Here is a 278081-nt window from a genome sequence, read left to right as displayed (position 1 = left end):
ATTGCTTTAATTAGACCGCCCTGCGCAGCTCCCGCATCTCCCTGCAAAGCTGCAGCATGTGCCTGACGTCTCCTTTCAGCGATTAAAAGAAGAAGCGGGACCACAACAATTATTGTACAGGCCTGAGCATTGGATACATGTTTATTGCTATTCAGGTTTAGCCGGGAATTTTGTGCAGATCGGGTGTAGGTGGTTATCCAGACTCCTCGCACGGCGCTGCACAGCTCCGGAGCATCTCGTTTGCACGGCCGCGGTGAGCAGAAGGTGGCTGGGTTGGGGCAAAGAAGAGCCAACGCACCAGCTGAAGTTACCATGGCGCTCGGTGGGAGCAGGGGAGGTTAAGACTTGGTTGCTCAGTTGTTTTTTTTAGACCATCTTATCGCATCAGCAGGATCCAAAGCGCGGACTCTGACCCCGGGAGTATTGACTTGTCGTTATTTACAGACAAATGCAGCTTTCTCACTTGTCTCCTGTGACTTTGATATGAGGCATTTACAGACAAACATCACCCTGACAGACAACAGCACGGGACAGTAAGAGGGAAAGATGTGCCACTACACGCACTTTCTTTTTACTCTCCATTAGCAATAAAGTGTCACAGCTACCTTAGTACCATTTGGAATGAGTAAATAATATATTTGGGTAGAATATACTCTGATGCAAATGTACACAAGGCCCCTGGAAAAGCTCACACCAAATACTGTATCATTAGAAATAATAATAATAACAATAATAATAATAATAATAATAATGATAATAAAAGCTATTTATGACACGGCCTTTATTCACAGAAAAGATTTGCCCCAGGGCTTTGTTTTTGCGGTTTGGCTTGATGGCAGATTCCCCCCTGAGCTCTGCCCTGTCGTCCCTGTCAGCCCCGACGCACAGGACACGGAAAAGGAGAATAAACCCCCCGCCCCGGGGCAGAAGCTCCCCCAGCGCAGCCCTGCGGGAGCCGCCCCCACGCCGCCGCAGGAGGCAAAGCGACAGAGCAAGGGGAAACGGCACCGTAGCGCCGAGCAAAGCCGGGGCCCGGGAGAGCCCCTCGCTGCTACACGGGACGGGCTCTTCTCTTTCATCGGGCTCGGAGCAGCAGGCAGCGCTGCGCCGGCTCGCCCAGAGCCGGGGGAGCGGGCACGGTGGCCCACCCTAAGGCACTGCGGTCGCACACCCTCGCCCGTGCTCCGGACGCAGCCCCACGGGCAGCTGCACCCGACCTTCAACGTTTTAGCAGGACATCAAGCGAGAATTTTACAAAACCCAGGACACGGGACCAGTTGCCCTCTGCCTGGGTACCCTGGCGAGGATGGGGATTGCCCGGGCAACGGGATTGCCCCTGGGATGGCCCGTGGGCATCAGAGCGCAGGGGGCAACGAACACGCTTTGCGACCAGCTGCCGCTTCCTCAGAGTCCTTTGGTATCTTGAGTTGGCCTGACAGTGTCCCAGGAGCATTCGTGGATCAGCGATGAAATGCCCGGCTGGGGAGACACGGGAGCAGGTGGGAACGTGTGTCTTGCAGTCCCAGAGCGTGTCCCGCAGTCCCGGAGCGTGCACGTACCAGTCCTGGAGCACACACATGCACCAACTCTGCCGGGACCAGATGGATGTGCAGCCTGGAGCCCTCTCCCCAGGCGGGTACGACAGAGACGAACTGTCCTGCGCTCCCCGGCACGAATGATTTGGCAAAGTCAGAGCCAGGACAGCTTGTCTTGAAAGGCTGGAGGAGAAGGGTCAGGTATTTTTCCTTCTTCTTGGGCACTGATTGGTTCAAGTTTGTATCACAGTGAAGTCTGAGAAGTGGGGAAGAAACCCAAACCACTTTCCCTGAAAGAGAAAGCCCCGTTTGCCTGCCACGCTCAGGCTGGAGAGGACAGGCACATCCCATCTGCTGCTGACCACGGAGGCTTCCATCGCTCGGTAGTAGACTTCGGCCCTCGGCCCTCAAGCCAGCAGTCACGCTGGAGGAAAGCAGGCGGCCAAACCAGCCCCGTCCCACCGCCCGCCCGGGCTCACCCCCGCAGCCCGTCCTCAAACACAAGTAAACGTAAAGAGAAACTAAGAGGCACTAATAACGCAGATACGGGGAGACTCAGGCTTGCGACCGTCAAACCTGGCTCCAGATGTCTTCGTCCAGCTGGAGAAAAGCCCAATCCCCGTTTCAGATCTCCTGCAGTGAGTGGCCGGGCTCGCTGCGTTCCCGTTTCACCAGCGGCTCCCCCACGCTCCGGGAGTCCGTGTCCACCTCGCTGCCCAGGTCACTGATGTCATCTGCAAAGGACAAGTCTCAGTCAGAGTGGGGACCGGCAGGGAAGAGGTCCTTCTTCCCTTCCTCTTCCTCCGGGAAGAGCCAGCAGGAGGTTCCCCCTCCCGCAGCCATTCACTCCCCGACCCAGTGGGACTTTCCTGGAGGGAGAGGAGGTACCTTTGTCCAGCAGCGCTGGGGACAGGGATGCGAGGTCGCCAAACTGAAAGAAAAAAGGAGTTACACGGTTAGTGAGGCTTGGGGAGACCCGAGGCGCCCAAACCTGCAACTTGGCATCTAGTTCCGAGCAATTCTAAGGAGCAGCTTAAGCTTGGGAGAAACCACAAGCATCAGCAGGGCCGGCGGCGAAGGGCAGAAAGCAAAACCAAGCGCAGGTTTTGGGGAAAAGTCTGCCGCTGGCATTGAAACCCCTGGGCAAACACCACACGGAACAATCCGGGGCAGGATCGAGCTCTGGAACAAAGGGAGAAATTTTTCCATCTCCCAAGTCACAGAAAACTTGCTCTTAGACTGATTTGAGTGCCCAGACCCAGCTGCCAACCAACCTCGTTAACTTGGCAGTGTCCACATCATCTGGGACTCAAGATACTTTTATATATCTAGCTAGGGATTTTTTTTTTATTTTTTTTTTTTGCTTTTTCTCAGGCTTATATCTCGTAGTCATTTAAACACAGTTCACGTAGTACTATAGCGATGACAGATCTGGCCAAAAATTGCTACATCTTCGGGTTTGTGAATGTAACATTCATTCAGCCTAGATATTTCTTGGGCTTTTGAAATAGTTTTGTGTGATTCACCAGGAATTATTTGAAAGCCTGCCACCCTTTAAAGTAACGGTAAATCTGGCACAGACTTCAGCAGGTCCAGAGCTCGGCTGTAATTTTATCAGGTCTCCGTTTAAACCCTCCACTTTGCTGCTGGGCCACCGGCCAGGGACATACCAGGCCATTAGATAATTTTGCTCAGTATGACCGAAGTATGTTCAGCTGCTACTGACTCTTCCGTCTCATTTACCGTAGCCGCCGTTCTTCCCACAGCGACGACTAAAACAAAACCGTACGGAAATACCGAAGGAAATCCCGCGTCAGGCTTGCAGTTATCATGCAAACCTTCTGGCCCTGCCTTCCTCTCTGCTTCTAGGTTCAACGCTTTTGCTCTTATCCCCTTCATTTCCCCTTCAGCTCTAGCTGCATCTATCATTTTTATAACAAATGTAGAAAAAAATAAAAATACTTCCTTATTTATATCACCTCACTGCCAGTACAACCTTTACAGAATTGACTTCCCAAAGTGATAAATATCACCCTACATTATCTCCAAAGGATGGTGCCTTTTCTCCAGCTCTCTGCACCTGTAGGGCAGCTAATTCCCCTCTCCTGGGACTCCAGCATCGCTCCAGCATCACTCCAGCATCACCCCAGCATCACTCCAGCATCACCCCACCCCTCTACAAAGCCTTTGCATTCCCGTCAGGAAAGCGCTTGGGCTGGCAAGGCCACGGTGCCACGCGTAACCAGAGAGCTGGGGCTATATCGGGTTCTGGAGATGTATTTTCTCCCTCTACGACGAGGTTTGAAACCCTAAATTGCTCTAACGGTAATGCTGAAAAGTCAAGTGAAGCTGGGCAGCAGAAGGAACCGAGGAGAGCAGGAGTTACAAGGCGAGCTGGGAATGGAAGGACACGATTCACCCCCTTTTGCTGGGAAGAATCAGCCTCCTCCTGGAGAACTGAAATATTGCAAGAGTTTAAAGGAAAGGCAAAACCTGAAGGATGAAAGGCTCCCACAGCTGCGTTTTGCTGGAAGCCACTCTCTGCCTTTCATATTCCTAATAAAGACAGAAATTTTGCAGGGAATAGTGGAACTCGCAGCGCCTTGGGGCAACAGCACGGGCGTGATGGGAAGGGAGGGGATGCAGTTGATTTCCCTGGCTGCCCCACACGAGCTCCAGGGAGGGAAGAAAACAGTTATGAGCTTCAAGGAGCAAATGAGATCAGTTTTAATTCACCAGTAGCTTCTACCTTGCTGTCACAGGTCGATGGGGGCCTTTTAAATCTGGGCGATTCAGGGTGAAATATTAGAAGTGGCTTCAGCTGGGCAGGACAGGACCTGCCTGCAAGCCAGGTGCCAGATTTGCTGCCTGGTTTGTTAAAAAAAACCTCCAAACCCACCACCACCACCACAAACAACCCATCACTTCTCTTCTTCAAGTCAAAAATCACTTCTCTTCTTCAAGTCAAATACAGAGAGTGGCAAACTGAGCATGTAACTCTGGAGCTTGCAGAGGGCTGAAGAAATTCAGTGACCGGTATCACTCAAAGTTGCAGGGAAAGCAAGTTCTGGACTTTTTTTCGCTTGCTTTAGTTTTTGTGTTTGATGGGACTTTGCCCTGGTGGGACCCCCAAAGTCAGGGTTGGTGCCCACAGGTTATGGGGAGAAGTGGAGAGATGCTTTTCTTCCCTCCTCCAGGCCCCCAAAGCCCAGCTGACGCTCGACTGCCCCAAAACCCACGAGCCAGGATGGAGGATGCTCAAGGAGCTGGGTCCTTGCGCCAGGTGCTCAAAACAACTCAGTAAATCCTTTGTCAAAGATGGTTAGAAAAACACGTCCAGGACGCAGTGCGGTTTGTGAACCAAGCCTGTCTCTTTAAGCGCCGCTTAGTTTGGGTTTGTTTCTAGGGAATAAACAATTCTCACCTCTCCCATTACGGCAATCGGCGTCTCCCCTGTTGCCTGGGCAACACGATGCTCTACCAGATAAAACATGTATTCATCGTAGAGCAGGCGAATCAGGTGGAAGGAACCAAAGCTGGCAGCACTGCGCAAGGTGAGGTCACGGATCACCATGGAGCTGGAAAATGGCCCGGAAACAAAATATTTGGGTTATGTTTTATGTTGGCACCATGGCCGATGTGAAATCTTGACCCTGAAGGTATTGTAGGACACTGTGCTCTGTTTCTACCTCTAACCCAAGAGTATCAAAGCACATTAAGAAATTAGTTGATGGAGTATCCTACCCCCATCCTGAAAGGATACAGGAGACACAACACTCCCTTCTGTACCAGGGCAAAGCAACAGTTAACCAGAGCTGCATGGAAGTAAAGAACTCGGCCTCGGCTTTTCAAGGAGCTATTTAGACGCCCTAACCCCGATGCAGAAATATCTCCAAAACGAGAAAGAAAATGTACCTATAGAAAGACCATTTCAACAGGAACTGCCTGGCTGCCTTGGGGAAGCTGGGACTGCCCTCGTGATGCTTCAGGACTTGCGTGACAACGTTATCCAGCCAACTAGCCCACTGGTCCAGAGAACTCTGCTGCTGCAGGGTGAGCTTGAAATCCTGCTCCAGCTTCTGTACCATGCCTTCCTCGCACTGGCACACCCATGAGGCTTGCTCCTGCTCGGCAAGAAGGGTTTGACGGTTACTTATGCCAAGCCTGCATGGCTGGTGCATCCCAACCCAGGAATTCAACTTCATTTCTAGTAGACAAGGGCTCCAAACCAGCTTTGAACCACGTCTCCTCCCATCTGTCCAGACCACAGTACAATATTATTGTTAGAACCGATTAATTGTTGGTAAGGAACCTATTACAGAAGTTCCTTACTACCTTCTCCACTATTCACAGTGAGATGGCACACTTACCTGGAAAAGTAACACCGAACCCATTAAATATTGTTCATTTAATTGCTCCTTAGTGTTGGAAATAAGGTGCTGGTTACCAGGGGACAACCTCATTAGAGAGTCCCAGTTCTAGACAACACGACCTAGGAAAAGCTACCGTAAGTTACCTGCACGTTGGCAAAGTCGACCCGATTGAGATCGCTGAGCATCTGGTTGATCTGGGAAGTGTTCTGCAGCACGGCCCGGGCGGCCTGAGCCAGGTGGTTCAGGGACGTGTATCTCCGTAACGTCTGCGCAAAGGCACTCACTACCCCGACCTGTAAGACAGCACGCAGGGCACCGCGAGCGGGAGGCCGCGGGGCTTGGAGGCAAACTCTCCTCGATGCTGAGCTCAAGCACACACCGCACATCAGCTGGGGTTGCCGGCGCAGTCCCACCCACGCCGCCCTCCAAAGCATACACGAGCAGCACTTCTGCAGCGTCTATTGCACCTTGCAAACCAGCCTCTGCATTTCTTTTCTTTAAACTAACAGGTTTTCACACTCTGCCTCCGGCAGAGACCAGCAAGGTGAGAACAGGCTGCAAGAATCCACGGCTTTAGGAGAGGGAGCCTGAGGTTCAATCTCTGCAATGCCCCTCAGTCCCTGAGGTGCCCTCTACTTTCTAGTAGTAGGCCAGCTTCATCCCAGTGCAAAGATTTTCTTAGAAAGCTTTATCCACAATCTCGGGACCTAGGAATGGCTCAATGGACAGAGCAGCATCAGCTTCTGGTACAAAGGAATTGCCCTACCCGTCCTCCCACTCCTTACCGGTCCATAATTATTCATTACACCGCGCTAATCTGGAGGACGCTTGGCCAAACCCCGCCAGCGACTTCCAGTCGCTGTGGAAAACTGCAACATGGACACACACACGCGCTCAGTTCCTAGCCCCGACCGGCGCCGTGCTCCTCTGCTTACCTTCGTCTGGACAACGTGGGGGGGGAATTCACTCATTGCATTCATCAGCCACCCTTCCAAACTCTTGGCAAAATTACGGATCGCCTGTGTGAGGGTGCCTGCAAAGAAGCCTGCAGAGTTAGAAAGGCTGTTCCCTATCATCTCTGGACATCACTTTCTAGCTTAGGCCTGCTGCGGAAAGCGCAGCCTCTCGTCTGTTAGCTGCGATCTTGGTTTAGCAACAAGGAAATCAGCTGGGTCCTGAGACACATTCAAATTTTTCTTATTCTCTAATGTTGTTACTCATTCTTATTCTTATCCTTACCCTTATCCTTATTTTCTTATCCTTATTTTCTTATCCTTATTTTCTTATTCTTACTCTTTCTTATCCTTTTCTTATTCATGGTCCTTCTGAGCGTTTTCCAAATGCTGAAATACGCTCTTTAAAGCCACACGTGTGCCCCAGCATGCAGCCTGACAGCAACAGCTCAGAGGGACGTGGCTTTCCCGTACTGCTCAACCCAGCCCGGGGCTGAGCTGCGGCCGGGGGGAGACCGACGCAGGCACTTCGTTGAAGAGCCAAATCAGAGAGAAAACCCTCGGTATCCCATCGCTGATCTCCCCAACAACGGTTGACCCCACATTTCCAGGAGGTGCTGTAGAGGACAGGATGGTCCTACATAAACAAAGACAGCACCTCCAAGGAATATCTCACAAGGATTAGCCGTGCTGACTTGTGCCTTCAGCCCCTGATTTTACCTCGACTCCTCGCCAACGTCAGGAGATGTGATATGCAATAAACCCAATTTGAAAAAGCATGGGAATTTCCAGGGGCCACCGGTGACGCGGAGCGAGCAATGCCGCAGGAGCGATATTGCTGTTGCCACAATATTTGAGCTTGTATTCAAAACAAACCCCTCTAAATCAGCTTTTACGATGGAAGTCTTTGTGGCAAGTGGTAGCCAGACCGAGCGAGTGACGTGGATCGCTGTGGGTGAGACACAGCATCCCGTGACTCAGCCCTGCGAGGAGCAGGAGCGGAGCCGGAGCCGGGAGCGCCCCTGGGCTCTGGACCACGCTGGAGGATACTCACTGGGCACCGGCCTGAGCACGTCTGGGATGAGAATCTCCACCAGCGCCTGGTACAAGATGTGATCGCAGCTCCTCATCCATTTGAGGATGGGTTCGTATTTGCACAGAGTGATCAGCTTATCTTTGGGGAGGGTCCCTTCGTGTTCCTCTTCGCTGCGGGAGGAGGAGGAGGGAGGCGGCGTTAGCAGCAGGTTTGCATTCAGGGCGTTCACCCTCCCTCTCCATCCCTGACCCAACTTTTCAGCAGAAAAAAGCCCTTCATGTTTCTTTCAGAAGGAAACATCTGATTGTTTGTACAAGTCCTCTCTGAGGCTGCAAACTCCTCTCCGTCCGTGGGGTCAGAGCTCTGACCAGTTTTCCCTCAAACCCACATCTCCCTGTGCTTGGCCCGTGCTTCACGCACCGGGGCATTGTGCTGCACTACGGTCACTGCAGCCCCTGCCTCCTCACACACCCAGCTGTGTCCAAAACCTTCGCATCCCTCCCCGTGCTCTAACCATCCCTAGCTCTAGCAGTGGGGACAAAATGTAATATTGTTTAAGCAGATTAGCCGGTATTGACGGCTCCTACCAACACTTTGGGGTGTTTAACACCTTCAAATGCTGCAGGTTTTCAGAAGGAAAAAGATTTGGTGTTTCGCTGAGAACAGAACATCTCGTCTCTAACTGAAGGAGGTCAATCAAGCTTGCGCTATTTTCACTTTATAGATGTATGGAAACTTCTTGTGCATGATTAAGGCATAAGATATTTAGTTACAGAGCAAGCAGAGAAAACCGAAGCCTTAATGCACTGCCAGAGCATCAAAGCAGAGCTGCTAAGACATTACGCTGCGAACTGGGAATTTGCAAGGGACTTTCCCCACGCATTACGCATTCCCCACGCCCAAAGCCAAGCCTTGGACATACTATAAAGAGGTAGTTATAGCCTCTGCCCGAGGGGTTTTAGCAAATGAACTCCCCAGACATACTCCCTAGAACACTCCCATGGAGAAATTGGCCATCAAGTACCTAAAATTTCTGTTAAGTGGAACCATATTCGGCATTTTACCATACTTTCCGTTTGCCACATTGGTTTTATGTTTGTAGAGAGAGAGAGCAGGGGGAGGGAGTGCTTTATTTACCTGTCATCTTGGTCATTAGCAGCGGTACGGAGAGGTACGGGAGCAGGCAGCCTTAGCAAGGTGGGTTAGTTTAGAGAGAGCCCTGCAGAAATGCTGCCTGCGGTACCCAAGTGAGCCCGTTTGTACCTAGCACAGCTCTCCCCGCGGGGCTGCGATGCGCCTTGGAGGTGTACGCTTAAGTAAAAGAGGTTTTGAAACAATCAAACGCAGCTACAGTGGTTCTTTGTGGGAAAATATCCATTGGGTAACATCTACAGGGACATATTCTACAGATTATTATGGGGTATTTGCTTATTACTCAAACTTTTACCATTTTTCTTCTGAGTATAAAACGTCAGTATCGGAAGTCCTTATAGAATCAGTAGAAGCGGACAACACAGACTTACAATACAGATTTTCAGAAGAAACCTTCACCTTTCCAATTTTCTCTATTTTCACTTATTTCCCTCCCTCTGGCAGCAGGCTACCAACGCACAAAGGATGAAGAAAAGGCAGTTAACGACGAGCCAGGCAGGAGTACAAAGATCAGAGCAGCTTCGTTTGCCATTATCTGCCTCAAAACACGAGGCACTTTCAAGATCTGGACAGCCGGGCAAAGCAGCGACTCAGTCTGGATGTCGCTAAAACCTCTAAGGCCGGGACGTCACTCAAGATTGACGTCTAATGACACAGACCCGTTCCTGCCTGCTCCTGCTGGCCATTGAGGAAAGCATCGTCCCATCCTCATCCATCCGAACGCGCTCGGCATTTTGGATGAGCACTTGTTGCAGGAGGTAAAAGGCACACAGACGGAGAGAATCAGAGCAGATGCTTTCCTCGGAGGGCTGAAATTCGCATGGTCGTTCCGATCTTAGAGACTTCTGACACTCTTCGTGCCGATTCTGCAGGGAAGTTAACACTTTCAAGTCCTACGGAGCCCTCAAAATGCTTAACGAAGGTGAAAATACTTTATGCGTTTTTAAAAGAAATAGCACCGAAGAGCAGAGCATCGGGAAACAATCGAAGCACAGCAGCGTACCTGGGCGGCAGGGCAGCAGAGCCATCACTAGAGGGTGTTTTAGGACTCCAGAAGGATTGCCACAGTTTCTCAATATAGTGAAATTGAAGATTCACCACAACGTCCAAAGTGGCCTAACAACAAAGACCACAACTCATTAGCTGCTCTGCCAGCATTTTGTCACACAGTATAAGCATAAATTTCACGTGCTGCCATTTAGAAGAAGTCATTTACAAGAAAAAAAAAAGGAAAGGGCATTGTTTCAATAATCAACATGACATAAACCAGGTCACACAATGAAAAAATAACATCACGTGCGATACCTGAGTTGTAATACCTAGCAAATCAAGCATTCCCTATTATATTCCAGCTTTTCCTATGAGCAGGACATGAGATAAGCATGTGCATTATGTCCCACATCCACTAATAAATCCATTAAAAATATTCAAAGGAATCACCTCGCAGTGTCGCCTGTAAAGAAGCTGCAGAGTTTTCACATCGTTCATGGTGACCCCTTCTCGTAAGAGCACGTTACCTAGATCCGGGGCTGGGAACTCGGGAAAGACGTGGGTTACATCTAGGGAAAAGCAAAAAATCGGGAAAGATGGTGAGAGTTCGGAGCGCTCAGTTCTGCAGGATTACAGATGAGCGCAAGGCGCTGCTGTCGCTGGTTGCTACCCTTCGTGTTTCAACTGGGGATGAAACAGGAGAAATGAGACAGATAATCTTGTACTTTCCCAATTCAGGCTGTTATACCGGGAAAAAAGCAGGCAACTGCGGCCCATTTGTTCAGCGTGGAAAGGAAAATGTTTTCTTTCTCTCTGTAATAAAAGAAACAAGAATACATTGTCCTCATCCACCACGCTTCCCATTAGATTTTCTCTGAAGCCTGACAAATGTCTCTCTGGTATTTTGAGAGTACAATGGAAAATAAAATTGGAAAGGAGCGACTGTATTTCAGAGAAGGCTCAGCGCTGGCTGGGATTTGGTGTCTCTACTCGAACGATGGAGACACGTAGATCCACGACGGGCAAAGCCAGGGAGCTTGTCTCCCAAGGAGAAGGTCCGTATGGGTGGTCTGCAGTCGGGCGCGTATTGCAGCCTTTGCAAGGAAGAGGATGGCTCTTCTCCCTCCGGCTGCCTGTCTCAGGAGGCTCGTCAGGACCTCCGCCTCTCCCGTCCAATACGGATAAAGCCAGTCGGATTAAAAACATACTTAGAGGGAACGGACAGACCTGACGGCACAAGGAAAAAGGCTTCCTGTGGGTATGGGAGTTAGCAAATAAACTTAGCGAGTCTGATGTTACAAGAGCTTATCAGAACACACACTATGTATAATATAGATATTATAATATATAATACTGTAGATTTATTAGAAAAGCAAACAAATGCAGAACAGCCAGGCTTGCTGGACAAGACCTTCCTTCCTCTTAAAGCTCTAAGCCTAAACATGACGTATCTCATACATTAAGGCCGTCTCCTCACCTATGAATTGCTGATGGTGTTGACTTTGAGCAGCAACCGATTGCTCGGGCGTCGCGTGCGGGTTACTGTTGGACCCGCTCTCCGTCATGCCATCCATCTTCTGGGCCGGTCTGTACCTGCATCGAGAGCACGGTTTGGGATTTACGTGGGCACGAGCAAACGCGCCCGTGGTATTTGCAACACAGTCAGGCTTTTGCGTTCATCATGGAATACAGGAGGTTGCACTCAAGGCCAGCGTTGTGAGGGCTGACCATTTATATCACCTCCTGGAGGAGGAAAATGAGCACCTCCTTTTGAAAAGCACTCCCCAAGAGTGAATTAAAGGGGTTAAGAAGTTTGCTCAAGGTGACGTCAAAAAAAAAAGAAAAAGAAAAGGAGAAGCAGAGTGGTTGGGGGAGTTGACTTTTATATTTCCTTTCCCTGTGGGAGCTGAAGAAATAAATTCTTCTGCTCCTTCTTCACTCCAGCAAGAACCAGAAGTGGCTGTGCTTCCAGGAGACAATTCCAAATTCCTTTGCACATTGTGGTTTATATTCAAAATCCCTCAGACACAAGAGTAACCACAGTACTGCTTAACCTGCCCTGTTGCCCAAAAAAAAACCCAACAGAAAAACACCAAACAAAACCGAAAACCCACCCAAACACGACACAAGCCCCCAAGTCCTTTACACTGATTTGGCACAAATACCTCCATAGCCGAGGTCCTAAAACAGTTGGGAGGGAGGCAGTGAAGAGGGGCACACGTGGTGGCATTCTCTGGAGCACCGGGCAGATAAAGGCCATTTCACAGAATCACAGATTGGTTTGGGTTGGAAGGGACCTTAAAGGCCACCCAGTGCCACCCCCTGCCCTGGGCAGGGACACCTCCCACCAGCCCAGGTTGCTCCAAGCCCCGTCCAACCTGGCCTTGAACCCCTCCAGGGATGGGGCTTCCCCCAGAATTGGGTTTGGACCCTTCCTCTGCTCAGAGCGGCCAGTGACTTGCAGCCCCCTCTTCCACCGCTCAGCTCTGGCACCCCTGCAGCTCCGGGGTTTGAACTGTCCCACACGCTCCCTGTGCTCCCAGGCAAAGCCAACTCCCCAGCCGGGGTCTGCTGCCTCCTTTGGGAAGGGACCGTGCCTGCGGCGGCTCCGAGGAGCACCTACCTCTGCTTCTGGTGGATGGGCTGCTGCCGCATTGCCATGTACTGGGTGTCCTCCTGCAAACGGTTCAGCGGAGACTCTGGTTTTAGTCGGATCCCGTAATAATGATATTTGGAGTTTCCCCTGGAAGTACCAGTGGTGAAATTGCTCAGTGGAAGCCAGTCAATGGAAGGGACATCGTAGCCCTGCAATTTACTCCTAGGCTTGTTTTGACAATACACCCTACTTCTGACAGCACACAGCGGTTCGCTGCCAAGCGCTATTTGAATGGCTGAACTAATGAACTAACGAATGCCATCATCCCCTATAAAATTTAAAACCACATGTCCCAAAGTTCAGTGACATCCACATTTAAAACCCGGCAAGGTTTGTTCCAAGTAACCCATGGTAACTGGAGAAGAGGAGACAAGTGTTACAATACAAAGTGTGATTAAACAGAATGACAGAAAGGCCTCAGGGGACGCTTTGCTATTTGATTAGGGTTTAAGGATTTGTTTTTTCCATAAAAACAAACTTCCATCTTTATCTAGACTTGGATAGAACGAGCCTGACTGAATAGTCAACTATGATAAGAAAAATGTCTTTCTGTTGCCAGCGCTTTCACAGCACCGGCAACAGGCTTTGATGTGGCTTTGCTCTTGCAGCCGCTCATTTTTGTAGTTTTTGTAAAAACGGGAAGCTTTTTGCAAGCAGAAGAGGCTGTAATTCTTTTCCCTTTGCTGGTCAGCAAAGCTGCTGCGGTGCTCCTTGGGACAACGTCTTTCCATCACAGTTACGACAGATGTGTCAGTTCAGGTTTTTTCCACCAAACTGGAATTTTTCAATCCCCAAGCGTTTGCTTTTGGGAGCGAGAAGGGCAATTATGCAGCCATGGATACGTGACCACAGTTTGTCCAACTCGGCTTTAGCCAGTTTGTCACTAACGAGGGCTGAGCCCGGTCCTCAGCGGGAGAAGAGCCGGAGCCAGGGAGCGGCAGCCGCGTCTCCAGAGCCCATATTGGGGACACTTAAACTTCCTTTGCCGCGTCACTACGACAGGGTCTGAAGGCACCTTAAATCCTGTGATGGTTCCCATTGGAAAATTACATAGAGAAAATTAAGAGAGGAATATTTGTCAAAGAATTAACCCTTTCTTCCTGGTTGGGGGCATTTTCTCTTTGAATCGTTCGGTCTTTGTCACTGTCGCCAAAGGGCTCAGGTACGAAGTACACTTCAGCCATGCCTTAAGTGATTTTAAGTGCCTGCAAATTAAATAACGGCTGTGTTTATAATCTAAATGAATGAATAAGAAAATAATGGTGGACAGCTATTTCCATATTTATTGAGGTTTTCTGTATCCTTCCCAGCCTGCACGTTTGCAGCGTTAAGTGGGTTTTTGGCTTGTTGGTTTTTTCTTTAATCCTTGATGGGATTAAAGAATTTCTCTCCTCTAAAGAAATGATTTCGAAGCTCTTGCACTTGAACCAATCTACGGAAATCCAAACTCTCCCCTGCTCTTCCAACGGCTGTTGCCTCCACATTCCAGCCATGGAATGCCCCAGACACATCTGGTTTTGTTCTTGTTTAGAAGCCCGGGTATCTAAGCTAGAATTTTATTATAAAATCTTCCACAATCCGAGCAATTGCTGTTTCTCTAGTGTCTTAGCTGCCTTTTTTTAAATTAGAAGCTGGGATAAAATGCAAACTCAGCTGTGCGAGCTGCGCAGGTACTTTGGATGCTCCTTTGAAGGACACATATGTAAATGCTTTCCTATGTTACGCTTTTGTTGTAACATCATATGCACCTTTGATGTTTTAAAAGAAAAAAATTCTGTCACAAGAGTCAGCCAGCCGCTTTGGGAATTTAAGACATCAGGCGTGACACCTGTAACTCCTGTCCAGCCGCTCTGCATCAAAGGCAGGCACAGGTTCTGTTCTCATCCGCGATGGAGGAACTCTACTGGATCCAAAGGGAGAAACCGTTTCACCGCACCAGAATTTTGGGCTCTGGAGCTGACAGCAGCAATCGTAAAGACGAGTTATTTCACCTTTTTGAGACGGTAACAGAATGATTAGAAACCTAGGTTCAAATGAAATATTCTTAGCCTCTGTAGGAAATGGACTCGGACCAAATGTGGCTGGAGAAAGCGCTGTCACCAGAGACCTGGAGCGCGTCTGAAATGAACTGCATTGTCCAGCCTCTCGCACCGCTGACTCACGGCGAGAGAGCAGCTTTGCCTCACAGCAACACACGGAAATTACTGCTCTGCCTCAGAACAGCAATTTTTTTTTTCCCCACAACATCACGGTTGGTTGTTTCTGTAGATCTGGGAAGAAAGACCCGCGCCTGCTAAATGATGCTCGGTAGGTCCTCAGTATGCGTAGGAGAAGTTGCAGGAGTTTTTTGGTTTTTTCTATTTAAATGTAGATTCATACCAACCTGGTTCCCAGGCGGCGCGTCCTCAGCCCCATGAACACCGAGCGGATCAGCTTTCCGAAGGAAGCGGCGTTCACCGGATCCAGTTTGTGCTCCTGGCAGTGCCGCAGGTAATGGTTGTAGAGAGAGCTCCTGGGAAGGCTGACGCCTTCCGCCGTCTCGTAGTTGTCCAACAACCACTGGAGCTTTAGGTATGGAAAGCACAAATAAGTAAAGAACACGTGAAAGTCTAAAGAGGGCTGGAACGGGCTGCGTCAAACTGTCAACACTTCAACACCAGGAGAGCCCATCTGACACGAAGAGTTCGTGAGAGCTTAATGCTGGGTAGTTAATTTAGCTGAGTTAATTTGTATCATTTCCACCGGTTGCATTTTTATACGGATAAAAGGATCCCCAGCCCAAGTAATAACCCAACAAAAATGCTGCCAGATTTTGCAAAAGCCTTAGACCACAGTGCGCCTGCCATCTCAGCCTCCACCTGGGATCGGGATGAATTCCTGCAGAGCCAGAATAAAGCTGTAAGAACTCGTGTTTTCCAAGAATCAAGATGTTAGGGATAAAGATGTTACGAACTTTATTTCTATTGACTGTCTGTTTTGGTTTTTAAAAATAAATCTTCAGCAAAAACTTAGGCCTTGTTTGATGCAAGGATGGAAAAGTTAAGATACAGCCTAAGAGCAATAAATTTTAGGAGCCCCAAACATGCTCCAAAGTCTTTATTAATTTGAAGATTGGCATGTCTGCAACCGTTTCCTTAACAATAAAAATGAAAGGTTACCAAAGCAACCTTAAAAATCCGAGTTTTTCCCTCTATTTTTCAAAATGGACTGTCTGACTTTCCCATTGATTAAAGTTTGCAATTAGCTATAAAATATTTATACCCAGCCGACGGGAAAGGGCAGGCCCGGCACAAAATGTCAAGCCCGGAATTAAAATGCAGAAAAACAAAAACCTCAATCTCCTTTAATTGGCTAAATGACTTCAGCATCAATAAAGCAAGTGTTATATTAAGTGAATTTTTGAAGGAACCGGATGTACAAATGGACTAAAATCAATAGCTTTGGTAAAAGCCCTTTCATTGTCCTTAGGGACCTTTGGGATTCACGTTTTCAGGACTCCCCCCTCCGCCCAGGCCCGGGTCCCTGTGAACGGAGGAGGCTCAGCTCCACCCCCAGCAGCCGCCTTCGCACCCGAGCAGGGGCAAAACACACTCAGGCTACGGCTGCCAAAATATTAGCCCCACCATCTCCGTACAACGAACTGCATATCGTAATTAAGCACAAACCTAAGCCTAGAAATCAGCGGGATTGAACCACGCGGGCAGATGTACAAGTTGGTCCATGCTTAAATCCTCCCCGCTCGTACTCCGCTACCTGGCTTTTTTCTCCCCTTTTCTCTCGGGGAAACCTTGGGGTCCCGGTTCACCACTATTTTACTCGAGTTTTATAACAGTAACTCCGTGAAAATACGACCTGAAAAGTGCGAGGACATCCCTGACACCTCACTCCATTGAGTTCTTTTCAGTTTAGGCATTTCGTACCCAACTCTGCTCTGACACAAAGGCCTTTCAGCACCCACGGCTCTCTGTTCCGCGCTTGCCATTCACATATCCAAACTGAAACCTCTGCTGCATAAAAAATGCGCTGAATCCCAAGCCGTACACTTAAATCTTATTTCATTCATTAGTTGGGTTTGATCCAAAGCAACCACAAGTTCAAACGCCTGGATCCGTCGGTTTTGGTGGCCTTTGGAGCAGACCATGGGCTGGGAGAAGAAAGATTAATGATTAAGAAGGTTCTTCTCTTTAAATTTTTTTAAAATTTTATTTTAGTTATCCCGTGAGAGATACTGAATGTGGATCAGCAAATTATTTTCTAAACCTGTTCTAATTCCAAGCCTTAAAAAAAAAATAAAGTTGCATGTTACTATCGAAAATTGAGAAATAGGTAAAACTGTCTCGGTTACATTCGATCCTGGACATTTTTAGTCTAGTGCCAGATATTTCTAGAATATTCCCTTCATCTTCCAGCTTTCTTTTTCTGCAAGTGTCTTTTTATATTGCTTTAAACATTACCGAGTTTCACAATATGAACTCCCACTATTGAGTTCAAAATTCATTACGAAACGCACAAAAGGGCTTAAAAAAGAAATCTGTCAGAATATAAATAATTTTCCAAACGTTATTTTTGCTCTTCCTGCATTAGTAATAACAGACCAGGCACTTACAACGAGAACGTTAAAGATTCTTTCCATCTGAGTCCCTTATTCCGTTTACTTTTTGAATTTTGCTCAGTTGGGACAATGACACGATATTCTACGGTTTCCTTTCTGTTTATATTACAATCAGGTTCCAATAAAATCCCGGTGCAGCCGTGTGCTGCTGCCTTTGTTCGAGGCGCTACGGGGGAACCTTGCCACCTCGTTTCTGCTTTAACTGTATTTCTATGGACTGTTTGTTTGGATTTTGAAAAAAAAAAAAAAAAAAAAAAAAAATCATCTTTAGCTTGCCTTTCTCCACCGAGCAGGAGATTCACCCTTCATTAGGTCATTACGTCCCTCCCCCGGCCAAGGGAGAATTATTCCCTTTAATAGTTTTCCTATTTCTCTGTTCAGTCTCATTTTAGGTGTTTCCACCTAAACGCCATTTGGGGGTAAGATCTTTTGCTCAGGGGAAAAACTCCATCAGCACCTACCCAAGAGCCACTCACCCACAGGGAAGAAGTCCTATGGTTTTTTGATTGGTATTTTGAAGGGTTTGGGGGGTTTTTGGTTTTATAGGCAGTGAGGAAAAAATAGATTTTACCCCCAGGAGCGCTATGGCTGGGCTGGGAGCTGCAGGGCATCAGGCAGGTTACAGCATCCGACCGGTTCCTGATGCGCCCAGCATCAGGCACTCGCGTACAAAAATTGTAGTCGTTTTTCTCAAATTTCTTTGCATCACCTGCAAGCTCCTAATTGGCAAAGAAGTAATCCTCTGACCCAGCGACTCCGGAGTACACTCGTGAGCAGAGCTCTTTGGGTAACAGTAATAGATTGACGTAATTTCATTAGAAACACGGTGTGTGTCACTGGGGCATTACCATTAGCTTGGACTTCTAAATTTGATATTTCGAGTGCACTTAAATAAACCTCTCAGAGGGTTTTTGAGGCTAAATTAAGTTATCAAGTGTGGCTCCAGTTCACATTGACTTTGCTTAAACAGCATTATGTAAAAAATTCCCTATTGACTGAGATACCTTTAGTCTTCCTTTTATTTAAAAAAAAAAAAACCAAACGAAAACACCAAACCAAAGATTCCTGGCACAAAACATCTGCTGACAGCAACAAAATAAACCATTATCCCGAGGATTAACAGATTTGCAAAATGTGAAGTTCAGAACAAGGGATGGAACGCTTAATGAAAGACTCTGCAACCTTAAGACTAAAAGCAATTAAGTCCCAACTAACAGGGCAATTAGCATTATCTACCAACTTCCTGGGCCACCAGCTTTTGTCAAGCTCGTATTTTCCTTTCAGCCTTGACAAACCACAGTCACCTCCTGCTTCACTTTCTGGTCCTCAGGCACAAGCCTGACAACATCGTGTGTCAGTCACCCATCATTTGGGATAGATTCTGTTTGGCCTTTTGTTTGGTTGTGGGTTTTTTTAACGTAAAGAGGTGGGAACACTGCGGTTGGGAGCAAGCCCTAGCAGTCTCCAGTCTCCAGGTGTGAGATGCCCCATCCCTGGAAACATTCAAGGTCAGCTTGGACCCGATGGAGTCGAAGATGTCCCTGCTCAGGGCAGGGGGTTGGACTAGGTGGCCTCTGAAGGTCACTTCCCACCCAAACCATTTGATGATGGTTCTGTGATTCCAGCCCAGCTCCCGCCTCAGACCAGGGCTCACTTCCGAGGGAGGTCAGGTCCCTCACTCCAGTGGAATGGGACATTCAGTCGAGTCCCAGCAGAGGCTGCGCAGCCTCCCCGGGCACCGGCGCCAACCTCCCTCCAGCTCTGAAAAGAGATTGCCTGATCCGGTTCTGCAACACACTGCGTTCCCTACAGGCACTGCTCGGACCATCGCCTCCTCGTTATTCCCTACGTCCGCAGACACCGCTCCATGCTCCGGGAAGGCAGAGCAAGGACACTGGGGCTGCACAGGGCAGAAAAGGCCCCGCAGGTTTCCTTGGCTGATGCTCTGCACTTCAGCAGAGGGAATTACCCAGCCCCGGAGCTGCCCGGGGCAGCAGCACATCGCTTGTGTGTGGACCGACAGCTCAGCAGCGAGCTGATGTGTACACACGTGCTCAGCAAGTACTTTATTTGCTTTAGAATTTGTAAGACAACTTAAGCCTTATGCCAAACTATGAACCACGGCCTGAGAAGAAAGACGTTATGCTCTTCTACCCTGCAAGACAAGTGTGGGGAAGATCTGATCAAAGGCTGGATCGGGCCCCAACGCCATCCTGCACAGCCTGCGGCCAGTTGAAATCGCTTTTCTACCTTCACTTCCTTTCCTCTGCCCTTTTCCTGCTTTTCTTCAATACCACATCAGGACCCACCCCGTCCTGCTCCGCTCTGTCCCTCTCTGCACTGGGAGGAACAAGAAAAATACTGCAGAGCAACATCGTCCTTAGACAAACCTGCGCGGCACCCGAGGCACAGCACGGGACAGAAGGATGCACAGAGACGCTGAGAACAGCAACTACCGGCCTGACCCTGCAGGTTTGTGTTTCCTCGACTACAACAAGGAACCTTCCATTTCTAGAAGCTGAAATAAGAACCGAGCTCATCCAGGAGCCCTGGCTTGGAGTTCAACACCAGCTTAAGAGAACCACGTCGTTAGGTTTAATGTTCCTTTCATTTTCTCAGGCTGTTTCTCTAGGGTGAAAAGGGCAAAGGTTTTTTTTGCAGGACCTAAGAATGACAACAGATCTGCCCCCAAACGCAAAGCAAAAGGAAATCTGTTAGAATAAGGAAACACCACTTTGTGCACTGTGATTTATCAGGGCAGAACATGCTCCAGCCTAATCCAAACCACAATGAAGTCAAGGCAAGTCCGATGACTTCAACGGGACTTGAATTAGACCCTCCAAATCTCACACAAGCATGTGCTCACCGTTAAGCATTCCTGCATGGGAGCCACAAACCACGATGCAGAAGGCCCAGTAGAACAGTGGGAACTTCACACAAAGCAGGGAATTTGTTGGCATAGTGAGAAGAGAGAGGTCTAGAAATGGCTTGAGCGCAGCATTGTAACATAACGGTCTTCCTCAGGCACAGAGAGAGGCAACAAAGGCATTCACCGGAGCAGCTTTTGGTACGCGCTATCTAAGGGATATCTCTCATGATTCACTCCGAGCTACTGCTGTGGAATTCCACGTTATTTTCCAGCTGTCTTTCAATTCCAGGGAAAGGAAAGAACTTCCTCAAATGCGTTCATCTAATTGCCAGCAATTTCCATTGCAAGGCAGACGAAATCAATAAACACAGGGGAGAGGCAGTTAACAGAATCCAGAGCAGCTCATCAACAAACGTGATTAACGTCGTGGCACTTTTTGCAGGTTCTTGGGACTGGGCTGCTTTAGGCAGCACGGCTGAATCACGGGCTGCTTTGAGCAGCTCGTGCTGTGGAATATACCAAAGGGTGACAAATAATGCTCCTACCAAAGCGGGAAAGAGGTTGTAAATTCCGATTGCAACTTACATGGCTGTTGAGCAAACTGCTTTTGTGTGATGTAATCCCTTCACTTTTTTGTAGGTTTTCAATCGCCATTTCAAGCTAAAGAAAATGTGCACAGGGAAAAAAAAAAAAAAAAAAAGGAAAAAGAAAAAGAAAGGAAATCAGACAGTTAGCAACAGCCAGGATTATTATTTTTTTTTTAATATTTGAATGATTAATGCTTTATATCAAGCTTGTGAAAAAGAGGCAAACAGATGAGGCGCAGTCCTTATGGGATGAAGCTGCAGGGACGTTATGGCACGGCATGCAAGGTAACACCCCGGCAAGAATCCCCACCAGGGTGAAAGAGCGAGACCAGGGGGCTTTTGATCTTCCACTGTATCCATTGCCCATATATAAAAAAGAAAAGCAGTTTTCCTTCTCCTTTCCCCTTCAAGCCTAGACCAAACCACCGCCAGCCAGATACGCCGCAGCACGTCAAAGGTTTGCTCCAGAGAAGGTGTATTTTTACCCAGACCTTTCAAGGAAAACTGGAAGTAATTACTTTGGTTATTATTATGTCTTCAAATTTTGACAAAAAACTAACGGCAACTAAAGAAAACCAGGGCACAAGGAGGGCTGACACACAGAATGCGTAAGCTGGAATGGGTGAGAGCTCTTTGCTCCTGAAGAGCACTGCAACGGGACTCCGAAGGAAGAAGAGAGGTTTCAAGGAGGTGACCTTCTTCCCACCATGACAGGCTGGCACATCTGGATGCTACTCGTGCTCATTTCCACGGATCTCAGAGCTCCTGCAAGTGGAGCCATGGTCCCTGAAGAGCCCCCTCGCTTTCCGCTCTCTGGCTTCTCTTCTACACTCAGCCCAGCTGCGGCTGCTGCCCCGTGCCCGGACCCTCTCCTGAACCCTTCTTGGCTTCTGCTTTCTGCTGCTGGGGCTCCCTTGGCAACCTCTGGCAAACTACTTAACGCATGCCTGCGGGCCCCAGAGCTCTAGTGCTCCTCAGCACAAGCTTTTTGCAAGGGAGGAAGGAAAAAAAAAAAAAATACCCCAAACCAAAAAAAAAACCCCACCCCCCATTAAGGGAGTGGCAGGAGCAGAACCTGCCATTTCTCTCCAGTAGATGTTCTCAAAGGCCTGTTATCTGGGACCTGTTGGTGCAGGCAGGACGAGGCGGCACACATCAGCCACGGCAACCAGCAGCCAGCAGCTATCTCTAACATCTGCCCTCATTTAACAGCACGGGCCTGCGCTCCTCCATAGGCACACGCACAAAGCATCGCATCTGCACAAGGATGTCTCAGCGGCCTCCTTCACAGACTGGTTTGCTCCCTCTACTCCGGTTTGCACCAACTCCCAGCAGGGTGAAGACAGTGGTAGAGATAAAACCAGCCCTTTACAAACCCCAGCTCTGTCAGAAAGGTGATAGGACGGAACAAATCCCATCTAAGTTCTGAAGTAACATTCAACGACCAAAGACACAGCCTGTGCCAGGCCCGTGTCTGAAGGTGCTGCTCTGTCCAAGCACCTCCAGAACCTCCCTTGGTTTCTATCCAAAAGCGCCAGCACCGCAGCACTTCTCGAGAAGTTATCAGTGAATGCAAAAAAGGGTCAGTCTGAGACTATATGTCAGTGCTTTTTGAGAAAACTGCCACACCGTGATGTATCAGGAGGAACCAAAGACTGATCGCTGAGGCAGCCTTCAGGAAATGAGTCAGTGTTAGAGGGAGACACCGTTTCCTTCCTCTGTTCAAGGAGCAGCGCGGTGCCCGTTGAGCAACGCCTCTTACACAAGCCCAGAAACGCCGCCTCTCCTTTGGCATTTTGGTAAGTGTCCCATACAAATGGACGTCTTGCGTCTGCAGAAGAAAATATTATGGAGACCAAAGCTCTTAAACAGCCCCGCACGAAGGCGAGGAGCTCTGAGGACCCACTTATGGGAGGTCTCAAGGATTTCCTCTCTTGGGATAGCCTAATTTAAATGAGGATTAACAGTGCTCTATTGGCACAGACTTTGAATGGGGCTGATTCGTGTGCTCTTTCAGCCCTTTCAATGGAGCAGAACTTCATTATTCCAGCAGATATGGAAGACGGGTTTCTTTAAATATTTGAAGATTTTATTTTAGCGTACACATGGTCTTTACCAAACATCCCTCAACCTCCTGAGGCAGCGCTTACACTGTTGCTAATTCTGAAGCGCTACCTCGTTCCCCGTCTCCTCCGAAGACACTCTCCCTGCTTTCAAGGTCTCAGAGGCGGCTCTGCCTCAAGCCCTCTCGCTTCTCCATTTCTTGCAGCTGCCTCTCACGTTGCCAAGCCCTCACTTTGCTGGCCACTTTGGCATCTGTCCGTCCGTCTGTCCATCCATCCATCCATCCCCTCTGCACTACACCTCCAAACCAAAAGCAAACCTTACGGCTTCCTCGGCTGCCTCTGCAGGAGCTGTACTTTTCTTTCTCTCCACAAAGCTCTTAATCCTGCCCTAAATACATTTTGCCAGAACTACAGCCTCTCTGGCCTCTTCAACACCAGCCTTTCCTATCCTCTGTTTAAGCAAGACATAGCAATGAAAAATAATGTTCTTACCCATTGATTTGATTTAGTCATTGCTCTCCTTAAGCCTTCCGCTATCCACCCATTGTTATGTGATCTCCAAAGCAGTTATCACGGCTCTGCTCTATCCCCCTCCGACCCTGGTCTGCGCTGAAAGAACTGAAATCCACCCACGGACACATCCCTATCCTGTCTTCCACACACCATTTTCACCCTCCATAAGGGTCACAGACAGTTTGTGTGAAAATACCTTCAGAAAGTTCATCCCTACATGCAACAGCGGGAATTTATTTCAGATGCATCTTTAGAAAGGTCACTTCCTAAATTTGTTTGTTTGTTTTTTTTTCTTTTTTCTTTTTGCTGAACAGCTTTATCTCACGTGGTAGACAGCTACAAACTAAATCTGTTCATGGGGCATTTCTATTGACACATTTTCTACTCTGGCTTGGAAATTTAAAACAAAACAAACCAAAAAAACAAAAAAAAACAAAACCCAAGAGTAATGTTGTGCAGCTTTGCAAGATGCAGTCCCACGCAGGTGACAAGGTCAGCAGCTACTTCCTTCAAAATAACCAGCTTGAGCAAAAATCAGAAGATGGTCCAATGCTAGTTTTTAACGATGAACAGTTAAAATACACACACACACAATCCCTCACAAGAAACGAACCCCAGCTAATCCAGAGGCATCTGCCATTTTCCGCCCAAAGCTGAAGACTTTTCCCCTACTTCTACCTAAGGCAGAGCACATTTACTCCAGGATCAAAGGCAACCAACCTTTCAAGGCATAAGGATTCAAAAAACGTGAAGTCTAGACTCTAAAACACAGTGGGAAAAGAAAGTATGACCAAACCAGCCAGATTTTCAAGAGTACTCGGTAGCAAACGGCTCCTGTTTTTCTCCCTGGGTGGTGCTGTTCACATTTTAAAATCTGGCCACATGGGCTGAATTACACCTACATTTGTAATTATGTTTACATACAAACGTAGAAACACACGTAAGTCAGTCTGGAAAGGAAGGTGAGCGGCGTCCCAGAGAACAACCCGCTCCTGGCAGCAGCCGCTCCTGAGCCTGGGAGATTCCCAGAGAAAAGCCCTGGGAGCTCTGGCTGCAGAAAGGCTGGTTTGGGTGAACAGTTGTGTCCCCCTGCGTCCCACACAGCTGTCCAGCTGTGCTTGTAGCACCCCGGCATCATTAAAAACAATGAGAGCTCTAAAACATTTCTGTTTGATAAGTATTATCCCTAAAATACATTTTCTGTAACATATGGCATGGACAGAATACACAATGGTGTAGGAGATATATACAAAGACTTTTCGATCACTGTGCGTTTGGCACGCTCAGCTTGACATACTTTATGTGCTAATTATCCACTGTGTTAATAATGGCTTTTTCAGGTCTCTTCATAATTAAAAATGTATTTATATATTTCTTTGTTTTGGGTAAGCCAAGCCCCGTGTTCAGATGTTATACTACTTAGAAAACGTAAATGTAGACAATTCTTTTGAGTTGGAAAGCCAAAACATTTTGCTCGGGGGAAAAAAACCAAACCCCCCGAGAATTTTCTCTTATCTCCGTGCTGCGTCATTTCAGTGATCCACTCGGAAAGTCTGACCAGCCTCTGCCCACCAGCAAGAGAGACATTCCAAACTCCCGTTGAAGAATATCGGTAGTACACCAGTGTCTATTCTCTCCCTTGCACTTGCACGGCATGTTATACAGACATATAGACAGTGAGAACGATAGGAAGTTTTATTTTCTGAAGGTTTTTCAGTTCCCTTGGAATAATTCCTGGCCCCCGAGCTGCAACATCTGCAAGGCTACATACCGTTGCTGGAGAGGAGCGTGAAGTATGTGACAGAGAATGTCTAGTGTTTTCCATCCCCCCATGAATGAGATAGGCTCCCGAGCCGGAGAGGATCGGACTTCCCCCAATGTCCATGGTGATGCCCACCATGTTGTGAGAGGGAATGGCTGTAGGAGAGGATGCCGCTGTAGTCACCTGAGCTCCACCTCCCTGCGGTTCGAAGTAGGACGCTGCGCTGCTGGGGGCGTAAATCTGAGCTTCGGTGTTGTAGGAGTAGGTGGCTCGTCTGTCAAAGGAACAACAGGGTCAGGAGGCGGAGAGGAGCCTGCAGAGCTAACCTCAGGGACAACAGCTTCCACAATCTGAACCACCTTTTAAAAAAAATTCAACTCCACTGTCGGTGGGATTTGCTCCATTGAAACGGCACCCTGTGCTGTAAAAGTCACAACGTTAATTGTGACAATGTTAATCAGTCCTGTGAGGGCCCTGGAGCAAAGGTCCACAGCCACAGCCAGGGCAGAGCGCAGGAGCCGCTCTGCAGCCATTGCGGCCACCTCCACGCAGAAGGCTGACAGCATCCCGGGGGCAGCAGGGGATGCTCAAAGCAGGGGGCACAGCAGAGAGGAGGAAGAGGAAACCTTACAAACCCCCCTTCTTCCTCTAGCAGTTATGCTCTGGTTCCCAAAGCCGCCCCACCTCACCACACAATGGGCAGAGGGAAATATCAGGCCATTTATGCATCAGGATTCCCTGGCGAACAGCCCCTCCATGAGGACAACACCTCCTCCAAGGGTGCAGTCTGGCTGAAACTACCCCCATGCACACAACGTAGCATGTGAAATGGTTGTTCCTCCTCTTCCTCCTCTTTATGGCGGGCAGCAGCAACCGGGTGGAAGGAGCCTGGGAGGACCCAAGGGCTCAGGAACATGGCCAAGAAGAGACTCTTACATGGTTCCATTGGTATAAACAGCTTCTCCTCCTTCCACATACTGGACCTGGGATGGATATACGTGCTGCACGGATTGCACCTGCAACGAGCAGCATAAACTCGAGTTAGGGGCATGTTATTGCCCAGGAACAGCAGGAAAAATTGCATATTACACCCTTAAACAACTTCCAACCTTACCTTGGCATTTAGACTTTCTTTTTAACAGAAAAAAGAAAAAACAAAACAAACAAAACCCCCGCATGCTTAGGAATCCCAAAGGACGTATTTATTTTAAAAGGTCGTATTAAAATAAATAAATAAGTAGTTGCTCCATGAGCAGTGGAAACAATGGAGCTGGGTTTCCTCTGCACACGTGTCTCAGGGCTGGTTCTCCGCTGACTAATGAGGGTGAGATCACGCTGCAGCCTGTCCTTCAGAGAGGAGGTTGGCAGCGTCCGTCTGCACCCCGGCCCCCTTTTTCGTTGGTCTGGGAGGGATGTAGATGCCCTCTGTCAATTTTTTTGGTTTTTTTTTTTTTCTCGAAACTGAGCAACCAAATAAAAAATTGCCAGAGGAAAAAGGCAAGAGAGTCAGACTCACTGTCCACATGAAGCAGCACCGCATATGCCTGGTTTCTTAGGAAACAAGGACTGCAAAAGGCAAAGTTCAGATAAAGAAAAACACTTGCATGGCTCTCTGTCACCTAACCTTTCTACGAAGCCACATGCAGTCAGTACATTTATTTGTGCAATTAAAAAAAATCCCAAACACTGCGCCTCTAAAAACATCTTTAGAGAGGAGGACTGCTTTTAAATGGCAATTAAAAGCACCCATCGAATCTTCAAATGTACGAAAGACAACTGCTACAGTAAAGGGTCTTTCTAAATTTTAAATATCTTGAGAGTTTCTTTTGCCATCTGTCTTAGAAAGGAAGAGAGAGACGGAGAAAGCTGCTCTCGCAGTGATCTCCAGTTCTCGAATCGCACACAACCCTCTAATTATGATTTTTCTAAGCAGGTATCTGGCACAGGTTCAAATGCCACGTGGGACATGGGGTCCTGTTGACGCAGGGGTCTCTGCGTGGCGTCTCACCCCGCAGATATTACCTGTTGTGGAACCTGCTGAACTCTGGGAACAGAGATCTGCTGCATCTGCGCTCCTTTGGGAGCGGAGCCTGCTGCTTGGACCAAAACCCTCTGAAAGAAGAAAATACAGCAACAAACACTTACTTTCAGTCTGTAACACAGGGGAGTCAGGCATTCTCTCTCAAACTTTCATGGAAAGCCTCCCTCCTTCTCCAGAGGTAGCAGTACCCTTACTTAGCCCCCCTGTGTCCCCACCCTTCCAATGCAATCTGCACCGGACACCAGCCTCAACTCAGTACCCTGAACCTGGGAAAAGCTGGATCCACGTTTTCTAACACGGATCATCTTAAAGGAAATAACAGCAAACAGTTGATTGAGGAGAGGAGCTCAACATGAGGTTCGGTCGCAGCTAAAGAAGAACCACTCCTCACACATTCACGTTTTCCTCCTATGGCTGTAAACTTTCTTCTCACAGCTGCTACACCAAACCGCGCTCTGCCTCCTGCAACATCAAATCGCGCTCTCCAAGGCACCACAGCCCTTACGGGTTCTACCAGCACCAAAGCTCGGATGGTTCTGCACCTCCCTTCAGTGCCACCAAGGGCACAGAAATGCTCTGTGTTGCCTTGCAGTGGCCAGCTCTGTCCTCTACCTCTCCCCTGGCATTTCCGTCGTCCCCTGCTCTTCGTGTTACGCTTGGCATTCAGTTTGAGGTTGGACACACGTCTCGTAGAGTGCTCAGCACCCTGCAGGTACAGCCAAACGAGCGTGGGGACGTGGTGGATGGAAAGAAAGGATTCGGTGAGGCCTGTGGGAACAGAGCCTGGGACACCGGTGTGAGCGTAAGAAAGGAAACGTTCAAGCCAAAGATCAGTATGGCCTTTTAAACTGCCAAGGACCTTCTCCGAGGAGACAGTCATCCTCTGTGGCTTGAGGCTTTAAAAATACCCGCCAGACTGGGCCAACAGAACGAAAACCGCAAAACGACCCCACGTGAATACTAGAAAAGACCTCGCCAATTACTGGCTTACCTTATACATATATATTCATGATTTTTAGCCCTCTGGCACCTTCCCAACATGCCCTTTGTAACCAGCCAGAAATTCTATTCTAGCAGAATTATAGGAATATGGTAATTGCCCAGATTTCTAGGCAGCCTCTACAATACCAGTCCCCAGACTGACCTTCAGTAAGCCTGGACAGACTGGAGTTCCTGCAGCTGAGATAAGGACACGTACACTTAGGCCAGCCATCACCATGTCCCTTTTCTCTCCAAAAGAGGCTGTCAGCGCATGATGGCAACATTCAAAACCCTTGTTCAGGCCAGGCCTTGGCAATGCCACCTACACCAAAGGCTCAGAGAGATCCGTTCCTTTCTCCTATTTTTTACCCATTCGCTGTCATTGCTTTTACCAAGCGACACATCTCCTTTGAACAGCTGCCCAGCTCAGCTGCTTGTGGAATTTGTCACCGCCTGACCGGTTGCTCCTACAACCTTCCAACCAAAAATATTAACCATCCCCAACCTGTAAGATGAGGCCATCCTGTTCATACAGCCTTCGCTCACACTGAAAGGTAGACCAGTGATCAACAACACCAAAGGCTTCCGCCTCGCACCAGTCATGCTGCCAGCAGTTCATTCCTAGTGTTTTCTTTGTGCTGCTGGTGAGAAGGGAAGGCTCTGGATGCTCCTCCTCTTCAGCAATATTCCATGATCCTCTGGGTCTTCCTTAATCCATGGAGTTCCACTCGATATTCATGAGGACAGCACTGGCAAAGGCTGGATGGGTAATTCCATAATCCAAAGCCGATAGGTTTTCTGAACTTCTTTAACAGGTCGTCACAGACAAATTCACACGAATGACTGGAGATCCCTAAGATACTTGGCACTATTGATGAGCGATACCCACATCATTACAACACGAAGAAGAAATGTCACCCAGAGCAATGGAAGATGGGAAGGCTGAAAGATGACCGCGAGCTGGCCAACCACCGCGTGAATGTCCAAGTCTCCTGGTGAATCAAATGCTCCTACTAATTCACAGTTTTCAATTGTTCCTTTTCATCAGCATCCAATGGCAGCTACTTCTGCTCACTTGGGAATCAGAGAAGGGTGTAGCTAAGTTACACCCACCCATCCTCCTATCCCTCCAGCTTCCTGTGACAGAAACTTCTTTTGATAGTTCCCCAAATGGCATAAAAAGGAACCAGTTTTACTTAACCCTTCCCGTTTTGCACTAGAGAGTTTTCATTCATCAGTAGAAGTTATCATTTCTCTCCTATCAGGAGACCTCCCAAGCGCATCATATTCATGTATATGAATCACGCATCACGAATCCCTCCTCCCCAATTTAAAATGTCAGGATCCACCCACCACAGGAGGAGACCTCCACCCACTCCATGAGTGCTCCCCCCACCTCTTCTCTGTTGAGCTCGGTACCTTATTTGCAGAGATGCCTTTAAGGAGAGTTTCATTTTCTCATGCTTTTATTAACAAACCGAATAACGACAAGAGGATATTATACTGGAAGCAAACACCAAACTGGCATGAAATGACTTCCTTGGGTAGCTAAGTTAAAATCTAAACCCCGTGTTTTAAAGTTTACATGCTCATAGGGCGAACACATGAAATATCTACGGCCTTTATCAACACAACGTCCAGCAACAAGTTCTCCCCACGACCTCAACGAGCTGATTAACAATCCTCTCCTCCATACAAAAACCTTGGGATTAAAATACATCTGCCAGTAAACCAGGTCTCTTCTCCATGGAAACGGCATTCCCAGCTGTGCGTACGTTACCTGCTGCGACGCTGGCACGGGCTGCACCACCGGAGCTTGGGCTGCTGCCGAAGTGTGAAGTGCCACAGAAGCTGCTGCGTCCGACGCAGGCTCTGAACTCTGCATGCTCACTGCTGGGGAGAGCAGAGAGACATCAGCCGGGGAAAGCACAGCCCCACGCCGCAGCGAACGCCCCGGCAACCTGCCGGAACAAAATCAGGAACAAAATCCCAGTGGAAGATCCAAGGGAAGCGCTAGGAAGGAAGGTAGCTACCTTCCTACACAGGACTCTTTTTAGTCTTGCAGCTAATTTTAATACGGTATTATAATAAGAAAAAAAAAAAGAAAGTTGCACAATTGTTCCACAGAAAGGAGAGGGAAGGAACAGAAAATGCACTTCTAAATATAACCGAAAAGTAGCGTTGGAAAATTATTGTGTCACAGTGAGGATAACTTGAGATCTGGAAGACTAAGAGCATGTTTTAAAAATCATTTTTTCTCCCTCTCTGCCTTATCATGTTTTAACTACTGCAAAAAAAAAATATTAATCAAATCTAAGTACATGCCTGGAGCTTGGCTAATGCTTTCATTTGGATATTTGGGGTCGTCAATTTGAGTTCATAGAATCATAGAAGGGTCCGTTAAAGGTCATCTAGTCCCACCCCTGGCCATAAGCAGGGACATCTTCATCTAGATCAGGTTGCTCAGAGCCCCATCCAACCTGGCCTGGAATGCTTCCAGGGGTGGGACATCTCCCACCTCTTGGGGCAACCTGGGCCAGGGGCTCACCACCCTCACAGCAAACAATTTCTTCTTCCTCAGATCTCATCTCATTCTCCCCTCTTCCAGCTTAAAACTGTTCCCTCTGGTCCCATGGCTCCCCTCCCTGCTCCAGAGTCCCTCCCCAGCTTTCCTGGAGCCCCTTTAGGGACTGGAAGGGGCTCTAAGGTCTTCCCGGAGCCTTCTCTTCTCCAGGCCGAACCCCTCCAAGTCAAATGCTTTCATTTGGAAAGTGGGGCGGTCAATTTGGGCTTAGAATCACAACTGATAATCAAACACAAACAGAAGAACAGCGATTACGCATCATATTAAAACCTGCAAACCAACCCCACAAAGAACTACCTCTACTCTCCCATCCGTGTCCTTGCCCCAAAATCCCATCAGTGTCACCAAGGTCCCCGAGCACACACACGCCATCGCCCTCCAGTCCTGCTCCCTCGCTGCCACCCTACGGGGCCGATGCCCTCAGCACCTTCAAATCACCGGGTCCCCAGCACTCACCCAGCGTCACTCAGCCACCCTGGGAAGCATCCCAAGGGCCACGCGGGGATGTCCTGGGGACGGGGAGGTGGCAGGGGAGCAGGGCCGAGCGCCTACCCTGCAGCACAGGCTCTCCATCCCCCGGGGCTCCTCGCTCCCTGAGGGCACTGTCCCCACTCCCCGCGTCTGTCCCCCGCGGGCCACGGGGCATGTTACAGCCCGACCACCCCAGGGACACCGAGGGTTGCTGCAGTGGTGCTTCCCAAGAGCAGATAATGTCATTTTGGGGTTTTTGATGTAATATGGAGGGGTGGGGAGGCCTTTTTTTCTCCATTTCTTGTGAAAGTTCCTGTTTAGAAAACTATTTTCGGAGGGTTTCTGCTGTCACCTCACAACCAAAAGATTCAGAAACATCCAGATTTTGATGAGTGTCATTTCTCCTTTCTCAGCCTCGCTGCTGAGCGTAATATAGCCTCCAAATAACCGTGTGAAATCTTTTCTGGTTTATTTCCCTTCTCCATCCAATATTTAAACTTTTTCCTCAACTTTGTGCAAGTTAAGAGGCAAAAGGAAAAATGAGAAACCGAGAGACGCTGGACCCTGCTCATTTGTGAAAAAAGAAATGCAAGGGGGAGGTGAAGTTACAAAAGTTACCTGTTTGTTCTCCTTCAGCCACTGAAAAAACCCCAAATACTTAGATTCTTCATAAAACAGGTTTTTATGACTTTTTTCCAGTCAGTGCTGACCCATATTCCCATGTTACCCATTAGCAAATTACACCAATTACTCTCCTGACTCCCCCGAAACCCCATAGCCTGCAAGTAATTTTCTTTCCCATTTTCTTTCTTGCATCCAGGAGAAAGAGAAGACACAGAACCCACAGAGTCACTGCTCCAAATACAGCTACCAGATTAATTTAACAACCCAGAAACAAGGTAAAGAAATTTAGTCACTATTTATCACCGTTCGTGGCCCTCGAGCCCGTAGCAGACGTGTCCAACCCCACTCCCTGCAGCTCCACTTCTCCTCCCCGTGGGTTTTAGCCAAAACCAATTCGGGAGAAGACACCAGTTGCAATTAGCGCTGTGGGATCATGAAAATAATAATTCTCGCAGTAAATTAACGAAATAGCCTCCCGCCTGTCCCAGCCCAAAATTATTTGCAACTAAAGATTTGGCCAGCACTGCTGGCAAAGGAGGCGGGTTTATAAAGCTCACGTGAAGATGCTCGAGGAGAAGAGAGGGGTCACTTTTACCATACATGTTCTCCTCACTCTTCCAAGGGCATTTTATTGTCTATTATTTGTGCCCAGGGCTCCGGTTCACAGCTTTCTAGGGTTTTGCGAGTGGAAAAGTATAGCATGGTGAGGTTACAGAAGAAAGGTGGGTAAGATGTCAAATCTATTTTAATGTTCTATTTGAGAATGGTTCCGGGAGGGTGAGATCTCAGCACTTCAGGGCTACAGAAAGGTCTCTTCTCAAGTGTGGTTATAATCAGAAAAGGACACTATCTCAAAATTACCACCTACTCATCTCTGCTGATAAATTTTGTCTTCTGGTTTCCCTCAGTGGCCAAAAGAGACCAGAGCAGGGTCTGCAGGGTGGAAGATGAATTGTCTGCTGCCAAAATAAATCATCAACACTATCTTCAGGTTTGTTACAAAATGCAGGCTCTGTTAATGATGACAACCAAGCCAGACACAAAGACCCCGACAAAATCTGTGGCTGGTACTTCCAGACAAGGTAGACAGCCACGCAAGTGCTGGTCCCCCAAGGCACATGTACAAGACTACTTATTATTTTGTTTATCAGTGAAACATCCTGGATAAAGAATAATTCATTTCCCATTAAAGCCATCCTGCATTTCCTGAGAATTGGGGAGACAGATACGTGCGTGCCATCTGCTAACATTAACTTGTGCTGATGAAAAGCTGAACAACGTAAACAGAATTCCTACGCTCCGAGAAACCATCACAAGGTGCTACAAAGCTTTGCCGACATCCCGGGAGCAGAGCTGCCAAGTGACAGCACCCGAGCCAAGGCTGCGTATGGATAAAGCATCGGCTTTCAAGCAGGAGAGGAAATATGGCATCCGAACTCTTGCTCTTCCCTCTGCTTGGGAGTTGTGCATGTAAAGGAACACTCTTGTAGGTCGTTAATGAACATCGGCTGCCGGAGCACGGCCCTCTGCTTCTGCAGCTCTTTGGCAGTTCTGACACATCCCTAAGGCAAATGTCCATGAAAGGACTCACCGCTCTCCTTCCATCTCATTTTTTACCTCCCACGGGGGAGGAAGTTTTACAGGGTTCTTGATCACCCTCTCCCAACAAGGACTCAGTGGCTCAAAAGCGAGCCTTCCTGTTTCCCAAAGACCTAAGATTTGCTGCCTTCCTCTTAAACGTGGTCTAAGGAAGAGAGGTTCATCCCAGCCATGCTTCTTTCCCACTCCTGGCAGGGGGAGAACAGTGGACCTCTCTCGTAGCACAGGTGATGGACAGAAGCTATTAAAAGGTGTCCCGTGGTTTCTGACAGCTGGTGGAAGCCTGACAGCTCGTCAGCCCCCATGGTACTGGCAAGTTTGCACACACTGAGAACCTAATTAGCAGTCAACAGAGCCAACGGTGGGTCACAGAATCACAGAATGGTCGGGGTTGGAAGGGACCTCTGGAGATCATCTCCTCCAACCCCCGGCCACAGCAGGGTCACCCACAGCAGGTGGCACAGGAATGCCTCCAGGCGGGGTTGGAATGTCTCCAGAGACGGAGACTCCCCCACCTCTCTGGGCAGCCTGTGCCAGGGCTCTGCCACCCTCACAGCAAAGAAGTTCCTCCTCGTCTTGAGATGGAACTTCCCATGGTCAAGTTTGTGCCCGTTACCCCTTGTCCTGTCCCCGGGCACCACTGAGAAGAGCCTGGCCCCATCCTCCTGACACCCCCCCTTTCAGTATTTATCAGCGTTGATAAGATCCCCCTCAGTCATCTTGTTTCCAGACTGAAAAGACCCAAGTCCCTCACCCTTTCTTCATAACAGAGGTGTTCCAGTCCCCTTGTCATCTTGGCAGCCCCTTGCTGTCCCCTCTCCAGCAGTTGTCCATCCTTCTTGAACCGGGGAGCCCAGAACCAGACACACTTCTGTGTCCAGTCAGTTCGGTGTCACAGAGAGGATCTTTCTCAGCTCCAGGGCTCCTTACCAGGTTCAGCCAAGTCCATTATTTTTGCCGGGGAATGAGAAGACAGAACCTGACCATGTATAAAAAATAAAACCCCGGTGAGAAGGGCCTTACTCAGACATTGGCGTTTCAGGTGGAGACAAGTTTGAAACTCCAGTTGGTTGCTCAACGCGGCCGGGAATGTCACGTGCAGCATCATGACCGTGGAAGGCACTGCAGAAATCCAGCTCCCAGATTGCATCATCACTGAATGAATCAGACAGATAACAAGGCTGCTGCGCTCTGGAAACCTTCTGTTTACACACAGCTATCTCGGTATCCAAGCAAACAGCTTGACAGGAAAGGAAATACAGAAAAAACTAATAACTTCTGGGTGCTATTTCTGGTCCTGCCACCAGTTTGCTCTGTGACCTTGAACAGGATGCTTCCCCTTCCCCGCGCATTAATATTCCCACTCCTAAAAAAGCCACAATACTCCCCTAGGTAAGGTTTTTTTTTGAGCACCGGTCTCAGAGGGCTGTCAAAGTCTGAATGCGTTTGAGAAAGACAAGTAGTAATACTACAAGCCTTGAGGGTTGATAAAAACTCCAATTGTCACCGTTTCATTCATAAGCCACATTACCTTCATGTAAATAGCCTCGCCTTTGTTAAGCTCTCCTGCCTAACCCAGCTCCAAAATGCTGGGAAAACAGAGATAAGAGGAGCATTTCAAAATATTTTTCACATTGAAGTTCGCAGCGAGATGGGGGGAGAAAAGGAGGGGGCAGCAGGAGGGTATGGCACAGCTTTCTCCTGCCTTCCAGTGCCGAAAAGGGAATGCAGCAGCATCCTCTGGACCGGCCCCCAGGCTCCCAAAAAGAGCTTGGGAGAGGAAGGGGGGGCTCCGCGAGAGCCCCCAGGAGCAGGAGGGGTGCCCCTGGGTGCTCGCCGCCGCTGCAGCCCACGAGCTCTCCCAGCCAGGGGACGAGGAGGAACTGCAACTATTTTTCCACAGAATGTTTTAATATAAACTATCAGCTCCTCGACGCTCAAACAAAAACGGTTGGGAGCTAAACGCCGAGACCTCAAACTGTCTTAATAACTGCTGCTGATTAGATCCAGAGCAGGGAATCTGCCCCAGGGAAATATTTGGAGTTTTTTTTCTCGGGTCCTCGCTCCGTGGGGCTGAGCCGAGCACCCCAGGCGGCTCCCAGACTCCAAATAAGAGAGGATTTAAGTCCCTGCCTTCCTCAGGCCCAGGGTCGCTTCTGTTGTAATTGGGGCCAACCTACTTGGGGGTGTTATTCTAGAAGAAAATGGCACCATTGGAAGTGAATATAACTCTCCCCCCCCCCCTTATTTTTATTTTTTAAGAGCAGCCTTACATAAATCTGGAGCGGGACTGGCACAGTCTTGGCTCTCTTGTATTTACATATCTTTATTTTTTGAAGGTGAAACTGTAAAACATATCAGCTACCCTACAGCAGCAACCAGTGACTGCTTTTTTTAAAGCCAGAATAATCATACAATCATGCTAGTGTTGATTTCAAAGCACTAAAGTTGTTACTGTTTCAGTGAATCACTTGCTTATTTGAAGATGAAACAGATCATAAACTATTTTATTCAATTTGCTTTTCAAAGCTTACTTGGTCATCCTTTGATCTTATTTAAACCTTTTAAATTCCTTTATTACATCCTTTTTTTTTTTTCTGGCAGAACTTTTGAAATAGAATATTATACTGGGATATAAAGGAGGGAAAGGAAAATATCTTCCAATGAGGAGTTTGTTGTTGTTTTTAAGAACAGTCGATGGGACAAAGTTGCTCACAGCTACTTATATTTAAGCTTCCCAGTAAGCCCCGGTGGGTGTTATTACCTCTACTGGACAGGTAGTTCCACCCCCCCTCCACTTGCCGTTTGTAAATTGGCAAGAAAAAAAAAAAGAAAACCACCAACATTGTAAATGGGTTTAACAACTTCTTCACACAGGGGATTTAAATGGCATAAAAATCGGCCAGGAAAACGACTGCCTTGGAAGTCCGGGACGCGGTGGTAACTCAGATTTTTGACGACTGAAGGATGTACTTCACGGCTTTCCTTTCAAATTAAAACATACAGGCGGGAAAAGTTTCTTTTTTCCAGGTGAATCTACTATAATTACGCTTGCTTTTTTATTAATGAGATTGAGTACCCCCAAGAGCCAGGGCGCCCAGCTGGGCGCAGGTTCTGCTCCGAATTTTGTTTGTTGAGGGGCTCCCGGGCTGCCCGGGGGGTAAAATAACCAGGGAATCCCACACGGTCACATTTCCATACACAAGCTAGGAATTTGTTACAGAAATCTCCTGGTATCTGGTATTTTACTGAAAATAATGGGAAGGTTGTAGTTTAATTTAAGAAAAAAAAAAAAAAATCTCATCCCTAACATTGACCTGGTAGGATCAAAATTCAAACCCAGGTTTTTGCCTTTTTTTTTTTGGTTGGTTTCATGCATTTTTTGCATACTTTGAAAGGAAGGCTTACATTTAAAAATAGTTATTTAGTTTCTGGAACTTTTATTCAGGTTTAGTTGGCTTGGAGCTTAGATAAATAGGCAAACCAGAACAGCAATAACTGAATTCAGAAGAAATAAAAATGCTATTTAACCGTTGTGTTCTATGTGGGCTCGAAATGGTATTTTTTCCCTTGATTACAGAAAACGGAACTCTGGTTTTTACATCTAATACATTCACTCCTGAGAATCCTCAATGCTCTCAAAAGGACTGAAAATACTAATAGGAATGCAGTGAATTGCAGATTTTGACTTTCTTTTCTAGTAGATGCACACTATCCATCAACTTTATCCACCACACTACGCCGCATTTATTTTACTAAAGAAAACCTTCTTAAATATTTTCCATTTCATTCAACATTTTTGGCTTGGTCTCTATTTAATAACCTGCCTTGCCTGAAAAGGCATTAGTTGTGTTTTAGCCAGAGCAGAGAAAGGAAGTGTTTCATTTTTTGGAAGAAGAAATTGTTTGATCTGATGTGAATGAAAACACCATGGAGTGAGCGACACCCCCTTAGAGCACAAAATCGCACCCAGCGTGCTCCCTGCCTCCGCACGCAGCCTTTATCCCTGCTGTGCACGTCTCCAAAGCACGACATCTCCAAGAAAAAACATGCATTCCCCTGAAATTCCAATCAGGATTTTTTTTTTTTTTTTTCCATCGCCCATGAACCGCAGAAGCCGGAGAAGCACCGGAGCGGTGACCCGCAGGCAGCCAGAACGCGGCTCTGAGCTGAGACCAAGGGCCAAGTACGGCCCCAACTCTGCACCCTCTTTGGAAAAACATGACTCCAGCTCACCCATCCGTGGCTCCAAAAGAAACTCTTCGCTTTGGGATTGCTGAGCCAAAGAGAACCTGCTCTACCAGCATCCATGTTTGGGAGTTATCTTTTCCTTCAGACCGTACAAGCGATGGCTGGAGAACAAAGCTCCCGACGCGGCTGTCAGCAGCGGGTGCAGCTCAAAGCGTTTAGAAGTCTGGGTGCCGAGCACCTGAACTTCATCCTTGTCCAAAATCCTGTACAACTGGCAATCACGATGCCAGCTTGACTTAGGAGAGCTACGGTATTGCCTGGTTTTTTAATGCTCTAAAAGCCCTGGAAGAAGAGCCTGCTATTCTGGCTTTCAAAGGGAGCCAAGAAACGCAGGAGCAGGTTAGGACTGGACAGAGTCTTGGCTCATCAAAACCTTGGCTTTGGCACCAAAACCCCTCATGCCGTGCCGAGGACAGCCCCTAACGCCCACAGCCATGCGGGTGCCCCACAGAGCCTGGGATGCTGCGGGATGCTGTGGGATGCTGCCCGGCATCCCCGCTAGCAGCAACAAGCATCCTGTACCCTTTGCATCCTGAAGGCTGGAGCAACACTCGCCTTTCGCATAAACCAGCATCCCCTCCCAGCAGAGGCTGGGGGAGAGGTTTGGGCCTCTCCGAGGAGGAGAACGCGAGCTCTGAACGCGAGCTCTTCCAGACTAACAGGAGCTAAAGAGCGTCCTGAACTGCGTGTCACAACCTTTAGCCTTTTAATAAGCGGTGGTAAGTGGAGGGGATGGAAGGGGGAAGCAAACATGAGAAGGAACTTGATAAAAAGCTGATTCTGGAGAGGCTGCTTATTACATTGCTTCCAAATGCTATAAACAGAGAAGGCACCAGAGCCTTCCACTGATTAGGTTAAATTAATTTAAACCAGAGGCAAATGCTGCTTGTCTAAGAGCTCTAGTTACCTGGAAACACAGATAAACCCAAAACACGCGTTTCAAGGGCAGCAGGCAGTATAGCTGGGGGTTTTTTTCAGAAACCTGGTCCTCATGGAAAAATACAAATTTGGAAATGGCTTTTATTAGCAATAGTTAATAATATACCAAAATACAAACACACACTTAGTCTTTAATTAGATTTCATGGAATCAAGTCAAGTAATAGATATATACACACACAGATAATTGTTGCGTAACAGCAGCTCACTAATCTTTGCTGTTTCTTTAAAAGTAACTTTCCGAGAGGCAGAAGAGAGGGAGGAATGTATCTGTGCTGGCCGGATAATTTGGAGTTTCCTTAAGGGCCAGCTGAGGCTGAACAGCAGAAGCCGCGATGGTTTAACGTTGCTGGCGGCAGCCTGGGGACAAATCCCATATGCACGGATCTCGGACCTGAACACGGGCAAAGTAACGTCGCGAACCTCCCACCCGTACAAAAACCTGTCCCGTTTTCTTTATGGGTTAATAATACGAACACTCTCTGAGCGTCAAAAGCCAGGACTGGATTTCTTCAGCTCTAAACGCATCCCTTTTGGTGCTCAGAAACACAGGGGCCAGCACAGGGCCTATTTACTGCCGTGCCGCGTCTCCCCCTCCGTCTCCCACAGACCCACCTGCACCCGTCCCAGCTGTTTGCTCTTAAGAAAAACTCCAACAGCTTCCAGATTTCCAGCCCAGCAAAAGCCTGTCAACGAGTTGCTCAAAACTCCTTGTTTCTTCCCTATTAACTGCTGCAACATATGCATTGGCGCTACCTGCTGAAAGCAAGCACAAGTTCTGAGCTCAAATTAGTAATTTTCCTTTATTTTTCATAACGTGCACTGTAAGGGTTTCCCAGGGCTGTGATTCAACAGGGGAAAAAGAGTGTTTAAAGCAAAAATCTGGCACAAAAGCATTTCAAAGGTTCCTTCCTAGGGCAAACCCTAAAGTTTCAATTGTCAACCAAACCAGAACATCTGGTTATTTTTGCCCCTGTGGATTGTAGCTCTGCTCCTGCGTGCTCCCAGGACGATCCCAGGTTCCTGGGTACAGCTAATCCTCCCCTGACTGAACCGGGCTCGTTTTGGAAGAAGGAACTGCAAACCTAGGCACTCGGCTGCGTTTTGCAAGGCTCACTTTTATAGCTTATCCTATGGCAGAAAGCTATGGAATGTGTCACTTACTTTAATCCCAAGAGATCAGCTTAATTTAAAGCTGTATGTTCATCAGCCATCGCTTTTTACTTGTTTAGACTAGATGATCCTTTCAATGGTATTAAAACCAGTCCGCCTTTTGGCAATTTAAGTGTGAAGTGGGAGATTGCTGCAGTATTTCATTTAGATGTGGGGCGGCAGCAGCAGCTGTTTCCATCATGTCTACCCGGCGAACGGCAAATACAGAAGTAACCGCTGCCAACACAGTCCAGTATATTGTTATTTATTTATATAGCACCATTCACAAGCATTGTGGTACTTAATGAAGTTAAGCAGAACAAGCCACAAACATAAACTGTGGCAGTTCAGAGAAGAGACGACTTCAACTCGGATTTTACAGCAGCATCCGAGCCAGTGCTCTGGAGGCCTCCGGGAGAGATTCCACCACGGGAAACATGGCACGAGGGGGTAAACAAGCAGTCACGAGCATTAGCGTTCCTGCCGGTTTGTAGTGGGTAGTTTGAGAAGCCAGAAAGGAGAGTTGGAGCAAGGGGAGAAACAAGAAGTGGTCACTTTTCCCTCTGAAAGGCAGGTAGTGCCCGGGCGGGCATGAGGAGGAGGAGGAGAAGAGGAGGAGGAGGGCTTGTCTGCTTTCTCCTGACTCTAAGGGCAAGCTTCTTTGTCTCTCTCAAACGTCTGCATGAGCTCGGACTCCACCATCCATCCACCTGCACAGGAGATGCTCTTCCAGGCTGTGCTGACTTGGCACACTCCGGGAGCATTGCCCTGACAAGGGACTGGTGTTACTGGGGAGGAACCACCACGGGGGGCAAAATGGGGTCCCGCCCTTTACGTGATGGTGCCCCACCAAAACCACCTCAGGGGGATGTGCAAACTTTTCTCACGAGAGTTTGGGATGTGCTTATTAATGCTTCTGCTTCTACCCGTGCAGTAAAACCGGACAAAGCTCCCGATCCACGTTGCCTATGTGAATTCACAAGTGTGCTCAGCAGAGCCCCAGGCTGGCACGGGGTGGGGGTCCCAACACTAACCTCACAGTTGTTATTCAACTGTTCCAGCAGAGTATTCAGCGCATGTTTCAGCAAGTAATGGCACAGAAGCGACTGCTTTGCAAACCAGCGCACCGCTACCAGTGAAGAGGGGGAATGAGCTGGGTTTTTTCCTGTGAAAAACTGAAGGTTCATACAGCTATCGGTGACCGGGACTGCAGGCTCCAGGACTAAACAAGACCCCAGAGAGAAGACACGAACTATCTAGAGACATGCAATTCATCCTGGAAAGGCAAAGAAATGAGAAGGCTGCTTTAGATCCCCAAGAAATGCAGTTTGGGAATATGGATTTGAATATTCTGCACCGCTGTATTTTTGGTGAGGACAGTAACAGGACAGCCCGGATTCTAGGGGAATGGGGAAGATAAAGGCTTGCAACAATCCCACACCGCTCTAATAGCTCGCGCTCTCCCAAAGAAAGAGAATTGACTGTTACCGAACCAGAATTTAACCGAGTTATATCTTTTATCCAGGCAACAAATTCCTGTGGGCAGTATTTTTGGCCCGGAGACACGAGTGGGTGGCTTTCCGACAGACAGCTCCTTCTGTCTGTAGTGTGGCCAGAGTGGGGGGGTCAGATAATGCCTAGAAAACAACTTTTTTTCCCCATTCAGTAAGCGTGCAAAGCAAAGCTGCAGTTTTAAAAGCTCGTCCTCCAGCGCTGCGCTGCTCAGGGCTGTGCTTAGAGCCCAACAAGCCGAGTGGGAAGATTTAAGTCCTTTTGAATTATAAATTAATTGGGGGGGGGTGGAGGGGTGGCTTTAGCCCTAATCCTGAGACTGCTCCGAGGGGTTACGGGGGCGGGGGGACCCCCGCAGGGCGCAACCGAGGAGCCGGAGCCCACCCGAAGCGGTGGAGGAGGCGATGCTGGAGGCGGGGGGGGGGGGAGGGATGCGGGGACCGGGCTGTTTGGGGAGCAACAGCGGTTGCCATGAGCGACGCGGTCCCCTCCCGTGTCCAGGGCGCGTTGCTAGGCAACGCGGGGAGCGCTTCCCAAACCAAACATCCCCATCCCCATCCCCGCCCGCCGCGAACGCGCACTAAATATGTCAGCGGGTATTTTCAGAAGCCCGGGAGGACTGACAAATAATTTCTTTGCTATAGTAACTGCGAAGCAGGGGGGGGGAGGGGGGGGGGAGGGAACTGCGGGGTTTGGTGCTTTGTTTTGGTTTTATTTTCTTTTATTTAATTGTTAGTTCAGGCTAAACGGATTAATAGGCTCGACAGCGTTCCTCAAAGCAGATGCCCAGGAAAGGAACCTTTTTTTGTGTGTGTTTTTAAAAATATTATTAAGGAGTTAACCTCTTTTGGAGGCAGTTGTAACCCGTCATTACGCAAACCCCCACGTCCCCAGTTTGCTGCCCAGGGAAGCAGCGCACGGCCAGAGCTTCCCAAAAACACACGAGTCCCTGAGCAAGTATTTTTCAACTAATTTTTTTTTTTTTTCCACCTATTTGTAGATTCCTAGAAGTTTCCCAGCAGAATTTTGATCCCTTTACAGCCGGATTTAACTTACTTAAAACAGGTTTCCTTTTCTTGGTGGTATCTATGAGTCCAGGGAAAGATAGTCTGGCTGGGAAATAAGCTTTCCGAGAGGGCGTGTGTGGTTTTTGAGCGTCCTCCGATTTAATGAAGAGGAGAAACTCACCAGAAAAATGTTTTCTTCTAGTTTCATGAACACGGGAAACTCGTTTAAATTCTCTGCTTTGCCTTTTTTTTTTTTTTACTTTAAAATTTGAGGCAACTAATCATAAAAAAAAAAATTAGAAACACTCTGAGGACTTTAAGGGAGAGCTTTCTCTCTGTGGAAATAAAAAATAGGGACAGGCTTTTGTTGGGCTGGTGGAAACAGATCATTGTCCTGGGTACAGTGGTATGATCTAAAACATAAAAGTTCTGCTGTGCTGGCTGATCGTCATTAAGGCCACGTGCTGCTGTCACAGGTTCCCAAATTCAATAGGAGCAGAATTTGGGCAGAATTTGTCCCTCCAACTTTTAAACCTAAGCTTAGGCACTGGCATCACGTCAGTTCACCTTCACAGCAATTAACCATAAAGATTATCACTGAAGTTGCTGATTTCCACGTGCGGGGTGCTTTTAGTGCTTCCTTTGGCGTTTCTCTACTAAAGGCAGAGTCTTCCAGGGCTCTGCGCCACAATTGCAGCAAGGCATCCACTTCCCCGAGGCAGATGTCATGAAAAGCAGAAATCATTTATCCACTGGATAAATAATAACAAGTCATAGCACTGGCCGCTTTTAAAATAAGGTCTTTCAAAAATTCTTTGTTTGAGGATTATTTTTTTTTTCAAACTATTGCTGACCTCAGCCCCCAGACTGCTCCTTCATCTTCTAGCATTTGGCTGCATTTATCTCCTTCTCCGGGGGGGCTCACACACCTCTTGCATGAGAGCAGCAGACCCAGGAACGTTGTGAAGGAGGCAGCTGATCTGTTTCTTGTGATGTTCAGAGCAGCATTCAACAGCGTGCAGACACTCATGCAAGACAGCCAGGAGTTTGGCATAGCCTGGCAGCTTAAAAATGACAACTAAAAAAAAAAAAAAAAAAAATCAAGAAATATCAGAACGTGAAGAATCTCCCCAGCAAAGGGATAAAATACGCATCATTTGCAGCTATTTGAGGTGGTCTGGTAGCATTTGCACTCATAACATAAAAAAATAAACTCAAAATAAGCTCCTTCACGGAATCCCTGCACATCCTACCTATTGCCTTATGGTAAGCTTCAGCGTCAGCATCTCCAAGGTGTGTGAAATACAGTTAAAAGATGCTTTAACATTGCAACATTTGGCCAAGTAAAGGACTTGAAAAGATAACCCTGGCTGAGAGGAACACCTCGGCCACGACAGCAGCAGAAGTCTAGATGAATGTGACCAACCTCTTGATAACTCCGGTCTTACTCAAACGCCAGCGCGCAAGGCCAGCCCAAACCCCCTCACTCCTTGGTCCGTCCACCAAAATTACATGTCTTTGCTGGCCTTGACCCAAGACCTATCAACTCATTGCAGAGTGTAAAGGCAACTAGCTGCCCTGAAAGAGACACTTCTTATTCCTTTTTAAGATGAGCAAATGAAGTCCAAGATTCTTCTCATTCCATTTCTTTCTGCTAAGTGCCCTCATTCCTGCTTTAATATGCTAAAAAAGTTACCCCTGGGATGAGGAAAACACATTAAAGTTGAGAGCTGACATCTCTCATCTCAAGTGGGGAGTTTTAGGGTTTCATTGCTGGAGTTCTGTTACCCCCCCAGAGCTACGCCTGACAAGAAAAAGGGTTTCAAGCTTTCCAACTTTTACTGAAAAAGTAAAAAGAGGAGCCCAATTTCAGAAAGTCGTTATTTAAACAGTCAGCCTTCCTTATTTTTATTTCATAGTGGTTTTTAATCCAACCTTATACTTTGGGGAATTTCTGGCCTCATGGGGGAGGGAGAAGTTATTTGCCGCCATACGGCAGCTCAAGCCCCCCTTTTTTTTTTTTTTCAAAGTATCTATCTTTCGACTTTTGCTTTCCAGAAAACGAAATGTACATCCATTTCTTGCAAGAATAAGAGCAATGTTAGAAGCGTTAAGTGTGACTGCAGGAGCTATTTCCAGTCTATACAGCATTTACTGCATGCGCTGAGCAGTACATTGCAGAGGCCGCGAAATGCTAATGATCTCCAGACTGCTAGAGCTACAGTCCTAAATAGAAGGAAAAAGTCACTTTGAGAGATTTTTTTTACCCATTCCATCTCCAGAAACCATACAAAACTTTAACACCTCCCTTTGGCTAAAGCTTTCCAAGTTACACTTGAAAAACCAAAAAGGAAAAACAGATGGGGGTGGGGGAGTGGATAGAGATGAGCCGACAGAGCTAAAATATCCATTAGTGGTAAATTCCACCATCTCCTCCCCCTCCCAAAAAAACGGACTGCATGGGTCAGATTCCACCCGCAAACTGAGGAACCAGCTCCAGCCACATTCACTCAGACAGCCCTTTTTATTCTCTTGCTTGTCTAACTGGCTGCTAGGCAACCTGAGCAGCATTGCTGCTCATATGCATTAAGTATTAACTATTATTTCGATCCTCCCCCCCACACACACCGCTTCTAGAAAAAGGCAGCAACCTCAATTCAGAGCAGACGGATCTTTTCCCAAAAGTGAGGGCTCACTAAACTAAGCTGCAAACAGTTAAAGCCGTGTAAGGGTTGAACATACCCAGTTGACCTATAGGATGTTCTCGATGCAGGTGCTACGGGATGCATGGGATTTCCAGCACCCACCACCTACCTCAAGCACCCTCATTAGGCGCTGAAGCCTTAATTTTTGGTATACTGGGAGACGCAGCTCTGAACCAACCCCTGGAGGTAACTGCCTCTGCGTTGCCTATGCAGGGGAGCCTAAAATCCTGATTTAAGTTTAGTGTTCGGAGGGAAGCAATACAAACATCCCCACTGCTCTTGCTGCATCCAGCCCTTCAATAGGGAGAGGCATCCCATGGGAGGGGATAATCCCTCCTGGGATAAAAAGGCCTTGATTCTGCCAGGACAGGTCACAAAGCTGTGAAGTAGGGCAGATGGACAGCAGAAAGGATGCTGTTGCCCTGCGCAAGGGCAAGCTAAGGTAGAATTTGAGAGACTACACAGTGCGCGAGGCTCTGCTCCACTCCCTCCAGGTGAACCAGTCAGTTCTCCTACCATTTGGCAAGTAGCACCCCCATCTTTGCCAAAGGCAACTCTTCCAGCAATTTCAGTAGACATTTTGCCCGAAGAAACAAAAAAAATCAGTCAGGACAGGACAAAAGAAAGCAGCAGCTGCCAGTGTTTAGAAATGGCAGGGATACTTCAGGTCAGCAAAGAAATTCAGTGATGTATTCGGCTCCCCTTGACAGGCTGCTCCCAAACTTTGGTGACAAGCCTGTATCCAAAGTAATTACCAGAACAACCCTTTCCAATAGAGGAGGAAGATGCTGCTATGGACTATAAGCCCTCAGGACAACAAATTTTTCACCTGCAGGAAGACTCCAAAGGCAGAAGGAAGCGGCTGCTCACCGCTGCCCTGGGAGGAAAGGCTGCTGACAGCAGGGCCCAGCTCTCTTCCAGCCCAATGACATTTTTGAGTAATTACCAAACCTTAAGATCCATTATAATGTTAATTAGCTGTCTAGTTGTTGTGGAGAAGTGTAATTAGATGTTGTGTAGCTACCATGCAGGCTGGAAGGAATGCTAAGAATGCCTCCGCCTGCAAACTGAGCAACAGCAGGAGCTGGAGCAGCCACACACCTCTAGAGCCTGGGGAGGAGTCCAGCTCCAGAGCAGGTCCCAGCAGCAGAAGGTCCTGGTATCAGACTCTCTCTTCAGATGCAGAAGGCCCCACTGCAGCCAAAACACTGCCAAGCAATGGCAATGTTCAGCCAAGCCACCAGCCAGCGAGCAATGAGAAGCTCAGGCGTGCTTTGCTTCATATCTTTACACGCTCCTCCCCTACACGCGCATCCTTTCAGGGAATCATAAAACTGTCTAGGTTGGAAGAGGCCTTTAAAATCGTTGAGTCCAACCATCAACCCAACACCGCCACAACCCCCACTAACCCATGTCCCTCAGCACCATGTCTGCCCGGCTCTTAAATCCCTCCAGGGATGGTGACTCCACCACAGCCCTGGGCAGCCTGTCCCTATGCTTGATAACCCTTTTGGGGAAGAATTTTTTCCAAATATGCATCCTAAACCTCCCCTGGGGCAACTTGAGGCCGTTTCCTCTTGTCCTGTCGCCTGTTCCTTGGGAGAAGAGACCGACCCCCCCTGGCTACCCCCTCCTTTCAGGGAGTTGCAGAGAGCGAGAAGGTCTCTCCTCAGCCCCCTTTTCTCCAGGCTGAACACTCCCAGCTCCCTCAGCCGTGCTTCACAAGTTCTCCAGACCCTTCTCCTTGTGCACCAGACCCCTCACCAGCTCCGTTGCCCGTCTCTGGACTCGCTCCAGCACCTCAAGGTCTCTCCTGTAGTGAGGGGCCCAAAATAGGACACAGCACTCGAGGTGGGGCCTCACCAGTGGCCAGTACAGGGGGATGGTCGCTGCCCTGGTTCCATGGCCACACTATTCCCAATACAGCCCATGACGACGGGTACCACTCTGTATCACACCTCACACTGCCGTGCTCCAAAGAAAGAAATTAGTATTTGCCTCAACTGAGAGCATCCTATTGATTTATGTCACCATCTTAATTCAAATTTTCAGGCTAAATGTTTTCTTTAATACAGGGCAGCCAGAAAATGTTTGTTTTTCAAATTATGAGACATTTCTTGGGTTGGGGCTGCACCCATAAGCAACAACAGTGGGCTACAGCTGAGGATGACAAAACCTTTTAAAATTAAAACAAATCTCTTTATACACAATGACTCTGCCCATTTCACAATTAAGAGAAGCAATAATTGTGTTGTTTGGTTTGGTTGGGGTTTTTTTCCAACACTAATCTCACAGCACATTTGGAACCGGAGTCAGACATCATTTCATTTCTGAAACATACCTATTAAAAGGACTGACAGATTTGATATAAATTTTCCTCCACAAAACAAATTGATTAAATGAAAATGAAATTGGAGTCCCTAAAGCTTTGTTATGGTAAACTTCTGGCAGCAGTTTTGTAATTTGCAGGTGGAAATACAGAAGAGTTTTCATTTGCAGTCTAACACAAGTACCTAGTTACTCTGCAAAAGAGTGTTTTTAAGCTATCAATAGTATCTAAATTATTCAGGGACGGAAAAAACAAATCCATCTCCTCTAGAAAGGAAAGCCGTCAGCTGCTGAGAACAAAGTAACTACCCTCCTAAGGCCAAATAATCAGCAAAGCAAATACTAGAAGAAAAGTGCTGCAACATTAGCAACGAGAAAAGTTTTCTAGGAATACTCTCGCAGTCCAAAATACGAACCGAATTTTGTAAGAGAGCACATTTTATATGATACAACGTTTTACAAAGGAGCAGAAAGGGCCGAGTGAGAAGCAATGTCCTAAGCATCGCCATCTCCTCCTGGGTGACTGCACAGGACAGAGAATTGACATGACAAAGCAAGTGACCGCAGGCTCAGTGGTTGGGACCTTTTTTCCCAGCTTATTCTTTTTTTAATAGATATTTCAGATGGCAACAGCCTGCCACGCGTGTTCGTCAGGCAGAGTTTAAGTGTCCTGTGCCATTCCATCCCCAAAACACCCGCACCACACTCTTGCGTTCATCTCACAGCAATGACCCCCGCATGCTCCATCCCTCCCCAGTATGAGTTGCACAGCTTTTAATTCTTAAATCATATGAATGTGATGGAGTAGGGGAAGGAGGAATCGGGCCTCTTCTGCCAGGTTCCCGGGGGAATGTGGTATTCCCTCGGCCACCCAGATGTTTGTAAATTCACACGAAGAGCTTAATTAACAGTGCAAGGATTAACAAAACTCGCTATTGTTATAAGCAAGGTCATCCTCCCTCACAGTGACACCCCAGCTGACTTAAAAGACTTCTGTAAAAAGCAGGTATTTGCTGTCAGGAACTCTGGAGGAGGTACAAGGAGCTGTAGCACCTGGACAGCCATGCCTCCAGGAGCACCAGTTGAATACTGCGGCTTTAAGCATCCTCCAGAATTGCCGGAAGCATCGACTCGTTCTGGTTTTTTGCACAAAGCACAGTGCAAGAAGCACTGAATTGCTCCGAACCATCAGCGGCAACGAACAATGAGGATTTGTCATTATAGGAAGCAGAGGGAGATGGTCTGAGACATTAAGAGCCAAGATCTTGCTCCTCTGTGTGGGCTGTGAAGCTTTCAATGGATTTTTTTTCCGTACCAGAGATTGCATGGGTGTCTTGATTAAATCACCTCAAACCGATTCTCCTGTCTGAGCTGCACAACTTCAAAAGCATCGGAGGAATCAGTCAGCATTCATATTTTCCAGTGGTATTGGGGATTCACTTTTTTTTTCCTTTATAAATTATGAACTGTCTAGCCATCGACCCATTATTGCTCTCTGTTAATTTTCCTTTCATTGACTGAATTGCATAAACCAGTCTTTAAAAAGAAAACCAGAAGAGACGCGCTAACATGAATCTCACCGTTCCATATGGTAAACCCCCCTGTTTTCAGCATTCTTCCCCAAAAAGACAAAGAAGAAAAAAAAATACATTTATGAAGGGGAGAGAGGACAGGTCGAAGAGCATCAATTATGGATGGGTTTTGGTGCTGTCAAATGAAATATCAGTTTATTCTGTTACCTAAAGTATTGGACTGGGGTTTCTACAACATCCATACTCACCCTTCCCTGCTCCCTGACTCACGCGTCTCTCATGGGCTATGATCTGTAGGTATTTACGTGCCAAATGTGCTTCAAACAACTCAAAGCATTTTTAAAAAGCTTCCAATACCTCCAGAGAGGCTCAGTTCAGCAGGTAGCCAGTAAGGGCCATTGCACTGCCAATTTTAAAAGGAGAATGCTTTGCTCTCGTAAAAAACAGTTCACCTTTCAGTGGCTCCTTTAGGTACCCAGAAGAGATTTGAGTGGGGAATAGAGGGAAGAGTTTCTTCAGTGCAACCAGATGGAATTCCAAATCCAGACAGTTTAGCTAGGGAGCTAAGGGGAAGATGTCAAAACATGCTTTCCATTAACGTAATAGCAGAAAACAAACTGCTTTAAAATACTATATACAAACAATTACTGTTCTGCTAACAGAACCTTTGCCAATACGAGTGATTTTATAACCATAGTTAGTTTAAACCAACAGCAACAGAGTTGTAAGTCAGCAATATGGTATTTTATTCTTGAATATTTGCTTGGGATGCTACTTGACATCAGACTTCAGTCAAAATAAACTTCAGCAAATGATACGTTAAATGAGCCCATCTGCCTGCCTCAAAGCCAGAAAAGTAGATTTTGTTGATCCTGAATTTCCAGTTCAATCTTCCAAAACAGAAGGGTCGGTTCCTGTTCTTATTCAGCGTGTTGTAAACCAAAAGGGAATGGGCTGAGCTCAGTGGTGTAGGTCAGAGGAGTACATACAATCAAGACATTAACAGCAGTTTTTAAAAATCAAGTATGACATTAATTTTCTTAGTGGAGAATTTCTACTTTCTGCAAATGGAGGGGAAAAAGAAAACACCATCATCTTCTCTGCATCTGCAGTTATCTTGCTCAGGCAAAAAGCACTCCACTAGAAATAATGCACATTGTTCAGCTGAGCGTTCACAGCAGATTATTTTTTTTTCCTCCGACAATCACTATATGCCAAAAAAGTCAGCTGGCTCACCCTCCAACCCTGATGTGAAGCTACAGAGGGATCTTTCAACAATACAATTCAAGAAACGGACCCAAAGGAATACTACAAGCAGTTGATGCTAAGTTCACGAGAGACATTGCTGTCTCTAGGAATGATACAGCAATGATGCCAGAAGCCATTTGCAAAAAGGAAAATAAAATAAAAAAATTAAAAAAAAAAATTGTATTTGCAGCCTTAATCTCCAGTTCCGCGGGTGTGTGCACACGTGTGTCCAAGGGAGAACTTTGTTTGTGCTTCTGCAGTGGGAAAACACCCACTGTTGTTATAAATTCATAAAATGGCATCAGTACAGAGATCAGTTTACCTTCCAAAATAGATTTTTAACACACTGTTGTCTCAAAGGAATAACACAGTCAACTCGCTGTACCCAGCTGAGAATGATTTCTGGGGGTGGAGAGGGGGCTAGACACTTTTAAAAACAAAATCCTCTGTTATTACATCCTTGGACCATGTTATTACAAACCTTCTCTAACTCATCAGCATATGCTACTGCCGGTTTGGGGGAAAAAATCAGACTTCCAGGGAACAGGCAGTAGCTCAACCCTTATCTTAACTGTCTGATGCAAGAAAATTAGTAAAATTTTCATAAACCTGAGAAAAAGGTATAAAAATAAGGCCATAGAGGCCACAGGCTATCAGTTCTTACCAACTTTCAATTCGCTATTAGCCTAGGGCGGTTATAAGTCAGAAGTGTGAAGTAGAAACTAATCCATAGACAATTTACTTTGCTCCAGCAGAACTATTGCATAATGTTCTATCGAATCATGTAATTCAACTCTCATATATGAGGAAAGCCGTTAGAAACCAGGAGATGCATTCACAGTGTTCACTGTGGAACATTTTGTTGTCCAACATCAGAATATAAATTCAACCAAGTAGCTGCCAAAATGAAAGTTATCACAAGAATTCCTTAATGATACACTAATAAGAGGCTCATCACCCAAGTATGAAGTAATTCTTTGGGGAACATGAATCAGAATTGCAATGTATGATGTATTGATTCAGTTATTTGGTGGCATTTAAGAAAAAAGCTTGAGTTTTAAGGACGTGAGGTTACAATACAGCTGGAAAAAATCAATCTTTGATTTAAATTCTCTCTTGAAACGTGCAAAGAGAGGGAGTGTCACTGAAGCTATCTCCTGTTTCTCATCGGGTGCTGCAAACAGAGCAGCACGGAACAACAGTTTTAGCTGGTTTACAGTTCATGCTCCCAAATATTTTTGTTCCAAAATTCACTTTTTGAGAGCGCTCTACCTGTGCGTTCGCTTGAATTGCAACAAGAGTTGTAACAATCGTAACAAGCCTAAAGAATGACACTGGAGTCACTTCTGCAAGACATGCCCCAATCGCTCTTTTCCCCAGACGCATTTCTCTAAATAAATAATTTCTCGAGGGGTTGGTTGATTTCCCCCTCTCAGGTTTTCAGGAGCAAGACATGGCTCTGAGCATGGTCCCCGCATCTTCACCAGCCAGCCCCTGCAAGATTGCCAGCCCTCTGAAGACGGCAGAGCAAACCGGTGGGGTCACATCCTCCAAGGAGGTGCTTCTGCTAGGGGACCGTTCCCGTGCACATCCCGGGGAGCAACCGCATCGAGAGCTTCTCTTACGAGGACACAGGGCAGCCTCAGCCGTGCAGCGTGTCCCCCTTCACAGCGTCCAGAGAAAGGATAATCGTAGAATCATTTAGGTTGGAAAAGACCTTTAATAACGACACCATCCGAAAAAATGCATGTGTGATTTTGATCAGCAAGTAAAGCAGCAATCACTTGAGGATTTCAAAGCACTTCACAAATGTTAATCCTTACAAGTCTACCCATCTCAACTTTCTGGCTCCTGGAAAAAAAAGCAGGTATTGAATTTTTCCCTAATGGAAAATGGAAATGAAAGCACGGAGCAAATAAAGCAAGGTTTCCCCAAACAAACTCAGAAGTACCACTAGATGTGGATTCCAGATCAGAAAAAGATGGAACTTGCTAGATCAGAGACTAATTCATGCCTCAGAGCACAGTCCCACGGGAGAGTCTACGGTGGCTCGGAAACCCCAGCAAGGACCAGGTCCAGAGGCAAGGAGCTGCATCAGAAACCTGGAATCAACATCCTTCAGCATGGTGTACCCTTGGAACTACACTCTATCATAATGTATATAGATGTACGTATCCAGGTATATTTTTATATATGTGCGTGTGTGTATATATATAAAATATACATGTATCTCCACATACACAGATATAGATATAACCCCAGACCCTGTCTAACCATACAGAGAGATTTTATTGTGACAGACAGCCCCTCAGATGTTTTGATATTAAAATGTCTCCTTTCAGTCCTGATCAAGGAGGTGATGATTAGCGCTCTTTACAAATGAGATAGGAAGACAGAGCTTGCAGGGTACCTGTGGAGCTAAAGACAAAACACATTTCCCTCCAGGGCAACAGTAGGGGACTTCAAAAATCCTGAGCATTACAATAAGGGCAGATCATGTTTTTATCAGCGATTGCATCCATGAAAAAGATGCAGAAAAGTACCTGGTCCACAGTTTGTATTTAGGAGAGAGTTACCCTGCAATCCGCTACCTGGCTCAGCTGAAATCCACCATGACAATAGATACAGAGGAAAAAACAGAAAGGCTTTGCCTGGCCCACACTCGCGTATGCTCTGTCCTCACACCGGGAGAGATACAATTAGATACTGACTCCCAAAAATCAACTCTAAAAAGTAGGAGTTTGTAGTTTATGGAGCACCAACATGATAGCTCACACATCATGCATTTCCTCCGTGAGGGCAAAGGAGGCTGTTTGCTCTCGGTGAGGTTGATCTCTAAAAGGGTTATGTATCTCAAATAGCCTGAAGATCCTTCACTCCAGGCACATTGGGCTCTTCCCTAGTAACGAGCAGCTGTGGCTACGGCTCTTCCCAACAGCACCGGGATGACGCAGCAGCAGCTGATGAGGCACCGCACTGGAATGTCTTGGATGGGGACTGCAGAGGAGGCTTCTGTGACGGATAAAACACACTGCCAGCACTAAATAATTAACCCCCAGCTTCGTCAGAAGACAATCTTTGCTCTGCCTCTCCCATGAAACCACTGTGAGCACTTCGGGGCAGAGACCGGCCTCACTGCTCTGCTGTACCGCACCCAGGATAATGGGTTATCAGGGTGCACTGGGGCTTCCTGGCACTGCAACGGCTCAAACATTCATGGTTTTTAACTGATATTAGATAATAAGTCTAAAAGAAGCTACTTCTACTTAGTGCCTCCACCTCAAGAAAGATTAAATGATGAACTGACTCAACATTTCAGCAGCCAGGAAACCTCCAGGAACACGTAGTTTATTAAATGTTACAGAAATGTTGAATGCACTTTTTATCTAAAAACCAGTTGGGTTTTTTTGTTCTGTTGGTGGTTTGGTTTTTCCTTTGTTTGGGGGGGTTGTTTTGCTTGTTTGATTGGGTTTTTTTAAGAGATTTTAAAGTTCTGAGTAGCATCTAGATTGGGAAGAATGAAAATGTAGAAAACAGCAGTGGTGAGAATCAAAAACCACTTTTGCTGCTCAAGTATAATTTGAAACATGAATTATCTGGCTTGCAACTCCTTACCTTACACAATTATCTCTAATGGTTGCAGCATACAAGACAATGCTCTGAAATTTAAATAAGTCCATTTATTAGCACAGCAAGCAGCAGTTCTAACCATCTGAGTGCTTCCTGCCTGCCAGTGGCTCCTCTCTGGTGAGTATTATCTGATCACGGTGTTGGGAGCAATCTTACAGGAACTACCATAGGAAATGCTATTCCTAAAGGAAAACATTGACACCAACAGATCTCCAGGCTAAGCTGCCCAGCTCGAGCTGGAGCAGTTGTCAGCCTCAGCAGGTGAACATAAGCTGATACCTAAATCATGAAGGGTGAATTTTGTATTTTGGGGGAAGGCAATTAATCTAGAAAAATCTACATTCTGAGTTCAAACAACTGCGGAGGACAAGTAGCCTGCAGGAAAGCCCCTGTTTCTTCAAGGGTTTTAGGACCTGGGTGGAGGGTATTTCACTTTCCTGCTGGGTGCAAGTCTTCTGAACAATGGTGCCCATCTATCATATTAAGAAGAATAAATATTTGCTAGGAAGAAGGAAGCTCTGAAGATTAGCTTGGTGACCAGAAGTCATTATTTCGCTTATTATCTGTACCTATTAAAGAAAAATTTCCTCCCATGATTGGTCATTTAAGGTCATGAATATTTAAAAAGATCTGCATTTGAAAAGATCTTCTTTTAGGGGGAAGGGGGTGGGGGCCTGCATAGCACATAAAATATTTTATTTAAATGCAAGGACTGAAGATAAATTAGACAGAACTAGCCCGCGTGCACTTATTCACATCTACCCCCGCATTTTGCAGCCCTGAGATGGATTTCAAGTTGTTTTTTTGACTGTACCATCCAAAACAGCTTGGGGGAGGAGAAAGATGGAGAAAGATATCCTTGCAGAACCGCAAGGTGACAACACTGATGAACAGCCTACCTACAACACACCGAGAGGTTGGCCTTATTCAGAACTTGCTTCCTCCCAGCTTTCTGCAAGCTTCATCTTACCAGAGGCTATGCACGAATTCTCTTTGCTGCCCAAATAAGAATACAGTACAGACAAGAGAGAATACAAGACTACTGCCTGCTTGCCAGACAGGCCCCAGAGCTGGCTGAACCAACTGGAGTAACTGTGCAGAATCCATCCATCAGCCTCGTTTCCCATGAGCATCCCCAAGCTGCATGGAGACGGGTTATTTGTCCGTCTAATCCATACATCTCCAAATCCTTCCCTTCTCCAGCTGTAGCCTGGGTTGGAGCAAACTGGAAAGGTTTGGCTAAGCAGCAAAGAAAAGGCACGCTTGCCCGAGGAAGGCAGGGATACCTGTATTCTCCACCCTTCTCAGCAAAGCCCTGCTTTGTCCAGGTGTAAACTCAACTCTTGGACACGGGTGAAACCCTCTGCCGCCACCACCACCACGGGGCGATGGCGAGAGGAATGCCATTTGCATTTGGAGTTACTGTCCCTGTGCCTTGTTAACCAGTCCCACAGCCTCATTTATACACCGAGTAGAGGATGCTGAAGATTAGTGAAATTGTCCGCCACCAGCCAGTCAACCCACCCCAGCCGCAAGAAACACTAATCCAACCCACACATCATCATGCACTGGTTCAGCTCAGGATCAGATCTTGGAGAAAGCCAAGCAGGGAAAAGAAAAAGGCCTTTTCCCCATGAGCTGATTGATTAGAGCTCCATTACGATGGCATCCAGTCCTGTGAGCAACACAACATGGGAAATCCTTTGTGCAGAAGCGATCATCAGATGCAACATGCTCAGATCATCTGGACTGTGCCTTTGAACACTGTTTCCAAAAGGTGCCATTCTAGAAGACGTATGCATAATAACGAGCACAAATAACCTTTCCAAATCAAGCGAACATAATACTTTCAACCAGTGTTGTGTCAGGCCATCACTGCATCACAGTGTAGGGCTGCTGGATGCCTATATATGACAACAATGAAAACTAAATGCTCAGTGCCCTGGTTTCTCTAATCACTATAACACTGTTTTAGGGAAAAAAGAGTCCTTGTAAAGTGTCCCACTGTCTACACGCTCAGGTACACAAAGGCAGGCTAGTCTAACTCAAAAGACTCATAAAACACAGTATATTTGCTACTCAGGACAGACCAGCAGAACAGGAACTTCACAGGCAGTTGCTCTGTGATTTCACACTGGTCACACTGAGGTCAGGCAGCTCCTCAGCTTGGTTCCCCACCATCCACACACAGGCACACTAACGAAGCGTATGACGGAGGTGACACCTTCTACTCAAAGCTGGCTAGCTGTGGACTAACATACCACATCAGAATTTTCTTTTACACTCCCAATTATGCTCGTAAACATGAAGTTTTAGGTCCCTCCTAAAACGTTGCCTTACCTAGCACAGGTAAGGGTATTATCTGTCAGCACAAGGTTCCTTTTTCTAAAGCTCGCTGAACTCCCAGCATCCCAGATGCCGTACACCAGAGATTAGAAGAAACAGAATAACTAATATAATTCCCCAAACAAGGTGAATGTTTGATCAGCTGTGTGTTAAGACAGAAATTACCCAGAAGAGTTCCAGGGTTGTCATGGTGGCAATGGGATCTTAAACTGATACTAAAGAATAGTCTCACAATGACTAACTAGGTGGCAGCTAAGGAAATTGCTTATTATGCTTAGGTTGTTTGCTTATAATCATTCCACCTGCGCGTATTCCTTTCTCTTCTTCCCGTGGTGTTTCTTGTCAGTCTTAGCTAGTGACATCTCCAAAAGAAGGAGTATCCTTAATTATGGGCTCAGTTCACTGGGGCCCTTTGCCTTGCGTTAACCTCCACGAACCACCAACCATGTAATTCCAAACTCCTGAATAACTGCTGCATCACCGCATGGATTCAACACTGATTCTATCCTAGCGCTTCCAAACAACTTTGGCACTTAGAAAACTCAGCTATGGAGACAGAATGATCTTTCTTCACACCCAGATTCACTCATGCCACATGGACTTTACAAGGATTCACTGATCCATAATAAGCCCGCCAAGGCGCGTACCAGCATGGTTTCAGTTCCCGATGGGAAAGGAAAAAATGTGCATGTCAAAGCTGTACAGGAGAAAAGTAAATCCAGCAATGAACCTCTTCTCTAGAGGGGATGGGGAAAAATATAATTTCACACCCCAACATCTCCATCTGTATACCACACCAGGAGCCACGTGACAGCTAAGAGAGGCGGCAGCAGGACCAGAGGCAGGCCTCCTGCCCCAAACCCTGGCGCTTGCTGACGCATACCATCGTACAACCCCAGTCCTTTCCTATCAGCAGGAAACGTTTTGGAAACCCTGAGCCACACTGCGAATTTCTCACAGCAGAACAGCGTCAGCTGGCAAGGGCACAGAGAGGAAACACCCTCCTTCGGCACTACGTATGGTAGCAAAATTCACGGCATAGGTGCAGCAAGCACCAGAAAAGTGTTTTTGTCAGCTCACCTTGGGCTGCCCCGAGAGGCAGGACAACTCCTGAAGGGCAGGTGCTGGTCTCCATGGAGAGATGCTGCTACACATATCTTGGAGACAGGGGCATCCACAGAAGCCTTCTTATTTCTGGTCGTGTTCTGCATTTTCTTTGGAAGGACTAGAGACTTTGTAAAAACTAGAGATGCCCTGAAGAAGTCTGAGCACGGAGTCACTCTGCCACAGAAGACAGGGACGTGTCTCAAACCACTCATCTTCATCCCAGCCTACACGCAGGTACCCACTGTCTATTGTCCTCATCCTCACTCAGACATTCCCGCACATAAAGCCAGGGAAGAACCACCTCAAACAGAAAAAATCATTTGTGGAGATTGGACGGTCATAATATGCATCAATGAACTAAACGATGCAGCAGTGAGGAATATCGCTGCAGTCAATGCAATTATTTCTTCTGTCAGCTTCTTGCCAGAGACCCTGAGGACTTCCTTCAGCAGAGTATGGATTTGTGACAAGAAAATAAAGAATCTGATTTTTTTTTTCTCCATTGGCTATATAAAGTCATCATTGGCACAGCATTCTGACCCCCGTTTCTTTGAAAGCAACTGCAGTGTTCAATTGTTAATCTCTTTCAAAGCTTTATCGCTACGAGACATTTGTACTATGCTGAGACTTCTTTGGCATTTATTAAGCTCCAAAATTCTTAATTTCTTAACAGAAATCTAATTTAGGAAAAAGGCAAGCTTATCAGTTGCCTTTAAATTACTTTTCAAATGCCTTCATTTGGCATTTCTACAGCTCTTAGCTCCTGTGTAATACGGGTTCAACAGGACAAAAGTTTATAAAGTTCGGTTTGGGAAGACTCTCGCTTCTGTTGCAATTTAAAATACTCCTCGTAATTTACTGCTGGATAGATACTGCCTAACCCACCCTGTGCCATAAGTAAGCAGGAATATGATCAGAAGAGGAAGATTTCTGCATTCATTGACAGGAAACCACATGTCTATACATAACTATATATTGGTTTAACAAGTCAGCTGACTTAAGGAAATTTAAACTTTTCTAGTCCTTCTGTTTTAGCTGGTGAAATGCAGACATAGCCGCCTTTCATGAAAACATGACCCAAAGCTGAAGGTGGGTTTGTTTGTTTTTTTTTTTTTTTTTCCTTTCCCCCCTAACGGGGAACAGTTTGTGGACTGATGTGCCCTGAAATAATTTCCTCCGTGCTTTCTGTGTTAAGAAAAGTGGTTTTCTGCAGGTAGTGCGCCATACAAAAGGATTCCTCTTTGTTCAGTGTATTAAGGGGTACATGGTTTGCACTGAATAAATGTTTTTGTTGTCTATTTATGTATTTATGGCTTGATTAGTTCATATGCTACTTAGACGGAAACAGCCTAACATATAAGAAAGCCAGCACATTCTTAGACAATAAGGTGGATTTGCGAAGGCTTCAACACAAGAATAAAGACCTGCCAGTCCAAATAAGACAAAATACCGAGTCTGAAAGCACAGATTACAGAAGGAAACCTTGCATATGTTTCAAATATCAAGAAACATAATCCCGGATCCCGGCGCTGACACACACAGGGAGGTTTAGGCACTCCTCTCGGCGGCACCCACGGCGAGCCCTGGCACGCTGGGCCGTGCAGTGCTTTGCTCCAGCTGGCCGGCAGCCAGCCCTGAGCCGCGCCGGCATTTGTTTGGAGGGAGGGGGAGAAAAACTTGGTTTAAATATAACTCGGCAGCCTCCAGCAGAAACTTTGGCTGAGAAGCCGGGTGGTAAGAGACGCCTGTTGAATCAGCACTGCCCGGCCTGCGCTGGGACTCCGCAGGACGCTTTTAGCTCTGGAGTACTAAAACTGAACAGGGAAAATATGCTAGAATACGTTAAAACAGCTATGTTTACAGGCCTGTATTAAAAGCGAAAACATGTTGTGATTAAACGTAACAGCTGTCAATGCTCTGAGGTGTTACAAGCATGAGACTATTTAAAGACAATGACTGGCGCCATCTATTTTACTGCGATCGAGCTAGGAAAAGCTACAGTTATTAACCACTGACTGAGGCTTCACATTTATGGCAGCCCCGAAGTTGTCACAGAGAGGGTAACAAGTACAGAGGTGACTTTTAGCGTCAAAGAATACTCTCAACTGGAGAATTTACCCCAAGAGATAGCCAGGACACACGACATCAGTGGCACTGGCTGCTCACGTCTTCAACAATTACAGCCTTAAATTACCATTTCAGATTTACACATGCAAAAATATACTGAAAGCGTATTTTTAATGTACCTCCACATACATAACACATGATTTAACTGCGGCTCTCTCCAGACCACACTCAGATTGAAGTTTTGAGATGGGCAACCCAGTCCCTCCCTCCCACCCCTGCTGCGGGGGACTCAATGGGACACGTGGTGCCCAGTCTCTTGATGAAGATGCACCTCCATTTATATGCCAAACCTACAAATTTATAGGCCAAACCTACAAATTTATAGGCCAAACCTACAAAGCGCTCTTTGAGAGGGCAGATCTGATGCTAAGGGAGAATTTGCTGCACTGGGTCGTGGCCACAGCCCCAAGCGCGTTGCCTGCTGGTCTTATGGCCTCTCCGGTTGCTGCAGCGCAGCGTTGGGATTCTGCACTCACTGGTGCCCTTCCACAACCAGCGGAGCCGGCACGCAGGGCCCCAGGACAGGGACACACAGGGCCCCAGGATAGGGACACAGTGCTATGAGAGGAATTCATGAGATGCAAATGGCACAGCAGGGAAATGCAAAGCAGGGACTGTCTGTGGAAGCCCCACATGAAGTCCAAGAGACCTGGCTCTTGCATTCCTCTGTGGCAGCGGATGCTCTTATCACCATCCACGAACACACTGGGATCATTGAACGCATTGAGATCATTCCTGTTTTGTGGAAAGCAAGCGGGAGACAAAGAAATTCCAGTTGTCAACCTCCCCCCGCCGCTTGCTTTTGTGTGTGCTTCCACCCTTAAGGCCAAGGTGCTGCAGTTACCTGAGAACCCAGATTCCATTTAAAAAAGATGAATATTTCCCAACCTCACTGGTATGGGAACACCTTTGAGAACATGAACTCTACAGGCTTCAACCAAACAAACGGAGCATGCCAACATCCGTATACGCCGAAAGGCAAATGCAAAACATCTCACAAAATTCAAATAAATGTCACGTCCCTCGGGACAGCAATATTGAGAGGTAAAGAACCAGTTGGATGTGTTGGGTTTTTTTTAAAATATGAACTAAGTGTTTCTAAATGAAACAGTAAGCGTCAATGCAGGAGCCACCACATCCCAGTCACGATGTCAGATCGCCAACACCCACAAATTGTGGCTTTTCCTCACCTGACTTCAGCCCTCTAGAAGTCAAACTTTGCTCATCCTCAACTCCCTCAACACAGAAAAAGACCTTCAGAGCCTGACTGAACCCATCCTGACAGAGGTAACCATGAGAGAGCCTCCCGTCATGCCTTCCCTTCCACACTGCCCACCTTCCACAAGATGTGCAACTTTAAAATAAAACCTAAGATTGAATTAGTCTTAAACTAACTGAAGCAAACTCAGACCGAAAAGCCAAACAGCAGAGGCACAGAAGGAACCCCCCCACTCCTTGGGAGCTAAAGGCTTATTTATATTTTGAGACTGAATTTTTTTTTTCTTTTTTTTAAGCCAGCAGTTACTCTCTATTCTCAAATGATTTGTAACCGAGATGGAGAGTTGAAAAGTTTGGGCAGGAGCGGATGAGAAAAGCCTTGCCTGACAAACAAATCTGAAGCTGAGCGTGGTCAGTTGAAGGATATTCCAAGCCCAAAAACATAAAGTAAATTTTTAAAAAGGAACATTTATTCCACTTTGCTCTTTGATTAGTAAGATCTGCTTCTTTCAATAGCAAAACTAAAAAAAGACTTTAGAGTAGTATCTAAGTCAAAGAATGGAAAGATTTAATCAGGCGGCAGGAACTCATGCTTGAAATAGGCACATACACAAAATCCTGCTTTAACAGGAGACGAGTTTTGTTTCACAACGTACTTTATTCAAAACAAACAGGAGAAACCGAGTCAAGAATAGACGGCAGATGCTTCAAAATAGGTCTCCTCGCAATTTTCGCTCCAACAAGAAAGCAAGCACGGGGATTTCAGAGCTCCGGCAAACTAAAGGGACGAGCTGGAGTTGAAACCACCCCCCCACACCCCCGTCAGGACAGGGAGAAGTGCCCGGGGGGGGAGGAACGGAGAGGACACAAATGGTAGAGAACCTTCTTAAGGAGCAGGCAGAGGGTCTGGGCGCCCTGTGTCCCCCCTTCCCAGCTCGGACGGGGGGGGCCCGGAGCCCGCGGGGTCTGCGCCAGCCGAGGTTTGTTGCTGAACCGGACTCGCTGCTCGGCGCGGGGCGGGAAGGGGAAAACACGACCCGGGGAGAAGTTGGGGACTGGGGAGGGGGGTGGGTGGGTGTGTGCTGCCCGCTCCCCCCCGCCGGCTCGGATGGGTGTTGGGCGGGCAGGGCGCGGAGCGGGGCTGCGGGCGGTGCCCCCGGGGAGTGTGTGTGTGGGGGGGGGGGTGTCGCCTCCCCCGCTCCGCCCGGCCCCGACGCCTCTCCCAACTTTCCGGGGGCGGCGCGGGGGGGGAGTGTGTGGGGGGGCACACCCGGAGGGACCCGCTCTGAGGCCCAGGGGCGCCTCACAGACCCCCGAAGGCCTCACACCCCCCTCCCCTTCCCCTCTTTCTTCCCCATACCCCCAAACCCCCCCCCCGCCGCGGGCCCCCTTCAGCGGGCGGGACCCCCGCGGCCGGGCCCCCGCTCACCTGCCCTCCCCGCCGGGCGCCGCGGGCTGCGCTGGGCTCCGGCCGCCGGGGCCGCGCGTTGCTGCCGTTGGCAAGTAACAGTCTCCAGGGCTACGGTCACTATGGCGCCTGCCGCCGGGTCTCGAGGCAACTGTTGCTACCCTCTCCCCTGCACGTCACCGCCTGGCCCCGCCCACCCCGCCCGCGACCATTGGCGGAGCGGCTGTCCGTCAGCGGGGGGGCGGGAAGAGGCGCGGACGGGCCAATGGCGGCGGGGAAGGGGCGGGGCGGAGAGTTGGCGCGCGCTTTGGCGCCTCAGCCGCGGGGCGGGCGCGGGGGGGGGGAAGTGGGCGTGGGGCCGCCGTGGGACGGAGCGGGACGGGGGGGACACGGGAGGGGACACGGGGCGGGACGCGGGGGGGGGGGGACACAGGGCGGCGGGGCGGGGGGGTACAACGCAGCCATCCGGCGGCGCTGTGAGAGCGGAAAACAACAAAAAAAAGTTAATTTCTCCCCCCGCCATTAAATATTGATGTTTCATATTAAATATTCATATTTAATATTAAAAAGTTCCCGTGGGCTCGGGCGCGCTGGGGGGTTTCTCCGAGTTTCTCCCTACCTGAGCTCTCGGTTCCCCGTGACATCGAACTGTTTCCATAGCGACCGGCTGTGAAGTCACAGCCGACCGAGGGGGGGGAATTGATGGAAAAAGCGGGCTTGGGGGCCTGGTTTAGTGCAAATTATAGCAATATAAGTACATTGCTGCTCAGCAGCCTTACGCACAGGCACACGCTCCTGATTCCCGCCCCAGCACCAGCGGAATGAGGCACCAGCACCACTTGGAGCCCAAAACCCGGGATGAGGTGACGGGCGAGGATGGAAGCAGCGTCATCGCCCCGTGACACAGAGTTATGGGTCTCACAGCAAACGCCTCCTGACGGACCCTCGGTCACGGGTCTTAAAGCACAGGTTAAGTCCACAAAAAGCTGGGCTCGAGCCCCAAAAGCCTGGCGTGTTTGCCAGGGAGCTCCGTGCCGAGCCAGAGCGCAGCCGGAGGAGACATCCGCCGCTGGGAACGGCTCCGTGTGCCCGCCTGGAACATCCACAGGATCCGCTCACCCCACAGATACAAGTACTGGCATGTGTGTGGCGTGACAAGGCTTTGGGAGGTTCTGGGGGGGAACTTCCAGCCCCTTCCAGTCCCTAAAGGGGCTCCAGGAAAGCTGGGGAGGGACTCGGGATCAGGGAGGGGAGCCATGGGACGAGGGGGAAGGGTTTTACACTGAAAAAGGGGAGATTGAGGTGAGATGTGAGGCAGAAATTGTTTGCTGTGAGGGGGGTGAGCCCCTGGCCCAGGTTGCCCAGAGAAGCTGTGGCTGCCCCATCCCTGGAGGGGTTCAAGGCCAGGTTGGACGGGGCTTGGAGCAACCTGGGCTGGTGGGAGGTGTCCCTGCCCAGGGCAGGGGGTGGCACTGGGTGGGCTTTAAGGTCCCTTCCCACCCAAACCATTCTAGGATTCTACGATTCCATGATTCTGTGATTCTATACTGCACTGGGGAAAACCCACACAGCGCCTGCTCATGGGTGGGACGGAAAACCTGATATTTTTATGTTGGTGGTGGAGGGAAAATGAAGCCTAAACTACAGCCTCTGGATGCAGAGAAATGCAAAAGCAGCTCGTCCCTCGGCTCTGCTCTTTCTGCCCTTAAATGAACACCCCGGCTCTGCCTTCGGTGAGAATCCACGTTATCCATCCACCCTGCTTCCACCCCTGGGAGAGGCTCAGGCTGGAAGCTCAGCAGATTTCAGGTGGGGTTTCCTTGAAATCCCTTCCCTGGGTGTCCAGGAGAGACTGGAAACATGGTGCTGGGTGAAGAAGGAGATTTGTAGCCTTGGGTTTACATTTCCAGTCCGGACACCTGGAATGCCAGCACTCCCCCTGGCAGCGGCAGCTGTCCTGAACGCACGCAGACTTAAATCAAGCCATAAGGAAAGCCTTTATTCCTTCACTTTTTTGGGGAAAAAAAGAGATTTTTGGTAGCGGGCAGCACAAATTCTGCCCCTGCAGGGTTGGGATGCTCCTCTGGATACAGATTCCTATAAAAACAAATCAGCACGTACAAACCTTTCCAGGCAGGTAAAGCAATTCCCTTGGAAATCAATATTAAGTAGTTGCAAGAACCCCAGCTCCTGCTGAGCCGTCTTCTCCTGGTCGTTTTGCAAAGAATGGCCAAATTCTCCTGTTTTCGGGCATTTCACGCAGGCTGAGGTTTTGTGTCTGGCCTTAAGGTAGAGACAGTGAGGGAAACACGGCCACTGCAATTAAGGTGATGATTTTTCTCTTTTTCACCTCGCTTTTGTAACAGGTGACGAATTTAAACATATTTGAAAGTTAAGATGGTTTTGTCGTTCGAAGTCTAAGAAGTTTCTCTTTGTCTTCATGGGATGATGATGATGATGGTGACCCTGGTCATGGCTTTGCGGTTAAGGTTTAATTCATTTTTTTGCTCCTAAAAAAGAAATTATGAATGGAGGGATAAAAAAACCCAAGTGGGGATGTGTCCTGCCTCTTACTGCGGGTAATTCCACCTCCCACCCACCCCCCCCAACCTCGCCGCTTCGGAGCTGGGCTGCCCCACACCGAGTTAACCCAGTCCTTTATTCCGGACATTTTTCGGAAGTTTAAAATGATGTATAGATCCGAGGTGGCTTAAGACACTTGCTTTAATTGCTTTAATTGTTTATTTGAATTCTGAAAACCAACACGTGCTCGAGGTCGGACCCGGCTCCTCTCTCTGGGTTTGGAAGGCAGATGCTTGCCAAGGAAAGCTGCATTTTTTATAGAGCTTTACGGAATACTTTTATTTGTGAGGGGTTTTGGTGGTGGTTCCCCGCACCACCCCCCCACCGCGTTAAACCCAGCAGAATCACCACGCGTGCGTTTCGATTGCTTTGAAAAAACCCCCATCGGACACTTCAGGATTTCCAGGATCACCTCATTGACCTGCAATAAAAGGCTTTTATGATGTATTTTGCTGTAGCGTTTTCTGAAAAGTACGTCCCAGCCTAAGCCAAGGAAGTGTGTGGAATTCGTACCCATGGAGACTCCAATAACACAGCCAGCTCCAAATCCCACAGGATTATTAGTTTTCTTACCTAACATATCAGGAAAGGAGTGGCTGGAAAAGGGAGAGGCGGAGAAAAAGTGACTGAGCAAGATAATATAAATTGGAGAGACTGGGCTGGCTGGTTAGCGTTTGGTCTGTCGCGGATTTGGGGCTGATATTCCGGCTTCCCAGAGGTTACTACGAGATTTATACGGGAAAAATTCACAGACTTGTGTGTCTGAGCACCAAGGACGTGCCGGGGGAGATTTTGAGAAGCCCCAAAGAAAAATGAGTCTCTCTTAATGGGTTGCAGACCCTTAAGGCTAAGGATATTTAAAAAGATCAGCCTTTAGGTGAGGGTGGCATTGCTTAATAAACAGTAAAATAGAAAATAGGGATTGAATAGTTTTTGAGACGTCACCTAATGCACAGAAACATCTGCTTTTACCTTGGGAAATGGAGATGAGATTAATATCTTAATAGCTCCTTCTGGTTTGTTTGAGGGTTGTTCTCGTTTCTTCTCTCAACCTCTTGTTTTCTAAAATCTATGCCTTTCCTACAGAGGTGCTACATAAATAGTTCTTTTGGGTCCTGCGATGCTGTGGTCGCTTGTTCCTGCTTGAGCACCGTACGTCGCATTTGGCCATGTTGAATTGCATCATGTTGGTTTTGAGTCATCGCTCACGTTGACCGAGAGCCTAACGAGCCTGCGGTCCCTCCCGGCGCAGCGTCACCCGCAGCGCGGTGTTGCGGATCTGTTACCGCCTTCGTTTTCAGGGCACGATTCCCCACTGCACGGCATCTGCAAAAGAAATGTAAAACGCATTTGGGATGTGCCCTTATTCTTTCCAAGATGTCATTTATTATACGAAAGCCGAAGCGGAGGTTCCCTGTCTTAACCTGCCAGCAATATCCTGAAATTCTCCATAAAGCCCAACACACAATCCCTCGATAAAACAAACCTCAGAAGTTAGCCAGTTCCCCCCTGGGAACCTGAGGAGTAATCACAGGGCTGATACTTTAAATCAAGGGACCCGCCTGTCACCTCTTGTGTCAAGCTGATCACCGGAATTCATTTTTCCTCCTTTTTTTGCACCCTGTTGCATGAAGCAGGTCCCATCCCTCTCAGCCTGCGCCGTACCGGGGTGGGTCTGGGGGAGGGAAGGAGCCTGATTTAAATCTTCAGTCTTTTCAATCTTCATCTTTTCTTTAGAAAGCTGCTGGTGAAGAAAGAGGGAGGCTGCTCGCAAAGCAGGACGTTTGCTGCAGCTGTAGCAGATACCCACAGGAGGGCACGGTCCTCAAAGCAAACTGGAATTCAGCTAAAATCCAACGCCGCTGGAACGATCCACCCCTTGGACTTGGTTTCGCTAAAGGGAGATTTTGAGAAAAAACTAGTCTTTTGAGAAAAACTAGTCAAATGCCCTGCAAGGGTGGTGGGATCCTTTGGAATGTCATGTTTATCCCTGAAAAATACTGTTGGTTTTGGTTGCTGGTAATGAAAGCTTAACCGAAGCTATTCCCTTGAATTGTTTTACTGTAAAAAAGGAAAAAAATTCCCGGAAGATTAAAACCAAACCAAACCAAACCAAAAAATTGCCTTTGGGGTTTTTTTGCTTAAAAAAAAAAAAGTAGTTTGCTTGTGTTCAGCCAGTTTTAATGGGGAAAATCCCTATTTTTATACAGGTACCAACCCACACAGCACTTCCCTACCTGAAAGCTTTCTGTGTCGGGTTCCCCCCGTCCGTGCTGTGTTTTATTGCCGAGTGATCTCTGTTGAGGGATATTAGTTGTTTAGTGTTTTAATTAGAATAAATTACTTAGGATGATAATATGGTGTGATAATATGGATGCTAAACAACCCAACATCCCTCAACATCTCAGTGTGTCCGGTGGAAAATACACGGAGCCTGGACCGGTGGCTCTCTGTGCCCACTCTACCACTGTGGTAACAGCATCATCCCACGCAAGCTAAGAAGATGATGGATTTTGCAATAATGGATTTTCTTTTAATATATCACCGATAAAATTTAACTTCACAATGCTTTTAAATCGTGATGCAGATGGGATAGGTTCTGGTTGTGTAGGAAGGTAGAATTAGAGAGTCACAGACTGGTTTGGGTGGGAAGGGACCTTAAAGCCCACCCAGTGCCACCCCCTGCCCTGGGCAGGGACACCTCCCACCAGCCCAGGTTGCTCCAAGCCCCGGCCAACGTGGCCTTGGACACCTCCAGGGATGGGGCAGCCTCAACCCTACATTGAGGTGGTTGCTCAAGAGAAGCTCTTGAGAACAGAGTAAATGTCCACACCACCTCCTCCTGAGGAAACTTCTTCAGAGGGACCGAAGCAAACTGACGCGATGGCTTTTCCGTGTCCCTCAAGCACCGGAGCATATGGATAATGCTGAGGGGGGGGAGCCTGCTCCAGCCACAGCCCCAGGAGCGTTGTCTTCCACATTACACATTTCTGAATTTGCTGCCGGTCAGACAACAGCCCTCTCCAGTGCTTTTGGCTGGGCTTGAGAGGAGAAATCCGTCGAGTGTGGTTGTGCCAAGGCCGTGCGGGAATTTCCCAGTGGCACAGATCCTCCTCTGCCCACGCGTCTCTGCAGCGGGAAGATGAAATCCAGGCTGCCTCTCGCTGCCCCCGTGGTCTGGGATGCCGTGTCCTGTCCTGAGAGCATCCCAGAGCTCCGCTCCCCCTCAGCCTCGCCCAGCCCGAATGCAGACAGGGGTGCAGAAGAAAGAAGAAAGGGTGTTCAGCTCTTCCCCTGCCCTTTCTTCTGTCTCCCTTGGGTGGCAGCAAGGATCACAACGGTCCCCGCAAAAGCTTCTCCGCTCGACGTTTCGAGGACGTGGACTTTAACGGGGTTACTCTTCTCAACTTCGTGTCTTCCCCCTACACAGGTTTTTAGCACAGCTAGAAACTCAAATGCTCTCTTCCCTCCCAACCCTGGACATTTTTTTTTCCGCAGAATTAAAGGACTAAGCATTGATCTGGAGCGTTACTTGTTTGCTTTGGCCACAGCCGTCTGGAAATTCTGCAAAAAGCACTGGGTACGGTCATGGAAAAACCAGTGGCTGTGGGGTTTTTGTGAGGCACTCCCTGCAGAGAGCTGGCACCTGCTCAGCTCGCAGGAGCTAGAGGAGGTTGTGTCCACAACTTGGATGTAATCAAAGATAGTCATATTGATACAACTAAATCAATATGCCTTCTGTCAACACGACTTTTGTATGGAGGCAATATCTGTGTAATTAAACTCTCAATGACTGAATAGCCTTGGCGTCAGTTCATGGAAGTTCCGGACAATGCATCACAATTTAAAATCATCGTGAGGTTATATTTTGTCGCTGATGTATTAAAAGAAAATCCACTATTGCAAAATCCATTATCTTCTTACATGGGACGAGGCTGTTTTCTTGTGCAGCGAGTTTGGATGAGTCTCCTCCTGTTTCCCAGATAACCACGGGCACTACGAATGATGGGGAGGGACAGAGGAACCCGCAGCCCGGGCGGGGGTGACGGACAGGGTCGGGCAGCCAAGGGCCTGGGCGATGTGAGGGCAAGGGATCACAAAATCGGCAAAATGGCTTAAGCGCTGTCACCTTCAACATCTGCTTATAAGGCACCATCGTGGAGAAATCCCCAAGACTGTTTCTAGGAAGTCGGCGTGCTGGGGTGCCTCTCTGAAGTCTCCTGTCATGCCAGCAGCACGGGGAATAAACGGGAGGAGCTGGAGACCTGCGTGGGGCGCAGGGGCTGTAGGGCTACCCTCTGGTTGGGGCTGTGGAGACGTGGTGGGACGGCTCCCACCGCCAGAGCGCTGCACGAGGGGCTACAGGCTCTGCAGCACCTGCGGGTGGGTGAGGATTATAGAGGAGACAGGTTAAGGGTGGCATCGTAGTGGTTGTTACAGGCTGCCTGACCGGGAGGGACGAGCGGCTGACGACCTCTACGGACAGGTAGGAGCCGCCTTGTCCTGGTCCTCATGGGGGACTTCAACTGTCCTGAGAGCTGCTGGAGGCACGGCATGGCAGGGCACAAGCCACGCAGGAGGTTCCTGGAGATCATCATCAATGACATCTGCTAGGGGTGAGGCCAAGGAGGACCTAGTTTATATTTCCACCTTCAGTCGGTGCAGCCACGTTCTCTGGGAGTGCAGAAAAACAAACCCCAAACACAACCCCCTGACCTCCGAGCTGTCCCTGCCTCTGCTTCCAAAAATGCACTGCATGAACGCAGCATGATGGCAAAACCAGCCCTGTTTGGGGGTTCTTTCTTCTAGTTTATATTAGCAACAGACAACTTGTGGTCGAAGATGTTACACCTTCATCAGTTTGTTGATCCCTGGTAGATGGGGTTATTTTCCCCACGTCTCTCCTGGCGGAGCAGCGTGTGTGACCGCTGCCCAGGCTGCAGCCAGCGAAGTCAGTCACCGCCTCTCTCGGTGGCTCGCGCTAAGGCAGTTTGCCTCCCAGATGTAGATATGCTGGTGGAAAGATCACTGCCCTAAATTCCCACCACCTTCTCGTGCGTTTTGGAGGTGAATGTTCCCAGCAGCGAAACTGAGAAACGATCACTGAAACGGCTATTGGGCAAAACCAGCTACCTCAATTTAGACACGTTATTTACATGATTTAAGCTGTATTAGTTGCTTTTGCCTGCGATGATTTAGCAAACGTTTGTGCATCAGCAAATCTGCAGGGCTGCAGGTAGGAGCTTGGGATGAGAACTTTGCTCCTCGTCTCCTGGAGCCTGGGATGAGAATTTCGCTCCTCATCTCCTGGAGCCTGGGATGAGAACTTCACTCCTCATCTGCTGGATCTGGCAGCGGTGTCATTTGCTGTCTGAGGTGCCTGACTGCACGCGGCAAGGTGGGAAGAGCTGTTGTGTTTCTGTACCAGTGGCCTGCTGGAAGAAGGAGGGCAGCAAACCCTTTCAGCTGTATTTAAGGGAGCTGTAGCTGAGTCTTTTAAGGTTTTGGTGGACAGGCCGTAGAGAACTGCCATGCCTGTCCTCACCGCTCCATCCCAACACTCTGCCAAAAGCCAAGAGAAAGCTACAGGTGCTTTTGCTTTGGCCACCTCCATGCAAAGCCTGGCTTTGTAGCTTCAACCAGCAGCAAAGTGAGTCCCTGGGGACAGCGAGAGGCGATGACTACTTCAACTGCTATAGCATGATTTCCTCGAGCCATCGGATGAGGGACAGTTGTCTTCTACAAAATAAATCCCGGTTGGGAATTGTGCTGCGGAGGCTGTATGGGCAGCGCTGGCCGTCCTCAGGACGAGGAGCAACGGGACAAAGGCCACAGGGCTGGACGCGGTGTGACTCGTCTGCTGACCAGGTAACTGGGGAGGACTTAGGCTGAAAACCAGACGGTGGGAGGACATCCACCTTCTGTCTGCCTACCTCGCGAGTGTTTTCAGTGTTTCAGGTCACTTCTTCCATCCTGAACTGGGACAAAAAGTCGTACGGAAGTTTGGAACCTGAATATTAAAACAGAAAGGTTTGTGCGGGGAAGGTGGACGCGCTCACGACCGTCAGCATTTTAGAGTTCTGTAATTTTTTTACTCCAGGGAGTTGATGTTTAAAAACCCCAGAAAAAAACATTAAGTAGCCCCGTGGATTATTAGCATTTCAGCCGGAGTTGCAGGCGCGCGGGTCTTGCGCCGCGCTCCAGCGACAGTCAACCACCACCAGCAACTTCTCGTCGTCTCCTCACGACGCACGGGGCGGTATCGGGACGGGGCGCAATCAAGCGATAGAGCGTGTTCACGTGTTGCTGTCTCTCTGGTTACACATTCATCGCTTTCCCGGTTACCACACAGGTGAAAGGGGGAGGGCAGACAGGGCACAGACTTGTTCTGCTTCGGGCTAGACCTGCCCGGTAAATATTGTGACACCGTTGCCACAGAGCCCCTGGGCTTGGGGACAGGGGAGCAAACCCACCGTCCTCGTCCTCCAGCAGCAAGAGAAAAAGATGTAATTCTTCGGTTTACTGAAGTTCTGGAGACGCAGCTGGTTTTTTCTCAGCTGCCGGAAACAACTTCCCTCTTGCACGTCTGATTTCCATGTGCGTCCCGTTTCGGAGCAAACGGCTTTCCCTCAAATTCTTTTTCAAAAGAATTTGGGCACATAAATAGCACCGCGATTTGGTTTTAGCTTTAACGTTCAGAGGATATAGGCAAGACCTCTGAAGAGAGGTGATACCTAGCATCAAACTAAATTATTTTATAGGGTAGACATTCTAATTCTCCGCTGCCCTTCACACTTTATAAATGCGTATGCCACACACTAAACTTCGCACGTTGCGCAAAACAACGGACAGCCTTTGCCTGTACCGCATCATTTCAAAATCCACTAGCACGCGGGTTTTAGTGAGCATTAAAAAACAAAACAAAACAAAAAAGTGTTTGTGCCTATGACAGAGCAAATACTGTTTGCTCCAGTTTTATTTATGAGAAGAAAACCGCAGAAGAGTCACGTTTTCACAGACGGAGGCAGATAAAGGTCAGTTATCAGGTGGCGTGTTCTGGTGAAGACTCCTCAGCCTTGCTGACGTTACGTTGATTTGTGACAGCTGAGAGTTGGACCGGAATCTAGAACTTAATTTGGGGGGGGGGTGGAGGATGATTTTAGTGTGTGCGTGTCTGTCTTTTTTTATTGTGTGTGGGTTTTTTTGGTTTGGGGTTTGTTTTTCTTCTTTCCAGCGACACCTACACCTCTTTGCTGTAGACCCTCTCACACGGCCAGAAAGATGCTGCGAGTCCGTGGTGGGAAAGACAACGTGAGCTGCTTAGTTTAGAAATTACTACGCCATAAACAGACTCTTCTGCCTCCCCTCCTTCCTCGCCACGGCATCTTCACCAGCGTATTGCCTCAGTGCGTTCGTTCTCCTCTTGTTGTGCTTCACATGGAAATTTCTGAACGAGTGTATTGCCCCCCACCCCGGCCCCGGCCCTGTTATCTCTCAAGTCAATGTCCCAAAGTGCAACGACATCTCGGGTTGAGTCACTGGCTCCCAGTGACTCTGGAATTGGAAATTTGTGAGCGTTATCGGAGCAATGGTGGCCCAAAATAGCTTACAGATCCAATGCCAGGGCTGGATGGGGAAGGGTGATAAAAGTGAAAAGTTGTGTAAACTCTCGTGGGTCATTTAGGTCAGGACTTGTTCCATGCGGGGAATGACTAAGCTGAAGAAGAAACTTATTTCCACTCTCTCTGTGTCCACAGCTGTACGAAGAGACGATTCTTTGCTTGAGATGGGAAAGAACTTGCAAATGGAACTTCTTCTCTTTCAGCAGAAAGCAGAGTGATGTTCCGTGGGTGACAGGAAACCCGTGGCCAAGGTGAAGAACGCAGCTCTCGGCAGAGACAGCCTGTGCCTCGCCGACCAACCAGCCCCTCTCAGGAAGCAGCGTGTTGTCTGTTCACCAGCTTTTCTAACCACAGTTGGGCGATTTGACATAGAATCATAGAATCCTCTAGGGACCTTTAAGATCGAGTCCAACCATGAACCCAACACTGCCACAACCACTGCTAAACCACGTCCCTCGGCACCACGCAGACCCATCTTTTAAATTCATGGCCCCAATCTGCATTTATCCTGGGCCTTGACAAGGCACTGATCCTACCGCTCTTGTCTTGTCAGGGATGCCTCTGTCCTCGATGGCATCCTCCTCCACCTTCATCTTCTTCACCTTCATCTTCTGCTGCAGCATGTTAAATACCTGCGGATGTCAAGGCAGGGTAGAAACATGAAGGAATTGGAAAACCATTTAGGTTGGAAAAGACCCTTAAGATCATCGAGTCCAACCGTTAATCTAACACCACCAAGTCCACCACTAAACCACGTCGCTAAGCACCACGTCTACACGTCTTTTAAATCCCTCCAGGAGCGTGTTGACACTCAGGAAAAGGTGACTCACATCGTAGTAGTCAACGAGCTGCAACTTCCCAGGCACAGACAGCCAAGGTGCTGCGGTCCTACTGTGAGGGATCCAAGCAGACCATTAGCTGGAGGTTTTAGCAAAACCATGCATACCTCTGCATTTTCAACTCGCTGCCATATCTGGGTGTCTTCGCTGACAGGAACAAAATGGATTCTGTGGAGTTTTCGGTCCTCCCTTCGAGGTCGAGCCTATCATCAACAGAGCTGGAGGCTGCTTAACCTGCAGCCAACTGCCCCCCTCCAACAACCTCCCGTCACCAGCACAATTTAAAGGTAACGTCAAGCTTTGATTGTTAAGAGCGACTCTACAATGGAAAGGCATCTTCAAAGGGGAATGGTTTAAACTAGAGCAGGGCGGGTTTAGATCAGCCATGAGGAAGAAGTTCTTTACACTGAGGGTGGTGAGACACTGGCCCAGGTTGCCCAGAGAGGGGGTGGAGGCCCCATCCCTGGAGACATTCAAGGCCAGGCTGGATGAGGCTCTGAGCGACCTGATCTAGTTCAAGCTGTCCCTGCTCGCTGCAGGGGGTTGGACTAGATGGCCTTTAGAGGTCCCTTCCGACCCAACACATTCTGTGATTCTATGATTTCTTGAATATTCCCCATTTGCCAGGTATCTTCTGGAAGCTTGTCCACAGCCAGACTCTGCCACCACAAACCCCTTCCCCAGCTCTCACGCCGCGACCTGCCTTTTCTAAGGGCAGCAGACGGGACAGTTCTTCAAACCTCTGCCAAACTAAAATTCTAACTTTTACACTAGTATTTGGCAATTTATTTGATTTGGATAATCTCTAGTAACACTCTAATGTGGGCTGATCATCTAGACAACGCGTTTCTATTGCTAGGTCGGCCTTGCGGAGCCAACCCCGAGGCACCGCACTTGCTCATCTGCTCCTTTTACTGGAAAACACGCGGCTCGGCTCTGGATGTTGATCTTGGCAGGGAGCACGGCACAGGGCACGGCTGCTCCTGCAGAGCTCTGGCAACGGGCACCAGATGGGAAACTGGCCTTTATTCCCTTTGAAGTCCCAGAGACTGAAAATGCCTACGCAGACAGCAGATATTATTATACTTCTCTGCACTTGCCTCTCTCCTCCCTGTAGCCAACAAATGCAGGACTAAGACATGTATTTAATGCTTTTTTCCCCCCCGACTTTTTTTCTTTTCCCACGTGCCAATGTATATAATTCATGCTGATTGCAATTTTCGTGGCATGAAAATTCAAGGTCAATCGGGAGCTGGTGACTGGAAAAACCGATACCTGCAAAGACTTCCCAGTCCTTCCCAGCCTGGCCAGCGATGGCTAAAACTCACCCCAGGCCAGTGATTCTCTTCTACGTTAACATTTCCCGGGGCTGGCTGGGGCCACCCCGCTCTTGGTGCCCGGGAAAGCGAGAACCCTGGGACTCCAGTTAATTGTTAGTAAATATAGAGTCAGCGCAGGCAACACTTGACAAAGGGCGCAGTCGCTCTGGTGCACTCGCTGGTTGAACCTTAACAACTCCAAGTTTGTTTATAAAGGGCTGGGCTATCATCAATCAATAATAAGCGTTCCTATCGTTACGCCAAGGCATAAGCGGATCCCCTGTAGGCAGTGAGAACGGTTCTCTGCCCGTGGCAGAGTTGCCCGAGGACCATCTGCACTTATCTTTGCTCTTCTCTGGTCCTTCAGTCTGGTCCTTCACTGGTAACGTGGTCCCCTTTGGTCCCAGGACCGACGGGAGCTCTGCAAACACACCTGGGTAAGTGGCGCAACCTCAGTTGGACGGACAAGGGCTCTGGGAGCACAAAAAAGCAGCTTGCCCAGGGCAATCTGTTGGCTTGGGGCATGGCCAAAAATAGAACCGGTGACTCCTGACACTTGAGTTAACCTTTGGGTTGTGCCACTGAAGCTTTTCTTGGTTCGCTGACGACGACGACGTGCCCCTCGTCAGCAGAGCAGGCACTGGCCAACGACCAAGGCAGGACGGCAGTAAGAGGGTTAGTTTACCAAGTTTACAGGTCTCACCAGCTTTTCCAGGTGCTGTTTGTACCCTTGCTCTTCAGAACAGATTCGCCATTGAATGGAGACGGAGCCGGGCTGGGGGTGTGGAGCGGCCGCAGAGGGGAGCAGAGGTAGCTGGGACAGGGAGGTGAGCGCAGCGGGGCTGCGAGGGAAGGCTCAGACCCCAAGAGATGGCGAAGAGCCGGCAAAGCAAGAACTGGTGGGCGCCTGGACCTGCAGACGGCTCCTGGGGCTGACTTGGCATCACCATCTAACTGGGCTGTCGCTGTTTCGCAGCTGCCGTATCTTCGGTGCTCTTCTGCGCTCTTGGCCTGCCGCTGCTCCAGCTGCGGCCCCGAGCTCCTGGCAGGAGCTTCTCTGGTGACTTATCCCTTAGGTTTGCTCATCAACTAAACGGCATGAACAGGGAATAGCTCCGGGTGGTGGGGGAGGGAGTGAAGAATTTGCAGGAAAAAAACAACGTTTATGAATTCTTGGTCTGCACTGGCAAAATAATAGCAGCAATAACTCATTCAACAGATACAGCTGTTTCGCTAAAAGGGCAAACAAAATTCTGGATTTTCTGCAACTGTAGGAGCTAGAAACAACAGAGAATAGTCAGACGACCTACCTGACCATAACCTTCAAAAAAAAAAAATATTAAAAATGTGGCACTGGATTTAGCTTAAATAAGAAAGACCCAGGGAGGGCAGGAATGGGGGAGCTGGCGCCAAGACCGCAGGTTCTGCCCCAGGTCCGGTAACGGGGTGCCTGGTGCTGCCACGGCCAGAGCCGCCCCATGCTCATGCTCGAAACGCTGTTCCCACAGACCCATCCCCTTTCCGTCCTTTGGGCTGATGGAAAAACAACTGCGTGGGGCTGGTTTTTCAGGGCCAGCCTCCTCCTCCTCTGCTGTGGCACCCCGGCTGCGAGCAACCATCGCACCCTTTCTCCTCCTCTTGCTTTTATCGCACAGAACCACAGGATCCCAGGCTGGAAGGGCCCTCAGGGACCATCTGGTCCAATCTTTCTTGGCAAAAGCCCGGTCTAGACGAGATGGCCCAGCACCCTGTCCAGCTGGAACTTAAAACTATCCAATGTTGGGGAATCCACCGCTTCCCTGGGGGGATGATTCCAATGGCTGATGGTTCTCTGTGTGAAAAATTCTCCCCTTGTGTCCAATCGGAATCTCCCCAGGAGGGACTTGTACCCGTCACCCCTCGTCTTTTCCATGGGACTCCTTGTAGAAAGGGAGTCTCCATCTTCTTTGTAGCCCCCCTTTAAACATTGGGAATGGGAGATAAGGTCTCCCCTGAGTCTTCTTTTCTCAAGGCTGAACAAACCCAGTTCTCTCAGCCTTTTTCTTAGACGGCAGCTTCCCGGTCCTTCGGTCGCCTTGGGGGCCCTTCTCCGGCCCCTCTCCAGCCTGGCCACAGCTGTTTTGCGTGTCGGGGACCAAAACGGAGTGCAGGACTCCAGCTGTGGCCTGGCCAGTGCTGAGAAGAGTGGGGATAATGACTTAGAATCATGGAATGTGTTGGGTCGGAAGGGAGCTCTAAAGGCCATCCCGTCCAACCCCCTGCAGCGAGCAGGGACAGCTTGAACTAGATCAGGTCGCTCAGAGCCTCATCCAGCCTGGCCTTGAATGTCTCCAGGGATGGGGCCTCCACCCCCTCTCTGGGCAACCTGGGCCAGTGTCTCACCACCCTCAGGGTAAAGAAATTCCTAACGCCTGATCTAAACCTGCCCTGCTCTAGTTTAAACCATCGCCCCTCGTCCTATCGCTTCTTTATCTCTGCTGCTGATGCCCCTGGAGATGTACCCCAGCTTTCCGCAGAGCTGCTCGGGGGCTGGTGGGACCCGAGCACGGGACCCGGCTCTCGGCCCTGTCGAACCTCATGGAATCGTGCCCTCGCCCGTTACCTGGGTTCTCCCAGGGATGGGGGACTGTGAGGCGACCCCCGCCTCTCCCACCGCTGCGCCGGCTCAGCCCGTGCTCTCCCCAGCCCCGGGGGGCGGCGGGTGGGGCCGGTTCCCGGTTCCCTGTTGCCGGCGCTGGGCACTGCCCGCCGGGACAATGACCGCGGGTAACCCCGCGGCGCGCGGGCGAGGGGGCGGAGCCTCGCCGCCTTCCGACCGCCGCCTGCGCCAATGGCGCGGCCGCGCGGGTCTTTCGAGCGGGAGGGGGCGTGGCGGTGGGTGTGACCAAGGGCTGGCCACGCCCCCCTCCCTTGCCCGCCGCCGCGAACGCTCTAAAGGCGGGCCCCGCGTGGCGGCGCGCGGCAGAGCTGCTCTCGCGCCGCCTGGGGGTTGCCGCGCGCTCCCGCCGGCTCCAGTTGGAGGTAACGGCGCGTGCGCGCGGGGTTCCCGCCTTCCCTCGCGACCGGCCGCGCGCGTGGGGAGGGGGGGTGAGGGCTTCATGGTCCCCTCGCGGCGCGGGAAAATCAGCGCGGGAAAGCCGGGGGGGGGGGAGGGCACGGCCTGGCCCCGCCCACGCGATGTCTCTGCGGACCCCCGCGTGTCCCGAGGGGGGGCTGCGCGGCCGGGGCCCGGTGGGGGCCTCGGACACCCCCCCCCCCTCTCCGGGGGGTGTGCGGGTTTCACTGCGAAATTAACCTTTCCGGCAACTTCTGAGCCAGCTGCGCTTGACGCGCCTTTCGCCAGTGGGGCGGGCCGGCCAAAAACTTGGAGGTTTTGGTTAAATAACATCTCCCCCCCCCCCGGTGTGTCTGGGGCCTGTGAGGGGCAGCGCTGGGGGGCTGCGAGGGGAAGGCCCGGCCCCGGTCCCGCCGGTGGCAGGATGGAGGGGGAGGGGGCAGACCCGCGGGTGGGGGGGTCTTCGGGATGGCGACCCTCGGGGGGCTCCCACCCCCTGCGGCCACGGCGCGGCGAAGCCGCCAGCACCTGAAGAAAGAGGAAATTAAACCCGGGTGGAGTCACGCTGCCGGGGAATTCACCGAAAATATCCCGGGCTCCTGGAGAAGCAATTTGCTCAAAATTTAGCAATAACGAGTAAATAACGAGTTCGGCGGGGGCCGCTCCGTGGGCAGCTCCGTCAGCCCCGATGGAGCCCAACGTCCCGCCACGGCGGGTGCTGCGGGTCCCCGGTGCGGGGTCGTCCCTCCCGGGGGCCGGCGTCGGTTTTCCGCCTGTTCTCCCCGTTCCTGCCTCAGGAGGCACCGGGCGACATCCCATCCCGGCCTGCGGGGCTTGGGAGGCTCCTGGCGCTGCCCTTTTAAAAATAGAGTTCGTCCAGAAGAGGAAGAGCGGGTTGCTCGGCGTCTGTTTCCTCGCCCGATAAATCTGTAAGGAAAATAAAAAGGGACAAAAAGGCCAAGTTTCAGTTTTTGGTGGAAAGGGGGAAAGGCAGCGAGATAACGCGGTGACCGCCTGAAGCCGATCCGCACGGCGATAACCGCAGCGGGTCAGACACGGTGCCTTTACCGGTAAAAAGGGGGGGAAAAAAAAAAACCCAAACCCGTACCGGGAAGGGGAGTGGGCCGAGCTGGAACGTGTCGCGGTGTGCAGCGTGAACCCGTGCGCTAATTTGAATTTGAGCTGGTTTTTGGGGCTCTGTGGGTGCGTTTGGAGTAAAGGTGTGTTCGGAGCCTTCACTCCCCTTGACCGTCACGAGTTTGCGCGTCATCATCAGACCCCGCTTCGGTGTTGTCCGTGGAGCTCCGCGGTGGTTGCCATGAAATCCCTCCCCAACTTCCAGCTCCCTCAGCGCAGGAGACGCTTTGTATTTAAATCACTCAGGTTGTCACACGGGCTTCGTTAACAGGGAGGGTTCCTCCGGCAGGTTCTTCTTTGGGTGCGTGTCCCTCGTCTCCCTGCACGCCCTTGGCGCAGTGTGGGGTGTTACCTCTGCCGGGAACAGCTTGTGGCAGGGGAGGATCGTTCCTGATCCCGCTCGGGACCCGCGGTGAGCTCCCGCCGGCTCTGGTGAGCTCCTGGGGGCTTTCCAGGGGCTCGTGGAGCAGAGCCGTGGGTGCTGAGCCCGGGGGGGTTGGCTGCAGTGCTTAGCAGAGCCACTCAGAGCGTGTGCGTCCTCACATCTTTGCTCCCATCCTAAATTGTTGTTGGGGGTCTTCAGCCTGGAGAAGAGAAGGCTCCGGGGAGACCTTCCAGCCCCTTCCAGTCCCTAAAGGGGCTCCAGGAAAGCTGGGGAGGGACTCCGGAGCAGGGAGGGGAGCCACGGGACGAGGGGGAAGGGTTTGAAACTGGAAGAGGGGAGACTGAGATGAGATCTGGGGAAGAAATTGTTTGCTGTGAGGGGGGTGAGCCCCTGGCCCAGGTTGCCCAGAGAAGCTGTGGCTGCCCCATCCCTGGAGGGGTTCAAGGCCAGGTTGGCCGGGGCTTGGAGCAACCTGGGCTGGTGGGAGGTGTCCCTGCCCAGGGCAGGGGGTGGCACTGGGTGGCCTTTAAGGTCCCTTCCAACCCAAACCGTTCCATGACTATATGACTCCTGAGCACCTGGGAGATTGGCCTTTCTTTGCCCAACGTGTTTCCAACCAACCTCTGCTGCCCGAGAGCTCGCCGGGCTGCAGGATGCTGGTGTGAGGACACCTCCACCCTTCCCCTTCAAACTTTCCTGCTGCATTAACGAGCAGACGGCAAGAGAAAGGCTGTGATTAGCACGGAGAGAAAAGCTTCCTGCAGGGATGCTGGGGAGCCTCAAACCCTTGTTGTGGGGCGCTGGGAAGGAGTGTGGGGGCAGTACTGCGAAAGGGGTCAAGCCCAATGACAGCTTCTACGGCACGTCCCTCCTCACCCCCTGCCCAGGTCCCTCCGTGAGCCGGAGCCGGAGGTGGCGGCACATCCGTGTCTGGGAACCAGCACGTTCCTCCCGGTGTGGGGCTGAGTCCCTCCGGGCTGGGGAGAGGCCTGAGCCCGGGTGTCACAGGTCTGGGTGGCCGCTCTAGAGATAACACCCCTTTCCTCGCAGCTGCCTTATTAGAAAAAAAAAATAAATAGAAAACCCCACTCTTTTAGCCTAGAATGGGGCACTGGGTGATGTCTGCCAGTTATCTCAGAGCTGGCATTTTTGGTGACGTCCCTTCCTCAGCCACGTGTGAATGTGACTATTTTCCGCGTTGTGAGTTGCAGCCCGGAGCCGAGTGTGGGGTGAGCAGCGACGTGTCCTTGCCTGGTGGTGGAGGGGGGGGGGGACGGAACACGTGCCACCCGGGGCTGGTGGCTGGCCAGCCCGCTGCCCTGCTGGCTGGCCACCGTTCTCCACTGCCGTCAGAGGCTGAAGGCTGCGGCTTGGCTCCGCCGGATTCATTGGATGGAGGGGCTCTTCCCTTTTCCTCCTGTCTGCCGTCATTCCGACAAACGCGCTCTCTGCCGTGCCCGCTTTAAATAGCGTCTGCCTGACGCGGCTACAAAACGGGGTGCTAAAAATCCACTTTTTGAAAAGATGAAGGGTGATGAGGTTCGTCCCCAACCAGTTAGAAATCCCCGGAAACAATTAAACAGAAGCGCCAAAGGCTTGTGACAAATGTAAACCTTAAATAAAACCGACGTTGCTTTGGGTGCTGGGAAGTGCTTGGTGCAGGTGACGAAATCCCCTAACGACAAAGTACTGAGAGCGGCGCAGAAGCTGCCAAAAAACCAACAGCTGCCAAAGCATCGTTTTTGGTTTTTTTTTTTTTTTTTTTTTTTCCCCGGATCGTGTTAAACCTCCGAGGTGGGGGGGACGACGACACCCCAAATCCCGGGCGTGCGGGGCCGGCGTGGGGCCGGGGCTTCCTTAAGCGGCTGCGGCGTGTGGGGTGAGGAGCCGCTTCCAATTGCGAGGCAGGCAGCACATGACATAAGATGCTCCAGATCTGCCTCCTGGGCGCTAGTTTAAAAATAAAGGATATTACACATCCTCCTCCTCCTCCTCCTGCTGCCGGGCGCCGGTGCGGAGCCGCTGCGGGAGCGGCCGGACAAAGGCGATGCGGGGTACGGCCGGACCCGGAGCCCTGCGGTGACGGGGTCGGGGCGGGGGTGGGGGTGGGGGGGGGCGTTTGGGGCAAAGGCAGGGTAAAATTTAAATTTGTGCTCTGTCAAATTGTCAGGGTCCTTCTCAGAGGCGGGGGTGGGTGTATCGCCCAACGCCGAGGTTTGTGTTTTGTTTTGGTTTGGTTTTTTTTTTAACGGGGCGATGCGGGGTGCGCCGCGTCCGCTGGGAGGATTTACCGTATTTCACGCAAATCCGGCAATCTCGGGGCTGCCTCGGGTCAGGGACCCGCAGAAGCTGATTTTACTCGTGTGTTTGACTGTATTTTGATATTTATTTTTTTTTTTTTCTTCCCCAAACCTGTTTTGACAGGGACGGTGCTGTGTGAGTCAGAGGCAGGGATGGCACTCGCGGAACCCGTCCCTGCGGTTTATTGTAACTCGGATCCTGCCGGGAACTGCGAGGTGTCGCTGGACGATGTACGGCTCAACTCTTCTGCTAGGTTTGTGCTTTTTAAGTCTTTATTTTCTCTGTGGTGACCTGTGTATATATAGGGTGTAGTTTTTATTCTATCGTGTTTACTTAGATTGATTAATTTTTTTTGTTTTGAAGAAATTTCGATTCTTCAAATTGAACTTTTTAAAAAAAAAAAAAAAAAATCCTTCAATTTTTATCGTTTCCAAAATGTAAAAGCTGAATGTACAGTCTTGAAAAAATCTACAAATCCTCCTCTCGGCAGAAGAGGAAGGGAGTTCGATGTGCTGCACCACGCGGAGGACGGCGCTGGAAGCCGGGTGCGTTTAATGTGAACCGAGAGCCCCGGCGTGGCAGGACGTTCTGCGTAGGCAGAAAGTTTGCCCCTTTTAAAGGAACTTTGACTAATTGTTAACCTATTTAATTGGGAGGTCAGCGATTGAATACTTCGAATACCGAGCCAGTCCTGCGTTGATTGCTGTACAGGCAGCAGAGGATGGTTTCTGTGCTGATTTTTTTTATCAAACTCCCGTCTGTAAATCTCAGCAGCCTCTTGCTAAAGAGCAGAACAGCAATTAAGGGTCTGGATCTCCCCGGCGTAATGAGATATAGCTGACAAAAACCCTCTTTGCTTGATTTTTTTCAGGCTGCACGTGACTTACGTGTACTAAAGGGGGAGAAAAAGATGATTTGAGTCACTGGGAGGGAAACAGCTGGGGCTTTTTTTTCTTTTTTTTTTTTTTTTGCTGGTGTTACTGGGTCATTTGCATGCGTTGATCGTAAAAGCTGGTGGTGAAACGGTGCGGAACTATCGCAACTGTGGATTAATTTGTGCTGAAAAATGCTCTCAATAATGAGGAGGAAACGCGTAGTAGGGAACATCCCGTAATCCCTTTGGGGGAAATAAAGAAAAAAAAAAAATAATTTTGATTTACTTCCCTCTAGTTTCTGGCTTGCGGACAGGAGAAGCAGTGCTGCTTTTGGACAGGACCATCTTAAATCTTACCGTGCGCCCAAAGCAATAAGCGTTGACGATCCCCCTAGAAATTCAGGGGAAAACGTAAAACAGAGGGAAACGCTTTACTCGCGCAGAGCCGCGTGCTGGCTCGGCTTCTCTTTGGTCTGGTAGAAGGGGAAGAAGACGTGGGGCGCGGGGGGAACCCTCCTGGATTGGTCCCACCGGGGGAGCTCCTGCCTGCGGGTGGGCTGTGCTGGTGGCAGGCAGGGACATTGGGGCTCTTTTCGCCCCAAAGCTGCCCCCGCATGGGGTTGGGGCCGTTGTGATGTCAGGGATGCGCAGCCCTTCTAGAAGAGCTGGGAGCTGGTGGTGGAGAGGGACCAACCACTGCCACGGGGGAAGAGTAAACACCCGCCGCTGGCATGAAGAAACCAACACCTTGGTGATGGCCGGGAGCAAAGAGGCGCAGGAGGGCTCTTCGGCAAGGCAAGGGGGACGTTTTGGCTCTCTGGAATATAGTCTTGGGTCAACTAGAGCTTGGACCTCAGTGCTACGTTGGTGATCCAGGCAGGGCATGGCCCAGGGTAGGGGAACAAGCGTCACCTGCCTGTAGGTTGGAGGGTGGGATGTCCTTTGGGGGCAGAACGTGGGGACGGACGTGAATACCAGATCTCACCGGGTCTGGCTTCCAACTTGTGGTCTGAAGTGGGACGTGAGACTCGATTGTTCCGTATCCTCGTCACGTACGGCTGTGAGAGTCTCCCTTGGCAGGGGACGGAGGAAGCCCCCTGTTCTACAAGCGCGGGCAGGTGGCGTTTCACCAGATCTTGCAAAGCTGAGAGCAAAAAAAATGGGGCAGCTTTCCGCTGGCGCCGCAGGAGAAGCCGCTGGTGAGGAGCGTGGCTACGGGGGACGGGCCTGTTCCCGTTTCCTCACAGACATCTGGCGGGAGCCCCGTGCACTGGCTTTATTCGGGATGCCAAAAAGCAAGATTTCCTGTTGAATCCATTTCCTGCTCTGCAGCTGGACCGGCCTCGGCAGGAAACCTCTGGGGGTTCCCCGTGGGGTGACGATGGGGGCGCTGATGTCCGGCTTCGCGGGGGCCTCCCTTCGTTAGACCCTGTCTTGCAGAGAGGGGACGAGCACCCCCCGTGCCCCGTCCCGCCCCTCTCCTCCTCGCGGCTCCACACGCTGTTTCAGGCCCCTGGAGCTGGCCTCTGGGGTTAAATTATCACCGTTTTCTGCATATTTACGCATCCTTCTGCGGCTCGTCCGAAACGAGAGCTACCAGCAGGACAACACGCGTGTTTAAGAGCAGCGCAGGCAAAGCTCGCCCGCTCTCCTAGAGGAACCCGTTTCGTTGACGTAGCCGTGCAGGCTAGTCAAATTAATGAAGTCACCTGCAGAACGTCAGGAACCGCTAATCCTTGGTGACATCCAAGGACTGGCAGGATGCAGGGATGGCGCGGGCGCCCCTCAGGCGTTCTTCAGCCCGCGCGCTGAATCCTGGCTTTGCCTTGCAGAGCTGTGGAGGTCCCCGGCCCCGAGCCCGTTGAAGAGAGGAAGACGGAGGGATGTCGGATGGACACGCTTGGCTCCAAAGGTAAGCGGAAAGAGTTTTTAGTTCCTGCGGCGTGCACAGAATTATTATTATTATTGAAATGAGAGGGGAATTTATCAAACCGTAACAATGGAAGAAGAAACTGGAATTGCAGGACGGTCTCTCCAGAAGCATCTTGAACTTGGACTTTGAAGCACAGCTGTGCTTCGAGGAGCAAAATAGGCGGTGTCACTGCCTAGTGCTCATCTGCCAGGTAATTACGGACCGCTTCCAGTCCTCCTTAAAAGAAAAAAAAAAAACAAACAGCAGGGTGGATACGACTGTTGATTGCTGCAGGAAGCTGCCGCTTTACCAGTAGAAGAGCTTTAGGGCAGCAAAGCAGGTTAGAGGGGGATGTAAATGGGAATCGTTTTTTAACAAAATTTCGAAAGTGCTTTAGAAGCTTCATCTTTTTAGCTTTGTTTTAAATACTGGGAGTTTTATGCTTGGCAAGTTTGCCGTACAAGGTGAGAAAAGAGGGGGCGGGAGGGGGCATAACAGCACTTGCTTGCGTTACCTTTGCTCGTGGTTGTATTTCTGTTACGGCTGCAAGCCATTTCTAAATACGAGATGCCGAACGCTTGTCTTTCGAAGCGGCCTCTTCGCCTGCTGCCTCCGGCGTGTGGACAACGCGACGAGACGGGGAGGTCAGGCTGCGGCTGGATGAGCGGGGCGTAGGCAGCGAGGCGCCAAAGACGGTTCACGAGCTGTTCCGGGAAGCCGTTAGCCGATACGGCGATTATTACGCCCTCGCATCCAAAAAGGGCGGCCAGTGGACAAAGCTAACGTACAAGATGTACTATGAGGAGTGCTGGAAAGCAGCAAAAAGCTTTCTGAAGGTAAGCTTTTGGTGAGTTCTCCCCGTTCGCGTTCAGTCGGTTTAATCGCTGAGTCAACTGTGTCTAAAACCTGCAAATGCTGAGCGCGGGTGAGCCTTGGAGTGGCGGGGAAATACCCGGCCGTGCCACGCGCAGCTTGGCAACGAGCGCAGCGCTTCTGTTTGCGTTTCTCACAAGTCGCTTCCACGTGCCGCTGGGGTGAAAAAAATAAAAATGCGTAAGGAAACGCATTTTTCTGAAAGCGAAGTGTTTGAGGTACGTGGCAGAGCTGGACCACGCGAGCCATGTAAATAGTAATCTTTCCAAGCAAAAACTTGAAGGGATGCTTAGGAAGCAGATGTAAATGTCCAAACTGGCTGAGCCTTTTGCCGGGGCTGTTGGGAGTTAAGACGCTCGGAGAGAGAAACCAGCACTTCACGTCCCTGCCGTTACCGTTCTGAAGGCTCATTTCTGGACGTTACGGCCCCTCTCTCCCTGCTCCCGTGGTGGGATCTGCCCGTGCACAAACTCCTGCTCCCGGGACAAAGCCAGAGAACGGCTGAAGAGGGATTTAACGCCTGGGACTTCGACAGCTGGAACTTCATAGTGAAGGGTCTCTGACTGTCGCTGGAGCTTGTTGCTCTGGTCGTTGATACCTGACACACCTGAGCTGGACTAAATGACTAAACGTCTCGGGAGGCGTCGTCCAACTTAACCCCCTGCCTTCTCATTCCCAGCCCAAAGGGAATAACCACCCGCATTGTACAACCACGGTGTTACCATACCGTGACTGGCAGTGAGCTCCTCGTATCGTACCCAGCGCAGACCCTGGCAAAATCCTTGTTTTTCCTGCCAGCTGATAAAGCGGGGCAGTGCCCGATCTGAAACCCCGCTGGTTCCCTATCAGGTCTTTGCGAAATTCTTCTGGGTGAATTACCGTGTGCTCTGCCCTGTGAGGGGAGAGCGGCAGATGTCATCTACCTTGACTTCAGCAAGGCTTTTGACACTGTCTCCTCCCCCGTCTCCTAAGGATGCCCACTTAACATCCTCCTTAGGAAACTGAGGAAGTGTGGGCTAGACGAGGGGACAGCGAGGTGGCTCGAGAGCTGGCTGTGTGACAGGACTCAGAGGGTTGTGATTAATGGAGCAGGGTCGAGTTGGAGGCCTGTAACCCGTGGTGTCCCCCAGGGGCCAATCCTTGGACCAGTGTTGTTTAACGTATTCATCAATGACCTGGACACGGGGACAGAGTGTCTGCTCAGCGAGTTCGCTGATGATACCAAACTGGGAGGGGTGGCTGACACCCCAGAGGGCCGTGCTGCCATCCAGCGTGACCTGGACAGGCCGGAGAGCTGGGCAGAGAAGAACCTCATGAGGTTCAACAAGGACAAGTGTAGGGTCCTGCACCTGGGGAGGAAGAATGTCAGGCACCAGTATAGGTTAGGGGTGGACCTGCTGGAAAGCAGCTCTGAAGAAAAGGATCTGGGGGTCTCGGTAGACAGTAAATTATCCATGAGCCAGCAGTGTGCCCTTGTCGCCAAGAAGGCCAATGGAATTGTGGGCTGCACAGGGAAGAGTGTGGCCAGCGGGTCAAGGGAGGTCATTCTCCCCCTCTGCTCTGCCCTGGTGAGGCCACAGCTGGAATACTGTGTCCAGTTCTGGGCTCCCCAGTTCAAGAGAGACAGGGAACTGCTGGAGAGAGTCCAGCGTAGGACAACAAAGATGACTGAGGGGTTGGAGCATCTCCCTGATGAGGAGAGGCTGAGAGAGCTGGGACTCTTTAGCCTGGAGAAGAGAAGGCTGAGGGGAGACCTTATGAATGTTGACAAGTATCTAAAGGGTGGGTTTAAGGAGGATGGAGCCAGACTCTTTTCAGTGGTTCCCAGCAACAGGACGAGGGGTAACGGGCACAAGCTGGAACATAGGAAGTTCTGACCAAATATGAGAAAAACTTTTTGGTGAGGGTGACAGAGCCCTGGAACAGGCTGCCCGGCGAGGTTGTGGAGTCCCCTTCTCTGGAGGCAGCCCTGAGTGATGTGCTCTGGGCAATGCTGCTTTAGCAGGGGAGTGGGACATCTCTAGAGGTTCCTTCCAACTCTGAAAAATTCCGTGATTCCGTGAACTCTTCCCTCGACATTGCACTCACCGCAGAGATCTGTAAATTAACTTGAAGCGTTCTTCAAAGAAAAAAAAAACAACAAACCAAAACTCAAACCAAGATCTCTGTAATCTCCTCTCTTGTTTACAGCTGGGGCTGGAGCGTTTCCATGGAGTGTGCATCTTGGGGTTTAACTCTGCGGAGTGGTTTATTGCGGACATCGGAGCTATCCTCGCAGGGTAGGAACGGGGGGGCGTCCCTTGATGTGTATTTTGCTTTAGCATTCAGATAGGAATTTCAGTATTTCCGATAGGAGTGACAGTATTCATGTGAGAAGTGGTTTTTGATAAAAAAACCCAACCAACCAAACAAAAAAAACCCAACAAACCACCAAAACCCAACAAAATAAAGCACAAAAAACCAAAACAAACCCAACTGCTTATATTTGAATTTAATTGAGATAGCTAGAACCTAAACTCTCTCTTCATTATGAAGAGGTAGGACTAGAGGGGATGGATTAAAACTAGAGATGGGTCGATTCAGCCTGGACGTTAGGAAGAAGTTCTTCACCATGAGGGTGGTGAGACACTGGAACAGGTTGCCCAGAGAGGTGGTGGAAGCCCCATCCCTGGAAGTTTTTAAGGCCAGGCTGGACGGGGCTCGGAGCAACCTGATCTAGTGGGAGGTGTCCCTGCCCATGGCAGGGGGGTTGGAACTAGATGGTCTTTAAGGTCCCTTCCAACCCTAACAACTCTATGATTCAATGAATTAATGAGACAAAAAAATATTATTTTTATGGGTTTTTTTAGCCATCAGTGCTTCTCTCAAAATAAGATGAACAGTAGGCTCATCCCAGAGCGTGCTGACTGGCACCGTGATTAAAAATACGATGGGAAATGCCAGAGGATCACAGCTCTGGATTTCGATAACCTTCTTCCACCTGAGGCATTTTGGCCCCTTGCACCATTCTGACATTTCCCGTGTCCCAGAACAGCAGAGCCTTTGCTCTTGGAATTAAGCCCTTCACTTTTTGTTGTCGTTTTATGGGATATTCTTCCTAAAGTTAAAAATTTGAAATGGTCTGACTTCTGCCAGCAGCTCTGCTTTTCCTCTAACTCTGTGTTTTTCCTTTTCTGTTTTGGTTTGGGTTGTTTGGGTTTTTTTTTTTTTCCCTTTTCCTTTGTAGCGGATTTGCTGTTGGTATCTACACTACAAACTCTCCTGAGGCCTGTCATTACGTAGCAGAGAACTGTGGCGCTAACGTTGTGGTTGTGGAAAACCATAAACAGCTGCAGAAAATCTTAGAGGTAAATATCCCTCTTTTTTTTTTTTTTTTTTTATAAATGGCGGGGGTTACGGCATCCCATTGACAGACGCGGGGGGGCAATGCTGGGTCTGAAAGCAGAGGTGAACTGCTGGAGCCTGCTCCGATGGGACGAGGGGGAACGGTTTTACACTGAAAGATGAGATGTGAGGCAGAAATTGTTTGCTGTGAGGGGGGTGAGCCCCTGGCCCAGGTTGCCCAGAGAAGCTGTGGCTGCCCCATCCCTGGAGGGGTTCAAGGCCAGGTTGGACGGGGCTTGGAGCAACCTGGGCTGGTGGGAGGTGTCCCTGCCCAGGGCAGGGGGACTGGAACTAGATGATCTTTAAGGTCCCTTCCCACCCAAACCGTTTCATGATTCTGTGATCCCTGGTGCGTTCCCTGTTCAAGGCAGATGAGTGGTTGCTTGCGCTCAATCTCGCGAGAGGTTACATGGAGGTTAAACGCTGGTTCCACACCTTAGCGAAGCCTCGAGCTGAAAAGATGAGAAGCCAAAACCAACAACTGATCATTCCCCGGGTCGTCAGGCAGCATCCCCGTGCAAATGATTGCTTTCTCTAGTGAGAAAGTTCTCTCTCTCTGTCGTCTTTCGGTATCACAGATGGGATTCTCTTCACTTGCCTTGCGATGGCAAGCAGCAGTCGCACGTTAAGTGGGGGGTTAAGCTGAAGAGACAAGCAGGATTTGCTCCTTCTCACAAATCTCCCTTCTTAACACAGATTCAGCATAAACTACCTCATCTGAAAGCTATTATCCAGTATGGGGAAGAGCTAAAAGAGAAGAGGCCAAATCTGTACTCGGTAAGTGCTGGGCGTCTGAATGGCTTGTGAACACGGGTGGTGTCCAGCTGATGGACCGTCACCTTCCCCGGGACTGTCACCCCCTGAGCTTGTGTTGGTTTTGGTGGGGATTTCTTGCCTCACTGAAGCAGTAGGTGTCCACTGTTGCTCAAACCTGGATAACGCGTGCTGTAAGGGAGGGTGTCTGTTACCCCGCTGACCTCCGCGAGGCAGCCTGGGCTCCCACAGTTACTCCAGTTACGCCCAGTGAGGACTGGGGTTGCTGCAGAGCTAATAAGCTCCCTCAGGACGGGCCCCTCTCCTCTTCTGCTTCTGGCCATGCCTCTTGTGGCAGCCAGAAAACACCGTGGGGCTGACAGTGCCCATTTACAACCTCCGCCAGAGGTTTGGATGTGGGAAGCGGTTTCCTTCTCTTCACGTGTAGCAAAGGGTTTAGTTCCTCATGGGAAGGGGAACCTGCAAAGTGATGGAGCTTCTTCTCTTCTGTGCACAGTGGAGTGAGTTCAGGGACCTTGGCAAAGATGTTCCAGACGCTCAGCTCCGTGAAATCATTGACTCGCAGAAGCCTAACCAGTGCTGTACGCTCATATATACCTCGGGGACGACGGGGCAGCCAAAGGGAGTGATGCTCAGCCACGACAACGTAAGGACCTTTTTGTAGAAACGTCCTTTCCGTGACCTTAGGTGGGTGCTGGGGGAAGGCAGGAGCCGAAAAACAGGCCTGGTGTTCAGATCACAGGAAACGGTGGGCTTGTTTTGAGCTGCGTGTTGTGCTGCGCCCGCTCGGCGGAGCCGTCACCTAACGGCGACATGGGTTCTTGTTCCAGCTGACGTGGACGGCGGTGGCGGCAGGGCGGTTCATCATGCTGACGGATGCTAAAGAAAAGCAGGAGCTGGTGGTCAGCTACCTGCCCCTCAGCCACATCGCTGCGCAGATGTCGGATATTTGGTCGGCAATGGCATTCGGCGCACAAGTTTTCTTTGCTCAGCCGGACGCATTAAAGGTAAAACCAGAAGAGACTTAAAAATTCTGCACCCATCCACCGGCTCGTAGCTGGGTGGGTGCTTTAAAACAAACGTGGGTGATTATCTCATGGTTCCAAAAGCCGGGTTAACTCGGTTTATTTGCATCGTGACTGACTCCTGCTGTTTAAGGGTCTCTGTTTAAGCCACTCTGACCTTTTGCCTTTTGACTCCACGTTGCAATCTCGGACGAGCTGACCAAGCACTTCACAACCGGAGCTTCTCCGTGTCTCACCGGCCACCACTTCTCTGCCCCGGCAGCTTGGTTGAGCAACGGCTTTGTATTTACTCTGTCCACATTGCAAAACGCCACCGCCGCTAAATCTGTGTCCTGAGAATGGTTCTTCTCTGGGTGCTGTGTCAGCGTCGGCACTGGAAAGATCGACCCTTGGTGTCTCCTGGGGTTCCTTTCTTGTGGCGACACTGCGCTTGAAAATCACAGAATGTGTTGGGTCGGAAGGGACCTCTAAAGGCCATCCCGTCCAACCCCCTGCAGCGAGCAGGGACAGCTTGAACTAGATCAGGTCGCTCAGAGCCTCATCCAGCCTGGCCTTGAATGTCTCCAGGGATGGGGCCTCCACCCCCTCTCTGGGCAACCTGGGCCAGTGTCTCACCACCCTCTGTGTAAAGAACTTCTTCCTCATGTCTGATCTAACCCTGCCCTGCTCTAGTTTAAACCATCGCCCCTCATCCTGCCGCTCCATGCCCTTGCAAACAGCCCCTCCCCAGCTTTCCTGGAGGCCCTTTAGGGACTGGCAGGGGCTGGAAGGTCTCTGTGGAGCCTTCTCTTCTCCAGGCTGAACCCCCCCAGCTCTCTCAGCCTGTCCTCCCAGCAGAGGGGCTCCAGCCCTCCCAGCATCTCCGGGGCCTCCTCTGGCCCCGCTCCAACAGCTCCGTGTCCTTGTGCTGAGGGCTCCAGGGCTGGACGCAGTGCTCCAGGGGGGGTCTCACGAGAGATCGACCCTTGGTGGTTTCTTAAAACCGCTGAGGCATTTGCATGCTCCTGGGGTTCCTTTCTCCTGGTGTCACTGCACTTGAAAATGAGCATTTCCTCAAAATTGGTGGCCCAGTCCTCGGCCTCGGCTAGTGACCAGCGCTGACCTGAAGTCTGTAGCGAAGCACTTCTGAAAGCTGTAATAAATTCTGCTTCGCTCAGGGCACCTTGGTGGACACCCTGCGGGACGTGAGGCCAACTGCTTTTCTGGGAGTTCCTCGCGTCTGGGAAAAAATGGAAGAAAAAATGAAATCCATCGGCGCAAAATCGTCAACGCTCAGAAGAAAAGTGGCGTCGTGGGCCAAGGGAGTCGGGCTGCAGACAAACCTGAAGCGGATGAACGGGTAATTATGAACTACGCTTAAGGGGTATGATGAACATTAGGAGGATTTTCCTATCAGATCAGGAATTCTATCCTGTGTAACGGGCCAGACTTACGGATGGTAAAAGCCAAATGTTGCGGTCGGACCAGAGGTTGAGCAGCACGAGCTAGAGGGGGATAGTAATTTATTTTTTTACTGAATAAAGTAAAATAGGAGGAAGATGAAAGGCCTGAGATCTTGTAACCGTTTTTTTTCTCCTCCAGGTACTCTGAAGTGCCGGTGAATTTCCGCTTAGCCAGGCACTTGGTGTACAAGAAGGTGCGAAAGGCCATTGGGCTGGACCGATGCACCAAGTGCTACACGGGGGCCGCCCCCATCTCCAGGGAGACGCTGGAATTTTTTTTAAGCCTGAACATTCCTGTGTTGGAGCTGTACGGCATGAGCGAGAGCTCGGGGCCTCACACGATCTCTCTACCTCACGCGTTCAAGCTGGGCAGGTAAATGGTTTCCCGTGAGTGGAGCGCTGCTGACCGGGAGGAAGAGTTGCTTTAAGGTTTCTCCTCATCCGGCGCATCCATCCTGCCTGCTGCAGCTCATCCCGAGCCTTGCTGCCGTTAAAAACCGCTAGGGAGGCAGTTCCTTTGGCCACAGGTGAAGAGATCCGCTCAGGGCAACAGCCATGTTCCTTAAATTTAACTTGGTCTGGATTCTCCAGAAAGTGAGGAGGAAGCAAGGGGTCGATGGGAAGGAGGAAGAATCGGTAACTCCAGCCTACAGTTCCCTCTGATGTCCAATTAAGAAAGGCAGCAGGACTCTGCTGTTGCTTTGAATGGCTCGTTCGGGCTGCAGAGTAAATACCAGCAGCAGCGGCTTGTGCCAGGGACACAGATCTGCTAATTGAAAGCTCAGGTGTTTGAGAACAATGGGTGGAAAACACCAGGTGTGTCAGCACCCATCTCTGCAATAACAACTTTTTCTGCAGTTCCCCTTACGTAAACAGATGCCTCTCGTAAGTCCCTTGCTGAAGCAGTTGTAATAAAAAGCTGCCACGGCTTTGTTTAGATGCTTGAGAGGGGACTGCTGTAACCTCACTGCTCAGCTACTGGGTGTTAATATTATTCTTTTTAAAAATGCCGTGGGTTTGTGCCTGTGTTCTCTTTGAGCTGTGGGAAGGAAATCACAGGCTGCCGGACGCTGATTCATAAGCCCGACGGAGATGGCAACGGGGAGATCTGCTTCTCGGGGAGGCACATCTTCATGGGCTATTTGAACATGGAAGAAAAAACCAGAGAGGCGATTGATGAAGATGGCTGGCTGCATTCCGGTGACCTGGGCAAGCATGATAAGGATGGATTCGTCTACATCACGGGCAGAATTAAAGGTAATGCATCCCCTGACTCTGTTGTCTTGAAGAGTGTGGCAGGTAGATGGAGGGAGGTCATCCTCCCCCTCTGCTCTGCCCTGGGGAGGCCACAGCTGGAGCACTGGGTCCAGTTCTGGGCTCCCTGGGTCAAGAAGGGCAGGGAACTGCTGGAGAGGGGACAGTGGAGGCTATGGAGGTGCCCAGGGGCCTGGAGCACCTCTGTGCTGAGGAAAGGCTGAGAGCCCTGGGGCTGTTCAGCTGGAGAAGAGCAGACTGAGAGGGGATCTCATCAATGCTCAGCAATATCCAAAGGGGGGGTGTCAGGAGGATGGGGCCAGGCTCTTCTCAGTGGTGCCCGGGGACAGGACAAGGGGTAACGGGCACAAACTTGCCCATGGGAAGTTCCATCTCAACACGAGGAGGAACTTCTTTGCTGTGAGGGTGGCAGAGCCCTGGCACAGGCTGCCCAGAGAGGTGGGGGAGTCTCCGTCTCTGGAGACATTCCAACCCCGCCTGGACGCGTTCCTGTGCCACCTGCTGTGGGTGACCCTGCTGTGGCCGGGGGTTGGAGGAGATGATCTCCAGAGGTCCCTGCCAACCCCGACGTTCTGTGATTGTGTGAGGTTACACAGTGCTGTCATAGGACGAGTTCAGACCCCACTCGTTATCTGGCTGTGGATTGCACAGGAGAATATTCCAATACTTCTTCTGAAGTCTTTAACGGGAATATGGCTGCAGCATGTCCTGTCACTGAGCGTGTGACACGGTGTGTGACAGCAGGAGAGATGACCTCTGAAACTATTGTGTGTGTTTGCAGAGCAAGGAGGAAATCCTCCGATTTCAGCAGCAGCAGTTAATGCTTTGTTGACTTGTTTTTTCGGTGCCTCCCGTTTGGGCTGGCTTTGCTAGCTGAGCTTCCAAGAGAAAACAGCAGCGTAACGCTGTTGCGAAAATGGCTTTGCAGCAAGGCAGGCCTTGGGACACCGCTTCGACCCATCCCAAACAAATCCACTCTCATGCGAGATTTCAATCATCAAAAAGAGATGAATGGTCACGCAAAGGGTCTGCTTTAAGAAATCTATAAAAGAAAGACAGCCCCGAAGGGCAGGCTCTCCGCTGCCCTCTGTCTCTTCAAAAATGCCGCTTTGCCTCAGCAAACTTTTTTTACTTCACTTTCTGAACAATTCGGGTACCACCTTAAGCTTTGGAGTCCGAGGTGACGGTGGCAGGGTACTGAGGTGCTCGTACGCCTCACCCCCTGTTCCCAAAGCGCAAAACTCCCTGCAGCACTAAAGCAGTTTTTACAATGCTGGTTGTGTGCGCGCCATCGGTCTCACCCCTCCCAGCCCCACCCGAGTCCTCCTGGCTCGCTGCCTTCTCCAGACGCTGCGACACCGACCTCAAGCAGCTATAAAGTTATTTCAGTTTGTGCAGGACGGGGCGGGGGGGGGAAAGCTCTAAGCATTAATCAAGATTTGACTCTCTTCCAGAGCTCATCATCACTGCGGGAGGTGAGAACGTTCCTCCCGTTCCAATCGAGGACGCTGTAAAAGATGCTGTTCCCATCATCAGCAACGCGATGTTGGTGGGAGACAAAGCGAAATTCCTTGCTATGCTTCTAACGCTAAAGGTAATGGAAAACGGGATGGGAATCCACCTGTGTTGAGAAACGTTTAATTCCAGTGAGGAAGATAAGTTACACATTTTTAGGGTGGCTTCTAGAGACGGGAGGCACGGTGGAGTATGACTTGTTGTAGCTGAGTTGCAAACGGTAGCTGTAGCTACAGGAAGATGAGCGTCGCCACTTGGTCAGATGAACAGGTTCCTCTGTTCGCCGGGGCAACCCTGCAGCACACCGGGCAGAAAGAAAGAGAAATAAAAGAGCTCAAAGTGAGACTGAAAAAAAGAAACCCTTCTGCTTTTCTTACCCATTTTTAATATCTCCCGGAGAGGTCTGGACACTAAGGAGCTGTCGGTGATTTCTTTTTAAGACACCGGCTTTAAACTCCACAGTGACGCATCTGTGGTGGCCTGCACTGTGTTCTCTCTGGAGACCCCGCAGGCTGGTGGTTTTTCAGACAGTGATAATTGCTCGTTAGCGAGACTGACTGCCAACCTCCTGGCCCTTGTGCAAGAGAGGCCCAGCCAGGCCCTGGAGGTGGTGCTGCTGCTCATCTTGGTCAGGTGCTGCATGGGGTGACTTCCAACAGACTGTTAACGCTGCTGTGAGATGCGGGGGATAAAGCTGAGGTCCGGAAAAAAGGTCCAGGAAAAAAAGTGATCAACTTGGGATAGTTCAGGAGGAATTTGGAAGCCGAGCTCTGTACCCAGCTCGCTCTTTGGTATCGACACGGCTCTTGAGTACGTGGAGAGCTGGAGGGGTTTCGTCTGCGTTTTGCCTCAATGAGTTTTCATTTGAAGCAGCGGTTTGCATCAAGCGTATGCAAATTGCAGTGGTTGATTAATTGGACAATTGGCACTGGGGTGGGGAAGGAGATAGGGTGGCTTCCCATGGCTGTAAGGCTCGTTAGCATGAAGGCAATCAAGCGTTTAGCACTGCGAAGTTACCTGTTGTGACTTGCCCTGCAGTGCAATGTCGACGTCGAAACGGGAGAGCCAGGAGACGATCTCACTCCAGAGGCTGTGGAGTACTGCCAGAAACTGGGCAGCAAGGCCACCAAAGTCTCCGAAATCATCAGCAGCAAAGACAAGGCGGTCTACGCGGCCATCCAGAAGGGGATTTCGGCAGTCAACGAGGGAGCCGTCTCGAATGCTCAGAAAGTCCAGAAGTGGGTCCTTCTGGAGAAGGACTTCTCCCTCTTTGGGGGCGAGCTTGGTGAGTGGGGCGTTTGGGGTCACCTTCCTCGGCTCTTGGATGGACAACGCAACCCGGACCCCCAGTACACAGAGCCACCCACGGCCCTCCCTCACCGTGGCTCTTCCATGTCACAGCTCTGGGGAGGGCGGAATGAATTCCCACTTCTGCCCGGCAGAGCTGAGCTGAGCAGCGCTTACCCGTGGTTCTGCAGTGGCTGTTGCAGGGTGGCTCTTTCTGCCCACAGGGGAAGGAACAGAGACATTATTAATCACAAAGAGCAATTTCGAAGAAGAACGTTCATGCATTCTGAACCTTCCTCCAGGCTTGCTTTGCTCTAATACGGATTTGTGTCTCCAAACGGTACCGTCACCGCTTAAAACCTGTGCTGTGTTTTCTCCGCAGGCCCGACGATGAAGCTGAAGCGCCCGGTGGTGGTGCAGAAGTACAAAGACCAAATCGCTCAGTTCTACGCGGATGTGGACACAGCGACCGCGACAGCCAACGCTCTCCGGCAGTAGCGCGGAGCTCTGTGCTGTGGACTGAAGCGAAGCCTGGGGGGGCTCCCTGGGCCTGTTGAAATAAAGGGGGCTCAGTAACCGCGCAGCCCCTCTGCATCCTGTCACTGTCCATCTTTTGGCCCTCGTACTGCAGCGTCTCAAGCGTGTTCGTGCTCAGTGTCTCCCTGTGTCTGTGCTGAGATAGCCCTGAACATCTCCGCTTTGTATTTTTTTTTTTGTCTTTCCATTTTTTATAAGGGCAATACAATGTTTACCGTAAATCCATATTACACGTTATGTTTTAACCAAAGTTTTCTTTTCCTGAGCTTGAATGTAAAACAATCAGGACTTGCAATCTTCCCGCGGAGGGAGAAAGGCAGATGTCTTTTTATAGCGGTGTCTGTTTAACTGCATGCTGATGACATCTGCATTATTTTAAGTCTCTTTCCCCACACCCTGGCTCCTGTCGAAGATGATGAATGCCGCCTGACTGCACACGCTGGCTTGGCGTGTGTGCGGCACCTCACCTTTGCTGGGTTTGTCTGTGCAATATTTTGGGTCCGTTTTATCTTTTTGAGTTGTAACGAAGCCATAAATTGTATTGTTGAAGTGGTGTACGTGGCCTGTGTTGTGAGAAGTGTTTTACACCCAGGGATAGTGACAAGTGCGTGTGAAAGCTGTCTGTAGTCTTGAAATCATAGGAATAGGGGCCAGAGCCTCCCGCGAGGGGCTGAGGCTTTGTACCTGCACTGGTGGAGAGGAGACGGTGTTGGGCTGGTTCTCTTGGAGGTCTGGGATCAGCCGTTGACTCCGTGGAATGTAGGACACAGGGGCTCGCCTTCTTCAAAGCACCCAGGAGCTCTTGAAGGTCACTTCTAAATGGTTGTGCAAGGCTTAGTCCAGTCTGTCCAGTGTCTGCAGGGACTGTTAATCCCAACGGCAAATGAAGGATTGCTTGTAAAACGGCTTATTTCAAAGTAGGAATCACTGATCTGAGTACATGTGGTTCTGGGTAGCGTTTCCTATGACCAAAGGAGGAGCAGCCAGAGATGTCGGGTGCTCTGAGGGGATAATGGAACTATTAAATAATACAAATAGCTCAAGCAAGCTGCTGGCTTCAGGTCACAGCTGTACCTACAGCACTACATCGTGCCAAAACCTCACTGTCGTGGGTGTTAACAGTACCTGGGACTGGGTTTTTTAAACCTAAAACTTTGGATGTGATCTGGGCTTGGTGAAATTCCACTCGCACGTGTGCCTCCAGCCCCTGTAGGGAAGGGTGGGTAATGCACTATTGTAACCGCGATCATTTGTGTTCTCAGATGTAAGAATTTGAAATGTCTCCAACTTTCAGAGGAATGCCTAATAAACAAACTCTGCAGTTTGTGTCTCTTAACGCTTCAGTAATTTTTGCAAAATAACCCTCAACCCTGCCTTGAGGTCAGGGGCCAAGGTGACAGCGTGGGGAGCGGCGAGAAGGTTGTAATTTGCCTTCTTGCAGGGAGAGTGGCAGCCAGAGCCGACTCCACGATCACAATCAAGGCTGAAACCACCCCAGCATGGGGAAGGAAGCTCCTGGCCTTACCCTTCGTGCTCAGCCCACGGCGAAGGACCGCTTGGGCTCTGCCAGGTTGGTGACAAGCTCCGACAGGCTCTGGGAGCAGTGGAGAACCCCTTCAAAGCCCAGGGAAGCAAGGAGGGAAGCTGTGTCCTGGCCTGCTCACTCCACCTAGCGCTCACAGCTCCCGCAGGGAACCCAAACACCACCCTGCAGCGGCGACAGGATTTAAACAACTGACTTACCACACTAACGTGTTAACAGAGCCTTACCCCAGACCGACTGCGCTTAGAACAAGTTTCCTTTCCCTCGCCTGCGGAGCTGCCGAGCAGCCGACTGCGTTACCGGCTTCTGCATTTCCCACGGAAAATCTTTTCGATAACAAGGCGCTTCAGGAAAACCTCGTTGCTGCCCATGGAGAAGCAACACAACAAACAAACAAAAAAAAAAACACTTGAAGTTTTACTTTTCCATCTTTACTTTATTTCACTTTTTCTAGAAAATTCCTCCATAGTTCCACAAATTTAACAAAAAGTTTAAAATTCAGGACAAACAATCCTGTAACGTATTACAAACATGATTTTTTTATTTTTTTTTATTTTTTTTAAATCTTGAAGTTAGTCTTGGGCCAGCTGAATTTCTTACAGCTGAGTGAAGAATTCATTTCCCAACACAACTTTTAAAATCCTCAAGTGACAAGGTATTTAATACCTCGGCTCTAGGCAGAAATACAATTAAAAATTATCTAGAAGTTGAAGTACTTACATTTTTTTTCTTTAGGAGTGCAAAACTCATCTTGTCAGTTTTTGATGGCTATTTCACGCCTCCAGGAAAGCAATACCGACCGATTTTCGTCGTTTTAGAAGTACTACTGGTAACAAGGTGCGCAATGGTTGTCTCCAGCATCGACACGAACATGCCAACTCGTGAGTGCCAGGCACCTGGGCGAGCAGAGAGAAGCTCCATCCGAGCCCAGCGCCCGCGCTCCAGTGCATTCGCCAACGGGACAGCTGAAATCCGCAGAACTAGAGCGACTCGGCTCTCTGCTCGCAGAGAACGTGACAGGGCAAGCTCCGTAAGGGAAGTTTAAACCTCTCTCACCATCAAATACGTTCAAGATCTGACAAAAAACTGCTTCTGGATTGTTGCATCAATTGCTTCGCTAGTTCTGATGCTACCACCGCACACAGCAACAGAAGAACTGGTGGCAAAATCATTGCACTTCCATGTATTCAGCCTGACCACAGCACAGCCAGTCTCGTTACCTACATGTCCAATATTCCTCAGCTGCTGGTTTGGGATCCAGACAGCCTTACTATCCTTTTTTTTGTTTGTTTTTTCCCCTCCTTTTTTTAATAGTAAATGTCAGTAATCAAAGCCTCAAGGCTTAATACATACGCAGACCAAGACAACCGGAAAATACTCCTGCCCCCTCTTTTGCCCTTTAATACAAAGGCCAAGGACAAAGGAAAAGCTGTGTCCTGATCTCACCTCCAACACGATTCAATTCAAAGCAACTCTGATAGCCTTCAGACCGATCCGCACTTGTTCACGCCTCCAGTAACAAGATGAAGGACACTGAAAAGTAACAGAGTTCTGTCTGTTTTCCTTGGAAAAACCATTATGGCTAGAAATCGATTTTGGGTATTTTTTTTTTTTTCTCCTTTTTTTAACAACGCAAGCTACTACACATCCTCGAAGACCTGAAGCAATGCCGACGGCAGCACTGCCACCTCCTTCCTATAGTACAATAATCCATCCATGCTCTCAAGAGTGACACAAGAACAAACACTTTATCCACAAATACCTGTACACGGCATGTTCAGAACAGCATTCAGCCAGCCTATAGAGAATCTACACAGGGAACTCGTTCATATGTAACTAGAAGGGGACACAAGATGAGGCCCAAATTTGACCATTCTTTCTTTGCAGAGTCATTCCTCCTGTGGTCCCCAACGCTACCACATACCCCAAAAAACAACAACTCTGTAGAACAACTAAGTACTTGCAAGAAACCTTTTAGTAACAAATCAGCATGTGCACACAATGGAAAAGAACTATTGCTGGGGGAACAATCCTATTTCAGGTTTTCAAGGAGATTATAAACAGTCTAAAAAAATCCATGTGTAAAATACTTCTTATAAAAACCAAACAAAATTCCTATCAATGCTCATCAGACTTCACGAATAAAGTCGGTTCCAGGACAGGACGATGCCACAGCCGCAGGCGGGAGCCCCAGGCACTTCCAGCCAAGTTCAGGAACACCCTCCCACACGTGTTCTTGGACTGGCTGGGAGCAGCATGACCATTCCGATCTGAACAGGAGAAGGGGACAGAAGGGAGGTGGCACCTCCCATCCCTCATGGAGTAACTCTGGAGGCTACTGACAGTCCCAGAAGAAACGCTGCCAGGATAGGCGACAGGATGCAATGGCTGTGGGAGTGGGTTACCCGGGTAGAGAGAGGAGGCAAAAGACCTCAGGAGATCTCAGGCTGGCTACCACCGCTGATCCTATTGCTTCAGGGACAGGACAACGTCACCAACCCCACCCTGCGCTGGGAGCAGCGGGCAGGAGTCTCCGCACACCCAGGGAGCCAAGTCTGGGGCCGTAGCGACCACACAAGGCTTGCCTCCTCCACGCCACAGATGCAACAGAGACCATGAGCAGTTCGCACATACCCACCAGCCCTAACACAGCACACGGGAGAGTCTGTGACACTCGTGGCCTGCGTCTGCTGTCCTCCACCATGATGCATCCCACTGCCAACCAAGACAGAATGGCAGCTCCTCCTCTTCCCGCTGTCCTCCACCTTCTCTATGTACGTTTGCGCACAGGGTTTCTATCCAGGCTTGGCATTGTCCATCAAGAAAGAAAACAGCTGAGATCACTGTTGTGACAGGGTTTGCACCTGGCATGAGCTTGATTTTTTATATATATATGTGTGTATATATATATATACACACACACACGCACACACACACGAGACACATGAAAGATGGTACAAAGACAAAATTAATGGGAATCGGGTCAACATGACCCAACTCAAACAAGCTTATCATCATATTGCCACTTAAGTTGATTAGTTGCAACATTTCCATGATAAAGAAAGGGGTAACCCAAAACAAGGGACTGCAATTTCAGAATGGAGAAGGGACAGCCAACCCTGGAGTGACACAACCCCCCAGCTCCCACAGGGGGCTTTCACAGATATGGGAGGTCCACTCGGGAGCGGAGGCTCCCCTGGACCGCTGCTCTCCTCCTCGCTGCCTGCAGCCCACTTAACATTTGGCAAAAGCTTACACACTGATTGGAAAAACAGAGCAATTCTGCAAAAAAAAAAATACTGAATTTAGGGAACGGGAGTGTAATACAGTTTTGATGAAAGCCACGGGACTTTCCTCACACCCACCTAGACAACACTTGGAAGTCAATACTAGTTTAACTAGAAATATATGAAAGATTCTGGATTAGTGTTTACTGTTTTCTGCCATTTCTTTAACAGGCAGCGGGGCGGGAAAGGGAGGAGGAAACAAACCTGACTTGACTTGGTTTTTACATCAGCATTTTCCAGGTGTGTCCCAAGATAAAATTCTCCCTTGTTTCGGTTTTCCCAAAGTACAGCCACTACTATAGGGGCCACTGTAGGAGATTCCTCTTTGAGAACATAGAACAAAACCAATCACCTATTTTGGCAAAGTTATTAAACACTGACAAATGAAAAGACGACAGGTGAGTCCCTTCCAGAGCACAAAATGCTTTGAAGATTGCTGTTCAGCTTTCATACACTAAAAATTGTCCACAAGAGGCATTTTAACAAACAAGTCAAATCTTATTAAGCGCCCTTCCCCTGCCATAGCCATTAAAAAACATAACAGAAAAACACACCCTTAAGATCATAAGACCCAACTAGGCCCTTCTTATACATACAGTACATACATATATATAATATATATATAAAATATACAGCTTACAGTTTTGTAGTCCTATTACAGTTAAAGCAGACTGAAAGGAGTGAGACTTTGTTTAGGAGCTCAGATCAACAAACAAGACATCTCAAAACCCCAGCAGGAGACAGCAGATTCTAGAGGCCTCTCCAAAGAGCACGAACTGTCTCTGCAGGAAGCTGAAGGTCCTGCGTGTGGAACGATGCCCTGTAGGAATCGGGAGCCAAATTACAGCAGCGCTCTATACCGAACCGTGGCAGAACTAACTTGCAAGTGATCAAAACTGGAATCTGCCCACTTTCCTCTGCAGCAGACCAGCGGGACCCCTGGGAAGCCTCCTCTGTCATCAGTCTCTCGGCTAGCTTTGTAAAAGCCAATCTTGCTTACACAGCATGAACGCTTCTTCACAGAGCTGGAGGAAACGGGACTCGCTAAAGCTCTCCACAGGCAGGCTGGTCCCTAGATTTGGTGAAGAAAACATCATCCACACTTCTTCAGATCTCAGAGATGCCTGAAAATGTGCTCTTCAAACACACTTTCTCGAAGTAAAACCAAAAAGGTCACACTGTGCAGCTAAGTGCAGCACGTCTTTTGCTCTACTCAGGACCTGTGCCCAAGCGTACTTATGAAGCTAGGGAGGACAGACTCAGCAATATGGGTGCTTGTTTGAAGCCTACTAGAAAGTGCAGCTGGCTGTGCATTCATAGAGCATGGCTGTTCTCTAAGGCAGTGCTTCGGGTGAATCAAGAGAATAAGAAGGCCTAGTTCCATGGGTTCGTTTCCTGGTACCAATAAACGGGATTTCTGGTTTCAAAAGCAGCCTGCTTCTAAGGCCAAGCGTCATGTTGCCACTGCTTCCAAGTAGCTCTGCAGCTTACGGACGGTTGTCTCATCCAAGGAGAAGAGGTCAAAGTCAAAGGTTGTGTTGGTAACATTAAAATGCCCGGTTTCCTCAATGAGATTTACAATCTGTACAGAAAGGAGACAAGCAAGGATGTATGGAGACCCCATAAAGATTAAGGACAGCAGAAAGGCCAGCAGATATAGAGCAACCCATCCAGTCCTTTTCTCATCCCTTTAGAACAGCCTCAGAGATGAGAATGTCTCACAACATGAAGTGAATCCTCTCCCAAAAAAGCAAACCAGCTCCTGCTGCATGTCTGACTAGCTCAGTTGGGAACGCGATATGGGCACATTTCTTTCCTTTTAAATTAGACCAAGAGAGCCCAGCCTTGGGACTGCTACCAGGGTGGCAGAGGAAAGGTGCACACACCACACTTCTGTATCTTTTCCAACAAAAACATTGCATGCACATCTGATGGGTTTTTTTTTCTACATATCTTTCCTCCCAAAGTGAACCAGACCCTCTCATGAAGGAGAGGCGAGTGAGAGGTCAAGCATCACAGGGGTCCGTCTGAGACCCTTGGACACAAAGGTTACCAGAGTACAACAGCTTGCCAGAAAGCTGACAAATGATCTCTACCTGCTGTAGCACATTGCGCTCTCGTAGTGCCATTAGTCGCCTGTGAAGCTCCACTAATTCATCAGTGTAGGCCTGTAAAGGAGGCATGAACAGAAATAGTGACACACGTGGCATGTTTGTATGACTGCCAAAGTGACTTTCCTAGTAAGAATAAGAGGAACTGGAGGCCCTTTCAGACATGTTTCTATTCCCAATTTTTCCTCTACCTTTTTTACCGCCTCCTCCATCGTTATCAAGTACTGGGAGCCTAAAGACTTCACACAAATACGGATGGTCTAAAGACCATCAGCAAGACTAGTTAATGACACCATTAAACAAACACCTGTAACCAGCTTTAAGAAGTGGTCAGAACCTTTGAGCTTAGAGGACCTCAACAAGGTGAAGTTCACCGAGGTGAACTTCAGCGCGAGTTCTTCATCAGCCAGTTGTACTACTCGTTACCTGAAGACACCTGCGTCAGTGACCAACATCCCAGCAATCTGCTGAACAATGGTTTGTGTTTAGGGAAGGAAAAATTCTTTGAGTGCACTGTATTCTCAGGTAGTTTTACTGACGCCACAATGGTAAATGCAGGATTGTTTACAAGCTCAACATGGGAATTGTTCTTATATAAGGGCAGTTTGTTTTTTCTTTCTTTTTTTTTTTTTTTTAATTTATTTTCTTTTTTTCCAGGCAGCCAATAAGTTCTGTTGGCTCACAGGGGATAGATTCCTAATCTGTAAAGCTGCCTCAGAGTTGTTCATGTCTGTATCAGCAAAATGAACTCATTTAAGTAATTGTAGCAAGGTAAAAAAAAAAAAACAACCCACAACATCCCAAATTTTCCCCCTCCTCCCCCCCCCCCCCAAAAAATTGTGAAATATACACCCCCCCCAGCACATTCACGCAGCCCCAAACACCTAAGCAGGACTGAATGCTACGCTCGCTGGGAGAGCTGGTATCTTTTAGAAAACCTCTAACAGTTGGAAAAGCTGACGGCATTTCAGGCACCCTCTTCAATGGGTCTCAAGGATGTTCCCTGCTATTTATACTAAGTAGTCCAATAAAAGATACTGTTACCTACAAACCTTGCCTCAGATAAACCATCTCAGCTCCAGTTACCAGTATTTAGTGGTCGAATACTTTGTAACTAGCAGGAGACTCAGCTATGCAAGTGTCCCAAGATCACACCTAGACCTAACATTAAGCGACCAACCTGTGCGCTGTTCTCCTGTTGAAAAAGTATTAAAACACACAAATGAGAGCTACAGACTGATCTTCTGATTACTGCAAGGACCTCCACGATCAGACCAAGGAAAAGTATTAAGCTCCCATTTGATTGATTTCTTTATGAAAAAAAGTCACAGCGGACTGTGACAGCTTGGGGTTTGGCTATCTGCTTGCGAGTTAGCCATGCTTTAGGAGCATGTACACTGCTCTGCTTTCCTTGGAGGCAACAAAGGAGGGAATTTCCTTGAATAAACAAAGGTTTCAACTAACCCAGCAAAGCAGAGCATCAAACAATCTTTAATTTGCAAGATCAAAGACAGACAAAAAGCTGCATTTTAACGAAGAGGCACTCGCCACTGCAGCGGTAGCCAGACCATTGGTTCAGACAAAGGGCAAACAAATAAAGTTAATTTTAACATTTTGCATATGGAAACAACCTGGGGGTCCATCTATTTAACCCACACAATTTCTGCAGTGTCACTCTCCAAAGTTTGTCCCTTTCAACATCTATTTTTCATTATACTCAAGCTTTTAACGTGCTGAGACAGAACAATGTGAACAGCCTAAGCTGATTCAGATTGTTTTCTACACAGAAATGTTAGTGAGTATCCAACAGTTCTATGATATGCAAATCCTCAAACCTACCTTGTCATATGTTCCCTTCTTCAGGATCTTCTCCGGCTTGTTACAAGACTCTGGGCTTTTTCTTCCAGATGCCTGAGGATAAAAGAAATCAACATTAAGGATTAAAATTAGTTCAGACGAGACGGTGGTTTAATGGCTTGGGTGCACAACACTGAACAGAGAGAAATCACCTGTCTGATGAAGACAGTGAGATAGGGAAAATTTGGTGCAAGTCAGAACTAACACCATGTGTGGAACAAGGAACAAAGAGCGGTGGAAAGTAGCATGGTACAGGATGCAATACCTTATTATTTGCTGGGGGCAGTTTCTGACCAGGAGGTGGCTCTCGACTCGGCAGGCAGGAATCTGCACTGTTGTCACTGTCGCTGTCACTAAGGCTCAGTCTGAAAAGCAAGCAGCGGAGAATTAGCATCACCAGGTAGTAGGAAACTTACTTAGCTGTCAACCGAGCCACAGAGAGTTAAGTGAAATTCTCCTCTTTATTATAGACTTCTAAATTGTCTGGGAGAAATGGTCAGCCTGTAATTTCCAAGAATCCCTTTTTTTCCTGCTGACATCACTTTTGCCATCTTCCATTCCCTGGGCAGGCAGAAGAGGGAGTTTCAGTTTACACGCTACAGCTGGCAGTTCAACTCTTTCATACAGAAGTCCCCTTAGAACAACTCAGAAAGTACCACCTGATTTTCACAGGCAGCAACTGTTCATTTTGAGGATTCATTCCAAAAATCACCCAGTACCTGCAGGAGGGGCTTTCCAACACCCCCACTGAGAACACAGGCAAGAAAATGCACTTAGTGTTTGTTGTGACCTTTGAGATTTGCTATTTATTCTCATTCTTGTTGTGGCCCTATAGATGTATTATACCAGGTATCCTACTTTTGATGAACTTGAAAAACTATTTATTATCTATCCCCTAAAGGTATAAAAAAAAAATACATATATACTTCAAAGTCTCTCCATTCCTGTTTAGTTGATAATGACAGAGTGCAACAACAGATTTTATTTTATTTTTCTTAGGTTTTGGTGAACACCAGCATCATTTGAAATTTGCAGCTGCTATCTGGGCCAAGCATTTGGTTTCAAGTATTTAGCCTGAGACTCCAGGTTTTGGCTACAACAGCATTTCCTGAGGGGAGAAGGATGAAATTCAACTATTTCCATTGACTAAAGCAGGAAACAGCTGTTAACCAAGTCCCATAGGAGCCAAGTAACCAACTGTCAGCACACACTATCAGCAAAGACTAAGACTTCTCAGTTTTGTATCAGTCATATGCAGTAAGAAGAGCACACATGCTGACAGCCTCCACAACACTTCTCTAATCTCTGCAGATCAAAGGTGTCACACACCATTCAGCTCAGCAGAGATCTGAAGACGACAATTAGGTGACTATTTTAAGGGGCTCAGTCACTAACACCTGCAAACTCAAACATACCGCTTCCCAGTGGCTTCCTCTCTTTGAGCTCCGGTGATCTCTCCTCAATTCTGTTCTCACCCTGCTGTTTTCATCGACTCTGTGTCCCCACCCCGTGCTATGTGCTCCACACATCTGCCCTTTCTCTCCTTCTCTCACACTTGCCTCTCACACATAGCCCCATCACTTTGATTCCTCCCTCCAAAAGGAGGACACACAAAAACCACCAAATATGGAAGGCAAAAAGACAAGAAACATCTTTCTTCCCGATTTGTTACCACCTGGAATCCCGGCTGACTGGGTTTGCTTTGACTGCTGCCTCTTCTCCAGAGGAGCTGTCATCATCATCTGACTCTTCTGACTGCAGATCTTCCACCATGGAGCGCAGTGGGCCTGGGATGAGAGGGGAGAAAGCGATTCAGCACAAGGACACGTGCAGCAGAACTCCATCCGAGCTATCTGATCTGAACTGGATTAGGTATTATTAAGATACATCAAGATTTCTCAATAAGATGTCAGTGGTAGTTTCATTTTGCACAAAGATATTGCTAAAAGACACTGTATTTCTGTCGCAAAACTAAAGCTGAGTTGACAAGCTTTACAACTGCTGCAAAGCCACCCTAGCCTCCCCCCAAATCCTCCCACTCTCTTTTGGAATGAAAACAAAAGGACACATTTTTCATGCGTTTGGGGACCATTTTAAATGTCACTCAAGAGACAGCAGTTGTAGCAACACAGTATTTGCTAAGGTTAGAACATTTACTATTGCCACAGTATATCTCTCTGGATTTTCAGTGGAGGAATCTGAAAAAAAGCTACGTTATGTGCTGGCAGAGTGATGAATGTCACATCTATAATTTTTAATAAAGCATATATGAGATCAGAGGAGAAATACTCTGGTGACACTGTAGATCAAGCAACAGCAAACATTTATAAACCGAGGCAGGAACCAAAGCCAACAGGGAAAGAACCAAATCCAGAGAGATACCCTACTCATAAATTAACTGCCAAAACAAGAAAAATACTTGTTCATGATTACACTATGACATTATCGCCTTTTCTTGCTGAAGCATCACAGCTTCAACATATGGTTGCATACAAGAAACCATATTAGCCTTAACTATATAGAGTGCTGGGAAAACAGATCCAATTCTCACGAGCCTTTTAAGGTTATGCAAGGAAGATTTTAAACACATTTTATTTCTTGCAACACACCTTGACTGTGGTTCTGAGATGGCTCGAAATCAGAGTCAGAGCTGGAGTCGGAGCTGGAGCTGGAGTTGGAAGGGCTGGACTGGACAGACTTAACCCCCCATAAAAGGGAAAAAAAAGAAAAAAGAATCTTAACCTTTCTCATCCGGAAAACCAGCGCAGAGCACAAAGCACAGGGAGATAGAAGCATTTGAGCACTCTACAACGTCATAGGTGGCTGAATGCAGTTCTCGGGATTACAGAAAATATACAAAATACAAGGTAAATAGAAACAACATTTATGAAAACTGATACAGCGTAGCTCAGCGCTCCCGGGCAGCGGCATGAGCTGCCAACAAAACCCTTCACGCCACTAGTTTCAAATAGCCTCAAGTGATGAAAAATAGCATCTGAAAAATGTAAAAGTGAAAACCCCTTCCTTTGAAATGTGAAAGACGACTAGCATACAATTTAGCACAATTAGCAAAGCCCTCTTAAAAAGCGTTATTTGTTGTAACTCACCAACGCTCCCTCTGAACACCTCGTACTGATCATTAAACAGAGACAGGCTTGCCTTTCCTAAGTAGCTCACTTGACGCCAAAATGAGTTCTAATTTATTACTATACGCTCAAAACAGTTGTTTCTACACCAATTTGAGCAATCCACCGTACTGTTTCCAGTTTATTGTTAAAACGTAACAGAAACCAGATAAACTCTCGTGAAACCAATGCCACTCACTGTCAGTAGGCAGCAGAAGTGCCAGGAGCACACTATGCAGTTAAGGCACGTAAAAAACTTTAGTGCTATGTGCGTTTTTAACAGAAACCCAGATATTGTACAGCAATCACACGCTTTAGCTTAAAGGACCACGAGGTGGCAGCGAAGGCTAAAACAACTCTTCACCCCCCCCCCCCCCCCCCCCGAGAGCAGCAGTGGCTATTACAAAAATCTTAAAAGGGTTTTTTGTTACTGAGTAAAATGTAGTTTAAAGAGTCTCAATGTACTGTAATATTGTCTTCCTTTTTTAAAAGTAATTCTCTGGAAATTTAGCATTTCAATTTCACTGCACCTTTCCTGGGAATCCACTTCCATTACCAAAATCCTGATGCTAGAAAAATCACATATTCCCATTGATCAATAAACTTTATTATGAAAGTGTTAATATTATAAAAACATTGTAAACAGGTAGAAAGAGGCACATCAGCAGCTTTGGGCGTTAATAAGCGAAAGCCGCGGCAGGACTTTCATCCCAATACCACCCTTCCCTATAATTTATCACCCAAGTATTGTTAGAGTTTCATTTATTCAACTGTAAGAAGGCGGGAAAAAATGACAAAAAGGGTTATTACAACCCTTGTAAATTATTCAGGAGCACAGGAGAATAATTTAACAATGCCAATATTGGACGTACTGGCACATTGCAGTAGCCTTTTATTTTTTTCCCCCCAAAAATTACAACGTGAAAGGAAAGAGCAACATTTTCAAGATAAGGAAGGACAACTCTTGTGTCTTACCCTCACATCCAATCCTAACATCTTTCATTCCTAATAATCCAGCAAGTGTTCCCTTAAAATGACTTATTAGGACCTAAGCAGCAGTCGGAAGTTGTATAGATGCTCATCTCTCCTTTTGCCATTAACCCTATCAGCTAATTTCAGCCCTTCAGGAGGCATCCAGCTGGACATGCTCTGCATGCTCACGCTGCAGTTACTGTCACCGAGATATGACAAAAACACATGCCGACAATGGAAAAAAGCAATCCTGCCCTCACATCTCAGCCTCTCTCTTTTGTCAGCACTAACGTTTAGGCAGCCAAGCATGAGGCCAGTTCAGGGAACTGGACTTGATGGGGGAAGGAGGAAAAAAAAGAAAAAAAAAAAAGAAAAAAAAAAAGGAAAGGATAACTAACTTTCAGCAGGAGCTGAAATGGAAGGAGAAACTCCTCCGGCCCATTGCAAAGTCACACGAGCTCTCATGCCAGCAGCACAAATGAGAGCAAGACTGTTCCTTTCAACAGCAGCCTGCAAAGATGTCAACTCAAAGCAATCGTGGAGTCGCAGCCTCGGAGCATGTTGCACAATACGTTGGCTGCAGCAGCAAAGCTGATTTAAGAGTTTCCGGGCCCCAGTCCACCTCCAGCTGCTCATTCGCTTTAGTGATGTGGCTTACCACACAGATCCACAAACAGCTGTACCAGTACAAACGATGGAGTAGCAAACTGCAGGGTTGGGAGCAAAAAGAACCCCCCAGGGTGGAAAAGGAACTCAGTCTTCTCTGCTGATGCCAATGCATTATGCAGTTATACCCTTAAGCTTCAAGTTCCACAGAAACCTAAGCTGATCTGACTGGCAGCTGCCATGGTTCCCCCTCCATCACACTGAGTATTCCTGCCCGCCTCCTGGGCTAGCACTCAAATACCTCTGTCAAGCATCCAAGAGACACAAGAGCTGGTGCAAGAGAGGACACAGAAGCACACAAAGCTTGGTGGGGGCAGGACAGGACTGCAGCAGACGCTGCAGAACCGCAACCACAGTTTGCGGTTTCACGGAACAGTCTAACCAGCGCTATCGGCTTACAGCTGCATGGCGAGTCCCAAGGGGATGGATGTCACCTAAGAAATAATGAAGTGCGAGACACTCAGGACGTAACAGAGCTCAGCAGGTTACAGGGGCTCGCAGTGAGGGCCACGTATCTGGTACAGAAATGATGGGCTCGCTACACACTGATGCACTTCAGGTATAAGGCTAACAGTGGAGAGGAGCTGCTTCTTCCTAATGCACAACCTACAAACATTTAATCAATCTGGAAAAGATCTTTGCAGAGTAACTTGAATTAACGCTTCCCCAATAAACTCTTTTACTGGGAATCTTTTGCAAAAAAATCCTTTCTGAAATAAACACATCAATACTTATTGTATCACAGTGCTGATTAAATCATAATACAAATTGTCCCTAGAAGATTTATTCTAGTAAAACAAATCTTTCTTGAAGTGGTCAGTAGGAAGCAGTTCAAAAATTCATGTGATATTATCCTGTGAATTCTATTAGAAGATACATGGCTTCCTTATAGCAAATACAAAATATACAAGTAAAATGTAGCAAGAGTTTGGATTTAAGTCATGTCTTTCCCCTCCTACTTTTTTTTTTTTTTGCCTTCTTTTGGAAAACAATTTGTAGAAGACAGAGGATGAGGAATGTTCTTCGTTGTAAAAAGGAAAAAAATATTTAGACAGCTTTTAAAAATAGTAGCACAAAAACATAATTTGTTTTATATTTTACAACACAACTTATTCAGGTTTAGCGGCATGTGGTTATATTTTGAGCTTTAGCCAATAGCACATTTCTTACAGGCCATGTCAGGAATAGGGTTTTTTAATTTACATTTTAATACTTTTTTTTTTCAGAAACAAAACTGAAATTATTTCATCCTTTTCTGAATTAAGATCATGGTCAAAAATTACATTACCATAAGCAGGTAGAAAGTGTATCTACGTCTACTATACTCTAGTTCCATAAACATCACCGCAAGGGACGAACGAGACCATAACCTTAAACTCTGACTTTTAGTTAACTCTGCCTGCAGATAAATCTAAATAGAACTGCGCATCTGAAATAGGAGGTAAACCAGGCAGTAGTAACGATTAATACTGATAGGATATTCAAAAAAGAGTTTTATTTGAGAAACACCCCAGCCTAAGTATTTGCCAATCTCTACCTTATCTGAGGGAATATTTTTCAACATCTTTTTCATGCAGGGATTTAAGCAGCACGCTTAAAAATTCTGGTAAAGGACAAATCCCTACTCACCTCTGACTTGAAAGAAGTTTCATCCTCTGAATTTGACTCCTCCATTTCCACAGGCTTTTTGATCTCCTTGGCCTCACTTTCAGATTTTACCTTTTCCACTTTGGCATTCATCTTCTCCTTGGTTTGTTTCTTCTCTGGGTATGAGGAAGACGAGGTTCTGGGAGATGTCCCTAGAATATTCTTTACCCCTTTGGAGCTACTCTTTTTTTGTTTTTTGGCACTAGGCTTTGGTGACTCCACGTTGGAGGGCCTCTTGCTGGAAGACTTTAACTCCGGCTGTGGCCCACCCTTTGGAGAAGTGTTCTCCAGTTTGGTCTCCTTCACGGCCAGTTTTGGTTCCTTGAAAGCAGCTTTTGGAGGTGCCTTCTCCTCCTTAGGCATTTTGTTCTCAGTTGGTTTTCTGGAGGAGTCCTTCAAAGGCTTGTTTTGTTCTCTTTCAAGGTCTTTGGAGGAGTTTTTACTCTCAGAGTCTTTTCTTGGCCTCTCTCTGTGCTCCTTGGTTACTTTGTGTGGCTTAGATGCCTTGCTACTTTCCTTGTTCGCATCCTAAAATTCAGCGAAAGAAACATGCAAGCTAGGTATGAAATCGAAGCTCTGCACAGAATTATAAAACAGTCTCAAAATTCACATTGAAGCCTTTGTTTCATGTAGACATCCACCCACAGATGTCTCAAGTACTTATGTACCTCAGAGGTAGACATCTAGATTTCCCTAAAGCTGATGGACAGAAATTGACAGCAGCCACTTAAACATCTACATTAGGACAGGATGAAACACGTTTCACAGATGTTCCTTTCTTTCCATGGTCTATAAACGGAGGTCTAAAACGTAGATATTTTATTCAGATTTAATCTGTAGTGTTAACATCTGAAGCCAGGTAAGAGGAAACCCACTCAAGCTGTCACACAAAGTTATGCTTCACACAACATTTTAGGAAAAAACCCCAACAACTAGGGGGATTTTTTTTTTTTTAAGGTTAAATCACATCCATGGCAAATGCAAGTTACATTCGCAACCTAGTTGCCAATTCACCACATCAACCACACTGCAACTTGACAAAAATACTGAATATCCCTACAATCGTAAGAGAGCCAAAGTCTATGATATAAGCAAGCATTCTATCACCTTTAATAAAAGCTTTAAGACACCAATCATTAGGACCCTGCCTATCCTAAGAGTCATGTACGCATGAAAGCAAAGGAGTTCCCTTTGCGAATTATATGTGAACTCAAAACACTTATAGAACTGGGTCTTGCGGGGAGACACTGGCATGTGAACTGAACATGCCAAGACTCAAACACACACGCACCTCTGAGGGCAGCCTGGAGGAAGAGAAGCAGGAGACTATTGCCTCTAGCTACTGGCAATTTTCACCAGAGCTTGTGTCAGAACCCTTTATTTCTCTTCTGTCTTCTCCGTTTTCTAATGCTTAATTCCTGACCAAAATTAAATCAGCCACTAACAGATAAGTCATCTTTATTCTGTTTCATAACATCAACATCAGAAGACATGACTGAAGTGCCAGAAGTGTTCAGAGCCCTGAACAAAATGGGTATCAGAATCGAATTACATCATAAAATGAATTGCTGTTAATACTTGTGACTGTTCAGGCTGATAAATCGTATGTAATCTGCTTCAAAACACATTGCCTGTGGATTGTTTCCCCTATGTATAATTGCACAAAAATAGATTCATCGCACAACTGAAAAAAGGAAAACTCAAGAACTCAAAACCAGAAAGTCTCAAGAACTAGACACTGCTGGATGCAAACATCAAATCACAAAATAACTAGTCTGACCAAGTGCAGCATATTTTACATTCTGGACCTTCTACCAGAAGATCTTTACACCACTACCCTAAGTAGCTCTAATGACAGAGGAAGTGCTGACTCTCTACTAAGCCTTGCTGTGAAGAGATGCAAGGACTTAGAGTACAGTTCTACATGACAGACAAAGATCCACATAATTCACACTCAGTATCAAGAATATAAGTCAGAACAATCAGAGAGGACTTCATTCAACTTTATCTGCTACAGCAGAACAGGAGGAAGATACGGTTCACCAAAAAATGCCAGTCTTGGACACTTAATTTTCTTTTCAAAATTTCCCTGTAGAGAAGTCTAGCAAATCATAAAAAGGCCTCCTAAATTATGATAAGTTCCAGACCATTAGCTAGTGAACTACAGAATACAAGGAAGACGTTTTCAGAATCATAAGTAGCCCAAACCAGCTGCTAAACAAGCTCTTAGTAGCAAGTCCTGAAAGACTTCTTCACCTCGGGGTAACACAAAAGCGTGCGTCACCAACCTTTGACCCATGGGATGGTTTGGTCTTCTTGGGATCAGAGAAGGCAGAGAGTGGTATTGTGGGTAACATCGGATAGTCGGGACTTGGCCTTGAAACAGTTTCTGCTCCTTCTGGCATCACCATCACCTAGAGGAGAAAAATTATGTATGAGTAAAGTCGCATGGACTATTAACACGTGATTATGTTAAGTCACTTGCTCAATTAACACACTATTATTCATCTTTTGGATGGTTTTTCCCCTGCTTAAAGGCCATAAAAAGAGATTGTCTAGGTAATGCTCAGTTTCAAGACAATTCCTCAAATACAGAACATTAAAACCACAAAAAAATGAAACGCAACATGCAATATCAAGTATCTTTCCCAAAGGGAACACCAATATTCCAAGCACAAGCAGGCAATAAAGTTTAGACAAGAACTGTGTGCTCTGCTGCAAATGCTTTCATCCTGAGAACAGGGAGCAAGGTAAATCTGGAAGGAATGAGCAAGACTTCATCAATTTAGGAGAAGCTGAATTCACTCATTCAGGAAGAAAAAAAAAAAAAAAAAGCGCAGGCCTTAGGTCTCTTCCTTAAGATCTTAACACCAAGCACTGAGCTCTGCGAAACACTTTCCTTCTTACCTCCCCTGTATTCTGTCAGAACAATCCTGCTGAAAATTTCCACTAGATGAATGGCATCAAAAGAGATTCACAGAGGAAACACCTCAATACATAGGGAACACAATAATGTTCTATGAAAATCTTAGAAAGCACATGATGTTCTAGTCACCCTATGTCTGAAAGAAGCACTCTCCTCTTCGTGCCCAATAAGGAGAAGCACTGGCACAGTGAGGAGGATCTGGACAGGACAGCTTGGAATACTTGCCACTCTTGAGATTTATTATTGACAAACCTCCCCACAGCTTTTTTACTTTTTTAATTTTTCAAGCCAGAAACATGTTTTTTCAGAAGAAAATTTTGCCAGCGATTAAGACCATCTTGAATAAAGTCCTTGAACAGATCATAATTATACATTACTATATATGGGGGTGTCTTAGAATACAGTCTTGACATTCTCTGTCTGGTTAAAAACTTCATGCACTTTGTGGCTTGCGCTAATTTGCCGAGATCTTGTAGTTATCTTTTCTTCAGTCTATCACTGCCTATTACTTTCCCACAAGTAAGAGTTCATCCACTGCAGCAACCTGTATCTTATTGTACCTTCAAGAGTGTATCTATTTTTTTTCCTCCCATGTCCATTTTCACTCTAAATTCTAACACTTTCCCTTAATGTTTTATTATCTAAGCCACAAGCAGCTGACCTCAGGTTTAGAGGACATTTAGTGACCAGGAAGCGCTAAGTATTAAGCTTTCATTTGGCAAAAATGAGTAAGGAATAGACTGGAAGCCTCTCCCTTTTCACAAGCTTTTCTATACTGATACAGCTCACGACACTAGGAAGGTCACGGATAACAATAACTGCCTGATGGACAGTGCACAACGTCCACAGAAGATCTCCATTTCCGGAGAGGTTTTAGTGCTTTGATATTAATGGTCACATTTAAATTGAAAATGAAGTGCCACCAATCACACAAGCAATGGTTTAGTTCTGCTTCAAGTGCTACAGTCTCATAACCAGGAGTAAAAATAGGCTGGGTCATCCTTTAGATGAACATGGAAAACTGTAGCCTGCTAGGCTGCAGCTAAAAAGCAACCCCAGAGCAAAACGAGATCACTACACATTTTAGCAGAACCTCTTCAGATCTCCAGTCCCTTTGGCACTTACCCCTCCAGCCCTAATGAGTTTGCGTCTGAATTCCTTGGTGGGGTTGTTGAAAGTCAATTTCTCACAACGAAGGTGGTTCACAGGTGGATTTCCCTCCAAATTTAAGAACAGGTCGTATGTGAAACAAACCTTTTTCGGCTCCTCCTAAAAACAAGAAAGACTTTGGGAAAATGGAAGAAGTTTGGCAAGCACGCTAAGGCAGAGGATTCAAACAGTCGCCCCTGAAAATCCCGAATAAACCACTGAGTAAATGTTGCATTCACAGAGTTTTTCATCATGAGATCAGAGAGCTAGAAAACAAACCATTTGTGCCTAAAGTGTCCGAGGTTAACATACCGTTCATCAGAAACTCAGGCATGGCTTTTCACTGCAAAAGAAACGCACGGACAAGGATACTGACTGACAATTTTCTGTTCAAAGTTGTTCAAGTCATCCTAGGAAAGCAGATTCACAAGCTTTATCCACTATTCTGGTTTCACTGAAATTCAGATCCTATCTCCTTTGGGGAGCAACTGAACTATAAGTATCAATATTAAGAAAAGCATAATCCTTCATTTAGAGAAGGGACAACTTCTGAACGCACAGGATCTCTGTGGGTACTGAGAAAAGATTAAACGCAATGGTAAAAGGATGACTCATTTTGTAAAATCCTTTTCAATATGCATATTGCAGGGGCTGAATGGGAAGATATCCCAGGCTTTTGAACTTTCCAAGGGCACTTTCACTGAAGAAATCCGGAGTTTGTATGCATGTTGGGGATCATCTGCGCCTCACTGGTTTTGTTCCACCTGCTGCAGAAGCTCAGCAAACACTCTGCATTCGCAGTACAGAATGGAAGAAATCTCTTCCTTTTTTTCTCCCAAAACTGCAAATATTGCATACTACTTGCATATTACTAATATTGATATGAAATTTCCTGGTATTATCTTGTATTCTGCATTTCAAGATGAAAACTCAAAATGGGGCAAAAGAGACTCTCCTGCAAACCACACGGAGCCTTACAGTACATTCAGTATTTACATGAATGCATCCCACATGCCTCATTCAATGTGCAACATCAAGCAGCTGCACAGCAGTCTTTTCCACAATTCATATCCAGCAGCTTGATTTCCTGGTGTAGTTGCATTGTTGTATGGGAACAGACGCCGCAGGCTTCTAGCCCAAGCCATTAGATTTGCTGAAAATAGGTTGAAGCGTCAAACGGCTTCAGACCACCCCGATTCCTGCTGTTTGCTTGGTGGATACTAACGTCGCTAAAGAAGCCATTTCTTGTACAAACTGTACCTCTAATAATAAAAAGTGCGGTAACCGCACCTGGTTTACATCAAAATCAGTACCCTAAGCCCACCAGGGGATGAAGGTCTTGGATCCTAACTCCCCAAACAGGGGAAGGCAGGCATCTAAGCATACATGTACAATGGAATTGTCTCCCATTAACAAGCAAGAACATGCTACCAATACGAGGGTCTGCAGACCCTCCTTCGGAAAAGCCCTGAAGAATCCACTCATACTCGAAACGTCTACTAAAACACACGAACGGGAAGAAAAAGGAAAATATTTGCAAAATACACTGCCTTGTCATTTTCCTCTTCTCTACCACCATTCTCATTAACTGAACCATTAGTGAGCTCTGCATGTGTGTGCTTACACTGGAGTTCAAACAGCAGCTAAAAAGGGTCCCTCAAAGTCTAATAAACTTAAATGAAGGATGAATAGAAACCCAAACGTGGCCTAAGGATGGTTTCTAAAATGCTTTTCCTAGCTTATAACATAGAATAAATTGATTTTGGATCTATTAGCAAAAGCAGGCTTTAGCCAAAAGTTGTAATGCCGTCACATTTGAGAGCAGGAGAGGGGCAGCAGATTCATTTCCCTTTTATCTTAGGTATCCTTTTTTTTGGTATAGGCTCAAAAGCATCAGAGAATCTCTCAAATATTTATTGTACCCCTGTTGACGAGCTTCCACTTTTTGTAAAATTAAGACAGTTTTTCAATGTGATTTTTCTCCAACTCAGAGATTATGACTGCCCTGGGAACCAAGTCCTAGCCGAACACCATGATCATTAAAATATCCTTTGTACCGTCTCAGGCCATCAGAAGCCCCCCACCTAAGTGAAGAGTTAAGATTACAGCACTCCTAAAAGAACCAGTACAAAAGTCTCAAAGCAAAAAGCTGCAAATAAACATTCTTTCCTTTACTGCTTTCACTGATAGCTAATGATTACAGCCCAAGACACTCCAAAGCTTAACCCATCCGGTCCTCCCTAAAAAGTTCTTTGCTCCAAACAACCATCAGGGAGCGGGGGCGGGGGGAGAAGAAGGAAAAAAAAGAAAGAAAACCAAGGAAAATCTCTCTCAATTGACCTGGACCCACACATCCTCTAACTTTAAATGGAAAGCCACACTGAATCCACAGTGCCACACTTCAAAGCCTTTCTAAATAACATGTTGGGATCTACACATCCTGCTGCTTGGAGCTGCAATAGCAGGTAGGTACTTTTTCACCCTACAAACTTAGGTCCAGGCAGTCTCTTTTCATACTGCAACACCACTTTATGTACCCAGCCAAGCCAAGCTTTACCCTTCCTTGATTCCTCCTTCCGATATTCCACCCTTGATGTCAATAAGTAACACTGAAAAGGGGACAGACTTACTTTCTGTAGATATTTTGTCGCTCTCTGCAACCATAAGTTTTTCTAAAGGGCCTTACTCCCAGGAAAGGCTTTAAAAGGACGGATCACATCCACTTCTAAGTGGTAGATATTGTGGTTATTCCAGTTAAAATTCAGTGGTCAATTTGGACATGAAATGGTTAACCTGGTATGGGGTCTCTGAGCAAACCACCTTAGAACCTCAGTTTATATCTGCCCCTCAAATCTCAGATGCCAGAGAAGTAAAGGAGGAGTGTGTACCACAAAGCTAGGGCCAAGCTTTATTTGCAGCCACTGTAAATTTCCCTCTGTCCAGTGACTCCTGCTACTCCACCTCCAAACTCCAAAGCTGAGTACATTACGCTTTATTTTCACTCTTTTCCAGCTTCCTGTCTGGCACTGCACTGTTATGAACACTGGAGTTGCTTTATTTTTCTTCTGAGTTCTGAAGTAATGGGTTAAAGTTCTTTTGGCACTTTTCATAAGAGGAGGAATTTTTCAAAGTCTTTTGTTAAAATTTCCTTGTCCTGTTTTTAAGGCAGGGTGTGCCCTTTGCCACTTAAACACAAATCAAAAGAATTTCACTGGTAGCGTGCGCATAAAGCTCATAAATCACTTTTAGAAAGCCATAAAACAAAATTATCTACAAAAATCTAGCACACCAAGGAAGCAGGCTCATGGTTATTCAATAACTATACCATCTAACACTACTTCCCTTTTGCCATAGATCCAGCCTGACAGAGTCATTTATCCGTAACCGGTTCATAACTTCTGTATAAATGAAACCCCCTTTCTAGGCTTGTATAACCCGTTTGACTAGTCTTCCACCCCGCTTTCAGACAGGACACTGAAAAGTGAATGGCCCAATATTCATTTTTTGAAGCAAGTAGCCTTACGTTACACTCTGCTAACAAGTCTATGAAACACCCTTATCTTTTTTGAGATTCTACAGGGCTAAGTAAAATAACAGAGAACAGCATTTTGGAACTCTTCCCCATCTGAAACCTATTACTTCGTTTGAAAATTAGGAAAATATACTCACTGCTCAAAGACAGGCATTTAATAATCTACTAGCTCTTACAAATACCAGATCCGATGCTGGCATGGCTAGTAAAGCTGCTACGTTTGACAAGGCTTCCTTGCCAGGCACTGCAATCTATTCAGCATATGGAGATGCCTATCAATGTGCCACACTGAATGGCTACTGAAACACACACAGCCCGGGTGTTTTGGCCAGGAAAACAGCCTGCTCCGATAGAAGAATGGGTAAACTGATAATACACATTAATTTATGGAAGAAAAAAGTAAAAAAAAAAAATTCACCACTCATCAGTATCACAAAAGAAAGTGCTGCAGGTTTGGTAAGGTGATACAGAACAGACCTAAAAACTGTGAGCAACGAATACTTCCACTTAAAGGCTAGACAAAATGACAAAATTTACTCCTCCTCCCACAAGTTTCAGCAACATTGAATAAATACTAACAGGGTAAATCTACTCCTTCTTTCCTCAAACCTGTGCAGACCCTGCCCCGATAACACAGCAATTTGTTAGGTAAAATCAAACGTCTCACACAAACGCAGGCTCTTCATCAACCTTCCTCAGGAGTATTTCATAAGCTGATACCTTCCTTACAGCACAGTCCTGACACCTAGTTCTAACTGATCTCCAGTTTCACCAACCCTGCCGTATCTTCATCCACGTACAATGGCTCTACTAAGTTCCTACTTTGAAACACAACTATTTTTTCCCTTCTCCAATATTTTTCTATGTATTTTATATGTCACACCTATAGATTTTACAGAAGGGGTAAAATATGCATGTTTTTATTTTGAACCTAACTGGAAAAAATCAAACAGATTTCTCTGCTTTCTTTGCTTATCTCCCTTTTCGCTAATAGAAAAAGCCCAAGTTACATGTATCCATTATGTAAATACTAGAAATCTTTTATCTCTAGCATTGAAATTGCAAGGTAGTATCTTTAAAGAGACTTTAATACAACATCTTATCCATGTTGCATTAATATCATCTGCCCTATATTGGAACAGCATGAAAGTATACTAGACCTTTAGCTTTTGTTGCAGGGAGTGGGGGATTGATCTAATTTGATTAGGATGCAAAAAACGTAATGGGGGATGAATACCAAAGTCATACCTGCGTTACAGCCTCCAGATTACAACATATGCCACTGTATAAGAGATGTATTTGGAGACAACAATGAGGCCATGAAAAAAAGCCTCAAGACTGTTGAAATTGAGTGGGGGAGAGGGAAGGGGAAGAGCAGTAGAAAAACAGCAATGCATTTATTGTACCCAGTTTGTATTGATTCAAGCACCAAAAGCCACTAACAGCAGCCCTCATTACAGGAAGGAACACAAAGGATTTTAAAACAAAAATAGCCTACTAACGTTTTCAGTCCAACAATCCCAAATGATCCACTATCATTAGTCAACTGTGCTTTCAAAAGCTTTATCATTCAACCTGCTGAGACCCTGCCATTTGTTTTTCAGGTTCAGTTACAGAGGCAAAGGCTCTAGCAGGCCACCAATGCCACATGAGGCTGCAAGTCCCGGGGGCCGTGTAGACCACTGCAACTCTCTAGAAAGCTCAGACACACAAACTGCCCAGGTTCACTGCAATATTTGAAATATATTCTGTAATTCAAATAACAAGCCTGAGAAAGCACAAAGCACCTACTTACTGAGACAGTGAATTACAGCACAGGAAGGACAAACACATGCCAACAGGGCATAACTATGTCTGTAGAGGATAAGAATAGGCTCTTGCACCTTTTATAATCCTCTGCTGACACTTCCCTGTTTGACAGAAAAGCACCAAAAGCTTCAGTGGGGCCAAGAGCCCTGACTCTCCTACTCCAGACAACAACAACAACAATAAAAAAAAAAAAGAGTAGTCCAACACAAAGAGTTAATGGGCAGTTTTATGCAAACTTGCCTAAAAAAAAAAAATCCTGGTGCAGTTCATTAAAAACATTCTTAAGTCATCTTTAGTAAAACTGTTCCTTAGCAGTGAACAGGCCCATGTTTCTTTAGCCAAAGCAAAGAGTACACTGGCTCTGACAACCACTATTTATCATCCGAGTAACAAATTAGAACAGGGAAAGGAAACGGCTAAGAGGCTTAAACTGTGGAAAAAAAAATTTCAGCCAACCATGGCAAAGATCAACCTCCACAGATTAGTTCACTCCCTCTTTAAATCCTTTTTCTTCTCACCTTTACAAAGCTAAACATGCATCGATAAACAAATCCCAAAGCCTTTGCAACTCTTGTTTCAACTGAGAGGACACACATCAACAAAAATGTGCTAGAATGTAGGGAGCATATGGCCAGAAAGACCCACCCGACTCCTGCCCAGCCACCTATGAAACAGCGTTTTCTACCCACTCCCAGAATCAATCCTTAACATCCACTTGAAAAGAGTTATTCAAGGATGAATCCCAAATGCTGTAATCAATCCAGGCAAATTCAAAACAATATATGGTCCATGCACAACAGCTGATCCCCACCAGTGTCAACAGGTTTCCAGAGATCAGAGTGAACATATGGTCTCAAAGTAGTAAAGACTTATTTATTTGGTGCTTTAATGCCACATTCTTTAATCAGGAGAAAAAGGGCTGTATGCTAAGCCTTTGCCATTCCTCCTCCTCTTTACCAATCTTTTTAATTTCTACAAGATCCCAGTTTTTGCTTATCTTTCATCTTTGCATTTCTATTTTTGCAGAAGTATTCACCTCTCATATTTCCTTCAACTCCACTTACTGAAAATCATAGCTCTTGGTATTTCAAGATGGCATTATCACCGGGCAAGAGTGGTCAGAGGAGCCAAATTCTGCACATCATCAGGCTACTTCTAAGCTTCCAGCAATCCTAAGTACCATGCTTAACTTCCAAATGTGCAGAGAATACAACATTTGCTGACACAAGGATGGAAAGAATTACTTTTAAGTAGTAAAAGCAAATTTCATACAACTTCAGTATAGCTCACTTATTTCAAGTTCATACTTGAACCTGGGAAAATGTCTCTGTTCAAATGACGTGCTGGAAGACGGAAGCTATCACACTTTCCCTCAACCATTGCTTGCCCCAATTTAATAATGGGAAGCGCTGTCTGAAAACTCCTTAATTAGTCAATTCAATCAACTTAGAAGTGGAAAAGAACTTCTCCATAATGCATAAATCTAAAAAACAGGGCAAAGGTAAGTATTTTTAAGATCTGCAGTTTTGAGAACAAGTCTGCAAATAAACCTGTTCTCCTATTTATTTTTCGTGTTTCTGAAGACCTAAACGCCAAAACCGAACTGCCTTCTCTAAATTAACTGCTACTTCCATTGTTTCCACTCAGAACTGAGACCACCTATTTCCCTTATTTATAAAAGCTATCCTATCCCTAATGCTAGAAAGAGCAACCATGCAGTCACGTGTTTATAGAAACAATGAGAAGTGATGACCCCAGTGGGTGTGAAACCAAGTTATATTCAGAAAAGCTGCCCGGTCTGTATTCTGTGAGGAGCATGGGAATATAAGGGATGGAGAGAAAGAAAACATACAAATGCAGACAACAGTCAATGCAAACAAATGCACCTACAAAAAAATGCAGGAGAGGCAGAAACAAGAAAGAAAGAAAGAAAGAAAGATCTGACAATCTGTGAAAGACTAAGCCATCCGAGACCTACAGGGAAAAGGCAAGTGTGAGAAGAGACTGGGTGAAGAAAGGAACAAAAAATAAAAGGTAACGGTAGAAACAAAGCACAATTCACCCATCACAGTCGTTAGAGATTGCCCTTACAAGAAATCAGCATGGAGAAGTTGACATTTTTGGTCAGGAACGTAAAGGTAGACTTTGAACCTGAATTAAGCCAACACACAGTGCAGATGAAGAGTTTCCTGATTTCCATCCAAAACCTCAGAAAAGCCACCAGAAGTCAAACTACTTTTAAGCTTTTGAGGGTTTTTTTGCAGTCAAGTTGCAGTTTTCAGAGTTTGCCAAAAAAGCTGCTTCTATCAACAACTTTCATCCCCTACTCTCTAACTGCCATTTCTCTTCACATCCTTTTGGCTTACTCCACCCACCCAAAAGAAAGTTGCGGGCAAAACGTTCCCAGGTTTAGAAGACAAGTCGTCTTGCGGTTCAGTCCCATTATTTGGCTTATTACTCAGACTCGTAAAGAAGTGGGGCAAGAGCAGTGTGGTAGGCCAAAAAACAAACTAAAACGCTAATTATACCCAAGTGACACTGCCAGGAGAGAAGACTGCGCTAGAATGGGGTGAGGAAGAAACGACAGACAGATACGTCTGCGGGAGGTACAGTGGAAAGGATGCTGGGAAGCTAAATAGAATTAGGTTGTGGTCTGCTGTCAACAAAACCTGGGGTAATGGCTTACGCATGAAGGGTTGAGGGGGATGGGGCGAGAGCATACATTATAGTGGTCAAATTTTACTTTATCTATGTTCCCTCTTAGGGATAATAAGCAGAACATTATTTTTTTTTATTTAAGTAGTAATCAAAACCACGAAGATTCAGTATTCATGTTTAACAAAACAATTTAACTGAAACTGAGTAAGTAAGAACACAAGCGTCCAAATCCCTATTTTCATAACCTCCTTCAAGTCATGTAGCGTGTGACCTCTGTGGCAAGACTTAAAGCAAGTAATAAATCCCAAATTTTAACTTTCATATACTTGTTGGCAATGCATCTTAAGATTTAAAATATTTAGTGTTTTCTTTTTGGAATAGTACTGAATCAGAACAACAATATTTTTTAACATAGCTGTAAATACTTGTCCCATACAAGCAAATGTTTATCTTGGGCCTATACAAATTTTATACCTGTACAGTTAATTTAATAAGATGGCAAATAAAAAAATGGATCTTTTAATGTATTGCCAGTCAACACAGTATTTACAAATGTTTATAAAATCACTGTTTTATGTTTATTTACTTCCCTACTTGCATAAAATATTTTAAACTGCTTTAATATTATCCGTGCTAGAGAAGCTTGTTACAAGCGGTACAATCTCTGTTCAGAATCTCTAGGACCATCACGCTGTCCTGATATTACCTTTCTATACAATTCCATTTCTGCCAAAAGCTTTCTTTTGAAGTCTGGCAGGAGCTTCAACTCCCAGTTAAATTCTATTTATTAGACTAATAAAAAACACACACATAAAACAGTCACATAATTTAGAGTCTTTCTGTCAGGCAGTTTCAGGCTCTGGCACAGCTCAAAACAATTAGAAGACCAGAAATCAGATTCTACCTTATTTTTGAAGTGTACTTCAATGGGCATAATGAAGCCTGCGTAGCCAGACTCCTCCACTTTGTAAGGGGGCTCCTTGCACACTGAAAAGAGAACAGACAAATGTCAATTTTGAAAATAATGCAACTTAATCTGAGTCGAAAAGGAGATGCAAGATGGAAATGGGCCTCCGACAACTCAGGACACATTTAAAACACTGGTCTTTGTGAAAAAACAAAGTAAGATGGTGGTCTTGGGCTTAGTTAAGAACGTGAAAATCTGTTCTTAGCTCCTCCCATGGAAAGGAAACATAAAACACTCCATGCCAGAGTCTCTGGGAGATTCTTCGCCCCCTTTTGCAGTGAGATACAATTACATTTCTGTGCTGTTCCACAACAATGCAAACTGACGGTTAAAGCTGTCTTGCAAAAAAAGGCAAAGACCCAAAAGGTGGAAATTTAAACAGGACAGAAAGGTAAAATTTACTTTGATGCCAATATTTATTAATCAAAATCCATGAGCGGATTATTTTTTTTCCCCTTGAAATGCTCTCCTGCAACGCTCAATCTTCGCAATTACGTAACAGCCACACTACAAGCTGCTTCCTCCAAACCTGGTAACAAACCTGAAGGGCAGGTAAGCGCTGCTATTTATTGCACGCACAAGGAAATGGAGAAAGGTTACACAGTTTGCCGCTAAGGTCACAGTGCTGCCTACTGCAGAAACACCGACTACAAAAGTTTATCACTTCTAAGAAATTAATCTACGTGCTTCCTGCCTCAGTTCCCCCATCCCGCTACCTGTTGTATCATCATGAGACTGAATCCTTCCTACCATCTACCACTGCATTTCACTAGAGTGATAGCCGACTCGAAGGATTCTAGGATCATTTGTTTGGCCGTGACATAGTTATACACAGCAGCTGCCAGAAGAAACACGAGACCAATACAGATATTCTCCCTCTCAGGAACCGGATGCACTTGCATATAATTTATAGGCACTACAATATATGTAAATAAAGTCAATTAAGTAATTAGAGTAATTCAGTGCAAATCTTTTCACTTTCTCTGAAGAATTCCAAGTAATTAATATGACTAGGAAACAGTACCTCAAACCTAAAAAGCACACAAATTATTTTCCTTTAATGTAGATATGTTATCCCCAGCTCTAAGCACTCTTACCATCATTAAGGTGCTAGAAAGCAGTACTCAAAATTCAACTGTGAATAAAAAGCACACCTAAAAATAATCAAAATCTCTAGACTTGCTTTAACTTGAATTTCATACAAGAACCCCATCATTTAGGGGAAAAAACCCAAAACCAAAGAACAGAGCCAATATGGCAGCAGGAATCTTAAGACTATCTGCCAAGCAGCCTTTGTTCCTTTGCCGCTCTATTCTAACAAATTAAAATTACTACACAGGCAATCTGCTAGCAGCACAAGCCTACCTTCACCAGTAGATTTTGCTCCAAGTAAGAGCAAATCATCTGAAGAAATCCTTCAAACAAATCTAGAAATAGTATGCATCTGCCATACCGTTTATGTACAACCCAGACACACTTTGGTCAAAAGCAAGCTGGCATTATGAGCAAGCTTAGGAAAGCATGCAAAACCTAGAGATCGGAAAAAAACGTCTCTTTAAAGGTAGGTGATATGGCAACCAACTGAGCAAAGACCACGTACTATCCCAACACAGTTGTTTGTAATAAAGTAATTACACCAGATGACAAGAACTGTAGCACAGCAGATTGTAACTTTTATTCTATAAATTAGCTTTCAGCTCAGTACTGCACTTGTTTATCATACATCAGTTTTACTACATCAATTCGAAGGACGTATCATTAACGTACAGACTAGAATCACACCCTTACAAGCTGAACACCTTTGAGTTACTTTCCGCTGTGGACTCTCACAAAGAACCAATGTAGCTGGTAGTCCTAAGACATCCTGTGTGACCAGAAGTCTTCCAAAGAAATATTTCGAAGAATGCGCATCACGAAGTAATTTACAGCAATACTCTTCAGCAGCCAGCATTCCTTGTAACACTACATAACAGTAACACCGCAGATGCAGTTACACAATCTTAAGCAGATCTAACTCTGCGCTGCTGCCGAAAAGGGCAATTCCTGCTCCTCCACCTCAACCATGAGTTCCTGCTGCCCCGTGCCAAGAATAAGGTTCATGTTGCTGCACAGTCAGAAAGAGCAAAGAACAGATCCAACAGAAAATAACAGTACAAGTCGTATACTCTCCCCAACCATGCTGACTGCACAGTGCTTGCAGCTGGAACATACAGCCAGGGGCAAACAGACCATCACCCCTTTGGCATCGTTGATTTCTGCTGGGTTCCCACACTACCTGAACTGGCACCTGAGACCAGAAATTGTAGGAATCCTGATGGCTACTTAATAACCAATGCAAAACTCTACATACTCCACTATGTATACAAGCCCAATACGTGAGCATCTTAGCAATCACATGCTTCCAGCTTTTCTTGGCAAATATTAACAAATCAAACCCATCTTTCCCATTTCAGAACATGAATTATCTTCTGCTGTCACTAAGCATCTTGGAACCTGCATGTACTAATGCTTAAATAAGAGGAGAAAGGATCTCACCTCCAGCCCTTTCATCAGGAGAAAGGTCCCATTCTCCCTGACCTTCCTCAGACAAAGACGGTAAAGGTTAAAGCTGATGTGCACGCAATGTACATTTTGCTCCTCTTTAAGGAGGTATTTTACAGAAAAGCGACAGTCCAAGACAACCTAGACTTGCACAATGCTCTTACATAGAGAGAAAACCTAATAATGCATCTTCAAAATTACACTCACCTCGCTTGGGTTTTGGGAAGCTCTCATGTAGCCGGAAGACCACCCTTTCCACAAAATGCTGGATGTCACACTGCTCTGGACCACGGACAAACACCATCCAGTCATGAGTGAACCCTTCAGTGGTGGGCTTTTTCCGCAGTTGGGCTCGGTGCCCCAGCTCCAATTTTACTTGAACCGTGCACTGTTTTAGGACAGAGGTAAGACCATAAGCAAAATGAAACGGCTTACATGTTACGCATAATGCTGAGCCCCACAGACAGAAGACGCTAGATCACCGCAGGGGAGGAATACAACAGCCTCCACAGAGAGATTAGTCTAATTCTGAAAACTACAGTGTTGTCAACAGAAAAGGTATCATAAAAATAGCTCCTAGCACCATTTCATACCTATCTTCTTCCTAATGTTAGCATTGCAGAGAAAACAGCTTTAGAAGAGGGATAGGTTTATCTGCCTCACTTATCAACTAAATTGTCAGCAAAGTCCTAATTGCAGAATCTTTATTTCTAGAAAGTGTCAGAGACAGAACTTGATGTTCACAGCTTACAGAATTCACAGTACTGACAGAAAACTTAAAACAGGAAAAATCAGATCATGAATTGATGGTTTATGACATTCTCTGGAATATGTAATCCATTAGAATACAGAGATGATGCTCCTTGTATTCTTGTAAATGTATTTTATTAACGCACTTTCAAAGACCAAGTCGAAACATACAGCATGCCGGCACAATATCCAACACTAAAACAACCTAATTCTGATTTGCACTCCCGAATCCTACTCCAATCATAGGTTAACAGAGAAGCTGCATTCAATGTCTCATTCAAAGCACAAAAATCCCATTAAATGTCTTAAAAAATAGATTAAATTAATTGTGAAGATCCACACAATACTGCAGACTTCACAGACAGAAGAAAGCAAATGAATTAAACAGATGTAAGAGAGGAAAGGAAAACGTGATTCAGACACAAGTTAAAGGAAGCAAATCTTAGGGCAAGATTTGTAGAGACGGGGAATAACACCTGAGGTATCCGACTACTTACTAATTTTGTATGTATATGTTATACAAACTAGACCAGCAGCACAGCACTCTCAAACTAAATCCAACAAAATCCAGCTTCAGCAACTGGAAGTTATAAAAATGGGGCAGTTTTTAGTCCTTACCCCTTTCTTAACCTAAGGCTTGAAAATAAGCTTCTTGTCCTTTCTGGCAGTTCTCAATTACCATTGGGAGAGGCAACATTATTTGTCATTTCCTATATTACAGGTGGACACAGAGCCAAACCCAGGGCATGATGTTAGACAATGAACATGGAAAGAGAAAACTTCGCAAGCTCTAGACAGATGTTTAGGAAAAGTATTATCCTTATTTTCCCATCGAGGAACTGCAACGAGGAGTATGACCGTGATTAATGCTCAAAAAATACTTCGCGTATCCAACCTGACGTTGTATGGGAAAGTGATTTTCAGAGCATGGTTAATACCTTCTGAGAAAGAGTAAGTCACTCAATCTCAGTATTCTTTCCTTTGTAAAAAGATCACACAGGAGGTCTACAGAGCCCCAAGCATCAAAGCTCGACCTCCCAAATTGCAGTCCAGTTCTAATTTCAACTATAAGCCTTAACACACTCTTTCAGGCAATTATCTTTATAGTAAAATACCTTCAGCTGCCATCCAACACATCAATTCTAAGACTCAGGGACAAACTCATCTAATTAATTCCTTCACCTGTATTACTACCACATTTCTATGTGTTACCTTCCTCTGCAAGTTCTCTTGGCAGGCCATTTTTTCCCATTCTGCGCTTTAGGGCTTATCTACACTGGCTCCACCTCGCTCCTGCGCTAAAAATGAAGGTACATAGCCGTCTGTTCTTTCATGTCGTATCAAGGAATAAGAAAAAAAGACAAGGTGTGTTTCAGTTGAAGCAGGGCAATCTCTCCTATGGTGGAAGAGCATTATGTGGAGACAGTCTGCCTAAATCCCAAGCTCACATAGGAGGGTGCTTGCAGGCCTGCTTTATCTGGGATACTTCCCACAGTGTTCACGCAAGCATTCACATCAACTGAGCCAGTCTGTTCACCAGCTTCACGTTATCGATTCCATAATTACCCTTTAAATTGTGCTACTGTTGCCAGCTACTACCCCTCTCCAGAGAAGTGCAAATGACTGTCAGTCTAGAGAATTTGCCTTTCTAGTTGAAACGGCTGAGAAATTTTAGCTGAGAAACAGATGGGACTGTGTAGAAGAGAACAAAATTAAACATAAAAGAGAACTGTTTAACTGAGAGTGAAAGTTGTACTTGCTATACTCCTCGCATATCGGTCCAATTAACAATCGCTATGAATTAAGCCAGAAGTTGAAACACATTTGAAAATAAGATCTCCTAACATAACAAACATGCAAAGTTGCTCCACTGAAAATGGAGGGGTTTTTTTTTCCAAGCGTGTCTCTCAACAAAGGAAAATCAGGATCCTATTCAAACAATTTGTAATAATACAAAGGACTCTGCTTTTCAACTTCTCAATAAACATTCTGAAGGCTGCTCTGGGTTTTTTTTTTTTTTGTTTGATGTGCTAATTGCCTGAAAGCCATAACCAGCTTCCATTCGCTCTCCTTTGGACGATTATTCAAAGGATAGCGGGGCTCACCTCCTGAACCTAAGGCTCGTAGGTAACCTGTTACCAGCTCGCACGCACTCGCACACAAAAGGCCTGAGCCAGCCTGCTCTGGATCACCTCAGGTAAACTTCCAGCATCCATCCCTGCCTGCTGCAGCACCGCAGCCACCCGGCCGCTACCGGGCGGCTTCCCACCGTCTCCCCGCAGCGGTAATAACTCTCTCGGTGGCATTAACCCTTTGCACCGCGGCTGATGGGGGTAGCAACGCCGGCACCACCCCTCCCCGTAAATAAGCCCAGGCAGGAATTTGCGGGAAATGCTGCTGCCACCCCCCGCCGCGGGCGAGGCTGCAGCGCGGACGCCCATGAAGGGGCGAGGGCTGAACAACCCCCCCCACCCCCCAAAAAAAGGGGGCGTGGGGAGGGGGTGTGCCTCCCCGAAGAGGGGGCGATGCCCCCCAACACCACCGGGGGGAATCAACCCCCCTCTCCTCCAGGACGGGGGTGGCCCCCCCCCCCCCCCATGCACCCTCACCCCCCCCGGTGCAGGGGGACCCCAGCCCCTCCCCACGCGTGTCCCCCGCGCGGGGGGGAGGGGCGGCGCCGAGGGGCCCCACCCCCCCGGCGGCGCGGGCGCCGCCGCTCCCCTCACCTGATTGTCCATGGCTGGGCGCAGCACCGCGGGCCCCGCTCGCTCGCTCCCGCCGCAGCGGTTTCGCTGGCCAGTCGGCGGGGGGGGGTCTCTTTCCCCCCCTCTCTTCCCCCCCTCTACGAGCGAAGCCGCTCTCCGTCCGTCCCCCCCCACCCCCTCCCCGCCGCCTCAGCCGCTGCCGCCGCCTCCTCGGTCGCGGCCCCTCACGGCCCCGCCGCCGCTGCTCGCCTCATTGTGTGTCACTCACAGGCAGCAGCCCCGCCACCCCCCCGGCGCCCGCCCCGCGGAACCGGAAACCGACGCCACCAGAGAGGCACCCGCCCGCCGCCAATAGCTGCCTCGCTTCACGCCGGGAGGCGGGGCTTCCGCCCGGGAGCCGCCGGCCGTCCCCGCCTCCGCCTAACGGGCAGCCGCCGTGCCCAATCGGCGGCGGGCGGGCTGCCGAGGGGCGGCCTCAGGGGCGGGGCCCGCGCTGGGTCAAGCGGGTGGTGGGAGGGAGCGGGGCCTCGCCACCTCCCCCCGCCCCGCGGCGGGCGCGGCGCTGCGGCGTGGCCGGGTTCGGGCCCGCGGCCCCTTCCCGGGCCTGTGCCCGGTCTCCCAGGACGGCTCAGCACGGCCGGCACCGAGCGCTTGGGCCTTGTGCGCTCCCGGCTGCACTAACCCGCCCCTTTTCCCCTCCCTCGGCCCGCGCTTCCCCGCCGCAGGCGGCAGCGAATCTCACCCGTTTATTAATTTCCTACACAAATGAGAACAAGGGAAACCGCAGCTCCCAGTACAGCGGGCACGGCGGTCCGGAATGGCTAGGGAGGGAGGGAGCTGGTGGCACTGCTCACCCTCGGTTCTCCTTGTTCGCCCTCAGCCTCCCTCCCTCCTTCCCATTTTCCCTCCATCTCTCCACCCGCATCTCCCCTCAGTCTCATTTTTCCCCTCGCTGTCCGTCATTTTCCCCCCCAATGCCCCCCGCCTCCTTTTCCCCCTCTTTATCCCTCATTTCTCCTCGGTTTCTCTCATTTTCTCCCGTTCTCCTTCATTTCCCCTCGCTCTCCTTCATTCTCCCTTGCTCTCCCTCATTTTTCCCTTGCTCTCCCTCGTTTCCTCTCAACTGCCCTCAGTCTCCCTCATTTTCTTTCCATTTCTCTCATTTTTCCCCTTCAGTCTCCAACATTTTTACCTCCGTTTCTCTCATTTTTCCCTCAGTCTCCCTCAATTTTCCCCCCAGTCTAGCATTTTTTCTGTTTGTCTCATTTTTCCCTTGGTCTCCCTCATTTCCTTTCTGTTTCTCTCCTTCCCCTCAGCCTCACACGTTTCTCTCAGTCTCCCTCATTCCCCCCTCACTCTCCCATATTTCCCTCTCATTTTGCTCCGATCATCTCATTTTTCCCTCAGTCTCCCTCACTTTCCCTCAGTTTCTCTCATTTTCCCTCAGTTTCATTCCCCTCTCAGTCTCCCTCACTTTTCCCTCAGTTTCTCTCATTTTGCTCTGTTCATCTCATTTTTCCCCTCAGTCTCCCCTATTTTCTCTCAGGTTCAGTTTCCCCCCCTCAGTCTGCCTCATTTTTCCCCCAGTTTCTCTCGTTTTTCTCGGTTTATCTCGTTTTTCCCCTTAGTCCTCCCTATTTTCTCTCAGGTTCAATTTCCCCCTTGGTTGCCCTTATTTTGCCCTCAGTTCCTCTCATTTTTCTCTGTTTATCTCATTTTTCCCTCAGTCTCCCCCATTTTCTCTCAGGTTCAGTTTCTCCCTCAGTCTCTCATTTTCTCCTCAGTTTCTCTCATTTTTCTCTGTTCATCTCGTTTTTCCCCTCAGTCTCACCCATTTTCTCTCAGGTTCCGTTCCCTCCTCGGTCTCCCCTCGTTTCCCCCTCAGTTTCTCCCATTTTCCCCCTCGCTCTCCCTCATTTCTCCTCTTTGTCCCTCACCTTCCCTCGTTCCCCCGCAGTTCCTCTCACGTTCCCGCCTTTCCCCCCCGCTCTCCCCTCAGCCCCCTCCGGCCGCCGCCGCTCCGGGCCCCGCGGGCCGCCCGCCGCCTTCCCCGGCCGCGCCGCCATGGGGGAGACCGCGGCGGGGAGAGGGCCCTTCGCGGCAGGGGAAACAATATCTCGTTTTCTGGTCTGTAGCGGGGGGGTATTTGCAATGCAAATGGGCGCGGGGATTCCTTCAGTGGAGCGGTGGTTATCGGCCGCGGGCTCAGCCGGGGGACGGGCCCGGAGGTCACTGTCCCGGCTGCGGCGGGGGCAGCGGTAAAAGCCGCCCGCCCCGCAAAGGCGGTTTTCTCAGCACCGCCGCCGACTCCGAGCGTGGCATTTGCATCTCAAAAGTGGGGTTTTGTTTACCTTTTCTTAGAGCTCCACATGACAAGTTATCGCGCTCAATTTTGCCAGCCTTAAATTACCGCGGGACTGCCGCTGCAAGTGCAATTTGTGACTGTTTCTGCGCAAATTTTCGATGCAAGGCAGAATTTATTTTTATTTTTTTTTCCTCCGTGCAACTTTCTTGTTTGAGAATGGTTTGTTGATCTCTGCAAGGCAGCAGAAAAATGCGTGTTAGCCAATAACGCTGTGTGTGTCGCTAACTGATAGCCACAGGCAAGGATTAATCGGTTCCCAAATCATTCTAAAGAGCCAGTTTACCTCATCAACCTGATAGAGGATATTAGTAAAGCAAAATGCTTAATCGCTTCAGTTAACAACAACAACAACAAAAAAGAGCCTGATTTGGGTTCTTTTAAGTGCCCCAGTTTTAATTTTCCGTGTTTCTGTCTGATGCAGTCCCAAGAGACATCTCCTTGGACAGTCTCTTTTCTTCTCCATTGAGACAGGGCCTCTTTCTCTGGGAGTTCTCATTGATATCTTTAATTGTGGACATTATTCCCATGCACATGACTCTTAGGTCTAAATCTTTTATTTTCTAACTCTCAGTCCTGGCTATTCACTCACAGCCTCATCGCAGTCCTTGGGGGTTACATGCTCCCAGGCCTGAACCTTTTCTGGAAATGTCTCCGTCTTTCCCAAGTTTAACTCCACTCTTGCTCTGTTGAATTTCCTCCTTGTGCAAGAGATGTTGCTCAGACACACGAGATCCTGAACTTTTCCCTTTCCTGAAAAAATTGTCTGTTACTTCCTCTGAAACATCATTAGAATTTGCTTTTTATTTTAATTCCCATGGGCGACAATTTTTCTGTGCCTTTAGTTTTGCCCAGCCTGGTGCTAATGGGTTTTTTTGTGCTCTCCCAGTGCAGGTCCTGGACTGCGCTCCCACTTCAGCACAACCACGTGTACTTCTGCTGGTTTGGACACAAGTCGCTCCTCCAGCTTCCAGCTGCTCCCACCTGGGGTGGGATCTGAGCAAGAACTTCCCCGTCAGGGATGGGAAACCCTGAGTCAGGCACCTCAGCTTCCGTGGCACCTCAGACTAAGTGCATGGCCATTAAACTATACTGGAGAAGTTGGGGTGCCCCATTCAGAGTAAGCATTTCATTAGATCGACGCCTGCTCCAAGCCAGCACCCCAGGGCTCTGTGCTAGGACAAGTAGTGCGAGTGGTTTAATTTAGAATGTGCTGGGGTAGCTCCTTGCATTCAACTGCAAAAATACTGAAGGAGAGAAATTCCTATAACCAGCCTTTGCTCCACTAGCAGTTCCCAGTTCTGAACAGTTTCCAGCCCAAGGAATGATCAAGCTTAGCCCCGATTTGCTTTTCAAGTTCTGAAAAAAACCCCACAGCCGAGGGTAGAAAATTTGCCAGGCTCCATGGGAGTGTGTTGCGAGTTTCAGGTGCTGGGTAGTGCTGGGGAAGGTGTAGCCAGCAGCCATCCAGGCTCCTCCAAACTTCTAATTTCGCAGGGCCATCTCAAGCTAACAAGCTGTCAGCTGAGCGCCTTCGCACCCAAGGCAGCCGTGGGCTGAGCTCCTGTTTCTTTATATCTATTCCAGCAACTTCTGGGTTCTGCAATAAGCGTCTGCAAATCCAATTAGCGTCTTTCTTTGTGGCACTGTATGCTGGCAGAGATCTGCTGTGTTGCTGCCATCTACAGTAGGGCCAGTGCCAATGGATAAGAAACAGATCTTATTTGCATATTCAAATATGCAAATGAAACATGACAGCTCTCCCTAATTTTTGTTTGGGCTTTTTATTTTTCTTTCCAGAGTCTTGCTTCAAAGATCTCTGCCCTGGACTGAAAGGTGTGTGTTTAATCTGGCTTGGCCCATGGTAGAAGGCTACGCCAAGGGCTGGTTCTGTCCCCTGAGAGTCGTGGATGGTGGAAAATAAAGTGGAAAAAAGACTTTGCACTGCACTTGTCCCTGCCTGGGCCAGGTAAACCCAGGGATGGGAAAGATTTTTGGGGTGTTTCTGCCAGCACAAGCTAATCTACAGTCTGGGGAAGGTGCAACACATCTTTTTCGTTCCTGCCTGTGCACGCCATGGCTGCTGTACAGGCCAAACCTCGCTGGTCTTGGGGAGCATGAGCAAAGGAGGCAACAACTGGGGTCTTTGGAAAGGGACGAGTCCTAGTGCTTCGGTGGGGAAAGTCATGTCAAGTGCGAGTTGGGACAGCGCAGCCCACGCTGGGACATCCACAGACACCTCCTGGGAGAGGACTGGCCGGCAGGCGCTGAGCTGTGACAGACCCCAGAGCTTTTCCGAGGCTCTGCCTGGGGAGCAGGCAAGAGCCATCACAACTGCACCTCTCCTTCCTTCTCCTCGGCTCCCCCTCTCTGCGGGAACACAACAATGAACCCCCGAAAACACACACAACCCCTCAGACGATGATCCCAATTGCCATGCAACCCAAGATGCCCAAATTTCTTACTCGCCAGCCCCCAACCACCATCTCTCATATTGCAGCAAAAGTACTTTCCTGTAGGCTTAAAAGTACTTTCCTGTAGGCTTAGCGTCACTCCTTGGCATGGTTGGCTGTACGTCTGCTATAAGACCCCCATCATCAATTTATATCATCTGTAAGTTTGCGGATTGCGCTTCCTATCCCTGGAGAAACAAGTTTGTTTCAGTGTTTGTTGTCATTCATTATTATTTTCTCATTACTCATTTGGTTGCATCTTCCCTTTTACCACTGAACTGAAGACCATGAGTTTTGTGGTCAGTCTGTGCTTTGAGGGGCTTGGACACCAGCCAGCCAACAAGCAGAGCTGTCTCCAGCACTTAAAGAGTCAGGCAGTGTAGAAAAATGACGATCTCCTAATAGTCCCGCGGATCTAAAGATTCAGACACAAATCTGGCATTTGAGCAGGGTTTCTCTCAGAAAATACGTGCCTCCACTTTGTGTCCGTATGCAACATGACTGAGAGGAAAGACCACCAAGTTCTCTCCTGGACTTGTGCAAGTGACTTCATCGCCTTCTCTTACCAGCTGCAAAATGATTATAGTGATCTTGATCTACTCTCGTGAAGCACATCCAATGTGCCAAATACTCCGCGGCATTTCCAAGATGAACATACCTGCAGTTGAAACAAGGAAATGGTGATAGTTTAGGTAATAAGGGACAGATATCTTTCTCCTGGTACTTACCATGGCTTTGCCAACAACAGTCCTTACTTGCAGCCTCAGAAAACGTCCTGAACCTGAAGCCAAGAGAGTTTCTCTGGTGGTGCTGAGGGAAGCTGGGTTTGTGTATGGCTGGCTGTGGCCTTTGTTGTCTTCAGCTGGTGGCACAGGCTCACGGCAGGGCTTGTCCGTGCTGGCTGCCAGGGAGAAAACAGGGCAGGTAGCGACAGAGAGAGAAGCTGTGAGTGAGAAGGAGGGAGTTAGCTCTGCAGCGATGCTCGTGCTGGTGTAGCAGGGCTCCTGGTTTGCTAATCGGCATCGGGATCCCTGCAGGGAAGTGTGTTCGTTCGTATCAGCTGTTCATCCTAGCAATATTTATTCTTCTAAAAATGATTTTTGCTTTGCCTGTTCTCTGCCTTGCCCTCCTTCTCCAATTCACACTCCATGCTACAGTATTCACAGCACATATTTAACACCAGGATAGTATAGCAAAAGTCCAGATTTTTAATAGCCAAAAACTCTGATTGCCAAAAAGATACTCTTAGCAACTACTAGCTGCATCTGGGAAAAATTACGGACAGCTTGGAAATTCTTTAGTTCACTTATTAATGAAGGACTTAGTAGAAAAAAAACCCACACTGCAATACAGTTTAGCTTAACTAAGTCCTTTTGTGCCTAAGGAAAATCTAAATTATAGCATACTATAGCTACTGAAAAATGCAAAAGGCTTTTAATGTACAATAGCCCTCCAAACCAGAAGGAAGAAGGGAAAATTTTCTTAGTAAGCGGGAACACAATGAGAATTTATTTTATTCTTTCTGTGTATTTAGTGCTGGTGAAAAGAGACAGATGAATAGTCACAAATACATCACGTCCCTTGCAGATGCAGCATGGGCAGCGCAAGCGTCCTCAAACTGCCCCGCCAACGTGCTTCAATTCTGAATGAGAAGGACCAGCTTTCTGGGTGAGAAAGGAGTCTGTCTCTATTCAGTCCTTGACCCCTCTGCTCAAGGCTGTTAATGAAGGGGCCTCATTAACACCAAAGGTGAGGTTGGCATTATAATGTAGCTACTGGTCCACCGCAGCCTGAATCGACACCTATCAATTCGTTTCGCCTGGCTATTGAGCAGCTGTCGGATGACAGCACCTTTCTCTTGTACTCTACAGACAAGAGGTCAGCTTTGGCCAAGTGATGTAACTGGATGTGTTGTGCCAAACCCACCGGCTGGACCTGCCGTGACGAGCATTTCACAGCCTGGATTTGTCCAACACTGAATACCAGCTGCTGGCAGAAGTGCAGGCTGGAGAAGACGGGCCCAGGCACCCTATGTGCCCGTTGGAGCAAACACAATCACGGTACAATAGGTGGCAGTGAGATTCACTGCCGAAATTTGTGTCTGCTTTGCATGGGGCTTCTTTTGGTCGATGCCAAAGTCATTGAAAGGTGCTCATCTGCATGCTCAGAGAGAGGGCTGGTGACTGTCACCCCAGGCAGGATAACCTTCAGGCCACTGAAACATACCAGATGGGGGAAAAAATAGCTTGAAAAATAGGACATGACAGGAGGAGTTCAGTAGGGGAGTCTGACCAGTACCAAAAAGCCTGCTCTGAATTGTTTTCTGTATCAAAAAGAATCCAAAAAGCAAGTAGGAATTACCATCCCAGACAAATACACTTAGATATAACTTCTCCCAAGGCATTCCCAGTGTTTGGAGTTTCCTGGGGCTCTAACGTAGCAGTCCAGTGGCTGCGCACGCTCATGCTTGCCATGTTTCTGAGCATCCTGAGCTCTGGCTCACATTGTGTGATGCCTTTTCCTTTTGGGACCACTGTTTCTGCTATTTACAGCCCCCAGTAAAAAAAATAATGGTGGTTTTCAGAGCAACTGGCCACCTCCAACATCAGCAGATACCCAGCCTCGTGGTTTGATCCTCTCTATACCCAGAGCAGATTGTGAGACATCCCAGAGCCGGCGGAGCAGCGTTTCAGAGCATGTAAGATTCCAATTAGCATGAATTCCTGATTTTATTGTGGATTCTGGGTCAGCTGTTCTCACGACAGATTCCAGCAAAACTGAGCTGTTTTGATGGAATGATACAAAATGAGTTTTCACCTGTCTGTACAGCAACCGGAGGTGGGGTTGCCACGTGTGTAAATGTATGCAAACCACCTCTGATCTATCTAGCTCAGGTACGATAGCAGTTCAGATAATCCCCCGCGCTGCAGTATGGGCTATGCAAACTTGCCTGTGACTCAGGGAATTTGGCTGGCCCTACCGCCCTGAAATTTGTCCCACTGAAACTTAATCCTTGTGGCTGGTATCGCTACCTGTGAGACAATAGAGCACCTGATTGCAGCAAAGCCATATCTCAGCAGTGTGGCACCTCTCAAACGCCTTGGGGCTTGATTTTGTTGCATAAAGGCCCAGTTAAGGCAGTTTCGAGGCAGTCAGGTTGGAATATAAAGCGACGTACACATGCGACAAATACCGTTTCGACCAACACAGGGAGAATTGCGAATTGTCTCTGTAGCTCCACCGTGGAGGCAGAGCTGTAACAAATTCTTTCCCTTTGTTACTCAGGCATCAAAACAAGGCATGTAATGCATGCTCATGAGTGAATCCATTACACATACATTTTATATGCCATCAATATTTTAGATAGATGAAGAATACAATCAATTTGGACGCGTTTCATGCAGTTTTGAAATGCATTATGTAAACATTGCAGATGCAGGCCATTTTCTTCCACTGCCTGCGCATTTTTATATGCTATGAAATCTATTTTAAATATATGCGTGAAATGTGTCATGAAACATCTGACATATGTGGAAAACATATTACTGTACCGTATGGGCAGTGTATAAGGTCACTCATGAACAGCTTGAAAACAGCAATCATTTGCATACGGATATATAGCTATTTATACGCCGATACCATCGTAGGGGAGCAAGGGGAATGTCCCAAGTCCACGCAGGTCACTGGCAACGTCAGTACTGTTGTACTTATGATGCGTAAAGCTATAAGAATAAATACAAATTGCTAGAGTGTTTGGTGCCTGCAAATTTTCATCGGTTCCTCATAAGAGGGCAATTCATGGAGTTTTGTGGGAGGTACGGCGCAGCAAGCAGCAGAGCAAAATCATGTTTTTAGTGGCCCTTTGCTCCATGACGTTTTGGTCATCAAAAGTCATCCTTGTCCAAGGCATGTTTCTGCTGTTACAGAGCAGATCCTCTTCTCTCTTTTAAGCATCCACTTCAAACTGGAGTGTCTCTCTGGGCTGGGTAGAGTTAGTACGCGTTGGGGATGGTACAAACGGGGTCAGACCCTGTCTTTACATGCATGTCTTTCTGTAAGGATCGTAAATGTTAATGTTACATGAGTAAATCTTTAAGTCTGATAGGATGATTCATGGTGAATAACAAATTCAACTTGTTGCCATTTTTGCTCTGTTTCGCAGATTTGGTTTTGATTGCACTTGGCAGTGTTCTGGTGGATGTTAATACTTGGCAATGTTAGGATAGTAAACAGCAAAATCTCACATATATTAATTTTTGCATTTTCACATTACAGGTCTCCATTGATTAGTTTTTAAATTGGTCCCAGAAAGCACTTAGAGAAATATTGCAGTTTGCACTTTATTGGCATTACATGGCACTATTTCTGGCTCTAGCCCAGCAAAATATATTCTTAAGTGTAAGCAAGTGCCATTGACATCAATGGAATTATTCATATTCTTAAAATTAAACATATGCTTGAGCATTTTAGTGAACTGAGGCAGCTGGTCTCTTATGGAAGGCCTATCTAAATCAATGCAGCATCGATTGCAGACTGTGAATTTTATAACCCGATGCACAACTGAATGTTGCTTTTGGTGAACACTTCAGGATTTAAGATGGATCTTTGCCTTTTGTTAAATACTTGAGACACTGAAACTAAGTGTGCCATTTCAGGAGAACACCATGATTCCGTTTTATGTTTAAACACATTTATAAAAAAACGTGTGTTTCAGTGAGCTCGTGAATCGGGACCCAAGTGACTGAATGTTCATAGGAAGTGAACAAATAAAAAGTGGAGAACAGTCCTAATTGAAACCACGTTCTGAGCCGTAATGTGAAGGCACAGAAACGTTGATCCTTCCATTTTAGGTATTTCGATAGCAGCCATTACTAGAGAACTGAAGTTATTTGAACCACTTTGCCAGACAAATGCGAACTGCTTGTTTTCCTTCTGGAAACAGCAGTGAGAATGTCTTACTGGGTGGAAGGAAATCATGGAAATCATAGAAACGGCTGAAGAGATCACTTGGTCTTTTGATTAAAAAACGGTTTTTATCAACTGATTTATTTGGCCGTGTAATGGCCGTGCTTCTCCTCACTGAGAAGCAACTTTTACCCCTATCTCCTCTGCGATGGCTGGCCAAAACTGGCTGATTATGTGTGCAGCCACCGTGTGAGCTCATACAGAAAAACACGGGCAGGGGACCTCAAGACCCTGACTGCTGCAAACACGGTGACAGATTATTCACTGAAATACGACTTCCAGCTAAGCAGGACCTGATACCTTTCGTCTGTCCGGAACAGCCATCAATAGCTGGAAAATCCTGGCATTGGTTTATGTACCGACGGCTAATTTTGTCTATATGAGAAGTGGATAGCAAGGATGTAGGTAAAACAGTGAAAAAAAAAAAAAAAAAAAAAAAAGAAACAGCTTTCCTAGCAGTTGTGAGGTGGGTGTAACAGAAGTGCCGGCCCCTGAGTTGGAACTCCTGTATCAAACCTCAAAAGTAGCACTTGGAGTTGAAAGGACAAGACTTTTAGAGGTAATAATTCTTGGAGCTTATCTCTTTCCTTCCTGGGTTTCTTAGCCCTTTGCGTTCGTGGTTTCAAACTTTTGACTGCAGACCAAGAAGATTAAAATTGAAAAAAAATCAAAACTGAATCAATGCTGTTTTAACATGACTCCAGCAGAGGCTTCTTTAAATCAATCATAAAAATTGCCAGGCTGGCAATAAAATCCCAGGACCTAGCGACATCCATTCCGTGTTTCAAAACTATTATCTTCCTTTCTCTTTGAGACAGTTAACAAATAAAGATCTTTTGCGAAAGGCGTAAGAGACACTCCAGTGAAGCAATTTCTTCTCCTGGTGTTGTTAAGAGCAGGGCCCGGGTTATTATTAATTACTTTTGCATTATTTATGTAGATCCATGAATGTGCAATGTCCTTTACAGATAAATCACTCTGCCTTGAGAAGTTTCCAGTCTGTAAGCCAAATCCTGCAGTGTGAATCTGTAACAGCAGGAGGCAATTCGGTGCAGCAGAACAGGTAAGTATTAATCCTTGATGCTGCGGGACTGGTGCGTTATCAACATTATTATTTCATTTGTGTTGCAATTGCACCAAATAGGCTCAACCGATGCTGTTGTTTCACAACCCCTTTAATCTGGCACCAGTTGAAAGCAGCAGCCTCTATCCTCTTCCTCATTCCTGCTCCTTCTCTTGCCTCTTTTCTTGTGGTCGAGGCAGCCACATGGTGAACCAAAATCAGGGAAATGATGCGGGTTAGCGCTCATCTGGCAAAAATAAGGAAAGGTTTAATTTTGACCGGTTTTAACTCATATCCCTGCATGCGGGGTTTGCAGCGCTTCCTGCCCTGCCTGTGTTACTTTGGTTACATGCGGAGAGGCACTCGGATGGCCAAGGGTCCCGGTGCAGGAGGGACCGTCAAAACTCCCCATGTCCTGGGGGGGTTGAGAAGGGGACACCGTTGCCTTTCCCCCTCTGAGGGCTCCCAGCTGTACCCGTTCAGACTGCTGGTCATCTCTGCAGGACCCCTTCCAGCTCAGGGAGAAGATTCCCTGACTCGTCCCTTTGACAGCCCCGCTCGTTTTTACGGGGTGTTTGCCAGCACTGCCCCACAAGCAGGAACCGTGGCTCCCTGGCAGGAAGGACAGAGCAACCCCAGCAGCTCAGGAACCTTTTGGAGGTGTGACCCCGGCCCCAGGTAACCCTGTGCTGCCCCAGGGACCACAGACACAGTCATACACCGGTGTCGGGGCTGCTTCGCTTTCTCGGGCTACAGCCCTGCTTGGAGCAGGAGGCCCTGCCTCGAGCGCTGCAACCCTTTTAAAGCTGCTGCTTTGTGGGTTTCTTTTCTTTTCTCTCTTTCTTCCCCCCCCCCCCCCCCAGGTTCCCAGGGCTGGGGATTCAGCTTCTGGCTTCATCCAGAAATCCCTGAGGGTTTCAGATCCCCACGAGGCCTCTCAATGTCTTGATCTGCTTGAATAGGCATTTTTAACGCGTCCCCGGCTGTCATCGGGGCCTGTTACAGTCACTCAACTGCAGCAACATTGTTCTCAAGGCAGCGGCGCCCGGGACACCTCCCTTATTACCATACCACACGGGGGATTTTGCCACTGGATTTCTCCCCCAAGCATCACACCGGCTCGGTGGCCGGAGGTGGCCAATTAGCCCTCCTCGCCCTCGTCCAGCCTCCATCCCTTCGCAGCTCTCCCCGCATCTCCAGCCCGCGGGGCTGCTGGCGCCTGTCCATCTCCGGCGGTCCCGTCAGAGGTGAAGGTGACCCCCTTTTCCTGTGCCAGGCTCCCTGGCAACGCGGCCTATTCTTTTCCAGCGGCCTCCTCCACCCCCTGACGGGGAGAGGGGCTGTGAAAGCCCCGCTGCACTTTTGAACTTGCTGCCGGCGCGCTCAGTGGCTGTGCGGGGCTGCGCCGGCGGCGGGGCTGAGCCCAGCAGGGACCCAGTGCAATTGCCCAGAAGTTATTAATAGGCTGTAGAAGAATGTGATGGGCCGGGGAAGGGGTGAGGCTGGGGGGGTGTGGGGGGGAGGTGGGGGGAGAGCAAGAGGGAGCAAAATGGGGAGGGTCAGTGAAAGGGAGACGGGGTGATGGAGGGAGAGGCAGGAGTGACGGCATGTGGGAGAGACAGAGAGGCAAAAAAAGGAGGAGATGGGCATTGACATGGGGACTCAAAGGTGTACAAAGGCTGGGGCTGTGAGTCCCCCTTGTCCTGCACCTTGTGCAGGTGTCTCGTCGGTGGCTGTGCTGGCAGAGAGGTGTTTGACCCCAGTGCTGGGGGATGGAGAGGGGAGGGGGATCCAACCTGGGGGTTCAGTCCCAGCAAAGGCATCCCTTTCCCAAGATGAAATATTGCTCGGGGTTCATGAGCCAAATTTGCCATCTAGTGGCTTTGGGGACCATTGCAGAGGGACCCACGAGGCGGCAGCAGCCAGGGGAGGGCCATGGCACGGGGGCTGCGTGGCAGCTGCCACGGAGGCAAAGCCCAGAGTGCTTTTGCTTTACTCACGGGGACCCAAAAAGCTGGTGGTCCCTGGAGTGACATTACTTTGGTCTGTCTGCATTGCAGGGAGCCAGCAACCCACTCTGCCAGCCTCTTGGTGCTCTCCAGAGGCAATCCCTGCTGGCTGTGCGAGGACCCGGACCCACGACATGGTTCAACTCCTCACTGTGATGCAGCAAGGCTTGGAGAACAGGAGCGCGTCCTGTGGCCACGAGAGCAACTTCTTCACTGTTACACTGTAGGGAGAGCCTGGAAAGCATCGCTCTGTACCCATGGCACAGCAGTGGTCTTTCTCTGAGGCTTTACATCTTCTCTTTGTTCTTGCAAAGGTACCGACATGTTTGTCTCATGTATTGGCTCCTCACCTCGCTCTGCCACTAGCTAGCCCTTCCGGCAAGCAGAGCAGTCTCACACATGGCCATGGGAGACTGTCAGAGCAGGGGGGAACAAAGGCCGCTGGGGGCTGAAGAACGGGTAGAGCCTGGGGTAGAGCACCCCAGGACCTCTTTTGGGCTGTCACCCGGGAGGATTTCTCTTTATAAACAGCTCTTTCTAGGTCAGAGAGAGCTTTGGCCACCCTGCCTGCGGGAGTGACTGGCAGATAACAGGGGAAAGAAAGGGGCTCAGTGCAAGTCAGTGTCCATAGCTTTAATGCACAGCTCTCCTGAGCAAGACCACATACATCAATAAATAAAATTAATAATAATAATTAGAGCAGCCCCAACAAACCCAGCTGTCACCAGTTTTGCTTCTGTGTTCTCCGCTGCGCCCTTGTCAGCAAGGGGTGCCGCCGCTTGACTAATACAGAAGACATAGAAGAAGCACCGTCTCCCTCCCCCTTCTCAGTGGGGATCTGCTGGAGGAGATCTTCGGTTCCCCGGATGCCAGTCCGGGCAGAGTCTTCCAAGGCACCTGTGGGCTCCCACCCTGCTTCATGCCCGGCATCACGAGGCTCAGCTGCTCCCTGCCCCATCCACTAGCCACATTGCCCTTGTCCGAGGAACAGGCGCACAGCTGAGGTGTTCCCCGCACAGATGCACACGTGTGCATCGCTCACCCCAGGCCCGAGGGATGCCTGAGGGCAACCAGCTCTAGCACTGCTTGTGGGGTTTCTCCAGGGCAATGTAAGGCACCACGACAGGCCAAGACTCGCTGGGCCAATATCCTAGCTTTGGCTTGAATGATGGCATCTCGTAGTTGACGTCGAAGTAGATGACCAGCGGGCAGCAGTATAGGAGGGACATGGCTATCAGCACATGCCTGGCAAGGAAACCAAAAAAATCTGTGTTGGACAGGGGTAACTCCATCTGCTCCTCCTGCACCTTGTAGCGGTGTGCAGCTGGCATTGCCACCCTGCGGCTAGAGACAAGGGATATGGCAACGGCAGGCAAAGGTCCCAACACTGTGATGCACGAGGGCTGCAGGGAGTGCGGGTCCTGCAGGGTTTGTGCCTATGGGGAGACCCTAGAAAAGCTTTGTGAGCCGGGGTTGGGGTAATTACTTGCGCAGAGGGGATGGGGTGATATAAGGGACTTAAGCCCCAAACCGAAGCACCCACTCCACCTTGCCTGGCTTAGCCCAACAGCGCTGGGTATCCGTCCCAGTCATCCCAGTGATTTGTGAGGATGAATGTGAGAAATTACACAGTGTGCAGCACTTACAGACACACTTGGCCGGGCACTGAAATGCCTTGCTCAAGCAAATCACCATCTTTCAGTTTGTCTATTATAACTCAAAGAACATTGCACTTCACGCAGCTTCCCGGGAGCAGAAGCAGCCCTTTGAAAGCAAGCTGCTTACCTGGAGGGACTTTTAGAACAATTTCACTTGCAAAACACCATTTGGCTTGTGCGGAGGAGGTAAGGGATATTAAGCAGTGATTAGGGCCGAGTCTCTGGGTTGGGGCCAGGGTGAGGAGCAGCATCAATAGCGACAGAGGAAAGGGGGAGAGGGTTGGGCAGAGATGCGGCTGCTCCCTGGTGCAGTATCACATCCCTGCTGCCACCTTCCCTTAGCTGTAGCCCTTCAGCTGCTGAAATGTTTGGGCTGAGGTTCCTGCCTCTACGCTGGAGCCCTTACCAGAAACTGTGGAAGTAGGGGAAGTTGATCGCCTGCCAGAGCCCGCAGAGCCACCTGTCGCTTATCCAGCTGCTGATGGCCAGTACCCACCACACAACCATGACTGCGGCCATCCGGTGAACCCTTTTGTCATTGCACCTGGAAGACACAGTGAGAGAGGGTGAGCGGAGTATCGTGTTGGAAGGAAAGAGAGTTTTAAAGATGGCTGGTTCCTGTCTGCAAATGGTAATACAACACAGCAAAACCCAGCAAGTTTCTTCTGGAGGGTATTCATCAGACCACAAGAACTGGAGAGGTGTGGCACTGTAGAGGAGGTTTCTGACTTTCTGTGGGTGAGGATGATGCTAGGAGATGCCAGGGCGCTCCTGTCTTTCTCCCCAGAGCCTGGGGAGTTCTTCCAACCCCACACTGGTTCCCAAATCCCCCACAAAGGGGAAAGAGCTGCAGAGTCGGCAGCTGAGGAGGAGAAGATGCACTTGTCCCCTGGATTATCCCCATTCTGCATGGCACCTGGCCCAGATGGCTTTCTTGTACCCCACTGCCCACAGTCCTGCCTATGCCTCTTCCTGGGTCCCTCCCAGGCTGCCCCAACTCTTTGCAGAGCTGATAGTCCAACATGTGGCTGATGAAATCTTGGCCTCCATTCACTGTTGAGCAAAGAGTCACTGCCACATGTGAGCCTGCCAGGAGTGCGTAATGGACCTGCAGATAACCCTCTCAGCTCCCTCCTTACTTTTTCAGTTCAAGCCATGTCAGGTACAGCAGGTGGAAGGCGATGCAGTTGAGCACGTAGGCATTGAATGCTGGTTTGATGAAGGACATCAAGGTACTGATCACGGTGGTGATACCACTCAACCAGAAGAAATGTTTCCTAGAGAGAATTGGGAGTGAGCGTCAGCGCCCCCAAGGTTCACAGTATGGGAGGATAAGGATGGGAGAGGTCCTGCTCGTTGCCTGAGAGAGGAAACACCTTCTCCAGCACCTCTGATCTGTTTGCACGTGGCTGATCTCAGCCTCTGCAGTAGTCCTGGCAGGAAGGCTGAGGTATCTGTTTATATCTGTGCTTTGCCAAAAGCCCTCCAGTTTGTCCATGACAGAGTGGGGAACACAGCCCGGAAGGTAACTCGTGCACTGTCGTGGTGATGCCAGAGCATGGAGAGTCAAAGGCATTTGCACAGGGAAGGGCTGCAAAGCAGGAGTCCCAGCAGCGGTGGGCAGGGGCCGGAGCCGTGCAAACAGGCAGACTTGGGCTGACTGAACAACAATAGGGCTCAGAGGGGCCTTTCACATGCAAATCCTTCCCCAAGTCCCTTCCCCTCTCCCCGACCATGTCTCCACAGTGAACTCCTGGTGACCTCCTCGCTGGCATGGGAAGAGCAGACCCGGAGCAGGCCTTTGCAAGGCTCCTAACTGGGCTGGCTTAGAGGGCTCCAGCAAGCCTGCCAGGCTGGGACCATCCTTTGAGCAAAGCCCTGCTGGGTTCCTGTTTATCCTAATCCATGCTCACCCCGTCTCCCCATCCTTTCTGCTGAGCTCCTCTAGCCCAGCCAGCCCTGCTGCAAACTGCCTTTGAAATGTGGGGTGTTAACTTGGATCAGCTTGTCCCATGGGAAACCCCACCAGCCTCCAGGGAAAGCTCTCTGTGGATGGCAAGGGGTGCTATGACAGTTTGACAGCATGGGTAATTATATGTCAGTGCTCAGGAACATTTAATTTCCTAATTAATTTTGAAATTCTCCATGCTAAGTTTCCTCTGCAGCTTCACAAAGACAAGCAGCTCCAGTTGGCAGGAGCCCAGCACAGTCCTTCCCCATGGGAGGGTGTTTGACTCTTCCTCTGTCAGCACATCCACCACTGAGTGATGGAGGGTCTGGTCCCAAAGCAAACTGCAGTAACCTCAATGTTGACCCCTTGCAGGGGAGCTGGCTGTGGGCTGGGGGGGGGATCTGTGGGTCACACACATCAATGTCAATGTCCCAGCCCTCCCCTCAGAGCCTGCAACCCTGTGTCCCTCTGAGTCATACCTGCTCTTGATGAACCTGGGGAAGTAAACCCTTGGGTACCAAAAGGAATATGCCACAGCCAGCGTCCAGAGGATGGAGAGCTCGTCCAAGAGTTGTCCCACGTAGCTCAGGGTCATGTGAAAGTACACGGAGAAGATACCTGCAAGGAGCAAGGACAGCTTGTGTCAGCAAAGCTCCGTCCTTACGCAAGCCTGTCTGGCCTGGGAATTTCTTGGTGGCCATTCCTAAAGACACATAGTTCCTGAAGGGCAGGGCATGGATCTTGGCGTTAATGGACACTTGAGTGAGTCAGTCCACACAGCACCACGGGGACTCACTGGGCTGGAAGCTGTGCCTCCGCAGCCAGCAGGAACCATGAGCTGCAGGGCTTCAAACAGACGTCGCTGCTCGGTTTCCCACCCCAGCTTGCCCCCGTGCTTTGGCCACTAAGAACCAGCCTCCAAAGCCAAAGGTACCATGAATGAACAGTCGGGTACTCTGGCAACCTCTCCGGTCTTCTCACAACCTTGGCACCCACCTACGCAGAAGAGCAGGCCAGAGACGAAATACAAGGGCAAGGCGCGCTGCTGACGGTACTGACGGTTCAGGTAGAGCAGGGCAGGAGAAAGGACAAAGAAGCTTACATTGCTGATCTGAAAAACAAGAGGCATATGCAGCTTATTGCATGATCTTGGGCAAGTCCCATCCCACCATGTGCCTCAGTACCTCCATGTGCAAAGAGGATACTGATCTCTAGTGGAAAGCATCGCGCGAAGGCAGGTATTACTCTTGGCACAGGGAGAGGGCAGAGGCGTTTCTTGAGAAGTGAGACTGGAACTGGAAGGACAGCTATTGCTGTGACAGCGATGGCTGCAGATATCTGGGCTCTCCCTGCAGGCACTTCTGGGGCCAGCAAGCCCAGGATAAGCTGGTGTACCCCTTGCGGATGATGGTTTCGCTTCATCTGCCCAGTGTCTTCAAGCAAGCTGCCAAAGCTCTTCGGTTTGCAGCCACCTCCCTTTCCTGTCAACCCAGACCTGCCAAGAGCTCCCTGGCTGGCTTCTGCCCCCTTTGGCCAGCAGACAGCCCCCTGCGAGGGGCTGGGAGGCTGTGAGGAGCTAGGGAACTGCAGCAAGCCACCGTTGGGAAAACCATCATTAACTGGCAGTGGGTGTAGTGGAGAGCAGCAGGACAAGCAGGACGTTTGTAGGTGGGAATAGGACCGAGGTGACATCCTGTAGTGTCATGTGCGAAGCCATCTGGCCTGGGGAGGGGAGGTATTCTGGACACTAGTAATTACGTGAAGTCATAAACCTCCTTTAAACATACCTAGCAAATGAATCCAGCAAAATTATTCTGCCCTGATTTCCAACTCTGCAAAATGGCTTCATTGACAGAACTTGATTAGCCTGGGGAGGAGGGGATGGTACTGGGCGGGCTGAAGGTGCCAGTGCTTCGGGAACGGCACATGCTGATGGGCAAAATGTGGGAGCTGGGGAGGAGCCGTGAATACCCAAAGCCTGGACCTGTCTGCTGGATCAGGCCCACTCCACCCTGCAGCTACAGGGGAATGAAGTTTGAAATAATCCTTATCCTTGACAGGTTCTTATCTTACAGGCTTTTTCACCTGATTTGGCAAACTCAGTAAGGGGATATCGCAGGGAAGCACAGCCTCCCCAGGGAAAATCTTTCTTACTCAGGAAAGGTTGGGACTGCGGTGCTGTGTTTTACCTGCCAGACAGCTCTTTGGGGCTTTGGAAGAGCGAGGCAGAGCCATCTGCTAAAATGCCATTTGGCAAGCCACCAGGGTGACTTTTATCTCGCCCTGACAATCCTTTTCCTTTCATCTTCCAGCTAGATGCTGTCCCGGACCCCTAGCCTGGAATCTGACCTCCGCAGCTGGAGTCTCACCCTCAGCAGCCCTTACATGCACCAGGTAAAGGGCAAAATCGACACTTGGCTTGTGATGTCCAATGGGATCCGAGTTTATGGTAACAGGGCTGCAAATCACAGGGACGTTGTCATGTCATATATATGAAACACGCCCTCTCATATTCCAGAGGGAAACACGATTCACGCTTAATGTAAGGTCTCTATTCCCTTTAACACCTGGAGATTAATCTTGAATTTCACTAAGGCTTTCATGAAACAAGTTGATGCTCCCACTGACAGCAATTCTCAGGCCAAGTGTGTTGGTTTTCCGTAGGTGCTTAGAGCCAAATCCAGGCCTGTTCCCGTTCCAGCCGTGAAAAGAGAAGTGCTGGTCCCACTTGCACACTTGAGGTCAAACTGTTTGGAAACGATTGAGAAACCAAACTGTGTGTTAAAGTAACAACTGTGTTGCAAATATTTCTCTTCCTGTGAAATGGTTAAGGAGGCTTTTGGAAGACAAGCAGGGATAGCAAGAAAAGAGAAAATGCTGGCAGAAAAGGCAACAGTATGCAAGTGCCAGCATGCATGTCAAAGTGAGGAAACGCGGGACTCTGAGATTGCGTATGGAGAGGTCTGAGTCCCTGCTGCAGTGGGCATTGCAACAGTGCCATTAATTACATGATAGCAGTGTTATCACTTCATTAATTCGGCATGAGGTGTGCAATATCAGATATCAGAGGGGAGGGATAATCAGGGGAACTGTGCCAAAAGGGTCAAAAAGATAGAGTGGTTCCCTGCAGAGCGGCCAAACTCGGAGCTTAGGGGAGAGCTGCTACAAAACCCCATCTGTGGGGGACGAAGGGTCTTCATCACTCATGGGATCCAAGCCCTGATTTGTAAGTGCTGTCTTATATCCTCCCTCTAGGATGTGGCAAGCTCCTTCTCAAATGTCGTTACGAGGGTTTTCCTCCCAGCACTTCCATTAGGAAGTTTTTCCAGAGTCTCTGCTCATGCTGAGTCCCCCCCGGCGTGACTTCGGCTTACGCCAAGCTGGGTCGTACTGGCCAGGAGGCACCAGCTCCCTCTGCCCGGGATGCCAGGGAAACAAGAGAGTGGTGATGGAGCCTGTGCGTTTTGACCTGTTAGAGTGACTCAGCCCCGTGGTTTTCCACTGTGTGAGCTCACAGCGATGTCCCCCTTCCTAACAAGCGTGAGTTACTGCTCTGGGTGCCTAAGCCTAGCCCCCCTATACTGGCATTTGCTTCTTTCACTAGGAGAAAAAGCGAGACTGGGATCAGCAACGTGGCTCTAATCCTGGTGCATTACCACGATCATGGGAAAGGCCCCAGGGCTTGTGCAACTCGGCACTTGGCAGCCTAAGATGGAGGGAGAGCCCTACGGAGAACCCGTTTGCATCTCCATCCACGACAGGGTGAGAACAAGCCTGCGATACGGCTTGGGGCAGGACATGCTGGTTTGCAGAGCTCTGCCTGGCTCTGCGAGCATGGCAACAGCGCAACAGCAGCCAAGACGTGTGCTGGTCCTTACTCAAGACGGGCATTTTCTGCAGTGAAAGGAGATTTCTGCAAGACTCGTTGGAGTGAATTCATTCATTTAAAGGCCGGCGAACCAGCTTTAGCTGACAGAAGAGCCCACAGGGCCAAAGACAGAATTGAGTACCTCAGAGGCTCTCCAGACCTGTATAGCAAGTTCCTAATAGCCAGACCCGTGTAGCAGAAGATGAAGCTCCGTGTGCTGACATCGCAGTGTCACGCCAGTGCTTTGGGGCAGGAAACAGCTGTTTGTCTAGTGTTTGCAGAGTGCTGGGCAAGGACCCGCCGTTCTTCTGCATGGGACTTTCTGGGCAGGCAAGAAAGTGATGTGTCTGTGGCACCGTGGGGTTACTGAGCCCATGCGGAGGCCCAGGGCACACGCCATGGCTCTGACAGACTCTGAAAGTGAGTGCTTCTCTGGGCGTATCTAGGTAATTTGCACCTGCAGTTGAGCTTATCTCCACCAATCTTGAGGAAGCATCTGGGATCTCTGGATATACAGCCGTGTCAGAGCTCCTGCCGCTTTGCCAGAGAGGCTGCTGAGGATCTGGGTGTCGTTACCAGCATCCTGGATCAGTCACTTCAGGAAAGAAATGAGGGTAGAAAGACAAGTCCCCCTGACTGATGACCCTCATGTAGCACAATACTCTTCTCCTACGGACAGCCAGAAGACAATAAATTTCTGGGTCACTGCGTCACTATAAATAGTTAGCGCTTTGTTGCTGAACTGCATCCAATCATGAGCCACCATGTGTTATTAGGTACTTAAAGGTGCTGTTTACATTCTTTACTCATACCCTTAGTCCTTATTTCTAATAAAAAGCATTCAACCCAAGCAGACCTGAGAGAGAGTGTGGCTGGCACAGAGCAATTCTCAGCAGCACGTTGCTGCTGCTGGCACAAAACTACCCGGCGTGAGCCCCGGGCAGCGTTGGGAAGAAGACGTTGAAGATGATGCTCCATTAGGAAACCCTACTGCTTTAGTGGTGCGGGAGTCTTGGGTAGGAGCTGGCTGGATTCCCAGCTAGTCTAAAACACTGGCAAACTGACGCTGGAGTCAATATTGATATAATTATCTCAGGGCAGGCTAGTGAGATAAGGCCCATAAAGCTTGCTGCAGGGAGGATGTAATCTGAATATGGGGAACCAATGAATGGAGGAGAGAAGAGGAGGAGATCCAGGCTGTTAGGATCCCACCTGAGATAGTGCCCTGAGCCCCAGCTGGATCCGCAACATGCTGCCAGCCAGCAGGGATACCTCAAGTCCACCCCGATTTCTCCAGTCCTCCCTTTAGGGCACCTCACAAGGAGCCTGATCCTGCCAGAGAGCCCAGAGCATGAAGAGGGCTCCCCTGGTGCTGCGGCAAGGGGTGAGAGCCGGGCAGTGCCGGCCAGCGTGTGCAGACCAACAGAGAGGTGATGCCCGTGTAAGTGATGCTCCTGCCCGCCCTTGGTTACAAGGTCTGGCCCTGAGCATGGCGCAGCCTTTGGGGCTGTTCTCAGACGCTCAGACCGCAGCAGTTTTTAGGAGGGTTTGCTTTTTTGTCTCCCCTGGTTTGGACAGGAGATCCCATGCCAGCCCTGATGCAGGCAGCTGTTGAGGCAGGTTTAGATCTCTGCTGCTTTCTCCAAATGGGAATCGCATCTTAGGACAGAAACTGCAGAAGTGGTACCCTCCGCCTGCGCAGGCACCCTGCTGAGCTCCCCGCACTGGTAAAAGAAAGCCTGGCAAGGAGGAGAACAGTGCAGGGACCAAAAAAAGCTCTTTTTCTGCTGGGAAAGAGGTGTCCTGTGTTCACATGTAGGGAGGAACAAGAGCTAGTTTAATCACTGGAAAAAATCCTGCAGGGTTTGCTCTGCCCACATCTCTCTGTGTTCCTCAGTATCGCACTAGTTTGCATCTGTGCGGAAACATGCATTGGAGAAGCCTTCCTCTCCTGGAGGAAAGCTGCGTCCGAGTCCTGCCCAGTGAAAACTCATCCCGACAAGCCCGGTGCCGCAAAGGTGGTGTAATATGGGAATACGGGAGGTGGCTGTGGGCAGTAGGGACCTCAGCCCAGAACCAGGCACCCGGGTAAGATTTTCAGGATTAGCTACGCAGCTTAGAAACCTGTGCCACAAAGCAACCTATGCAGCTAAGAGTTAACATTTTATGGGAATGAGAGGGCTTTGGGTCCTAAGAAAGACTTTGGGTCCTAAGAAAGATAGTTACGCATCTGGGCAGGCCAACTGGTGTCTAGCAGCGTGCCGCAGAGAAGTTAGACACGTAACTCGGTCCTTTTGGAGAACTCCTGGGGTACCCCTTCGTGTGTTAGGGATCCTGAGCCACTTTGACAGTCTGGGTGTAAATCAGGATCCTTGTGAAAATGGGATTCCAGCTCCAAAGACACATTTGAAAAATGCTGCCTATGTACTGTATTAGGAGGTGAGGCAAATTTATCTCCCAGAATGAGTTCTGATTAAAAACATAACTTTCAGATTTCCTGCTCTTTGTGGAAATCAGCCCCTCTCTAGTGTTGCCAACGACACTCCAAAGCACAGGGGCCTTTGGCATCGTCGGCTGCGTTTGAAATGCTGATGCGAGTAGAAGTGATTTCTGTGCCTCCTTGCGAGTTATCCCTTGCTCTGCAGCTCTGAGCCCATCCGACAGGGATGCAGTGCCAGCGAACAGGCAACAGCACCAAGACATCCAGTTGGATGCCAGAGAGAAGCAGGATTTGGTCTGGACTGGCAGACCTTTATTCGTTTAACTGTCTCAAAGAGAAGTGACTATATACAGCCTGAGCATCCCTCCTCTGAGACCCTGCCTGGACAATTAGAGCTGGGGAGCTGCGGGACACGGGTGAGGGAATTATTGTTGTTATAGGCAATTTACCAGAAGCAGGAAATGTTTTAAAAGAAAAAAAAAAAAAAGAGAAAGAGACATTTCCATGAGAACAAGAACTTCTAGTGTTAGACAGTAATTGCTAAAAGTTGTAAACAAGGCCTTTGGAAGGTTGTAAATCCACATGCCTCACACCCCTGCTAGCCTGTAATTGCACTGAGGGAGAAGGACCTGCTTGCAGAGACCGGTTATCTGCCGAGTCCTCGGCAGACACATAAGGATGCTTCTAGCCGCGCTTAAGCCAGGAGGCTGCATTCAAGGGACTGGCACTGGATGGAGCCTAGATTATGAAGGATCAGAGGAGGTGAAACTGGCTCATGCAGCAGCTTTCCTCTGTCTTGGGTTCCGGATTCCCAACCTGCCCGACACGGTTCACGCAAGTGCTGTCTCTCATTTTGCCACTCCTGTACATTTAGCTGGAATACACGAGCCCTGTGTGGGACTTACCCCGGTTGGCAGGAGAGCTGCAGGACTGGTATAACAGGATCTCACAAATCTGGGCTAAGGAGCACCGCCAGAGGTTTCTCAATGGGAAATCAGCCCCACACGTGCCAGAAGTACCCCTGACCCCAGCTCATTTTGCGAGCAACTGGCAGTTGGAAGCAATAAAAGTCCCATGATTTACCTGAAGCTCAGAAAATGTTCCCCATACCAGCACCCTCCAACACCAGGAAGTTCAAAGGAGTGAGCAGGAGGAAAGAAAACAAGGTTGTCCCATCTCGTCTCCCAAAAGCAGCTCCTGGGTGCCCGGAGCCGGCTGCCTTCGCGCCCCAGCCTGCCCTTCGGATGCGCCCGCACTCACGGTGTTGTAGTACTCCGCAATGACCGTCGAGCGCTCAAAGTTGCTTTCACACCAGTCGACTTCGGCGCTCTGGTAGGAAAATATGCTCGGCATCGTTGGGCCACCTTAGCAAAAGGGAGAGGGAGGGGGTTAGTTTTGCACCGGGGGAGGAGTGTGCCGCACACCCAAAGGGGAGAAGCGCTCTCTGCCTGCCTGCCTCTCGCACACACGCGCGCTCGCCTTGCTCCAGCCTGCTCGAGCACAGCATCCTTACCCTGCTACGAAAGACTCATCCTCTTCTCGGCACGCATCATATCGCGGAATATTTCCTCCTCTCTCCCCACCACGCAGGAGTGACAAATCACCCTAGGAAATGTTCTTGAATGCTGAGCCTGGGAACTGTCGCCACAGCCCCATCCACGGCATTAACATCTTTTATCAGGGGTCATCGCTGCCACATGATGCTTCCCCATTTCAGCCCCATCCTTGTCACTCTGTCTTCTCCCTTCACTTTCTTTATGACTCAGATCTTTGTGCCAAGAGGACCTCCCTGTACTTTGTGGCCTGTGAACTACCTTTTGGGAGTGGACAACTCTTCAGGGTTTATTGCTCATTGGCTCTGTGCTCCTTAGACGTTTCTCAGCATCTTCCTGAGGGCTGGAGCTCACCTTATGCAAGCTCAGCCCTGGAGCACCAGCCCAGACCCTGGGTATTACCGGAGTCCTGGGGGTGCAGAGCAAAGGCATTGATTTCACTTTGAACGCACTCCCATGCAAGCCCGGTCCTGGTTTCCCAGTGATGGGTATCCGAGCTTCACACCTCGAGTGGGCTCTCCGCTGCCAGGTCTCCCAGCCTGGCCGCTGGCGGTGGCAGAAGCTGCAGTTACAAGTGGGATTCCAAAGAAAATCTAAACTTTTGCCTGTTTTTCCTCCCCATGCTAAAGACTTTCCCATCCTCCGTGTGAGCACCATTTCTCAGCCCTCTTTTTATGCATTTGAAAAAGTAAAAATTCTGATCAGATTTCCTATTTGGCATGTTTTCTTTCAAATCCTTGAGACTTTGGAGCTGTAGAAGGGCGCCGACCTTAGAGGTGTTTGGAAGCACCATCCAAACCCCAGCAGCTGGGTGTTTGGTACACAAGAGCCACAGAAATTCCCTGGAGCTAAGCAGTTAAGTCCCTGGATGCAGTGTTGAACTAACCCATCCGGCTGTGCCTCTCTAGCTCTGCAGGTACCGGGGTGACACCAAGCCCTTCATCAGCATCTCTGAGCTCCCCAGGCACCGGTAGTAAGGGGTGGAAAACACAGCTTTCTTTTCAGCTACGAGTCTAACGCAGGGAAGGGAAGTTTATCTTAAAACCACTCATCAGTTGATCGTGTTCTTGCGGAGAAACAGTCAAGTCCCTGTTTACACCGGTGTCAGCTGAGCAGCACCGCTGAGTTCAGCAGTTACCGTAGGTGTGCAGTGGTGTGAAGATACCACAACTTCCTCTGCTTCTCTTCCCAAGATGAAGTTCAAAGGGAGAAAACACCTACTACAAACAAGCTCTTCTGTAACCTCCTGCTCCAACCAGATAAACTGACTTGTGGATAAACCTCCACTGTTCTTTTACAATTGCAAGTCAACGATGCCCTCCCTTTAATCCAGACTGGCTGGTTCCACAGAGCAGGTGAGATCACAGCTACAGAAGGAAAACAAAATAGATGGCAGGCAGATGGGTTTGAGGTCTGACTCTTTGGGATCTTGGGTTGCCATGTGCGCATTCGCACCATGGAGACTCTCTCCTGATCCCTGGTGCTCTGCATTACGCTTTTACAGCCATGCAAGCGGTTGCGTAGGGTGAAAAAAGAATCAGACCCAAGACGGTAAATCCCATCTCCTAGCTGAAGAGACCTCAGTTGAGAAATGGTGAAGGGATGGAGGAGACACGAGACAGAAGAAGAAAAAGAGAATAGAAAAATCAAAGCGGCAACAAGAGTGCGCAGCGGCTGCTGGCCTCTCATCCCAGCCTGGCTTACCTGTGTTCCCTTGGGACGGACCAGCACGACTTCCACACGGTGAGGCGAAGCGTCGGGAGCTCCAAGGTTTCTAGCAAAGCTGGAGCAGTAACCTGCCCTGCCGCTCTAGCGCTGAAGGAGTGCCCACGGTGTGAGCTCACCGGGAGCAGCCGCCAGGAAATACCCTTGCTCCGTCTCTAGGGAAAGCGTTGGGATGAGACAAGAGCCATGAGCACCCTCCGGGCAAACCTGCCGGTCCCCCAAAGGAAACATATTGGCTGGAGAGTTTATATCTGTGCACCCAAATGGGCAGGGGCAGAGAGGGAGGGCAGAGAAGCGTGAGCTGGAAAGGTTGGAAGAGCGGGTAGAAATGCAGTCTGAAATCATCAGTGTGCCCCTAGGCAGGTTACCTGCGCAGGCGCACACGCCCCAATCCTAACCCTGTTTTTCCCAGGGGAGGGACTGATCCATACAACCTCCCTTACACAGCTGGGTAAAACCCAATAAAAGAGTTTTCACCAAAAAAACATGCGGCAAGCTGATGCTGCCTCGTTTTTGAGCCACTTCTCAACTTTCCCCCATAATTTTATTAGAAAAAATAAATCGCACTTCTTGTGGCTGGTTTATTTTGTTATTTAGTTAAAGAATTGGCTGAACAGGACACTTTAGGGTGACTCCCTTGCAAACATTTTCCTCCTGAATCCCATTCAGGATGTCAAGAAAATTGCCGGCAATTAAACTTTACCCAAAACTCAACATTTTTTTCCTCCGTGTCGGGTTGGGAAAAGAAGAAATATGTTGCTTTTTTAAACATAAAAGCTCATTATTGGGTCAGTTCTTCCTGTTGGAGCAGGGGAGACACGACGTTCAGCATCACAGGGCAGGGTCAGACCTAGATCCAAGGTGTCCCTGTCCCTTTCCACGTGCTCCCTGAAGAGCAGGGGTCAAAGAGCTGTGACGTTCAGGTCTGCCCTGGGGACTGGCTCTTTGGGAAGCTGAGCCGTTTATGTTGATAATTCTATGAAAAGGAGCGTACCTGGGAGATCTGAGCTGTGCGACACCTCCTAAAGATGCCAGGGCTTACAAAAGCCTCACAAATCCACACGCGTTTTGAAATGAGAGGGTAATTAACCACTGAAGCAGCTTATATTACAACACGGTGGAGCCTCCGTTATGTGCAACTAAGTCAAGGCCGGCTGCCTTTCGAGGACAGACGGTGTGGCTTGAAGCAGAAGATCGGGGGCAATCCCCAGCGAGCTGCTCTCACCCCCTGGGTGGCTGCGCCGCGGTTTCCACATCGAGGAAGTCTGGGATGAATTTGCTTCTCGTTCCCTCATAACTCCTGAATGGACGGTGCGAGCAGGAGACGGAGTTCGCACGCTGAAGGAAGGTGCCCAGCTCCCCAGGGGATCTCAGTGAGGAGCAAGTGGTGACTTGCCCATCCCGCTGCCGAGGGATGCAGGTGAGGTGCAGTGTTGGCCAGGGAAGGTGGCAGGGGTGGATTTGAAAATAAGACAGATGGTTGCCCAAACACGTGATGCCTGGCCTGTATGAACGTCTTTGAAAAGAATGAGTTTTCCCACCCCAAAAAACTCTGTCATCCTTGGCATGAGCAAAGCGCCCAGGCATCACCGGTGTATCCTGTGCCACACGATGAATAAATAACTGAGGAAGTCACGAATGCGCATCTTCCCTGATTCATCAATAAGTAGCATTCGGGTCACAAAGAGAAGCTGATTTCCTGGTGAGTCCTCCTTCCCAGCTCCTCCTAATGGTTACCTTCTCCTGCCTGCGGTCAGAAGGGCCTGGGATGCTGAGGATGCTGAGGATGCTGACGTGGGAGTGGGCTGGGCTGGTGGGGGTGCCCAGGGAGGGCAGGGGTGACACTCCCTGGGCCTCATGTGAGACTTACACAGAGAGACTCCCCTAATCCTCCCTGTACGTGAGACTTCTGTCTCTCAAAACTTCACCCAGAGTCCTCACCTCCTTGCTAAGACTTGCTGCTTCCTCTCCACCTTTCTTCTAACATCTGACATCTCGGCTCGCTCGGGTGTGTCTCTTCTGCGCCAGGATCTGGAAGGAAACCTCATGGAGGAGGTTTGGTCCTCGTCCTGTCCCCTTAGCTGTTCCTTTCCTGCCCCCCGGGACTTGTGCCATCTTGCAAGACCCCATATCCCAGGCAACGTCCCAGGCTTTGTGATATGGGACATGCTTTAATTTGGAGATACTCATCCCGGCTCCTCCGTCATCCCTTGTCAGGCAGCGGGGTCCGAGGGTGTTGCCCCGAGGGAGCTGAGGGGCAGCAGGGGAAGGGGCAGGAGCCGAACTGCAGCCTCAGGGCCCGGCTGCGAATGTTTTATAACTGTGTCCTCCCCAGCCGCCGTGAGGAAGCAGTTCTGCTGCTGGCGCCACCAAAACGGGGAAGTGGGGACTCTGGTGGGCAAATTTGTGAGAATCCGGTTGCTTAAACTGCGGCTGGTCCTACCTGCCTTGTCCTGTGGCACCTCGGATGGAGGCTTCCACCTGAACTGCTGCTGACGAGGGATTATTTTTTAAAAAAAGACCATTTGGACAAGCTGTGCCTCAGAGGCACGTGTCTGTATTTCTTGCCTTGGCCGGCGTGGAGCCGTGGCGGTGGGCAGAGGGGCAGTAAGGAGCAGCCGGGGCAGGGAGGGTGAGGTGGGAGCGCTGGCATCCTGCATCCCCGCTGCTGTTTGCTCAGCGAGAGTGAGTCAGAGCCCTGGGCTGGAAGGAGAAGAAATGACTTAGCTCCCTTCTCACAAGGCCAGTCGGGAAGGGAAGCCGGGCATTTTGGCTCAGCGGTGCCCTGCTGCATCGCTCTGCCTGTGTCCGGGAAGGCCCTGAAGCACCCGGACAGGCTCCGTCCCGCTGCCAGCTCCTTTGCTTTTGGTACGTGACTTTAGCTCCAGGGCTGCAATTTCCTGCTTGCGGGTATAAAAACACAGGCGGGTGACCTGGGAGCCTTGCTAACGCCGAACAGTTAGATAATCCCTGTTGTTCATGGCTCCACAGGGCAGGAATCGTGTCCTCTGCTTGATTTGGAAGCTGTTTAGCAAATCGCGGTCTGGAAGAAATAATAACAGCAGCAGGAGACATACTAAAGCTGGATGTGTTTTACACAGCCAAATGAAAGCATTCGTCTCCATCGCTGCGGTATAACCTACCGGGAGCAATGTACCTGCTCTTATTCACATCTGCAGAGCTGTAAATATCTGTGTTTCTTCACCAGGTAAAGGGCAGGGGCTCCAGGCAACCAAAAAGCATCAGTAGCAACGGCAAAGACAGATCGCACCCCACGCGAGGTGTGGCGTTGAAGTCTCAAATGTCTGAAACACCTGCTCTTTACAACATCGAGGCCCTGGTACTTGTGCAAGTCAGCCTCCGGAGGAGCACAAGCCTTGTCAGGCCCCAGAGGGTTGGTCTCAGGGTCCAAGAGAAATTCCCCACCAATCCATCATCGTTGAGCAATCACCCAGGCACTCTATTATCTTTACTCCAGGCAGGACGCCATACCAGTTAACCCAACAGTCTTTGCCAATCTGACCGCCTCGTGCTTGTTTTGAAATACAGACGGGTTTAAAACAAATGCCTTAATTGCTAATAGTAACAGCAATAACAGTAATAATTAAAGGAAGTTCTCCCCGTGCTGTCACCTGTCACATGAGCTTCTCGGTGCAGTTGTGTATACGCCGCAGAGACTTTGGCTTGTGCAACTCAGCAGGAGCTGCTGGATGTGCAGGGGCCAAGCAGAGACTTTTCTCATTCTCCCCTTCTTGTAGGTGAAAATATAAGCTGTCTAAATCAGGAGAGAGAAAGATCACCTTATTCTCGGCAGCACAACCAGGGCTCTCCCACTTAGGCGCGGGCCACAGACACAGCAAGGGCTGCCCTGAGTCCCCAGAGGTTTCCAGTTCAGCAGACACAGAGCAGGGAGGCACCTCTTCTCAAACCGAACGTTTCTTACTTGCAGGAACCTTGACTCTGAAGAGATGTGAAAATGGAAGGAAACGAAGGGAAGGTTCCTGTTTTGCTTTTGGGCTGAGCCTGCAGCTTTACCTCGCGGCTGGCAGAAGCTTGGCAGCGCGCTGCAGCCGGGTAGACGTGTTTATCTAACGTTGCAATCCCTTCTCAGGGTGGCGCAAAGCGTTGGCAGGAGGAGACGGCGATGGTTTGTGCAAGGTCTGCGAGAGACTAAATCGCGGAGTCTGCAACAGGCCCTGGGAACCAGAGGCTTCTTCATCCAGGGCTGTCTCCGAGTGCCAAGGGGGAGACCCCCCCCCCCGGCCCCTCTTTATCCTCTGCTCCCCCCGCGGGGAGCAGCTCTGTTCCAGGAAGGGAGAAGCTGCATCCCTGTTCATGGTGAAGGATGGGGTAAAGCACGGGGAATTAGTGCCTTCATTAAAACTCTGTAAGCACCTAAGGCAGCAAATCACAGGTTTGCCTCTGACCTCGTCAGCAGCAGAATTGGGCTGTTGGAAGGAGTACAAGAAGGAAGGCAAGCAGGAAATAGTCCTATCCCAGCTTCTGGTGGTCAGTGACTTAATACTTCCTTAGCTGGAGGTCCTGGATCGTGTTTAACCAGTCAGAACGGGCCAGTCCTGCGTACATTTATCTTAATCTTTTAAAGGTTATTTTTTGAGGTCATATCCTACGGCAACGAGGTCCAGGTTAATTAGGCGCTGGGTGAAAAAGTGCCTGCTTTTGCCTATTTGCTGCCTGGTGGCTGCGCGGGGCGCCCTCCAGCTGGGTCCCTTCTGGAGTGGGAAGCCACGTTGTGGGTGTTCCCTGCCCCCGTCCCCCAGGCCCCTTCGCTGCGTCTCCCCGCAGCCTCCCCACCCCACCTGCCCGCTTCCCCCTGCGCATCCCTGTGCCTTGTCCGTTTTCCCTGTTCCAAGCAGCACATCCCACCCTAGGTGCTCTGAATCCTCTGTCTGCCTACGAAAATAAAGGGAGACTAATATTTAACACAGTCTCTCTTTGTGCATTATTTTGAAAGCAGAAATGTGGTGTGAGCGCCTCACGGGCAGGCAAGGACGTGGTGGCACTTAGAAAAACCAATAGACAAACCTCTTGGAAGAGTTTGTCGCCTGCAAAGCCTGAGAAGGGGGCAGAGATGCCCCCAGCAGCCACAGCGCGGATCCAGCAGGAGGGTGCGCACTGTCCCGCTCTCTTCATTCTTGGTTTGGTGCCTGGGCTCCGAGACCACGAGGAAAACCCTCTCCATCCTCCTGCAACCACCGCCTGGCACAAACCTCCCTCTTATTTCCGAAAGCAGGCGAGATCCCCTCATAGCAGAGAGCATCCCTTGGGATTCAAACTCAAACCCGACGGATAACAAGCGATGCTTGTGTCCTCCTGCGAGCTATTTAACAGCCTCTGTCTGTCTGCCCGTGCCCAGGCAGCGGTCTGAGCCAGCTGCCTGCACAATAAAACACGTTCACATCAAGACCACGCCGCTCTCCTGCAGATCCTGCAGAGCTGGATGCATCCCTGAAGATGGCTCCCCCTCTTGCGCACGCTCCGTAGGAAGCTCCTGATGCCATTTGCTGGGTTGTGCCAGCGCTGATCTGTTGGCAAACGTGGGCCCTTCTCCCAGCGGGGAGCCTGGGCTGCTGGCAGTCACCAAACGCGGGTGACCGATGGGCCAGACTCTGGGGAGAAGCTGGTTGGGAACGCGCCTTCCATTGAACATCCTCCCCTTCCCACACCGGCCCTCGCCAATATAGACATTTCCTTTATTCATTTAATAATTCCCCATTTCTTGACTCTGTTGTTCACTTTTTAAAATTTCCAGCTTTCCCTGGGAACACAGAGGGCCCAAAAAACATCTCTAAACAATACGACCAACAAGTCTGGAGAGTGTAAGAGTCTGCAGGCAAGGCAGAGATAAATCTGAAGGGCCCAAAATAACCCCAGGTTGGTGCAATTCACTTCGCTTCCTGCTTGCATCAGGGCTAAGTTTGGCTCCAAAATAGCTCCGAGGCTTAAAATCTGCGCTGCCGGCCTCCGGCATGGTCTGGCCATCCCGTCCCGTCTCCGAAGGCACACGGGGCATGCGAGGGACCGCGGTGTGGCCACGGACGGGATGTGCGCGGCTGAAGCGTGTGGCACCCGGCGTGGGGCGAAGGAGGGAGCCCGCGGGGCTCTCCCGTGTTTCGGTGCCGGTGGGTGGCTGTTTCCCAAGCTCGGCTGCACCCTGAGCAGCACCCACCTGCCAGGGTTTCTGCCCACACCCTTCGCAGGAGGGCGAGAGGTTGCACAAGGGCCGGTGATGGAGGAGGAGGCGGCTCTGGGAACCCAGCCTCCAGGCTAGGTCCTTGCCTATCTCCCCAGCGCAGCCCCGTTGTCGAGATGGGGAAACTGGGCTGGGAACTGGGAGATGGAGCCATCCCACCCGCGGCACCTGTGGCACCCGTGGGACTATTTTCCAAAGAGTAAGAGTTTCCCAGATCCTATTTTCATATCCTGAAATCTCAGCGCAGCCTGTGAACGGAGCACAGCGGCCCCACTCACGCTCTGGGCATGGCAGAGGCGACGAGGAGAAACTCCCCTTTATCCGGGGGTGCTCTCGTTGTCATGTTTCTCCTGCAAATTACCAGAATATTAGCGCAAACTTTGCAAATTAGGGGCAAGTGCATCTCTGGCTGAGCAGATGTGTGATAACAAACTGAGAAATCCTGATCTTTCCTACCTGGTCACAGAAATTCTCCAAACAAGACAAACAGGTGGAAGGGCAGGATTTTTAAGCCTGGAAGCAGGAAGTTTTGCAGCTGGGAGGTAGCGAGGTGTGTAAGCCCCGGGCCAGAGAAAGGGAAGATCTCGGGGTTCACCCATCGATGCCCACTCTGCACAGAGGTGTCATGAGCTGGCTGAGGCCTGATGCCCTTGAAGCACAATCGAAGTGGCAGGAAAATGGCGCGGGGACAGGACGTGGTCTTGGTGACATCCCGAAGGAGGAGGTGGGTGTTGTTTCAACCGCGTGTTTTTGAGATATAAGCCAAAAAAGTGGTGGCGTTTGAGAACCCTGCGCACACTTCATGCCTTTTTCCTTGCACGCGTCCCAAGTCTTTCCGGACTCGAGTGTCCACCGCAGCTTTTGCAGGGGATGAGGTGTGTTTCGTGGGGTTCCCCGCAGACGCCCATCCCAGCGGACGCAGCGTTACTTAACCCTCACATCAGGGGTGCGTCCTGGGGCCTGAGGCACCTGAAGTCCATTTCCTGACGGTGTCATGTGCCTGTTGTAAGCGCTTTGGGACAGGTTTTCTCTGTGGTCTCTCTGGGTGTTGGCTCCTTTGCAGGGGACCCGGAGTCCTGCGGTGGCACAAATCAGTAACGGCCGTGACGATAGTTCCTGCTGCTGTTACGGCTTGGTCCAGCCGAGCCGGGAGACATTGCAGAGGTGGTAAAAACAGTAATTATCCACCACCCTCCTCCTTTTTTTTACCAAGCGTTGCAAACAGCCTGGGGGGTGCTGAGGCAGCCTGGAGGTGATAACTCCTGCTGCGGGGAGAGGTGGGGACAGTGGCCACCCGGCCGGAGGCAGCCTCCTCTCTCCAAATCCCACCCCAGGCCCATCCCTCTGTTCTCCCTGGGGCTGTAGCCGGACCCATTCCCACCCTACGCTTCCAAGGCACTGATGGCGTTGGAAATGATGCTGAGCGTATTTGCTGGGAGAAGCTGGTTGGAATGGCGCTGGCTCTCTGCAGTGTGATCATGGATAAATACTTTCCCCGCTACACGGCTCAGCTTCCCTATCGGAAAATTCGAATAGCGATCTGCAAGGTGGCTCCAGATCTGCTTTGAGATAGGAGCTGGGTGGTGTTATATGGTTACGCTGCATAAAGATGCCAGTATCCACAGCTAATTACTGCAGGGCAAAGCTAATTACTGCAAAGCAGAGAGAACAAACCATCCTGGGCTGAGGAGCCCCTGGACCCGGGTAATAAATGCCGTATTTAGAGAGCCCGAAGGAACCTGCTGGCCAACTGGGTGTTTCAGACCAGTACAGACTGTCGTGAGGGACAGGTCAGGACAGGTAAATTTGGGGAGAATGGCTGGGTTTTCTTTTTCAATCACTGACTGGCTGATAAAATATTAAGGCGCAAACGACACAGCTCGCAAGGCCGTTGCTGTGCAGAAAGCTCATATCCCGCCACTATCCCCACCGCGCCGTTAAGAGAATCACTAATAAAGGAGAAACACTGCAAATATGAGAGAATCGTGACTTTATCCTCCGCTGGGGAAATACTGTGTGTAAACTGGAGTGCCAGCCCCACGTCTCCCTCCCTGCGTGTGTACTAATCCTGCACGGAAAGAGGGTATTTGGGGAAGCAAACCCAGCACATCTCTTTCTGGAAGTGCCTCCCTCTCCCTGCTGCCTTTCGGGAGCTCCTGGACAACAACTCCTGTTTCAGGCACTTCTGCTCAGTGCCTGGAGGGAGGCTGGTGGCATCCAAATCCTTCGGGCGCCTCCGTCTTACCGAAAAATATGGGAAATCTCCCTGGCCATCACATGGAACAGGTTGCCCAGGAAGGTTGTGGATGCTCAGTCCCTGGAGGGGTTCAAGGCCAGGCTGGATGAGGCTTTGGACAACCTGGGCTGGTGGGAGATGTCCCTGCCAGGGGCAGGGGGGTTGGAACTAGATGGTCTTTAAGGTCCCTTCCAACCCGAACCATTCTGTGATTCTTTGATTTTATGTCCCACGGAGGAGGGTTGCAGAGCCCAGGCGGGAGGCACCAGCACTGCCGTTACCCCAAACCAGGACCGCTTTGCCCGGCTGCCCCTCGGGGTCTCCTGTTCCCATTCCCCCCCTCCCCGGGTCCTCCCCAGGACCCTCCGGGGCCGGGCTGCGGCTCCCCCCGGGGCTCTGGCCGGGCTGCGGGGCCACGGCGCCCGCATGGCCGGGGGGATGCTTCCCTCTGCCGGCAGCGGGGCGGCTCTGCAGAGCGGGGGGGGAACCGGAGGGAGAGGAGGAGCGCGGGGGGCACAGCACATCAGGCCCTGCAAGTTTTACATCCCCGATTTCCACCAGCGAAAGTACCAACCAACCAACCAACGAACCAGCCATCATGGGAATTTCTTCTAAAAGCTGCCCAAGGACTGTTTTAACCTTTGGGGGTTGTTGGGGGGCAAGTGGGCACTGGTTTTTGGGTCACCCAGTAGAATCATAGAATAGACTGGTTGGGGTTGGAAGGGACCTTGAAGCCCACCCAGTGCCACCCCCTGCCCTGGGCAGGGACACCTCCCACCAGCCCAGGTTGCTCCAAGCCCCGTCCAACCTGGCCTTGAACCCCTCCAGGGATGGGGCAGCCACAGCTTCTCTGGGCAACCTGGGCCAGGGGCTCACCCCCCTCACAGCAAACAATTTCTTCCTCACATCTCACCTAAATCTCCCCTTTCAGTTTAAAACCATTCCCCCTCATCCACTCCCTGATAAAGAATCCCTCCTTATCAGATGCCTTACAAGCCTTATTGGCTTGTAAATCTTCAGTGAAATCACCCGATCACATCCTCTGGCTCCAGGATGTCATTGAATACCCCCAAACTGCCCCAAAAGTCTCTCTAGAGCACATCACCCCGGTAAAACAGCTCAGCCACGCAGGGACCAGCCCTCCTTGGGGGTTTGTGCAGCTCTCGGCTCCGGCAGGAGAAGCTGTGGCACCTGCTTTGGTGCTCCCACTGCTCCCCTCGGCTGCGTCCCAGGATGTCCCAGCAGAACCGTCTGCTGGGGACCCACAGCCGCCAGGAGATCTGGGGGGATCCTGTCCCTGCTTTGAGGTGAGGAAAGGATGGCGTGGTGAGAAGTAACGGCCAGTTTACGCTCTCGGGAGGTGCTGGGCTAGGAACGAAGCAGTTAAAGCAGGGCAAAACGCAGGCAGATAATATTGGGTTGTATAATAGGCAGATAATGCGTTATTCCGAGCATCTGTGCTCCAGCTTGCGTGAAAAAGCTCCAGCCTTGAATTTCAACCCATGTCAGCATTTACGGTCCAGCCTTCCAGTTGCTGTCGCTTGCACAGTAACTTCCCAGCTCCCGTGTTCATCTGCCCCGACACAGAAAATCCAAATGAGTTTAAATGCATCTACCAGACATCAAATACCAGACGCAGCTTTAAAATCAATTCGGTTAAATCGGAGCGGGGTTTTGTATTTTAAGACGAACATAAAGCTCAGCTCCCGGGGGAGGGCGGCCCACGGGAGGGGAGATAAAGCCACCCTGGGCCGGGCGGGGAGGGGGGGGCGGCATTGTTTTCTACAAAGAACAGGAAACGAGCCTCAAAGGGTACATGAAAGAGACCTTAAAACAAATGCAGATCAGCAAGGGAGGGGGGGACCTCTCGGCTCATCTCCCAGCTGCTCTGCCCGGGGGCAGCCTGCAGAAGCTGCTGCTGTAGTCGGCTGGGGAGGGGGGGCTCAGATCCGGGGACCCCTCGGGGGCTGGGACCTGCTCGGCCCTCCCGGGTAGGGCCCGGTGAAGCCCAGGCCAGGCTGGGTTCAGCAGGGGAGGGTCCCGGTTACGGTTGGACTCGATGATTTTACGGTTGGACTCGATGACCATAAAGGTCTGGAGCACAAGTCTTATGGGGAGCGGCTGAGGGAGCTGGGGGGGTTCAGCCTGGAGAAGAGGGGGCTGAGGGGAGACCTTCTCGCTCTCTGCAACTCCCTGAAAGGAGGGGGTAGCCGGGGGGGTCGGGCTCTTTTCCCAAGGAACAGGCGACAGGATGAGAGGAAACGGCCTCAAGTTGCCCCAGGGGAGGTTTGAGATGGATAGTAGGAAAAAATTCTTCCCCGAAAGGGTTGTCAAGCACTGGGACAGGCTGCCCAGGGCAGGGGTGGAGGCACCACCCCGGAGGTATTTAAAAGCCGGGCGCTGAGGGAGGTGGGTTAGCGGTGGTTGTGGCAGCGTTGGGTTGACGGTTGGACTCAATGATCTGAAAATTTTCTTCCAACCCGAACGATTCTGTGATTAAAGATCTTTTCCAACCCAGATGGTTCAACGCTTCTATGAGCCTCTTGCTCCTCCAGCCGTGGGGATGTGACTAACCTGGCCAGGGCAGCCAGGGGACGCTCCGGGCCTCGCAGCCGGGCCCGTCCCAGCCTTGGGCTGCTGCCCCTGCTGCGTTAGTGCCCCCACCATGCACTCGTCCCGCCCGGCATCTGCCCACCTCCACACAGCCTCAGAGCTGGGCGTTTCAGGGGGAGCTCCTTTGGGGCACACCGAGGAGAGGGGTGGTGCCCCACGGGCGGCTCGCCCCACGGCGGAGCACCGGGAGCTGTCGGGCACGCCGCTGGGCTGGAGAAACCGAGTCGGGGACAGCAAGGGAACGGGGAGATCACAGAGATGCCAAAAACGCACCGACGTTAGGTTTTTTTCATGGAGGTGTCCCTTATCTCCTGTTAAAAAAAACAAACCCTGGGTTTGGCCCCTTCGGAGCTTAAACCCCGCTGCTGGATGTCGCCGTTTCATTTTGCTACTCCTGGTAAAATAAGGCTCGTGATAGAGCCAACTGGCAAAAATCAGCTGCAATGTACCCGAAAGCCATTTCCTCCCATACAAGGCGAGCCAGTGGCCCGCTGCCAGAGGGGACAATGAGGGATGATGAGGCTGGTCCTGCGAGCCCTCGTGTTCCTGTTTACTTGGAGGCTTGGTCGCGACCAGAGAGATTGCTCTGCATAGTTTTCCAGATAATTTTTAATGAAGTCATCGGCAGCGGTGCCCGCACCCTGTGGGAATCCTCCTCCTGCGCGAGGTCCCTGGGAACGGTGGCACCGTGTCGGGGTGGGGGACCTTCCCGAGCCCCGTGCAGTGAGTCCCACCAGCTCCGTTGCGCCCTTTAAGCACAGCTGGGCATGGCCTGGGCCAGGCGCCGCCATGGCCATGGACCTCATGGGCTGAGACCACCCCGCGGACGCTCCTTACCCGTTGGATGATGGCAGGATTCAGAGAACCATGGAAACATAGAATCATGGAATTACAGACTGGTTTGGGTGGGAAGGGACCTTAAAAACCACCCAGTGCCACCCTCTGCTCTGGGCAGGGACACCTCCCACCAGCCCAGGTTGCTCCAAGCCCCGGCCAACCTGGCCTTGAACCCCTCCAGGGATGGGGCAGCCACAGCTTCTCTGGGCAACCTGCGCCAGGGGCTCACCCCCCTCACACGAAACAATTTCTTCCCAAGATCTCATCTCAATCCCCCCTCTTCCAGTGTAAAACCCTTCCCCCTCGTCCCATGGCTCCCCTCCCTGCTCCAGAGTCCCTCCCCAGCTTTCCTGGAGCCCCTTTAGGGACTGGAAGGGGCTGGAAGGTCTCCCCGGAGCCTTCTCTTCTCCAGGCTGAACCCCCCCAGCTCTGGGTGTTCTCCCGGAGCGCAGTCCTGGCCGGGGGGAGGCACCGGCCTCCGCGGGAGCCATGGGATGAGAGACGGGACAAGCTCCACTGTCACCCCCAGGACGGGGAGTTCCCTCCCTTATCTCCTCCTTCCTTTAGCAAGAGCCCCACCAACACCCGGCTTTGGCTTTATCGGTGTCCCCGGCTGCCTCAGCGCTGCCGGGCGGAGCCTCCCCGCCAGGACAGGAGGCCTCGCATGGGGGTGGGAATATGGGGATGGGAACATGGTGGTGGGGACGGGAATGTGGTGCTAGAGGATGGGAATACGGTGCCAGAGCATGGGAATGTGGGGATGGCAATATGGTGCTGGGGGTGGAAATGTAGTGCTGGGGTTGGGAATGTCGGGATGGGGATGGGAACATGGTGCCAGGGATGGGAATGTGGAGATAGGGATGAGAACATGGTGCCGGGGATGGGTATGTGGGGATGGGAACATGGTGCTGGGGATGGGAATATGATGCTGGGGTTGGGAATGTGGTGTTTGGGATAGGAATGCAATGCGGGGAAAAGTGGGGCTTTGGGATGGGAATGTGGTTCCAGAGATGGGGATGGGAGTGTGGCACGAGGGAATGTGGTGCCAGGGACAGGACTGTGGTGCTGGGATTGGGAAAGTGGGGATGGGGATGGGAACATGGGGACGGGAGTATGGCGCTGGGGATGGGAATGTGGTGCAAGGGAATGTGGTTCTGGGGATGGGAACGTGGGGATAGGGATGGGAATGTGGTCCCAGAGGATGGGAATGTGGTGCCAGGGGATGGGAATGTGGTGCTGGGGATAGGAATGTGGTGGTCGGGACAGGACCATGGTGCTGGGATTGGGAGTGTGGGGATGGGAACATGGTGCTGGGGATGGGAATGTGGTGGCTAGTATGGGAACGTGGAGCTGGGAATGTGGGCCTGGGAATGGGAATGTGGTGCTTGGGATAGGAACGTGGTGTGGGGGAATGTGGTGCTTTGGGATGGGAATGTAGTCCCAGGGATGGGGATGGGAATGTGGCGTGGGGGAATGTGGTGCTGGGCACTGGACCATGGTGCCAGGATTGGGAATGTGGTGCTGGGGATGGGAATGTGATGTCAGGGATGGGAACGTGGTGCCGGGATTGGAAATATAGTGCTGGGGATGGGAACGTGGGAATGGGGATGGGAACGTAGTGCCAGGGGATGGGAATGTGGTGGCGGGGACAGGACCGTGGTGCCGGGATTGGGAAGGTGGGGATGGGAATATGGTGCTGGGGATGAGAATGCGGTGCCTGGGATGGGAATGTGGTTCCGGGATTGGAAATTTGGAGCCGGGAATGCGGTGCCGGGGACGGGAATGCGGTGCCGGGGACGGGACGGTGGCTCCGGGTCCCGGCGCGGCGCGGCCGGCAGGGGGCGCTGCCGTGCGGGGGGGGGGGAGGGGGGCGGTGTTGCGCGGCGCGCGGCCGGCAGGGGTCGCGGCGCGCGCCGCCTTTGTTGCCGTTGGCGCCTTCCTCTGCCGGGGCGGCGGCGGCGGCGGCGGCGCGCGCGGGCTCGTGCGGGCGGCGGCGGCGGCGGGAGCGGAGCGGGGCGGGGCGGCACGAGCGGCGGCGGCGGCGCGGGGAGCTCGGGGCGGCGCGGCGGGCTCGGCTCGGGGCGGCGGGAGGATGGAGATGAAGAAGCGGTTGACGCTGGAGCTGCGCAACAAGAAACCGGGCGAGGTACCGGCTGCTGCCGCCGAGCGCGTGGCGGGGGGGGGGGGGCGGGGGGGGGTGGTGGAGGAAAGGGGGAACCGGGCGGGCACATGCGGCGGGGAAGCGCCCTTCGGCCCGCGGGGGGCCCGCACGGCGAGGGGGTGGCGGGGGTGGGGGGGAGGGCGCGGAGCGCGGTGGCGGGGAAACCCCCCCCGGCATGGCGGCGCGCACGTGCGCGGCGGGGCCCGGCCCGGCCCGGGGCGGCGGCGGCCGGTTCCGGCCCGGCCCGGCCCGCCGCGGGGAGCGCAGGGCGGCGGGGGAGGCGGCCGGGCCGGACCGGGCCGCTCTGGGTCCTCGCCGCGCCGGAGCCGCCGAGTAAGGCCGGTGCGGCCCCGCGCAGCCATGGCGGCTCGGCCATGTTAGCGGCCGCCCGGGCCTGCCCCGGCTCGCCCCGCCAGGGCCCGGGGCTCATCGCGGGGTGTGCCCGGGCCGGGCCTGGGGCTCCTTCCCGCCTGTCAGGGCTCGGTGCCGGGTGTCCCGGGGGGCGGCGGCGGGGCCTGTCCCGGAGGCCCGCGGGGGAGCTGGGTGCCGGGCCGCGGTCCCCCCTCGCCCGGGGAAGGGGCTGAGGCGGAGGCCCCGGCGCTCCGCTCCCCCGCCGCCGGGCCGGGCCCGGGGCCCCGTTTCGTTCCTCAGGCTCCCGGAGCCGACGGGGCTGAGGAAAAGCGGCCGCCCCTTCGCCGGGCCGGGCCGGCGGCCCCGCTGGCCGTCCTGCCGTGAGGTAGCCGGTGGCTGTCACCCGGCGTGGGGACGGGCCGCCGTGTCGTGGCAGTGGGCGGCTTAAAACCAAGTGCGATGAAAATGGGTTGGAAATGGAGCTTTGGGTGGAGGTTAAGTATGCTTTGTGGATAGAATCACTGACTGGCTCGGGTTGGAAGGGACCTTGAAGCCCACCCAGTGCCACCCCCTGCCCTGGGCAGGGACACCTCCCACCAGCCCAGGTTGCTCCAAGCCCCGGCCAACCTGGCCTTGAACCCCTCCAGGGATGGGGTGGCAAAGGGATCTGCGGGGTGAGAGCGCTTTGAGACGTGGCGGTGACCCCTCCGACGCCACACGCTGCGGGGACAGAGCCCGTGTCCCCTGGGAGCAAGGCCAGCAGAGCCAGCCTGGCTGCTAGCAGACGCCATCCCGGCCGCTTCGTCCTGCCCTTGCCCTGCGCCAGCTTCAAGCTGGTCTGCGCCAGGTTAGCTCATAACCTGATACCGTTCCATGCCCGCACACGGCTTTGGCCACCTTTACACCACCGTGGGGACAGTCTCGGGTCAGTCGGAGGCTTGTCTGGGGCGTTGGGAGCAAAACGAGCTCAGCTGCAAAACTCCTGGCCGAGCCTGTTTGCTGAGCCCTGACCAGCGATGCCACTTCGAGAGTTTTAAGCGTTAATTCATTTGGAGTTTGTGCTGCAGAGATGGCACGGCAGCCCTGAAACTCTGCTGCCAGGAAGGCAAAGGGATTTTAAAATGACTCCCAACGAGCTGGCTGATCTGAGCAAGAGAGGTAAAATGGGAGCTCTGTGAAGGAGGAATTTGGAGAGCATCACCAGCCTTCTGACCAAGGCTGATTTTTTGCATCTTGCTGTCAAGAATGCGTGGGGTAAAAGCAAGTTTTGGAAGTGGCCTGTGAATGCTGGGGCTGGAACCCTCCCCTGCACTTTGGGGGAGAGAGGGGTGCCAGGGGTGTTAAGGGGGGGAAACAGTTCTGTGCTGGTGCTTCATGGCCCTAATGCCACCGGGGGGGGGTGGGTGTGATTTTTTGTGCTGAGTTTACCGGGTAGTGATGGCCTCTGTGTGTGTAGTCAGCGCTGGGCAAAATATTAGATGCCATCGGTGGTCCTGCACTATGAGCCTGAGGTTGAGCTCATCTGCTCAGCGAGCTGCCAGGACACGTGTGTCACCTCTACGTGGGGACTGTCACAGGGGAACAAATCCTCTGGAGGAAAGTTTTCCAGCACCCCAGCGGCGTGAGGGAGAAAGTTGAAGGGGACAAAACCAGGTGACCTTGTTTGGCCTCTTGGTAGTGAAGCCCGAAGCGTGACTCTTGACAGCTTTTTTGATGCCTTGTGCGTGAAACGTTTTGCTGCAACCTCATGGTTCAACCCCTTCATGCTTCTTGGTGAAGCGGGTGGACCTCGGTTGGAGCCACGGGGTGTGGGGTGGTGCTGCCGTGGCGTGGTGCATGGCTCATGCTTAAAGGGTGAAGTCCTGACCGCCGAGAGGGATTCTTGCCTTGTGTCCTCGCAAAAGTGATTTGGTTTTAAGGTCTCGCGTGTCCCTCAATGTGAGCGAGGAGGACCTTCAGCCACGCCTGCTGCTTTGAAGTGCCGGTCACTCTGCCCGATGTCAGCTTGACAGACTCGGGGTGAGACTTGGCCGGGCGTGATGACGACTGCTGGGTGTCTCTCTTGGCAGGTGAAGGAGCTGGTCCTTGATAACTGCCGTTCGGACGATGGGAAGATCGTTGGTCTCTCTTCAGATTTTGAGAACCTGGAGTTCCTCAGCATGATTAACATCAACTTGCTGTCCGTCTCCAATCTCCCCAAACTCAACAAACTCCGGAAGGTGAGTCAGACCCGTGGTCCCATCTCCAGCAGTCCTTGCCCTGAGACTTCTGCTGCCCTGTCCCTGGTGACAGTTACTTTTCCTGCGTTTGCCAGAAAAAGGCTGTTGGATTTTGCCTTTTTCTCTGCAGCCTTCAACCTGAGCAAGTGAGAGGGGTGGGTTTTCAGTATGCAACAAAATGCTTTTGAGCTCGTTACATGTTTAGCGTCCTTTCTCTCTTGCTTTTGCTGTCGTGCTACTGGCAGATGGTTCTGCAACATCATCAATATTTTGGATTTTACAGCCCCCGTGTCCTGCAGTGCAGAGGTGGCGGGGGGCGTCCTGCAGTGCAGAGGTGGCTGGGGGTGCTGTGTTACCGCGGGAAAGGGGTTTCAAGTGAAAACTTGAACTGCTGCTCTGTGGCGTGGTCTAACAGACGGGGACTGGAACTTGGGTGCCCCATTCTCAGGGCAATCTTATCCCCCATGTCGCAAGGTGGGACGCTTTGTGACCATGTGATATTCCCTCCTGGCAGCTGGAGCTGAGTGATAACAGGATTTCTGGTGGCCTTGAAGTTCTAGCAGAGAGAACTCCTAACCTGACACACTTGAATCTAAGCGGCAACAAGATCAAAGACATCAATACCCTGGAGCCCTTGGTGAGTGGAAGGCTGTGCTGAAATCTAAGGGATGACGTTGTTTCCTTTGGGGAGCGTGTCTGTGCAGCAGAAGTCCAATGTCTTGGTAACTGTTCCAACAGCACTTCGTGGTTCTGATGGGAACAGATGAGTGGGTCCAATTTGAGGCTGGGCTAATAGTTAATGGCTCCTCTGTCTGGAAAACCAGCAGCCAGTTGCTAAAAGAAGCATGAGATTGGGCTGGATGAGTAAAACTGTGGATGCAGTGCTCAGTGTCCATCTGAGAAAGGACCGTTAATGGGTCGGATGCAGTTTGAGGTAGGTGGCACCTGGGGTGTCATGGAGATGAGTTGCTCGGGTGCCCGTGAGGGTGTCCATTCCATCGGTCCGAAGGTGCTGGGTCCCCAACCCTTGTGCTGGGCTGGGACGCTCTCGCCCTGGGTGCTGGCACAGAGCGCATTGCAGGGGGTTCCTGTTGCATCTGAACTTCCCCAGAGAAGGCTCTTGCCTTGTGATCCTGACTCCGTAGCTGAGAGGTCTTATCTAGGGCATTTGCCTCATTAGCCGTTGCCTTTGGTCCCTCCAAAAAGAGCTTGACACCGTTTTACTCCTCCTTTGCTTGACCTGGTGCACGGTGCGATGGGCTGAGCAGGCGAGCCGCTGTGGCGGTGCCGAAAGGCCGCCCAGGTGCAGCCTGCGGGTCTCCCGTGTTGTGCTCTTGGGTATTTTGCTTGATGTTTTGGGCAGGGTGAGTCCGGCTCAGTTATTCCTCCTGCTTGGGGGAGCTGGCCTTTCTGTCTTGTTGCCCACCCCGTTCAGAAGCAAATGGTTTCTCAGGGAGGGGAAACTAGGACAGAGGAGCTGAAATCTTTGCTTGCTCTTAGCAAGAGCAATAACTTCTCTCCATCTGAGGAGCACGTGGTGCAAATAATGCATGCAGAGGCACTTCTGTGCTAGATCTGGGTAGCAAACCAGCTGTCCTCTGATGGCTGCCTGCTCTTCAAACAGCGTCAACTTGTAAATAATTGGGCGAATTGATCTTTGCAGAAAAAGTTGCCAAACCTCCATAGTCTGGACCTCTTCAACTGTGAGGTGACGATGCTCATCAACTACCGGGAGAGCGTGTTCACCTTGCTGCCCCAGCTCACCTACCTGGATGGATTTGATGCCGATGACCAGGAAGCCCCTGACTCAGACCCTGAAGCAGATGGGGACGGACTGGAAGATGAGTATGAGAATGGGGAAGGTGAGGATTTTCTCCTTTTGGTTTTCTTATTGGGGAACAACCCCCTTTTCCCCTTCTGCACGGTCGTGGTGCTAAATAAATGGTGATTATGACTTGCCGCTGAAGTAGGGCCTGGCTGTGCGGCAAGCTGACGGGGCTTGTTGCTTGTCCTCCTGGTGCACGTGTCCTCTGTGGGATCTCCTGCCTGTCACTGGCGGAGCACTGGGGTCGGAGCTGCGGGCATATTGTCTGGGAGCGGCACGCTTTGGGAACCGTACCGCTTACCTCCCTCTCCTTTTGGTAGAAGGTGAGGAAGAGGATGATGATGACGAAGAAGATGATTTGGATGAAGAAGTCATTGATGATGAAGAAGATGAAGATGATGATCTGGAAGGTGAAGAGGAGGAGGATGGAGTAGATGATGAGGTGAGGCTTTCTGCCATCGGAATAAATCTGCAGCGCCGCGTTGGTACGTTTGGTAGTGCCTTTGTCCCTTAATCTGGTGACCCATCTGACCAGATGTCACAGATGTGGGCAGATCTGAGGAGTGCTGCCGCGCGCTCTGGCTTTTCCCGTACGCCTTTTGACTCGTGGGCTACAGAGTTCACCAGTTCACACTTTTTGTTTATTGCTCGGCCCGGTATTTCCCGTGGCTTCAAGTGAGAAAACCGTACAGCGTCCATCGTAGGGACGCGAGAAGCTATTTAGGATCCGGCAGCTTCTCCCTGCTCGGCCTGTACCTGCCGCCCTCAGGCTGGAGCAGGGCAGGAGCAGCGGGGAAGGAAGATGATGCTGTGGAATCACGCCTTGCTCATGGGATTGTGGTTCTTGTTTTGACTCCAGGAGGAAGATGAGGAGGAAGACGGTGAGGATGATGAAGAAGATGAAGCTGATGATGGTGAGTGGAATCCTAACAAACTAAGTGCTTGCCAAGCTGCCTCAGCAGTCTCAGTTTGCTGGTTTTGTAGAGCTTCCCAAGCTCCAGGGCAGTGCCCTTGTTGCCTGCAAGCTTTTCTCCGATAGAAAGTGCGGCCTTTCTGCTTCTGGGCACCGCTGAAGCTGTTGCTTACGCCTCAGCTGCCTGTTGAGTAGTGGTTATAAACACGGGGTGACACCGTGGTGATGGGGAAACAGGCTTCGGTGCCTGCTGCTACAACCGAGCTGGGTTAGGTCTGCCAAATATTAGAAATTGGCTAAAACCCCAGCTCTAAGAAGCTTGAACCGAGAGTCCATGCGGGAGCAGGGCTTCTGTCACAGAAGCCCGTGTTCGCAGCGTGCGTGAGGAAATGCTTTTGGAGAGACGCGTTTCTCCTCGCAGCTGTAGGGAGGAGGGTAGACCTGAGCGTCTTGACTTGAGTCCAGGCTCTTCTGGTTATAACAAACTATAAACGCCCAAATGAACGTTGACAGGATATAGTGGCTGGCGCGACTTCAGATGATCTTGTGTGAGCTGGGTCAGAAGCGACTGAATTCTCCAGACGCTACGTTTTTGGGGGTGCTCGACACAAAAGCCCGTTTTCAAGCGGCCGTTGTAATGTGGGATGCTTGGAGGGCCTAGAAAATAGTTAGTTAACGTCTCGTGCTAGCCCGGGCTCTTCTGGGTGCCATGAGAAGCTGGGCAGGGTGGATCTCCGCTCTGTAATGGTGCCAGCCTAGTCCGTGCTTGCTCGCCAGCGAGCTGTGGCTGCCGCGGCTGGAAGCCGCAGCTCAAGTGCTGTTCCGCAAGACCGAGCAGAGCTTCACGCTTCGCCTCTTTTTGCAGACCTTCCGCGAGGGGAAAAGAGAAAACGAAATCTAGAGGATGAAGGAGAGGAAGATCCAGAAGAGGAAGAGGACGATGAGGATGACTGATCCGAGCGAGCCAATCAGTTTTACAGACTATGACTGTGCTTGTCTTAACCTCCCCGTTGTGTCTGTGTGAGACTGTAAATCCCCGTCTCCCACTCCTCCCCCCTTTGTATGGCTGCAGCGTCCACAATATATTTTTTTAAGATGTAGAATACTGTAGGCATTCAGGGGAATCTTCCATACAAGGCTCACTTTCTCACAAGTATCTCATGACCAAAGGCTTTTCTCCGTTCTGTGGTTTGTGCAGCAGTTTGCAAAAAAAAAAAAAAAAAAAAAAAAAAAAGAAAAAAAAGAAAAAAAAAAAAGAGAAAAAAAAAATAATTTCCTCCTAGGGTATCTTTCGTGTCTGAAATCAGCCTTGCCACACTGGACCCAGAGCTCCAGCTCGCCACCCCGCCTGACAGCAAAGAAGGCATTTGCTGCCCGCGTGCCCTCGGACCAGCTTTTCTGCAGCCGCTGGAGCCAGCTCGAGCAGCGGGCGCCCATCTGGTTCGCCTCAATGGACTCCGAGCGCGTTGATGGCTGAGGTCTCTCTGATCAGAAATCATGGTGATGTGATCTCTGGAGATGCTTGAAGATACTTTAGTGCTGGAGGACGTGGGGTGCCTGGGGTCTTGGGGGGGGAGGCGGGGGGGGGGTTGGCTGCTTGCAAGACCTGGTACCTCTGACGACGCACCTTGCAGTAGCCCTGCACTTGCTTTCCTATTTTTTTATATATTTTTTTTTTTTTTATAAACTGGAGTATTTTTCCCAGTGGCCACCTAATAACTTTCACTTGGATGTCCACATCGGTCTGATTTTTGCGGCTGTGAGCGTCTTTGCTGCGCTGAGGCTTCTCCTCACCCCCGCAGCAGCCTCTGCCTTTGGGAAGAGATAGGAAATAGCAGGTAAAGGGATACTGCACTCCGTCAAACTCCGTTTCGCACTGTACAGAACACGTTCAACCAGTATCACTGTGATGCACCTAACTCGGCGTTCCCCGGGAGACCGTGTTAGCCTATATATATTCTCAGGGTCCTTCTGCTAGCCAGTACCAGCTCTGGACAGTTGCCTCGGCGGTAGCCTGGTGTTCGCATCCTCCTCCTCTTCCTCCTCCTCCTCCTCCTCCTCCTCCTCCTCCTCCTCCTCCTCCTCCTCCTCCTCCTCTTCCTCTTTCCTTTTCAGCGTGAAGAGCAGCGCGCTGCTCCGCTATCCCGCTCTCCCGCCGGTGTCGGTGCTCTGCGGGAGCGCAGACGGTGCCCCACAGCTCGTCTCCCCCAACCCTGCGGTGGCTGGAAGGGGAAAAAGGGGGGGATCCAGCCAGGCATAGCTCTTCGCCGGAGGGTTTCTGACCCCCTTGCCCGCCCTTCCTCTGCCTGGAGGTGTTCAGCCGGCACATCCCACGCCCGCCTGGGGAGAACCGGCCCCGTGGCATCCCAAGGGATGGCGACAGCTCAGCGCTGGGTGCCAGGGAGCCACGCCGGGGTGGGGGTAACTCCCGTTCCTCCCGCCGTGGGGGCTCCCCGTGGGTGCAGACGCACTGGCACTTTGTGGTGTTCCCCGGGGATCGCTCCGGGTGATGCGTCGGCACCCGGCGCTGGGAGACGGGGACTGGCAGCGGTGCCCTCGGAGGAGAGGGGGGTGTTGCAGCGCATCCGAGTTTCTGTTGCTTTGTTCTGTCCTCGCTGTTGTCTCTTGCGTTGTACAGTCGCTGTAACCATTCGGAGAAGAACTCGTCCTGTAAAATGCAAACTGAGTAACTTATAAATGTTAAAGGAATTTTAAAAAGAAATTTCAGAGCAGCAGTTACTTCTAATTTTTCCCTGCATTTTTAGCAGATTGTATGGATTTTATATTAGCCTAGTAACTGTCAGGTTTTGATTGGTCAGACTAGTCCCAGAAATAAGGATCTCCAGCCCTTTTGTATCTTTTGTTACAAAATTTGGATAAAACTTTTAATAAAGACATCAGTTTTTAAAAATCCATTGCAATGAGCGTCGTCTTGGCTGCCTCTGCTCCGGGACACCCCCCCACTGCTGGGTGGGAGTTATTGGGGCAGTTTTTTTGGAGTTTCTTGGGGGGAGCGGTGACTGTCCCCTGGCCCCAGCAGGGCCTGGCTTTGCCCTGAGCCCCAGCTCTGTGGATGCTGGTGAGTGGAGCTCGGTGCTGGGGCTGGTTTGGGGACACTGGGGCTGGGGACGGAGCCGGGGCTCTGGAGGGGGGTGGAGCGGCACAAACCGTCCCCAACCCTGGCACGAATGTGGCTGTGGGACCTCCGTGGGCTGCAGGAGGTGGCCGCGGAAGAGTTTGCGTGGGCCGGGAGGGTTTAGGGTGGGCACCTGCGTTTGCCCTGGAGGAGGAAACTGGGTGTTCGGGGTACGGACGCCAGGCGGAGAGGGGGAACCCCACTGCCGGCTGGGCTGGGGGGGGGTCCAAGCTGTGCCCGATGCCACGGTGCTCCCCCCTCGCTGGGGGCTGGAGGGGTCCCTCACCTCGCTGGGGCTGCGTGATCCTGCTCTGGCTCTGTAATGAGTTGCTGCTCCATCAGGTCTCAGCAGCGTCAGCGCATCTGTCCCCCTGCTCAGGGCCTGGGGTGAGTGTTTGTGGGGGGGGGTCCATGCTGGATGGGGGGGGCCAGCCCCAGGCCCTGTGTGCGGCTCAGAGCCAGGAGGCAGAGCAGCGCTCGGCTGCTCCCAGCCCTGCTCCCAACCGCCCGCTCGAGGGGCTGCTGCGCCCCGCTGCTGCCCCCTCCCCGCAGCAGAGGGTCCCCCCTTCTCTAATGCAGCCTTGCCTCCCCCCTGCCCACCCAGCTGGGTGACTGTGGGGCTGCCCCACTGCCGTGGGGAGCCCTCCCGCTCGCTCCCCTGTGTGGAGGCAGCAGCGATGGAGCTGCAGCTCGGTCTGTCCGGCCTGGTCTGTCCGTCCGGCTGGCTCTCCGCTCCCCCCGGCTTCTCTCCATCCTCACCGTCCTCCTCCAGGGCTGGTGCTGCCTCTGGCCTGTGACCCCCCCCCGGGGCCCAGTCCCCTGGGGAAGGCGGCGTGGGGAGGCTGCCCAGCACAGGGGTGCAGGGGTGGGGGGGTGGTGGTGGTGGTGGGGGGTGAACCGTGGTGGCCCGTGATGCTGCTCCGCCGTCCGCAGGGCCTGCAGTGGGAGGGAGGCGCAGGCTGCGTTCGGCCCCTCCTGAGCCCCCATCATGGGGCAGAGCTGTGGGGGGGGTCCCGTTCTGTGCCCCCTTGGCTTGGCGTACCCACAGCTGGGCTGCCCTTACTGCCAGCAACACGCTGGGGAGGTGGGAGAGTGAAGCACCCCCCCACCCCCACCCCCACCCCAGGACCTGTGTTCTGGGGTGAATGTGTCTGGGAAAGGGCTGAGCTGGGGGGGGGGAACAAATTCCCCTGGGGTTTGTGTCCCCTCCCGAGGCTGGTGGCAGCACCGGACCCTGGGGCGCAGAGCAGTGGGGTGCCAGCGCTCCTGTCCCTTGCCGCGGCTGGTGGCCGGCCAGCGTGGCGATGTGGGGCACCCAAAGCGGTGTGGGGCACCTGAATGCAGCGTGGGGCACCCGAATACAGCGTGGGCACCCAAAGCGGTGTGGAGCACCCGAATGCGGCATGGGGCAGCCGAAGGCAGTGTGGGGCGGCGTGGGGCACCGGCATGCGGCAGCACGCCTGTGCTCAAACCAGTTTGGAGCAAACTTTTCACCCGGCTGGGATGGGGCCGGCAGCCGCGCGGGCAGCGGGGGGCCGCGGGGAGCCCCGGGGTGGGGATGCGCGGCTGCCCCGCTCCCACGGGGGTGGGGGTGCAGCCCCCCCCAGCTCAGGGCTGGGGAGCGGGGTGCGGAGGAGCCCCTGGGGTGCAGCAGGGGCCCTGGTCTCCACTCGCTGATGGTGATCCCGGTGCTGATACCTCCCCCCGGCAGCCCCGCTCCTGGTGGGGTGGGTTGGCTGGTGGGCACTGAGGGTCTCTGGGTGCTGGGGGGTGGGTGGGCGGGGGGCCGAGATCCTGCCCTGGTTTTGGGGGCCCAAGCTGGGTGTTGAGGTGCCACTGGCAGAGGTTCCAACTCTGCTTCTCAGCCGCCCTTCGTGGTTTGGGATGTGTCGATGTACCCCCCACCCCCTCCATCTGCCCCCTCCTTTGGGGGTGGGGGGGGGCACCCTTAAGGGGCACCCCATCGCCCCCAGGCGCCGCGGGGACCGACAGAGGCTCTCCCGGCCGCCGCTCCTGTACAATTCCCATTTATTATTTTGAGACCTCATTCCAGAGAAGTCCACTAACTCCTGAGCAACCTACGGGGCCCCCCCCACCCCGGCCCTCCCCCGGAGCCCCTGGAGCTGAAGCAACGAAACCGTTCGGGGAGGGAGACGCGGGGTGTCGGGGGTTCAGAGTTTCTGAAAATAAAAGGGAGGGTAGAAATTCAAGAGAAAAAAAAACCAACCACTCCCCCCCGACCCCGCACCCAGCGCTGGAGGATGCTCTCGGTGCCCGGGAAGGGGGTCCCTGTCCCAGCGCGGTGGCATGGGGCTGTGCGGTGCCCCCCTGCGTGGCTGGGGGGGGGGGGAAGGATAGGGAGGAGTAGGAGCAGTCCCACGGGAGCCGGGGGCATCAGAGCTGGGAGTACAGGGAGTTCTCCATCTCCGGCGTCAGCTTGGCGTGGAAGGAGGCGATGCCCACCCCGAAATCTGGAGGGAGAGGGGAAAAGAGCCGTCAGCGCGGTGGCCGAACCCCCTGCACGTGGACCAACAACCCCCCCGCCCCGGCCCTGCTCCCAGGGCATCGCTGCAGGCTGGGGGGGGGCCAGGAGCCGGAGCCCGGCGCCCACCGCAGCGGCCGGTGCCCCCCACCCAGGGCAGAGGGAGCGGGGTACGCGTTGCCCGTGGCCGAACCTGCACCCCCTGCGTGTCCCAGCAGTATCGGGGGTCCCTCCTGCCTCCCACCCCCACCCCCCCACCCTGGGGGCCTTACCCATGTCTGCGTCCAGGCGCCCGGGCTGGGGGGGGTTCTTGCGGTGGTCCTCGATGTGCAGGGTCATCTCCTCGCGGGAGGCGGTGGAGTAGGGGCACTGCATGCAGGTGTAGCGGCCCCGCGTGTGCTCCCACACGATGCGGCTGTTGGAGGAGTGCCCTGCAAGGACGGGCGAGGAGGGAAGCACAGCGCTCGCCCACCCCGGCCCCCCGTGCCCCCCCGCCCCCCCCCCCCCAGCCCCTCGCCTCACCACCATGGCCGTGGTGGTGGTGGTGGTGGTGGTGGCGGCGGTGGTGGGGTGGCTGTGCCCCCCTCCCCGCCAGCGGGAGCCACGCCAAGCGGCAGCGCAGGTTGCAGGGCAGGCGGCCCTGGGTGCTGGGTGCCGTGGGGCTCGCATCGGCCGGTGAGCCCCACGTGCACAGAGGTCCCCTCCCCATAGGGGGACCCCCAAATGTGGGAGCAGGGAGCGAGGCTGTGCCCCCCCCCCCCCCCCGCCACCTCCTCGGCTCCGAATGCCCTTTGCCCGTCGCCTCCCTGCAGCCCATGGAGCGCAGGGCAGTGGGTTTGGGGGCGGGGCGATCGGGGTGGGGGGTGGGGGGGGCTTAAGCCCAAACAGCTGCTGCAGCTCCTTCTCCTGCTGCTTCTGCCCACGGGTGCCGGAGCAACCAGGCTCGGTGGTTCCTGGGGTGGAGGGGGGGTGGGGGGCACAGCAGGTGACACCCCCCCCCCCCGCCCTCGCCATTTCTGAGCCTCTTTGGGCAGCATCCCCTCTCTGTGGCTCCCAAAAAAGGAGGGAGCCCGCTCCCCCCTCTCCTTCTGCTCTCCAGGGAGCATCGTGGCACCCCACGGGGCCTCTCCCAGCCCCTGTGGCCCCCCCCGCCCGCCGTCCCCCCACCCCGCTCCCAGTGACAGAAAGCAGCCCCCAACCAGTAGGTGCCAAACTAACCTGGAGTCACTCCTGAGCCAAAGCATGGGAGGAGTGGGCTGACACTCACACCTGCGGAGGGAATCGAGGGGCAAGACAAGCATTAGGTCTTCCCCTCCCTGGGCTGGGGGGGGGGGCGGGGGAGGGGGGATGGGGGGGGCAGGCCTGGCCCGGCCCCCCGCCTCGCACCCCCAGCACGCCGGGGAGCAGCAGGGCCGGGAAAATTTGGAGGCTTGATTGTTTTTTTGGGTTTTGTTTTTTTTTTTTTTTGGTGGTTGCCGGTGCTTTCTCCAATCGAGCATCCCTGCGGGTGGGACGGAGCCGGGGGTTGCGGGGGGGCAGAGGTGGGATGGGGCTGGGTCGGGGAGGGGGTGCAGGGTGGCCCTGCACGGGGTTGGGAAGAGGGGGATCCTCGGCTGGCCGACGGCGGGTCCTCCTCTGGGAGCTGCTGGTCAAGGCGGGAGCAGAAGAAGGTTTGCCCGAATGGCCCCTTGCGCTCACCTTGGCTTTTCTTCCAGACGGCGTTGGAGACGGGGGGGCCGTGGCCCGGCACGTAGGGCCGGAGGCGATGCTGCGCCGGGGGCTGGGGCAAGCTGTAGGGCGAAGGGTGCACGTAGGACAGGAACGGTCCCGGCACCGAGGAGTGGGGCGGCCCCGAGAACCGAGTCAAGGACGACGGCCCGAAAAGGCTGGGCTCCAGCAGCGGGAAGGGGTGGGGGGCCGGCGAGACCAGCGGCAGCGCCTCCAGCGAGCCGGGCAGCTCGGGGGGGCTGGCGGGGAGCGCGGCGGGGGCCGCCGGGGCAGTGTCCGCGCCGGGGAGGTTGGCTTCTTTCTCCGGGGGTCGGATAACGCTCTGGAGCTTGGGCAGCCCCTCGGGTGGCTTGGCCGGGGGCTCCTTCTCCAGGGCGGAGGTAGCGGGCAGGAGGGGCTTGTCGGTCTTGGGGGGCGGCGCGGGGCTGCTGGCGCTGTCGGAGCAGACGTGCAGGTGCTTGAAGAGGGAGCGGTGGGTTCGGAAGCGCAGCATGCAGTTCTCACACCTGCAGGGGGGGGGAAAGGGGGGGGCCGCAGCCTCAGTGCTCCCCTCTGTGTCACCCCCCACTACCCTACCCTGCCCCATATCCTCGCCCCGGGGTCTGCCATCTGCAAAGATGGGAGCCCGCGTGCTCGGGGCTCTTTGGGAGCTGCCGGGTGCCCCCAGGCAGGACGCGCCGCGGGGGGCGTCTGCAGGGTGGGACGGGATGGGAACGGGGAGCAGCGGGACTCACTTGAAGTAGCGGTTCGGCTTGTAGTGCACCTTCATGTGGGCCATGAGGTCCTGCATGCTGGGGAAGGTCTCCGCGCAGCCCAGCGTGGGGCACTGGAAGGTTTTGCCTTGAACAAACAAATAGGGAAGAGCTTCAGCCAGAGCCCGGCTGCGCTGCACCCCCTCCCCTGTCCCCCCACCAGTGGGTCTCCGGCACCTCCCACGCTCTCCCCATTCCCAGCCGGTGCTCTGCAGCATCTCCCGGATGCGCAGGCACCACCACCAGCGCTGTCGCAGCTTCCAGCCCCGCCGTGCCACCTCCCAGCCATAAAAAGGGCGCCCTGGAGCGACGCAGGGTGTCCCGGCCTTACCCTCGAGGGACTGCGTGGGTCTGTAGTGGACCTTCAGGTGGTCCATCAGCTCCTGCATGCTGGGGAAGGCCAGTTTGCAGCCGTAGCTGGAGCACTGGTAGTGCTTCCCTGGAAGGAGACAGAGCCGTTGGCCTCGTCCCTGCCCCAGCCGTTGCTGTCACCTCCCCGGGGCAGGGCTGGCCTCACCTGGGACAGGTCTGCGCTTCAGCGGCCGCAGGTCCTGGCTTGGGGTCCCTCCGCTCCCCGCCACCGGCATCGGGCCGCCGGGAAGAGCCGCTTCGCTGCAACCTGCCGGGGGGAGGCCGTTAGGTACCTGCTGCCACGGGCAGAGATGACCCTCAGCCCCTGCCATGTCCCTCTTCGCCCCCTTTCCGACCCCTTGCAAACAGCGGTGCAGGAAAATGGGGAGGGGTCCGGCCTTCCAGGGGCTCGACAGGCAGGAGCCCCCCAGGCTGGTTAAAGATGGGAGGGTCTTGGCTCTAGAAAAAGCTGCTGGAATGAAGGCAAAGCCTGACGGTGTCCTGAACACGCGGGGCGATGCCACCTGCACCTCCAGGCACAGCCTCAGGGTGCCCCCCGCCACCCCTCGGGGTGGGATTCGGCCAAAGGCGCCCAACAGCAAGAGGAGCAAAGGCTTCTCCCCCTCGTCCTGCCCCGACTCCTCTCGCCCCTGTGGCACCAGGGACTCACCTGCCCCCTCTCCGGCGTATTTACCCCCCAGGGAGAAGGTGGGCACAGCCTCATCCTTCTCCGTCTTCATGGCCTGGCGGGTGGTGGGCACGGGGCGAGACACGCGCTGCCGACGGCGTCTTCTCCCGGCGATGCTACACCGAGCACGAGGGCGAGAGGTTAAAGTGATGTCAACTGCCTTCTCCTCTTCCTCCTCCTCCTCCTCCTCCTCCTCCTCCTCCTCCTCCTCCTCCTCCTCCGTGTCCCATGGGACCAACCCTCCCACCCAGGGACCTCCTGGCCCAAGCCAGCAGGAGCTCTCGGCTTCACAGGGGCTTTGCAGTGCCTCTGTGGGGGGGGGTGGGGGGGGAAACACGCTGCAAAGGCAGCACTTTGCCCCCGGGGCGTCGAAGCCGGAGTCGTCGCCATCCCTTCCCGCTTCTCCCACCCCAATGGGTGATCCACACCCCCCCCACCCCGAAAGGTCTCCCCCCCCGCAGCTGCCGTCCTGCACAGCCTGCCCCACACATCGCCAGACCCCAGCCCACAGCATCTAGAGTCAAAAATGTCCCGTCCCCCCCCCCGAAAACCAAAGGAACCCCCTGCCCGCAGGGTGACACAGCCCTGGCATGGCCAAAGCAGGGATTGCAGGAGTCGCTCCAGCCCTTCCTGCTCCCGGCCCCACCTGGCGGGGGGGTCTCACTGGATGCCTCCCCCCCAGTTTTGAAGGTTTTTCCAGCCAAGAGCAGCAGCAGGTCCCAGTCCACGGCCAGGAGCATCGGCAGCGAGGCCCGATGCCCGGCTGATGGGCGCGTGGGGACGGTTCCGTCACACGAGCTACATCAGACCGTCCCCAAAATTAAACTGGCTCAGCCTCGTGGAGCCGCTGCGCGAGGCTTCGGCATGCGAAAGGCAAATACTGATAACACCCAGCAAAAAGCATCCAAATAACCCCCCCACTTTGGGAGGTTTCTCAATAGGGTCTTAATGTCAAAGTTAAAAAGAAAATACTGATACTACTACTAATAATATCACCATCATCATCATCATCATCACTGGGGCTGCAGTTGGTTTGCGGGCTGATGTTTTCCCAAGAGCTCAACGGCTCCCGACCCGAAGGTCCCTGGGGACGGGGGTCTGCCCTCATGGCCCTGCCCATCCCTCCGCATCTGCTCCGGAGGCATTTTCCTCTTTTCCCGGCTTTTCCGCTCCAGCCCCGGCTTCCAGCTGGCCACGCACAGCGGGGCTTTAGCCGGACGAAGGCGGGCTCAGCCGCTGTTACTGCAGCAACCGGCGGCGCTGGGATTGCAACCCAGCGGGCAATAAATCAGAGCCGGGGCCAGGGGGAGGAAGGGGGGGGGGGGCTGTGTGTGAAAATCCATGTGGGATTATTTCCCCGGCCGCCCCCAGGCTTACGGCTTTGTTTGGGGGTTGCGGTGCCTTCCCCCCCCCACCTCGTTGTTTTCTCAGCTTCTGCTGGCGCTGCGGGATGCAACCTGCCCCCAGGGCAGGGGGGGGGGTCAGCCCCAGAGCTGGGGGGGTTTGGGGCAGCAGTGGGGGCCGATCGCGTCCCGGGAGGAAAAATTCAGCCCAGGCTGGAGGGGTTGCTTTGCCCCGGTCTGTACGAAGCGGCACGGACAGGGCAGGGGGGTAAACACCGCACGGAAACTTCACGGCAGCTTGGGTGAACCTTGGTTTTATCAGGAGGGGGAAACGCGGTTTTACCAGAAGAAAAAAAAAAAAAGTCTCAGGAATCTTCTCTTGAGGGAGATAAAACATTAAAAGGGTCGCGGCGGGGCTGCGGTTGTTGCCTGCTCAGCCCCTCGCGCAGCCTCCGTGTGCCACCGCCACGTGCCGGTGGCCATCCGCGACGCCGCGGAGTGTTGGTGCTGCCGGGGCATTGCCCGGGAGCGCCAGTCCTCCAGGCTGGAGCAAACCGCCCCCAGGTCCCCCCATTCCCCGCTGGAAACGCCGACTCCGGATCAATCCTCGATGCCACCGCCTGTCCCCAAGGCCTGCCGACGGTCCCCCGGGGACCGATGGTCTCCGATGGCCTGCAGACGAGGCCATAAGGCGGCAGGACACCAGCAGCCACCACGCCAAGAGCTCAGCAGGAGCACAGGCAATTTTTTTCAAGTCCATTTTTCAAGAAACCGAGAAATTCTTCCTCAGCAGCATCGCAGCAGGGCTGTCGGCTCCCGGTGCTCCAGGGTCAAACCCCTTCGGATGCTACAGCTCGTGCTGAAACCTCCCTCCTCTCCCTTGCGGATGCGCTCTCCGTTTCCCGGTTGCAGGCGGTACCCCAGAGAGGCGTTTTAAGCTGATTTTTCTCTGGAAAAGCTGGGAAAATGCCTCTCGTGAGGATACCAACTGGCAGGTCCGGTGAGGGCAGGCGGAGAGATGCGGGCGCATCTCATTGCGGCCATCGTGCCTGCGTCCGGCTCGCTGCCCCGCCACCGTCCCCCCGGAGCAAAGCTGTTCGAGGCAGGTGCGTTTTCGGCAGCCGACACGGCAGCAGCACCGTAGCACCACCATACGCTCGGCCCAGGCCCCGGTTTCCCTGGAGCTGGTGGCACCTGTACCATTTTGCTGTCACTTGTCACCTCCCGCGGGATGGTGCCCAACACGTATCATTCTCCAGGCCCCTCCATTCTGCAACCTGGAGCACGATGCTCCTGCCCAGGTGCCACTGACCTGCCACCGTCCCCAACCCCGGTGACCCTGGGTGGCCGCTGGGGATGTGACTCCCCCAGCGCCGGGTCAAACCCTGCCCTGGAAACCCGAATCCTGGAGCCACCGCAAATTCAGTGTCGCTTTTGGAAGGGTTTCCCTGCCGCAGGTTCAGTCTCCCTGAAAACCTGCCGGCACCAAACTCCCTCGCTCCGGCCCCTGCGGTGAACGGGGACCCTGGAAAAATCCTTCCGGGGGGCTGATGGCGATGGGGAGAACAGGAGGGCTTGCAGCTCACCCAGAGCAGCCGCTGGTGCTGATTCAGTTAATAATTAATACAGCTCATCTTCCCCAACCGAACCGGGGGGTTTATACGTATCACCAAGCACAGAAGGCTTTTCCAAACCCCCCCGCTCCCACCCCGGGAGGATAAATGGGACAAATAATCCTATTTGAGCATCTCCGCGTGGTCTATGGCCAGAGGTTGCAGAGGCTTCCCGAAAGGCAGCTCCTCGGCGTAGGAGACGAGAGACAAAGGCTCCGAACAAGGGGCTCATGTGATCGCTCAGCGCCGAGCGGCGCGGAGGGAGGAAGCGCAGGCTGTGACAGCGGCATGGCTCCCGCCAGCCCCGGAGCACCCCCCCCCGCCCACCCCGGCACGCGCTCCGGCCACCGGCCGCGGGGTCAAAATGCACGTCGTAAATTAAAATGCACATTGTAAATTCTCCTGGTGCTTTCAGACATCACAGGGAGCCCTAGCAGGAGCTGGGGAGGGGGGGGAAGATGCTCCCGTCATCTCTGCCACCCGGCAGCCCTGGGCTTCGTGATGCCCAGTGCAACTTGGGTGCCCTAATCCCAACTTGGGCTGGAGCAGAGCCACCGCCTCAATATTTTTCCCCTCCGTCTCACTGCGAGGGCAGGCTCCCTGCTTTCCAACTCAGAAAATCCACCTGGAGAGCCCTACGGAGCCCACTCCGGACCTCTCCGCAGCGGCTGCCGGTGGCAGCGTGGGCATCCAAAGGGGCGAGCGCTGAGCCTCGCACACAGCCACGGTGCCACGTCCCCAGGGTGGACGCGGGGGCAGTTCGGTCGAGGCCCTTTGGTGGTTCCTTGGGAAAGCCTTCCCCACAAAGCCACCCTGGGCAGCCCGGGGGTCTCGCCATGCCCCCCCCGGCTTGTTCCAAGCCATCAATGACTTGGGGAGCGTGTGAACGGCAAAGAGCCACGCTGGCATTTCCCCACGTCCCCGCACCATCCTGGTGCCCACCTTTACCTGGCTGCCCGCAGTCGGCCGATCCACCGGGCTACATCAGCTGGAAAAAAAAACCCTTTCCTTTCGGGAGCCATCTGGGGAGGATGGATCTTCCTCCCCGAGCCTTGCCCCTGCCCAAGCAGCTCTGGTCTCTGTCAAGTTCCCACCGTGGCCGAGGTGTGGGACCCCCTCGCTCCGGCAGCCGCATCCTCCAGCCCCTGACAGCAACAAAGCGGCCCCCACGTGTGTGGGAAGATGGAGGGACCGTGGGGAGACCCCGGTGGGCGCAGCCCCGGGATGCTCGGGGTGGCGAAGCAGGTCCCGCTGCTCCCACGGGCCACACACACCTGCAGACGGGGGCTAACAGCTCCTGTGTCTACCTGTCCCCATGCTACTAGCCCCCCAGGCTAGTCCCCCATGGCTAGCAGCCCCCCCATGGGTAACACCCCCATGGCTAGTGGTTTCTGTGGCTAGTAGCCCCCCCTGGGTAACAGACCCATGGCTACTAGCCCCTTGTCGGTAGTAACACAGCCACGGCTAGCAGCCCCATGGCGAGTCGCCCCACGGGTAGTGGCCCCCGTAACCCGGAGCCCGCCGTGGGCGGCAGCCCCCGCGGCTGGTGCTCCCCCGGAGCTGCCCCCGCCTCCCCCCCGCAGCTCCCGGTGCACGTCCCACCTCCCTGCAGGGCGCCGGTACTCCCGGTATCGGTAGCCCCCGCCGGTACCGGTACCCCCCACAGTGCCGACACCCCCCCCCCCGGTGCCGGTCCCCCCGTCTCGGTACCGGTGACCCCCTCCAGGTGCCCCGGCGGCCCCGTTTCCCCCTCCCCCCGGTGCCCGGTGCCGCCTCCCCGGCCCGTCCCCGCACGTACCGGGGCTGCGGCGGGGCCGGCGCCGCCCGGAGCGCGCATCAGCGGCGGCGCGGCCGCGGGGCCATTTTCTGCGCGGAGCTGTCGCGAGAGCGGGGGGGGGGAGGAGGAGGAGGAGGAGGAGGAGGACGGGGGGGGGGGAGGAAGGAGCGGTGCGGAAGGGGGGGCGGGGGCCGCGGGGGGGGTGGCCTGGCCCGGCCCCGCCCCGCCCCGCTGCCCCCCGGGTGTTTTTCCCGGGTGTTTTTCTTCCCCCCCCCCGCCCCCCCTCTCTGGCGGCTGCCGGCAGCGGGAGCGATCCGCACCCCAGCGGCTGCGGGCGGCTGGAGCATCCCGGGCCCTCGGCAGCGTCCTGGGGGCCTTTGGAGCATCCCGGGGTCCTTGGAACATCCTGGGGGCCTTTGGAGCATCCCAGGGTCCTCGGAGCATCCCGGGGACCTTCGGAACGTCCCAGGGAGCAGGGAGTATCCCGGGGTCCTTGGAGCATCCCGGGGTCCTTGGAGCATCCCGTGGTCCTTGGAACATCCCAGGGTCCTTGGAGCATCCCAGGGTCCTTGGAACATCCTGCGGGCCTTTGCAGCATCCCGGGGTCCTTGGAGCATCCCAGGGTCCTTGGAACATCCTGGGGGCCTTTGGAGCATCCCGGGGTCCTTGGAGCATCCCAGGGTCCTTGGAACATCCTGGGGGCCTTTGGAGCATCCCGGGGTCCCTGGAGCATCCCAGGGTCCTTGGAGCATCCTGGGGGCCTTTGGAGCATCCCGGGGTCCTTGGAGCATCCCAGGGTCCTTGGAACATCCTGCGGGCCTTCGGAGCATCCTGGGGGCCTTTGGAGCATCCCGGGGTCCTTGGAGCATCCTGGGCCCTCAGAACATCCCGGGGGCCTTTGGAGCATCCCAGGGTCCTCAGAGCATCCCGGGGGCCTCGGAGCATCCTGGGGGCCTTCGGAAAGTCCCAGGGAGCAGAGAGTATCTCGGGGTCCTTGGAGCATCCTGGTGTCCTTAGAGCATCCCAGGCCCTCAGAACTCCCCGGGGACCTTTGGAGCATCCCAGGGTCGTTGGAACATCCTGGGGGCCTTTGGAGCATCCTAGGCCTTTGGAGCATCCCAGGGTCCTTGCAGCATCCCGGGGACCTTTGGAGCATCCCAGGGTCCTTGGAGCATCCTGAAGGCCTTCAGAGCATCCTGAGGGCATTTGGAGTGTCTCAGGGTCCTTGGAGCATCCCAGGGAGCTGGGAGCATCTCAGGGTCCTTGGAGCAGCCTGGGCCCTTGGAGCATCCTGGGCCCTTGGAGTATCCTGAGGGTCTTTGGAGCATCCTGGGGCCCTTGGAGCATCTCGGGGTCCTTGGAGCATCCTAGGCCCTTGGAGCATCCTGGGCTCCTTGGAGCAGCCCAGGCTCCCCCGAGCATCCCAGGGCCCTCAGAGCATCCTGCTGCCCTCGGAGCATCCTGGGGTCCTAAGAACCCTTTGGGAAGCCCTGGACCGCTTAGGGCATCCCTGGGCACCCCAAGCCTTCTGGAGCTCCCCAAGCCCCTCAGAGCACCCTGCACCCCTTAGAGCATCCCAGCGCCCTCTCAGCACCCCGACTTCCTCGGAGCACCCTGGACTCCTCGGAGCATCCCGAACCCATCAGATCACGCATGGCCCCGAAGTGCAGCCCGAGCCCCTCGGAGCCTCCCAGGACCCTCAGAGACCCTGGAGCCCCTCGGAACACCCAGAGCCCCTCGGAGCAGCCCAGTGAGTGATGAGCTGGCCCAGCTCCAGTGGGACCATCCCACTTGCACGGCACCCACTGCCAGGGTGCTGCCCCCCCACCCCTTCCCAATAAAGGCCCCAAAGAAGGGCTGGAAGGTGCAGGAAGGAGTTTCCTAAATCCCCACAGTTAAAAAATAAAATAAAAACAGAGGGTCTGCCTTTCTTCCCCCACCCCCCCCCCCACCTCCCCCCCACCCAGGTTCTCCCAAGCTCCGCAGTGCATCCTAAAAACCTGTGATTTGCAGGAAAAATCACCCCAAGGGGCTGCAGGGGTTGTAAAAACCCGTGATGGGGAGACCCGAGCACCGCTTGCAGCGTGGGGCCACGGAGGACTTCACATCCCAGCAGCCTCCTGCCCCGTGACACCCCCACCCTGGAGGAAACAGGGTCCCCTGACCCCCTCTGTAGCCCCCCCCGTCTCTGGGGCAGGGGGTCTGCCTGCTGGGCTGGGGGGGGGAGGCAGCGCCGGTGGGGGCTGCGGGAGGGAGGAAGAGGAGGGCTGGGACGCGAGGCCAAGGCAGGGCAACGCTGGCGTCACTTCCTCCGGCCGCCCGGTGTGGGGCTCGGCGGGGGGAGCGGGGGGCAGACAGGGACGAGCCCCAACATGTCGTCACCGTTCGTCCCTCTCCCTGCTGCAAACCTCCCGGAACGACCCCGGGATGGAGTCAGGCCCCCCTGCCCCCGCCAAGACCCCCCCACCCCCAGCTGTCCCCATGTCCCACCATCGGGGCACAGAGGGACCCCTGAACCCCGGAGCTGGTGCAGCCGAGGACGGCGGTTTCCAAACCATACGTCGGCCCTGGGCCCCCACGGACATGACCCCCCCCTTTCCCCCCCCAAACCACCATGGGAAAACGCTGCTGCAGCTCGGTGGGCTCTGGATGAGTGCTCCTGGCCGCTTGTCCTGCGGGAAATCGGGGAACGGCGATGGCACCCCCCCGGTCCTGCCGCACCCCGTGGTCCTGCTCTGCCTCGTGGCTTCCCCGGCAGCTCCCAGAGTCGCGCCAGGCTGCGCAGACACCGGAGCCAGGTTCCGGCGGGCGTTGGGTTTCTGGATTCGACATCTCCTGGAGGGTTCAACGTAGAGGGAACGAGGCCACCTCCAGCGTGTGTCCTCCCGCGTCCCCCCCCATTCAGGTGCAGGTCTCTTGCCAGTGGGAGCCCCGGGCCCACACCAGGGTGAAATACAAACTCCAGGCTCAGTTTGTCAGACTCAGATTTGATGAGTCTGATTATTTACCATAATTATTAACAACAATCCTAAATAAACAACAATTTATACCCCAGAGTCACCAAAGCAGTTCCACTCCCAGGGTACGAACAAGCAGCAAAGAGCCGGTCCTTGCTGCAGGGAGGTCACCATCGGAAGCGGCTGTGGGATACGGCGGTCGGCATCGGCACATCCCGGTAGCCAGCGCTGGCCGGGGGGGGCTCGTCAGGAAGCACTTGCTCAACACCGGCGTCGGTGGAGAACCATCGCGGAGCTGCCGCTGGCCCCTTCGGCACTGCCTCGGCAGAGGTGGGGTGGGAGGATGGATGGCGACTCCTTCCTTGCCTCCGGCCACGCGGCCGCGGCGCCCGGCTCAGATCTTCTGCACGTAGTTCCCAGGGAAAAGCCCTTCCTTGCCGTGCAGCCGGCCTTTCCACCAGCCTGAGATATCTGGGAATGGGGGGGGGGGGGCAAAAGAAAAGAGCCGGGTCAGGCACGGTGCTGCCCCAGGGGCGCCGCAGGGCAGGGTGGGATTCCGGCGGTACCTTCCAGCAGGATGTCGATGATGTCCCCCACGTTGAAGCTGAGCTCGTCCACGTCCTGCCCGATGTACTGGTAGAGCGCCTGGCAGCGCGGCACGGCCGCCTTGGGCTGCGGCTTGGGGCGCCCGGCCGGCGGTGGCCGCTGGCTCAGGCTTCGCCGACGTTGCATGCTGCGGGGCCGGGAGACACGGCGTTCGCACCGGGGAGGGCGCGGGGTGCGCTGCACCTCCTTCCCCATCCTGCCCACCCCCACCATCGGCATGCTTTGTGCCTGCAGCTCAGGTGGGTCCTCCCAGTGCAGGGACTGGGAGAACTGGGGTGGGCAAAAGCCCGGGAGATGCCATCCTGCCGGCAAAGCTGGATTGCCCGGAGCTGGTTGGGCTGTTGGTGCGTTGGGCAGCGAGGCCAGTCAGAGGGGACAGAGCATCCCTGGGGGGTGGCAGCAGCGGGAGGGGAGGATGGAGCAGGGAGGGGGACGCGGGCACCCGTTCAGGACCTACCCGGCCACCCCCTGATCGGGCACGTTGAGGAAATCCATGTTCTGCTCGGACGGGGGCCGCGTCTTCGACTGGCGGCTGGCGTTTCGGGGGGGCAGCGCCGCAGCCGGTGGCCCCCGCCCTTGCTTCTGGGGCGCCGTGTAGGTGTCCCGCTGAGCCCGGCCGTCACCGCGCGGGAACTGGGGCGCCCCGTTCCTGCAGGCGCCTGGAAGATCATCCCCCCCACCCCGCATCGGGGATGGTGCATTACAGGGGGCCCCCACTCAGCCCGCACCCCCCAGGAGTGCAGTGCTGGCTGGGTGCGGGCTGGGGCCCCCCCTCCCCATCACCCCCCCTTGGCACTGCCCTCCTCACCTCGGGGTGCCGGTGGGGCGCTTCGGGAGGACGCCGGACACCTTCTGCCACCTCTGCTCTGCGTCACCCCCTTCCTCGTGGGCTCTGGGGGGACACGAGCCCCCCGTTAGGTGACATTCCTCAAAGATGGCTGGGGATGGGGGGCGCTGCCCCCCCGGTTTGCAGCCGGCTGCTCTTTTCTCCGAAACACCCCGTGCTGCCCCATCGCCCGGGCAGAAGCGGGTCCCTCCTGGGCGAAACGCAGACCCCGCAGGGCCGGGGCACATGCCAGCTCACCCTGATGTCCCCAAGCCTCCGACCATGACCTGCAGCCCCGACACTCCTGTCCCCCCCCACCGCCACCCCCGTGTGCCCTGGCACTCACTGGCGTTCCTTGGGAGCCCGTCCCCGATGCTGACCGTAAGCGTTTTGCCTCCGGCTTTGAGGGCGGCCACGTCGCCCTGTCCTCTGACGAAGGTGACGTTGCGGGTGCCGCCACCGCCCCAGCCCTCCTTCTTCACCCGAAACTGTAGTCTGGGGGAGAGAGAGGCCATGAGGCTGCGGGGAGGGGACGCCGTCCTGTTTTGTCACCTCTCCCGGCCTCCATCCTTACGTGTCCTTGAAGGAGAGGCGCAGCTTGGTGCGGGTGAGCTCCTCGTAGCGCTTGCACAGGAGGCTGATCAGCTCCGTCTTGAAGATGGACTCCAAGAAATTGTCGGCATCGTTCTCGTGGAGGATGAAGAAATCATCCTGCCTGGTGCTGGGGGAGGAACCCCGGCGCGGGGGTGTCAGCGGGGGCAAGGCTGGTGCCCGTCAGTGCTGGGAGGGAACCGTGAGACCCGGCTGGGGCTGGGTCCACCCCGAGTAAATTTGGGGGCAATTTAGCTGGAAACCTCCCCAACCCCCAAAGCCCCATCTGCAAAGCGCTCTGTGGGGAGCCTCCTCCGATGTCCCACTGCCTCCACGGGCAAGGGGCCGGGGGCACCGGAGCATGGAGAAGCTGGTGGAGCTGATGAGTGAAGCCCGACAGCGCGGACCCCTCCGTGTGGAGCCCGTGCTGGGGGACGCACCTCAGCGAGACGCCGCTCACCGCCTGGAGCTCCACCTTCTTCTTGAGCACCTCCTTGATCTGCCCCTTCTCAGGACCTTTCTTCACCTTCTCCCGCCCGATCAGGTAGAAGTACTTGGGGGTGAGGATGAAGTCCCGCTTGATGGGCTGGGAAAGGGCAGAAGCAGGGGGTGAGGGGGGTTTTTTGGGGGGCACAAGGCCTGCACACACATCCCACCCAAGGGTGGCCACCAGGAGGCATGGCTTGGCCTGTCCCAAGCCCTGAGCGGGTCCACGTACCTTGAATCTCCGGTCGTACTTGGTGATGGAGTCGGCGAAGTCTATCCGCTCCCGCTTGGCCAGGAACTGGCGCAGCTCCGGCCGCTCCTCCATGCCCAGGTAATCGCCCACAAAATTCCTGTTGATGCTGTTCCTCCTCCGCTCTTTGAAGTTGTAGAGGATGTTGGAGGCTGTGTGGGACCCCGAAGCGATGCTGGTCGGAGAGGGCTCTGCTCCAGTGGCTCAGCCCTCGGCCCAGCCCTCGGCCCCTGCCCTCCCAACCCGGCTGCGGGAGCCATGGCACGGACCGTGGCAGCAAGAAGTGGGGCTCGTTTTAAGCCATGGGAGGAATCTGAGCTGCTTGAGCCTGGCCAGCTTCGAAACCCGTTAACGGCCCTCAAAAAACCTTGTGCAGGGGGAGCACAGCTGCTTTCTGGGTTTTCCCCCTTGATTTTTTCCTGCATGCTTGGGAGGGTGCGAAAACACCCATGATGGGGTCAGGTCATGACCGCTGGTCTCTCCCATCCCTCTGCCAATGCTGGCTCTCAGCTGCTCCTCTCCGTCCCTTTGCAGGCAATGAAAGGCAGAGCGAGAGAGCGAGAGGCTCCCGTTTGTGTCCTACAGCCCCTCCCAGGGCTGGAAATAGAATCACAGAATCGCAGACTGGTTTGGGTGGGAAGGGACCTTAAAAACCACCCAGTGCCACCCCCTGCCCTGGGCAGGGACACCTCCCACCAGCCCAGGTTGCTCCAAGCCCCGTCCAACCTGGCCTTGAACCCCTCCAGGGATGGGGCAGCCACAGCTTCTCTGGGCAACCTGGGCCAGGGGCTCACCCCCCTCACAGCAAACAATTTCTTCCCCAGATCTCACCTCAATCCCCCCTCTTCCAGTTTGAAGCCATTAGCCCTCATCCTATCACTACCTGCCCTTGCAAAAAGTCCCTCCCCAGCTTTCTTGTAGGCTCCCTTCAGACACTGGAAGGGGCTCTCAGGTCTCCGCGGAGCAAAGAATCCATTCCCTCCTTTAAGATGTAGGAAAAGACCCCGGGCATCTCACGGTCTGGTCTCTCCTCACCCCCCTCCTCGTTAGTGCCACAATTAGCAGCCAAGCTGCCGCTCTCCTGCCACTCTGGCAGCTGGGCTGTCCCCAGCGAAAGGCAGCCTAAAAGGGGTGCTGGGGTGTTGGTGTCCCCGTCCTCGCCCGGCCTTACCCTCCTCTCGCATCTGCTCGTACTTCCGTATGGCGACGTGCCGGCGCCAGGCCTTCTGGATCACCCGGGCGAAGCCGTCGAATTTCCGCTCCCGCATCTCCTCCAGGAGGAAGAGCTGGGAGGGACACGGGGGGCTGAGCCCGGCCGGCCAGGGGCCACCCAGCGCCCGTGCCGCATCCCTTCTCCCGCACATCGGCACCCCAAACCCTCCCTGGTGTCGCCCGAAGTGATGCTCGGCCACACGCAGCATCACCCTGGGGAAGCGGGACAAGGAGCAAAGCTGGGCCACCTACCGATTCGGGGTTTTTGACAAACACCTTGCTCCGACCCATCTGGTACTGGTCCGGGTCCATGTTGACGGAGCGCAGCAAGTGCTGCACCCCTTGCCGCTCGTCCCCGCGCCAGGACGGCCACGTCTCGGGGGTGAGGATGGCGTAGCTGCGGGGTGAGAGGTGACGTGAGTGGTGGCCGGACTGCAGGGACCTTCTACCTCCCCCCCCCCCAACCCCATCCCGGTGGTCGCTCACCGTTGCAGGAATTTGTGGAAGAGGCGGCGGTAGGCGAAACCCGCCCGGCGCACGCGGATGTTCTCCTTCAGCCCCAGGTACTCCACTTGGTGCTTCACCCTGCGCAGCGGGGAGGGACACGCTCGGCGGGGGGTGGCAGGTCGGTGGGGGACCCGCTCGCGCCCGTCGGCCGCTGCTTGGCACGGGGATGCCCTCGGCCGTGCGTGCGGGAGAGCTTCTGGGGCTCGGATGGAGCCTCTGGGTGATGGATGTAGAGGGACGTGTGCGTCCCCACACGCTCCTCAGCGCCTGCCTCACGCTCCCCTGGGTCTGTGGGACCAGCCCAGGGTGCAGTTTTTGGAGGAAAGCTGGTCCTGGCCACATGCCCATCACCGGCCCCCCCCTTCCCCAGGCTCTGTGGGCTCCTGATACAGCAGGAGGGGCCTCTGTTACCTGCTCTCCTCCCAGTCCCGGGGTTTCTTGGTCTCGTTGGGTTTGATGCAGCGGATGTAGTGTGGCGTGCACTTCATTAGCGTGTTCACCAGGTCGTTAGCCTGTTTCTGTTGCAAGGATCGACCTCTGTAGCGTTAAAGGCATTGGTGGGAGCCCATCGCCCTGCTGCTGCCCCAGAGGCAGCTACTGGCCCGCAGCCTCCAGGACGTACCTTGATTTTGGAGCCCGCGGTGGTCGGTCGTCCCTTTTTGTCAGAATCAAGCTTTTCTGGGAAAAGCATCCGGATGAAACCGCTGAAAGGCAGGTGACAGTCCCCCGGTGAGAGCCGCCAGGGTCCCCAAGCTCAGCCCGCGCTGAGCTGGAACCAGCTCCAGCTCCGCTTTTCTGCTGCCGGGAAATCCTGCACCGCGGATGAGCCCGTTCCCACCCCCCCAAAACTGCCCCCAGTGATGAGCCGGATGGGTGCTGGTGGGCGAGCACCCCTCTGCCCAGCCCTGCCGCCCCTGGGTGCTGCTGCGTTCAGCGGGGGGACGCTGCTGGTACCCGTGGGGTGATGCAGGATGCCGAGCACCCCGAGGTGTGGTTCCAGCAGAGGCGGGACTGGATGCTGAGGATGCTGCCCTCTGCCCCAGCCCTTTTTGGGGTGGCCCCTGGGATCCGCAGCGCCGCCAGGACTCACTATTCGCTGCTCTGCATGAGCTCGATCAAGTCGGTGAAGAGCACGTCCCGGTTGCGCTCGCAGAAGCCGTTCACGTCGTAGGAGACCTGGGGGCAGGGGGGGCACTCAGCCAGGGCTACGGGGTGCAAGGTGTGGGGTGCGGGATATGGGGTACGGGGTGTGGGGTGCCGTACCTTGCCTGCGTAGTGGTGGATGACGAAGCCCGAGCTCCAGCTGTTGAAGTGCTCGTGGTTGCCCACGGCCGCCTGCAGCTTCTGCAGCAGGGTCTGGTCCGCCCCCTCGCCGGTGGCATGCATGGTGGCACAGACGTCGTCCAGGACGCTCATGATCCCGGGGGGGTTCTGGGAGAGGGAGAGAGAAGCCATGGGTGCCCAAAGGCCCAACCCCGCACCTGGCTCTGCCCGAACGCCCTGCGCTGGTCAAAGCTGCTTCACGCTGGGCCGCAGCTCAGGTTAAGGATGCAGAGCTGTGCGTCCCAGGGATGCTCCCCAGCAGGACCAGCTTCTGCCACCCGTCCCCGGCAGCACCCAGCCCATCCGACACCCCCTCCCTGGGTGCCTTGGCTCCCCGGGTGAGCCCCCCCCGGAGGAGGGGACCCCACTCACCAGCTTGTTCTCTATCAGGTCGCACACCACCTTGTTGTTGAAGTACTGGATCTGGGTCCACTTGATCCCTTCCTGCACGTATTCCTCCTGGGGAAGCACAGGGAGAGCGGGGTGGGCCCCCGACCCCTTGGGATATGCCGCAACCCCCCAGCTCTGGCCGTGGCATCGGGTCCGGCCGGCAGTGGGGGCGCAGGGTGCAGGAATCGGGGTGCTGGTGCAGCCCCCCCTAGTCCAGCCCCCCCCAGTCCAGCCCCCCCCCCCTTCCCCCCCATACCTGCTCTGCCTTCAGGGTCAGCTCTATGAAGATCTGCTGCAGCTTCTCGTTCACGAAGTTAATGCAGAATTGCTCAAAGCCATTTTTCTGCGAAAGGATAAGAGACGGAAGAGAAGACGGGGCTGAGTTGGCTTCTGCTCCTCTCCCCGCATCGGGGAGACCCCAGACAGCAGAGCCTTTGGGTGCTGCTCCAGGGACCCTTCTTGGACCCATGGACTGCTAACGGCCCCCTGCGTCGGCCACCCTCCTTGCTGCAGAAGCCAGGAAGAACGTTCCCCAGCTGGGCTCCTACACCCGAGCAACACATACCTGGAATATTTCAAAGCCGTAGATGTCCAGCACCCCGATGCTGTACTCCTCGTATGGCTTCTGCATAGCCCGGTTGATAGACTGTGGGGAGAGACGGGATGAATTCCCTTCATCAGGGGCGGACGGGGCCAGTTGGGTATGGGAGCGGAGGGCGAGCATCCCCTCCGCACCTTGGCCATGCTCAGCCCAGCCCGAGGGGACCACACACCTCCACGAGGAAGTCGAAGACGCGCGCGTAGAGCCCCTTGGCCAGGGCGTCGCGGGTGTAAGCCGCCTGCTCCACGTTGAGGGTGACGGTGATGGACTCGGAGCGGCCACCCCACTTGCTGTCCATTTTCCTGCTGGTGACCTTCTCGTTGAGGCGGTCCTGGTCGATCCCCAGCAGGTAGGCAGGGAAGGCCAGGGCTGGGCAGAGGGGGGGGCGGTCAGGGCTGCCTGCTCCCCGTACACCCCCGGTGTGCTGCCCGTAGCCACTGCTGGACACCCCCGGGCCCATCCAAGTGCAAAGGACAGCGGTGGCACGGCAACCAGGGACCTGGGACATGGTCCTCCCTCTGCTAAATCACAGCAAGTGACTCCTGGCATCCATCCCCTTGCTAATTAAGCTCTGGTTGTGCTGTTTGCTCGCTGCCTCAGTTTCCCCACATCTAGCGTGGGGAAGATGCTGATGCTGCCTCTCTCCTCTGCCAGGGGATTTGTGCTACGAAGAGTTTGCAATTCATTGCCAAGGGTCTCTGGGAACTTGGCCCCCTCCCTCCGGCCCAGAGCGGGGGCAGTTGGCTACTCACAGTCCGCATTTTCCACCCGAGCGTAGTTGCCTTCCTCCCGAAAGCTGATGTTTCCCAGGTGGAGGATCCCGGCCACGATCTGCAGCACCAGCTGCTGGTCCTCGCCGCGGATGCCGATGACCTGCATGGCGTTCTGGGGGCACGGGCAACCCGTCAGCCCCTGCCTGGCCGCAGCCGGCTTTGGGGACTCCCCCCACTCCCAGACACCCACCATGGTCTCATGGAAGTCACTGCGGTCGTCCGTGCCCTCCACCTGGTACGTGTCCGACTGGTTCAGGTAGTAGTAATAATCCGGGCTCATGATGCCCAGGTTCTGCCGCTGCTCTTGGGACGCCCCTTCGATGAGCTGGGAGAGAAAAGGGGGCTGTGGTGACCCGGCCCCCGGCCCCCCCGGCAGCCCGGCTGGCTCTGAGCCCCCCATACCTGGTAGTAGATGTGGAAGTTCCTCTCGCACTCGTTCTGGCTCACCACCCGCGACTTCTCCAGCAGAAAGTTGGAGATCTTCCCCCCGTCGGGTTCGCCGCCCCGGCTGAACTGGATCTCGAAGTACTTCCCCTGCCCCGGCACAGCTCCCGCTCAGAGCCCGGCCAGTGGGACCCCCGGCTCCCCCCGGCCCTGCCTCCTCCCCTCCTTCTCCCACCGCGCTGGGAGCATCGTTGGGACGGATCCTGCCCTCTGCGCCTGCCCCGCTGACTTACAAAGCGACTGGAGTTGTTGTTCCGCACGGTTTTGGCGTTCCCGAAGGCTTCCAGCAGCGGGTTGGACTGGAGGATGATGTCCTTCACGTGCTGGGGACAGTGGAGGGGAAGGGGCTGAGACAGGGGGGGCCACACGCCTGCGCCCCACTGCAGCAGCCCTGCCTCGGGGCTGGGGACTGTCCCAGGGCTTTCGTGTCCCCAGGGCTCTGCCCGTCCTCAGCCCTGGGGCCGGGGCTGCTCCGGGTGCCACCGTCAGCCGGGGGGAGCGGGGGAGCAGGGCGGCGGGGAGCGGGTAGGTTGGGAGGTGAAGCGATGAGCGGTGGCTGGATGGTGGCGGGGGGGGGGAAACAGCCGTACCTGCACTTTCTCACCGCCCCCGGACACTTTGGAGATGTAGCCCATGATGTATTTTGCTGCCACCGTTTTCCCGGCTCCGCTTTCTCCGCTGGGAAAAATGTCAAAGCAGAGGAGATGTCAAACGGGTGGGGATGGCAGAGCAGGGCTGGGGGGCGACGGTGGGTGACAGGGCCGTGGTCCCCCTCTTGCCATGTACTCTGAGCGTGTGGCAGCGCCATTGCCGGGGATGGGGCTCCCCGGGTGCCCTGGGATATAAGCGGGGCTGGAGCAAGGCTAGGTGAGGAGCCGCTCCGGGAGGAGACGTTGGATTTGTCGTTGCTGGATTTTGGAGGGGAGGAGGGAGACGTGGGAGCCTCAAGGGGAAGTCTCCGTCCTTGCCCCACATCCTGACCATTTCCCTTGCAACACTCAGCCGGAAAAAGCGCGTTGCACAAGGCTGGGTCCCTGCCTGGGGACAACCCGGTCACAGCCCCGCTGGTGCTCACGGCCCAGGACGATGGTGTCCCCCCGGGGACATCCATGCGCCGGGTCCCCCAGGACCCACCGCTGGGCTCCAGCCTCCGCTGGCCGCTGCCTGGCTGCCGGGATGTCCCCAGGGTGTGGGGACAAGGGGTGATGGGGACAGCCGTCCCCGGACCGGTGGCACGGGGTCCCCACCTGTGCCCCTACCTGATGATGACGCACTGGTTCTCCCCGTCGATCAGCATGTTGCGGTACATGTTGTCGGTCAGGGCGTAGATATGGGGGGGATTTTCATACTGAGCCTGAAGGGGGGACAAGGGACAGCAGCGCTGAGCACCGGGCAGCCGCCAATCCCCCCCGCCGAGCCCCCTCCCCACATCACGTCCCCTTAGCTCTGCCCGTGCATTGCAGGCGGCAGCGGCATGCAGCCAGCACCGGGAATTAGCCGCTTGCCACAGCCATGGGCTCATCGCAGCCCGCCAGATGTTTGGTTTTTTTTTTTTTTCAACTCCCCCCTCCTCCTTGGGAAGCTGGTTGTGGCAGAAGTTGCTCGGAGCGGATGGATTTCCCCATGTTTGGGTTGCTTTGGTGTGTATTTGTGAGCTGAATTTCCCAGGAATGTGGTTTTTCTCCCGGAGCCTCGTTACTGACTCGCCATCAACGCGCTCGGGAGCACCGACCCCCTGCAGCTCCCGCAGGGCTGGGGAGGACGGGGACGCTCGTGGGACACCCTCCAGGTGTTTCACGCCAAATTAAACCCAATGAAGGGGTTTATTGGGCTGGCCGACCCCCAACCCCCCCGCCCCCCAACCCCGGGGCCGGCGCGCAGCAGCCTCACCGCCCCCTGGTACAGCTCGATCTCCCGGTCGGTGAAGTACGGCATCTGCTTGAAGGGGTTGACGGAGATGAGCACGGGCCCGATGTAGGTCTGAGCGGCAGGTTAAGGTCCGTGCGTCCTTTCCCATGTCCCCCCGAGGCAGCGTCAGCGCGAGAGGTGCCAGGAAGGTGGTGGTGGTGGGGGGGTGTCCCTGCCTCCTCCAGGAGCACCACGAAGGTTTCCAGAGCTGCTGCCATGACTTAGTGCCATGGGGCCCCGGTGCTTTGTTCCCTCGGCCCTGGTGTGTCCCCCCCGGTGTGACCGGTGCAGGGTACAGCGGGAGCATCCCCTCAGCTCCCCCGGCTTTGTGCGTTGCTGCCTTTGGCTGAGGATTGGCTCCAAAAGCAGCTTTCCAGCATCCCGCGGCCCCCCGGCATTCCCCTCTGCTCAGCTGCTCCTGCTCCATCCGCACCTTTCGCAGCAGGAGACTGTCTCCGTTTTACAGCCAGGGAAACCGAGGCACGGAGAAGGGAGAAACCGCTGGCTCCTGCCTTTCCCTGGCCACCCAGCCTCCCTGACCCTGCCTGCCGCATCCCCGAGTCACCCAGGAGCGGACAGGGGGACAGAAAAGCTGGGAATCGTGCCTGGGAATGACACAGCAGCAGAATGGGGATGAGCCCCCGGCGCCCTGGGGCAGGCGGGGAGACGGAGGCTGGGGACAGAGCGGTGCCAGCGAGGTGACCCCGAGCCCTCCATGTCCAATTTTCAGCCCACCTGGCAGCCGGGAGGGGGAAGAGCAGCCGAAGGGCCGGAAGAGAGGGGCTTTTCTGGGAAATGCAGAAGCGCGGGGCGTTGAGTCACGACCAGACGGGGCCCCTGCGCCCAGCGGCAGGCCAAAAAAAAAAAAAAAAAAAAAAAGGAAGAAAGAGGCTGCGTGGGGTATTTTTTTTCCCTCCGAAAAAAAAGAAAAGCCAACGCCAAAGCCAACCCCTAAACGCATTTAAAGCCCCAGGGCTGCCGAAGGAGCGGGGAGGATGGCTGCGTCACCGCCGGCCCGCGGCAGAGCATCGCCTTGTAAGGACAGAGCCGCCTCTTCAGGGAAACCGCAACCGCTCGCAGCGGCGTGGGCAAGCGGCTCAGCACCCCGCTCAGCCCCCGCCGTGCCCCGCAGGCATTCCGTCCCCTGCCCCGGCAGAGCTGGGGGGCATCCCCCAGCAGGTGCCGGGGTGTGTGGGGGGACGGCAAGGCGAGGGCTCAGCGCCTCGAGTCGTGGGCGTGGGGACACGTCCCCATCCGCACCGCGCAGTCCGAGGGCCGCCGAGCTTCGGGCAGGGTGCGCGCGGCGGAGTCAGCTCCGCCATGGGAGCCCCGCGACCGCAAAAGCGTCGGGGCTGGGGATGGCAACGGGGAGGGGGCAACACTGGGCAGGGTGGGAGCTTTGCACCCCGGGTGGCTTCTCGGGGTGGGGGTAACCCTGGTGGAGAGTGAGAGGTGGCACCTCGTCCCCGTGTCCGCAGGGATGCTCTCACTCCGTCCAGGGGTTGCTTGGATTTGCTGGGGGTGCAGAGCCCCCAGGGCACACGGGGGGGGGTGGATGACAGCGGCAGGGGACAATGGCCACTACTGCCACCGGGGTCTGTCCCCCTTGGGGCTGGCAGGCGGGTCTTCGGTGCGCGGGGGCAGTGGGAGACAGCGGATGAGGGGTTACTCTGTGCTCTTTGCTTAGAGCTTTGTGGTCACGAAGGAAGGACTAAGGTGGTCCCAGGGCACGGCAGGATGGGCATCACGGTTGCAGCACCTCTGCCAGGTGCAACTCAGCTCGGGAATGGCGGCATTCCCCCCGCCGATCCCAACCTTGTCCCACCACAGCGTGGGGACGGGACGTTCTGCAAGTGCTGGGGCAGCCCTGGTTTGGCCCCCGCCCTGGCAAAGCCTTGGAGCCCAGCCCTGTCGCTCCCCGTCCGCATCCCGCCGCCCAGGGAAGGATACAAAGATGTAATCGTCCATGAAACGCTTCTTGAGGTTCTCCACGATGGCCTCCTCGGAGATCTTGGAGAGCAGGACCATGTCGTCCACGCCGCTCTGCTTGACATTGTGGCTCTGCCAGTGGAAGCGCTCCTTGCTGCCCTGCGGGGACAGGGACACAGCGACTGCCCCGGGGCCACCACCCGCGGGAGTGGGGCTCCACGCCTGGATCCCCCCCCAGATCCCCCCGAGCTGCTGGTGGCTGTAACTGGCCCCTGCTCCCGCCGTGGCACCAAACCGGCACCTTCAGGTGGGCGCAGAGCGGGGTGTTTTGGCCACGCTGGGAACTCGCAAAGCTCAAAATGCCAGCGCTGTCGCGCCGGGGCTTGTCCCATCCCTCCGGTCCCTCCGGCCGGATCCTGCCTCGCCGCGGGTCTGGCACCCCAGCGAGGAGCCGACGGGGCTCCCACAGCCTGCGGGCACGTTTGGAACACCAGCCCTGCTCGTTACGGGGGTAACGAAGGACTAACGAAGCAAACGCCGCACAGGCTCTGCTTATGAGTCAAAGGGGGCAGCAAAAATAACCCAGGGGAAAGGCAAAAATTGCAGCTGGCGGGGGCATCCCCGGCACCGCGCATCCTCTGCGCCCCCGCGTCCCCTTTGCAGTGGGGCAGATGTGGGCCTGTGCCCCCCCCTGCCCTTCTCCCTGCCCGGGGGGGTGCCAGCACCCGCTTTCCATCCGCTGCCCCATTACCCGGCTCTGTCCTCCAGGGGCTGTGGGGCAGCAGGAAAACTGTGCTGTGATTAAAGCCTTCAGGGGGGCTAAAACCAGCCCTGAGCTGGGAGGGGGGGGGAGGGTGAGATTTCACTGTGCATAAAAAAAAACTATTGAAAAGCCCCTTGTTCTCGATGCCGCGGAGGAGACGCGCTGAACGCTGCCGCGGTGCCCGTGCGGCCCCCGGTGCGGTGCCCAAGAGCGGACACCCCCTCTGGAGCTGCCCATGGCACCTCTGCCCCCATCCCACACCCCCGGGGTTCCGCTTTCACCCCAGCGCTCCCGGCACTGATTTCACTTCTCGTCCCCCCCGGTTGCCCCCGGCCTCTTAACTCTTTCCATTTCCCTTTTCTTCTCTTCCCCTTTTGCTTCGTTTTCCTGCCGGCTCTCAAGATTTCAGGCCTCCAGACCCCGATGCCTTTGCACCCTCCCGTCTGCCCCCTGATTTTCACGGGCTGTCCCCAGCCCCCCCGCACCCACCCCGGGATGCTCGGCCCATCCCGGCACCAGCGCGACGGGGGACAGAGGGACCGTCATGGAGCAGGGAGGAGCTCGGCAGCATCCTGCAGCTCCCCCCGGCCGCCTCCGGCCCCGCTGGGCTTTGCAACCCAAAACGCCATCCATGTGCCCCCTCCCGACCCCAAGTGCAGCTCAAGCCCCCACAGCCGGCAGAGGGGCTTTTGGCTTCGTTGTCCCACCACCTTCCCTTGGGACGCATGGACCTGGGGTGGTCCAGGGGGGATCGGGGCTGCTCATGCAGCCTGAAACCAGGCAGGGAACTTCTCCTCTTCCTCCTGTTGGTTGCTTACGGCCCTTTTTCTTGCCTTCCCCTCCTCTTCCTCCCCTCCATCCTAATAAGCCCCTCGAAAAGCCACCAGCAAAAACGCAGGTGGGACCTGTCAGCTGCTGCCGGTCGCCATGCTGTCACCCGGGGGGCTGTCGGTGACCCCAGCAGCTGCCCAGCTTCAACCCAACCTGGCCAAAACCTTGTCCTTCAGCTGGAGAGGAGCAGGTTGGGAGGACCCACAGGGAGCCGGACACCTCGGTTCCCCATCCCATGCCCCCATCGCCCTGAGCCCTCCGGCGCGGGCACCCTGGGCTCGCATGGCCGGTTCTGGCACCAAATTAAGGCAAATATGAGTATTTCCTGTATTGCAAGCTCGGCGCTTTTGAGCCGACACCCCGAGTTTCTCCTTCAGTCAAAGGACTGCTCAGAGCTGTCAGCGGCGAGCACGTGCCTTCGTGACACCTCCTCTTCCTCCGGGCGCAGGTCGGGTGCTTTCCTGGCTCGGCAGGGGCACCTGGTGCAGCGCAGCTGCAGGGAAAACACCGGCTGGCTTTAAATGAAGGGTTTTGTCCCGGATATCTGCGAGGCCCCGGGTGTTTCCACCCTGTTTCTGGGAGCATGAAGTCAGCCTGGCTTTCCCTCAGCACGTCCCGAGAGGCGGCACGGGGCCGGGGGGGGGGTGTTCCGTGGGGCCAGGGCTCACTGCGCCGGGTAAAAGTCTTGCGGGGAGGATGAAGAGGGATGATGCTCCCTCAAAACCGTGGCGCTGGCCAAGCTCGGCGCCCAGCAAGCCCTTGGGCATCCCTGCGGGGAGCGGGGGCACAAAGGGGATCTGCTTTCAGTTTTGGGGCAGCGGTTCCTCAGTCCCCTCCTCTGTCCCAGGGCAAAGCGAGGGACGAGCCAGCGTCCAGCGGCTCGACAGCCGCCGCCGCGGGGGTCCCCAGGGAGGGGGACTGATGGGTGGCCTGGACCAAACGCCTCCGTGAGGCCATTTCATCCTCAAGCCGAGCGGGGAGCAGCTTTCGGCAGCCCTTGGCCCGGGCTTTAAGGAGCAGTTTGCAGCCGCTTTGCACAAGGGGCTTTGAACGAGGGGTGGGTGCGTGGGGACCCCCATTGGCACCCCCCAGGAGCACCCCAGCCGAGGGCTGCGGGCTGGGGACCGTCACCACCGCGGCCACCGCCTGTGCCGGCTGCTCACGATAGGATCGCCGCGGGAGGGGAGCAGCCCTGCAGATGGCAAAACATCATCTGTTTTTCTTCAAAGCTCAGGTCTGAGCCACCAGAAAACCCCGCCAGCCCCGAGCCGGGAGCGGACGCAGCCCAAGGTGACACCTTTTGCGTCGAGAGAGGATGAGCCCAGATGCAGCCAACACCTTAAAACCACCGGAAACCTCGAGAAGAGCCACGCAGGGTGCTGCTGCTGTCACCGCCTGCCAGCTCCCAGGCACAGGCAGCGTTTGGGGACGGGGTGTTTCTCCAGGGCTTTGGGGACCGGGGCCGTCCCCGGAGCTGGGACCCCCCGGGCAGGGGTGGGGGTCGTGGCGGCGCAGCTCCACAGCCCTTCATGAGGCCACAAAACGCCTTCAGGTCTCGGGTGGTGGCGGTGGGGAGGACAGCGCGTTTTTGGGGGGGGACAGCATCTGAGCAGCCTCTCAGAGGTGACAACCGCGACCATGGGTGGGAGAAGGATCCGTTTCAGCCTGGCCGCCGTCCCCTTCCTGGCCGGGCGGAAATGTCTGGGGACTCTGAGACACGGAGGGAGCCGCGGGCTGAAGGACATGCACCTTGCGGACCCTTACTCCGTGTTTGAGCATCTCCCTCATTTTTAGAGCTTTCATCTTCCTCTTCTGCCTCCAGACCAACTTCCAGCTCTGGATGCTGCCCCGCGTCCTGCCCGTGGCCCCGGATCCCTGCCTGCGCCGGGGTGCGAGGTCCGACCCTGGGCATGGGGGTCCTGGCTTGAGCTGGCCTGGGGGGGGGTTACGGCTGCCCCCGGCAGCCCCCGCTGCCCCGCTCGGCTCTGCCCGCACTCTGCGGCACCACGGGCGCTGAAACCAGAAGCCCTGGTGGGAAGTTGGGCCGGGAGGAACACGAAGGTTCTCCTGCAGGTACCGCACCGGCGACGGCAAAATCAAAACCACTTTGTGTCACCCAGACCTTCACGCCCGGTGCCCTCCATCCTCCTCGGATCCGCACTCCCGGGGGCACCGACCTGGCCCCGGCTGCCCCCCACCTGCCCCAACGCCTCACCCAGCCCCAGCTCCGCTCCCTGTCCCCACGCCAGGGCAGCACCGTCCCCTCTCCAGAGGCAGGGGACACTGGGCCGGCTGCTGGCACCGCCCGGAAAGCAGCAAGGGACCAGGATGGGCGCAGGAGGGGACAGGGCTGAGGTAGCCCCGAGGTGGCAGGAAGAGGGGGTGACATCCCCAGGGTGCCCGAGGGGGACAGGGCGGGGGGAGCCCCAGCGAGGGCCCCCCTGGCACTCACCATGGTGTCCCTGCGGCTCGCCCCCGGGGACGGGGCACTCGGGGCTGCTGTCACCGAGGGCCCAGGTTCATCTCGAAGCGCTTTGCTTTTGTGTTTCTGCTGCAACTACAAATTGCAACCAAATTTTTTTTTTTTTTTTTTTTCCTCCTCCCACTTCCTCATTTCGTACCGGTTTGCCAGGGGTGGGGAGGGCGAGGGCGGCTCTTTGCTGCTGGGGGCGGGGGGGACAACCTTGGGGTGGCCCTGCCCAGGGTGACCCCCACCTCTGCTGCAGACGGGTGCTGCTGGTGCTGGGGGTCACCAGCCTGGGGAAGGGGGTGGGCGCCGGGTCCCGCTGCAGGGATGCTCAGAGACTCTGCAAAACCCAGCCCCCCCCCCCCCGCCTCCCCGAGGTGACAGTTTGATGTGTCCCCCTGCAGGGGTGGCCAGTCACTGCTGGGGGATGCTCTGCTTTAAGGCGCTTTTAGGAGCGAGATGCTTTTGATGCTTTTGGTTGCTGCTTTTTTTTTTGTTTGTTTTTTTTTTTTGTTTCCCAGGTCTTTTGAAAGAAAAAGGCCACATTGGAGGAAATGTTTTGGCGAAGCCATTTCAGAAAGCCCATCGCTGGAGCTGTGGGGGGGGATGAGAGCGGGGGTCCCCACGGGGCATGGCCACGGCGGCACCCCCGGGGCGACTGCAGCGCCGCGACTCCTGCACACGCATGGACCCAGCTTCATGCCACAGGCCTGGTGTGCAAACCCCGGCTCACCGCGACGGTGCCACCACGCTGACTCCAGGCTGTGCTTAAAGAAGGGAATCCATCACGCTAAGAGGTCCCGGCCCCATCCGAGACCCTGCCAGCGTGGGCACAGCTCCTCAGAAGCGGCCAGCCCCCAGCAGAAAGCAGCCAAGATGGCAAAGAAAACAGGTATTCCGCAGCGGGAAGCCCAGGGCTGAGCACAGTCAGAATCATGGAATCATGGAATGTGTTGGGTCGGAAGGGACCTCTAAAGGCCATCCCGTCCAACCCCCTGCACTGAGCAGGGACAGCTTGAACTAGATCAGGTTGCTCAGAGCCTCATCCAGCCTGGCCTTGAATGTCTCCAGGGATGGGGCCTCCACCCCCTCTCTGGGCAACCTGGGCCAGTGTCTCACCACCCTCTGTGTAAAGAACTTCTTCCTCATGTCTGATCTAACCCTGCCCTGCTCTAGTTTAAACCATTGCCCCTCGTCCTATGGCTCCATGCCCTTGCAAACAGTCCCTCCCCAGCTTTCCTGTAGCCCCCTTTAGGGACTGGAAGGGGCTGGAAGGTCTCCGCGGAGCCTTCTCTTCTCCAGGCTGAACACCCCAGCTCTCTCAGCCTGTCCTCCCAGCAGAGGTGCTCCAGCCCTCGGATCATCTTTGTGGCCTCCTCTGGCCCCGCTCCAACAGCTCCGTGTCCTTCCTGTGCTGAGGGCTCCAGAGCTGGACACAGCACTCCAGGTGGGGTCTCACCAGAGCAGAGCAGAGGGGCAGAATCACCTCTCCGGATCTGCTGGCCACGTTTTTTTTTGATGCAGCCCAGGATGCCATTGGCCTTCTGGGCTGCGAGTGCACATTGTTGGCTCATGTCCAGCTTTTCATCCACCAGGACCCCCAAGTCCTTTTCTGCAGGGCTACTCTCTATCACATCGTCCCCCAGCCCATATTGATAACAAGGGTTGTCCCGACCCAAGAGCAGGACCTTGCACTTGGCCTTGTTGAACTTCGTAAGGTTTGCTCAGGCCCACCTCTCCAGCTCGTCCAGGTCCCTCTGGATGACATCCCGTCCCTCTGGCCTGTTGACCGCACCACTCAGTTCTCCACTGCCACGTCCCCCCCACTGCCACTGCTGCAGGAAACCCGTGCCGGCTCCACCAGCACCCAGAGCAAGGGCTGGCCGTGCCGGGAGCACTCAGTGCTGCACAGCCCACCCTGGCACCTGGTATGGCCCCATCGGGCTCTTCCCCGATGACACTCATGGGGTCTCTCCTCACCTTTTCCAGCGTGGAGGCAGCACAGCAGTGCCGGGAGGGGGGGGTCACGCTGCAGCCACCATCCATGGCCAACACACAGCCTGCGCGGGGCACGTCTCTCACCAGCAGAGTTTGCGGAAGACAAGAGGATCAAAGCGTTCCTGAGATCTCTCCTCCTCAAATGAACCTGTTCTAACCTCGGCCCTGAGCCTTTCAGGGCAGCGCTGGGGGGAACAGCTGGGACAAGAGGGGGCAACACTTTGTCAAGGCCAAGCACACAGGACCAGGTGAGCGCCCTTAGATTTTGAAATTGCCTCTCTCATCTCCTGACTGCCAGCTCGGTCACTCGCAGCTGGGTGAGAATCACAGAATCACAGGCTCATGGAATGGTTTGGGTGGGAAGGGACCTTTAAGGGCCATCCAGTCCAACCCCCTGCCATGAGCAGGGACATCTGGTTCCTCGGAGCCCCGTCCAACCTGGCCTTGAATCTTCCCAGGGATGGGGCATCCACCACCTCTCTGGGCAGCCTGGGTCAGGGTTTCACCACCCTCAGAGTAACAAATTTCTTCCTCATCTCTAGCCTAAATCTCCCCTCTTTCAGTTTGAAACCATTACCCTTTGTCCTATCGCTACAGGCTCCACTAAAGGGTCTGTCCTCTGGTTCTCCAGACCACGAGACACGGTGCAAACCTTTGTGTCAATCCCCAGGGTGACCAGCCCGAGGGACTCAGGGCAGCACCAGCAGTGTTTCGGTCCACAGACATCTAGATCTTCAACCAACCTTTCCCCTAAAATCCCAAACCACCATTACCAACACGGGGCCTGTGTGCCCGGCGGGGCACAGCCAATCTTTGAGGGGTCTCCAAGGGGAAGCCTGTTCCTCCATGCCATGCAGCAGCTCCGGGCGAATCTCCACCTCTCCGACCCACTCCGGTTACTCAGGCTGCAGGGAAAACCCTCCCCTGCTGCCCAAAACCCTCCTTCGACGTCAGCATCATGGTGTGGGGCTGCCCAGAGCCCAGGAGAGAAGAAAGAAGAAACTTCTCTGCCGCTTGAGAAACAAGACTGGGACCAGAAGCTGTGCCCGGGATCGTAGCTACTCCTTTATTATAAATCATGCCGTTACGTCGCTCCTCCTCAGAGTTAGTATGTTAAACATTTTTCATTATATATATATCTATATAAAAAGGTGAAAACACCCCCTTCCCCTCACCAAAATGTCAGAACGGAGCATGGCACCAGGAAGGAAGACAAATGAAGGCCCCGCTCCACAGCCAAACGGGATTTGCCGAGCACCAGAGAAGCTGCGATCGGCTGCTGAGCGGGTGAGGATAGAGATGGTAGAGGAAGACGTGAGGGCTGGCAGGGCGGAGAGGTTTGCTCCGGGGAAAGAGGGCTGTCCGCCCCCCTGCACCCTACAGATGACCCCCAAGGGGAACAGAACATGGCTTTGGACAAGGTTTCTCACGTTTGTGATGCAGAAAGGCCTGAAAATAATAATAATAAAAATAACGATAACAAAAAGAACACGCTTTGTAGACTGGAAATTCAGCTCTCCTCTGCAGGCGGCAGTGGCCCGTGGAGAAGCTGTGTGTCGGCCCAGATTTGGCCGGGAGGTGACCTGGAGGGATTTCAAGCCTGCTCTTTTCCCATCATTGGAGGTCTCCCGAGGGCAGAGGAGCGGGTGGCACCGGGACCGGCACCCCACGGCCCCAGCGGCGTGCAGCGAGGCCGCTTTCGGAGGCAAAGCACCTTTCGGAGGCAAAGCACCTTTGGAAGTAAAGCACCTTTGGAGGCAAAGCACCTTTGGAGGCAAAGCAGCCGCGGAGGCCGTGGCGTTCCCTGGGGAGGGCCCTGCCAGGAGCAGGCAGACTGGTCCCGAGCCACGGCTCGGCAATGGGGACACTGTGACCAAGACGGTTTCGTCCTGCATCCTCCTTCGCTTTGCTTCCTGCAGCCCGGCACGTCCTTGACACCCCTTAAGTGACTGCAACCCCGAGCACGGCTTGGCCCTGACCTCAGCTCGTGCTTCCAGGTGTCTCTGGAATAAAAAACGGTCATAATAGTGACAAGGGCTTTAGGGAAAAATAGGGGGACACCCCAATCAAAAGTAGGTTGTTAAGAGAGTTTGAATAACCCCCTTTCCCAGTTAAACTGGTGTCACCGCTCTGCTCACGGAGTGACCTGCTCTCCGTCCCCTGCCGCGTGTCCCAAGGTGACGGGATGCAAACCAAGAAAACAAAATCCCTGCTCCAACCCCGCTCCCCACAGCAGCTCATCTTCATCCATCGCCCAGAAGCCACAAGCCACGCTTGTCACCCGTGGCACATGAAACCTCCTCCCTGCCTCCCCCGGGGTCCCCGAGGGAAAGGCAGCAGCCCCCGGAGCGCTCAGCCCCCCCCGGGGATGCCCCACCGCGGACCACGATGCCCTCGGGACACGGGCGCGGAACAGGACGAGGCAGGAGCGGGGCGAGCGGTGCCGCTGCGGTGGCTGTCTCGGCGCCTGCAGGACCTGGGTCCTCTACTAATAAATAACAACGTCAGAATTTCAAGTAATGTCCCTGCTGCCGCGCTCTGCCCAGCTTCTCCCTCTCCCACCGCCCATCGACCGGCTCCTGTCGTGCTGGGCGCTGGCAGTGTCTGCAGCGGCTGGCAGTGGTTTAACTGGGAACCTGCCGTTGTGAAGCTCGGGGGCGAAGGGTGAGTGTCTTTGGGGGACGGGTTTGGGTGACGCCAGCTCCCACTGGAAGCACGACCAGTGTCTGTGTTGGACCCAGGGGAGATTCCCGGGGCGGAGAGGAAGGGCCCGGCTCGGCGGCCGCCCCCGGCGTAGCTTTTGCCTTCCAGTTTTCCCACGGGGGTCACGCTGTGTCCCTAGTGCCCCTGGCACGTTTTACAGCACATCTGTCGGAAGTAGGTCCGGCTGCAGAACTTGAACTTCAGGACGAGCGGGCAGTAGGCCACCTTGTTCACATCCTTGCACTCTGGGTGGGCGACAGAGGGAAGCAGGGTTACGGCCGCCTCGCGGCGAGGAGCCCCGGGGGCGACTTCTAACCCCCGCTATTGCTCCGCAACCTCCTTTTGCACCCCGATGCCCAGCTCCGCGACAGCCAGGAAGCAGCAAAGATGCCGCTGAAGAAGCTACTGGGAACCTCCTTACTGAAAGCCTCTCCTCGCCAAGGTGCAGTTGCTTCATTTATCAGGGTCACGGCATGCCATTCTGGCTGGGGACCAGTGGGGACAGCATCAGGTGTCCCCATGAGAGCCTCGCCCCACAGCACAGCACCTACAGCCCAGCTCCGGTGTCCCTGTACCACGTAGCCCCCGCAGTGCTCTGCGTTTCCCCCCCGCATCCCCCCGTCCCCCTCACCTTCAGGGTTGTCCGTAGGTCCCGATTCGCACTTGGTCTCGCACTGCTGCATGCCGGGAGGCTGCAGGCTCTCCATGCAGTCGCTGGACGGCTGCCCGGTGTGAGCCAGGCACTGGACGGACCTTCTTTGCTGGCCAAGGCCGCACTGCGCCGAGCACTGCCGGGAAACAGGACAGCATGGAGCTGCGGTGGCCACCGTGGCTTTAATAACGCGGGGGGAAGAGGTCACGGCCAGGTCTGAGGAGGTGCAATGGGTGCTGGAGGAAGTCGTCCCATCCCTCACCTGCAGCTGCAGGGACCTCACCAGTACGGCTGAGCGCTGAGGCCCCGCTTCCCAAAAAGCTTGGTTTGAATGTCCGGGACTCAGCGAGGGGCTCTCCCTCCAGCCCTAAATCACCAGCCTTTCCCAGGCCTCCCGTAGCCCGATGTCACCCTGCAGCTCGAGGGGTGTTAGAGGGAAGGGAGGACTGTCAGCATCACCCCACTGCAGGCACCGGGCTGGGCTGTGGCAGGTGGACCAGCAGTGGTCCCGCTTGCGGCTGGCCCAGCCCACCCACCTCTGCAGCCCATGGCTCCCACAGCCCTGCTGCCCCCCCAGATAACCATGGGGGCCCCTCCAGTGACTTCTGTGGGGCCCCGCTAGCCCCGGGAGACTCCATGGGTCAGCTGTGCACTCGGGCCACCATCCCAATGGCCTCCTGAGCCAAGTTGGGGCAAAGAACACCATCCTGGTGTCCTGCTGCCCCCCAGATAGCTGTGGTGGCCACATGGGTTCTGCTGGCAGGTAAAAGCCTCAAGTGCAGTAGGATTTGAGGGGGTGGGGAGATAGAGTCTTCTCCTTCAGTAACACCGCGGGAAAGATTGTCCCTACCTCTCCCCACTCGCCAGTCACCCAGCGCGGCGGTGGGCAGCGCCGTAGGTTGCACCTCATGCTGGTCGGGGGCTTGGAGCCTTCGGAGCACTGGGAGGTGGGCAGCGTTGCGCTGTGGTCACCGCTCTTGCAGAGGACAATGCGGTGGCGGAAACCTGGCCCGCAGCTTGGGGTGCACTGCCAAGAGAGGACACGCACGGTCGGGATGAACGGCGAAGAGCAGAGAGGGGCAGCATCGGGTGTCCCCACCATGTCAGTCTCCTGAGCTACGAGACCATTTCCCACATTACGCCCTCCATGGCCAGCAGCCATCAGTGATGCTCTGGCCTAGGGACTGGCTCCTATGGACCAGTGTCATCGGAGGGGTGAGGTACAACGTTCAGCACTTGGAATCGTGGAATCACAGAATGTGTTGGGTCGGAAGGGACTTCTAAAGGCCACCTAGTCCAACACCCCTGCAGCGAGCAGGGACAGCTTGAACTAGATCAGGTCGCTCAGAGCCTCATCCAGCCTGGCCTTGAATGTCTCCAGGGATGGGGCCTCCACCCCCTCTCTGGGCAACCTGGGCCAGTGTCTCACCACCCTCCGTGTAAAGAACTTCTTCCTAATGGCTGATCTAAACCTGCCCTGCTCTAGTTTAAACCATCGCCCCTCGTCCTGTCGCTCCATGCCCCTGCAAACAGCCCCTCCCCAGCTTTCCTGTTACCTCAGACCAGTCCAGGGCGACCCACTCCGGAGGGCACGTCTGGTTATTGCAAGGTTCAAGCATCTTTGGCCGCGGATGGGTGCAAGAAGCATCATCCAAGGTCTTCTCCTCGGTGGCAGAGATCTTACGCTTGCAGAAGACGCTGCGTGTGCGGACACCTTCATTGCAACTTCGGCTGCATTCAGACCAGTTCCCAATCACCCAGCTGGAGACAGGTAAAACAGCAAAGCTTGCAAGGGGCACGGTGGTCAAAGCTTGTCCCCCGTTCCTACTCTGGCCACAACCTCCCAGGCAGCTCTGGTTGAAGCACAAAGTTCCTCCACATCTCCCGTTCCCCTTCCTCCACGCTGGTTTTTCCACCCACGCTCCCTCGACCTGCTCCGAGCGACGGTACTCACGCCGGGGGGCAAGGTTCGGTATTGCACGGCCTCTGCCGCTCTGGCATTTTGGTTTCAGGGCTACAAAAATGGTTGAAGACAGTTGAGCCATCGGCAAGTTTCTTGCATACCACAGATTGGATCTGGTTGCCTGCCAAAAATAAAAGAGGCGAGGGGGAAAGAGAGGAGGACCCTGAGGCCCTGAGCCAGGCTGCAGGGAGGAGCCCCACGGCTCTGCTCCCGTGTCACATTTGACGGGGCAGCCACTTGCCACCGCACCTCGTCAAGCCGGAACCTACTTCTCTATCTGTAACCAAGGCCTCCTTTGCCTCTAACATCTCCAGAAAAAACTGGATGGGGTGAAGGCTCACCAGCCAGGGCAGGACCCGGCAGAGTTTGCGGAGGACGGAGGATCGAAGCGTTCCAAATAAACTCACGTCCTCAAATAAACCTGTTCTAACCTTGATCTTGGGACAGTTTCAGGGCAGCACTTGGGGGAACCGCTGGAACAAGAGGTGGCAACACTTTGTCGAGGCCTAGCACGCAGGACCAGGTCAGCGCCCTTAGCCTTAAACAGGGCACATGATTAAGGTTTGCTTTTGAAACTGCCTCTCTCTTCTTCTGAATATCAGCTCAGTCACTCGCAGCCAGGTTCTCCAGAGCCACGAGACGTGGTGCAAACCTTTGTGTCAACCCCCACGGGAGCCAGCCCAAGGGATCCAGGGAAGCACCAGCGGTGTTTCAGTTCACAGACGTAGAGATCTGAAGGCCAGAGGGGCTGTTGCAATCGGCCAACCTGTCCTGCAGCGCACGAGTAAATGAATTCCAAGTGTATCATGCCACCTCCCATCACCTCTACCACCTACACCCGTGGTCCAGCCGAAGAACGGTGGCCAGGCTGTTTGCCCTGACGCTGCCCCCAGGACCGTGGTGACTGACACCAGCTCGTAGGCGGCTGAGCGCAGGGTGGGAATATGTAGAAACCCGAGAGCTCCTTTGGAGCAAAGCAGTTGCTAACATCTGTCCGCTGTCTCATGTGGCCTAGACCTGGCGCGTGGGAGTCACAGGAGAGCAGACACGTGTCCCCCCCTCTGCCGACACGGGCTCAAACCTCACCCCCTGCACACAGCACCGAGCATTTGGTCCACGGGGTGTAGTGCCAGGAATACTGGTTGGAGGCATCCCTGCCGACGGGCGCGTTGAACTTGTACCGGATCCCCTGCAGCTCCGTCCGCACAAGGACCTGCGGAGAAAGGCACCACCGAGGCATCAGTGCCACCATGCGCGTCACCGTCTGAATGGCTTCCCGCAACCTCAGCGTGCTCTCTAAAATCCAGGGCAGCCGAAATCTACCCCCCCCTTCCCTTTCCAGGCCCTTCCAGCGTTGATGGGGCAGCCACCGGTGATGACAATGGTGCAGCCATGAAAGCAACGCTATCAGAAAACAAGCTCCGCGCACTTAAAGATTGAATTGTTCCAAAGCCTGGCAAATTAGGGAGGGAGACCTGAGAATTTAGCCCAATTTACTTCTGATATCTGTGCCCGTTTACTCCAGCTAACGAGGACAGGGGCTGATTAGCTCCAATTCCCATGTTGTCACAGCAAGGTCTCTTTAGCCCAGCCCAGGCCCACACCAGGTGGGGGCACGAAGGAACCACGTTACCAACCATGACAAAGAGGGTGATGTTGGTGGGTCCCAAGGCCTCCAGAGACTCAGGCTCCTCTGGGGATCTCCTGTAGTGGAACGTGGTGCCTGCGATGTCGAAGCGCCGCGGCGGGTCGATGGAGAGCTTCCCGTTGATGTAGTACTCGCCGCTCTCCCCTCTCAGCGCTGCGAGGACGGGGGAGCAAGCGTTAGGAGAACGGCTGAACGCACCCGCATCCAGCTTCGGCCGGGCGCTTCTCGTCTGCCAGGCTCAGAGCACGGCTCCAACCGAGGGTAAATATCATCAGCCTCATTCCACGGGGAGGGAATAGATGGGGCAAATAAAGTCGATGCCTGGGTCAGGGTGACACAAAAGTCACTAGCAGAGGTGGGACTAACGGAGCCATCGCCTTGTCTCAGCCTGCCCGCCACTTCACCGTGGGAGGATGATGCTCCGGGGAGCTCGGCGGCCTGCCCGGGGTGGTGACGGGGACACTTGGCAGCGTGACAAGCTGTAGCCATGAAGCCAGGCTCAAATCCAGCTGTGCAAACGGGGTCTTGGCTGCTGGGGCTACTGGAGGAGGCTGGTGCCCAGGAGCCTGGCTGTGGTTGCCCAAGCCAGTCGCTAGAGGGGGGTCGGCTCGCTTGCTCCTTCCCGCTCGCATTCCCACGCTCTCCCCGCTTGCTCCCTGCCACCAACACCGCACTGGCACCCTCACTCCTGCGCTTGCTGCTGCCAACCACCCCATTGCCATGATGCCCTGGGGTGGGGAGGGTGCTTCCTACTGCTGAGGATGGAGGATGCTCCCTCTGGGCTGCAGGGACAGATCCTGGAATGGGAGAATTGGTGGCAGCGGTCGACAGTGATGCGAGCTTGGGCTGTGCCTCCAGTGCACACCAGTCTGGACGGACACGAGGAGTCCCCAGTACGCGTGGGCTGGGCAGGGGAGGGATTTCGGCATCTCTGAACCCAGCAAAAGGGATCTGGGCTGGGGGGATGCTGCGAGGAGAGCCCTGCTGCAACCTCCCACCGGTGCCGGCCTCCGGGCAGGCTCCTGCTCCTGCAGAGCCACTGCGGAGGCACCCGACAGCGAGCGCACAGCGAGCACCCCTGCCCACCCCTCTGTCATCACTGTCCATCGCTTGGAGGACAGAAAGAGAAGACAAGGGGAAAGAAAAAAGCCCGTTGTATAAACGAGCCACCGTCTGGCTGGAAAATCAAGCCCAAGGAAAATGTGAGCAGGTTTATTTTTAATCCCCAGCCCAACATGCTGGCGGAGGGGGGAATGCCAAGGAGCCACAGACAGCGCCAGGAATGGCGGGGTCTGGGGTTTGCGCAGGGTTACGCTGCGGAACAGTGAGCGCAGGACGGAGGCAGCGCCGCAGTGAGACAGGGGCTGCGTGGGCCACGCTGACACAGCCCACGCTGGCCTGGGACACGCTGCCTCCCTCTGCCCCCAACCCCGAGCTGGGACCCCCAACCCTGTCCTCTGCTGCAGTGGGAGGTTTTCCTTGCTGGGCCTTTCCCACGCCCTGTGAACTGCAGGGTAATGGCAGACGCAGGGGGGTCTGGCTGGGATTCCAGTATCCCCCAGCCCCATCTCACCTAGGTAGTTGATGGAGAGGTTCAGCTCCCGGATGTCGATGTGGACGGAGCCCTTGGGAATCTGGATCACCTCCTCGTAACCTAGGAGACAACCCGGGGCCGCCGGTGAGCAGTGATGCTCGGCCTCCGAGCCCAGAGCTGACCCTGCCCTGGGCTGGATGGGAGCGTGTGCCGCCCTGTCACCCGCGGGCTGAACGCTAAGCGAGATGCTGGCAGCGCAGAGGTGTTCGCTCAGCCACCCACCGCAATTGAATGGAAAAAGCCTGCCAGGCCAGTGGCTTGCTTGCTGGCAGTGTAGGCTGGGACCGGCCGTGCTGGGGAAGTGCTGTGGAGCTGGGATCTCCACGGGCACCTCCACGGAGGCTGGAGGGCAGCGGGAGCTGGGGAGGAGGGAAGGAGCTTGGTGCTCTGTGGCAGGGACTTGGGTGCCAGCGGTGGCTGGGGCACGGCTTGGTTGGTGAACGGGAGGGATCTGCTCCCTGCTTGGAGTCTGGTCCTACCCTTTGGGGTGTTTCTCTGGGATATGCCCCTGCCCGTCCTGCGCATCCTCAGGAGCAGGTGAAGCTGAGGAGGGACTCGAGGGTGGGTGACACCGGCTGCACTGGCCGGGCTGCTTGGTCCCTACCTCCCTCCGGCAGGGACTGGTTGAAGACGCCCTCAATGGTCTCACAGGAGCTGCCATCTCCCCCACACACGCGACACTTGTCCTCCTTTGAGTCAGAGCCCAGGACACGGTCGCAGCCCACGTGCTGGAGGAAGGAGCAGCAGGGAATTAGCCATCCTGGTGGGGCCGTGTCCTCCCCACACCTGACCTGTGGCATCCGGGGGAGCCCGTCCCTGGGCTCCACCTCGCTCCCCTCCATTGCACCGTACACCAGGAGATGCTCAGCAACATCACCTCTGCCCAGCCCCATCTTTCTGCCACCTCTCTCCAGGGACAGCCCTGGAGGGGCTCTCTCCAAGGCTGGGGGGGGGACACGGGCAGAAATCCTGTGTCTGCGGGACAAGGCAGAGGTCAGGGTGCCCGCGCTGAGCTGGTGGAGCTGCAGCAGCCCAAGGAGAGCTGTGCCCCCACAGCACCAGCATCGCGACAACGAGCCCACGTGAAGCCTCCGGCTCTGCCCCGCTGTCACAGTACGCGGGCTAGTGGTGGGTCACCAGCATGGCTGTGGCTACCTAAGGTGCAATCCTCCTTTTGTTCCACAGCATATCAGCCCCATAGAGACAAAAAGATCCCAGAGACACAGGAAGGGAGACAGAGAGAGACAGAGAGGGAGCCTGTCTGCTGGGAGACATTCGCCGCTCCCATAGCGCCTTCTTATAATCAAACTTTCATAGCCCTCCAGATCCCATTTCAAGGGAAATATGAAGTGCCTGGGGCTACATGGGCTGTAAATGCAGAGGCCCATCGCTGACACAGGCCAACGTGGCACTCGGTGCACGGAGAGGGGACGGGCACAAGCCCAGAGGTGGATGTGCTCCTGCTCCCACGGGTGAACCGGGTGCCCGGGCGGAGGGATGCCCGTGTGGGCAGGTGGAGGGAGATCCCCCTGCCTGGGGGGTCTGCCCTTGCCTGCCCCCCCGGCCCCGAGCCCATCCCAGACCCCGGCAGCACCTTGCACTCCCCGTTGACGCAGATGTCGTTGGAGTCCTGCCGGCACGGTGTCCCGTCCACCACGGCTGCGGCTCGTTCTGTGTAGAAGTTGAAACCCTCGGCCAGGCAGTTGAGGGAACAGGCTTTCACACCCCCTGGGAAAGAAGCAGAGGCTCAAACGGTGCTGCCAAGGAGGGAGAGGAAAGATGTAGAGAGCCAGACCTGGGTAACAGCTGCCTTACCCTCGGCCCCCCCACGCCTCTGTCCTGCTGCCGGCACCCAGGAGGATGTCCCTGCTGAGCCAAGGGACCCACGGAGGGACCCAGACACCCTCCTTATTGATCGGCACCGAGTCAAGGCTCTCGAACTGGACCCCAACACATGATGAGACATTGTCCCTTCTGCACAGCCTGGGAAACACAGGCTATATGTGATGGGGAAGGAAACAAACTGGCTTGTTCTTATCTGGTGTTGGTCGCTCCTGGGTCTCCTGGCATGTTACAAGGGCTGTCGACACCCTTGTGCCCATTTTACAGACAGGGAAACTGAGATGGCAGCTCTTAAGCAACTTGTTCAAGGTTTTTCAGCTACTAGACCAGAGCAACCAAGTTTTTCAGCTCCTAGACCAGTTACTAGGCCAGAGCAACCATTTCTTGCTGTTCAAGACTGGTGGATACTGAGTCCTTCACAGCAAAGATGATGACAGCAGTACGAGGACGAAGGGGAAGGATGCTTAAGTTGTAGCTAAAATATCTGCTTCCCAACACCCCTTGCCAAAGCGCTGCCTAAAGAACAGAGGCTGGATATCTGGATATTGGCTTACAGTGCCTGGGAGCAGGACGTGGGACTGGTTATGGAAGGAGACACCTGAGCAGAGCAATTTTCTGCCTCCTGCCATTGGGTTTTATCAAACGCTGGTGCAGATCGTGGCGTTTGCTGCCTTTACTGAACATCCTGAGGAGACCCAACCGCCTGCAGACCCTGGCAGAGAGACAGATGCATGCCTGAAATTTGGCAGTTCCCTCCTGCAGGCTCCGGCAACAGTCATGAGCCGCGTGCCAGAGCTGGGAAGCACCTAGGTCGGGAGGAACCAAAATCTGCAAAACTTGCAACTTGATACTGCACATCAAAGGGGCAGATGGAGGGGAGGGGTGGCCCAGCTGTGCCTGGGAGCGCCCGAACACAGCTGGGGGGGAAGAAAGAGCAAAGCCAGGAGAGGGAGGAACAGGAGGAGACACGAGAGGGGAATTCAGCAGCTTGGAGGCATGCTGTCGAGCAGGATGCCTGGGCAAGCCCCTAGAGAAGGCGCTTGATCAACCCTCCTTCTGGAGATCCACCACCCTCCGCAGCACCCCGGGCTGTCCCCCACCTGGCGAGGGAGCTCCAGGGTCACCAAGGGGGACAAGTGACCTCAAAAACTCACAGCCACCTAGCCACGGCATGCCTGGAGCAGGCTTGGTCCTGGACCAGGACAGAGCACATGTCTGTCCAGCCAGACCTCAGGTGCAAAACCTCACCAGCAAGGTAAGAAAACGGGAGTCACCAGGGAGCCGCGCTGGCTGCGGGATCTCCCAGCTTGGAGAGGCCGCGCCATCAAGCCCAACCAGCAACTGCACGCCCCGCACACACCACCCTGGGAGAGGGGCTTGTGCTGGCCCTTCCTGAGAAGTATCTGGGATTGAGCCAGTGCCCGCTGGCTCGGGAGCATCCCTCCTGCCACTGGTGTCCTCCGTCGGCCGCGCGGGACCCTCTGTCCCTGCCCGTGTGCGGCTCCCTCAGGCCGCGCTCTCTCCTGCCGTCGCTGGAGTGCAGGGCAGACTGCGCAATGAAGCAGAGCTGAGAAACAGCCAGAAACTTGGCCTTTCATTTCAGGGCTCTCAGATGGGTTTGCTGAGCTACTCCCATGCATTCCCGATTCCCTTCCTCGTCTCCAGCTACAAGGGAAAGAGAGACCCGCTGCAGACACCTTGCTGCAGCTCCCCAGTGCCAGCTAACCCCTGCCACAGCCTGTTTCCACCTCACTCCCAGCTCTGGCTCTGTTTTAGTAGGTCCCAATCGGCCTCAGAATCCTCCTTTTCTATCGTAACTCCTCACCGCTGCTGCCCCGTGCCCAGGCTGGCGCCCAGCCTCCTCCGGCAGCAAACAGCCCCGAGCGTCCTCGTCACGGCCTCGAAAGAGGAGCCCGTGGGGAAAACTGGAATGAAAAGCATAACAAGCAGGAGAAAGAAAAAAGAAAGAAAGAAAAGAGGGAAAATAAAAAGATTGGGGATTGGCAGCAGGAAGGCAAATTTTTTCCTTTGCCTTAAGTGCCCTGACTTTGTTACAGGGCTGCAAAAATGGTGCAAGTGCATGGACTCAGCTCATTGCAGAGCCGGGGGTGGTCGGGGGGGGGTTTCCTCATTGCCCTCCCCTTGCTGCAGCCCAGGAGGATTCATGCATGCGCGCACACGCGTGCACGTCCGCTTAAATCCTTCCCGATTTAACCTCTTTTCGAAGCGAGATCAGCAGAGAGGGAGGAAAGCACATGGAAGAGAGCAAGCCCTCCGTGCTGGGCCAGTTGCCCGGGTTCCAGCCCATCACTGGTGAAGATCCATCACTGCTGATGCAGGTCCTGCATCCTGGTGGCTCCGAGCATCTCCAAGGCGCAGAGGGAGCCTGGGGAGCAGCTGCTGAGCAAGGGAAACTCAGCGCCCATCACCTTCCTGCCTGCATGAGCTGAGAGCGGGTGCTGGACCTGGGGGACTACGCACAGAGCTGGGACTTGGGGCTCCCGTGGTCATGCTGCCACCCAGCTGCTGCTCCACGTGGGATGAATCCCTGCTGGCTCTCCTCATCTAGCTGCTTGGGAAGGGCTGGGGGATTTCTGCCATTAAAAAAAAAAAAAAAGTCTTCCAGAAGAGAAATGGGGAGCGAGAGGAGGAAGGAGGAAGGGGGAGAGAGAGGGATGACCCTGCGTTGGTATCTGCATCCTGACTGTGCTGCTCCAGCGAGCCGGCTGGGCCACCTGAGCTCAGGGCCAGGCTACAACACACCCTCCCTGGTGACAATTTCCAGGCTGGATCTGCCCTTGGCAGCCAGGTTGTGCTCCCACCCGTCAGAGGAAAGGGGGGCTGGTATCGCTGCCCAGCGCCTGCCGGGAATTGGACTTTCCTTGGCCCTCAGCCGGCCAAGAGGCACTTGGGTGGGCATCACCTTGTCCTCGTTAAGCTGGTTCCTTAAAAAGGCACGATTCTAAAGCCCTAGACCAGCGACAACTGTGTGTCCCCACGACAGCAACGCTGACCACTGCAGCATGGCCAGGGTGAGGTTTGGACCCCGGAAAGATCCTTTGAAACAGCACGACATGCCTTGCCATCCCTCAAGATGGGAATTAAGGACCATATTTTTACCAGCAACCAGGATCCAGCCCATCGTGTCCCGGCATGTGAAGTCTGGTGGGAGCTGGGTTTTTTGGGGTGGGAGCCTTAGGCCTGGCAGCGCTCTGCACCCTCCCGGGCTGGCTCACTGCTGCCCAGCGACACCCACAGCTGCAGGGCATGAGCCGGATCCTCAGCGCAAGCCTCACGGGGCTTTTGGCAGTGGAGGGGCAGGAGAGGCTCTGCAGTGCCCCTTCTCACCTGCGCAAGGGGGTCCCAACCACCGTGGGAGAAGAACCCACTCCCAGAATGACTGGGACCCCCTCCGCCTGCCCACTGCCTGGGGAATGTCACTAATTGCCTGGGAAACAATCAGCAGATAAGACCATACAAACCCAAAGAGCACAGGGGTGCTGGTCTCCAGCCCCCTGAGAGGTGAACCCCCCTGGCCATGTATTGGGCCGCAGAGAGCCACCCACTTTGGGCTGAGTAGTCCAAGGCCAGCAACAGCCAGGTCTGCTGCGGGTACTCCTTTTAGTATTTAACATAGCTATTTCACAGAATCACAGAAAGGTTTGGGTTGGAAGGGACCTTAAAGGTGATCTAGTTCCAACCCCCCTGCCCTGGGCAGGGACACCTCCCACCAGCCCAGGTTGCTCCAAGCCCCGGCCAACCTGGCCTTGAACCCCTCCAGGGATGGGGCAGCCACAGCTTCTCTGGGCAACCTGGGCCAGGGGCTCACCCCCCTCACAGCAAACAATTTCTTCCTCACATCTCATCTCAATCTCCCCTCTTCCAGTTTCAAACCCTTCCCCCTTGTCCTGTCATTACATTCCCTGCTCCAGAGTCCCTCCCCAGCTTTCCTGGAGCCCCTTTAGGGCCTGGAAGGGGCTGAAAGGTCTCCGCGGAGCCTTCTCTTCTCCAGGCTGAACCCCCCCAGCTCTCTCAGCCTGTCCTCCCAGCAGAGGGGCTCCAGCCCTCCCAGCATCTCCGGGGCCTCCTCTGGCCCCGCTCCAACAGCTCCGTGTCCTTCCTGTGCTGAGGGCCCCAGAGCTGGACACAGTGCTCCAGGTGAGGTCTCACCAGAGCAGAGGAGAGGGGCAGAATCACCTCTCTCGACCTGCTGGCCGCGCTTCTTTTGATAGAATAAAACATTTTCAGGTGGTTACGCAGTGCCTCAGAGGATGTTTTGTTCCTCCTGCCCGCCGTGTCCCATAGAGGACTTAAAGCGCATTACAACTTATGATGAACAATCTCCTGTTTTCTGCAAGCCCCTGCTCCTCCCCATCCCTCCCCCAGCCCCGTGAGCTGCTCCGCTCTCCCTCGGCTCCTGCATCCGCCAAGAGCAAAATGAATAACTAAGCGAAAAAAGCAAAATAAACAAACAATTAAAGCCGCATTCCACGAGGTATCTGCTGACTGTTGAGCTCCGAAAGGCTGAGCTCAGCGCTTCTCGCCGGGGCTGTGTCTTTCGATCCTGGGGTCTGGGCTCCAGGACTGTTATAAATCACCGCCAGGAAAACACGTTGTACCGGCCCCGCGCAAAACCCGACCTCAACTGGCCAGTGACCCGGCGGCTGGAGGCAGGCTTTCAGTGGGTGGCTCCCTCCCTTCCCAAATTCCCCGTGGGATCGGTGCCATCCCCCGTCCAAGCCACGGGGGTACTCCTTGTCTTCAGGGCGGGGGTGCTCCCTGCCTGGGGTATTTCCCCAAAACGCCGTGGGGCCGGCGTCTGAGGGGCAAGGGGCACAGACAACACCGCACCTTTCGGCGAGGGGGCGACTGAAGGGTGCAGCGCCGAAGGCAGCGGCTGAGCTGAGCCAGGGAAGGGGCTCAGCAGAGGGCCAGGGTGGCAAATGGCTCCCAGGGTGGGGACACGGGCCCAAAAGCAACCCGAAGAGGAGATTTGCCACCAGCTGGAGGGCAGACCGCCCGGGGACGAGGCCACCAACAAGGATGGGTCCTGCGGGGCCGCTTGTGCCAGCGGGGAGGGAGGGACTGACACTCCCCACCCCAGAGCTCTCTGGGCACCACTAGAAGAGCCCAGGAGGGAGCGAGGGAGACAACGGCCAGTCCTCATTGCCTCCCCGACGCTGGGGTGGAGGGGGCCTGTTAGCACAGGGGCTGCGGGGGTTGGGGGGGAAACACGGGTCCTGAGAGCAAAACACCTGCAGGGAGAGGGGACCGTTCCCCAGTGGTCTGATCTACAACACGGAGAAGCAAGTGGAGGCGCAAGGGATGCTCCCCACCTCTCCCACGGACCTACCTCTGACACCCAAACGACACCAAGCACCACAGAAGCCCACAGGCAAGTGACAAGGCGAGTACCTGTGCTGCTGAAGTCATAGTCATAGAACCACAGAAGGGTTTGGGTTGGAAGGGACCTTCAAAGCCCACCCAGTGCCACCCCCTGCCCTGGGCAGGGACACCTCCCACCAGCCCAGGTTGCTCCAAGCCCCGTCCAACCCGGCCTTGAACACCTCCAGAGACGGGGCCTCAACAACTTCTCCGGGCAATTCTCAACAGTGTCTCTGGACACTGAATAAACAAAACATAACTAAACAACACGGCTCTTCGTGACCATTACCCACAGCCAACCCGGAGAGCTGAGACAGGGAGCTGCCATATCCCCTCAAGACACGATTGTGCCAACTGTCACAGCGTCCTGGGAAGGGGACAGGTTTCATCACCTTATTTTATGGAAGAGGAAGCTGAAGCAGTGAGGAAGGGTTGGTTTTTTTTTTTTTTGAAAGCCAAAGCAAATATCATTTCAGGGCCAGATTACATTCGAGGGGCGATGTTCAACCAGCCAACCGTGCCCTGGACTCAAAGCACTGGGCCATGCCTCGGGAGGAGAGAGGTCCGAGCGAGGGCAGATCCAGCCTGCGGGGCTGCCTTCCACCTTGGCATTCTTTGGGGTCTTTGTGTGACTTACTGCTTTGCAATTTTATTACTTTTTTATTGATCCATCCCCTGCAGCCTCAGCACATCTGCTCCAGCTGCAGCAGCCCCGCTGGGAGGTGTGCTTATTTACACAGCTGCGAAGGATTTCCCCAGTCAAGTTCATTAACTACATGAAGGAGACGCGCTGTTCTTTCTCATTATTAAGAGATTTCTGCCACAGAGGCCTCCTCCCGCCCCCTCTCCTCGCTAGACACTTCTGCAGGACACAGGAGGACTGACCTTGGGAAGAGGGAAGCGCTGCTCTTTGGAGGATCCACCACTTCCCATCCCTTCCGCCCGTGCAGGAGCTGGAAGTTTTACCTGCCGGCGCGGGGGGGGCTGCCCTCTTTTCACCCCATCAGGCCCCAGACACTAACGCCTCCCTTCTCTTGTCCGTCTTCCTCTTTGCTCCCTCAGCAGTTAAGGAAACAGATTTGAGCGAAGAAACTAAACAGCTCTGGCGCTGCTGGAATTGTTTCTGGCGGAGCAAAGAAGTTAAAGGGCAATTGCACAGGGGGAAGTGACCCAGGACAGGGGACGCAGCAGGACGGTTGTGGTCCAGCGCCGGGGGCAACCACCTGGAGGGATGCACGTTGTGTGAGGGGGAGGCAGCACACCCCAGGAACACAGAGTGGGTAGCCTGCGGGACCTGGGCTAGCAGACGTGGTGACTAACTGCCCACCAGACCGCCTGGACCACGAGACTTGGCCCTGCAGAGAGCAAAGCCCTGCACAGTCCTGCTCCGGTTCTGCCTGAGTCAAGGGACGCTCAGCCCAGCCCCAGCACTCACCTCCACGGTACGTCTTCCAGGTGTAGTACTTCCCTCGGAAGGGGACGTTATCGAATTCGGCACACTGCAGCTCTCGGAAGTCCTGGGAGCCCGGCGGGCAGTCCTGCGGCCACACAGCCAGCGATCAGCGCGTGGGAGGGAGCAGCCTGCCTTATCTGCTAGGAGGGCAGGAGCTGCTGCAGGGCTCCCAGCTGTGACTAACACCAGCCCTTCGAGGAGACGGACACCAGCCCTGACAACTGCACACTGCTACAACACGGCAGGAGCACCCTTCCTGCAAAGCTGGACACTATTTGAAGACTAACGGCACAAGCCCTTGGGCCCAAGCTGGTCCGTCTGCAGATGCAACACTTCCTCCTGCAAGCAATCCTTTAAAAGCGAGCTGCAAAGCCCAGGGGAAGCAATGGGGAGCCATCTATTTTCCTCACTGCCAGCCCGTGGATGTTAAAGCTACCAGTTCCCAGGTCCAAAGCTTCACTGAGCTTCCCTGCAGCATAGTTATTTCTCTGCTCCCCTTGGGATTTAACCCTCAGCCCTGGGAAGCAGGGGGCTACACTGCATTTTGTGAGCCGCTCTCACCTGACCAGGCTTGCGCTCGCAGCGCGTGAGAGGCAATCGCTGTCATGTCAGCGCTGGAAGCCTCTGATCTCTCCTCCTTTGCCTTGTTATCTTTTCCGGCCCCTTCTTGATGCCGAAGCCCCGCAGGTACGTACCGCCCACCCGCCCGCTGAGCCAGCGCCCAGCCGGTCCAGGCGTGCATCGTCCTGCTGGGCTTTCCCCATTGCGGGATTGCTGCCGGCACTGGGCCGCTCGCCCCCACCCAGCCGCCTCCTCCCATGGGTCCCACGGTTCCGCATCCATGCGGAGAGGGCTCGTCCCCACCTCCCTGCTGCGGCACCATGCTGCCTGCCCCACCGGCAAAGCCCTGCTAGCCCACGGTGGCTCCTCTCCCCGAGCCCGGCAGTACTCACGTCGGTGTTGCAGGACCGGTACCGCTTCCGCTCTCCCAGGCAGTACTTCCCTCCGATCGTGGGGCTGCCAAACCAGGAATGAGATGGGGGAACCAGCTTAGGGCAGCGAGCCGCGTTTGTGGCAGGCAGCCCTCCCAAATTTCCCAACCCTGCTCCACTGCAAGGACGGATCCTGCCGGAGGGGCTACCGAAGTGCGGTCCCCCAGCAGACCTCGCACGCTCGGCTGCAAGCGCGCAGTGGAGTTGCACAAGTGGCTTTGGGTCTGTGGCTGCAGACCCGACACCAAAGCAGGAGCGCCGAGCTGCTGTGAAAGCAGGACATGGGATTTGCGTGCAGGAGCCAAGACCCTCCCGGGATGTGAGCACGGAGCTGCACAGGCACCTGGCTGCTGCCTTCCCCATCGACCCCAACAGCGATGCCGTCCAGCCAGGACAAGGCAGGGCCACGCCGACATGGCCACACACGTCAGGACAAGGCAGGGACATGCTGACATGGCCACACACATGTCAGGACAAGGCAGGGACATGCTGACATGGCCACGCGCATGTCAGGACAAGGCAGGGACATGCCGACATGGCCGCACATGTCAGGACAAGGCAGGGCCATGCTGACATGGCCACACACATGTCAGGACAAGGCAGGGCCACGCCGACATGGCCACACACGTCAGGACAAGGCAGGGACACGATGACATGGCCACGCGCATGTCAGGACAAGGCAGGGACACGCTGACATGGCCACACACATCAGGACAAGGCAGGGCCATGCCGACATGGCCACACACGTCAGGACAAGGCAGGGCCATGCCGACATGGCCACACACATGTCAGGACAAGGCAGGGCCACGCTGACATGGCCACGCGCATGTCAGGACAAGGCAGGGCCATGCCGACATGGCCACACACATGTCAGGACAAGGCAGGGACATGCTGACATGGCCACGTGCATGTACACCTACCGCGGGCTGTCGCAATGGCGAATGGATGACGATACGCCTCCGCCGCACGTCCTGCTGCACTCTCCCCAGGAGGACCAGGCTCCCCAGGCACCATCCACACCCTCCGGGCGGGTGCCGAAAGGCACACACTCCCTCTTGTAGCACCACTGCGGAAAGACAGAGCTTTAAACACCCCGAGCACACGGCCTCCTCCTCCCAGAGCGCTCCCCAGCCTCCATGGGACACGGCAGCCAGTTCAGGGCTGGGATCTGGTTTGATCCTGCGAAATCTGAACTCGGGGCCGTGCTGCCCCCGGAGCTAAGTCCTCCCTTGCAGAAGGCATTCACCTCTCCTCCAAGTCACACCGTCACCGTTTGCGCACGCTGCGTGCTCGGGGTTCGCAGGGATGCTGGGACCAGTGCTCGCACTCCCAACCCCCGGAGCACCGTCCTGTGGGGCAAGCAGCCACGGGCAAGCAGGTAGGCATCCCCAGTTCTCCTCTAAAGGGGTCCCGGGCATCTGGGTCAATCAGGGTGACACACGTTGCCGCTGGGGACATGTAAGCGCACACACCTCACTGCCTATAAAAGCACATGGCAGCACGTCCCAGGTGGGGCTTGGACCGGAGCTGCTGCTGCTGGGCAGCAGGGCCAGGACCCCTGGGGGACACGGACACCTCCACCGCCAAGTGCTCCCTCCCAGGATGGAGTGAGTTTTGCACGTGTACTGTGAGCTCAGGTTGTGGTTAATGCATTAAAATGACCCAATCTGCAAAGGGTCCAGGTTAAAATAGAAGTTTTGATTGTAATAAGCACATTGTTCTGCCAAGGACCCTGAAAGAATCCGCCTGTCCCCGTCCTATCGGGTGACAGATGCTCACTGAAACTTGCCTATGAAATATTTCCCTTGGACCTGGAAAGCGTCCTGCACCCCCTGGAGTCGACAGTGATGCAAGGAGCGGGACACTGCCAGACCCGCTGCCGTTCTCTGGGCACGGAGCCGGACGCCATGCCTCGGGGGCTGAGATAATCCCAGGAAGGAAGAAACCGCTGCGCGCGCCTTCCAGGGGCTGATAACCCACCCTGGAGCTGCTGGCACGGCCTCTCCCGGCTCCTTTCGAGCCAGGCTCTCCATGGGCAGCACAGCCAGCAGGGAAAAATGGCCTGCAAGGACACTCGGCAAGTGACCTCCTTGTGCACACCAGCACCTTTCCAAAGGCATGCGGAGGAGATACTCTGCAGGCACAGCCTTTCTGGTGTCCCTGTTGATGCTCCAGACTGGAGGTACTGGGGCTGCTGCTCTTGCAGGCAGGGTCCAGGAGCCCGACCAGCCCCTGCAACTCCCCCCATACACTCAGGGCTCCTGAGAGCGTCGGTGACAGGCTCTGCCCTTGCCTTCTGGCTGCCGGGAGCAGACCCTGGCTCACTCTCCTGCACGGGCTGTGAGACCTCGTATGAGCTGGGGGCATGGGGCGAGGGAGGATGCATAATGAAAGGCATCCTCACAGGGCGCGCTGACCATAACCTGCGTAACAAGTGCTTGATTGCTGGAAATTAAATGGGGAAAAAAAAAAAAAAGAGAGAAAAGAAACGCAAAACAGGCAGGGAAGGAGCCAGCAAGACGGTGAATCCGCTGTCTGAGCAGCTGGGCTGCTGGGGACTTCCCAAAGGCAGCAGAAACTACCACCAGATCCAGGCCTGAAGTCACCCACAGTGGGTTCTTGGGTGACAGGTGAAGCCACAAAAACCACAGGGGATCAGTTAAAAAAAAAAAAATCAAAAAAAATGGAGAATTTGGGAGGAGGAAACAACCAAACAACCAGAAGTCTGGGATGTGGCCATAGCCGCCATCCAACAGAGCTTGGCTCCATCTTCCACCCCCACTGCTGCCCCAGTCGGGTGGCGGAGCACAGAAACTCACCCTATCTCTCCTTTAATCTTGCATACCTTAAATAGCTCCTACGCCCTGATGCTTCCCTCTGCTCTCCCAGCTGGAAAGGGAGAAGCCAGGGCAGACCTCAGAGAGCTGCTCCGGCCAAGGGCTGAGGTCTGAGGGCTCAACCGGCCACCGAGCGCTGGGGCCACCAGCCAGGAGCTCCAGCTGGTGAAGGCGCGTCTTCTTTCACCCAAGGATATCACTTCTGAAGCACGCATTAATAGAAAAGGACAAACAGAAGCACAGGAAGGTAACTGGGGGTTCAAACTGAGTCAGTATCTCCACTGGGAATAGCTCCCACGAGGCCTGGGGGCGGCGACTGCTGGTCACTTCACTTCTCTTAGGGCTCTTGAAGAACCCCGGTTAAAAAACAACTAGTAAGCGGGGGAAAAAAAGAGATAGTTAAAAGTGAGAAAAGCTGGGTAAAAAAAGACGACTAGTAGAAAAAACATTGCCAATGTACACGGTGAATGTCCAGCAGCAGGGATGTTCCGCCCCACGAGTTGTCTCCCCCTCTTCCATCTAATTTCCAGCAGAACTAAGATGACTGTTTGTGAAAAACGACGCATTTGTCAAAGCCATCCTCTTTCCTGCGCATCAGCTTCTCCAGCTTCTTAAGGATTTGAAATTAGTCTTGAATTCCTTGGGAATTGTTTTCCCTCGAGTGGAAAAATACATGCCCATTTAATGGAGAATGTCTCCCATCCCTGATTCTACGTTGTCCCAATTATTATTCCGTTTGCAAAGGCACTTTGTTTTGACAGTGCTACGCACTTGCTTTATATTGGCACAAATGGGCGTAGGAGGTGCAGGGAACAAAGTGATCTGAACGACCAAGTCAAAATTCACTTTCAAAATACAGGGTCACTACAAATTCTACCCTCCTCTCTCAGCCGAATCCGAAAAATGAAGGTTTCATCACATCCAGCCTTGTGAGGCCGTTTTTCACAAGGTCCTCTGAAAGCATGTTACAAACCCATCGTCCCTCCTGGGGAAACCGGGGCAAACCCCCCCACTTTTCTCAGGGCAGCCAGGAGACCTCAGCAGGCCTGAGAAAAAGATGTCCCTCTAAAGCATACGGCATAGCTCGAGGTCACCTTCCCGTGTCTCCTAGGTGGGACCAAGCAGCTTGCTGGAGCAGGGACTTCATATTCTGCATTTCCAGCAGTGTGCCGGGGGGATTATGGGCCCCTGGGATCCTTGGCACATCCCAGCCTCCCTCCGTGCCGATGGGGAGGGGGGCGGGGAGTGGCTCCAGGCTCAGGGAGGCAGGGGAGGACAGGCTGGTGGGTGCTCTTAAATCAACTCTGCGCTCACCAACACAAACAATAATGCCCGTTATCTCTGGAAGAGGGATTCAACCACTCACTGTCAACTCGCTATGGTGCCCCGGGCTTCCTTACCCCCTTTTCAATGGTGTTGGTTTGGCATATGGTCCCCTCGGCAGCAGGGATGCTGTTGGTTATGCAGCGGTTGCTTTTACTCAGACACCATAACTCACTGCAGACTTCCTGGAAAGAGAGAGATTTTGGGGGAGAGAGGGAGAGGGAGGAAGAAAGAGACAAAGAAACGAAGCCGAGATTAGGATTTGCTTGTGCTCGGGGCTGCGAGGCTGGGGCAGCAGCACACCGGTGCGCTTCAGAAGCACCAGCTGGGCTGGGACACAGGGACAGGAGTGTTTTCAGCATGGTGGGGGGAAAACGAGATCAAATCTTGCGAGGTGTTGCAAGCTGCAGTCACCCCAAGGCCACCGACAGCTCACCCCCTTCTCTGGACTAAGCCTAAGGACTTCTCCAGGGGCTGGGGTTCTCTGGATTTGCAGGTTCCACGGCACTCGGGTGCCAGAGCTGTCTCCCCAGCCAGCCCACGCGGCCAAGCCTGGGCTTTGTGCCATAGAGGACACATCTCCTCGGACATCCCAGTGTGTCCCAGCTGAGCTCCACCTGACCCCTCTCCCCAGGGCTGAGGGATGTTCTCTTTTTTTGGGTCTGTGCAGGGGAGGCCGAGCACAAGGGCCCATTCCTAGCACCTGCCATGAGCACATCCCGATGCCACGTGGGTCCAGATCTGCCACGCGGATCCGGATCTGCCTCTGCGGGAAGCTGGGACTCCCCGGGAGCATCAAGACGGCACGTCTGTTGTCTCCTGCTACAGCAATGCACTGCAGGTCACAGCGTGACCACCTTGTGTACTGGCAATCTCCAGCCAGCCTCACAGTCCCAAAGGGAAGACTCCTCTGGAAGTCGTTTTCAGAATAATCAAAATACCGCCAGAGACTGAACTAGTCCTTAAGCAGCTCTAGACGGGGACAGTTCTCTCTGTCTCTGCTGGCTGCAGTTGTGTCCACTGCGTGATACTGGGCTGAGGACTCGGACCTCTTTCCAGGAGGTTTCCCTGAGCCGCAGATCCTGAGCTTCAGCCCATCCTGACCTCTCAGAGCGCCAGCAAACGAAAAGCTTTCCTTGGATGTTCCAGAACCCACCTGAAAGCTAGGCCCATGACAAATTTAGCAAATTTATCACAGATGCTAAATCAGAAACTCCAGGCCCCTTGAACCTCCTCTGCCACTAAATCAGCCAGGCTGGACTCCCACACCTGCAAACTCCAAAGCAACACCTAAAATCCAGAGCCGAATTTCCTGCCAGCTCACCCTCCTGCTCCTGTTCCTACCGAAACACGCCTTTGGAAATCTTGCTGCTTTCCAGAGAGCAGCTTGCCGTGACTCAGGTTATACTTGAAAGTATTAAACAGGTTCACGTTGTCAATGAAGGAAACTGTCTCGAGAGGCGAGAGCTGATCCCGGAACAGCCGCAGCTGCTGCTAACGCGCTCCCAGCACACGCCGGTGCCGCTGTCGGTGCACACCAACGCCGCAGCACGGGCTGAGGGACCCGGCGCGTTCGGCGCCGGCACAGCGACCGCCTGCCCTCCTGCCTGCACCTACGGCAGCGTGACCTACACGACGGCTTCCCCCAGTCAGGCAGCAGCCTGTTCATCACGCCTCCAGGCTTGGATCAGCCTTCCAGGATTCCTCCGCCCCGCCAAGGGCTGTGCTCGAAACAGCAACCGATAGCCCCGCAGGATGATCTGACTCAACGACTGGGAATCCTCTGCGCTGGTACCAAGAGGGGCAAAAAGATGAGCTCGAGATTTCTCTGCTTCCCTCCTGTTCCCGGGGTCGTGAGAGCGGAGTGCCTCAGGGCGAGCGGGCAAAGGGAAATACTGCCGAGGACCGCAGCTCTGAGACGCAAAGGGATTTTGGTTCCCAACTCCTTCGCCAAAGCCCAGCTGTGGCTGGCTTTTACCAGTGAAAGGAGAAAGTCTCTCCCATCCTCAAAAAGGTGTTTCTCCCATCCTCAAAAAGGCGTTTCTCCCATCCTCAAAAAGGCATCTCCCCCTCCACGCCGCTCCTGCAGAGCCAGCGTGACTATCGGGAAGCAGGGGCTCCTGTAAAGTCCCTTCTCTCTGTGTCACCAAGGGAGAGGACTTCCCAGCTTCAACCAGTGACATCTGTTCGCTCTGTCCTCATTACACCTATTAATCATCCACTCTGTAGCGGCATGGAGGAAGGGATCCTGCCGTGTTTGCGCCATCGCCCTGGAGTCTGTTTATACGGGGCACAGGATGGGTGGACTTACGCATCTACCCAGATTTATCCGCACACACTCGAGCCCTGACGCCCTTTGGGTTTCTCCCAAGTAACGCGCAAGACAGGCTGGGCTAGGAGGGTCATCGCAAGGACATCTTGTGCTTTTGTGATCCCTGTATATATACAGGAAGCGTCTGCCCGAGTTAAAAATTAGCTGGGAAACAGGCATGTAAACGTGGAAAGTTTCCATTCCGCTGCCTCTGGCTCAGCTGAGGAGGGGCACAGACGGCAGCCGGTAGCACCTGATGTCAGATATCACAACCACGTTATTCAGACCTGGACTTCTGCTGCTGCTGCTCTGGGCACCTCGCGAGACTGCATCTGCCCCGTGTCCAGCGGGCTCTGGGTCCCTGGGCTGTGTTGGAAGACAGCACTGGACCAGGGAGAGCCAAACTTTGTCCTTGGTTCGCCAAGATGAGCTGCTGAGACCACCAGGAGGGGGTTTAGTGTTTAACCATCCCAAATAGATGAACACTCAGAGTGATAATACTGAAAGGGGGGGTGTCAGGAGGATGGGGCCAGGCTCTTCTCAGTGGTGCCCGGGGACAGGACAAGGGGTAACGGGCACAAACTTGCCCATGGGAAGCTCCATCTCAAGACGAGGAGGAACTTCTTTGCTGTGAGGGTGGCAGAGCCCTGGCACAGGCTGCCCAGAGAGGTGGGGGAGTCTCCGTCTCTGGAGACATTCCAACCCCGCCTGGACGCGTTCCTGTGCCACCTGCTGCGGGTGACCCTGCTGTGGCCAGGGGTTGGACACGATGATCTCCAGAGGTCCCTTCCAGCCCTATGATTCTACAATTCTGTGATTCTATGATAAACTGGTTCACTTCAGGTCACTTCAATGGCAGCCTTGGGCTTGTATTTACATGGCTGCAAAAGAAACTAAACACTGATCTGACACATTTCCTCCTTCACAGCTTTCCAGGGCCTGGCTCAGGTGGGTACACGTACATAGGCGTCCATCAGACAACGCAGCTGCCCGTGTACCTCACTGCTGGCTCCTCTGTTTTCTCTAGAGGAAAGCAGACTCCTTAAAGGAGTTCAATCAGCCCTTCAGTGCAGACGCTTCCCCCTCGCCACTCTGCTCAGCTGGTTGGCAATGTCCAGTACGTTAAGAACAGCAAAATGTCAGGCTGAGATCCAGGAAGACTCTTTTCTCCTGAAACAACCCTTCCTTTCAGTGGTTTCCTGGATTCAAAGATCAGGGGATGGAAGGAGGTGGGCAGCTGTCCTTCGAACGCACCTACAGCACATCAACCCACCTCACCTGGAAGAAAGACGTTCCTCCTCCCAAGCAGCATAAGGATTTCTAGTAAGGATTATGAAAAATACGTCTGAGGACAAAGCCCCGCTGAGAGGGAAGTCTGGATGAGGGGACTGCAGCGTGGCTTTCAGCTGCAACCCCTGGGGACCGGCAGCAGCCAAAGTATCGGGCAGAGGCAAAAGATCTCTTCCCATGGGACTAATCTGACCGAAACTGAGCTGGGGTCAACCGTTGTGGATGGGAAACAGCCTCCTCTGTTCTCTCACAGGGAAGGAAGGCAAAAAGCTCACAGGGAACATGCCAGTGCCCTTCGTTGGAAGCAGGACAGCAAAGCGATGTGGGCAGCAGAGGAACGGCCCCACGGCCCTTTGCCCTTGTAGCCCCCGTCCTCCACCCCCTGGGAACCGATAGTAAAGCAGGAAGGCTCTCTACCCCGTATTTACACTGGCGAGATTTAACTCCGTACTGGAAACGGCACTGCTCGTCTGCATCGTAGGCCTGTCCCGGAGCCACCGTTGGGTAGATAAAGTCTTGCTTGGGAGGAGCGTTGTTCAGGCATAATCCCATCCCGGAGCTGGAAACGAGAGATGAGAATCAGAGCTCAGAAAGGTTTGTAGCAGAGCGTCGCCGTGGAGGACCAGCAGCAGGATCTCCCGGCTCCGCACCGGGCTGAGCTCTCACATGTTTGGCTGCTGCGGGGAATAACTCTACCGGCCCCCTCTGGGCAAACCCACTGCTGAGAAAGTGCTCTGAAATCTGCGCCCTCAGGGCTGGGAAGCACACGCTGGTCCCTAGGTAACGCTAGAAGTTTTCATCTGAGGGTTTTGCAGGCCGTCGCCAGCCCCTGGCTGTCCCGCCGGGCTCGGGGGCCAGCAGTGCAGGCAGGCGCGTGCCCAGGACCCCGGCGTGGGCGGCGGGTCGGCGGAGGGGCTGCCCTCCCACCCCGGGCTGCCCTCCCACCCCAGGGCTGCAGAGCCCCAGCTGAGAGCAACCGGAGGTGCCGAGCACGGAGAGCCCCTGCTCTCCAAGCCTGTCCTTCTGCATGCCAGAGCTTTGTAGGAGCGTCCAAATTTTGCAAGAAACACGCCTTTCCCTCCCCCTTCCTTGCCGCTCTCTCAGCTCTCCCTAAATCACGGCCCCTGTCACCACTCCCCCGGCCCTGATTCCCGGGGTCCTGCCATCCCCATCCCGGCGGAGGCTCCCAGGGCCGTGCTCGGGCGGGGGCGGCCAGCATGAACTGTGGAGAGGACCAACATGAATTTCCCGTCCTCTGCCAGCCCCGATGAGACCTGGGGGTTACCTGAGGACAAGGCAGCCTCTGCTGCCGCCACGCTTTCCTGGTGCTGCCCGTGCCACGTGCCTTGCTGCGCTGCACGTCCAGGGGTCAAGAGAGAAAGGGCCAAACATGAGCCGCCAGATGTGGGATTTGGTGATGAGCCACGTGGTTTGGCCAAGCTTTGCAGGATGGTAGGGCAGGCGGCAGCTCCTTGGGGAGCCTTGCCTTCACTGCTCTTGCAGCGTTACAACAGCAGTGTCACCAGTAGAGGTCTGGCATTCAAACTCCCCGGGGACTTCCCTTCAACAGTGACCCAACACTTGCTTTTTCCAATTGTGACTCAAGTCCTGCTCAGTCTTTCCATTGGGTAGTGCCCGTATCCCACCAAAAAACCTCACCAAAAATTGATCCTGACTCCTTGTTTTGTGATAGAAATCCTGGAGGCTGCCTAAACCCTGGAGGAGAAGCTCTTTCATGCTGCAGAGACATGACTCAGGGAAGGTGTCAATATCAAAACCCTGGAATTTAGGAGCCTAAATCAGTTCTCCTGAATCCTGAAGGTGCTTTGGAAAAAAAACAAAAAACTTTTCTCCTATGTTGCTTGTTCACACCTGAAAACTCTCCTCCTCCGTGTCTGGAGAAGCTGCCTGCACCATGCAGACCCAGCCCTGTCTCCAGATCCTCCTTCTGCACCACACCAACCCTCCTCTGCAATTCCTGGCGGAACTTGAGAAACATCCAAATGCCTCTTGATTTATTCGTGAAGTTTCTGGAAGCGGGGAACCTAAGTAAAGGTTGCCCACCGCAAGGTAAATGGGATTAGTATCTTCAGCAGGCAAGCAAACCACGGCAAAGTCAAAAGGAAGGAAGGAAAGCACGTCCCTCTCGGGCCAGGATGAGGTGCTGGGAGACAAGAGAGAAGGTGCATGGGCTGTGTGCTTTGGGGGCTTTTCTTTGGCTTTACCCACTCTTCACAAATGACTGTGAGAGGTTGGAGGCGTGTACTGGCTGCGAGGTAAAAGGAAGGGCAAGGTGAGATGGATTCCTTACTCCAGGAAGCTGGTGATGTAATCCCTGCTGCAGGTGGACCATACAAACGGGTTGGTCTTCATGGTGATGTGAGCAGCCATGAGCTTGGCTGTTTCTTGCCCGCGGGAGCCACAGCTGTTGCCGACCCCATCATGATTCATGCCAAACCTGGAAAGCATCACCAAGACAATAGATGATCAGCCGCTGCATTTTCGACACACCTGGACCGTCCATAAGAAGGATTTTTCAGCTCCTGTTGGTAGGAACAAACCAACAGGGGCCCTTCCCTGCGACGGCCACTCCCAGGGACTCTCTTGGCACAGCACTCACGTGTGGCCGATCTCGTGGGCAATGGTGAAGGCTGTGGCCAGGCCAATGTCCTCGTTGATGCTGCAGCTTCGTTCTCGTTCGCACATCCCGCCGACGGGCGCCAGGCCTAGGGAAGCCAGAGAGAGCTGTCACATAGGGTCAGCACGAAGCCTCTGCAGGGGACAGGGGTGGTATCTGGGGACTAACTGACGTGCTTCACACTCACTAACCCTGAGCGCAGACTGCCGACAATAACAAGTTCCTTCCCACCGGTTGCACTGGGCTTTGGGATGGACCCATGGCTCTTAGGGGCTGTGGGCACACGGTCACTCAGCTCTGTCAACTAAATTAACAATGACAGGCTCGGAAATACTAAGAACGGATCAAAATCCTCTGAGTTTCATATCCAAACCCCAGACTGTGTGCAGAAGGGGAGCGGCCTTCATCACAACACTGGTGGGGGAACCTGAGATCAGCTGCACCAGCACTTGGGCATCCGAACTCGGTCAGGGCAGCCTGGACAACCGAGTAAGCCAGGATCCAACCTGACCAGCCCCACCTGGTTCTGGCTGACACCCACCATGATCAGGAATCCAGCCTGACTCCACCTGGAGGGGTGGATTATGCAGAAATCTCCCCAGAATCGCGGCAGCGGATTCCCCCAACCCTCTGCCCGTACACTGTCCCACCACCACAGGCCGTGCCGGAGAAGGAAGAGTCACGGCACCTCCAACCTCAACCTTCCTCCCAGGCACCTCGTCTGCAGCCGCATCAGGTCAGAGATCCACCAACTTTTCCTTTTTAACTGCAGTGATTCAGAGCAGTAATCCCTCCCTGACTGCTTAGTCTAGACCAGGGCAAGACAAATTAGGAGCTACAGCCAGAGCGAGCTGCAGGGTCTGTCTGCGTCTAGCAGTTTAAATAAAGAACTCCCTTTATAGTCATCACAAAAAAGTCTTATTTCTCTCCGCTAAGCCAGAAATACTCCACTAGGCTATGGAGCAGCCCGAGATGCGAGCGGTTCTTAATCATCAGGCTGGACCTGACCCAGGGATATAACGGAGAAACGTTCCAGAGCCCATCCGTCCTCCGGGTTTGCTGCTTTTAGTGTTTACAGAAGTAAGGAGGCTACACAGTCGAGCGGGCTGGAAACCACCGGCCCGTTCCCGGCTCCGCTGCCGGCGCTCACGGTAGCGTTGGGCGAGCGCTTCCCCTCACCCTGCTCACAAGGAAAGGGGATGGCACGGCCCGCCCTCGCCACGCTCCCCAGGACGCGTGCGCTGGTGAGAAGCGCTGCCGAAGGGGCAGCAAAATCCGACCTACCCAGGGTGCCGCACGGCTTATTCTTGTAGATGCAAATGTCGTACCTGCGGAGAAGAGAAGGCAGCGTTAAGGACACACACAATTTCGGTGGCTCCGAAATAGCGCATCTCCATTTCACTGATGCGTTCACATCCAAACCACTTTGAAACAGCCCACGGCTCAGGAAACGCTTCGGGAATGGCAAGTGCCGAGGGTAACAGGTAAGACGCCTCTGATCCATATTTTACAAGGCTCACTTTCCCCAGGCTGAGACTCACTGCGGATTTTTAAGGATTGCGCCTGTCCCTTAACTGTGGGGCAGCGCTGAGCGGGGTCAGAGCTTTGGTTTTGATGCAAGGTGGCAAATCAGCGGGCAAAACGCTATCTTTGGGTTTGGGTGGGTGGTCCAGCTCTGGTCAGGAGCACCCGGTGCACTCCCGGGAACCGGCCGCTTCTTTCCTGAGAGACACGGGGCTCCGGGATCTGCCCCAGCAGCGCAGGGTGGAAGAGGACAGGGCCAGCCTCCTGTCTGCAAACTCAGGTCCCTTACAGCAAATCCTATCAATCAAATATGTAATCCCGAATTTAAAAAAAAAAACAAAAAATAAAATAAGAAAAACATTGCAGTTTGAAAACATGTTCCATTTCGAAACCCACTGTGGTTTCATTAAAATGCTGAAGTGATTTTTTTATTTTATTTTTTTTGCAGTTTAGTTCTTTACTGAGAATTTTCCAAACAAATCCAATATGGGTTGATTCGAGATGACTCTTCCCTCTGTTCCTGGCCTCGACTTCCAGCCATTGCATCAAGGAATCGACTGTTTGCACATCGTTAGCCGTGTACAAGGAAAAGCTAAACGAGGACAGCAAAGTGAAATCTCCTCCCAACTGAAATGCTGCACCCTCGCAATGGGACGGGGCAGCAGCTCCCAGAGAGACCCGTTTGGGCCAGAGAGTGAATATCACAATTTAATTGCGGAGATGAACCGCACACCCTCCCTGCGGCTCTTCAAATACCTTCTACGGGAGGTGACACTCCCCAGACATTTTGGTCTTTGCAAAACCCGGGCTGCAAGGGGCAAGGCTCACGCTGAAAGCAGGCGGGGGGACCGGCGGCAGCCGGGCCGGGACACCCCTGAGCCGGGTTGGGGTGTTGCTCCTTAGCCCCGAGGTGCATTTCAACCCGGGTGCGAGCTGGACTCGGAGCACCGAGGATGCTGACCACGGTATGGATTTAGGGGGCACCCGCATGGCGAGCAGGACCATCCGACACCGCTCCCCCCGGCGGCCCCATGGGGACGAGAGTGGGGAGGAAACAAGCTGACAGCACGCGAGGGGTTAAGCGTAACGTGTTCCTGGTGATCGCTCCTGTCCCTTTGGCCCCTGGCGCTCTCTGGAAGTGTCCAAACCTCTCACTCCTGGCAGGAAACCAAGCGAGTGAAAAACATTTGTTGCTTTGTTTTGAGCGAATACCGTTAAAGCCTTCGGAGGCTCTGGTTTGACACGTCCCTGCAAGAGAAAAAAGCCCGCAGCTCAGCAAGATGTTATCGGGAGACGGGGAATTTATTAGAGACGGGGCCGGATGCGCTGGTGCTGTCCAAGCCTGGCGCGGACGGCCCGGCGAGTCGCTTCGGGTTAGCTCAAACATCTGGTGGGAGGCCGAAGAATTCGGAGCCGGCGTTTGCATCCCACACGTGGGGTGGGAAGGAAAGAAAAGCAGACGCTGCAGCCTTGGGAGGGTGAAAAGCTGGGGCTGAGGGGCCTTTCGCTCGCTCCTCCCCTCCCGCTTGCGGGCTCTCATCTCTCTCCCAGGCTCCCCAGGAGGGATGCAGCAGGCAGCGCTGAGGAGCTCCCCGGGAGGGATGTGCCAGGCTGCGCACAGCTCCCGCCGCCGCCAGCAACTGGAGCAGGAGAGCGGCGCCCGGCGCCAACGAAACCGGCTCCCGCTTGGAGGCTCCCCTCTCCAGCGCTTTCATTTTATGACTTTCTTCCACTCCACAAGAGGGGGGTGGGGAAAAAAGGCACAAACAAATCTTGGCTTTGCCTTTGGCTTCTCCCCAGGCTGCTGCCCCTCTGCCCGAGCAGGGTTTATGCAGACACTGGAGAGTGCAGCCGGCAGCTCCACCGAGAGCTGCCTCTCAGAACCCTTCGTCCTCTCCGACCTCCCAGCTCTCCCTTTGGCATCTTCTGTCCTCCCAGCCGCCTCTGTGTTCCTTCCACTGTCCTCGTCGTCCTCTCTGCATCTTCTTTCCTTCTGACCATCCATCCATCCTTCCAGTGATGCCTCCCATGGCCTCTGCTGCTCCAGCTCAAGCACCATCTATCCTGCCGGGGGTTATTTGTCCTGCATGCGAAGGTTCAGACCCTTTCAACCAGCCCTGGAGGTCAAATTCAGCATCCAGGTTAAGCTGCTGACCTAGACTGCTGTTGCAGGCGCACAGAGACACAGGCAGGGCAGGACCGCTCTTGTCCTAAGGGAGTTGGGATGAAGTCACAACATCGAGGGTGTCCATCAGCTACCAAAGGAGAGAGTTCAACCCTCCATGTAGGCACCTAAACCGAGGTGAGCCCAATCCCGTACTGGCTGGAGGCACGCTGTCGCTGCCGTGACGCTCAGGTCCCACTTGTATCCTCTTCTCCATCTTTCACAGCTGGGGCAGATGGAGCTCTCCATTTCAGTAGGATTCCGATGCTCCACGACTCCGGGCTGGGTTCCCACACGTGCCCAACACCGCTGTACACACTGCGCCATGGACTTCTGGTACACAAATACCCATGGCTGCAAGCTAAGCTCCTTGAGAGCACAACGAAGACTGAGGGGAGACAGCGGAGAGCGATAACTATCTGAACTGCAATAATCTGCATCGCTGCAAGGGAACGGGCAAGTGGACAGCCTGAGGGACAGCCGCTTGCAGGGAGAGCATGGGAAGGAAGCCTCAGATGAACCACATGGACAGAAACAGAGGACACCTGCCCAGAGGACATCCCCTGTGAGGACGGAGCTGGCAGGGCCGGGCTCAGCCTTACCTGGTGATCAGCACTGCAGTGTCGTGGTTGGCTATGCCATTCTCAGGGATAGCGTTCCCGTTGCCGTTCCTGTTCACAATGGATTTCTGCCACTTGCAGAAGCTGTCCAGGGATTTCCCAGCGTGGTGGTTGATCTCCAGTGTGGGCTGGAACGCAAGCAACATGACAGCGTGTTCCCAGGAAAGCTCTGATATGAAGGCACTGCCTACTCCCATGCCAGCAGAGCACTGACACCGGTCCAGGTGCCCCCACCTTTCCATGGAGGCCGTGGGAAAGCAAGACTTTAGGAGGCCTAAAGCTACTTAAGCCTCCCTAAAGCCACCTTCTCTAGAAACAGTCCTCAGAGTCCCAAAGGTCTCCCCAGCCCATAGCCTGAACCCAGTCCCCAGCTGCTGTTGAGAGGACGTGGTGCACCCGGTAGACTGCACTGGGGGATCTCCCGGGGCTGACAACCAGGGGGAATGCACAGACCCGCAAAGGAAATGCAGACACATGACGAAGCGGCTCAGCGGAGCCCACCTTACCTGATCCTCGGTGAGGAGAATCAGCCGGGTCACCAGGATATTGACAATATTGCCCAGACTCGAGTCCTGGAAAAGTTTGGCAACCTGACCTCCAAGAAACAAGAAAAGAGGAGTCTTAAAAATGAGCTCGCTGGCTGGGGGATGGTGCAGCCGGTGGGTGAGCTGGTATGTGCTGGGCACCTGGCGGGGGGGAAACAGGGCTGCTTCGTCAGCGTGGGCTGCAGGGGCTGAACACAACCTTTTTAGAAAGCAGAAATGGGTATGGGACTCCGTGGATTGCAGAGCCTCCTAAACTGCGTTCAGACCTCGGTGTCTCCTTCCGGGGACGTTCAAGCAGTGAAGCCAACGTCCCTCAGCACCTGCTCCTTGCCCGGAGCTCAGGTGGGGAAGCCCCACGGTCCTGGCATTACGCAGCCACGGGGATGAAGTTTTGCTGACTGCCCATCCGCAGGGAACGACACAGCATCTCTCAGAAATCTGCCGCCACGCGATGGGTGTTTTACAGGAGACGAAACTGTTAGAAACGGTATTGTTTTGAAATCTGGCGTCTGCTTTAGAAATGCAAACGGAGCAAGCCATGAAAAGAGATCCTGCAGAGGACAGGACAAAGAACCATCACAGAGGGGCTTTCAGCGGTTTGATGGATAACTTCCAAGTCTAGCTCACCTCACAGGAGGATTCAGCATGGCCAATTCAGGCTGTTAATGCATCTACCCTGGTATCCTGCCGCCAGCAATGACCCAAATCTGACGCCGCAGAGGAAGCTCCTCTGCAGTAACCCAGAGACACGGGCAGCGCGGGATGGAAGAACGGGGGTATTTCTCCCTACCCCTCGCGCTGATCAGCCCCCAGGCGTGAGAGCTCACTGTCCTTATGCTTTCCCATGTGTTTCTCAGCTTGGCTGGCCCTATTTGCAATGCTAATTTGAGATGAGAGATGCTGTTCAAAGAAAGGGCTTTGTTCTCCCAGTCCAGATCTGGCCTGTAGCATGGTCAGACGGGCCAGAGTTTACCTCTCCCGCAGTGCCTCCCCTATACAAGAGAGAGCCCCTGCAGGCTCCAGAGTATCACTGCTCATGAGCAGCAGCAGGGTGTCAAGATTTTTGACCCAAAACGTCTTGCTCTGGGGCTGGGGAGAAGCCACTGCCATCCTGGAACCGATCCGATTTTCCCCACTGAGCTCCCATTCCGCTTCTTGCGGGAAAAGCCCATGGCACCCTCTGCCAAACCCAGGCATTCGGGGTGAGGAACGGGATCTATCCCTGCTTGTTCTCTGCTGCCGGGCGTGTGAGCCCCCGGGGTCCCCCAGGGTTCATGATGTGGTTATAACACTTACAATATTCATGATGGCCAGGATGTACTGCTCTATGTCCCGCCGCCCGTGGTACCCCACCATCATTTTGTCAGCCACCACCAGGGTCTCCACGTAGCGCTCCGTGCTGACGGATCTCTTCAGGGGCAGCTGGCCTCGCTGGCTGTGGTTGCCCGATGGCTTCAGAGGGGAGGGCTTCAGCGTCCGCAGCCACCAGTGTCTCCCTTTCCAGGGCTTCTCATCTGAGAAGGGAAAGAGATTTTTCTGTTGCCCTCCTGCAGCAATTCGGCAGCGCAGGGAGGTGAGGGCTGCGCAGTACGAGCTCGGTTTCAGGGAAGGAAAGGCCACTGAGAGGCTCTTTATGCACGACACACAGACCCAGCAAACGTCCCCACTGCCATCGGCTGGATCTGCCGAGCCCAGGGCCGTCCCCGTGCTCCTGCCGGCCCCGGGAGCATCCTGCCTGCCCCCCTGCCCTCCTGCCACCCACGCTGCGGGCAGAGGCGTGCGCCCATCCTGCTCCGGCAGCCCCACGCACTTCGCCGCCTCCGTGCTGCGGTGCCCTGCCCTCGCCTCTGTCGCAGGGAAGGGCAGTGTGGATTTAGAAACTACCCAGACAGAATCTGAAAATAAAGCCATTGCAGATCATTTCCTCTTTCCCTTTCCTGCCAGGACCTGAATTTAGGACTTGGCTTTTCCTCCACAGAAATGGCCGCAGCCTCCAAAGCAGCAGCAGCAGCTTGTTTGTAGGACTTTGCTCGAGGCTTCAAGTGCTACTGACCTGACCCTAGAGATGTCCCCAGCGGGGCCATCAGCTCTAAACCCACAGCCTGGAGACCAGCACAGGGCAGGAGAGCTGACTGGGGGATTACAGCCCTTCTCCTGCCCTGTCAGGAGAGCCGTTTGAATGCCCCTCCTTTGTTCTGATGCTGGGTCATCAAACATCCAGCAAGACCGGGAAGACGGGCAGGTCACAGGCCCCCCACAACCTAGCAGCTCCAGCCCCTCTGGCTGACGGGAGCTCGCTCGTGGAGTGCTCGGGGCCCAGCTGTGCTGGGCAGGTCAGGACAGGTCCATCCTGTGGGGCGAGGAGAGGGGGTGGCTTTGCTGGGGCCAGTTGCACTGTGGTTGTTCTGAACTGCATTTGGCCTGTGGCTCCCACGGCACGGTCTTTGCTTTCCAAGAAGCAATTAGGAACAGGCTAACTTTCGTCTGGAAGCCAAGGAACGTGGCAAAGAGTCAGCAGAAGGGGAGTCTGCTGGCGCTTCGTCCAACGTGACTTTGGGAGCTGGGATGGGAGGAGCTGGGCCAGGGAAGGACAGGTTGTCTCCAGAGATGCTGGCAGGTCTGGGGACACTCAGAGCCTGCTCAGAGCAGGCTGGTGGTGCCCCGGCATCTCCAGAGGCTCCATCTCTTCCTCATCTGGTCAAGTGTCACCACTGGGGCACTGGATGAACATCCTGAAGTGACACACAAAACCTGCCAGGAGCATCTGGGAACAGCTCTGATTCTGCACCCACAAACTCTAATCCATAAGCCACGAGCTGGACCCTCTGCAGGGATGGCATCTCCTCTCATCCTTACGGAGACGGGGAAGCCTCTGTAAACCGAGGGACCAGCATCCTGTGTGCACGCAACGGTTTGGGTAGACGGAGAAACTTTGCACGTTCACACGGGCCGGGGATTTCAGCCAGGCTCTGGGACATGGACTGGCTGGTAGCAGGGATGGGAAGGGCACAGGCACGTGAGGAGAGGCCAGGGCTGACCTGTGTGAGTTCCTTAGGAAGTCAAAGGTCTGCAAGGGTAGAAACGGGGTAGACGTTCAATTGCCATTCTCTATAAACGTCTCCCAAAGCCCACTGTGATTGACCAGATCCCACATCCTGCCCTACAAGGCACCTTTTCACCTGGTCTCTAACAGAAGCAGATGTATCTCAACGTGGACACAATTTTCAGTGACTAAAACCCAAAGACAAGTCTCTGCTGAGCATGCGTGAGCTACGATTTCTCAATACCTTGTAAATTGGCCAAATTTGGGAGGATTTTTCTTAAGAACAATAAGAGGCAGTTTTTTCTCTTCTGTTCCACGCTCTATTTACAAATTTAAAAGCCCTGCTGCGAAGAACAGACAACAAGAGCTTTCCAAAGACCAGGCCACCATAAATCCTTAACAAGGGTAAAAGTAAATACAGAAAACTTTCTTGAATGCAGGAGAAAAATTTGGTTCTTGGTCATATAGAGCAGTGTGGACCTTGAAAGCCTGGTCTACCGGCACTTTCCCAGCCCGCACTGGGATGGATTGAGGATGTGGTGGTGGGTACAGATACCTAGCACGCCGCAGGCTGCATCCATGTGTGGGTACTGGAGAGACGATCGCTTGTACACGACGTGGGGGCTGCCCTTGCCCTCACTGCCTGTGCTGACATTGGCTCCCGGGCTCAGCGGTTCAATGAAATATTCCTCCTCATCTGCGACGATCACCCCATGCTGCGGAAGGAAAGAGAGGGCAGGCAATAAAAGAGGTAGAGAGAGAACCGGGTGACATACTGGTGGCTTCTCCTACTGAGGTTTCTGATGATTAACCACTGAATTTCTAGGGACTGACAAATACTTTTGAGAATGTGAAGGAATCCTTCATTTACGCACAAACACTGAACTATATGAACCTACAGACCAGAGAAACCCAAGCCAGATGGTCATGGATGCTTTGGGACATCTGTGTTCACTAAAGTCCTCTGGAAATCACAGTCTTTCCTTGCAAAATTATGAATAAGTTGTTTCCTATTCCACCCACTCAGTCTAATTGAGAGCTGTCTGTGGGATCCTAAATACCATACCTTCAACTAGCAGCACAACTCAGCGGTGAGATCTACCTCCCAGGCTTTTCAGCCTCACCGAAGAACCTTGGAAAGCAGCTGAGGACCACTACCATCCCCTGGGAAACTCAGGCACAGGGCTGCAGAGAATGTACATGTCCAGAGGCTTTTGGGAAACACACTGAATCTTTGAAAGCTGAAGCCGGAATTGCAGTGGGGCAGCCGTCGGGGAGCCACAAGCCTTTCCTTGCAGCCTGAAACCTGGGTTGTGCCCCGCAGGCATCGCTGCCCCTTTTACACCTCTGACTGGTCACCTCAGTCAGTCGATCTCGTTTCTGCTCCCTTACTTGTTGATTTAGCTAATCATGTTTCTTTCTGGTTCTCCCTTATTTTATTCTTTGAATGAATCTCAGCTATGAGTCCAGACTTCGCTCCCTGCGAGTGGACCCTGCGTGAGACCGCGATGACCGGCCGGAGCAGACCCCAGCAGGAGGAGCAGGCAAACCCCCCAGCTGCCTGCAAGATCTCTCCTCTGCAGCCGGTCCTGTCCTCCACCTAAAAGGTCTGAGCAACCTAAAAAGTTTCTGGCAGCCCATCAGGATACAACTAGAAGCTCCATCGCTGTAACGGCTCCTGGCACCGTATCTCACCCAACTCCAAGAAACGTGGGTGTGCCATCAATCAGCTGGATTTTACCAGCGAGCAACTGAGGCACAGAAACACGCCTGACATTGCTCAAGCAGGACAAGTATCCCAAAAATCTAAGCCCCGCGTTACCTGGCTGTCCTCCCACTCCCCGTGCGCAGGCATAGCTCTGGGCGCAGAGACGCCGCCGTCCTGCCATCAGCTCTGCACCGGTGTCCTTTGGATGTCACAGCCCTTCACCAGCTCCGCTCTGCGCAAGGGGGACAGGAGCCCTGATCTGCCGGGATGGGGAGTGGGGACGCAGGTCTCTAAAACATCTTGAGGTCTTCGCACGGAAGGCACCACCAGCGTCACTGCTGGGCGTTCGCGGGGGCGAGCCCCTCTGGGGTGGACGCTGCCTCCGTAATAGGTCTCTCCCCCTCTCCCTCCCCGCCATGAAAGCTGAATCAGGGCAGTGTGTGCACAGCGAAGTCCCCATCTCCAGAGTGCCGGGGGATTTCCTCCTGCACCAGGCTCTGTTGCTCTTGGCTCAGCTCCACCTTTTCAAACACAAGCGAGGTACTGTGAGGTTAGCCTGGCGAGGGCTCCGGCGGAAAGCCGAGTGTCGGCCTGCGAAGCCAGCTGGCTGCCGGCTTTGTGGGATGGGGAGAAGGAGGTCACCGCCGGCTTGGGGCAGAGCAGCAGGAGGGGAGAGCACGTCCTGCCCAAAACCCATGTACTACTAGAAGAGGGACGTTCTTACTTAAATCTGAAGCCTCCGCAGAGCGCAAGAGGCCGGGAGGCTCCACCGCCTGCCTGGCATCCTTCGGCAACAAAGCTCAGCTGTCACAGGAGTCTGAAAACTTCCCCATCGCTGACCCCAAAGACCGAGCTCTGAGGTCCAGGCGCTGGACCTGACACAAGCCTGTTGAAAGGGGGCGGCGGGAAGTCCTTAGAGAGATCCCTGTGGTTTGTGGGGGAGCTAAACTGGATATCCTGTCTATGATTCACCCAGGTCATCTGCAGAGCAAGGATGGTTTATGCTATTAGCTTATAACCACACTTAAGAAAAGCACAGCCGCATACTGCGATTCAGCTCTTCCACCTCCTCGTACACACACGCGAGCAGCTTGACGTTCACCTCAGGGGCGAGGACATCTGCCTTGCTCCAAGCATTTAATGTTCATGCTGACTTCAGGAAGGCTTGTCAGACGAAAGCACAATTTCAACACAGACACACAGGGTTGAAAACCCGGCCTTGAAACTGTGCTTTGACAAGCTCTGACACAAGAGGTAAGAGAGTGGCATTTCTCTCCTAAAGTCGTTTTCTCCTCGATGTGATTTTTTTGATGGTAGGACACGTGTCCTCGGGATCTTGTGCAGCCAGTGGGATGAAACATGGCTTTGCTTAAGGCAGAGAGTTCAGCTCCTGGCCGGGCTGAGGCAAAGCTCCCTGGGCTGCTCCCTGCAAGCTCCAGCTGCTTCGTGCTGGGCCCTGCTGACAGCTCACAGCTCTGCGTGTTTTGGAAAATGGACCACTTTGCCCTTTGCTTCTAACAACTCAAGCCTGGGTGACTTTTCCCCCTGGTGCAGCCTAAAGCGCAGCACGGCGTGCCCTCCATGGAGACACGTGGGGCGAGCCACGCTCCCGCCTGCCTGCAGGCCGGGAAGACCAGTCTACGGGAGCTTGTGCACACACTGGCGATCCAAACCCGGGGTGCCGTACGGTGTGAGTTATGTCGTGGATGTTTGAAAACAAAGCGGTTTAGAGCGGTATGCCTTGTAGACACAGAAATTGCTCAGGGACGTGGGAGTTCGAGGACAAGAGAATGGCCTGGGCCTTGTTACATGCTTTCACGGCTTTGCGTTGGATGCTCCTGTGGATGCAGTCGTCCCTTTCCCCCCTCCTCATGCACAGCCCAGCCCGTAATCACCTCCTGGTCCTTGCTTGTGCCCATGTGCGTGGGCCCATGTGAACCTCATGAAGTTCAACAAGGCCAACTGCAAAGTTCTGTATGTGTTTCAGGGCAATGCCGAGCACAAATACAGGCTGGGCGGGGAATGGGTTGAGAGCAGCCCTGAGGAGAAGAACTTGGGGGTGTTGGTGGATGAGAAGCTCAACGTGACCCAGCAACGTGCACTTTCAGCCCAGAAAGCCAATCGTACCCTGGGCTCCATCAAAAGAAGCGTGGCCAGCAGGTTGAGGGAGGTGATTCTGCCCCTCTACTCTGCTCTGGTGAGATCCCACCTGAAGTACCGTGTTCAGCTCTGGAGCCCCAACATGGACCTGTTGGAGCAGGTCCAGCGGAGGACCACAAAGATGATCAGAGGGCTGGAACACCTTTCCTATTCAGACAGGCTGAGAGAGTTGGGGTTTTTCAGCCTGGAGAAGAGAAGGCTCCGGGGAGACCTTATAGCAGCCTTCCAGTACTTAAAGGGGACCTATAGGAAAGATGGGGAGGGACTCTTTATCAGGGCAAAGTGTAGTGATAGGACACGGGGTAACGGTTTTAAACCGAAAGGGGGTAGATTTAGACTAGATATTAGTTAGAAATTCTTTACTGTGAGGGTGGTGAGACACTGAACCAGGTTGCCCAGAGAAGCTGGGGATGTCCCATCCTTGGAAGCGTTCAAGGCTTTGAGCAACCTGGTCTAGGGGAGGTGTCCCTGCCTGTGGCAGGTGGGTTGGAACTAGATGATCTTTAAGGTCCCCTCCAACCTAAACCATGCTATGATTTTATGATTCAACAACACAACACACAACCCCCTTTGCATCTTCAGTGAGTCAGGTCTGTGCAAAGGTGGGCCACCGTGTGCAGTACCCCCTTGGCACGTGTCAGCAGGAACCCGAACCTTGAGACCTCAGCAACTGGAGACCCTCTTCTGTCCCTACCTGTCCCCTCCAAAGTGGACTGATGCCCGCCTGGAGGGGACTGTGCTGGGGCTGAGGGATGGCACGAGAGGATCAGCTGTTGCTGATCAACCACAGCTCTGCAACAGATCTTCCCCAGTGACAAGTACAGCCCTGACTCTGTCAGCTAAGAAGACTCTAGTCTCCTCTCATGCAAATTCCTGACCCTGTGGTCCTCGCTAACCCAAAAGAGCTCCTCTCCCCTCCTTGCTGATGTCCGTAGCTCTCCAGGGCAGAAGGACAGGATTCAGGAAAAGGAGACGTTGTTGGATGACCCTCTGTCCCTCTTTGTGCCTGTCTGCATTTTCCTCCAGACAGCCCCTGGTATCTCTCCAGAGCTGTCACAGCCTGTCCACTAAATCACCCCAGTCCGAGTGCTGCCAGGCCACTGCTTGCCCTGGACTTGCTGGCTTCTGAAGCGGGAAGGTAGGCTACCGCCGGATCCCTCTGAGCCAGCAGCATCCAGCTCACCCTTCACCGCTCTTGTGAACACCACCGAATTGTCTGGGGCTTCAGCAGAGCTCTCACCTCCAAACAAAGGCTAACTGGGGAACCAAGAGTTTATGCAGCTCTGATTTTTGGCTGTGAGGTAGAAACATTAGAGTCTATGATATAATGAGTCAGATTCTCAGTTCTGTTAATAACCCGCAGCACTGTTCTGGCAGTGTAATTTAGCAATAAATCAAACGTGAATTCATTCCCATTTGGAAGCTCTTCCACACCGCCAGAATACTGCTAAGAGGTGGGGCCGTAGCAGAAATATGAATCTGGCCTACAGAGGCTTGTTCGACATGTTACCCCTCCAAGGGAGCCATCATCCTTGGGATTCGCTAACAGGGTACGTTCGCTCCATCCCTCCATCTGGCAGGTCATGAAATGCGCTTTCTGAGCCAGAAATATCAGAAAATCGCAGAAAAATAAGGATGGATGTCCTTAATCTATCCCCAACGCTGGAAGAGCTAACGAATCATACCTGGAGTGGTTTTGAGAGGCGTTTGTCTGGGCTATTCTTAAAGATCTACAACGACGTAGGGGCCGCACATTCTCTAAGCAATCTAGTCCAGAGCTCAGCCAGCCTTACCACTAATTACCTACCGTTAAGCTTCCTTGCTGATATTTAAGACCACGGTGTCTATTCCTAGCTGTTAGGATACGCAAAATCAATCATTCCCGCCCTCTTTGCAGCAGCCTCGCTGTTTTTGAGGAATGCCATCTTGTCTCCTCTTGGTGTTCTCTTTTTCGTATTGAAAAACACTGATTATTTCAATTTTTCCCCCAGAAGTCCCATTTTTAGCTCCTGAAGTGACTGGGAGCCCCAGGAACATAACTGTAAGGATGTGAATGCACGTTTGGCATTCCCAGTTGTGCTGTGAAATTCCTGCCCTCCTGCATTTTGTCCTCACTAGCACGTGCAAAACATACCTTTTGCTGCTGCTGTTGGAAATGGAGGGTAGAGAGCCAGAACAACGGTCTAGAACCTTGATTACCCCATTCCAATTAAAATAAATGGAAAAATGCCCACCGACTTCAGTAGAAACTGGACTACAAGCCAAATGCGGATCGGGAACCCTTACAGATGTAACGAAGTGATGTGGCCTTCTTCACCCTCAGCTGGCTTTCAACGCCAGCGTGCAATACTCTAGCTTGACACCAACCCCATGCCTTTCCCACCACCATGGACCTACCTGCTGGGACCCAAATCTGGTTGTACTTCTACAGCAAAGATCAAAGAAGCTGCAATCTGCTCTGCTTTATGGGCAGCTCTAGTTGTTAGCATTGCTCTTGTCTGGGCAAAATGCAGAGACTCACCAGGCCGTTGCAGTTGCTGATGGCAACCTTTGAGTTCAGGTACTGATCCTGCAAGTGGCCCGCGTAGTGGCAGTCCTCGTGGAAATCGTGTTGCCAGTCCACGCCATCTCGCTTCCAGTATTCAACAGTGAAGTGCTCCGCCAGCAGGTTGGAGTGCAGCGTCAGGTTGAGGAGGAACTGGGTTCGGTGGGCAGAGACTTTGTAGAAAACCTGCTGCTCGGATGGCTCGTAGGGCAAGGACCCCAGACTGCGCCGAGGGCGTTGCTTCAGCTGGCTTCTCACGTCAAAGGTGAGGAAGTCCCCGTTTTGGTCCACTTGGATGGGGAACGCAATTTCATAGTGATCGAGGCTGGACAGGAACTCCTCTGGGGAGGGAAAGCAAACACAGGAGGAATGACATCCTGCAAGGAGAGTCGGAGCAAAACAGCCAGCGACTCCAGCGTGGAGCCCGCCCTGCCTCAGCACAGCTGAGCCGCAGCCAGCGCAAGGCAGAAGGACGTGGTCCTGACACAGAGGGAGTGCAGGATCTGCCGGGTATTCCCAAAGGCCTTCAGAGCCTGGGAGCATCAACAGGCCTTGAGTCTACGGAGCGTAGGCTCGAGCAGGCAACGGTCTGCTTAACCTGGCAGCGTGACGGTAACTTTGGAAGGGTTTTTGGAAGAGAGCAACAGGCTGCCTCCACCAAACGTAAGTAAATAGAGCTAGATAGCCCAGCTCAGGTGTCAAAAAGCTGTTCAAAGCTGATTCAGGGGGATGGGGCCACAGGGAATCAAGGAAAGACGAGGAGATCCTTGTCCATGTGTGGAACTTGCAGAGAACTATCAAATCTTGCAAAATGAATCAAACAGTTCCAACAGCTAAGGCAAGATTAAGTTTCACACAGCACTCTGCTAGTTTATTGAAAAAAAAAAAAAACATTAAAAAAAAAAGAGGGTGGTTGGGCTAGATAATCTCCAGAGGTCCCTTCCAACCCCTGCCATTCTGTGATTCTGTCATTCGTCCTCTGCAGGTGATGGAGGGAAACAGACTGGTCCAAGGGGCCATTCGGGAAACCCAGACTCTGGCCCTGGACCTGGACTGCCGCCCGTCTCTCCACCTCCGCTGGGCAGAGGGACCCCGGGGTGCGCAGTCACACTCTGTGGTTTGGAGGGTTATTTCGCCCTGCATCCTTTCAGTAACAAAGCCAGCAATAAGGGCTCTTCCAAATGAGACATAACAAGCCTTGGGGCAACAATGCCTCAGGAGAAGACAGTCTCACTAAGGAACCGTGGGGTTCTTCAGAACATCTACAGCCGCCACATGCAAACTCCGCTTTGATGACTCGCGTAACACCAGTACCGTACCAGCCCCCCCGATCACAGCTGCACTAGCGCATTAGGAACTGGGCATCCTCCTAAAAGCCACAAAGACAATGTCCTTGCAATGCCAATCGCACGATCAAAATAAGAAAGAGGGTCACCAGAACCTCCCCAGCTGCGTTAAAATGGCAGCAAGAAAAAAAGCCAGACGTTCCAAGCCCTCAGCCAGGTCTCAATCTCTGACACGGCCTGCCTTCCCGGCTCACCAGCTTGGTGCTCCATACCCTAACAGCCTGGCTTAGCACCTTCTCGTGGGGCGCTTGAGTTTTTGAGCCTGTCTCGTACCTCTTGGGAAATGTGCTCTGACAAGGTCACTGCCCAAAACGTCTGCCTCCACTCACCCAGCAACGCAACACTTTTGGCTGTCAAAGAAATTGGCACTCGGCAACCTCCACAGAAATTCCTCATTTTCCAAGCGAAATGTCACAGGGACTGCCAGATTGGATCCGACTGGAGGTTCAGCCGTCTCTGACAGCGCTCTGTACCAGAGCCTTCATTGCAAGACGTAAAAAATCCTGCACTGGACAGGGTAGGACAGCTTGCCCCATCAGGGCGTGTTCTTCTGAACCCTTCGCGGCTGGAGGTTTGCTCACGGAGTGGGAGAGGATCTGCCCTCTTTTCACTCCGGAATATTCTTACTGTGCTTTCTGCATCCCATTTCAGTTGTTTCCTAAGCAAACGGGAGAGGCCAGGCTGCTCCAGGGTGGCTGCCTTTCGCCTGGCTCCACAGCACCCATCTTCAAAGCCTTCCCAGCCATCATAAAATTTGGACTCCAAATTAGACTCTTACCACATGGCAGCACTGGAAAGTTTCCTTTTCCTCTAGTGTGTTTTCCAGTGTGGGAGCCTGACAGAGTGGTTTCCTTGGCCACCGGTAATGGGACAGTCCTTCCCACCAGCTGGGTTTAGGGGTTAGCTCCCATCCTTCCAAACCATAAGCACTTCTGGCACCTCTCCCTTGCCTCGACAAGCCAGAAATAATTATTAGTTTTTTAACTTCCTGTGCTCCAGCTTCTCCTGCATCACACCGCCTCGCGTGTGGCGCGGCCAGGCAAACAAGAGTGACTATTTGCACTTAACCAATGATCTCAGGCTTGGAAAAATTTGCTATCGGAAGTGTCTTGTTTTTCTTTTTCCCTCTCCGCAGTCCACATGGGCTTGCAAAATAGTGACTCGCAAGGAGGTTTGTGCACGCAGTGGCTAGAAAGGGCCTGGGACCCTGGGCTGCGGTCTCTGATCCCGACCCGCAAGGTACGTCCAGGAGGAAAAAATGTGTCCAGAGCCTGGTTGTGTGTGAAAACCCGCTTTTGCTGTAGTGCCGGTCACCTTGCACCCTCTCATCCTCTCAGGGATGTCACTCTGGAAACGGAGGCATAGGAAGAAAGAACGAAGAGCAGTGCCCTGCATCACAGGCGTGTTTTAGGAAGTGATGCTTCAGGTGCCACAAATGGGAAAAAATAACAGAGACTTTGAACACAAGGAAGAAGCCGGTGTCCTCATCCAGGGTTACAGCTGGCTCCTTCCTCTCCTCTAAAAATGTGAAAGGTTAGATTAGGCCCTAACCGATTAGGACCTTTTTTACTCCCTAACCCTGTGTATTCCACCCATTATTTGTTCCCTTATTTGCTCATCTCTGCCTTGGTCCTGCTCCCCATATTACAGACCATACTAGGAGCTCTCCCAACAGCAAGAGCGGCACTGTTTGGCCCTTTCTTTCTTCCTTCCTTCCTCCCAGAAAAGTCATCGTGTTCCCTCTGTCCTCTCAGCCACTTCGCGCTGTATAAATAGATCTCGGCCTGAAACGTGCAGTACTGCACCCAGCGTATCACAAGGGTCTGCAGTGGCGATAAGCACCCTGGTGTCTCCAGAGAGCTGTCAAACTGCTTCGGAAGAGATGCTATAAAAAGCCTTTCTCCAGGAGAACCTGCCCACGGCTGTGCGGTACACTGGGCACCCCGAAGGACCACAAACTTCCCAGGAAAGGGCAAGGGAGAAAGTTGGTAGGAAGCAGAAAGGATGGGGTGCGGGGAGGGGCACCTTGCTGCCCCATTTTTGGTGGAAAGGGAGCAGACATCTGCATGGACAGGGACGGCAGAGGAAGGGAAAGGGCACCGGGGAGGCAGAGGGCTGAGCTGAACAAAAAGAGGAGAGGGAAGGTGAAAGTGGAAAGAGGAGGATTTTGTTCCCTCCTTGCATGCTCACCATGGCCACTCTCATTACAGAGCTGCTTAAAGGATGAAGAGGAAGCAGATGTTTGCTCTGGTCTTGTCACCAGAGCAAAGAGGAGCTCCAGCTGCAGCCCAGACATGATTCCTAAGGGACGGCTGTGGAAAACAGCCATACATCCCATAGGATCCCATGGCTTCAGGCTGCCCTGGCGTCATGGCAGTCTCACTACATCCTCCAAGGGTCCATTGGTTTACCTGTGAGCCGGGAGCAGTGAGATTAGCCTCACTTAACGTTCTAGAAAACAGGGACTCTCTGATCTATCACCACAGTTAAACTAAGGCAGAAAATTTCCTTTTGATTAAAGCCCGTCCAGCAATGGCGAGCACGTGCTGAATCCCTGGTCGATTGTTTCAGCTGCTGTTCCCTGCACTGTTAAAAACTCCGGCCTGAGTGTACGCGTTACAGCTGAATCTCGTTACGTCTCTGCTGGCTTGAAGAGGCCTTCAGCGCCGGGCTGCTATTTCCCACAAAGATAATTACAGCTTATGAGTATGATACCTTAATCTTTTCCCTGCGTAAAACAAACACACCGATCTGGAGTCGTGCACACGGGGCACGTGAATCCCGCTCCGCTGCTAACTGCAGCGAGTCACTGGGTCAAAATCAGCAGCTCGTTGAAAACACTGGCCTTTATGCTCCGTGCCTCCAACTGCTATGAGGAGATAACGGCATTTCACCCTCTTGAAAGGGTGTTGTGAGGATTATGTACTTACTATCTCAGCAGTGTGGCAAAGAGAAGTGTTGAGTAACATCAATAGCCTGATGCCAACCTTTCCGGACACAAGGAGCCTAAAAAAGTGCTCTGACAGGCAGAGGGGCCCATGGGGCAGCCTGATCTTTGGGAATGGATGGGGATGGGGGAGGGGACGGGCTGCAATCCCTGCCTCGGTGCTCCCACGGCACCACGCTCCCGGCAACATCACGGGCCGAGACTCATCCCCCAGCCCTGCTCAGAGGAAGCCAGGATCCAGGAGAGCACAAACGCATTAACTGTAATTTTGGTGAGCCTCCGGGTTCAGACCGAGGTGTATTATAGCAAACGCTGCGGGGGCTGGTGAGCGAGGGAGGATCCGAGCCGCCGCGAGTCAGGATGGAGGCGATCTGGCAGCGAAGCCCCCGTCAGAGCGTCGCTGCGCTGCGAACGCGGGGCCGCAGATGGAGGGAGGTGTGAACTGATGGACGCGGGAGGCCCAGAACAGTCACCCCAGGCACTGCCAGAGGCTTTGGCGAAAAGGACCAGAAACCGTGTTTGTTTCAGATTCAAGAAAATCCGCCTGTGTAACGTTGCACGTTGCGCAGCGGCTGCACAGCACGCAGCGCTGCGTCTGACTGCCGCTCCTCCGCCCGGCGCGAGCTGCAGCCCGGCAGTGCCCCCCACGTTTAGCAACGAGAGGGTGCTCAGAGCCGGGACGGCACACGGCTTTCAGTCGCCTTTGTTCCTCTTTTCAGTTCTGCTTCACAAGCCAACCCACAGCCGTCGCAACTACAGCTCGATGGCGTTGCACTGCTCAACAGCCCGGGTGCGTCGCCGACTTTGGCCCTGCTGCAATTAATCTGGGCACACGCGGTAACACAGGATTATGGCTGCGTACGTACGCTGCCGGGGCTTTAACACCTTGTACAAATATATGTCTAACTTCGGAGCTCTGTCCTCTTACCTCTGGCACCCGATGGGAGTGTTCATACTGCCTCTGAAGACATGGTCACAAAAGCAAATTAGCATTAAGCAATTTAACTACTCTGTTACCTGCCCGTGCTGTATCTGTACTCTAGGCTGGGTACCAGGCAGCCCACCTCACTTTCCAGTCCCTTTACTCCCAACCTGGAATAAAATCACATACAAAGGCACGAATCTGTGCACGAGAGCCCCACATTCTGCTTTCCTCGCAATCAGTTGCATGCGTGGCTCTGTATTTAAACACAAGGGGCTTAGGAACACACGGGTACGAGACGGGTACAAAGCGCTCACGCCTGAGCGGGTCCGAGCGTTCACTAACGGCAGCGCTTACGGCAAAGTGTGTGCAAACCACAGCTGCTCCTCCAGCCGCACGCTCCTCCAGCAGAGCCCTCCGTCCCTGCTCGCGCAGGGGACCGCTCGCAAGCGCCCGGGCTGGCTGCGCGCACAGCGCCCTCCCCGTAACAAAGCCTCTATTCATCCGAAGATGCGCCGCTCCACCCCAGTGCAAGAGGAGCTTCCTCTAGTGCTACCACATCCCCTTCGCCTTCTAAGCCTGTACGTGGCCCTCATCTTACACACTGAATTCTGCAAAAAGCCAAGGAGCGTCACATCCGAGAGCAAAACACAGCCTTTCCTCGGAGGTCAGCGGAAAACACCTGCGGATGCAGCGGGAGCTCTGCTGCAGCACAGCAAACAGAGCAGAATTCGGGGCGTCTCCACCTCCTCCCCAGCACAACGTCACCCTAATACCTCCCCCGGGGCCGGCATTAGGGTTCCTGCCAGCAGAGGTGGCTGGATCCAGCTCCCCTCCCCATGGCGAATCCTACCTTGTGACTGGAACGTGTAACCGGGAAAGTTGCACACAGCCGCAGTGAAGATAACAGTCCACGTGAGAAGCCTCCAAGCTATTGCCATGGTTAGCGATGCTTGTCTCAGCGCAGGGAGTATTGTGCCAGCTGAAAGGGCGCCGTCCCAACATGTCTCTCCCTCGGCCACCGCTTATGTAGAGACAGGAGTCCTCGGTCCCTCCGCAGGCATCCTCGGCCGCTCCGTGCTCTCCCCAAAGCAGCGAGGCCGATGGTGGTGTCTTGGCAGCGTGTTGAGCCCGGGCCAGCGCAGCGGGGTCACCATGGGCTAATTCGAACCGCAGGCTGTCGGTGGCATCGCCCCTGCGAAGGAGAGGGTGGAGATGAGCGACCGGGAGAGACGGGCAGAGGGGGAACGCAGGATGGAGGAGAAGGGCATGAGGGAGAAAATGGTGTGCAGGTGAACAAGGAAAGCCCGATCTTAGAGAAGTAAAGAGAGAGATGGGGAGAAAGAAAAAGGGGAGAAAAGGACGGGATGCGAACGCAAATGCAATTAACCACATCAGTTCACAGCACTGGACAGCCACGTTATGCTGCTATGGGGACATTGCACACTTGGGTGCTCTCCCGGGGACAAACTCCGCTCCCAGCACAACCCCCGCTCCGCCCTGACAGAGCGCCGAAGGGCTGGTATACACCTTACACCTGAGGAACGCAGCTCAGAATAAACTGGAACCCTTTGTCCTGTGTCAACACCCCCGAGGAAGCGCAGACCGAAGAGTCTCGGTTACCTGATCTCTCAAAGGAGAGCACGAAATAAAAGCATTAGCAGGTTAGTGGTGAGCAGCAACCTAGACATTCTCTCTACTCCAGTTTCCCTGGCGTTAAAATACACTTTAACGACTGTCACTGCACTGAGAGACGAGCACTTGCTCCCCGAGCGTATTGGCTAAACCTAAAAAAGTGATGGGAAACAAAGGACCCATTCAGCGAACTCACCCTTACCCTCAGCTCTATCCACAAACGGATCGTGAGATTCCAATTGTATTTGTTATTTAAAATGATTTGCTAATTGCTTCAGTGAAAGATTTTTGGCTTGCAGATAATTTCCACTCAGTCTGAGGCAATTATACAAAACTCACATGGTGCTGGAGTGTTGCATAAAGCCTGCGGTTTTTGTTTCTGTCCAGCGATTAGATGACGTACGCAATGAATACGGCACATACCTAACGACCGCCTGGAGAATCCCAAATATCTGAAAGCGATGCTCTGCTCCAGAGCAGCCCCGCAGCGGAACGCAAACCCTCCCGCAAAGGCGACAGATAAATACCTACTGAAGCCTGACTTCAGCCCCGTGACGCAGCTACGGCTTGCGCAGCAGACGGCGGCGCAGCACGGCAGGGAAAGGCAAGACGGATGCTCCCGAGCTGCCGGGAAGATGGGGCTCGGAGGACGCTGCTCTTCCCAAAGGCGTCAATAGCCACGGCACGTGTGTGGTCCTCAGCCCGATAAGGAAACACTTGGAAGAACATCATTAACCTGCTCCGCTCTTGTGTGTTTTGCACAGCAAAGACTAAGTGTGGTTAGAGCGCGGGGCAGGAGAGCCTGGCTCCTCCTGGGCTCTGCCACGCTCCCCTCCACCTGGCGTCCGCAGGGGAGTCTGCCGGGATGCCAGCTATTTCTACTTCGGCTTTCCCATCTTTACTAGGCAGTTAATGCCATTTGTGCCACAGAGGCTTGGAATAACACCCCTCGCGGGCCAGTGACTACAGAGGGAAAGTACAAGAAGAAATCAGAGCGATGATTCCTACCCCAATAATTAATCTAAATAAGTTAATGATTTTTCCCTACTAGACAGAAATGCTGGGAGGGTGAATCACGCGTCTTTAACTGACAATTTGGAGTTCCATGTTTTAAATGCTAAGATTTTTAACTGTCTGTTCACAGTTAAAAATGTAAAACTGTTTATTTACAGTTTAAAATGGCCAAAGACAATCAGTGAGGCCTCGGGCTGGTCTCCCCGGTCTTGTCTGGTGCCACTTCCCAGGTTGTTTTCTGCAAAGCCTGGACACAACTCCCACGATGGTGACCTTGGAGACTGTGCACGCAACCAGCAACTGTGAGAATGAACTGCCCGATGGGGGAAAAACTGTCTAAATCTCATCTCGGGCTGCTCCGCTACCCCGTGACAGGTAAAGGGAAGCAGGCAGTGGAAGCGAGAGGGTCGGGCAGGAATTCTTCTGCCCTCTTTCACCACCACACAAGGATGCTGAGAACAGCACCGTGGGTCCGTGAGGCCACGTCCACCTGGTGACAGCATCCTCCGTAGCGTCACCTCCCCGGTTGAGGCGCAGAGAGGGCAGAGCCAGGGCCGCAGTGACGCACGGCCGTGTGCCGGGGACGCTGCAAACCGCTCTGCGCCTGCTCCCCGCGGGGCTGCGGGAAGTCAACTGGAAACGGGAGAAGGTGAAACGAAAGCCGGGCGTGCTACGGCCCTCTCCTAAGTCAGCATATTTTTCAGCATCTACAAAAGCTCGAGATTCCAGCTTTTAAGTCCTGTCACAGCTCCAAGGTCTGCGGACAAAAAGGCGCTCAGCTGAAGTATATTTTCTCCTGGGCTTCACACTACTAATTTTTCTTGTTTTCCAGCTGTTGAACCCACTTCCTCAAGGCTGTCGTTATTTCCCGTCCTTCCTCCGCCTCTCTGCGACCCCGACCTGCGGCGGTCGTGACTGGTGCCCTCGTCTCCCCTCTGCCCTTCCCCTTCAGTCCCGGCTCCTTGGCATCCACCGGAGCCGGGGGAGGGAGGCAGCCGCAGGCGCCGAGACCCCGCAGCCCCGACCCTGGGGGAAGGAGGCACGTTTGGAGAAGCTCAAGTCAGGAATTACAGCTGCAAAATTCCCGTAAGATGGGCTGGGGGAAGGGCCCGGCTCCGATTCCTCCCCGCGCACAGCGAGGAAAACACGGCCCCTTCCCAGCGCCGCTGCTTCACTTCCGAGACCCCGAGGAGCCCGTCTCCTGCTGGAGAAGGACCCGTAACAAGGAGGAGAGAGCTGGAGGCGCGCGGGCTCCGCGGCTGCTTCAATACGTATAAAGTTTTCCATAACCTCACTTTTCAGATTTCGCTTTCCGAGCGGCAGCGACCGGACAAGCCCAGGGAGCCCAGGCCCACACAGGGGGCGGTGGGACGCCGGCGTCTCGCCGGCCGGGATGGAGGGGCCACGGGGAGGCACGGGGTGACCTCTTCGGTCTCGTGCCTCCCTCGCTTGGGCCGGTTCCGATTTGCTCCTTCCCGAGGAATTCGTTGTCCTTGGCAGGGGCCCCGCGAGCGGCTGACGCTCCCCGCTCCCCGCGCCAAGGTGGCTTTCGCCGCGTGAACCCGTGGGCCGGGCCCGGCCGCCCGCGCGAGGAGGCGGTGGAGGGGACCAGGGGGACGATGCCACCGGAGCCGGCGGTGGCTTCCAGGTCACCTCTTCCCACACCAAAACCGGGCAGGATGGAGGGAGGGAGGCTGGGGAGGGGGTTTAAAATTCAAGCTGGAATAAAGCAAAAAAGAGAAGAGAAAAAAAGAAAAACAGATGACAACTGTTACTAATTTCAACATCGGGGCTGCAGACAGAATTCCCTGAAAGCCCGGCTTTTTGGCCGGAGAGGCAGCTTTATGGGAAGGTAATAGGAAGCAGATGGGCCCTGCTTGGGGCCAAGAGGAAGGTTCAAGGTGCCTCCTAGTGCAGAGAAGAGGAATTTAACTGCTTTTAAAGATGCAGGGCCCGGCGGCTTCCAGGTTTCTCATCCAACTTTTGCAAATTATGAGCTCAGGTGTCCTTTTCCCATTTTTTTTTTTGAGAGAGAAATAAATACAAACACAGATTTCTGCTTCCAGCTCTCCCCGGTGGGAGGAAATACTTGCAGTGCAACCCACCCCCCCCCCCCCGACCCCGAGCCCCCGGTCCTTCCACCGACACCTTCCCGAGGTGCAGGGCCAGCAGCACCCCACGGCCGCGCCGCTTCACCCCCGGCAGCGGCTCTGGGCTGCGCTATCAGCAACGGCGTTAACGAATGAATGAAAGTCACCGGCCCTCACGGTTACTTCTCCTTTCTTCTGTCTGGTGCCGGCACTCCCTAACCGCGCCGGGGTTATCGCGGTGCCACGTCCCGCAGCTTGGCCGCCTTCGGCCCCCGGCTGCCTCCTGACCGCGCCATCGGGCTGAGCAGCACTTCAGACCCCGCGGGAGGGCACCGCCGCGGCTGTCATGTGGAGCCCCTCAAACACACCACCACAGAGATTTCTGCTCCTCCGTCCACTCCACGCTCCTACCAGTTCAACGGTTATCATGGAGAGGAAGAGATGGGTGGTTGGAGAAAGCTGGAAAGGCCCCGTTAAAACCATTTCAGAAGGTTGACATCTTCAAGGGATATATGATCCCGTGATTGATTTACCTAGCAGATCAGGCCGATATAAAATCTACATATTTGGAAAATTTGGACTTGGCTATTCGAACTGTGGTCAAGGAATGGTTACATTCACCATCAAGTACCTGTGATCCTATCCCATACTCCAACACTCGGGATGGAGGTGTGGGAATAACCAGACTCGTAGCACCGATCCCTAGTGTACAAGCACAGGGACTACACGGGCCTTATTTTCCTTGGAAACCAAGCTCAGTAGGGTGAGGACTGCAGGGTGCTGGGAGGTGTGGCTCACGGCCACGCCAGTACCATGGAGACGCCCTTGGCAGCAGCATCGCCAGGTTCCTCAGGCTTTGCCCAGCACCCACATGCACCCCCTGCTCCGCACAGAGGGCTCCTACCTCCTGTCTGCTACCTCAGCCGCCCACCACGGCCACACGGCAAGCCCCGCAGTGCCTGTCGCTCACGGATGCCGATCCTAAAGTCACCGTGTTTTCTGAAAAAACAGTCATCTTCTCACCTGCTGTCGCTGCTTCACGGAGGCTCGCAAGTTTTGGCTGTAAACCCTCGGCTGAAACCTACTTCCCAAATGCTGCCGCAAGGCAGAAGGATAACTCCTCCGCGTGGTCTCTAAGGACTGTCCCAGACTCAGCCCATGCTCAGGGGACTCGCAGAAAACCACCACGTGCCCGTCGCTGCCTGACCCGCAGAGCTGAGCACCGTGGGGGTCAGAGCAAGGGGACACCCGGACCACCAGCCCCATCTCCGCCTCCCCGTGACAGCGAGCGCATGGGAGGGCTCACCAAAAGCGAGGAAATTGTTTAGCTGAGGACTAGAATGTCTTAAAAGTAAAGGCCCTGTTGAGCTCTGCCTGGGTCTCCAGAGACGGCTCAATGGCAGCTGTGTGTACTCAGCCTCGCAGAGAGCTGCACACGCCGGTGCCACCGCTGGCACCAAGGGCTCCGGCACGTATCCGAAGGCAGCCAGCAGAAAACCACCCCCGGTGACCCAGGCCAGCCTTTTTGGCATAAGAAAACACAGAGTTAGATGGCTCCGGCCAGATATATATATAAAAAAAAAAAGACATACCGAATCCAGAATCTTCAGAATCTTCAAGGAAAATTAGATGGTTTTCTCACACTTTCATAGAATCATAGAAAGGTTCAGGTTGGAAGGGACCTTAAAGCCCACCCAGTGCCACCCCCTGCCCTGGGCAGGGACACCTCCCACCAGCCCAGGTTGCTCCAAGCCCCGGCCAACCTGGCCTTGAACCCCTCCAGGGATGGGGCAGCCACAGCTTCTCGGGGCAACCTGGGCCAGGGGCTCACCACCCTCACAGCAAACAATTTCTTCCTGAGATCCAATCTAAATCTCCCCTCTTTCAAGTTTGAAACCGTTACCTTTCAACCAAGCCCATCGGACTTCAACTTCAACTTCCACGCAGCCGATCCGCGTGCCTAATTTAGCAGGCTGCTTGGTCCAGATCAGAGGAGCAGGCAGTGTTGGGCAGTCATTACGATAGCAAGAAATCAGAGCTCAGCCCTTACAGCCGGGCACGGACTGGGCCAGTTTGCAGTTCACAGCCAAAGGGGACACCTCCTTGCTCTCCCCCCACTGCATCCAGCCCTGCTCGGTACCACCAGCTCTCCCATCCGCACCAGCACCTTGCCATTTCCAGTATAAGGAGGGGAAGTGATAAGGGAAGCCACCGATAACACTCCCGCCTCCTTTCCTTGAAACGGCTCCCAAATTTCTGATTTTTTTTCAAATTCTCTCACCATTTCTACCTCCCTCCTCCTCATCACCTGGGCTCCGCGCACCCCAGGGCATGCCAGCAGGCAGGTCCCTCCCTCCAGGCGTGGGGTTGCCCATGCAGCTGTGTGCTTGCCGCTGGCTGGGGGCTGCTGGCCCGCTGTGCTCCCCCCTGGGGCGGCAGGCGTTTCGTGCGTGCCCAGTCACCACCCCAGCTCCCAGCAGGTCCCCGCACGCTCCCGAGGACAGAGCAAACGGTGCTGCTCCCCCCCCACGATGCACCTCCTGCGGGTGGTGAGCAGGAGGGCGGATGCAAAGAGCCCTGAGACCTCCCCGGCTTTCAGCAAGAGACCGTCCTGATATTCCCGACAAAATATTTGGCTGGCCTGCTAAGTTGAAAACACGCTGAGCTGCAGATGGCAGAAGTCTTTTTGCAGTCATCCTGCCAGCATGACAGGACTTCCACCGGGAAGTCATTTCTCAGCTCTAGAGTAGCATTATGGGTTAAAACCAGAAAAAACAGCGTTAACTAATCAGCAGCTCACTGCTAGGAGCACCGGCTGCAGAATGCGAAAAACGGGTTAAAGTCACCGGTCTGCAGAACTGAAAACAAGAGCTTGAACCTTAATCTGCTTTGCTGCTCCAAGCCTGGCCTCTCTCGGGGCACGGCAAGCAAAGAATTAGAAACACGTAGTTATCACTGCTCACCAGAAAACAGCAGCCTCCAGCCATGGGATGGTTACTGCCTACACTGCTCTACAGCAACCCTTTAGGATCCCCTCGCCGTCCGCTGGTTGCTCCTGTTATCAAGCCCACACTGGAGCAAGGACAAGGGCTTTTGCCTTTCCCTTTCTTGCTGGCATCCGCCGGGCTGCGAGGGGACCGACAGCGCTCACTGCAGCCCACCTCACGTCCAAGGGCTGTTTCACCGCACCCTGCGAGTGTTTCTTTGCAGACGCCCATCCCAGCCACTGCAGGGTCAAATTTAGAGTTTGCCTGGAGGAGAGATGCTGCTTTCGCGCTGTTAAAATAAGATCCAACCCCGTCCAAAGGCGTTCACCAGCAACACGGGGAACCCAGGCTAATGCTGCCAGTCGGAACCCGAGAAGCCAGGGGTCTGAGCCGGGGTCTCCGTCCCCCTGCCAGCACTCTGGTACCAGCCCGGGGGAGCAGGGGGACGACATCGCTGCCTTTGGACCACCAGCTCCCTCCTTCAGGCTCGCGGTGGCCCTCCATGCCGGGCCCTGCTGTGCTCTAGCCGGGCACACCCTCCGTCCCTTTGTACAAGCAAGCTTCACAGGGGCTTGGGCTCACTCCAGTACTGTGTGGGAGTACTTTTTTTTTTTTAAAAAAAAACCAAAAAACACGAGAATTGTTTTACAGTCAAATTTATACAGTGCAATCTTAGTGTGAAAAGGACCGAATTACCCCCTTGCTCCCCTCCAAAAGCCAACGGGATCTTTAATTTCACCGGCAAAGGGGCAAAAGAACCCCATGGCAAAGCGAGGGCGTAGGAATGGGGTGCTGGGAGCACCGAACTCTCTCTGACACCGACGGCTTTGCTTTCTGGAAATACTATCTCTCTGTTACATAAGGATCTGGCCCTATCTGGAAAGCCGGGGTCACTGCGTTTCTCCAAGTGTGGTAAAATGCTCGGAGGTCCTCAACAGGAAAGCACGAGAGAAGCGCCAGCTCACACCAGCGTCAGGGAGGGGGCGTTCGGCACGGGGCAGCGCGAGCCCCGGGGCTGAGCCCCAATCCAGCCGCTGGGCCAGCCAGCTTCAGCCAGAGGTAAGGTGGCTACCGAGCAGCCCAGCGCTCCCAGCCTTGGACTTCTTTTGCTTAAAGGGGATGACTCCACCAAGCAGGTCCACTTTCAGACGAGACTTATGCAATAGTTTGGAGCCGCTCCATGTGACCCAGACTTGCTGGCCCCCTGCCACCACTCTCCTTGCTGGCTTCAGCCATGCACAAAACAGCAGAATTAAAAAGACGACCGAGCAGTCATTAAAAGAAAGTGCGTCTCGCCTACCATACAGTGCCCCTGCCAACTACACAGGCGCATCACGCATGTAAGTACGCGCATGTCATCCGCATGCATGCAGACCACGACTGCGGGTGTTTGTGTGTGGGTGCGCACGGGGATACACGCTATCTGTATGAGGATACACACGACCTGCAGGCACGTCTGTGTTCGGTACATGCACACCCCCCTGCATGCCATAACGCACTGCTGATACCTCCAGATATGCCACGCGTGAATGCTGTTTTTATACCTGGCATCTCCGTGACTGCCTTCTGCCTTCATAAAGCTACCCCTTCTCGCTGCAGGGTTCAGCGCAGCCAGGAGAGAATCCAGATCTCCTGGGCCTCGGCAACAGCAGCTCCCTCCGCACCAGCATGGAGCAAGCAACATGCTTGGGATGCCAGGAACCAGCCCCAGGCTCTCAGAAAGGCCGGGAGCACCCACAGCACTCACACCTCCGAGCAGGCAGGGAAGCGGCCGCAGCCACTGCAACAGCCAGGCGCAGCCATCTGCATCCCGGCAGAGCTGGCTCCAGCATCAGCCCTCCAGCAGCCTCTGTGCTTACACAACACAGCAACGGGAGGCACCGAGCCCCGGGGCTGCATAAAGACAAACACCCTCCTGTGCCAACGCTTAGCTCCACTCACCTGCATCACCACCACCGGCTCCCTCCAGGAGGGGTCTGGTCTGAGAAAGGAACGCGCCGTTTGTCCCGGTTCAGGCAGGAGCACGTTTTATGCAGTTATACCTTACAAAGACCTGTCACTGCTCACGCACCCCATCTGGCACCATAAGTCTGACTCCTTTGTCAACCTGGCCTTAGGGCAGGGCCATACCCCACACATCTGTAGTGCCTGTAGTACCTGTGCTGGGACACTCCGACAGAGACGTGTCTGGTCACCAGACCGGGAGCGCAATGCTAGAGAGCAGAGCCCCACCACAGCCCCTCTCATCGCCTGCCACATCACATGCACCCATGGCACAGCACAGCCTCGTACGCTTAAAGCTAAGGAGACGAGTGAGCACCACCGCGCTTCCCAAGGAGAACACTCGAGGGGACTTCTGTTGCCCAGAAGGGCTGTGGGAAGCACCATGGGACCTGCAGCGAGCACTGAGGTCAGTAGCTTCTTCTGCCACCACCACGGCACAGCATCCCGTGGCACAGCGGTGTGTGACGCTGCGCCCAGCGAGAGCACAGTCCTGGGCAGGGGAAGGGATCCACAGCATCGCCTGGCTCCAGCACCCATTGCGGATTTGGTCCTGACAGACTGAATCAAAGAATAACGGAGGTCGTAAGGGACTCAAGGGGATCTCTGGTCCCGTTCCACTGTCACAACTGGGTTACCTTTGACATTAGATCGGGTTTGGATCACAAAACCCAGGCCGGCTCAGGGGGTCACATACAGCAGTGGCCTGGAGGAAACGCGGTTTGCTGCGGAGCGGGACCCTAAAGCAGCAAAGTCAGTTTGGACCACGCTGTCCTTCCAGGAAATCAGAAACGTGTCCTTTCAGAGAAGCAGCTGCATCGAGGTGACACAGAGGTGCGCAGGCAGCACCCAGTCTCCCAGGGCGCCCAGAGCACGATAACGCAAACTCACAGCCCAGCTTCTCCGCCACCCCGATGGCTGCTGCTGCCGTCCCCATGGCCGCCCCGCAAGCAGGTGAATGTCACCAGCTTCGCTTCGCAGCAGACCAAACCAAAGCAAACGGGGAAGTGATTTGGCGACAGGCAAGCAGGCAGTCTGTGCAAGAGCATGGGGACGCCCATGCTGTCACCCTGGGGCCACCTTTGTGCAAGGCGGCGTGACCGTGACAGCGAGCACCCACAGACCCCGAGACACGTTACCACGGAGGAATGTGCCAGGGGAGCTCTGCGGCGGGGATGAAGCCTTGCAGACGGCATCGGGCTATGGACTCCCTCCAGCCCCTGCAGATCTGGAAGATCTGCAGATCGTTTCCAGGCTCCGGCTCCCTTAAGCGAGCTCCATGAGATCTGCTGCGCAGGGAGTTTATGGGCCCTTTCCCCCTCCCTGCAGGTTCGCTGTTCAGGGAAACATATGGCCCAGATGGTTTGGATTTGACGGGGTATGGCAGGGTGCAACAGAAAATACGCCGACTCACAAGCACATGTGGCTTCCTAACGAGGAAGCTGCAGCCCAAAGGCCACCGAGTACATTTCTCCGTGCCTGGACGTGGAGGAGCTGCCTTCGTTCTTGCCCAGGGAATGAAGAGCCACTAATCCCGATAGGGCTGAACTCATCATTTGCACTGTGGTTTTGACCGAAGCCACTTCAGGGTGAAGTCTTGGTCCTGTTGAGGTCAGCGGCACAACTCCCACAGCGGGGGGGGGGGGGGGGGGGCAGGATTTCACCCCCTGAGTTCAGCTCAGCTGGAAACCAACATTGATGAACATTTGAGTTCAGAAGGATTTGCAGGACTGCACAGGAATAGATTCATTTTAACTCATTTTCCCTTTAAAAATTAAGCTACGATGGAAGAGTAGAAAACACAAGAGCACTAAGAGTGGGGTCGGGATGATAGAAAGAAGTGTAAAGACGCTGAACAGTCAGACATGGCATACCCCGAGCATTCTTTTCCCAGCCTGGGAGAAGGCAGAAGGTAAGAGAGTAGCAGCAACGGAGCTGCCGGATGGAGACCCTGCAGTTAACACGTGCCACTGACATCGCTCCACTGGAGTCAGATGGAGCCAAAATACTTTGGCAGAGTTTCTCAGTGGAGAATCTCCCAATTCTTGAATTGGTTGCAGACTTAAACGAAGGCACTCGCAGTAACCAAGTTGGGAAAAAATTTGCTTTGATGGCGTCCCTTTCAAACCTCCTTCAGTGTTGAAAAAGGAGTCTGTATCCAGGCTGGTGGTTTTCCATGTTTCTCGCTCCCCCGTCGCTGCATGAGATCCGACCTGCTCACGGATTCCCAGGAAATGTTTGTAACCACTCGCCCTGCAAACATTTCCTATGGTGGTGGGGTCAAGCAAAGATCTTTTGGACTTGCATATCTTCGGCACACCTGAGCTGACATCATCCACATCACTAGCGAAAGTTTCTGAAAACTTGACAAATTTGGTCCAAATTCTGTTTGTTTCAAGTTCATTTGTGTTAACTTGCGATCTAGGCAGGACAGGACGTGACAAACACATCCTGGGGTGTTTCTGGCTTAGAACGAACTTATTGCTGGAAACTTGGCAAGAAAAGTGGTTTTTGGAGTTGGGGGTTTCAGATAAGCTTTGGATAAGCGCTCGAACGGAATCATTCCCTGGGTGGGCCTGATGCAACCTGCAGCGAGAAGCCCTCCACGGAACGGCTCCTCTGGGCAGCGGAGCCCACGCTGTCTCCGGAGCAGGGCTTCACGTGATGATAAGCAAACTCACTCCTCCCCGTCACAGTCTCTGGGTGGCCTTGAGCCATCGGCGATAACAGGGCCTCTCCTCTTACAGGTTTGCATGTTGGTACTTAAAAGGCCTTTCGCATGACTAGCAGACACTGTTTATGTTGAGCAGGCAATACCTTCCCTCAGGGCTACGCTGCGCCCCGTCGACTGCTCGCTCGCTCGCAGCTTATCGGGGTCTTCCTCTGCCAAGTGAAACAGTCCAGCCCCCGAGCCTTATCTGGGGGAAGCGTGATTTACAGGAGATGACAGGACCTTTCCCATTCCACCCAAGGAGCAGCTGCTCGGGGAATGCGACTGGAGATGCACCGACAAGCGCTGGAGGTTTTAGGGATGGAAGGAGGAGAAGGGAAGGAGAGGGAGATGCCCTGGGGCCAAGCAGGAACAACGGGAAGCCGAGGATGGAGCAACCGGAGCACTCGGCATGTTCCATATATGGAGAAACTTCGTGACACTGGAACAACCTCTCAAGAACTGGAGGAAGCCTCACTGACGGAGGCATTTCAGACTAGTCCGGGCAGGGCTCCGGCAAGCGGAGCAGTGGGAACACCCCTGCGCCGGCTGGGGAATTACCTGGGCGCCCGACAAAGCGTTTCCCCTTCTACCATCCGCGGCGCGGGGGAGACCAGAAATGAACAAAGGCTTCAAAAACCTCCCTGCTCTCACCCGGCATGCACCAGATCGCACGCTGTCACCACGTGAGCTCTGCTAACAGGAATATTAATGAACGGAATAAGAAACAGATCTCTGGTGCGGCTGAGCTACCTCCAGCCAATATGGGTATTGGCATGGACTGGAACAGGAAAACAAACGCCCCCTGAGGTTTACAGCCCTGCGTACGCTTGATAAAAAAGTCCCCAAAAATCAGCCTCCGTGTGAAATTTTAAATTTTGCCGCAGAGCCGCGGCTGGCGCCGAAGCAGGGTACCTGCCCCGCAGCTCCGACCCGCGCCGCCCCGCGCTGCCCTCTCGCTGGTTCTGCCCCTCCGCAAGATATTTGCCAAGGTTATTTTATAAACTCCTTCCTATTTATAGCGCAGCTCCTTCAGCTCTAATGAGATAATCTTCTGGCATTTCCCCATCACTAATATTTACTTTGATGTTTAAAATAACATGTTCTGAGGGATTGATCTTTTTCAAAAAAAAACCAAAAACCACCTTTAAAACATAATCAAAGCAAAGCACTAGACGACTAGCGCGAGGGGGCCAAATGCCGGGTGATGCCCACGAAGCTAATGACATTGCAACTTTTTCAGGGCAGACAGTTTATAATCCTCTGACCACATCGTGCAGGAGGGAAAGAGGCACTGGCAGCCCCTGAAGATGGAGAGAGACAGGGAAAGAGGGAGAAGTATGTGTTTATTCCCAGGAACGGAGACAGCGAGGAACGTATAATTCTGCACCAGGGATTATAGCTGTTGCTTTCCGTAATTGAGAGCTTCGCCCACGGCAGCTCCGCAGAAGAGAATTATATTTTAGAGCAGCAAACATGCGATCAGATGGCTTCATGCAATGAAAAAAAAAAAGCGGAGTGGTGTGGGGCTAGGGGGAGGCGAGGGAGACAGCGCGCGAGCGTGGATGCCTGACTCCTGCCGTCTGCAGACACTTTGAAACACAACCCTGCATTTTTATGGAAACTCTGAATGTTGGAGAAGGGTGAACATGGTTTTCATTCTCATAAATGTTTTTCCAGCGTGCAATGCTCTTCGGGCTCATTCCTTCTCCAGAGAGACAGTTCTGATTTCAAAGAACATTCGCATTCCCTCCACCCCAGACCACCCCACTCCAACCTCAAAGAGTCTTCTCTGGAAAAATTATTTTAAAGAGTGTTTTACCTTTTCTAGTGTTTTCCCTTCTTTCTTCTTTTTCCCCTTTTAATTCCTTGAGTTTCTTTTTTTCTTCTTCTTCTTTTTTTTTTTTTCTTTTTTCCCAGCAGCAGCCAAAAGCTTCTCTCTCCCCCTCAATCCTGCGCGTGTCAGAAAGTTTCCAGGCTGAGGGTTTATGTCGCCTTCCTCAATAACCTTCTTCTGTCAGACCCAGGCAGCGCTGGAGCAAGAGGCTTTGCTAAAAAGTCTCCTTTCAGGAAGTGAGCAGTAATAAGAGAGCGGCTCGGAGGCGGCATGTATAGGGGCTGCTCAAAAAAAAAAAAAAAAAAAAAAAAAAAAAAAAACAGAAAAAGAAAAAAAAAAATCTTTGCTCAGGAATTTTGCCAGGATTATCCAAAAAAAAAAAAAAGAAAAAAATCTCCAAACCCACAAGGCTGTAAAAGTCCCGCCCTGACTGCTGACATCAGTGCAGAAGGCAGGTCTTGCCTGCAACAGTATAAAACTAATGAGCTAAGCCGCCCTGCGAGGGAGCCGGCAGCGATCCCCCCCGGGCAGCCCCGCCGGCGATGCGGGCAGCTCCCCGGCCGATAAAACATCCCAATAAAAGCCATAAAGCACAGAGGTCATGCTGACGGTGGCAGACAGCAGACGAAACGGAGAAAGCAAGGGTTTTTTTTTTTCCCCCTCTTTTTTTTTTTTTACCCAACAACACTCCCATCCTTCATTTTAACCGTAGCTTTCAAAACGCTTTTAAAAAACCAGTGCATGCCTGATGAAATGGCCCTAACAAAGGCCGCTGCGCTATACAGCAACGTTAGGTATTGGCTTTAAAATTATAAAAGCCCGCAAGAATTTGCTAATGTTTTAAGAAGTCCCTTCCCTCCCGAGTTACATCATTTTCGCCCTGCTGGCTCGCGTGATGCCATGATTCCTCTTGTTCTGCTGCCACCGTGGAGTGCCCCGCAGAGGACAATACATTTCTAAAGTAAAGAATAAACATTGCAAATAGTAAAATACTGCTTGTTTAAAAACAAAGCCCTCTCAGGACACATAAAACAATAAGCCACGATAAAGGGCAGGAGCTCATTTCCTTCTTCCTTCTTGAAGTCGTCTTTGAGATTAGCAAGCTGAATAGATGAGCCTCGGTAAAGAGAGAATTACCTGGTGATTCTGCAAATCTTATAAAAATGGATCCTTCCGAATTGCTGCGTGCTGCCCTGCTTTTCCCTGGGAACAGAGAGGGGCCCTGGGGAAGGACACAGGGACGGGACAGGAGCACCAGGCAGCGGAGCTCCAGCCTGAGCCCATCAGTGGGGACAGAGGGACCCCAAACCCATCCCCAGGGAGCCGTTTAGTATAAAAGGATTTAAATGAAGAGTAAAGGGGGGAAAAATTGCCAGGAGAAGCTTTAAGCTAAGTTTTAGACCAAGCTCCCTGAACGTGAGACCCCTCTGCCAAGGAGCAGATTGCAAGGGGGGGCGTTTAGCAGAGGGTTTGCAGGCCTGAGACACGTGCCGTGGGTGCCGAGTCTACGGAGAGCCAGCCCCCCCAGACCGCGCGTCCTGCCGTGGCCCTTCCACGTACGGACATTGCCAAATCCCCAGGATCCGGCTCCTGGGGCAGGCCTGAGCAGCCAGGGCTCCTGGCGACGGTCCTGGGTGCCATCCAGGCTGACCCAGCACAACTCCGTAACCATCTGACCATTAGATGGGAACGGAGAAAGGAAAAGCCACAACTGCCTGGCCAGCCCTATGTCCTAACCGTACGCTGGCTATGGGATGCCGAAGAACAGGGATTAGGGAAAAAGCAAGGAGCTGCGGTAGTTTTTGCAGTATATCCTCCTACTTCCTCTGCTATCAGTAAACTAAGCGCAGGGCTGAACCTGAGCCAGAAGCTGGATCTTTGCATTTAACAGATATAATTCATTTTCTTCCATGAATTTGTGTAAACCCCTATTGAAGCCCTCTGAACCCCGCGCCTCGGGTGGAGCAGCAGCGTCACCTGAGCAGGAGAAGCCCCGGAGGGATCTCTGGAGCCTTCGCTGGTCTCGAAGTAGTTGGTATTACCTGGTAGGCGTGCTTGTCCTAACAGCCCTGAGGAAACAAGGGAAAACATCCTTTGCTGCCAGGAGGAGATGCCCGAAGGTGGGAGTTCACAGCCCCCAGCTCCACTCCGGGTGCTGCCCCGGCTCCCGGAGCATCCCAATGCAAGCGCCGCTCTCCCTTACAGGCGTTCGGACTGGAAAGGCCTGGCTCTCCGTTTAAAAACCGAGTTCAAAGGGACTGCAATTGCTGGGCTGGATTTTTGGCCGGTTCCCTGGCTGGGTGGAAAGAGCGGTTTCCTTCCTCCCCAGGCCGTGCTCGCCATTGTCTGAGCCCCCAAAGCACATACATAAAAGAGCAACTAAACAAAGTATTTGGGCTTTAATTGAATGGTGCCGCTTCTGGCCAGGGAAAAACTAATTGCTCAAAGCGTGGCCTGGTGCCATACCAGGGGCTTTCTGTCTGCTGAGGGCTGTCTCCAAACACACTCGGGCGGAGGGAAGAGGGACGGAGGCTGCAGACGACCATCTTCCCCGCTCGGCAACAGGCGGCTCTGGGCTGCCCGTCCCTCTCCCTTCCCAGGGAAATTTGCTTTTCCCTGATGTGCAGGGTCACCAGTCCCTCCTGGGTGGTAAATACTGTGTTAGAGAGTCCTGAAATACAAGAACACACAATCTGCGTGCCTGGGGCCAACCCTGCCCCAGCCCTGTACCCAAAACCAGTACGGCTCTGAGGTCCCTCTTGTACTTGTACCGCACCACGCAAACTCCTCAGCTCCAAAACCAGGTCTTACTCCAGCCTCGACCTGTCTCTGAGGGGGTGACAGTGCCACCTTAGAGCTGCACACACCTTTCCAAGGCCTCCATCACCTGCGCAAAAGCCCAGAAAATAGGGAAAGGTAAAGGCAGAAGGTATTGGACACTGTCTGGAAAAAAGCTTTCAGAGGCAACTGTCGGCCACTACAATTCACCTCCAACACCAAGCAGTGCCAACCGGTTGCTTCCTCTCTTTCTGGGATTGGGAGATGAGGATGCATTTCCAGAGGACGCTTAGGGATCCTCTCCCCCCGGCTCCTCGGTATCCCCCTCGCCCCCGGGATGGCGGACAGATGGCTGCTCAGCGCAGCACCAGGATCCGTCCCCCAGGCTCGGCAGCCCGGTGACACTGCACCCTCCTGTGGCTACGCGTGGCAGAGGCTGCGCGCCCGCGTCCCGCGAGGTCCAGGCTCGGCACCAGGCTGGCAGAAACCCTGCAGAGATGATGCACCCCACCCTGGGGAAGCACGAAGAGCGATGCTTCCAGGCAAAACCTGGCACCGTGGCTTCTCGGTGGCGCTGGGTGATGCCCAGCCGCATCCAGCGGGCCCAGCTGCGGCACCGGCTTGCACGACGCTCAGGCCAGTGCTCATTTTAAGGCTTGCGAGGCTGCAAACTCAGTCCCGGTTGCCATTAAAACACAGAGGGAATGATGCTGAGGCCTGACGGGGTAATTTTATACAACCATTTTGTACATAAAATAAAAATAAAAGAAACTCTCTCTTGCTATGTCTAAACTCCAGGGCCTGGGCAAAGTTCCCAGCTCTGGCTCTACATCACAGCCTGGCCCCAAGTCCATGTCGGGACTGGCTACTTAGCCACAGACTAACCCTTTTTATGGTTGTACGGGACCTAACGCAACAACGCTCCATTCAGTCTTTTAGCTACCGCTGTAATAAACAAACTGCTCCGCTTTGTTTGCAGCCCAAATACTGCAGGTCGAGAACCTGCAAGTGAAACCAGCTGTAAACAAATGGTTTTGGTTTTCCACCAGTGTAGAGACATGCAAACTAATTGCCCAACAGTAAAACGCAGTTTAATTAGTCCCAGGTGTTCGGTAAAATTGGGTTGGTGTCTCCCAAACTTGTAACTCCAGCTTGAAAGAGCCACCGCCAGCTTTGAAAGCGCAGCTGTCAGAGAGCGATTATCAAGGTCATTGTACCTTGCCGAAAGTTTGTGGGGATTTTGGGCAAAGGACAAACGTGCAGGTGAGCCTTGCTGAGGGCTCAGGGCTGAGAGCTCTCCCCTCGCCCTGCGAGGCTGGGTGTGTTGGGATGCTGTATTTTCATCGTTGTAAACTGCTTAAGTGACTCATCCCTTCTATCTCAGGATCTCACCTTCTCCTTGGAAAAATACGGGTTTCTGAGTAAACATCATGTACAGCTCCATGTCAAAATGTAAACAAAGGGCTCCTCAAGGGGGATTTGGCAATGAAATGCCATACAATTAAGTAATGCTGAAGGATAGCTTGCATTTTTGCATATCTAACTCTATTACTGTATGTTTTTATTCCAATCGGTCTTGAACATGGGCAAGCTCAGCCTGCCACGATCAGGGCCCCAGTCCCAAATTCTTCAGTGCAGAGTCTTCTGCCTGCAACAACGAGACGCTTGGGGATTCCCCATCCATCTCGTTGGGCGACTTCTTTGCATTCAGCAGAAAGAAGTCACGGCGCTGTAGCCCTTCTCAATGGTCACTGACCCTTTACCCATCTCTTCCAGGCTAAGGAGCTGTCAGGTGGCAGTGAGCCATTTACCACGGCTGGTGATGAAACATGCACAATTTTCTCTTCTGGAAAGGGAGACGTGCCCCTGAGGAGCAGCTGAAAACCCTGCCAAAAATAAGCATCGTTCGGTGAGACTTGTGTTGGCCCAGCTGGTTGTGTTATGGCCATTTTGGTACTACAGGCAGCTAATCAGAAAGCAGAGCAGGAAAAACAGGCTTCTTGGAGAAGCTTCTTGGGTTACTGAGCCTAGGTCTCGGCCATCACAACCGTCACTCCAAAGCAGCCCTACACAGAGGGCCTTTCTCAGTAGCCTCCTGCCTGGATGGGGAAAACCCAAAGAAACTAAGTTCTCCTTACCCACTTGTGACTTCCAAGGGACACACCATGGCACGGCAGAGAACCTTGTGCAAAAAGGCTCATTTCCCCATGAACATCTGTTCAATGGGCAGGAAGAGAGCTTTGCTCTCCAAGCAACACCCCAACACATCTGTTTAAGCAACGACAGCTTTTCACCGCCATCCTCCAATTTGTTTTCTTCCGTAAAAGACTCCTGTCCCGGCACTGAGAAGGTCTCAGAGCTCTGTCACTCTTCAGAGCTACACAGCTTTTATTTTCTCTTCTTTCCTTTCCTGTGCAACAAGGAAATAG

General features: G+C 52.9%; 8 protein-coding genes across 20 annotated transcripts; 2 read left to right on the top strand and 6 right to left on the bottom strand.

The window, feature by feature from the left end:
- Nucleotides 1-549: 549 nt before the first annotated feature.
- RFX2 (regulatory factor X2) lies at nt 550-62104 on the bottom strand. Of its 4 annotated transcripts, XM_074565574.1 has the most exons (19): nt 61935-62104; nt 29907-30019; nt 27127-27216; nt 26041-26120; nt 25114-25378; nt 20762-20836; nt 15079-15260; nt 12663-12782; nt 11517-11632; nt 10490-10608; nt 10053-10165; nt 7916-8067; nt 6844-6941; nt 6052-6201; nt 5451-5659; nt 4960-5113; nt 2424-2466; nt 2112-2269; nt 550-1825 (listed from the first exon to the last, which is right to left on the bottom strand). In XM_074565574.1, the coding sequence occupies exons 2-18, from the start codon at nt 30009-30011 to the stop codon at nt 2160-2162; spliced, it is 2181 nt and encodes a 726-aa protein (XP_074421675.1). In that variant the 5' UTR covers nt 30012-30019; nt 61935-62104; the 3' UTR covers nt 550-1825; nt 2112-2159. The 4 variants fall into 4 exon arrangements, with proteins under 4 accessions (XP_074421675.1, XP_074421674.1, XP_074421673.1 ...); XM_074565573.1 differs by having other exon boundaries at nt 550-2269; XM_074565572.1 differs by having other exon boundaries at nt 550-2269; nt 6844-6953; nt 29907-30087; nt 61935-62036.
- Nucleotides 62105-77204: 15100 nt separating this feature from the next.
- On the top strand, nt 77205-97388 carry ACSBG2 (acyl-CoA synthetase bubblegum family member 2). Of its 4 annotated transcripts, none has more exons than XM_074565368.1 (15): nt 77205-77297; nt 81278-81407; nt 83861-83940; nt 84532-84776; nt 87004-87092; nt 88040-88160; nt 88894-88974; nt 89468-89617; nt 89802-89978; nt 91154-91335; nt 91578-91811; nt 92478-92695; nt 94168-94307; nt 95267-95513; nt 95898-97388. In XM_074565368.1, exons 2-15 carry the CDS (start codon nt 81307-81309, stop codon nt 96011-96013), a joined length of 2181 nt encoding a protein of 726 aa, XP_074421469.1. In that variant the 5' UTR covers nt 77205-77297; nt 81278-81306; the 3' UTR covers nt 96014-97388. The 4 variants fall into 4 exon arrangements, with proteins under 4 accessions (XP_074421469.1, XP_074421471.1, XP_074421470.1 ...); XM_074565370.1 differs by lacking the exon at nt 77205-77297 and adding an exon at nt 77867-77885; XM_074565369.1 differs by lacking the exon at nt 77205-77297 and adding an exon at nt 79651-80082.
- Nucleotides 97389-98010: 622 nt separating this feature from the next.
- On the bottom strand, nt 98011-130482 carry MLLT1 (MLLT1 super elongation complex subunit). 2 transcript variants are annotated; one of them, XM_074565372.1, is made up of 12 exons: nt 130319-130482; nt 127050-127230; nt 124239-124321; nt 115312-115455; nt 113549-113674; nt 111243-111788; nt 107460-107547; nt 106526-106637; nt 105116-105215; nt 104833-104904; nt 102979-103050; nt 98011-102464 (listed from the first exon to the last, which is right to left on the bottom strand). In XM_074565372.1, exons 1-12 carry the CDS (start codon nt 130328-130330, stop codon nt 102336-102338), a joined length of 1665 nt encoding a protein of 554 aa, XP_074421473.1. In that variant the 5' UTR covers nt 130331-130482; the 3' UTR covers nt 98011-102335. The 2 variants fall into 2 exon arrangements, with proteins under 2 accessions (XP_074421473.1, XP_074421472.1); XM_074565371.1 differs by having other exon boundaries at nt 107460-107557; nt 111244-111788.
- A 13743-nt stretch (nt 130483-144225) lies between these two features.
- On the bottom strand, nt 144226-154419 carry ACER1 (alkaline ceramidase 1). Its single transcript, XM_074565918.1, has 6 exons — nt 154327-154419; nt 147755-147869; nt 147238-147376; nt 145947-146084; nt 145214-145351; nt 144226-144394 (listed from the first exon to the last, which is right to left on the bottom strand). The coding sequence occupies exons 1-6, from the start codon at nt 154417-154419 to the stop codon at nt 144226-144228; spliced, it is 792 nt and encodes a 263-aa protein (XP_074422019.1).
- Nucleotides 154420-170239: 15820 nt separating this feature from the next.
- On the top strand, nt 170240-178628 carry LOC141734259 (acidic leucine-rich nuclear phosphoprotein 32 family member B). 3 transcript variants are annotated; one of them, XM_074565783.1, is made up of 7 exons: nt 170240-170390; nt 172826-172975; nt 173490-173612; nt 174639-174837; nt 175124-175242; nt 175660-175714; nt 176579-178628. In XM_074565783.1, exons 1-7 carry the CDS (start codon nt 170337-170339, stop codon nt 176665-176667), a joined length of 789 nt encoding a protein of 262 aa, XP_074421884.1. In that variant the 5' UTR covers nt 170240-170336; the 3' UTR covers nt 176668-178628. The 3 variants fall into 3 exon arrangements, with proteins under 3 accessions (XP_074421884.1, XP_074421885.1, XP_074421883.1); XM_074565784.1 differs by having other exon boundaries at nt 175121-175242; nt 176997-178628; XM_074565782.1 differs by having other exon boundaries at nt 175121-175242.
- A 2232-nt stretch (nt 178629-180860) lies between these two features.
- ZNF414 (zinc finger protein 414) lies at nt 180861-189808 on the bottom strand. 4 transcript variants are annotated; one of them, XM_074565913.1, is made up of 9 exons: nt 189605-189808; nt 184833-184966; nt 184329-184430; nt 184143-184250; nt 183794-183899; nt 183030-183565; nt 182550-182600; nt 181604-181762; nt 180861-181320 (listed from the first exon to the last, which is right to left on the bottom strand). In XM_074565913.1, exons 2-9 carry the CDS (start codon nt 184900-184902, stop codon nt 181244-181246), a joined length of 1209 nt encoding a protein of 402 aa, XP_074422014.1. In that variant the 5' UTR covers nt 184903-184966; nt 189605-189808; the 3' UTR covers nt 180861-181243. The 4 variants fall into 4 exon arrangements, with proteins under 4 accessions (XP_074422014.1, XP_074422012.1, XP_074422015.1 ...); XM_074565911.1 differs by lacking the exon at nt 189605-189808 and adding an exon at nt 188755-188967; XM_074565914.1 differs by lacking the exon at nt 182550-182600 and having other exon boundaries at nt 189605-189713.
- A 2742-nt stretch (nt 189809-192550) lies between these two features.
- MYO1F (myosin IF) lies at nt 192551-209305 on the bottom strand. The gene is made up of 28 exons (XM_074565446.1): nt 208433-209305; nt 204408-204545; nt 202440-202529; nt 201809-201903; nt 201140-201227; nt 200783-200872; nt 200508-200639; nt 200296-200430; nt 200085-200217; nt 199505-199701; nt 199297-199377; nt 198988-199074; nt 198714-198800; nt 198282-198449; nt 198109-198194; nt 197641-197722; nt 197430-197536; nt 196998-197096; nt 196764-196908; nt 196471-196585; nt 195282-195451; nt 195004-195149; nt 194547-194693; nt 194319-194467; nt 193955-194038; nt 193604-193805; nt 193107-193273; nt 192551-193011 (listed from the first exon to the last, which is right to left on the bottom strand). Exons 1-28 carry the CDS (start codon nt 208433-208435, stop codon nt 192935-192937), a joined length of 3300 nt encoding a protein of 1099 aa, XP_074421547.1. The 5' UTR covers nt 208436-209305; the 3' UTR covers nt 192551-192934.
- Nucleotides 209306-211497: 2192 nt separating this feature from the next.
- ADAMTS10 (ADAM metallopeptidase with thrombospondin type 1 motif 10) lies at nt 211498-273787 on the bottom strand. Its single transcript, XM_074565445.1, has 25 exons — nt 272860-273787; nt 259454-259795; nt 253362-253726; nt 247529-247688; nt 245226-245443; nt 243891-243974; nt 243367-243512; nt 240361-240404; nt 239059-239164; nt 238750-238896; nt 236856-236997; nt 232915-233022; nt 229598-229743; nt 228639-228702; nt 227668-227770; nt 220600-220733; nt 219610-219733; nt 218985-219065; nt 217401-217564; nt 216850-216976; nt 215755-215884; nt 215357-215561; nt 214651-214827; nt 213780-213936; nt 211498-213393 (listed from the first exon to the last, which is right to left on the bottom strand). The coding sequence occupies exons 2-25, from the start codon at nt 259539-259541 to the stop codon at nt 213284-213286; spliced, it is 3330 nt and encodes a 1109-aa protein (XP_074421546.1). The 5' UTR covers nt 259542-259795; nt 272860-273787; the 3' UTR covers nt 211498-213283.
- Between the last annotated feature and the right edge of the window lie 4294 nt (nt 273788-278081).

The sequence above is a fragment of the Larus michahellis genome, chromosome 23 (assembly GCF_964199755.1).
Source record: "Larus michahellis chromosome 23, bLarMic1.1, whole genome shotgun sequence".
NCBI classification, from domain to species: domain Eukaryota; kingdom Metazoa; phylum Chordata; class Aves; order Charadriiformes; family Laridae; genus Larus; species Larus michahellis.
The sequence above is the reverse complement of the archived record's forward strand: the minus strand, read 5'-3'. Positions and strand labels throughout refer to the sequence as shown.

What these genes read in the sequence shown, in the direction of transcription:
- RFX2 (XM_074565572.1), bottom strand. Translation starts at nt 30,011, where the DNA reads ATGCAGAGTTCAGAGCCTGCGTCGGACGCAGCAGCTTCTGTGGCACTT. An exon ending in TTTACAGGCGACACTGCGAG is followed by an intron (nt 10,166 to 10,489) that starts GTGATTCCTTTG and finishes CTTTGTTGTTAG; the next exon opens with GCCACTTTGGACGTTGTGGT. An exon ending in CCCACGTTGTCCAGACGAAG is followed by an intron (nt 6,202 to 6,843) that starts GTAAGCAGAGGA and finishes GCTGTCTTACAG; the next exon opens with GTCGGGGTAGTGAGTGCCTT.
- ZNF414 (XM_074565911.1), bottom strand. Translation starts at nt 188,828, where the DNA reads ATGGCTCCCGAAAGGAAAGGGTTTTTTTTTCCAGCTGATGTAGCCCGG. An exon ending in ACCCACGCAGTCCCTCGAGG is followed by an intron (nt 183,900 to 184,142) that starts GTAAGGCCGGGA and finishes TGTTTGTTCAAG; the next exon opens with GCAAAACCTTCCAGTGCCCC. An exon ending in CGTCTGGAAGAAAAGCCAAG is followed by an intron (nt 182,601 to 183,029) that starts GTGAGCGCAAGG and finishes TTCCCTCCGCAG; the next exon opens with GTGTGAGTGTCAGCCCACTC.
- ACER1 (XM_074565918.1), bottom strand. Translation starts at nt 154,419, where the DNA reads ATGCCGAGCATATTTTCCTACCAGAGCGCCGAAGTCGACTGGTGTGAA. An exon ending in ACATGGCTTGAACTGAAAAA is followed by an intron (nt 145,352 to 145,946) that starts GTAAGGAGGGAG and finishes TGTGTCTTCCAG; the next exon opens with GTGCAATGACAAAAGGGTTC. An exon ending in CCCTACTTCCACAGTTTCTG is followed by an intron (nt 144,395 to 145,213) that starts GTAAGGGCTCCA and finishes TTTCCTTGCCAG; the next exon opens with GCATGTGCTGATAGCCATGT.
- ADAMTS10 (XM_074565445.1), bottom strand. Translation starts at nt 259,541, where the DNA reads ATGGCAATAGCTTGGAGGCTTCTCACGTGGACTGTTATCTTCACTGCG. An exon ending in CCAACACCATTGAAAAGGGG is followed by an intron (nt 229,744 to 232,914) that starts GTAAGGAAGCCC and finishes GTCTTTCCGCAG; the next exon opens with TGGTGCTACAAGAGGGAGTG. An exon ending in CGCCATTGCGACAGCCCGCG is followed by an intron (nt 228,703 to 229,597) that starts GTAGGTGTACAT and finishes CTGGTTTGGCAG; the next exon opens with CCCCACGATCGGAGGGAAGT.
- MLLT1 (XM_074565371.1), bottom strand. An exon ending in CTTCCCAAAACCCAAGCGAG is followed by an intron (nt 124,322 to 127,049) that starts GTGAGTGTAATT and finishes TTCTCTTTTCAG; the next exon opens with TGTGCAAGGAGCCCCCTTAC. An exon ending in AGAAGGGAACATATGACAAG is followed by an intron (nt 103,051 to 104,832) that starts GTAGGTTTGAGG and finishes CCTCCTTTACAG; the next exon opens with GCCTACACTGATGAATTAGT.
- ACSBG2 (XM_074565367.1), top strand. An exon ending in AGAGGCCAAATCTGTACTCG is followed by an intron (nt 88,975 to 89,467) that starts GTAAGTGCTGGG and finishes TTCTGTGCACAG; the next exon opens with TGGAGTGAGTTCAGGGACCT. An exon ending in AACCTGAAGCGGATGAACGG is followed by an intron (nt 91,336 to 91,577) that starts GTAATTATGAAC and finishes TTTCTCCTCCAG; the next exon opens with GTACTCTGAAGTGCCGGTGA.
- MYO1F (XM_074565446.1), bottom strand. An exon ending in CCGCGGGCTCCAAAATCAAG is followed by an intron (nt 197,537 to 197,640) that starts GTACGTCCTGGA and finishes TCCTTGCAACAG; the next exon opens with AAACAGGCTAACGACCTGGT. An exon ending in AGTACGACCGGAGATTCAAG is followed by an intron (nt 195,150 to 195,281) that starts GTACGTGGACCC and finishes GCCCTTTCCCAG; the next exon opens with CCCATCAAGCGGGACTTCAT.
- LOC141734259 (XM_074565784.1), top strand. Translation starts at nt 170,337, where the DNA reads ATGGAGATGAAGAAGCGGTTGACGCTGGAGCTGCGCAACAAGAAACCG. An exon ending in TGAGTATGAGAATGGGGAAG is followed by an intron (nt 174,838 to 175,120) that starts GTGAGGATTTTC and finishes TCCTTTTGGTAG; the next exon opens with AAGGTGAGGAAGAGGATGAT. An exon ending in AGAAGATGAAGCTGATGATG is followed by an intron (nt 175,715 to 176,996) that starts GTGAGTGGAATC and finishes ATTTCCTCCTAG; the next exon opens with GGTATCTTTCGTGTCTGAAA.